Source organism: Carcharhinus amblyrhynchos, chromosome 27 (genome assembly GCF_965287045.1).
Source record: "Carcharhinus amblyrhynchos chromosome 27, sCarAmb.v2.hapA, whole genome shotgun sequence".
NCBI classification, from domain to species: Eukaryota; Metazoa; Chordata; class Chondrichthyes; order Carcharhiniformes; family Carcharhinidae; genus Carcharhinus; species Carcharhinus amblyrhynchos.
Window position 1 is genome coordinate 21,090,461 of NC_137350.1, and position 288,358 is coordinate 21,378,818.

The 288,358-nt window shown below is 43.1% G+C and overlaps 2 protein-coding genes, 4 non-coding genes and 1 pseudogene across 7 annotated transcripts; 3 read left to right on the forward strand and 4 right to left on the reverse strand.

Moving 5' to 3' along the window:
* Positions 1-113,588: 113,588 nt before the first annotated feature.
* trnaq-uug (transfer RNA glutamine (anticodon UUG)) lies at positions 113,589-113,660 on the reverse strand. Its single transcript has one exon. It is a non-coding gene; the product is annotated as a tRNA-Gln (tRNA).
* A 526-nt stretch (positions 113,661-114,186) lies between these two features.
* Positions 114,187-114,258, reverse strand: trnaq-uug (transfer RNA glutamine (anticodon UUG)). The gene has a single exon. It is a non-coding gene; the product is annotated as a tRNA-Gln (tRNA).
* A 7,000-nt stretch (positions 114,259-121,258) lies between these two features.
* trnaq-uug (transfer RNA glutamine (anticodon UUG)) lies at positions 121,259-121,330 on the forward strand. Its single transcript has one exon. It is a non-coding gene; the product is annotated as a tRNA-Gln (tRNA).
* Positions 121,331-122,799: 1,469 nt separating this feature from the next.
* On the reverse strand, positions 122,800-122,871 carry trnaq-uug (transfer RNA glutamine (anticodon UUG)). The gene has a single exon. It is a non-coding gene; the product is annotated as a tRNA-Gln (tRNA).
* An 11,913-nt stretch (positions 122,872-134,784) lies between these two features.
* On the forward strand, positions 134,785-173,521 carry LOC145359077 (beta-1,4 N-acetylgalactosaminyltransferase 2-like). 2 transcript variants are annotated; one of them, XM_080213455.1, is made up of 11 exons: positions 134,785-134,789; positions 142,883-143,074; positions 147,662-147,790; positions 150,033-150,139; positions 150,229-150,266; positions 157,335-157,515; positions 160,948-161,034; positions 161,120-161,307; positions 167,206-167,346; positions 168,780-169,005; positions 172,131-173,521. In XM_080213455.1, exons 2-11 carry the CDS (start codon positions 142,884-142,886, stop codon positions 172,340-172,342), a joined length of 1,500 nt encoding a protein of 499 aa, XP_080069581.1. In that variant the 5' UTR covers positions 134,785-134,789; position 142,883; the 3' UTR covers positions 172,343-173,521. The 2 variants fall into 2 exon arrangements, with proteins under 2 accessions (XP_080069581.1, XP_080069580.1); XM_080213454.1 differs by lacking the exon at positions 134,785-134,789 and adding an exon at positions 136,666-136,862.
* Positions 173,522-179,517: 5,996 nt separating this feature from the next.
* LOC145359012 (beta-1,4 N-acetylgalactosaminyltransferase 2-like) lies at positions 179,518-194,139 on the forward strand (annotated as a pseudogene).
* A 2,193-nt stretch (positions 194,140-196,332) lies between these two features.
* On the reverse strand, positions 196,333-222,050 carry tut1 (terminal uridylyl transferase 1, U6 snRNA-specific). Its single transcript, XM_080213508.1, has 10 exons — positions 221,925-222,050; positions 217,315-217,505; positions 216,598-216,807; positions 214,265-214,379; positions 209,505-209,635; positions 208,418-208,656; positions 203,887-203,996; positions 203,080-203,202; positions 200,204-200,296; positions 196,333-199,406 (listed from the first exon to the last, which is right to left on the reverse strand). The coding sequence occupies exons 1-10, from the start codon at positions 221,998-222,000 to the stop codon at positions 198,331-198,333; spliced, it is 2,364 nt and encodes a 787-aa protein (XP_080069634.1). The 5' UTR covers positions 222,001-222,050; the 3' UTR covers positions 196,333-198,330.
* Between the last annotated feature and the right edge of the window lie 66,308 nt (positions 222,051-288,358).

The following is a 288,358-nucleotide window of genomic DNA, read 5'->3' on the forward strand; positions in this document are numbered from 1 at the left end:
AGGAAAGAAAGAGAGAAGGAAAGAAATAGAGAAGAAAAAAAGAAGAAAAAAAGAAGGAAAGAAGGAACTCCTTACTCTTATTTGAGTAATGATCTTTTACATGAATTTAAGAAATGGGTGGAGTCTTGATTCTGAAGGAAGAAGCATTACGTTGAAATCAAATTGATCCTTAGCCATTGTCACTGATGGCTTCAGAAACCTCAGCAATGTTGTACTAATAACAGAGTCAAAGAAACAGACATAAGCCTCAAGATTATCAGATAATTGCTTGTTTTCATTCATGGTCAGAGAACGCAACCCAAAGAAACAAGTTCTTTGGTCAACTCCATTGTCAGCTGTTTCCCAATAATGTGGAAAGAAGAACACCAACAAGCAGAACCGACTGAAAATGTGGGATGTCACCAATGAACATTGAGTAATAGACCTCAGATATCATAAAATTATATATAGTGAACATAGAATCCCTATCGTGCAGAGGGAGGCCATTTGGTCTATTGAGCCTGCACTGACAACAATCCCACACAAGTCCTATTCCCACAAACCCATGTATTTAGCTTGCTAATCCCCCTGACAGTAAGGAGAAATTTTGCGTGGCCAATACACCTAACCAGCACATCTTTCAGACTGTGGAAGGAAACCGGCGCACCTGGAGGAAACCCACGCAGACACAGGAAGAATGTGCAAACTCCACACAGTCAATCACCCAAGGCCGGAACTGAACCTGGGTCACAGCTCCGTGAGGCTAACCACTGTGCCGCTGTGCCACCCCAGCAGTGAGGATGAACACAAATAAATCAAACTGTCCTCCCATGATGTCTTCCATGAATGGATTTGCCCCACGTACAGTGGGCAATTTATGCCAGTCAACACAAATTCCAGTAGCTTCATGGACCTATTCTAAATTGATCCATGAGCCTGTTGGAAATCCAACAATTTGGAGCACTTGAGAGAGGTCCAGGAAGTTCAGTAACAAACAACAGAAAGAGAAAATAGAGGGTGTAGGTGAGAAAGGTAAATAATAACCATTGTAGTCACACATGCCTGGTAATTCTATGGAATCAACTCCTAGAAATTCATCTGCTGAGTTACTTTACATTTAGGCAATGTATCTACAACAACAAAAACTGTACTATGACTTAAAATGCACAAAACAAAATACATATACTGCTTCTCCAGAAAACAGCCTTCTGCAAAATGGGGGATTCAGCACATCAAACTATCTTTGAGGAGGCAATCACATCAGTCATTAGGTGATAGCTGTATTAGGTATAGACAATGCACAAATGTAGGAGAAAGCTACATAACTAGTTTGTAGAATTATAACAACTACCTGAAGATGGAGGGAGGGGGAGGTGGATTTTGTAACTGCATTCATTGCGAGAGCAAATGGCAATCCAGGCGCAAAATCCTACAAGAGTCAGGATTCACTCAGGGGATTTGGGCATCATTGGCTGGGCCATCATTTATTGCCCATCTCTGTCTTCCAGAAGGTATTTTGGAGTCAACAACATTGCAGAATGTGCACACTCCACACAGACTTTGACCCGAGGCCAGAATTGAACCCAGATCCTTGGAGCTGAGAGGCAGCAGTGCTAACCACTGTAGCACTGTGCCACCCAAGGAAGAGGACAGTGTACTACTTCTGTGTATGGAATGAGCAGATATTGAAGTTGATGAAGAACTGGCTTCTGCTAAGTGGGGGCATAATATTTTCATGACCCTGATATGAACATGGCTCCAAACAGGTGTATGGGGCCACACTCAAGGCCCCGTCCCCCACTTCCACCCCCCACCCATCCCATCAAGAGTTGTGGAATAAGCTTAGGTTAATTCAATCTTCCTCATTAGCATTATACATTCCAAAAGGAGATGAAGACAAGTTTCCTTTTTGCAGCAAGTTATGTCTCAAGGAGACACATTTGAGTCAGAGACCATTGCTTCACTTAAGGAATAAGTGAATCAGCAGTTGAAGTGGAAGAAGGTACAAGACTATGGCCACCAGGATTAGTCTTTAAATAGCTTGAACAAAGTTCTGCACAAACATAATACAGTCAATGATCTTTGTCTCTCATTCCAAAACAACCTTTTAATCAATATAATCATAGCTTGAAAACATTTCAATAATTTTTCCAAGCATGTTGAAACTTTGTTTCGGTGATACTGTAAATATTACATAAATACATTCAAACAACATTTTCTTGTCTACAGTGTTTGTATTGTAAAATACAATATTAAACTGTATTTTTATAGATTGATATTTACATTGTAATACACAATAATATCCCGCGGAACCATGAGTTCTTCCGCTTCACATGTCTCTGATTACTTCAAAGTGCAAACATAAAGGCCCTGATTTTACAGGTACGCCCACCCCAATTTCAGGGTGAGCAAGGCTCGCAGAACAGCATTCTCCTTTGGCCTCAGGCGTGATCTTACAATCCTCGGTCCAGCATGCTGGTAAAATTCTGGCCAAAGTCTTCCAATTCTCACAGAATCTTATATTTGATGGAGACCATTCCGCTCCTCTTGTTGATATTCATGCTAGCTCCACATAGGACTACCAATTTAGCTCAGCTTGTATAGAAGTCAAAACTCGTGATTAATAGTTTTAGTTGTTTATAGTTTGTCATATTTAGTGCCTTTTTCTTGTTCCATGAGTGGTCATACAAGAGTTTCTAATAACAGAAATGTGTCCATACCAAAATCTAAGAACATGCAGTACTGAAGAATCTTCACCACAGGAGAAAAAACTCTTGCTGAGCCCTACATAACAAACATTTCTACCATTTATCAACTATCTCTGACATTTAAGTGACTGCAGTCATAAGGTCACCTACACCAAGTCAACTCTTCATTGACAGAAATCTTTAGCTCCTTAACATTTCATTGTCTTAATGCCCTAACCTAAACTGTGGCAGCATCAAAGGTGGCCTCAATACATTGATTCAATTGTATGTTCTTTTTTAGCTCTCTGCCTCGCCACAGCCTTGCTGATTATATTTCTATAGGAATCCTTTCCAGCATTTGCATTTCTTGCCAAACACTACAAAAGTCACCTTTGATCAGACACTCAGGCATGTGCACATTAAATCCAGTCCTCCACATTTAGACTTCTGTGGTCCAAGACAACTATTTTTCTTTAAGTCTATTTAGGGCACATCCTTATTGCTGGATTAATGCAATGTTGCTCTTTTCCCAATGCAAGATTATTGCCCCCAATAATCCAGATTAGTGAGAGCATAGAGAATTCTCCTTTGATATTGTGGCCTTACTTCAGATCTGAGATCAATCTGTTGCGGGAGCAGAGGTTTGCTGAAGTTACCATTGGAGGTTTACTGACATTTTCCTCTCCCAATCATTTCGGGCAGGGTCAGCGACAGGAGCTATGCCCAGCCAGTGCCCAGTGGCAGTGCTGTTGCAGTGCCAGGTGGCAGTGCTGGGAGGAGGGTGGCAGGCAGCGCTCCAGGATGAACTCCTTTGCAATGTGGCAATCTGGACACAGCAATTGGCAAAACCACAAGAACTATTGCTTGAAAGAGCTGGGCCCAGCAGCCAGCTAAGAGACTGCCTTTTAAAACATGGTGCCTGCTGAAGTGTGAGTTTTAAAGAGCAGAACATCTATTATCCCCACTTTGAGACTAATACTTTCCCCACTAATTACCAAATTGGCCAAGTGAAAATTGGCCCAATTTGATCTCTCATTACAAAGAACATCAGAACCAAGGTTTTCATGTTAACTTTCCTACGCTTTCTCCTGTGTCTTTTAATGATCTCAGTGCTTTATATTGGTACAAACCCCTTAACTACATGCTTTTTAAGGGGTTTACAATTTTGTAACACATAACATTCAGAAAAAAATCTCCCTGAACAAAAGTTTGAAGCTATTACAGGTTAAGGCAATACTCAAATATTACCATCACCCCCGAATAAATGCCTCATCCAACAGGTTTGCATCAAAGAATTGGATGTTTAGTAATCCAGCTACATGCAGGATTACATTGCTGTCTTCAAAGAACAAAGAAAATTACAGCACAGGGACAGGCCCTTTGGCCCTCAAAGCCTGCACTGACCATGCTGTCTGACTGAACTAAAACCCCTACCCTTCCGGGAACCGTATCCCTCTATTCCCATCCTATTCATGTATTTGTCCAGATGCCTCTTAAAACTCACTATCGTAACTGCTTCCACCACCTCCCCCGGCAACGAGTTCTAGGCACCCACCATCCTCTGGGGAAGAAACTTGCCTCGTGCATCTCCTTTAAACTTTGCCCCTCTCACCTTAAACCTACGCCCCCTAGTAATTGACTCTAAGTTGATTTTCCTTGGAAAGTGGGGGACTTCCTGGTTGAGATATGGAATTGATATTTGTAAAAACCTATTGTAGTCAATTCTACAAAAAAACACAAGTCAATGGATTTGGGTTTTGTAGAATCATACAGTGCAGAAGGAGACCATTCAGCTGGTGCTGGTTTTTTTTCTTAAAAGAGCTGTTCAATTAATCCCAGTGAACAAATCTTCCCTCAGCTAAATTGTTGTTGTGTGAAGATTATTGTAACCAATAGGAGACGATTGTGATTGCTACACCAGCCTTGCAGCAAATTTCAGTAAAGGATTTTAAATCAGCCCTCGTTACTGTGTTCTGGATAGAATGACATCACTCAGCTGCCCCTTTACAGCTCTTATATTTTCCACTGCATTCTGCTTCACGAATGAAATCAATGTTTATTTCACTTTGGTTTGAGCCAACCCTCTGTGTGGGATAGCCAGAGAGCCAAGGCCTGGTTCAGTGAAAGCAGCCTGATCTGAATGAACTGTATGATGAGAAGCATTGATCTAACCTGCTGATGCAAATATGTAATCCTGTCTGTTCAAGATACGGTGACAGGGTGGCACAGTGGCTAGCACTGCTGCCTCACAGCACCAGGGATCCGGGTTCTATTCCAGCCTCCCGTCACTGTCTGTGTGGAGTTTGCACATTCTCCTTGTGTCTGTGTGGGTTTCCTCCAGGTGGTCTGGTTTCTTCCCACACTCCAAAGATGTGCTGTTTAGGTTGATTGGCCATGCTAAATTGTTTCTTTGTGTCAGGGGGAATTAGCAGGGTGAATATGTGGGGTGGGGTGGGATTGTGGTCGATGCAGACTGGATGGGGTAAATGGCCCCTTTCTGCACTGTAAGGATTCTATCTCTTGGGCAAGATGCTTCATTGAGTCCCTACAGTGCAGAAGAGGCCATTCAGCCCATCGAGTCTGTACCGACTCTCTGACGGAGTATCTTATGACATGGAGATGCCGGTGTTGGACTGGGGTAAACACAGTAAGAAGTCTCACAACACCATGTTAAAGCCCAACAAGTTTCTTTGGTAGCAAAAGCCACTAGCTTTCGGGGATCTGCCTCTTCATCAGATGCCATCTTACTGCACCCCTTTCCTCTTTTTCCGAGGCAAGCTTTGTTATGTTTGCAGGAGTAGAGCTGGGATTATTGTCCAGCTCTTTGGGAAGAATGAACAAATGATTGGGGAATTGTCCAGCCTGAGACAGAAGTCAAACATTATGCACTTTGAACCTCTTCCATTATCCAATCCATGGTGACTGCCAACAGAAAATCTTCTGCCTGGAATATGTATCACAGCTGTGTCAGCATGTAGAACTATATGTTAAGCATTAGAGTGTTACGGCTGTGTAAACAAATAGCTCACAATTGCACCAGTATGCTAGTTGGTGCTAACAGACTCCCACGTGTCCCTGCAAATGCTCTCTAAGTGGAAAAAAATTGAGGTAAAGTTCTGGGGATGTGTATCAATTGTGATGAGGCTGTGTCAATTGTAAAATAGTCACTCTCCTGATTTAATCTGAGAAGTTCACAAAGCTAAGCTCTTTGATTTCCTCTGACAGATTAAGGAATCTACATTTTGCAGGAATTTCGAGATAAAAGTCTGATTATAGCATTGTGTGAAACACTACTCCAGTAAGGAGCCAAATGTATTTTTTGCAAAACAGAACTGAAGTTAGATTGCCCGTAACACCAAACAGCTGAAATTAATGCTCCCCCCCTCTTCCCCCACCGGTATATTTGAAGGCAGAGGGAGGGGCCACCCAAAATAGAATGGGTGGCCATCCCACTGCCTTCCGAACAACTCTAACCCTAACCCTATAGTGTGCATGGTGAGTCAGGCGCAAGCAATCTGCCCAATCATAGGCCCTTATTTGGTCAGTTAATGCCTATCAAGTGGCTCTGCACCCGAAGATGGTACCACCCTACTATGTGCCTCCACCTGGTATCTAAAATCTCCCTTCCCCCCCCAACTCCACTATTCCCCGCACCCACCCCCCCCCCCCCCCCACCTCACTCTCGCCATCCTGCTCCCACTTGCTAAGGTCCCTGATTCCTCCCTTTCCGGCCTCAACACCGACAGGATTGTCCCAAACCGGATGGGAAAATTTGGAGAGCTGTTAAAAGTCAACAGCTTTCAGCATTTTCCTGTCCCGTCAGCAATGATGTCTGCTGGTGTCATAGCTGGAAAATCCCACCTCTTGACTCTTGCACTGACGCTTTGGCCTCCCCCATCATTGAGGGTAGGAGGAACTGTGGAGCCTTCCCTTTCTGTTAGTTCTTTAATTGTCCTAAATTATGTTATGCTTGTTTAACACTGCCCGCCGTCACTGAATAAGGTTTCTATCATTTCATGAATAAGCAGTCTTTTATTCAGTATGACAGATATATTATGGTTTTAATTTTTTGCATAGTCTCACACTTGCTAATTGTTTAAATTGTACAAAATCCTGGATTAGCAACAAACATTGATTGGTCATAGACAAAAGATATTGAAACTACCACCACTCCCCATCTCCCGAGACAAATAACACATTGGCAAGCATTCTAAGTAAAAAAGATCCCTATTATCTGGTAACTCTGAAAGACAAATTCCTTTGATTTCTGCAGGCAAATTGCATCACCAGCAAGTTCTCCACAAAGTGGAGAATCACCAAGAAAGAGTGCAGAAAAGATTTACTCAGATGCCAGCGGGACTTGATGGTTTGAGTTCTAAGGAGAGGTTGGATAGACTGGGACATTTTTCTCTGGACCGTAGGAGGCTGGGCAGTGATCTTTTGAGGTCTATAAAATAATGAGAGGCACAGATCAACTAGATAGTCAATATCTTTTCCCAAAGATAGGGGGGTCTAAAACTAAAAGGCATAGGTTTAAGGTGAGAGGGGAAAGATACAAAAGAGTCCAGAGGGGCAATTTTTTCCATACAGATGGTGGTGTGTGTCTGGAACGATCTGCCAGAGACAGTGGTGGAGACGAGTACAATTTTGTCTTTTAAAAGGCATTTAGATAGTTACATGGGTAAGACAGGTATAGAGGAATATGGGCCAACCATGGGCAATTGCGACTAGCTTAGTTGTTAAAAATAAGGGGCAGAATGGACAAGTCGGACTGAAGGGCCTATTTCCAAGCTGTAAACCTTTATGACTCTATGGCTCTAAGCCACACACCATTCTGATTTGGAGCTATATGGCTATTCCTTCACTATTGTTAGAATGTAACCAATGATAACATTGCATTTGTTGTAATGTGACTAATGGCAACATGCTGTGAGGGTCAGTGTGGTGGTTAGCTGACTCAGTATGAGTAAGAAGCTGTTGGGAATTGTGGGAGCTGGGAATGGCCCAGGGTGAGGCCTCAAGTGTTGGAGTAATGAAGTATCTTTATTAAACCTTTTCTTTGATTTTGAGTAAGTTCTGTTTTATTTTGTTGCCTACAACTGAAAAGTTCCTTCTGGTGGATCAACAAGTGTCATTGGATCAGAACCCTGGAACTTCCTCTCTAACAGCACTGTGGGTGCACATACAACGCAAGGACAGCAGCAGTTCAAGAAATTTTGAAAGGCAGTGAGGTTTCGACAATGAATGCTAGCCTTGCCAGTGATACCTAAATCCCATGAAAGAACAACAAAAATGCAAATAAATGCTCCACAAGGTTTTGAAAGGTGGATTTAGCAATGAGTAGTCACCCATCCCAGTCCAACAATGAAGCACACTATCTATTTTAACTCAGGGTGTGAACTGAAGGCTGATACATGCAGCAAACTATCTGCCATCCCACAGAGAATGAGGCTTGCAGGTTTCAACAGATAAAAAAATGAATAGAAACCATAGACTAAATTTTGTCACAATGCATGAAAAGGTAAAGGCAAGTAAAATTTGGAATGTTAAGAGGAAGTGGAATCGATTAATGGTCAGTGTTTAGTGCTGATGCCCTTCCAAAACTGGAGTGAAAAAGCACTTTTGTAAATGATCCAACTGTTTAGCTGTGGTAACATGTCTGTAAGAGATAGGAGCAGGAGATAGGAAAGTCAGGTTTTTATGAGGGGGCAGCACGGTGGCACAGTGGTTGGCACTTCTGCCTCACAGCGCCAGGGACCCGGGTTCAATTCTGGCTTCAGGTCACTGTCTGTGTGGATTTTGCACATTCTCTCTGTGTCTGCATTGGTTTCCTCCGGGTGCTCCGGTTTCCTCCCACAGTCCAAAGATGTGTGGGTTAGGTGGATTGGTCATGCTAAATTCCCACTTTGTGTCAGGGGAACAAACAGCGTAAATGGGGTGGATAGGACCTGGGTGGGATTGTTGTTGGTGTGGGCTCAATGGGCTGAATGGCCTCCCTCTGCACTATAAGGATTCTATGATTTGTGGGGTGTTGATGTCACTGGCTGGGCTAACATTTATTGCCCATCTCTAGCTGCCTTTGAGAAGGTGGTGGTGAGCTGCCTTCTTGAACTACATGTGGGGTGTAAACATACTCACGGTGCTGTTAGGGAGGGAATTCTTGAATTTTCACCCAGCGACAGTAAAGGAACAGTGATATATTTCTCAGTGAGGATGGTGAGTAACTTGGAGGGGAACTTGCAGGTTCCCATGTATCTGCTGCCCTTGTCCTTCTAGATGGTAGTGGTCGTGTGTTTGGAAGATGCTGCCTAAGGAACCTTGAGATCCTGCACTGCATCTTGTAGGTCAGTCACACTGTTTCCAGCATTTGTCAGTATTGGAGGAAGTGATTTTTGTTTCCAATCAAAGTGGGCAGCTTTGTTCCAGATGGTGTCGAGCTTATTGAGTGTTGTTGGAGCTGCATGCATGCGGGCAAGTGGAGAGTATTGTGGTTGATGGGCTCAAAATGGCCAAGCAAAGAAAGGACATGACTACAGTCTGATAGGAAATATGGCTAATTTCAAAAAAAAATCTTTTAACTCCAGCCTCTGAGTGTGTGGCTGCAAGAAAAAATGATCAGTCTTTACTTGCAACAAACATCTTTGGTTTTACGATGGATAATAAAGTCAGCAGGATTCTGGATAATGGTTGTTTTCAAGGGACGAGCTGACCATGGAAGCAAGACACATCACTAATAACAAGCTCATTCTAATCAATAAAACAGACAGGAACCAGATATGGAATGGAGTCAGAAAGGCTGAAGACAATAGACTGAAGGTGAGGCAGCCTGAAACAAACCTGTTTGAATGATATTCCTATGGTGAATGCCGACGTGTAAGAATACATGTTTTTCAGCCAAGCTCAGAGGATAGGAGGATATCAGCAATGACTGAATGGCGGAGCAGACTTAATGGGTCGAGTGGCCTAATTCTGCTCCTATGTCTTATGGTCTTGTGATAAATATTGGCGTTTTAAAGAACAGGAAAAGAGGAAACCTCAAACTTTAAGCTTGATGAAGTCTAAACCCTCTTAACATCTGTTCAGTGTGAGTGGATAGAGATGTCCCTACAAGTCCATTGCATTAGTATAAATAGTTAAAACCTGTGTCTGTAAACGTATTATAGTAGATTTGCAGGAGAATAGAAGGATTGACTTGTGACAAGAGAATCAGTCGTGTAGCAGTTGTAGGTAATTACTTTTTTACACTTTCCTAATAAAGATATGGTTTGATTTAAAGATAAAGGGTGTGATCTCTCCGCCCTGCTGCGCAGGTTGATTAGCATAGCGGGGCAAGAAGGAGGCTAAAGTGTCACTTCCTATCCATGTATATATGTGCTGCTGGTAAGGATACTAAGGCAAGGAGCAGTAATGACTGCCACAGAGAGTGGGAAGGTGGAATAGTTTCTATTCATAGAATAGAAACTATTGGTGAAAGGACAAAACAGTGCAGAAGGCATTTGACATTCAAACTTGGTAGCGGGATGGCAATGAAGATTGTCACCCTCCTCTGATTTTATTGCATATGGATCATCGAAACATACCCATCTGAATAGTAAATTACTCTGCTTCATACTGCTCCAGTAACTGTGGAGGTGAATTCCTACAAATGCTGAAGACTTTAAAAACAACACTTCTCACTCCAATATTGGAATGGCTTTACCACCCAAGTCTTGGGTATGTGGAAGGAGGTATTTTTCCAGCCACATTCAGAAATGGTGGTCTTCCAAATGGAGGAATGAGGGAGTCCAGCTATTCAAGACTACATTTATCCATGTTTTTGGTGGCGCCCGGCCAGTCGGGATTTTCAGAACTGTACAGGCATACGGCCACATTGAGTCATTGCTATTGCCAATGTTCTATCTCAATCTAAGCCCTGTGTCCCATTCACTCAGCAACTCCAGTCACTGTAACTTGGCAGGGCCTGCCGCAGGGTATATGGTGACTGCCGAGGCTCACTGGCGAGACATTTGCCAATTGTTGGTCTGGCCAAACAACCAAGCCCAAAATACTATTAGCTTTTAATTTGTAAATATGGTGCGTAGCTGTCTGGCAGCTCAGAGATTGGGATGCAATTGTCTGGCTGTTCATGCCGGTGGGGTTTTCTGGTCCCACTGCAACAAACAGAGATTTGGCTGAGCGCCAAATTGACCATCATTGCTTGCAGAGGCAACGAGACATAAATGCTCGGAAAATCCCGGCCGGTGTGTGAGAGACAGAAAGATCAATTAGGACGTATATTAATAAAATGGTCATTGAAACACAGAAAGGTAATGACACATTCAGCCTAAAGAGTCCATCGATCGATGAAGATATCCATGACCGTTCAAGTTCAGAAAAACATAAATTTGAAGAACTTCCAAGTTTGGAGAAAATATGGGGAACATTTTCTGATTCTATTTTATGATACGGGTTTCCTCTGGGTGCTCCGGTTTCTTCCCACAGCCCAAAGATGTGCAAGTTAGGTTGATTGGCCATGCTAAATTGTCCCTTAGTTTCGAGGGATTAATGGCATAAATGTGTGGGGTGGGATTGTGGCTGGTACAGGCTCAATGGACTGAATGGCCTCCTTCTGTACTATAGGGATTTCATGATTCTATTCTATGATATTTTATCCCACCAAATCCCAAAAAGGTAATAAATTGTCAAGTAGATAGGTAAAACTGAGGAAGGAAAAATTTGCATTGCTCGTAGCAAGATGGCAGTACCGATGATGACAGTTATTATTTATAGTTGTTAATAACGTTGTTAAGGGCATCCTCATCACCGATTAAATCAGAAGCTTTAACTCAAGAGTGATGAACCATAGAGTGTGATCATTGCAAAGTTACGCCTTCTTTATGAAGTCAGTTGTCACGTGATGGGTGGAAATATTTGGCTGTTCACTCCAGTGGGATTCTCTGGTCTCACTACAGTGAACATAGACCTGACTGAGTGCCAGATTCTCCATTGTCACTTGCAGCAGCAGCGGGGCATGAACAGTCAGTAAGATTGCACGCGATGGGTTTTGAGTTACTCTTATATCTGTTAACAATTCACGTGGCTGCTTTATTGTGGCCTGAAGACCAATAACATGATAAAATATTTGGCTTAATAAACACTTGTGATAAAATGCCATCACAAAACTCTGCTGTCTCAGTAGATGCTGCCTGCCCCACTAAGAGATTTACCAGCATGTACGCCTGAGGCTCATAAGATAGCACTCAAGGCCAACGGACAAAGATGTTTTGCGAGCCTCGCCCACCCCGATTTCGGGGCGGCCATGCCAGTAAAATCAGGGCCTCTGTTTCTATTTCTGATTTTCAGCATCCACAATACTTCTGCTTTTGTTTTCTTTCCAGAAGAGTTTCATCTGAGCTCATGACTCATTTTCATTGTACGCTAATGCTCATTAAACTGAGCTTTAAGTACCCCGCTGTACACATTTGACTAATGTGCTGCTGATTAATGTGGGCTATATACTCCGCTTGCTTCCCTTTGCAGCTTATTTTATTATTCTGTTTTTCCCATGCGTCTCCCCATGACACACATCTTCCCCACCCAGAACAGAGCCAGCACTTTACCAGTCCAACTTCATCCCAGGCTGGATTCTGGACCAGCGTGTCCTGAGATTATTAGGTCCTGTGTTTGATTTTTTGTGTGTAGCTGCGGAGAGCTGTGTGGTGCTGATTAGTTGCCTCTCCATTGATTGTAGGGTGGAATTTTCCCAAGCCCCTGCCGGCGGGTTCAATGGTGTGCATTGGGGGGAGAACAAATGAGGAGGCCCACAGTATATTATGGCATCAGAGCTGCTGGAGTCGATGGAGATATGTATTCTGTCAACTCTTTTCAATTGGTGGTGATCAAGTTCCCACTATCCTGAAAATTCAGGCCCAGGACTTTGACCGATAGTCCATCACTTTACATGCATCCTGCCTTTAAAGCCTCTATTCTATGTTTTGCAGGCACAGGGGATGGATGAAACTAGTCAAATGTCGTGATCATCCCTTCCAGCAGCTTCTTAACCTCTAGTTCATCAATATTTGGGCTGAATTCAAATGGTGGTTAATAAAGCTAATATTTTATTAATGGTGTCCGTGGTAAATGTTATGGTGACAATACTAGAGTTTAAATTAATGAAAGAATTTTTGTTCTATTGATTGTAAGAAAATATATCATTGGTGAAACTGATCCACATCAGAAATGTTCATAGTGATTCAGTAATCATGTTACACAATGTGCCCAATTTTCTATTCTATTGACTTTAATTGAAAAAAAACTAAGAGTAACATAAAACAAGTTGCCAATTCTTTATTAGCCTGTCTTGCGCTAATGGCCAATTTCTCCTTAACTATTGCCTCCACCGTCTGACACAGTCCAAATTCAGATTTTCTCTCCTATTTAAAATGAGGGACATACCAATGGCCGAAATGCCCCTGTGGACCTTCCAGAAATATTCATATATTCTTGACTCTGCCAGGGAGTCAAATAGGTCCAAATCTATCCAGCCATCCATTCGCTAGATCAAAAACCCAGACCGGTATCTATAATAACTTCAGGAGTCAACTTTAAAGAAACAAATGTTTTATTGCACAAAGCTAAAGTAAAGCAAAAACCACAATCCTCTGGTGAACACAAACAGGTCTCAACTGGGACAATGGAACAATAGACCCACTCAGGGGCCTGCTTTATAGCGGGCTCAGTATATGAATTCCACCTGGTAGTTCATTATCAATCCCTAGGGAGCTCATAGTCAATGAGTCCTACAGAGAGGTCAGTCAGTGATTCCCCATGCAAGCCCTGGGGATTATCACAGTATCCAATTGTCAAATGCATCACAGATGAATACAGTGAGTCCTAATCTTCTGTCCACATATGCACATGGCTCTGGCAGTGATTTCTGTGTCATGATGAACTACAGGAATGCAAGTTTATTTTTGTTTTGTTGTTTTCTGCTATGATGATCAACATAGGCGAGACACTGAGCCTGGGAACTTTCAGAGTTATGTGGGTCAGTGCCACACTAGATACTATATTTAACCAGACAGACATCAGCTGTGTGGATGGTATGAACAATATAGCATTATTTTCAATATTAGCTGAATTGGGCACCACTGTAGTGCTGAGTGGAGGATTCAATTGTATACAGAATGGCAACCTTCAAAAATTATGCCATAATTCTCTCCTTTCTAATCATCCACATCAGGAGATTCTTCCACTCTCAACTTTTGAGCCAGGCATTCAACTGCCTGATCTTATTTAAACTCTGCTGGTTTACCTGTGGCTCGGGTTAGAATCCAGAGATTATCATCTTTGCAGTTCTGTTTTCTAATTTAATCCCTCACACTCTGTCAGTAGAACCTCTGCTTTAGTCCTATGTTATTGATACATGACGATGACAACTGTATGCTGTCCTTCAAATTCCACTCCCACCCCCCACCCCCACATCCTTGAAGAGATTATCTTAACTCTGGTATCAGGCGGGCAACACTTCCTCACGACTTCCGTTCTTGGGCTACAGAGGATGAACCTATCTCCCTAACTATAGGTGTCCCGCACTACAATACATTCATTTTGGCTCTCCAAAGAGTGGCCTCCTGCACCATTGTTCTGTGGTCAGTTTGCCCATCCGCTTTGCAATCCCTGTTCTTATGCACACAAGCTGCATGAATGTCATATTTGTTGGGCAACTGACCACATTTGAAGTTCCTTGCCTAAGGGGTGGAGGTGACTGTCTCCTGGAGCAAAGTGTCCAGGTAACTTTTTTTATGACCAGCCCTGGGGGCGGGGGGGGGGGGGGGAGTTCCCCAAAAATTATTGATCCAGGTGAAACTCCTCAACTTCTCACCTTCCAACTGGAATCATTGTCGCAAACCCGAGGAGAAGGGGTGACTGGTTCCATGTCCTTATTCAACCCACAGTCAGCTGGGGTAGCAACAAAGTTTAATCTAACAAGGTTCTTATCCCCTAGGATACCTTTTCCACTATAATAATGTTTAGAAAGAAGCCAATTCAGCCAGCCTTTCTTGAGTTAAGAGAGAGTAAGTTAAATACTTTAAAAAAGTCAGGATAAATGTTAAAACACACTCACCTACATTCATATAGATTAGGAATAAATAGCACTGCTGCCTTACAGCTCCAGGGACGCAGGTCCAAACCTTGGGTGATTGCCTGGATGGAGTTTGCATGTTCTCCCCATGTTTGCCTGGGTTTCCTCCAGGTGCTCTGGTTTCCTCCGGAAGTCAGTCAATGATTCCCCATGCAAGCCCTGGGGGTTATCACAGTATCCAATTGGCTAACCTGGGTTAGGTGTATTTGCCATGCTAAGTTGCCCTCAGTTTCCCAAGATGTGTAGATTAGATTGACTGGCATTGGTAAATGTGTGGGGGAGGAGGCTGAGGATGTCCCAAGTGGTGGCGTTACGGCAAATAGGGTCCAGAAGAAGGCTGGGATGAAAGCGCTTTATCTGAATGCACGAAGCATTCGGAATAAAGTGGATGAGCTGGTGGCGCAGATCGACACAAATGGATACGATCTGGTGGCCATTACAGAGACGTGGCTGCAAGGTGACAGGGACTGGGAGATGAATGTACAGGGCTATCAAGTGTTTAGGAAGGATAGGCAGGAGGAAAGAGGGGGTGGCGTAGCTCTGCTGATTAAGGACAGCATCAAGGTGGTAGCAAGGGATGATATCGGAGCCAAAGAGCAGAAAGTGGAATCGTTGTGGGTGGAGATTAGGAACAGCAAAGGGAGGAAGACGCTGGTGGGTGTCGTTTATAGGCCCCCGAATAATGATCTGGAGGTGGGGCGGGCTGTTAACGCGCAAATAAGTGCGGCGTGCAGGAATGGGACGGCAGTAGTTATGGGGGATTTCAATCTGCATATTGATTGGTCGACCCATGTTGGACGAGGTGGGCTCGAGGAGGAGTTCTTGGAATGCTGCCGGGATAGTTTCCTGGAACAGTGTGTGTTGGAGCCGACGAGGGAGCGAGCTATCTTGGATCTGGTGCTATGTAATGAGGCGGGTAGAATTAGGGACCTTGAGGTGAAGGATCCTCTTGGAGAGAGTGATCATTGTATGGTGGAGTTTCTGTTGCAGATGGAGGAGGAGAAAGTGGGTTCCCGGACACGCGTCCTTTGTTTGAATAGAGGGGAGTATGGTAGGATGAGAGAAGAATTGGCGAATGTGGACTGGGGGAGCGCGTTGGAAGGTAGGTCTGCTGAGGAGCAGTGGAGGATCTTTAAGGAGATCTTTCTTGGTGCTCAGCAGAAATTTATTCCGATGGTTAAAAAGGACAGTAGGAAGAGAGGTAATAAGCCGTGGATAACGAAGGAGGTGAAGGAAAGTGTTAAATTAAAAGCGGAGGAATTTAGAGTAGCTAAGAGCAGTGGGCGAGAAGAGGATTGGGAAAGGTTTAAATGTCAACAAAGATTGACAAAAAAGTTGATAAAGGAGGGTAGAAGAAGCTATGAAGCTGGGCTAGCGCTTAATATAAAAAAGGATAGCAAGAGTTTTTATAAATATATAAAAAGGAAGAGGCTGGCTAGGGTGAACGTTGGTCCCTTAGCGGATGAGAAAGGGGACCTAGTGGTAGGGGATGGGGATATGGCTAAGGTCTTGAATAACTTTTTTGTTTCTGTCTTCACGGAGGAGGACGTGAATAATTTGCCGGGTGTTAGCGATGGAAAGGTGGTAGGACTGGAGGGTCTTAATGACATTACTGTTACTAGAGAGGTGGTGCGCGACAGACTGGAGGGGCTGATTGTGGACAAGTCCCCAGGACCGGATGGAATGCATCCGAGGGTTCTGAAAGAAATGGCGGAGGTGATAGTGGATGCCTTGGTGGTTTTTTTCCAGACGTCGCTGGATTCCGGGGAAGTGCCGGAGGATTGGAAAACGGCTAATGTTACGCCGTTGTTTAAGAAGGGTGCCAGGCAAAAGGCGGGGAATTACAGGCCGGTTAGTTTAACGTCTGTGGTAGGTAAAATGTTAGAATCCGTCATTAAGGAGGAAATTGCGAGGCATCTTGAAGGGAATTGCTTGATAGGGCAGACGCAACACGGTTTCATTAAAGGGAAGTCGTGTCTGACAAATTTACTGGAGTTCTATGAGGATGTGTCTAGGGCGGTGGATAGAGGAGAGCCGGTGGATGTGGTCTTTCTGGATTTTCAGAAGGCGTTTGATAAGGTACCTCACAAGAGGTTACTGCAGAAGGTCAGAGGACATGGAGTTGGGGGTAGGGTGTTAGCGTGGATAGAGGATTGGTTGTCAAATAGGAGGCAGAGAGTGGGGGTCAATGGGTGCTATTCGGATTGGCGGTTGGTGACTAGTGGGGTGCCCCAGGGGTCGGTGCTGGGGCCTCAGCTATTTACCATTTATATAGATGATCTGGAGGAGGGAACCGAGTGTAGGGTGTCGAAATTTGCTGATGACACCAAGATTGGGGGAAAGGCAAATTGTGCGGAGGGTGTGGAGAGTCTGCAGAAGGATCTAGACAGGCTGGGCGAATGGGCCAGGAAATGGCAAATGGAATTTAATGTTGGCAAGTGTGAGGTGGTCCACTTTGGTAGGAAGAATGGTAGGAAGGACTATTACTTACGGGGCGAAAAACTGCAGCAGGCGACGGTGCAGAGGGACCTCGGGGTCCTTGTGCATGAGTCGCAAAAACCCAGCCTGCAGGTGCAGCAGGTGGTCAGGAAGGCGAATGGGATGCTGGCCTTCATAGCGAGGGGGATTGAATATAAAAGTAGGGAGGTCTTGCTGCAGCTGTATAGGGCATTGGTGAGGCCGCAGCTGGAGTACTGTGTGCAGTTTTGGGCGCCGCACCTGCGCAAGGATATTTTGGCCTTGGAGGGAGTGCAGAGGAGGTTTACTAGGCTGATACCGGAGTTGAGGGGGTTGAGCTATGAGGAGAGGCTGAATAAACTAGGCTTGTACTCGTTAGAGTTTAGAAGAATGAGGGGAGATCTCATTGAGACGTATAAGATGATGAATGGGATGGATAGGATAGAGGTGGAAAGACTCTTCCCGCTCAAAAAAGACAGTAGGACTAGGGGGCACAGCCTCAAGATAAAGGGGGGGCGGTTCAGAACGGAGTTGAGGAGGAACTTCTTCACTCAAAGGGTGGTGAATCTCTGGAATTCTCTGCCCGTTGAAGTGGTGGAGGCTGCCTCGCTAAATATTTTTAAGAAGCGGGTTGATGGGTTTTTGATAAGAGAGGGGATTAAGGGTTATGGGGAGAGGGCGGGAAAGTGGAACTGAGCCACGACAGATCAGCCATGATCTTATTGAATGGCGGGGCAGGCTCGAAGGGCCAGATGGCCTACTCCTGCTCCTATTTCTTATGTTCTTATGTTCTTATGTTCTTATGTTTACAGGGAGAGCAGGGTGGTGTGCCTGGGGGAGATACTGTGTCAGAAAGTCAGTGCAGACTTGATGGGCTGAATGATCTCCTTCTGCACCATACAGATTCTATGATTCTATGAAATATAAATATAAATAATACATTATACAGAAGTCCTTGAGTTGCGATGACAGGAGATAAGACTGCAAAATTTCCCATTAGTTCAAATCCTGGGACACTTGTTTGAAAGACACAGAATTTCTGACACTTCTTAAGTACCTGCCTTGGAGAGGTGGAGGGATGGGGGTGTGGGTGAATGGGGGGGTTGGAGGGTGCATGGGGGCAGGAAATTCAGTGTAGCACCTTTAGCATTTAATTGGGGGAAGAGAGGGAGGTTGGGAAGGTCATTCCAGCAGAAGATCTGAACTAGTGCTTTCATCCATCCCACCACTCCCTGTGCTGTTATGAGATTAGGGCAGATGATAGGTGGGATACAGGAACTGTCCTAAGCCTGCCATTGGAATCTCTCAGTTGAGGACAAGGTGTAAACCAAATGAGTGCCATAACAATGTAAGCAGGCTGCCCTCTGACTGGAACCCATGCATAGGCTGAAATTTTCCCAAGGAGCGTGCAGACAACAAGAAAACCTAGTGACAGCGGTGGGGACGGAAGATCCAGTCACCGGCCAATGGCAGGCAGGCTCTGCAGCACCAAAATAAGCTGTGGGGAGTTGCAGGGTCGGGGGGGGTTGCAGTGGGGGGGAGGGGAGATTGCTGAATTTAGACTTGAAATTCTTGAATTAAATATGAATAATTTCTTTCAATCACTTCAATATCAGATCATTAGTATTGTCATTACATGTACAAAAGATTTATTTGTATCAAGAGGTGGGGCCTGTTCGTCAATCACAATCAAGTGAGTCATAGAAATGATAGAATTTGATCATGAAAACCAGATATTCAGTGTGAGAGTTTCATGCAACATGTTATGCAATGCTCTGTTGACTTCCTGACTCTGAGCGGTGGGAGTATTTGGAAAACTCAAACAAGTAAGTTTAACAGAATGAAACACAAACAGCTACCAAAGTAGTAGTTAGAAAGTTAATTAAGAAAGTCTGCCAACGCCTCTATTTTCTCAGAAGACTAAGGAAATTTGGTATGTCCACTACGACTCTCACCAGCATTTACAGATGCACCATAGAAAGCATTCTTTCCGGCTGTACCACAGCTTGGTATGGCTCCTGCTCTGCCCAAGACAACTACAAAGGGTCATGAACAAAGCCCGATCCACCACGCAAACCAGCCTCCCATCCATTGACTCTGTCTATACTTCCCACTGCCTTGGCAAAGCAGGCAGCATAATTAAGGACTCCACGCACCCCGGACATTATCTCTTCCACCTTTTTCCACTGGGAAGAAAATACAAAGGTCTGAGGACACGCACCAACTGATTCAAGAACAGCTTCTCCCCTGCTGCCATCAGGCTTTCAAATTGACCTACCTCGCATTAAGTTGATCTTTTTTTACACCCTAGCTATGACTGGAACACTACATTCTACACTCTGCTTTCTTTCTCTATGAACGGTATTTTTTGTCTGTATAGCCTGCAGGAAACAATACTTTTCACTGTATACTAATACATGTGACAATAATAAATCAAATCAAATCAAAATCAATGTCAGACTAGTTGCTTCAGTTAAAACGCAGCATAAAACTATGATCCTTAATCAAATGGAGAATCACTAATTCCGTCATGTCAATATCATTTGATATTATGAGGCTCAGTACGAAGCTTTCTAACCAGTGAAAATCCTTTCTGAAATAGCACTCCCAGATCAAATCAGATCTGGTCAATGGAGGAATTCCTTCAACAACAGCTGTTATGTATTTGATGTGACTCATCCCTCCCAGGCAGAGGTGAATTCTCTGAATACTGTCGAAACAATTGCAAAGTAAAGTTCATTTACTAGACACAAGTAGGCTTACATTAAAACTGTAGTGAAGTTACTGTGGAAATCCCCTAGTCCCTACACTCAATTCCCTGTTTGAGTACACTGAGGGAGAATTTAGCATGGCCAATGCACCTAACCAGCGCACCTTTGGACTATGGGAGGAAACCAGAGCACTGGCAGGAAATCCATGCAGACATGGGAGAACATACAGAGTCCACACAAACAGTGGCCCATGTCAGGAATCGAGCCCAGGTCCCTGGTGCTATGAGGCAACAGTGCCAACCACTCTGCCACCATGTACGCTGTCTAAGACCTTTCAGCCATAGTGAACTGAGGGGAACAGAACCCTCTCAGGCTGAATGATTAACTGAATATATACAATGATTTTTACATGTACCTCAGTTGTATTGAACACCTTGGAGTGCAACTTGTTCTGGCTAGGCAATTTTAAAATACCTTTGCAGCACTTGTAAGAACATTTTGAAATGTCTGTAATGTTTCTTTAACTGTATTGAAGCATCTCAGAGTGTAACTTGATGCATGGAGTGAACCTGAATACTATTTGTGGACATGCCGGCATTGGACTAGGTGAGCACAATAAGAAGTTAAAATCCAATAGGTTTATTTGGAGTTGCGAGCTTTTAGAGTACTGTTTCTTCCTCAGGTGAGTGATAATGAAGGAGCAGCACTCCGAAAACTCGTGATCCCAAATAAACCTGTTGGACTTTAACCTGGTGTTGTGAGACTTCTATTTGTGTGATGGCCATTTTGGAACATTTGTAATGTTCAGTCAGATATCCTATGAGGAAAGTGTATTTCTGCAAAATAAAAGAAGAAAATCTGTTGTGCAGGTACATTTAAAATGATGGCTGGAACTTTCCGGCTAGTCACGCTGGCGGGATATTCTAGCTCCGGTTTCCTCCCACACTCCAAACATGTGCAGGTTTTATATTTTTAGACCTCCGGCTGAGGTTTCCCAGTGGTGTGAGGGGATTTGATGGGAAATCCTGTTGACAGCAGCAAGACTAGAAGATCCCACTGCACCTCCACATGCACCGCACCCCCCACCTAGGAAAATGCCATGGGGAGTCCAGAGTATCCTGCCCAATGTAACTTCACTGCAGTGTTAATGTAAGCCTTACTTGTGACTAATGAAAATTTTTAAACTTTTTTGTAACTGATGAACTGTGATTTTGTTAGATTATTTGTTTTAACTTCTATATCACATTAGTACTGTCACCTATGTGTAGAATAGATTTTACACATTAGATTCACTGTAACCTGTTTATCATTCACAATCGAAACAACCATAGAAATGATAGAAGTTGGTGATAAAACCAAATAATCAGTGTAACAATTAGAGACAGCATGTTACGCATGGTGGAACAGTGGTTAACTCTGCTACCTCACAATTCCAAGGATTCTGGTTATAATCCAGCAAGGGGTGACTGCGTGGAGCCTGCATGTTCTCCCCATGTCTGTGTGTGTTTCCTCCGGGTGCTCCGATTTCCTCCCACACTTCAAAGGAGTGCAATTTAGGTGGATTAGCCAGATAAGTTGTCCCTTGGTGTCCAAAGATGTGTAGGTCAGGGGGATTAGCGGGATAAATATGCAGCGTTACATGGATAGGGTAAAGGGTGGGCCAGGGTAAGACGTTGTGTCAGAGAGTTGGAGCAGACTCGATGGGCTGAATGATCTCCTTCTGCACTGTAGTGATTCCATGATTCTATGACTCAGCTAGAAGGCTTGTTGATCTTCCAGAATCTTCAACCATAATGGAGAGTGGTGGGGTGGATGTTAAACGGTAAACATTAACATTTAACACTGCTTGTCATCTGAGTAGCTACTATACCCCGCTGAACATCAAAGTGGGCTTTGAAAATATATTAAATGTGTTTCCTGTGTAAAACCATTAAATTAATTTAGACATCAGTTTCCAATTTGCATTAAAAGACATGTAAACTTTAAGGGGAATGGAAATTTTTTATGCAGCAGGGTCTCCGTTTTCTCTTCCCACATCACTTTTCAACCCCCACCTAAATACATTAATTAATGTTGGACGAAAGGTCCATAGGCAGAAACCTCACCCAGATGGCTGTACCCCATATACGAAATTAACAAGTGACTGGAGACTAAAAGGGCAGGGGGGTCGGGAGGAGGGGGCAGGCGGAAGAGGGACATCAGAGCAAAGCCCAAAACTGCCTCTATCCGGCATGCACATATGAGAATTTCTCCACACAGATAATTAGATAGCAATCAGAAGCAGGTACTGAGGCTAACTTCTCTTCTTCCAAACACTCAGAGGCACTGAAACTGGTTGCAATGTCACGACTGTCGCTCCAAATTATCAGGGCACAGATTTTAAATAAATCCTGGGACTCGGGCGGCACAGTGGTTAGCACTGCTGTCTCACAGCGCCAGGGGCCCAGGTTCAATTCCCGCCTCAGGACACTGTCTGTGAGGAGTTTACCCGTGTTTGCATGGAATTCATCCAGGTACTCTGGTTTCTTCCCACAGTCCAAAGATGTGCAGGTTCAGCTGATTGGCCAAACTCAATTGCCTCTTAATTTAGGGAGGGGGTTAGCAAGGTAAATACGTGGGGTTACGGGGAAAGGGTCTGGGTGAGATTGTTGTTGGCACAGACTTCATGGGCCAAATGGCCTCTTCCTGCACTATAGAGAATCTATGATTTCCAGCTCTCCCTGATGTTATTCATAAGGTATTCATTTCTGCTTATTCCCATCTTGTATAGGCATCTTTGTTGAGACACAACACAGTGAATTACAATTCAAATATTCAGATAAACTTATTCAAATAAGATCCCCATTGATTGGGTATGCACTGGAAACTGAAGATTCTCTGCTTGAAAACCAGTAAATGGACCAATATCTCTCTCTACTATTCTAAACCATGCTGTCATAAAATAGTAGGATGGATAAGGCTCATGAAAAGAGGACAAAAGAAGACAATATGTAAGTTACTGTGAATAAATAAAAATGGTGCCTTTGGCATTACCGATTTGATTTGGATCTTACTTAAAGTTGCTCTTTACCAATTGCCACACTCCGGTGCCTGTTCTTGATTTGATTTTGATTTGATTTATTATTGTCACATGAATTAACATACAGTGAAAAGTATTGTTTCTTGTGCACTATACAGACAAAGCATACCGTTCATAATGAAGGAAATGAGAGAGTGCAGAATGTAGTATTGTTCGGGTACACTGAAGGAAAATTATTATGGCTAATGCACCTATAGAACCAGCACATCTTTCAGACTGTGGGAGGAAACCAGGACACCTGGAGGAAACCTGCTCAGGCAATATGCAGATTCCACACAGACAGGCACCCCAAGCCAGGAATTGAACCCAGGTCCATGGTGCTGTGAGGCAGCAGTGCTAACCACTGAGCCACTGTGCTGCCCAATTATGTTTCCATCCCAAGCTATGGACATTGATACAAAATAAAAACCTGCCACTCGAATATTATGGCAGACAATTTGAACTATTTCAATATTCTGGCTAAGAGTCGCTGCTTTTGGGGCGCAAATTTTGCCCAAAGTGGTGCTCGTTTTTAGAATTGAAATGTTCTGCTCAACTTTCTGTTCAGATCTATTTGGCTATCATTGAAAATAGAAGTCCTCCATAAACCAGTGTGATTAAATAGAAAGTAATAGCAAGTAATCTGAAGAAATTTGCATTGATAATACTTTTAGGTAGGGTAACATGATGCAGTTATATTAATACAGCTGGAAACATGCTTTTCACAGAATGGTAAGGATTTTTTAAACCATGTTTAGTCCATCATGTAGTTGTGACATAATTCTGAATAATTGAAAATGATGTAAAGAAGAAAGCTACAGAACCATTCGCGACACGGTGACACAATGGTTCACACTGCTGCCTCACATCTCCAAGGACCTGGGTTTAATTCCTGGCTTGGGTCACTGCCTGTGTGGAATTTGTGCATTCTCCCTGTGTCTGTGTGGGTATCCTCCGGCTGCTCAGGTTTCCTCCCACACTCCAAAGATGTGCAGGTTAGTTGATCGGCCGTGCTAAATTGACCCTCCTGTGATGTGTGTTAGAGGGATTAGCAGGGTAAATATGTGAGGTTGTGAGTATAGGGCCTGGGTGGGGTTGTTGTCAGTGTGGACTTAATGGGTCAAATGGCCTCCTTCTGCACTGTAGTGTTTCTATGAATTCTAGTTTCATTCTTGCACAGTAGTTGGTTTCTGAGTAAAATAAATATTTCTTAAAAGCTTTTGAAAGGTGCCTATTAGTATCCATGAACCTAAAAAAAGAGGTTTAATTTAAGAGCCTTCTCAATGGCCTCCCAATAGGTGCAAATTGGCAGAAACCTGTCATGGTGATGAACTTGATCTGGAGGCGTAACTGGTTTTGTGGTGGGGACAGCTTCCAGCACAGTATTTTTTAAATAAAGCAGAATATCGCAGAAACTTAATTTGTGCCCAAAGCAATTTGTACGTAGAAACTCCTCAGTCCTTTGCGCTGATTTTTGGCTGTGCTAATGATATAAAAGCCAATGTACCCAGCGGAAAGTCCAGGCACACGTTGCGTGTTAAAGTTAGTTAATCAGTTCCAGGGAGCTGTGCGCGGCTCTCGACAGGCTCGGCTGGCTACTGAACCCCTTAATTAAAACAAAAGCTATTAAATTGTTCCTGAATTCGGAAAACAACATTAGACCTGTGATAGAAATTTCCAACCCTGTTAACATCATTCTGTGCACAGCTAGAAATCTGCCTGTGAAGTTTAATTGCGCTGTTGGATTTTCCAGGAATAGGTGTGGTCTGTGACAATGAGCTGCAATGAATTTTCCCTTGTCATCCACCTTTGTGTATGCATCAACTTGCCTGTCTTTTTATTGAAGTGTAGGCTTATGAATCTCTATGTGGGTTGTACGAAAACCACCTCCATCACTGCCCACAGATTATATTCATCTTTGCCTCTCTAGAGTAATGGGTATTTCATTTATTTAACTGCAAATACTAAGTTAAGCACCACCTCCATACACCTTAACATAAAAATCATAGAATCCCTACAGTACAGAGGGGGGCCATTCAGTCAATCGAGATTGTGCCATATTTACCCTGCAAGTCCCCTGACATTAAAGGTCAATTTAGCACGGTCAATCCACCTAACCCACACATCTTTGGATTGTAGGGGAAAACCAGAGCACCCAGACAAAACCCGTGCAGATACAGGGAGAAGGTGTAAGCTCCACACAGACCCATGGCAGGAATTGAACCCGGGTCCCTGCTGCTGTAAGGCAGCAATGCTAACCACTCTGCCATCATAACCTTTTCCAAAAAAAAATTCCAGTTATTAAATCTACTGAACAGATGTTGTGTAAATGGTCCATTGTTATTTATGTTATTTTTCATGTTCACATTTCCCCTTGTATATTCATATTAAAATTTCTTTTATATAAAGCCCTTAAAATAGAAATTTTGTCTTGATGTCTTTATAATGTTGCTGTTCGTAGTGCCCTGATACGCACGTTTACCTCATATAATATTCACCCATATTTAGTACATGCAACAGAGCTCCATTGTATCTGCTTCCCTCTCCTGCATTCTTCAAAATTCCCAACATGAAATGACTTGCTCACCTGAATGCACTTGATACGACTAACGGATTTTGCCAGCTTCTTCCGAAAATGGATTGTAGATCTTCAGACATCTCAGTTACAGTTAATTAACGATCTGAAAAAAATGGGACAGAAAGACAAAATCAAAGTTTACTTATTAGTCACAAGTAGGCCTACATTCACACTGCTATGAAGGTACTGTGAAAATCCCCTAGTTACCACACTCCAGCGCCTGTTCAGGTACGCTGAGGGAGAATTTAGCAAGGCCAGTCCAAATAACCTGTATGTCTTTGGAATGTAGGAGGAAACCGGAGCATCTGGATGAAACCCATCCAGACATGGGCAGAATGTGCAAACTACACACTGACAGTGTCCCAGGCCGGAAATTGAACCCGGGTGCCTGGCGCTGTGAGGCAGCAGTCCTAACCACTGTGCCACAATGCCGCCCTACGAGAATAGTTCACCTGAGTCCTGTGATTCAACCAGTAGCATTTTCTGACTCACTTTACTATGTTCCTATGATATCAGAGTTTTGCACTGGTGCTAAGACTGGGTTCAGAGTGCGTGGAAGGTGCAACTAAGCTCCCTGAGCATGTAAACATCATGACAACATCAAGGTTCAGATCTCATTCATATCCTCATTTCAGGCATTCCAACCCCAGGTCACCCCTTGCAACAGTGGGCACAGTGCTGTGGGAGGTAGATAAGCGCTGCTTGCACAAATGTTGAAGTCATGAGTGAATTGTAGTTCACTAGGTGCATGTCACATATATCTGGTCGTGATCCATGTCCCTCTGATTTATTGCCTGGTTATTTGATCTGGAAAGAGGTGGGGAGTGGGGTGCATTGGGGGTGATTTCAGCGTGCTGAGCCTTTAATGAATATTTATCATATTCAAATCCATGCAAATGCATCTTCCAGTATGGCATGGCAGTCTAAACTGCCTGCCAAAAAGTCAGCAGCAGCGAGCTTCAAACTATTTTCACGCCAGCAGAAAACTGACTTTTGGTCACACTCCTAATTTTCCTGTCCTGCCCAACACGATGCCCGCCACTGGCGGAACCAAAAACCCCACCTGTAGAGTCTGCAGTGAATGAACAGATTCCAGCAGCAGCCTGAGGCCTATGCCATGCACAGGGAGCTTAATAATGCACCCAACACGAGTAGGCCAACAATATAACTGTCTTATCAAGACCCCAGAAAATACTTACCTTACAGGCACGCAATCAATAGCATTCAAAGGTGACCAATTCTTCAACGGCAATGTGGTACCCAACCTATTAAAGGAAGCAAATGGCAGAACCATTTTGGTACTGGCACCTGACGTTCCAGTCCTCACCCACCAGATACATCCAACACACCATCCGCTATCCATTGGGAATACTGCAGAAGAATATTTACACCCAGCATTATTTCATTTCAATACAGGCACGTTATCATCCTCACAATGCGTAACTGAATCTCTAATGATGCAAGCTATTTGAAAATATAACCACAAAGGACTTTTTAGAAGATAACTTTTATGTAGTCCATAAGACCATAAAACCATAAGACATAGTGAGCAGAAATGGGCAGAATGGTGGCACAGTGGTTAGCATTGCTGCCTCAGTGCCAGAGGCATGGGTTCAATTCCAGCCTTGGGCGACTGTCTGTGTGGAGTTTGCACGTTCTCCCCAAATCTCTGCAGGTTTCCTCCGAGTGCTCTGGTGTCCTCCCACAGTCCAAAGATGTGCAGGTTAGATTGATTGGCTATGCTAAATTACCCCTTAGTGGCAGGGTAAATGAGTGGGGTTCAGGGGTAGGGCCTGGGAGGGATTGTGATTGGTGCAGACTCAATGGCCAAATGGATTCTATGATAGAGTCCGTTCAGCCCATCGAGTCTGCTCAAACATTCAATAAGGTCATGACTGATCTGATGCGATAATCCTCAAATCCACCAGACCCGCAGACACTTATATTTGTTACATTCTGCTTAAGCTTCATTATATCTGCCAGACTGTTAGCTTTTGATAAATAAGCAAGTTTGTACATGGTTTCATATTGAAATTTGAGAGGCAAGACAAACTGTGAAGGAACTGACCTCACAGAAAGTGGCCAGCAAATGTTCAGCAATTCCACTGAGTGGATTTCTCCTTTCCCAGCAGTAGTTTAAATCTGGCACCAGGTTAGTGGGGGGATGGTCCTGGATCCTGGCGTGCAGCAACAGTGATCTCAGCAAAGTTCTGATGTGAGATCATGGACTTGAGCCATTGGTTTCACCACCACAGCTATTTCCAATAGCCCTTTGGGATTAAGTCCTAAATAGACAGTTCCCTATCTGCCGATGTCTCCAGCTCCATCAGGGACACTTTCTGGTGCCAGGCAGATATGTCAGTCACTGTTAGTATGGCAGTGGAGGGCAAGGAGAAGAATTGTCACCTGAACACACAAGCAAAGGTGAACGGGGTGGGATCATGTTAGTGAGTGGGGGGGAATTGAGATAGATCGTTGTGAAAGGAAGTTGGCTAGCATCTCAAGGGTCCCCCCATTTCTAATGGTGGCCCCTCTTTTGAGCACAGGATGCCCAAGAAGAAGAGAACGACCGCACCATACCTGCCAGTGTTTACCTGGCGGTTGGCACACAGGGGGTGGTCACCGACTGCCACTGGTTACATGACAGTGGCAAACAGATGGGACCCTTAAATGGTCCTTGTGGCCACTTAAAAGCCTCATTGGCCTTAAGGTGGGAATGCCATCCTCAACACTTCCCGCCTTGGACTTAATTGTAGAGAGTTAGGAAAAGGATGGGATCTCCAGCATGTACTTACCCACACAGAGCTGAGTTGGAATAGCTACTCCCACCTGGCATATTAAGCTGCAAATATTGTATCAAGCCAAGGCCATGGGAACTCCTGACCCTGAAAGGTGTGCTGAAGACAGCCTTTCCCTCATTTGCAGCCTTTCAACTGGCAGAGTACTGGAAGTGCCATGGTATGATAGCCCCAGCACTTTGAGCATAGTTAACATCACAGTCAAAACTGGTTATCAAACGGCACTGAGAGAAGATTAGGGAAGGAGACCAAAAGCAAGTTGAAGCAATGGGTTTTGAGGAGACTTTAGATGGGGCAAAATTGAGTCCCAAGGTGTTAGGGACATGGATAATTTTAGCAGTGTTTGGGGAAGGTACAGCCTCAGGCAAGGGATGATGCAGTGGTGGAGGAAGGTGATCTTGACAATCGATAGGAAATTGCCTTGAGGCTCAGGTCAAAGTTGAGCAGAACACCTGAGATGAAAATTGGAGGGTTGAGACTTAGCAAGCAGCTGAAGAAAAGTGGTGGGTTTTGGAGATGGGGGGAGGAAAATACAGATATTTTGATGGTAGTCAAATAGTTTTGCCTAACTGACAACACAACAGGAATGCGCTTTTACACATGACTTCATCGTAAAGGTTTCAAGGTACATCACAGAGGCAAATCTGATGAGAACGGACACTGAGCTAAAGGTGATTTTAGGAAGGATAGTCAAAAGCTGGGTCAATAAGAGGTAGATTTTAAAGAGGCTCACAAAAAGGGATAAGGAGAAAAAATGATCTGCTTTGGCCAAGGTTTGACACAGAGGGGGGAATTTTCCTGTCCCGTCCGCCACGGAAATCATAACAGGCAGGGTGGGAGAGTGGTCTGCAGGTGGACCATGAAAAGTTCAGTTGACCTCGAGTGGGATTTTCCAGTTTTGGGGCAAGCATCACTGGAAAATCCCACCCAGAGCCACTGAATTGTTTCAGAGGAGGCTATTTGCCCATTGTATCTGCACTGTCTTTCCAAAAGAGCATTATGACTGATGCCATTGTCCTGCCTTTCCCCTATATCCTCGTGCATTGTTTCTATTCAAATAATTCCCTGATGCCCTCCCATATGCCTCAACTGAATCTGTTTCCACCACGCTTCCAGGCAGTGCATTCCAGACCCAAACACCAGCCGTGTGGGAAAATGTTCCTTCACACCGCATTTGTTTCTTTTGCAAATCACCTTAAATCTGTGCTCTCTCTTTCTTGATCTTTTTAAGAGTAGCAACCATTTCTCCCTATCTACTCTGTCCAGCCATAATTTTGAACATCTTTATCAAATCTCCTCTTAGTCTTCTTCTCTCCAAGGAGAAGAACCTTTCCAATCGATCCTCATCCCTGGAACCTTTCTTGTAAAAAGTGGCACAGTGTTACACATTGCATTGCTGAGGGTTTTGATAGAGAAATAGTTTTCTCATCGCACTGGGATGGAATATGGCAGATTGAGAAAGAGAAAAAAGGAAGGCAGGACTTGGAGTGTTTTCTAGGTGACCATATTGTAAACAGGTAGAAGCTAGAGCAGGGGATGTACTGACTATATTGGAATTTTTTTATATATTCAACCATGAGACCTGGGCATCGCTGGTTGGCCAGCATTTATTGCCTATCTCTAGTTACCTTTGAGAAGGTGGTGGTAATCTGCCTTCTTGAATCGCTGCAGTCCGTGTACTGTGGGTTGACCCACGATGCCGTTAGGATTTGGACCCAGTGACTGCAAAGGAACGGCAATATATTTCCAAGTCAGGATGGTGAGTGGCTTGGAAGGGCACTTATAGGTGGTGGTGTTCCCATGTATCACTTGCCCTTTTCCTTCTACATGGAAGTGGTTGTGGGTTTGGAAGGTGTTGTCTAAGGAGTCATGGTGAGTTCCAGCAATGTATCTTCTGGATGGCACACACTGCTGCTACTATGCAGTAGAGGGAGTAAATGTTTGTGAATGTGGTGCCAATCAAGTGGGTTGCTTTGTCCTGGATGGTGTCAAGCTTATTGAGTATTGTTGGAGCTGCATCTATCCACGCAAGTGGGAGAATTCCATCCTGACTTGTGCCTCATAGATGGTGGACAGGCTTTGGGGAGTCAGGAGGTGACTACCACAGTATTCCTAGCCACTGTGTTTATGTGGCGAGCTCAGGTGAATTTCTGGTCAATGTTGACAGTGGGGGATGCAGTGATGGTAACACCATTGAATGTCAATGTTAGAATATCTTTTGTTGGTAATGGCCATTCCCTGGCATTCATGTGACACGAATGTTACTTGCTGCTTTTCAGCAAAGCCTCGATATTGTACAGATTTTGGGGCATTTGAACATGGACAATGTTGGGACTGGTAGGTATCGAGCTGTTTAAAATTGGGCCTATTTCCTCTAATTGCTATTTTTTCAGCTCCGTCTGTCCCTAGGCACTTAACTGATCTTGTCATCATCAGCCTTTGGAAAAAGTATAATGTGTGGGAAACCTACGTCTTTTCTTCACAAGCGTTTGGTGGTAAAGCTGTATCTGGCAAAAGAAGGAATTCACATCAAATTTTAGATCTGAATTCTGGAATCATAGTGCCTCAGACTTCAAGCACATCATTATTGAATGTTTCTTTGGTTAAGGAATGTTAATAGTAAGCAGATAATGTAACAGCAGGCATGCAGTTTTTAGCATTTTACCACTTGGATTTCATTTATCACTTGCAGCTGTACTGTTTAATTAAGAACAGACCTTTTTATTAGCTCTGTTTTATGCACCATTTTGACAACTTATCTTTCTGTATAAACATTATGTATGTTATAGGAATATTTTTAATGTATTAGAAGCTTCTCATAAGGAAGTGTGGTTTCATTCAGTGGGGCGGGGGAGGGTGGGAGTGGAATATCATGATTGGCTAGTGCTGGTTAAAGGCAACCAACACCTCTTAAAAGTGGGAAGGGAAGGGGTGGGTGCATTGTAGCAGCAAGAAGCAGTGGCAATGTTTCGAAAATTCTGGATTCTGATGTTTTGAGGACGACCTGAACAATGTGAGAGATCAAACGCCAAGCTTTCCTGCAATGCAGCGAGATAATTTGGTCTAAGCATAAATATCCTGTATACATGGCCTGGGGAGGGTGGGCTGGGGGTGGGGGATGGGGAGTGTGTGTGGCGTGGGTTGGGGGAGGTGGGACATTGGCAGGTAGGCAGGAAACCCTCCAGGCATATTCTCAGGAGGAAAGGATAAGAATTATTGGAGGAAACCAATACCAGAAGAGTTATCCGAGAACAAGGAAGTAGTAAAGGAAGAGGTTTAATGATCTGTTGCGAGTTGTCAAGGTGAGTGAGTTAATCTTTGAATGGCATATCCTACCAATTGCAGCACTAGCCTCACCCACTGATAAATCTACTATATATACTCCATCACTCACCTGTTAACATCTTGTATTAATCCATACTCAACCTTTCGACTAATGTGCTTTATCTCATTCATTTATACTTTGCATTCTTGCAAGCCATGTAACCACGGGCTTCATCTCGCAAACGTGGAACAAAATGTAGATCTCAGGTCAGGTGACTGAGAAGTAAAAGAGATCGAGAAGGAGGAGCAGTTCCAACCTCACGTAATGGTCCAAATGTGTAAATACTTATTGTAAATAAAGAGTGATGGTTTTGAGAAACTGCAGGCATGAGCAGTGTGCTTTGGGAGAATCCTCCCCATCTAGACCCCCCACAACAAAACATGATGGCAGCAGGTAAAATACTCAGCAGACTGTGAAAAGAAGATACAGGAATGGCAAGAAGAGAGACCCTTAAAGAAAGGACCAAAAAAAAATCCATCAAAAACAACATTATGGGAGCAGCAGATGCAAGCTGAGACATTGGCCTGGAGACCAGACCACAGTGAGCAAAGGTCAAAAGTAGCAAGCAGCAGCATAAAAGCAGGATCCAATCTAGGGCTCAGCAGAATCCATTCTAAATTCCCAGAACCATTTCAGAAGCAAGAGGCTTGCAACATGTCTGGAACTGGGTTAACTGGAGAAAGAGGTCATCGCTATGGCTGGTAACGAGGTCTCCGCTGGCATGGGCTCCCTACTGCACACATGGTCCAGGTGCTTCCTCACAACTTTGCCTCACATTTTTACATTATAAGATACAGGCGCCATTCTTTTTTCAGTTCTCTTGTTGGGACTGCACTCTCCCCACCATGTTTGGGAAGAGTAAGCTTAATCCAGTCCTTTAGTCAGACAAAATTCATCCCAGTTTGGTCCCAATGGATGTTGCCCATTGCTTCTTCATGCTGAGTTTAAAAGTCTGCACCGTCAGTTCAGCCAACCCATTCAATGATAGGTGATAGGGTGCTGTTTCCAAAGTAGGGTATCCAAGGGGACCAGTAAGGAAATCAAATTTGGAACACATTTTCCAGAATAATTTCCTAACTTCAGGAAGGATTTAAATTCAGTGGTGTTCCTTGGACTTAATTGCTCTTTCCTTGTCCTCTGCCAATGAAGACCCTTGCCATTCACCTGTTGCCCAAATAGGTTACAGAATTTGCTTGGAGGGCACAATGTTCCCTTTTCAGCCATCCCTGACTTCTAAGACTGTCCACAAGACGTCTTCCAGGTTGTCTAGGTGTTCATGTTCCAAAGTTCCTGTGACCAGGACATCTTTCAGGTACACGTCCCCATTAATATTGTTAGCTCAGTAAAAAAATAACACATGTGCTCTGTGTATTGGGTCCAGTCTTCTATGATTGCATCATAAGCTTCAGGTTTACCAAGATGAGGCATTTTTCTAACCTAAGGATTACTTGTCTTGCTAATGAAGGTTTTCGGAGGAAAGAAAAAAATATTTTAGTCCTCATTGCCAATGTAATAATCTCGCTGAGGCCAATCTTCAGTCACCAACATCCTTTATCTACATAGTGAATAAAGCACCGCATCTATAGCTACAATGCACAGGTCAGGCTCAGGAGTTCTTTGACTGCTGGCCTGAGTACAGACAGCTGCTTTTAAGCCCCTTTCCAAGTGAGTGAACTTCTGCTCGTTTAATAGAGGAGCTTCTTCTCTACAAGGCCCATGGGGTGACCTATTGACAATCCCCTGTGGCCATCATAACACCTAGACAATGAATGAAGTTATTGATGAGAACCACCACAGTACATTTCAAAATTAATTTCCAAAATTGTTTACCTGCCAAGGGAATTTAAAGGCTGGGTACCGTATCAGTCTACAAGCTGATACTAAGCCAAGGATAAAAGCAAATTACTGCAGATGCTGGGATCTGAAACCAAAAGAGAAAACACTGGAAAATCTCAACAGGTCTGGCAGCATGTGTAAGAAAAAAACTGACGTTTCGAATCCTGACGGCCCTTTGTCAAAGCTAAAAGGTATAGAAAATGGGAGATATTTATATTGCAGGGGGAGGGAATGGAAGATATATCATAGCTGCAGAAACCAAGGGAAAAGACTGCTAATAGCTGTCTACAGAGAGAGAATAAAGGGTGTGAATGGCCAAACAGCAGAAAGGCTGTAAGCTGTGACAGATGGAAATGTTGGGGAGGGGTGCGGACAGAGGTAGAATGTAGAAAAAGGAAAGTGGAGGGAGAAAAGGTAAGGGAAGGGGGGGATGTAATGGGAGGAGAAAAGGTAAGGGAAGGAGGGATGAAGTAGGGGGAAAGAGTTGGGGGGGAGAAAAATGAAGAAAGACAATAAAGAAATAAAAGGTAGAAAAGAGTAAAAAATTGAATAAAATAGAATGAAAACAAAGGGGTAGAGCAAATCATCTGAAATTGTTGAATTCGATGTTGAGACCGGAAGGCTGTAGAGTGCCTAGCTGGAAGATGAGATGCTGTTCCTCCAGTTTGCATTGAGCTTCACTGGAACATTGCAGTAAGCCAAGGGCAGACATATAGGCATGGGCATACCAGACCAATTTGCCTCTTTACACCAAGGGAAATAGTTCACCCACTCTTGGACAAAGTCAAGAGTGAAATTGAGGTTAAGAAGGGTTCGAGCTAGATAATGCATTCACAATGTTCACACTGACAGTAAAATCAGCGTGCAAACTCTTGACATCATAATCTATCTGCTCTATATAACTACGTATCAGAACACCCTATTAACAGGATTGCGTCTGGTGTGCTCTTTCGAAATGTGCACACGTATCTCGGACGCCATTTCTGATGTCAGGAGAGTGCACAGCACCTAAACTCTGGCATTGCAAGCCCCAATTTATCCTCTGTGACGTGTGCTGATATTATTATCTTGCAATGGTCTTTCATTAGGGTGGCACGGTGGCACAGTGGTTAGCACTGCTGCCTCACAGTGCCAGGGACCAGGGTTCAACTTCCTCCTTAATGTAGAGGTTAGTATCCCCAGCTGTCAAGCGGGAGACCAGGGTTTAATTCACTGACGGAGACCTGCCAAGTTCCATAACAGCAATTGGCAATGTGTGTATTGGTGGCATGGTGGTACAGTGGTTAGCACTGCTGCCTCACAGCGCCAAAGACCCTTGGGTCACTGCCTGTGTGGATTGCATATTTTCCCCATGTCTGCGTAGGTTTCCTCTGGTTTCCTCCCATAGTCCAAAGATGTGCTGGTTACATTGATTGGCCATGCTAAATTGACCCAAGTGTTATGGGATTAGCAGAGTAAATATCTAGCGTTACAGGAATAGGGCCTGGGTGGAATTGTGGTCTGTGCAGACTCGATGGTTGAGTGGCCTCCTTCTGCATTGTAGGGATTCTATGATTTCCATTTGATGGTAGTACCCAAAGGTTAGAACATGAGAAAAACAGAGCAAAAAAAAGCCATTCAACTATGATTCTATGGGGAGATGAGGTTGATTTGTCACGCTAAATTACCCCTTAGTGTTAGACTGACGGGGTAAATAGTGGGGTTATGAGGATAGAGCCTGGGTGGGATTGTTATTGGTGCAGACTGGATGGGCCAAATGGTCTCCTTCTGTTCTGTAGGAATTCTTTGATTCTATGATTTCCATTTGGTGGTTCCATTTTAAACCTTTGCCCAAAGGTTCGAACATAAGAAAACTAGAGCAACAAAAGGCCATTCAAGGAATCAAGTCTGCACCTTCCAAGTATGATTTTTCCCACATCCCCTACTTTAGAGTCACATCGAAGAACAAATAATCACTTCTCACGCATTTGATCACAGCTCTAACTGGTATCTGGAAAAGAACATCAAGCATTGTGGGCCAGCGATTAAGTCATCTCAAGTGAAATGATCTTGAGGAGGAAGTTGTTATCTCTGACTACCATCCTGTCTGGCAGTCAAGGCATTCAGACCTAATTTAGTTTCAAAATAAGCCAGTCATAATTTGATGTTGGAGGGCATCACATCCTGTTGAAACTGCTAAATATTGGCATTGGCTGACAGCCAGTTTAATGAATGAAATGTTGTACTTTTCACCAAAGAACAAGACCGTTCCAGTGAATGGGATAGACCAAAAAAAAGGTTAGGTATCCCACGGTTCAGCTATTCTCTGGCCAGTTTAATATTCAAAAGTGAGAAAAGGGGGAATTGGTGAGCATATCAAAGACTTGGAATCTTTAAAAGTGACCCAGATATGGAAATCCTGCCACTCTTTGTGAAAAATCAGATTTTTACAAGTGGAAGAGATGTGTAATACACAGAGCAAAGAAAACCAAGCTCATCAGGATCATTTGAATTTAGTGTCAATTTCAAACAAACTGCCGTCGACCTTAACCCACAATGTGGGAGTCGCAAATTGATGGAGTAGATGTAAACATTCTTGAAGACAGATCAGGTCTGTTTCAATTTCATGATATGAAGTTTTTGAACTCCCTAAACTTGAAGTAAGAGTTTAAAAACGCTGTCTGGTGGACTTCTTTGATCGATTGGCCATCTGATGCAGGTAAGGAAAAATTACCATCTGTTTATGCAGTTTCAATAGATCTCTTTGTTTATTTTCCCTGGGTCATTATTATAGTATGGGTGCTTGACTGAATTTCAACAGGTACAATTATCTCAACAGGGGATTCTGAGTTCACAGTTTGATTGGCAGATTAAAGAGGCTATTAAATGATTAGTTGTCTCTCATGTGAGATCTGAATAGAAGTTTGTTTTTCTAAGAGAAGCCTTGAGAGAAGATTTTAAAACTTTGAATGTTTTCATGATTGCTGTTTTGGTTCATTATTGAGCGTGTTAGATTGCTAGAAGTTTATTTTTTTTCCATATCTTCATGGATCCTGAAAACTGCTCATGATGAATGCTGGATGAGTGGCTTTGGAAAAGGCTTGGAGCTATGAGGATTCACAGGCAGCATGATTGAGCTTGGGGTCTGTGTACAAGTGCATCAGTTGGCATGGAAGAGCCCTGGGGCGTAGATCAGGGCAGGGGAGGGGGAGGGATAAGTGGCAAAAGAACCTAATAGCCAACTGGAACAAAGTCCAGAGAACTCATGTGAACATTACAATCAGCCGGCCTTAACACTTACTTGTCCCCTTGGCCATCCAGAATCTGCTTTGGGTGTCAATAGGCCCCACTCAAATCCCACCCCCACCTCCCTGGAGCAAAAATTGGGTCTAATGGGGTCCTTTAAGATGGCGCCAGAGCAAGGCAACTTCTTGAGAGCTGTGCCCAGATTACCCTCTAATTCTATCTTTTACTCTCGTTCAATGCTTCTAAAACTCTAACTCTTTTAAAACTGTCTAACAATGTCCTACCTTATATTAAGTTGATTTTTCTCTAAATCCTAGCTATGACTGTAACACTGCATTCTGCACCCTCTCCTTTCCCTCTCTGTGTATGGTATGCTTTGTCTGTATAGCGCACAAGAAACAATACTTTTCACTGTATACTAATACATGAGACAATAATTAATCAAATCAAATCAAATCTTTAAACCTAGCCTGTTGAGTTGGAGAATTTCTGTCTTGGTAGTGGAAGTTCTGCCCTACACCTTGCATTGGTCTGATGATGGCAAATTCTTTCACATTGAACCTTTTTACAATGTTCCTACATTTTACTCCTCATAGGAAGGCATGATGAGACACATCCAAATTAATGGTGAAATGAGTCATATACATTTATTATTGGCTTCAAGTCTTTTTCCAATAACTCTCACATGATTACAGGCATTCCTTTACAAGTATATTTGTGTAAAGCAAAACCACATCAAAGGAAAGCATTATCTATATTTCCTCTGCATCTGTGTTGTATATATAATTTGCAAAATCTTTTAAAATCCATTACCATGCTTGTTGCGTACGGCCCTGTACATAGTTCAATCACTTGATATTTCGGGGAACTATTGGGATTAAGTGAAAAGGTTATGAAAGCAGAGCTTTCTCGAGTTTAACCAGGATCTGAAGATGTAGGAGTTAGCTTGGAATCCAACCCAACATCTGCATGGGAACTGAAAAAGCTGGTAGAATGGAATGGCTCTGTGGAGATGTTGGCATTGGGCTGAGGTGGGCACAGTAAGAAGATTCACAGCACCAGGTTAAAGTCTAACAGGTTTATTTGGAATCACGAGCTTTCAGCACACTGCTCCTTCATCACCTGTCCACTCACTTGATGGAGGACCAGCGTTCCAAAAGTTCGTGATTTCAAATAAACCTGTTAGATTTTAACCTGGGATTGTGAGATTTCTTGCTCTGGAGAGAAATGGCACTGTTTTTTTATCTGGCTGCTAAAAGCTGGGTGACATCAAGGGATTTGTTTGATTTGACCTGAGTTGATTTGATTAATTATTGTCACATGTATGGGTATACAATGAAATGTATTGTTTCTTGAATGCTATATAGACAAAGCATACTGTTCATATCATACATAGGAGAGAAGAAAAGGAGAGGGTGCAGAATGTTGTGTTACAGTCATTACTAGACTGTATAGAAAAATCAGTTTCATATAAGGTAAGTCCATTCAAAAATCTGATGGCAGTAAGGAAGAAGCTGTTGTATCTTTTTCCCAATGGAAGAAAGTGGAAGAGAGTATGTCTGGGGTACGTGGGGTCATTGACTATGTTGGCTGCTTTACCAAGGTAGCAGGAAGTGTAGTTGGTGTCAATGAATGAGAGGCTGGTTTGCATGACACAGTGGGCTGCTTTCTCAATCCTTTGTAGTTTCTTGAGGTTTTGGTCAGAGCAGGAGCCATACCAAACTGTGATACATCTGGAAAGGATGCTTTTTATGATGCATCTGTAAAAATTGGCGAGAGTCGTAGCAGACACAACAAATTTTTCTTAGCCTCCTGAGAAAGTAGGGGTGTTGGTGGGCTTTCTTAACTATAGCGTTGGCATGGGGAGGGAAACCAGGACAGATTGTTTGTGATCTGGACTCCAAGAAACATGAAATTTGTGCTAAATTTCTAAAACATTCTTGAGGGAAACAAGGAGGAGGAGATTATCCTAGTTACCACTGTTATTCGCCTCCAAATGGCTCCTCAAGTCAATATCCTAAAAGAGAGGATGGTCCTAGCTAACCTCTGTGCTGGTAAAGTGCATGGCTTCAATACATTAACATGCACTGAAGGCAACTCACAAAGGCAAATCACTAATTGGCACATTTGATCATCAAGTGGATCGAAGCAGAATTTTTTTTGGTGACAGGAATGCGACGGAAAAACATCTTTGTACCTATTCTTTCAGTGATTAGGGTTCCACCTTGCTGATGTTTCCGCTGAAGATCTTATTAATACTATCTCATGAACAGGCTCCATCTGATGGATGCATACGCAATTGATTTAATCATAAATAATACAAACAGGATCCGAAGCAATTATTGAAGCTGGAATCCAGAGATGATTGTAATGAAAAGGATCTGCAGCAATAAATCCCATCAGTAATTATAGAAGTCCGCACTATGACGGTGCCACACAAAGTCGCTTTAATTTTTTTGGGATGGGTGATGAAAGGTGATGTCATATATTATATATCTTGACCAAATATTGGGCAGTAAGTCTAGTTACAGATTTAAATTGAATGGATTCATAAGAATAAATAAACACAATTCAGCCCCTCAGCTTGCTCCGCCATTCAACGTGTTCGTGGCTGACCTTATCTTGACCTCACCTTCACTTCCTGCCTGTTCTTCATAACCCCTCAACCCATTACTAATTCAAAATGTGTCTATCTATTCCTTAAATTTATTCAATGTCCTGGCATCCACCACACTTTGGGGTAGTGAATTCCACAGATCACCACCCTTTGAGACAAGTAGTTTCTCCTCATCTTTGTTTTAAATCTGCTACCCCTTATCCTAAAACTATGATGTCTTGTTCTAGATTGCCCCTCAAAAGGAAGCATCGTTCTATTTTGTCAATATCGTTTATCATCTTGTATATCTCAATTAGATCTCCTCTCATTCTTCTGAACTAAAAAGGGAGTTTAGGCTTGAACTGCTCAATCTCTCTTCATAATACAAACCCCTTTTCACTGGAATCAATCCAGCGAACCTCCTCTGAGCTGCTTCTAATGCTGCTATATCCTCCCTCAAATAAAGGAACCAAAACGGTACACAGTACAATCAGTGTAGTCTCAGCGATGTCTTGTATCATTGCAGGAAGATTTCCTTACTTTTATACTCTGTTCTTTTAGCTATAAATGCCAAAATTCCACTAGCTTTCCCCATTACCAGCTGCACCCGAACATAGCGATTCATGCATGAGGATGCCCAGATCCCTCTGCATTGAAGCACTCCAAAGCCTGTCTCCATTTTGATGTTGCCTTTTCATTTTCCTGACCAAAATGAATAACTGTTAAATTCCATCTGCCACATTTTGACCCACTCACCTAATTTATCTATATCCATTTATAAATTTCTTATTTTCTGATTGCAACTTACTATCTCACCTATTTCAGCATCATCTGCAAATATGGCTGTAGTACCTTCTATCCCTGTATCTACATCATTAATATAGATTGTAAGTAGTTGGAGCCCAAGGACTGAACCCTATGGTATCCCACTTACATCTTGCCAACCAGAAAAAAGATACATTTATCCTAACTCTCTGCCTTCTGTCAGTTAATCAGCCTCCGATCAAAGCTAATAAATTTCTTTTAACCCCATGTGATCTCACCTTGTGTATTAATCTTCTGCGCAGCACCTTATCAAATGTCTTCCTGAAGTCCAGATATAGTACATCTACAGGATCCTCATTACCTACTTGGCTTGTTACATCTTCGAAGAACTCTAGCAAATTAGGCAAGCATGATTTATTTTCATCAAACTGCGCTGACTCTGAAGGATTGCGGTTAGAATTTCCAAATGTCCTGTTACTACTTCCTTGACAATGCATCCTAACAATGTCCCAATTACAGGCTTATAGCTTCCTAGTTTCTTCCTCCCTCCCTTTTCGAATAAGAGCTTTACATTAGAAATTTTCCAATCCACTGGAACCTTTCCCATATCCAGGGAGTTTGGAACATTATAACCAATGGATCCGCTATCTCCACTGCCACTTCTATTACTCAACTAGGATGTAGGCCATCAGGCTGGGAACTTGTTTCCTTCAATGTCAGTAGTTCATTGAATTGAAAGCTATTTCCCTATTGACGATAATTGTTCTAAGTTCCTCCTTTTCTATTTCCCCTGTATTACCTATTACTGTTGGAATGGTACTAATGTCCTCCATCGTAAAAACTGAGGCAAAATATTGATTTAGCATCTCCACCATTTCTGTGTTCCTCACTATTAATTCCCCGGTCTCATTCTGCAAGGGATCAGCATTCACTTTAGCTACTCTCTTCCCTTTAATATACTTACTGAAGCTTTTGCTATCCTGTTTCATATTTTGTGCTGATTTCCTTTCATTGTTACTTTTGTGCTTTTTATTCCTTCTTTAGTAACCCTTTGTTACCCTGAGCCCGGCTCTCTATTTATCCTCTCCTCAAGTATAGTGTGTTCCTCGGATGTCCAGCTGTCTCCGCTCCTGGAAGGTGAGTGAAGGCCCCAAGCCTGATTCTTTCTTTATCCTGCCCTCAGTAAAGTGTGCCCCTCACAGGTCCAGCTGCCTCTGCTCCCAGAGGTGAATTAAGGCCCCGAACCTGGCTCTCCCTTTATCCTCTGTTCAGTAATGTGTGTTCCATGCCAGTCCAGCTGTCTCCACTCCCGGAACATGAGTTCATTGGGTTTAACTTAACTTCAAATGTGCCCACAGACCTTAATACTTATTATGTCCATTTATTCAATATATATTTATACAGAGAGAGCTGGTTTGTTTTTGCTGAAATTGGTTTACACATCACACTGAGAATTATTGGAATTTATATCAAGCGGTCATGCCCAGCACAATCCTCTATCTAAAACTATTATTTTAAACTTTAAAGAGAGAGCTTCTTTTATTTTACTGTGGTGTTAATGCCAAATTCAAATCCAAACTGTTCCTCGGTTACCAGGCCAAATTAATGAGCAAAGTATGCGCTGGCTCTTCTGACTTCTCAACCAAACTGAGACATTTGAGCAGCAAGGTGGGAGGGAGTGAAGAGGGATTTGACTGCATCTGTGTCAATCCCAAGAAGAAGGACTACTCCACCGAGTCACAGAATACAGCTTACAATACAGCACACTTACAAAGCCTCCCAAATGTGAAAGAAAGACGGAGCAGCGGGGAGGGTGGGTGAGGGCTGTAAAATAGTTGGAAAAAAAATAGACAAGGTTATGCAAGAATTTTGCTTAAAAATGTTCAAAAAATTATAATCACCTTTTCCTTTTATGAAGTCACATTAAGCTGCAGTGCCAATACACACCCTGTAGTCTGCAAGTTTCCAGAGTTTGGTATGCATGTTTATTTACAGAGAAAAGAAAGTCCAGCTCCAATCGTGGGCAAAAGGGCAATTATTTACAGAATGGTGATTTCCTACTTTCAAAAAAATGTTTTAGCTGTATAATTTAATTTCTTTTAGCATTAAATAAAATTAGTTCTCCTGTTGGACCACAGTTAACATATGTGGACTACATTCAATCTCTCAAGATAAGGTAGAGGGGATCAGCAGTTGTTGTCCAGTGACAACTTCAATAAGAGCCACAACCTAGCAATGGCCAGTGAATCAGGTAGAGGCAAAAATAAGTAGGCTACTGGCTGGGGGGGTCCAAAAGCACAAACACTGCGATGAATAGCCGTTATCAAAAAAAATGTTGTTAGGTGCAACTTGTTAAACATATCAGCAAAAGTGCAGATTTTGAAATGTACAGTTCACAAAGAGAATTCTCCCTCTAGACAAATTGAGGCCCACTTCTGTTTCTTGACTAAGCTTTGTGTAATTTATAACCCTAGCCGCACAAACCTAGAGAATCTATGCACTGCTATTAAATTCAAAATGGAACAACAGACACTCAGCCAGGAACATTCCTGAGTTCTGACTCAATTATATAAGCAGCCCTCTTGTAAAGCGCCTCAAGATAATGCAAAAGAGTAATCAATGGTTTTAAGGAATCTTAATGCCGTTTAGTATATTAAACACTCAACAACTTTTCTCCTCAGTGTAGCGTGCAGAATTTTCTTATCTTAGTTACTTTCTTCATTCACAAACTATTCCTGAACCTTTACTAACTGCGAAACTAAACAACACCAGTTGGGAGAGCCAAGCAGCATAAGCAAACTGCAAACCTCTTTCAGCTTCCAGTGTATGTGCTATTTCATGGAATCGGTAGCAGGAAATTAGTTTTGGAAGGATAGAATAGAATGGTTGGGTTTCTTCTTTGATCAAAGTTCAGTCAGGTTAAGAATTGATGCAACTTAAATGATCAATTTCCATTAACATCTAACAGGTTTGCAAAGAAATGTCGCCTACCAATCAAATTGCACTAACTGAGATGTTACTTTATTGGAGTAACATTGACTTGTGATTTCTCCTGTGTGAGATAACAGTTATGTAAAGGGCATTCTTAAATTAAAGGAGCACAGTCTTAATGAAAATACCTCAAATGCGTCTTGAATTTTTGCCAAGCATGTCAAAAATAGCCTCAGGCACTTCTGATCCAACAACAAAGACAATTCAGATTTAATAAAACAAGTTCATAATTGACTACTGTCTTATGTAAGACTGCTCTGTGAAAATTAATCATGATTGTCCTTACCAATATCACAAGGCCATAAGACTATAACGTATAGCAGAATTAAGCCATTTGACCCATCAGGTCTGCCCCGCCATTCAGCCATGCCTGTTAATTTTCTCAACCCATTCTCCCACCTTTTCCCTGTAAGTTTTGATCCCTTACCAATCAGGAACCTATCTATCTCTGTCTTAAATACACTCAATGACCTGGCCTCCACAGCCTTCTGTGGCAATGAATTCCATAGATTCACCACCCTCTGGCTGGCTCATTCTGCCCTATATCTGTAATGATTGAATTTATGATTTTTCAAATCATTTTTATCATTTTTGGGAGATGGAATAGTTGAAATTTGTGTCCATGAATGATGACCAACCTAATTATAGGCTAGAGAAAGCACAGATATTCTGAGCACTTTGCATATTTTATGAAATACAGTCCTTATGCTCATGTAGAAGCCACTGGGTCTCCAACATACATATGCTTTAGAACATCAGTACCTTGATTGCCACAGCAAATTAAAGATTTGATTTGATTTGATTTATTATTGTCACATACACTAGTATACAGTGAAAAGCATTATTTCATGCCTGCTATACAGACAAAGCATACCATTCATAGAGAAGAAAAGGAGATGGTGCAGAATGTAATGTTACAATCATAGCTAGAGAAGGATTGACTTAATATGAGATAGATCTATTCAAAAGTCTGATGGCAGCAGGAAAGAAGCTGTTGTGAGTTGGTTGGTATGTGACTTTTGTATCTACTTCCCAACAGAAGAAGGTGGAAGAGAGTATACCTAAGGCACATGGGGTCCTTGATTATGCTGACTGCTTTTCCAAGGCAGTGGTAAGTGTTGACAGAGTCAATGGATGGGAAGCGATAGTTTTGTCCACTCCTTTGATCTGTCTCTGTTCCTTTGAAACTTCCTCCTCCCTTCTTCACAATTTCCTAGCTTAACCATTAGCAAACTTCAATATATAACTCTCTATCCTTCATTAAAATCATTGATGGTGAAAAGCTGAGGTCCCAACTACAGCCAATCCCAGGAGAACACAAGTTATCCAATCCTGCCAGTCAGAGAACATTCCTTTATCCCTCCCTTTTGGGCTGATATTTTGGTACCGATATGGGCATCTTGAGTCATGAAACGTCCCAACTTAGCAGTTTAAAGTGTCCAATTATGCTTAATTTCTGCTCCAGGGAGGTGGAACAGAACCAGGTGCGCTGACTTGTGAAGCAGATCATATGTGGGCACTGGGGTGGGCGAATGCTGAAGCAGGCTGGTAATGAGACCCTTTTCATTCTCTGTTTTTTAGTAGCTGTTAAGTACCCTAGCTCTTACCCTTCTCCATATTCCCTACCTAGCTCCCATTACCCCCCCCATGCCCTCACCTATCCTCATGCCTCCATGCCCCTCCATGTCAATTTATAGCACCATGCCAACTTCATAGACACTCAACCAGTATTCACCATGAGCAGACCTCAGGGGCAATGTGGAGATGAAAGAAATTTAAATTTCTTAGAAAGCTCCCCTTCATACAGTCTTGATAATGGATTAAGAACTTGCAATCATGAATTATATTCAAAATTTTTAAATCACTTCAAGTGTTCAATCTGTTATTAAAACAAACAAACTTATTCTGATGAGTGTTACATTTTCAATGATACTATTCGCCATGTTTATAATTTAAAATAAAAGTAAAGGCCGCTTTACTAAAAGTATACTTGCAATGGCAGTAAAATTCTCCTGGTAAAATACATAGTTAAGTGACAAAATGCCACATAATAAAACCTAACACTAACTAGTGTTTATTACTTAATTCCATACATTGCATTATTCAGCATGTATTCTAATGAGAGATGACTTAACATATGACGCTGATGGATGGAGTTGGAGGATTCCGGTTGCATGAAGGCTGACAAATTGAGTTACCAATCTCAGCCATTCTATCAGCCATGCTGAGAGGTTAGTCTTAGCATTCACACCCTCTTAATCGTTTCTATTGGCAGAAGCCTGGGAGGAGATCTGTACCTGTCTAATCAGCCCTGTCAAAGTGTTTAAGGTGAAGAATTGTTTAGGAAAAGGAGAGACATTAAGATAAAAAGCTAAATTTGAAACTTTGGAAAATTAAACAGACCATTGCATCAACTGATATGTTATCACCAAAACTTTCTTAACTTTAATATTAAATGATTTTTGGCATATTTTGTTAGAGTTATGAGCTTTAAAATCATAAAATCCTACAGTGCAGAAGGAGACCATTTGGCCCATAATGTCTGCACTGGCCACAAGGGTATAGGTTTAAGGTGAGAGGGAAGAGATACAAAAGAATCCAGAGGGGCAATTTTTCACTTAGAGGGTGTTGAGTGTCTGAAACAAGCTGCTATAGATAGTAGTAGAGGCGGGTACAATTTTGTCTTTTAAGAAGCATTTCGAAACTTATATGGGTAACGTTGATATAGAGGGATATGGGCCAAACGCGAGCAATTGGAATTTGCTTAACACTAAAAACTGGGCGGCATAGACAAGTTGGACCGAAGGGCCCGTTTCCATGCTGTAAACCTTTTTGACTCTATGGCTGGAATTTTACCAGCATGCCTGCCTTGATTCCAGAGGCCGGCAAGGCTCGGCATTCTCTGTTGGCCTCGGGTGGGGTCATACGAATCTCAGGTGAATGTACTGGTAAAATTCTGCCCCATGTCTCTAATCATTAGTGGAATATACTGCAGGTATGAGATCAGGGGCAAGGTGGAGAAAAGAACAGTTGCCCTGTTTAACAACTTAAAGATGGAGACAATCCACCAATCTAGTCTAAGTTTATTTATTATTGTTGCAAGTAGGCTTACATTAACACTGCAGTGAAGTTAATGTGAAAATGCCACACTCCGGCGCCTGTTCGGGTACACTGAGGGAGAATTTAGTATGGCCAATGCACCTAACCAGCACGTCTTTTAGACACTGGGAGGAAACCCATGCAGTTACAAAGAGAATGTGCAGAATCCTCACAAACAGTGACCCAAACTGGGAATCAAACCTGGGTCCCTGGTGCTGTGAAGCAGCAGTGCTAACCACTGTGCCACCAGGCCACCCATGTCATCCAGAGCCTCTGATGGAAATGCACAATCAAGATTTCAGACATGAAGGAAATATCAAAGATAAATCAACCCAGCAGTTTTTCATAGCAGCTAGATGAGCAAAGTACACTTGCCACAGGTGTGTTCTCCCAACCTGCCTGTTACATATGCAAAATGTTCTAACTGTCTAATAGCCTTTTGATTGTTTCCCTTGTCTGTCTCTCTACAATAGAGAATCAACGAAGGAAATTTGGCATGTCAACTACGACTCTCACCAAGTTTTACAGATGCACCATAGAAAGCATTCTTTCTGGTTGTATCACAATTTGGTGTGGCTCCTGCTCTGCCCAAGACCGCAACGGATGACAAAAAGTAGTGAATGTAGCCCAATCCATCATGCAAACCAGCCTGCCCTCCATTGATTCTGTTTACACTTCCTGCTGCCTCTGCAAAGCAGTCAACATAATTAAGGACCCCACACACCACGGACATTCTCTCTTCCACCTTCTTCCTTCAGGAAAAGGATACAAAGTCTGAGGTCACATACCAACCGACTCAAGAATAGCTTCTTCCCTGCTGCTGTCAGACTTTTGAATGCACTTACCTTGCATTAAGTTGATCTTTCTCTACACCCTGGCTATGACTGTAACACTACATTCTGCACTCTCTTGTTTCCTTCTCTATGAATGGTATTTTTTGTCTGTATGGCGCGCAAGAAACAATACTTTTCACTGTTTGTTAGTACATGTGACAATAATAAATCATTATATTTGGAATTTATCAATTACACTGTTGGGACACCGGCAGCCTAAAAGGACTTCACAAAGAAACAAATTGTTCTGCTGAACTTGCATGTTCATGTATTCACGCATAAATTGGGCTGCCATATGGCCACTCCAATATCAGTGTATGTAATAGTTAAGACCCTCAGTTTGTGCTCGATATTTTCTTACAGAAATCATTCTCCCTGCGATTTTTCATTTCAGACTTGTAATATTGATGCTTATGACCTTCACAGTGCTCAGTTAGCATTCCATTCTACTTATGCATGAGTTTAATACATTTCTCAATATATAATATGCTTGGAAAGTCTCTTGGGAAAATGAACTTTGGGATACTTACACAAATTTTTAGCTTGATTTCTCAATGAAGCCTCACATTATGAGTGTGGTTTCATTATATTAACCATTAATTTCCTCATTACATCTTTGTTATAATTTATGGGCCATGCTCAACATTTGCATCTGTGCCATGGGATTTCTTTTCTCTCTGTGCAGCCTTAGTTTACTCCCATGACAGTGTATAAACTCAGCCATAAACAAAAGGATGACTAACATGCCTTGTATCTTGCATGGCTCAAACCAATGACTTGACATTGCCATGTTTAGTTGGCAATTAAGGTGATTTGTACAAAATGCTTGTGATATTCAATGAGATTGCAAAAGAAGATGAAACTCGCGGTCGTGTAGCACATTTTACCATACAGAAGTGCAAAAACAATAGTTAAAGTGAAAAGTTCTAATCGTTCCTATAAAAGTTAAGTGTAAAATACACAAACCGTTCATTTCCCAATCAAAGTGCTGGTGTCAACATTTTTATAATTCTGGAAATACCAAACATTGCAGAAACATATTCCAACTATTTCAATGTTAACACACACTTTTAGAGTGAATGAAAATTTTGAATTTTTGGATGGAATTTTCCTGGCCTGCTTGCCAAGGGAATCGTAGTGGTGGGGGAGGACCATGTAGATGTCCGTTGACCTCAGGTGGGAATTTCCAGCCTTGGGGGAGAGTGCGGCCAGAGAATCCCACCCAAACCCTCAGTGCTTGAGAACAGTCATAAAGTTCTACTGTACGACTTATAAAGTACAATCACTTAGACGATTTACTACAGATACAAGCCAGTTAAAAACACCATTTCACATTCTGTTAAATCTCATGTTTTATTAAAGTTAGATTGGCAGCTATTTAACAACAGGCACAAAAAATTGTAGAAAGTCATTTTAATGTTGTCTGATAACAGTTAGCAGTGATGCCACATCTACAGTGTATCGCCAAAAGCAGACAAGTCACTAGAACTGGCAAAAAAAAATACACTTCCAATTCACAAAGACATTGATGAAGACAGTTTTCAATCAGTCTACATAAGTAAATGCCTGCACAATGTGTAATGTGCTCACTTAACAAGTAAAATGTTAGAGAGATGACAGCAATGGACGACACCAGATAACTAAGTTGATTACGATTTGCACAAACTATATTGAGAAATGTCTCAAGTGCAGGCATGTCATAAGCCTCAATATTTGTGATTGGTTGACTAATAGTGGGCTTACGTGTGGTTTGAGGTACATGTGTGAGGTCCAAAGCTGATTCAAAGTCCACATCTTTTAGAATTTACTGGAATTTCTCCAATTTAAATAATTTAGACTTTGCATACCACTCACTGGTAGGTTCAAGCAAGTGCAGCTTTTAGATGTTTTCTCTCATCACCATTGTAACAAATCACCATTGTAACAACTGGAAAGAAAGTTGTTTAAAAAAATCAGAAATAAATGTGAGCCCAGAGTTCTGACAATCTTTGCATGTCATGAGTTACTCCGAGTTTAAACAATTATCAATTTGAATAGATACACACACACACATCTCTTTGGATACTTTTGTAAACTTGGATACAACTTCTTTACATGGAGTTTTTTTATTTTCACATCTTCCAGTATAGCTAATTACGTTTGGTTACAATATTAGAGGGAATAATTCCAGTGCGCTATGCCCCACAAAGTAAAATGATCCTTCAGAAAGCAAAGGTTCATGCTTTTGCACACTCAGAGAAAAGATTCCTCCGAGATTTAAGTAAACAGCACAATTGGCATCAAACTTTTAAGCATTTCAATTCACAGCCAGAAGTAAAATGGATACAAATTGTGCCTACACGTGGCTTGAAAGAGGAACTTAGTTTCTGTTCGCAAATTAAAATTAATTTCAGTAAAATAGGCAACTCTTAGGGCAAAAGCAAAAAATTGTTACAGTAGTTACAGCTTACATTCATTCAAGATTAATTCCCAGGCTGCTGTATATTTATGTCTATATAGTAAGCTATTAATTTTAAACTTAGCAAACTATCATGATCACCCTTTGAAATGTTGCTTCTGTTGTGTAATGCTTGTTGATGTATGATTATTACCTTGACTTCATCGGTTTTGAATAAAATTTTAGTCACCATTATAAAATGACAGAAGTACAATAATAATCAGCTAGTAATGGTCCTGCCACATTGCCTCCTGCCATATGACTCCCTCTTATATTCTCCGTTTGTTAACTGCCTCAAGGCAGAAATGCATTCCAATTAAGCTGGCATATATTCTGTACAACCACCTTTCACTGAGTAAATATTCAAAGCAAGATTAGTTACAGGTTGCATTGCACATCAGGGTGCTGAGATATACAGTTGCTAAAAGGGCAAACAGGAACAGACTTAGTACGGATGATCTTGGCAGTGTCATCCTGAGTAAAATGCAATCCAAAAGTTAAGATTATTCAGTTGACTCTTTACTGTGAGAAACATATATTGGCCTGGATTTAGTGCAGCCCTGTCGCAGCAGGACCCAAGGCTGCTGGGCGCACTGCATTGCAGGAAAGGAGTTGTGCCAGTCTCCTAAAAGCAGTGAAAACCTCCCCCAGTTGAGTCGGCGGGCAGAAGGGAGTGACGTAAGGGTGTCCGGCCACTGGCAGCAGGGTGTCAATCGGATGCATTAATGAACCAATTGACATGCATTATCCCTGAGCTCACCTTGCTGAGCCACTGCAGTCCATGTGCTGTAGGGACACAGAAAAGGTTAATAAGGGCAGCGCTGTTTATGTGGAGTACAGAGCTTCAGAAGGAACTTGACACAATGCCTGCCACACAACAGGCTAACGAACAAAATTCTAGTTCATGGAATAAGAAGGAAAATAGGCACTTGGATAAGAAATTGGCTGAGTGACAGGAAACAGATAATAAATGTTTGTTTTTCAGATTGGAGGGAGATAATGGAGTCCCCCAAGGGTCAATGTTGGTAACATTGCTTTTCCAAATACAATTATTGACACAGAATGTGGTGTTCAGGGCATGATTTCAAAACTTGCAGATGGTGCAAAGACTGGAACTGGTGTCAACTGTGATGAAGTAGTCTTGAACTTCAGAAGAGCCTGGATATATTGATAGGTTGGACGTATTGGTGGATCATGACACTCTCTCTCCATCTGCCTGAGTAGTTAAGGCTTCTGATCAGTCCTCCCTTCAGCCACTCCAATTGGCCTTCAGGCATCACTCTGCCACCTTCCGTCCCTAACTGAGTGGTAACGGCAGAGGTGACCTACTAATTGGCTGCCTTTTAAAAACACCCCTCATTCACAAATGTCCGTTAGGGAAGGAAATCTGCTATCCTTACCTGATCTGGCCTACATGTGAGTCCAGAGCCACTGCAATGTGGTTGGCTCATCAGTCATTCTGCACATTGCTGTTTATGGACAAATTAGCTGGTTCATTTGTCTCCATGACTAACAGTGGCTGCATTTAACAAAATAATTAATTGGTTGCTTGGTAGCACAGAACTGAAAAAAGACATTCTGTTGAAGCTTTATCTCTTGCACTCAGCAGGACAGTTCACAAGAGTACCAATAATAAAGGGAACAACAATTTATACTGCATGAGAAGAGAGCACTGAATGGCTGGTAAGTGGATTCTGATTGGTAGAGACGTTGCCATGGAGAATGCACACTGGAACAATTAACTGTCAAGCTTTCGTTCAGATTCAAACCAGGCAGGTTGACTCTGATCGATCAAGGCATTGTCATAAGACCATAATACATAGGAGCAGAATTAGGCCACTCGGTCCATCGAGTCTGCTCTACCGTTAAATCATGGCTGATTTTTTTCTCATCCCCATTCTCCTGCCTTTTTCCCATAACCTCTGATCCCCTTATTAATCAAGAACCTATCTATCTCTGCTTTAAAGACACTCAATAACCTGGCCTCCACAGCCTTCTGCAGCAAAGAGTTCCACAGATTCACCACTCTCCTACTGAAGAAATTCCTCCTCATCTCTGTCTTAAAGGATCATCCCTTTATTCTGAGGTTGTGCTCTACTAGTGGAAACATCCTCTCCACATCCACTCTATCCAGGCCTCGCAGTATCCTGTAAGTTTCAATAAGTTCCCCCCTCATCCTTCTAGATTCCAACGAGTACAGACCCAGAGTCCTCAACCGTTTCTCATACGACAAGCTTTTCATTCCAGGGATCATTCTTGTGAATCTCCTCTGGACCCTTTCCTTGGGAAAGAACCAAGTAATGACTGATCCCCCAAGTTTGTGCTAGGAATTGCACTGAAAACCAATTTAAGATTATCAACCGGGCTTGCAGTGTGGCTCATGTATGTATGCTAGACGTTACATATAACCAGACACTGGGCCCTGAACTTTGCAGGCAGAAGGAGCTTTCTTAGAATAACCTAAGCATTGTGTCTTTTTCAACTAAACAAAAGCCAATTTTCCTCTTTCACTGACCACCCACTTTCACATCAGCTGTTGTACACCGTCACACAAAGTGAAAAACCACCAGCACTGAGTGCTAACATGGCTTTCATTTTTTTTGGAATTGGAATTAGCTGACTAATTCTGTTAAGATCAATGTAGGCTTCAACACTATTCGCAAAGAGTAACTCAAATCAATTTTGGTTTCAAAATTCAAAACCATTTGGGGGCTTGTCTTGCTTTATTTCGACAGGGTGGAGCTCCAGCTATTCGCTTGTCCTGCATTGAAAATGATTTGTTTTAAAACAAAAATTCCAGCCCAGATTTGCTCGCCAGCGTCTGACATTTTCACTTCAACCGGTAGGAAGCTAGATTAGGCAAAAAAAATTGCCTGATTCCTATTGGTGGTGAACTTAAAAGTCAGGGTCCGGCCCTCCTCAGCAGGAAACAGTTGTCTGCAGCTATTTAATAATCGATGCGTGAATTACAAAGCTGGGGGGGGATAGTGAGAAGGTTGTTTTGAAAATCTCCACTGTACAGGATGGTTAAGGAGTTCGATATATACTGGGATTTTCATGCTACTGGTAGTAATGTTAGTTGGATTACAATTTAAACAAAATGGTTTCAGAGCATTACGATTTTAATACCCTTATTTCAAATGTATGTCTTACACCCTATCTACATTTTTATGTACACGTGGAGATACTAATTTTTGCTGATTTGCCCTTTTTCTTTGGTGAACTGTGCAAAGCTAAGAGAAGGTTTTACTGCTGTACTTTGAGGCAGCAAAGCTCCCCACGTTTTAAGTTGCTTGATCCTCCTCCTGTACTGAAGCCAACTCTGGAATTGGAACCAGATGTGTGCTTTGGCTGCAGCGCAGATGTCAGCTTCAAGCTTGGAGCAGGACCTGCTGAGTGGCTCTTGGGAGCTTCTTACAAGAGAGAAGGAAATCCAGATACTGGGAAATGAAATCCAGATGTTCTCTCTTTCTCTCTCTCGCTTCCCTTGGTGTGGTGCCTTGTTCCACATCACTGGCTGCTGCAGATAAGAAAATCACTTTCTTATGAGGAATATTTTTTGCAATTTCCAAATATGGTATCCATTTCAGTTTTTAGTTCTGCGGGGAATGCTGCAATTTGGTTGGTTAGCGAGGCCATTTCAAAAATTAGGCTACAATTTCATTTTCAAAGCAGGACAAGCAAATAGCTAGAGTTCTACAAGGACAAAACCAAACAAAGATAAGCCCCCAAATAATCTTCAATTTTGAGGCCAAAATTGATTCAATTACTCAGTGCGAGTAGTGTTGAAACCTACTTCAGATCCTACTATCATTAATTGAAAAGTAGAATCCCTACTGGGCAGAAGGAGACCATTTGGCCCATCGAGTCTGCACCAACCACAATCCCACCCAGGCCCTATTCCTGCAACTCAATATATTCACCCTGCTAATCTCCCTGACACTAGGAGAAATTTAACATGGCCAATCAACCTAACCCGCGCATTTTTGGACTGTGAGAGGAAACCGGAGCACCCGGAGGAAATCCACACAGACACAGGGAGAATGTGAAAACTCCGCACAGACAGTGACCCAAGCCGGAAATTGAATCCAAGTCCCTGGCGCTGTGAGGCAACAGTGCCAACCACTGTGCCACCCTGGTTAAAATGCCTTTGAGACAGCATTTTACCCATTCGGGTAAGATTGAAATCAGATGCAGATTTAAGCTCCAGAGTTGGTTTGAACATAGGCAGGAGTTCCCCATCTCATTTGGGTTAGTATAAAAACCTGATGTAAATTTGTCTCCGACTATCATGTTTTTAAATTAACTGATTTCTTCCATTTTCTTGTCCCCAATTGTCACAACGTCCATCTTCAAGGTAGATGCTTTGCAAACTTCACCATGACAACCAGTGTTCTGTTCAGTCAAAATAAAGTGAGACAATAACCTCCAGCATCTATTTATTTCCCCGTAAAGGCCCCCTATTTTGGCTGATAGAGTATTCTGGCTGCAGTGTTCAGTTTAAATTATTTTCCTATATATATATATATATATATATAACCCCTCCCCAGGTCAGAATTCTTCCTCCTCCTGGTCTTTAGCTCTGCTGAGTTAATGACCGTCCAGGGAAGATGGCTGCAATTGAAACCTTCTCCATTCAGGCCCAATCAGTAGAATGTAGAAGTTGGTTACTCCTCTCCTGCAGTCTTCATCGGAATCTCATGACACTAACCTTCAGCAGTATCATTAAAAGTTTTTAGCCTGGATTTGCCTTTACACGATAACCTTTCAATGTGCGTTACTCAACACTACCAGCTACTGGCTGATTATACAATGGCTGACGTTTTCCCAAACTGGGACTAAGTACCCATGGGAAAATGAGTGTTTCCCATTGGCACTGGTAGCTTCTTTCAGGTGGGCTTCACCCAGGTGGACAGTGCTGTTGAGCTCATCTCAAGTAACCCGGTGGCCAACCCTACTGCTCCAAGACTGGGTCACTGGCTTTAAAGGGTGTCCTGATCTCCGTGCTTGGAGACAGACCCCTCTTACCCCGAAGAAATGAAATGATGCTCCCTTCCCATAGGAGAGCAACACCAATCCCTCACTAAAGAGGGGCATCCAACCCACCCACAAATAACAGGTAACGCCCCCCCCCCCTTCCCCACCACCACACACATCATGCAGGTGTGAGGGTGACCTGACCTGAACCCCACCTCCCCCTCAGCTCCCCTTCCACCTTAGACTCCTCACACAGCCCCCACTCGTGTCCCTCTGCATGGGGAGGCGGATTGGATAAACCTCATGCATGCATGTTGTGGGGGGAAGGAACCCCCATTGCTGAGGGTTGATGGTGCTTCCCAGACCCATGGGGTCCAATATGCCAGGTCCGCACTTGTGAAGTCCTGTTTGAAAGCCCACCCAATGCAGATTCCGCTGGGAAGCTGGGTGAACAGCAGGAGGAAATTGAATGATTCTTTTTCCAATGTAGGCAGTGACTGGTGGGGTACTGCAGGGATCTGTGCTGTGACACCAGCTGTTCACATTATATATTAGTGATTTGGACAGTGGAACTAAATTGATTATCTCCAAACTGGATACAAAGTTGGGTGGGAGGGTGAGCTGTAAGGAGGATGCAGAGATGCTTCAGCATGATTTGGACAGGCTGAATGAGTGAGCATATGCATGGTAGATACACTGTAATGTGGATAAGTGTGAGGTTATCCACTTCAGTAGCAATAATAGGAAGTTAGATTATTATTTGAATGGGTATAAATTAAGAGGCATGGATACTCAGCAATACCTTGGTGTCTTCGTGCATCAGACACTGAAAGAAAGCAGGCAGGTACAGCAGGCTGTAAAGAAGGCAAATGATATGTTAGCCTTCATAGTGAGACGATTTGAGCATAGGAATAGGGATGTTTTGCTACAGCTGGCATTGGTGAGGCCACTCCTGGAGTATATTGTGTGCAGTTTTGGTGTCTTTGTCTGAGGAAGGATATTCTTGCTATAGAGGGAGTACAGCGAAGGTTTACCAGGCTGATTCCTGGGATGGCAAGCCTGTCATATGAGGAGAAACTAAGTCTGTTAAGATTGTATTCATTGGACTTTAGAAGGGTGAGAAGGGACCTCATAGAAACGTATAAAATTCTAACAGATTTAGACAGGGTAGATTCAGAAAGAATGTTCCTGATGGTGGGGGAGTCTGGGGCTTTGGATCATAGCTTGAGGATAAGTGGTAAACCTTTTAGAACTGAGCTGAGGAGAAATTCCTTCACTCAGAGAGTGATGAATCTGGAGAATTCACTACCACAGAAAATCGTTGAGGCCAAAACTTTGTGTGGTTTCAAGAAGAAATTAGATCTCGTTCTTGCGGCTAGAAGAATCAAGGGATATGAGAGGAAGGTTGGATCAGGATACTGAATTAGCTGATCAGCCATGATCAAAACAAAATGGCGGAGCAAGCTCAAAGGGCCGAATGGCCTACTCCTGCTTCTAGTTTCTATGTATGTTTCTTTGCATGTTTCTATGTATGAATCTCCACTACAGGCTGCAGTAAGATAGTGTAATTTGAGACAATGGAAAAGTGATCAATTCTTGGCTTTGAGTTTCTTTGAAAGTGATGTAGAAGACGCCCCATTGGAGGTTGAGTTCAACCCTGCTGCACTCTTGTCAAGTTTATTTTTTTTTAAACCACAGCTCTCTGAGGCGCCTGTAGATGAACCATCTCTTCCTAAATAAAAAGTCCTTGAGGAGCCACATGAGTAAGTATGTACCAGTGGCACTACTTATTCTAGAGGGGCCACTACCTTTCAGGCACTTGCAAGCAGAGGTGGGATATTTGATTTATTTGTATAAACAGTACAGCACTTCTTGTACGTGGTTAAGCAATTTATGGTCGTCTTCGTTTATCACAATTACCTCAGCTGCAATAATGTATTGCATATCCAAGAAGACAATTCAAGTGAAATGGTCAGAAACTGAACACTCCACACAGAGAAACTGATGCACCCACTGTAGGCTAACCTCCCCCCTCGAAGCCCCCCCACCCCTACCCAACCCGTACCAATAATACATAATGGGAGGTCTATATCTTCATCAAGTGCCTTTTGGGGCACAAAGGGATGTTATAGTTATGACCTGAAGGTTAAGAATCAACTCTGAATTAAAGTAAAAAGCAACAGTAACAGGATGTGAATGAGAGTCATGGGTGAATTCTTGTGGGGAATTGCAGGATGCTACACCAGAACTCCAGAATATGCTCTGGTAATGTGTTGTGCATGTGTGTCAAGAGAACGCTGGTACCTGAGGCAGAGTCAGACTGAGCACCATTCAATAACAAATACAGAGGTTGACAGAATACACCCACCAATCTATTCAGACACACATTGGCAGAGGGCCCAGACAACACTATTACTGCTGCCACTAAAACAATTAAATTAACATTTAAAAAGTGCAACAGTGTTTTTGGATTGAAACAGTTTATGAGGCAGGAACTTTCAACAATCAATAATTCACTGCTAAATGGATTATTTCAGTGGAGGTGTTAAAGGTCTTTTGGATGTGTCAATGTTGCTCTGCACACACTGTAGATTCTTGTGGAGGTGATGGAGGTCTCCGCTACCAGCAGGAGAACTGACAAGAGACCCACGTCGTCGCTTTTTGGACAGGCCACTGCATCTTGTTTCTCTCAGGCACCTGACAGGCCAGGGGCAGTCCTTACCACCCCCCCTCCCTACCCAAGATCAAGTATCCCAGTAGCTCAACTGAGTGACAGAACCACCAAAGAGGCAGTGGATGCTAACAGTGTGAGAGCAACCTGAGGCCAAGTATCACTGCTGTCCCAGGCCAGAGGTGCATGATGGTGGGTGAGGAGGGGGAGGGGGAATGGTTGGAGGGGTGAGGTGTGGGCAGGTGAGAGGTTATGAGGGGAGGGGAGGGGTCAGCAGCATGGCTGCTTGAGGGCCAAGTCCTTCGATCAGACCCTGAATGCCTTTCCCACCAGATCCCACAGTAATATGATATAGAGTTTCTTGGTGTACACCCTAAGTATTAACCCAGCCACTGCTAGGTTAATACCAGCAACAATGGGATGAGATTCTTAGGTATGGGGCAGCACAGTGGCGCAGTGGCTAGCACTGCTGCCTCACAGCTCCAGGGGCCTGGGTTCAATTCCGGCCTCGGGTCACAGTCTGTGTGAAGTTTGCACATTCTCCTTGTGTCTGCATGGGTTTCTTCTGGGTGCTCCGGTTTCTTACCACAGTCCAAAGATGGGTGGGTTAGGTTGATTGGCTGTGCTGAATTTCCCCTTCGTGTCAAGGAGACTACTGAGGGTAAACAGGGATAGGGACTGGGTGGATTTGTGGTCGACTTGATGGGCTGAATGGCCTCCTTGTGCATTGTAAGAATTCGATGATTTACAGTTCTATGAAATAGGTAAGAATTGTCCACTTAAGGGCCTCAATTGGCAGAAGCAGTGGGGGGGGGCAGTGAGGGGGTGGCAGAGAGCATGTCCGCATGCCACCCCACCACAGGTGGATGTGAGATGATGGCAGAGTCTCCACCTGCTTTTTGCCTGAATAAGTGCGCCCTCCCACAACTAAACCCACCACAGAGGAGGGCACGAGATTCCTCCCACAGACTTAACACAGCAAAAATAAAATATTAACCCAAAAATTCTGATAGTCCGAATCAAACAACTCTATAGTTCAATAGTTCAAAACTCTCAATCAGTGTTACTACCAAATGTTAAAGAACACAGATGTAAGACATGTATTTCTTAGTTCACTCAATGCAACTAATATTGGGATGCATTTTTCTGAGTAGGACAAAAATCTAAAATGGAATTAAATAGATATGAGCAAACTGGCAAGAACAGTGACAAAGCCAATTTGTTCCATCCTGTTACTAACTTGTAAAGGGAGAAAGGCAACTCCAAAAAAACAGAAGTGAAAGTTTCTTGTTAACAGTTTGATAAAAGCGAACAGAGAGGAAAATTGCACAAGGAGAATGCAAAACCCAGAGGAAGGAACAATTCAGACCAGCATTCTTATTTCCCAGTTTTGCTGTTTCTTTTTCCCTTCTGGAAAATAAGGTGAGGCCAGAACTCCCACTCAAACCTGGTGTTAGGCAATGCAGAGAAAGTCAAGATTTGGAAATTTTACTGACCGAAACTTCAGTGCAGTTGCTTAGGAACTTCACAACAGGAATTTCACAGCCATGTCTTTATTTAGCTTTACTGCATCACCATACAATCACACTGCAGTCAACTATGTTAAAATGTACCAAAGTACATTTTTGTGATGGTTTTGTGATGCAGTGGGTGGCATCTCTACCTCTAAGCCAGATACTCCAGATTTGAGTCCCACACCAGGACTTACCTGTCATGAAAGACATGTTCACAGTCAAACAGAGTAATTGAAAATCCTTCCACTGTGTCTATAAAAAGCAGTAGACAAATCATAGAATCCCTACAGTACAGAAGGAGGCCATTCAGCCCATTGAGCCTTTACTGACAACAATCCCACCCAGGTCTTATCCCTGTAACCCTATGTATTTACCCTGCTAATCCTCTGATAGTAAGAGGCAATTTAGCAAGTCCAATCTGCTTATCCTGTATATCTTTAGACTGTGGGAGGAAACTCACATAATTACCCAAGGCTGGAATTGAAGCCGGGTTCCTGGTACTGTGCTAACCACTGTGCCACTGTGCCGCCCAAGAGTGAGACTCTCATTCAGCCACACGTCATGTGGAGTGGCATCCCGCAAGCTCCAGTCTCTGGCTTCAGGCTCATGACCTGTTCAAGGGAAAAAAGGCAATAGGAAACAGATGTAAGCACATGCTTTGTCTGCCTCATGTGTCTCTAGTTATGGGAAGTCTAACAAGTGCTCTGTAGTGAGTTCTTGAAAACAAATGTAGTTCCATCATCTTTAGCACTGGTATACACCAACAGTATAGACAACGAGGAATATCATATGATGGTGCTGAAGATCAGAAGCTGTAAACTGAAGTTCTGATTTTCTCAATACTGACCTGGTGTGTATTTTTAGTTAATTTTTCAGCCAGCTATTCAAGTCACAATTTTGTTCCAGGACAGTTTAGGTAAGATTTTTTTTGCTCCATTCAATAATGTTGACTTTGACCCACTTAGGTTCTATAATTTTACCTAAAACAAAGGCCCAAAAGACCGATCACACAAAAAAATGCATAACGGATTTACAGGTTGACAATCGACCTGTTTGACCATGCTATGGGGAGGTGGTGGTCTGGTGTTAATGTCACTGGGTTAGTAATCCTGAAGGCCCAGATTAATGTACTGGGGACGTGGGCTCAAATCCCACCACAGCAGCTACTGGATTTCAATTCGGTTTCACAAATCCAGAATATGAAGCTGGCCAATATAAAGTTATTCTCAGTAATAGTGGTCAGCACAATTATCACTGATTCTGGGGAGAAAACATCTGGATGGAAGTCCAACCCACAGCTTGCTAGGGCCACCAGAGTGTGTGTTAACACTGTGGAAGCAGCCTTTCTTAAAGTTAGTCAGTCTGGCACCAACTTTCCTCCAGGGGGTTGTGAGCAGTACCCCCACTCCCACCACTCCCCCAGAAAGCTCAGTTCAGTCATAACCCTCACCATTATTCCGTCACTCTGCACTGTCATTCATCCACCAATTAATACCACCATAACTCAAAGTTTGTCTCCCCTACTATATACTTATCTATTGTACTTCAAACATTGGCCAGAATTTTACCAGCCCGCCTACTACTGGAAGCAGAGCAGGCGAGGGGCGGAGAAATGGAAGGTCTGTTGACCTCAGGTGGGATTTTACGGTTTCAGGACGAGCAAGGCCATAAAATCCCACCCATTAAGTTAAAGTCAGAGGCCACAAAAGTAAAAGCCCCATTTTTGAGCACATTCATAACTTATTGCATCATTTAGTTCTGTTAACAGTAATCTATTTAATTCAAAATATTTAGATAATTTCATGGAATTACAATTAACGAGATTTCCTGTAACTAATGCCAGTGGTTGGAGTCATATCTGGCAATGAGAAAGATAATTGTGGTTGCTGGAAGTCAAAGCTTTCAATTCTGGAACATCGCTGCAGGAGTTCCTCAAGGAGGTGTCCTAGGCCCCACAATCTTCAGCTATTTCATTGATCATCTTCCTTCCATCATAAGGTCAGAAGGGAGGATGTTCATGGATGATTGTACAATGTTCAATCCTAACTCCTCAGATGCTGAAATAGTCTGCAGTCTGAAGCAGCAAGATCGGGATACCACTTAGGCTTGGCTTGATAATGGGAAGTGACATTTGTACCACGCAAGTACCAGAAAATGACCATCTCCAACAAGAGATAATCCAACAAAGGGTCTTCTGGACTCAAAGCATCAGGTCTTTTCTCTCCTTACAGATGCTGCCAGACCTGCTGAGATATTCCAGCATTTCCTCTTTGGTTTCAAATTCCAGTATCCACAGTAATTTGCTTTTATTAAGAGATAATCTAACCATCTCCAAAGTCTCTCTGCAGCTTCAGGACTTTCTACATTATTTTAAAGCATGTACATCTGGGTTTGCTACCTATATTTAAAGTGATATTTAAGTCTATGGGACGACTGTTGCTTTGTTGGAACTGAAATAGTGATAAGTTAAAAGTTATAATTGTTTCTTTTCATGTTTAAATATTGTTCAACGGGTAAGAGTTAATGGCTTCTTTTTTTAGAGTTATACTTAAATTAAAATGAATGAAACATGCTTCAATAAAAAATCCCTAATTCGTCAGTGGAATCATTTGGAAGTGTTAAAGTTAGGTGGCACAGTAGCACAGTGGTTAGCACTGCTGCTTCTACAGCACCAGGGAGCTGGGTTCAATTTCCAGCTTGTCTGTGTGGTGTTTGCACATTCTATCTGTGTCTATGTGGGTTCCCTCTGGTTGCCTCCCACATTCTGAAAGATATGCTGGTTAGGTGCATGACCTGGACTGTAATGATGAGGGGAATTTCGCAGTAACTTCACTGTAGTGTTAACGTAAGCCTTACTTGTGACTAGCAAATTAACTTTAAATAGGCAGTATTTTGTCTTCAAACTGCAAGTGTAATAAGCAGAACCTTAGTCTTTGTCTTGAATTTTTATTCTGAAATCACAGTCTTCCTGTAGAATCCTTTACCCTCGCTCAATAATAAAATGACAGAATGTAACTGTGAAGAAAACAAAGGTAGGTTTAAGGGATTTATATTTGTATTGGAAATAATAAAAATAAAGTTTTAAATGGGTTTAATTTAGTGTTTCATGTCAGGGAGGCCAACGATGGCGGGGCCCAGTGCACATGTGCTGATCTGCCCGCTAACAGGTTGTTACATGCACATTGGCCCACTCTGCACGCTGATTCTGGGCCTTTCCAGTGGAATGAGGCCCCGTCCCTCCCTTACTGGCATGAATCCCCCTGCAGCACCCAGTGGAGCACTGAGTGCCAGAGATTCATGAAACTAAGTGCATCCAAAGAATGGGTGGGAAAATCTCCCAATTTCCCATCTTTTGGGCACTTGGCCTTTTTTTGGGAGAATCATCCCCAAGGTGTTTTGGAGCCAGGGTTCCATTCTGCAATCTCCCTGTCCAATTATAATGCCAGTTGGAATCGTAACCATAGCAGAGCTCCAACCAATTTAACATAGCCATGCATGTAATGTGGTTCACTTAACTTAATCAAAGCGACATATATTCACATAGAGGGACCTGTTGTGTGCAAACAAAAGGAATATGTTCAAGCCTTGCATCTTCTTTGAATTACCCGGGAACTTAGGGAGCCTTGCTTTCTCCTGGCAAGGCCCCAGCCAGTCATCTCGCTAACCAATCGGCACTTTTTTTCTCTTCAAATATAAATTGTTAGGATCATTTGAAATTTGGCATTCTTGCGTTTGTCCTGACGAGTGCTTGAGGAAAAACTCCAGCAACATGTCTCTCCTTTCAGCAATATTCCTAGAACGGGGTGATCAAGGTGATATTGAATTAAAGAAATATCACAGTCTTGCCTCATGACTAAGAAGTGCCTTCAGCTGTCAAGTGATCTTGGAGATCTCAGGCCAAACTTTACTGGCACGTCCGCCCAAGTTTCATACCATCCTACCCCAAGGCCAATGAAGAAGGCTGTTCTCCGAGCCTTGCCGGCCTCTGAAATCGGGGTGGGCGTGCCAGTAAAATTCCAGCCCTCAAGTCTTGCAAATCAATCAACACAATGCTTTTCATTTGCTGCCCCTTTCTGAGTTCCTGCTATGTGTATCAGAGTACTCTGAGACTCCTTGCTAATCATCTAGCAGCCAATGATCATCCTCTGGAGTAACTCAGCTTTAAAGTAAGAACATAGGAACATAGGAATTAGGAGCAGAAGTGGATAATTCAGCCCTTCGAGCCTGCTCCGCCATTCAATCAGCTCATGACTAATCTCTTCCTAATTTCAAATCCACCTCCCCACCTGTTCCTCATTTTCCTTTAACTCTTTTTTTTATCACAAATATATCCATCTCCTTTTTGAAACCATTTAATGCTTCAGATTCCACGGCGCTTTGGGGCAGCGAGTTCTGCAAATTCACCACCCTCTATGAGAAGTGGGTGGCATGGTAGCACAGTGGTTAGCACTGCTGCTTCACAGCTCCAGGGACCTGGGTTCGATTCCCAGCTTGGCTCACTGTCTGTGTGGAGTTTGCACATTCTCCTTGTGTCTGCGTGGGTTTCCTCCGGGTGCTCTGGTTTCCTCCCACAGTCCAAAGATGTGTGGGTTAGGTTGATTGGCCATGCTAAGAAATTGCCCCTTAGTGTCCTGGGATGCATAGGTTAGACGGATTAGTGGGTATAATATGTAGGGATATGGGGGTAGGACCTGGGTGGGATTGTGTTTGGCGCAGACTTGATGGGCTGAAGGGCCTCTTCCTGCACTGCAGGGTTTCTATGATTCTTCTCACCTCAGTTTTAAACCTACCGCCTCTCAACCTATACCTGTGATCTCTGGTTCAAGATTGCCCCACACGGGGGAACATTTGATCTACGTTTACTTATCAATCCCTTTTATTATTTTATATACCTCGAACAGATCCCCTTTCATCCTTCTAAACTCCAGCGAGTACAAGCCCAAACTGTTCAATCTCTCCTCATACGTCAACCGCTTCATCCCCGGAATCAAGTATTTTTTAATGATAAACAGAATGACTGATTTAAGTCAAAACAAGGAAAAGGTATAAATGCAAAACTCCAAATCAATTGGTCAGTCAGTGTGAATTTGTTCTGCTAGGCTGTAAACAGTAATTTACCCTCCAGAGCAAACTAACTGGTAATTCTTTCGTATTTCTGTGACAATTGGCACTCTGTCTACTCTTGCTGAGACAGATAACATCAGTGTTCAGTAGCTTTACGGACGATGACATTACAATGGAATGTTCAGTCTCTTCTTTCATCGTACAGCAGTTTGTGAAAGTGGAGTTGTTTCTGCTCTTTGTTCACAGAATCCAGGCAGTGCAGAAGGAGGCCATTCAGCCCATCAAGCCGGTACTGACAGCAATCCCACCCAAGTCCCATCCCCATAACCCCACTTATTTGCCCTCCTAATCCCCCTGACATTATGGTCAATTAAACATGGCCAATCAACCCAAACCACATGTCTTTGGACTGTGGGAGGAAACAGGAGCACCCGTCTCCACGTAGACACGGGGGAGGATATGCAAACTCCAAACAGACGGTCACCGAGGCCGGAATTGAACCTGGGTCCCTGGCGCTATGAGGCAGCAATGCTAACTACTGTGTCAACGTGCCGCCCCAAGAAGTTTAAAAAGTTGGTAGTTCTGAAAATTAAACATAAAATACTTTGAATGTCCTCAAACCTGTTGCCCAGCAATCAAGAGAAATTACAACTCTAACCATATCAGAGAATTTGGATAGAGCTGCAATTGATTTTGGAGTAAAACAAGAGTTTGAAGGGCTCAGTAGGGGTAGAAGCGCAGTTGTTTTGTGTGCACTCAATGAATGGAATGCCATATAGACTCTAACAGTTACAAAAGTGACTGAGCAAACATGAGTAAACCTCCCTGCCGCAGTTACCTTTGCGTTGGCTATAGATGTTGGGTGGTTGGTTTCAGAATTAAATGCTTACTTTGTCACTAAGATTAATCAGTCAGATGGGGCCTGGACTGAAATTCGTTTCAGTAAGTGCAAAGTTACAAATAATTGTGGTCGATTATATTGCGAAAAGTGATTTCAATGTTGACAATGGCAGCCACTACAAAAGCTGCAAATTAGCAATCATGAGTTCAATGGTTCTTATCCACTAGATTATTTGAGAATCTTCTGCTGGAACTTTGACATTTCTTCACTTCTCTGAGAACTGACACACCCATGCAAGTAATGTTAATTTTTTTTAACATTCACACCATGCAATCAATTCTCAGTTAAAAATTGGCAAAAGATTAGTTGCCATTGAGCATGGTTTGTACAGGAGATGGTGGCATGCCACTGGTTTTAGTAAAGCAGAAGCTCAGATTACTACTCTGGAGCATAAGTTCAAATCCCACCACAACAATTGGTGGAATTTAGATTCAATTAATTAAGAAACTTGGAAGTTAGGCTTTAAATGGTTCCCAGGAAACTATCAAATTATTGGGTGGCATGATGGCACAGTGGTTAGCACTGCTGCCTCACAGCATCAGGGACCCAGGTTCAATTCTGGCTTCGGGTGACTGTGTGGAGTTTGCACAGTCTCTCTGTGCCTGCATGGGTTTCATACTGGTGCTCCGGTTTCCTCCCACAGTCCAAAGATTTTTTTCATAGACACCCTACAGTGCAGGAGGCCATTCAGCCCATCAAGTCTGCACCTACAATAATCCCACTCCAGGCCATATCCCCACAACCTCACACATTTACCACACTAATCCCTCTAAATCTACATATCCTGGGACACTAAGAGGCAATTTAGCATGGCCAATTAACCTACCCTGCACATCTTTCAGACTGTGAGAGGAAACCGGAGCAAACCCACACAGACACGGGGAGAATATGCAAACTCCATGCAGACAGTGACCTAAGCCGGGAATCGAACCCAGGTCCCTGGAGCTGTGAGGCAGCAGTGCTAACCACTGTGCCAACGTGCTGTCCTGATGTGCAGGTTAGGTTGAGTGGCCATGCTAAATTGCCTCTAGGGCCCTAGGGGGATTAGCAGGATAAATGTGTGGGGTTATGGGAATAGGACCAGATTTAATGGGCTGAATGGCCTTCTCTGTCCTGTAGGGATTCTGTCTGGAATGGCTCAAACACTCCAGGACCTGACAGCCTCAGGGGGAGCCTTTGCTTTTGTGAAAACTTCAACTCGTGCACCTACAAAAGAGATTTTACTGTATCTGCTCAACCCATTTGCAATTTCTCTCTCCTTTTACTTTAACGGGTACCGCTTTACAATGCGCTATATTTTAGTAATACACATTCCACTGGTTGGTTTAACCAGTTCTGAATGAAAGCACAGTCGTGACCTCCCTCTGTGTGCGGGTGAGGCAGCATCAAACGTTTCACAATTACACAGAAACAGGAAAGCGCAGAATGTTTGGTGAAACATAAAAGCAACCTGTTTCACTGCCACTTTGATCACTTTAACCCGCTTCCAGAATTCCCCATGCTGACTTCTTAGAACCTGTGGCTAATATATCAAAAAGGAAACGAAAATACTGTACAAATTATAACCTCTTAATATTATTGAATTTTGCTGCATACACCCGTTGACGATGTAATTTCATTAGCAATGGTACGAATGATTGCGGTGAATGATGGAATCTCTGCAATAATGAAGCGGTTTTCGAATTAATCACTTCAGGAGTATGAACATTGCAACATTTAGAATGAGGCTACACCATGTCAGTCTGAATGGTTAACACATGTGGTGATTGTCCCTTTTGAGGCAACGCAGCAGAGTAAGGGCCACTTGGCCATTGTGACCAAGTAGAACTCAGGGTGGGGAATCACCCCATGGGGAGGAGCTCTGCTAGACAGGGGCATGTTGGAATTAACTGCAGGCATGCTGTAGACTTCAGCAGGACTGGAACATCCCACCACTGGCCAATGGAGAACGGCCTCCACTGCTGGAGAACACGCAGCAAGAGGGCTGGAAAATCCCATATGGCCAGTATGACAGCAAACAGCTCATTCACCCACTGAGCCACCAAGTGAACTTTGTAATTTCATAATTTTGAGCATTCATTTTAGTTGGTGAAATATTTGAACATATAACCAAAACTTATCTGAGGAAGAATATCCTTGCTATAGAGGGAGCACAAGGAAGGTTTACCAGGCTGAATCCTGGAATGGCAGGTCTGTCATATGAGGAGAGATTAAGTCAGTTAGGATTATATTCACTGGAATTTCGAAGAGTGAGAGGGGATCTCATAGAAACTTATAAAATTCTAACAGGGTTAGACAGGGTAGATTCAGAAAGAATGTTCCCAGTGGTGGGGGGAGTCCACAACTAGCGGTCATAGTTTAAGGATAAGGGGTAAATTTTTTAGAACTGAGGTGAGGAGTGAATTCTTTCATCCAGAGCTGGTGAATGCATGGAATTCACTCCCACAGAATGCAGTTGAGGCCAAAACGTTGTCTGATTTGAGGAAGAAATTAGATGTAGCTCTTGAGGTTAAAGGGATCAAGGGATATGGGAGGATCAGGATATTGAATTCGATGATCAGCCATGATCAAAGTGAATGGCGGAGCAGGCTCGAAGGGCCAAATGGCCTACTCCTGCTTCTAGTTTCTATGTTTCTACGCTTAAAACAAAACAAATGTAAAATCTATTGCCATTGGCTTGATATCACATAACAGTTTATTAAAATTCACCATCTTAAAGGCCTTATTGTGATGTGGTCCAGATCTTGGCTTGAATTCTCCAGATGATGGGGCTTTGTTTCCCACCATCCAATCAGCTGACTCCAACTGAGCATTGACTGGCTGCAGTTTGCTTCTACCATTAGCCCCACACCACCCCCCCCCAACCCCCCTTCCCCACACCCACACCCGGGAGGAAATCCTGCTTAGAGAGCAACACTGCTGCAGAGCACAGAAGAGGAAGTTCAAGACTAAGTCCAGTTACCAGGGGTCCAGGTAAGTTCAAAGGGTTTCCGGGGCAGGGAGGGTGGGGAATGCCTATGGGGGGGGTGAGGTTGGTGGGATGGCCGGGAGTGAATATGCGGTAAGACGTGAGGGATCTCTAGGGAGACCAGAGGGGAGAGGGAGATCCAGAAGCCAGCAGACCTGAAGTAGATCATGACTTCAGAAGGCAGCTTCCTCTGGAGGTGTCCCAACCCTTCCTGCCCAAGATGTAATGCTGTGCTTTCTTGGGCTTCCCCCACAGAAATACAATCTTACCACCGGCCTCAAAATTGAGACTGGGTGAGAGATGGACCTTCAGCGGCCATAAATCAGCCTTATAAGGACATCGACTGGGGCAAAGGCAAACTTCCCATCCAAGACTTGCCCATAGCACTGAACTGCTATGTGGTCAGGATGGGCAGGAACCCAGAGGGAATCCAAACATCATTGATTGCCTCCTAGTGTCAGGGGAATGAGCAGGGTAAATATGTGGGGTTATGGGAATAGAATCTCTACAATGCAGAAGGAGGCCAGTCAGCCCATCAAGCCTGCACTGACAATTTCACCCAGACATACCCCAGTAACCCCACATATATACCCTGCTAATCCCCCTGGCACCGAAAGGGGCAATTTAGCCTGGCCAATCAACCTAACCCGCACACTTTTGGGGCGTGGAAGGAAACGGGAGCACCTGAAGGAAACCTACACAGACACAAGACACACGCAAACTCCACATAACAGTCATCTGAGGGAGGAATTGAACCCGGGTCCCTGGTGTAGTGAGGCAGCAATGCTAACCACTGTGTCACCAATAGGGCCTGGGGGGGTGGGGAGGTGGGGGGGAGGAACTGTTGTCGCTAAGAACCAAAGGGCCAAATGGTCTCTTTCTGCACTGTGAGGATTCTACGATTCTATGAATCCTGTCCCTTCAATTTTACATTCCCCCCCCACGCCCTTTCTCCTCGTTTAAAAACCTTTGATGGGGAGGCAGAAGATTATGGCCGTTGAATGCATTTCCTGTCTAGACCCCTTTGCATCTTTATTGCTGTGAATATATTTGATTAATGATGTGTTCAAATGCCAGTGGTGCATTCTTTTCATGGCAAAGGAATGCCACAACATGAGGAGAGGAGAAAATGAACTTTGGATAGAACAAAAACAAGAGTTTGTGGCTAACCTAAGAATTGTTTCCACACAGGGCCAACCTTATCAGAGTCATTAACACTGATGACTGGCTTCATAGATTTAATGATTGCCATTGGCCTCTGAAAGTAATGTTCAGCATTCTAGCCTGGCTACAGTTTAATGTAGACTTTTGTATCCAAATCCAGTTAGAGGGAACTTTGATAGAAATCTCTGCAGGAAGATCTGAATCATAGAATCCCTACAGTGTAGAAAGAGGCCATTCAGTCCATTGAACCTGCATTGACAACAATCCCACTCAGGCCCTATCCCCATAACCGTACATATTTACCATGTTTGTCTCCCTGACACTACTGGACAATTTAGTACAGCCAATCAACCTAACCCACGCACCTTTGGACTGTGGGAGGAACTCTGAGGAAACTCGCGCATTCACAGGGAGAATGTGCAAACTCCACACCATCAAAAAATAAAGAACAAAGAAAAGTACAGCACAGAAACAGGCCCTTCAGCCCTCCAAGCCTGTGCCAATCATGATGCCTGCCTAAACTAAAACCATTTGCACTTACAGAGTCCATATCCTTCCATTCCCATCCTATTCATGTATTCATCTAGTTGCCCCCTAAATGCTGCTATCGTACCTACTCCCACCATCTCCCCAAACTGCACGTTCCAGACATTCACCACCCTCTATGTAAAAAACCTGCTTCGTATATCTCCATTAAACTTTTCCCCATGCACCTTAAACCTATGTTCCCTAGTACTTGACTTTCCTACCCTAGGAAAGAGCATCTGACTATCCAATTTGTCCATGCCACTCATAATCTTGTAGACCTCTATCCGATGACCCCTCAACCTCCATTGTTCCACTGAGAACAAACTGAGTTTATCCAACCTCTCATTGCTAATATCCTCCAGACCAGGCAACATCCTGCTAAACCTCTTCTGTACCCTCTCCAAAACATCCACATCCTTCTGGTAGTGTGGCGACCAGAATTGTACACAATATTCTAAATGAGGCCTAAAAAAAGGTTCTGTACAGCTGCAGCATGACCCGCCAATTTTTATACTCAATACCCCAACCAGTGAAGGCAAGCATGCTGTATGCTTTCTTGACTACCTTATCCATTTGCGTTGCTACTTTTGATGATTAATGGACATCCCTCTGCCTGTCAATACTCCAAAGGGTTCTACCATTTACTGTATAATTCCTACAGGCATTGGACCTTCCAAGATGTGTTATCTCACACTTGTCCAGATTAAACTCCATTTGCCATTTCTCTGCCTAAGTCACCACCCAGTCTATGTCTTGCTGTATCATCTGACAATCCTCTTCACTATCCACAACTCCACCAATTCTTATGTCACCTGCGGAGTTACTAATCAGACCAATTACATTTTCTTCCAAATCATTTATGTATTATGAACAACAAAGATCCCAGAACTTATCCCTGTGGAACACCGCTAGTCACAGCCTTCCATTCAGAAAAGCACCCCTTCACTGCTACTCTCTGTTTTCTATGGCCAATCATGATGTGAAGATACTGGCGTTGGATTGGGGTAAGCACAGTGAGAAGTCTCACAACACCAGGTTAAAGTTCAACAGGTTTATTTGGTAGCAAATGCCACTAGCTTTTGAGTCTAGTTTGTGATCAGAACTCCCCACTCATCTGACGAAGGCGCAGAGCCCTGAAAGCTTGTGGCGTTTGTTACCAAATAAACCTGTTGTACTTTAACCTGGTGTTGTGAGACTTCTTTCTATGGCCAAGCCGGTTCTGTATATATCTTGCCAGCTCTCCTCTGATCCCGTATGACTTCACCTTTCATACCAGTCTACCATGACAAAGGCTTTACTGAAGTCCATGTATATAACATCCGCCACCTTTCCTCATCCATCATCTTTGTCACTTCCTCAAAAAATTCAGAAGTTAGTGAGGCATGACCTCCCCTTCACAAAACCATGCTGTCTATCACTAATAAGTCCACTTGTTTCCAAATGTGAGTAAATCCTGTCCCTAAGAATCTGTTCCAGTGATTTTCCAACTATGGACATAAGGCTCACTGGCCTATAATTTCCTGAGTTATCCCTGCTGCCCTAATTAAACAATGGAACAAGATTGGCTACCCTCCAGTCCCCTGGAACTTCACCTGCAGGATATAAAGATTACTGTCAAGATCCTAGCAATTTCCACCCTTACCTTCCTCAGTATTCTGGGGTAGATCCCATCAGGCCCTGGGGACATATTTAATGCTTTTTGAGACACCTAATGCCTCCTTTTTATTATTGACATGACCCAGCATATCTACATACCCTACTCTATGCTCCTTGTCCATCAAGTCCCTCTCTTTGGTCACCCAAGGTCGGAACCAAACCTGGGTCCTTGGCGCTGTGAGGCAGCAGTGCTAACCACTGAGCCACCGTGCCACCCATCATGCAAACGTGGGGTTATGGGGATAGTACCTGGGTGGGATTGTTGTCGGTGCAAACTCGATGAGCCGAATGGCCTCTTTCTGCACTGTAGGAATTCTACGATTCTATGATTCTATGACAGTGAGAGCACAAACAGTTAACTTGGCCAGGAAGTGAAGGGGTTAACAATGCCGTCTCCCCAGCAGCAAGTATTTGCTGTGGAATTCCATAACACATCTGAGTGCTTTCTTGAGCCGTAAATCACAATCCCTGTCAAACAATGATGACTTCTACTGCAGCCTGGATGCAAAAGAGAAACATTCTTCAGTATTCCAGTTCTGTTGGAATTGTTTTTCTCTCCAGCACCACGAGCAGTTTAAATTGTTGAGAGAAGTGAGAATAAGGTCATCACAATAGCCCAACAGCTTTTCATTCAGAACCTGGAGGATTCTTCTCATATCTCCAATCACAAAGTTTGCAGATTATCAGTGGAAATCCTTGAGAACATTAAAAAAATTATTATCAAATTGAATTATTCCCTGCGAAGCTTCATTCCATTCCCAACTCTGCTGTGGAGTTGCAGACGTTGGACAGTAGGTAATCTCACAACACCAGGTTAAAATCCAATAGGTTTATTTGGTAGCATGAGCCTTCAGAACACTGCCCCTTCATCAGGGCACTCGCTTGATGAAGGCGCAGTGCTCTGAAAGCTCGTGCTACCAAATAAACCTGTTGGACTTTAACCTGGTGTTGTGAGACTATTTACTATGAATCTCTGCATAATTTGGTGCTTAAAGAAATTATTAAGACAAGCAATTAAAATTAACTGCAGAATCTGGGAACTTTCACTGAAATATGATTTTAAAAAGCTCCTCAGACTGCTAATGCGTGCTTCAAATGAACAAAGAATAATCAATCCTTATTTCGTACACACATCAATCACCCAGCCAGGATTGGGCCTTTTGCTGATGCTAAAACGGGGTGGGGGAGAGGGACAGCAGCCAGAGTTTAAGGGGATGCATCTACCTAAAAGTGAGTGCACACAGTAATATGCAATGTCACATCCTCTTCAAAGGCCATCAAGAGCTCAGTAATTCTGAAAGCTGTTGTGAGCAGCTCTGTAATGATCTCTATACGGCCTGTCAGGTTGGCCTCTTGGAGTATGAGCTCCTTGATTGAGATAATGATTGCCTGCCCAATCAGGGAGTCTCCACTCTGTATATATCGAGTGTCAGGGCTACTGACACTCTGACTGTGTACCTGAAGCACTCTTAGGAGTGGAATTATGTTTGTAAATAAAGGAAATCTGGGACACCCACCTCTGAGGAGTTATTTTACAGCAAATGTGGAAGCAGAAAATGTGATCTATGGGGTGAATTTTCCACAATTCATCCCTCCAACACAGACATGCACTAAATGGCAGCTTATCAGGAAATTGGCGACAAACCATCATGATTTTCTATCAGTTGAAATCAAGGGGTGCGATATCAACAGCAGTCCCACGGGTGTTTTCCAATAACCAACATTCTGAAAGTGTGCCACTGTAAAACTGAACCCAGTAAAATAAAGGGTGGTGCAAGACAGCATCAAAATCCCTTGCTCAATGGAAAACTCTGTTGAAATGTTGCAGCATGAGTTTGTGACAGGGAAGGTTCACCTGTTTGTCATTCTTGGGAATGCCGCTCAGGGAATAACATTGTACTTTGCCTGGCAGGAGTTGGACAGCCAAAGTCAACACTGTCTGCAGCACCTCAAAGAAGATAAGCTTTTTCCAACAGGTAGCCAAAACTTAAAGCAGTTGCCAAGAGGAAGACAATGCAACAGTACCATTTCTCAGTTATGTGCCATTAAGCATTACTAGTTCTGGATCTAATGCTGAGATTAAGTACTGCCAATTTACACTGGACTGCCCTTCTGTTTTTTTCCTTATTTACATTGCAAACCCACTTCCAGCAAGGCACACACTGCAAATTACAGTTCATAGAATCATAGAAGCCCTACAGTACAGAAGGAGGCCCTTCGAGTCCATACTGACCACAATCCCACACAGGCCCTAATCCCTGTTCTAATCTCTTTGACACTAGGGTCAATTGAACACGGCCAATCAATGTAACCTGCACATCTTTGGACCGTGGACGGAAACCAGAGCACCCGGAGGAAACCCACGCAGACACGGGGAGAAAGCACAAACGCCACACAGACAGTGACCTGAGGCCAGAATCGAACCCGGGTCCTTGGCACAGAGAGGCAGCAGTGCTAACCACTGGGTGGCCATTGTGCCACCCAAGTTAAAAGCCTCGATGCATTCATACTTTCAAAACCGGCCACTCATCAAAACATTGAATACAACCTAGGCCTGTGCTTACTTACATACCGAATGGACTTCAGGTTGCTGATTCATCAATCATTATATCTGTACTCCTTCAACTTATAAACATGAGAAAGTTGATCGAAATGATGACAGATAGGGAAAGAGCCCAACTGATTCAGCTGTTCAGCGAAAGTAAAAATCTATGAGAAGACTGCATCATCCGTAGCTAATTAAGGAAGTTAAAGATAGCTTCTATCTGCAAAGATTAATGACTGGTCAGAAGATTGGTCAAATTTTGAGAACTAGCAAAGAATGACTAATAAAAAATAAAGTGGGAGAAAGTTGAGTATGAGAGAAAGCTAATAAGTAAAATATAAACAGATAGCCAAAGCTTCCACAAATATTTAAACAGAAAAAGAATAACTAAAGCTAGTGTTTGTCCTCTAAAGAGTGAGTCTGAAGAACTGATGATGGAAAACAAAGAAATGGCGGAGACATTGAACAACTATTTTGTTTATATCCTCATTGTAGAAGTCTTAGAAAACTTCCCAAATATACTTGAAAAACAAAATGTGAATGAGAGGGAGGAGCTTAAAACAATCACCAACACTGGGGAAAAGATGCAATTAGTCTGACAGGAAAAGATGGCTTGCATCCTTGGGTCTTAGAAGAAGTGGCTGCAAAATGGTAGATGCATTGCTTGTAATCTTCCAAAATTCCTTACACTGTGGAAAGGTGCCAGTGGATTGGAAAATAGTTAATGTAACACTGTTATTCAAGAGGTGACATAAAGCAGGAAACTACAAGTCAATTAGCCTAACATCCGTCACAGAGATTTTGCTAGAATCTATTATTAAAGAAATTATCGCAGGGTAAATAATCATAAAGTGATCGGGCAGAGTCAACATGGCTCTGTGAAAGAGGAATCCTATTTAACTAATTTATCCGAGCTTTTTTGAGGAAGTAACAAGCAATGTGGATAAAGGGGACCTTGTGGATGGGGTGCACTTGGATTTCCAAAAGTATTTAATAAGGTGTCGTGTGAAAGGTTATTACACAGAATAGGAACACAAGATGTAGGGATAACATACTTGTATGGATGAAAGATTAGTTGGCTAATAAGAAGGAAAGTAATGATAAGTGGGTCGTTTTACAGTTAGCAAGCTGGAACTAGTGTAGTGCCTGAGGAATCAGTTTTGGGACCTAAACTGTTTACAATCTGTATCAGTATTCTGGATGAATGGACTGAATGTATGGTATACATTTCCTACGACAGCTAGGATAGTAAGTTGGCAACAGTTAAAGAGTCTGCAAAGGGATATAGACAGGTTCAGTAATGGGCACAATTTTGACAAACGGAGTCTACTTGGGAAAATGTGAATGACCACTTTAGCAGGAAATGGGAGAGATTGCGGAACTCAGTGCTACAGTGGGATTTGGGTGTCCTGGTACATGAAACATAAATGGTTAGTATGCAGGTACAGCAAGTGATTAGGAAGGAAAATGAAATGTTGGTGTTTATTGCATAGGGAATGGAACACAAAAGTAGGAAAATTTTATTGAGCTGTATAGGGCTTTGGCGAGACCACATCTGGAATGCTGTGTAGCATTTGTGTCTCCTTACATAAAAAGGAAATAAAATTGTATTAGAAGCAGGAGGGAGAGGGTTCACTTGCCTCACTCCTGGGATGAATGGATTTTCCTATAAAGAAAGGTTGAACAGATTGGGTCGACACTCATTGGAGTTTTGAAGAATGAAAGGTGATCTTATTGAGACATGTAGACTGGAATTTTACTGCCCTGCCCACCATGGGAATCGGAGTGGGTGAGGGGAGGACAATGGGAAAGTGTGTTGACCTCAGGCAGGAATTTACAGTTTCAGGATAAACGAGGCTGTAAGATCCCACCTGTAAGATCCTGACAGTACATGATAGGGTTGATACCAGGAGACTGTTTCCACTCACGGGGAATCTAGAACTAGGGAGCACAGTTTAAGATTATGGGTCTCCATTTTAAGATGGAGCTGAGGAGAAATTCTCTCCCAGAAGGCCATTAGTGTGTGGAATTGTCAAATGTAAAGAAGGAACACACAATGCCAGCTAACTCAACAACAGCCCCCATTTACATCAATGGGGGTGAAGTAGAAATGGTTGAGAGTTTCAAGTTCTTAAGTGTCTAAATCACCAACAACCTGTCCTAATGCCTCCATGTGGATACTATAGTTAAGAAAGTCCACCAACTCCTCTACTTTCTCAGGAGACTAAGGAAATTTGGCATGTCTGCTACAACTCTCACCAACTTCTACAGATGCACCACAGAAAGCATTCTTTCTGCTTGTGTCACAACTTTGGTATGGCTGCTGCTCTGAACAAGACCACAAGCAACTACAAAGGGTTGTGAGTGCAGCCTAGTCCATCACTCAAACCAGTTTCCTATCCATTGACACTGTCTACACATCCTGCTGCCAGCATAATCAAAGACCCCAAGCACCCTGGACATACTCACTTGCACCTTCTTCCATTGGGAAAAAGATACAACAATCTGAGATCACGTACCAGCTGACTCAAGAACAGCTTCTTACCTGCTGCCATCAGACTTCTGCATGGACTTAAATCGCATTAAGTTTGTCTTTCTCTACACCCTAGCTATGACTGTAACACTACATTCTGCACTCTCTCCTTTCCTTCCCTATGTACAGTATACTTTGTAAGGCATGTGAGGAAGAATATTTTTCACTGTATACTAATACATGTGACAATAATAAATCAAATCAAATCAATCAATGAAAGATTGCATTTTGCTCATTTGTACAGGTAAATGTCACACTCCACACCATACTAACTATAAAACCTATGGAAAGGGAGTAACCAAAGGTTCTGGGAATCAACTTTAACATATAAACAAGGCGCAGTTGGACCATGATTTAACGAGCAACATTTCTTATGTTGTCTTAAACATTGGACAGAGATCATTTAAAGTGTGACATTTTAAACGTTACCAAAGTGGTGGTAACATTTGTGCATAGTTAGGTATCCTGTGAAAAATTGATGAGTTACGTTGCAGCTCTGCAATTGAATAGGTCACTTCCCAACAAAGATCTTCCACTACTTAATTCTCGCGGACACTCCTGTAGCCATTCTGTAGCAAGTCCTGCCTGCCTCGTCCTTTCTTGTGGTTTAATCCAAAATTATTTTCATAAGGTCATAAGATACAGGAGCAGAATTAGATCATTTGGCCCTTCGAGATTGCTCCGCCATTCGATCATGGCTGCTATTTTCCTCATCCCAATAACCCTTCAACACATTACCAATTAAAAATCTGTCTAACTCCTCCTTAAATTTACTCACTGTCTCCGCATCCACCACACTCTGAGGTAGCAGATTCCATAGGCATTTGAAGCAATGAGAGGCCCTGGAATCCCTGATTATCCAATCAGAGTATTTTGTCTGAATGGCCAATCAGTGCACTTTAAGATAAACCAATCAGAGTTTTGAAAAGCTATCCCATACCAAAGATTTTCTGAGGGAAATAGAATAATTAAATTCACGTTTCCTTTTATTTTGTACCTGTACCCTAATCACAAAGTACTGTATTTGGAATACTTTAAAACTAATTGCCATTTTGACTTGTCAGTTACCACCAGATTCAACAGTTTTGCAATAAGATGCTTTGTTACTCCAGGACTCCTTTGCACGTTTGTGTTGGAAGAGGTTTTATTCCTGTCCCCACTTTCTTTGAAGTTTAAGTTTGTTTATCAGTGATACAAGTAGACGTATGTTAACACTGCAATGAAATTACTGTGAAAATCCCCTAGTCACCACATTCCAGTACCTGTTGGTATACTGAGGGAGAATTTAGCATGGCCGACGCACCTAACCAGCATGTCTTTCAGACTGTGGGTGGAAGCTGGAGCACCCAAAGGAAGCACATGAAGATGTAGGTAGAACATGTGGACTCTACACAGTGACCCAAGCCAGGAATTGAACCCAGGTCCCTTGTGCTGTGAGGTAGCAGTGCTGAGCACTGTGCCACCGTGCCGCCCACTCCCTCTTGGGTTGCTGCAGCCTTGCTTTCAATGGATTAGCAGATGACACAAAGTTATTTTAAGTTACTGACACGGAAAAGAAAATCTCCGAAAATACATTTTTAAAACACATTGTGAGAAGTTCAGAAAATAACGCAAAAAGAGTCATAATAAAACCTTGTACTAAAAGCATAGCATGAAACTGGTAAATAAAATGAAAAGACTAAAAAGGTTCTGGCCCTTTAAATGCCATGTTGCATGTGAAACTTCCTGAAAGAACATTCCAGAAGGCAAATGCAAAATTGCTGAATTATTACTTTAAATGAATTCTAATACGGAAGTGAAGCCCATGCTTACTGTAGGCTGATTCTTTAATCTAGTTTCAGTTCCGTACTGAAAATCCAGAGATGCTGAAAATAAACCCAAAATAGAAAGTTACTTTTTCTGATCAAAGAGTATGGGCAAAGGCAAGAGTTTAAGAAACGGAAGAGATGGAATTATTAATGGTGATGCTGCTCTTGTGTGAGACCCTTAAAATCATCATCATAGAATCATAGAATCCCTACAGTGCAGAAGGAGGCCATTCAGCCCATCAAGCCTGCACCGACAACAATCCCACCCAGGCCCTATCCCCGTAACTTCATGTTTTTACCCTGCTAGTCCCCCTGACACTAAGGGACAATTTAGCGTGGCCAACAACCTAAACCACACATCTTTGGAGGGTGGGTGGAAACCCGGAGCACCCGGAGGAAACCCACGCAGACACGGGTGGCACAGGTGGCACTGGTGGCACAGTGTTTAGCACTGCCGCCTCACAGCACCCAAGGACCCAGGTTCCATTCCTGGCTTGGGTCACCGTCTGTGCGAAGTCTGCACATTCTTCCCATGTCTGTGTGGGTTTCCTCCAGGTGCTGAGGTTTTCTCCCACAGTGGGAAAGGTGTGCTGGTTAGGTGCATTGGCCATGCTAAATTCTCCCCCAATATACCCGAACAGACGCCAGAGTGTGGTGACAAGGGGATTTTCACAGTAACTTCATTGCAGTGTTGATGTAAGCCTACTTGTGACACTAATATATAAACTTAGACTTAAAACTTAAACACGGGGCGAATGTGCAAACGCCACACAGTTCTGGAATCATTCTGATGAATACAAGTTGCACCTCCTTGGATTAACTTGGTACTTTCCTTCGTTCGTAGTCCTGGGTTTTAATTGCATTGGAATCTAAGGTGCTGACACAAAATGCTATTAAGAACGAAAACACCTTTTGCAATAAGTGCTGCATAACCTGATGATTTCTTTGGTGCATTTTCACAGTGCATGCAGTTCAGTGCGTGTTGATGCTTTCTCTCAACGTGGCACACAGGGCAACGTTCCGCAGTCTCTGTATGAGCTGGTCTCAGTTTGTGGTTTCACTCAGACCGACCCTCAGCCTGGCGGATCTCAGCTGGGAGCTGATGCTTTGAAATTGCCACGTCAAAGATTTAAAAAAAACCCAGCAACTTAAAACGTGGCTGCATTCCAGTATCTGTGTCAATTCAAGTTCACATTTCTGGTGGAAAACTAAACCTGCCAATCCTTCCCATTCCAATTTATTTTTTTAAAAATATTCATTTAACTTCCCTTTTTAGGTCTCTGAGGCCATACAGTTTTCGCCAGCAGATAAAAAAAAGCAGATTAAAGAAACCATAGGTCGGAATTTTACCGACACCAATCCCGGGGCTAGGCGAGACTCAGAGAATGACATTCTCCAGTAGCCTCGGGTGGGATTATGCGAAAGTCGGGCAGAAGTAAAATTCCGCCTGCAGTCTCAGGTCTCAGAAAACAACTTTCTGCAACTAATGGTCGGAAGATTTTCAGCAACAAGACCCCCTCTAATCAACCCTTCCTCCCTTTGGGAGTCGAATTAGCCTCTGCACATAATCAGTGCTTTGGCAGCCAAGTTCAGTGGACTTGCCATGTCGGAATCCTGTGTAATTGCCCAGTAATTGTGGGTTTTGTCTCGCTGAAGGTGCTGTTTCAATCATAAAGAATTAGCCCCTCTGACATGACCTACCCAACAGCTCTTGGACACTTATTACACAAAGGCCATACGAGGAAACAAACAGAGTTAAGAATTCCATTTCTTAACACCTCGCTATGCCGTGCTCTGTCGTAACTGAACCAAAAATAAACCAAACCAATTGGCTGGCACATAATTCGGCAGGCTAAATGGACCGAGAATCCTGCCCCCAGAATCAATTGTTTCTCTCAGAGTGGAGAATCCTGACCCCTACTGGAGGTTTTCTGATTGTACAGTAGAATTTTTCTGTTAATTAATTGTGACAGCTACATACCCAGCTGAGTATTGAGAAAGCTGTGAGAATTTGTATGTTGAGAGTGACTTATTCAAAATGGAAAAAAAAGGAACAACAGTTGAGTCACCGTTTTGCTTTATGGTAATGAAAGAGGTTTTGCAGGAACTTTTCTGTTAGTCTCAGATATAAATCAATGGCAGTACCGCTGTGTTGCTCACTGAATTACCTTAAGCTATTGATTCTGATCGGAATATCTACACGTTAACTTCTCTTCTGAGTTTTGGACAATCAAATTCTCTAAGCGACAACAGATTTGATCCATGTGACTTTTTCACACAGTTTCACTTTTAATTTGCTTCATTATTATCACATGTATTGGGATACAGAAGCTTTGTTTCTTGTGCACTATACAAACTAAGCATGCTGTTCATGGAGAAGGAAAAGAGACGGTGCAGAATATAGTAACCCGGACATAGCTAGAGTATAGAGAAATATCAACTTAATATAAGGTCGGTCCATTCAAAAGTCTGATAACAGCAAGGTGATATGTGACCTCAAACTTTTGTACCCTTTTCATTAAAGCATTGTTAGAGAGTTTGTAAGAGTTGAGTAGAGTTTTAAAAACATAGAACGGGAGTAAAAGACAGGGTGTAGTGGGGAGAGCTCGGAAGAAGTTGCCACCCTCCAGCGCCACCTATGTTTTCATTTTACAGAATCTCAAAAATTAAACTAAGATAAATTTAATCCACAAACTCCTATTGTTGTGACATAAAAGAGAATGTCTCTTGAATAAAATGTGCTTTCAATGTAAATCCCTCAATCAGACCTTGTCTTTCAATTATTCTAAGTGATCATAAAGCTGGTAGATTTTGACTTTGTACAATAATACAAAAATGGGACCCCATTTTGCATCTCATCTGACATTTTTTTCCCATTGAGGTCCTTACTGTTCAATATGGCAGGCGGGCATTTCCAATTGGAAATACACATAGCTTTTCTGCCCATTGTATTGGGAGCTTAGAAGGCAGGTCAGTGCCTGAAAAGTGATTGCTGAATAACCTCACCTCCGTGACCTTGTGTGTGTGTGTGTGTATGTGTGTGCACATTCCCTTTCTGCTCCTGAATAATATCTCAACACAAATGTATCACTGTGGGACCTCGGGGAGACATTATCATAATGGAGCTACGGAGTTAATTATTTTTCCTTTTTTAATAAAGTTCCGATATTCCTTAGATTGATTCCAGAGGATATTGAAGGCAATTTTCGACTACCCGTTGACGTACAAAACTGGCAATGCTGGTCCGACTTCTGTTTCAGAAACTGCCCAATTTTCCTTTCTGGATCAGTGTGGATGAATTTTGGAAAATGATGAACGTTGCCCCACTTTGCATCAGATCCGGGCATTTGTTTACCCCTTCGCTTTGCAGATGCTCAACACTTTTTCAAAATTTCCCTTCATCAAATCAAGGGTGTGGATCTGCCTCTGAGACAAAATATGTTTATTTTATCTTTCAGAAATGCAGCTCAGTAGCTACATGTTTCACAGCCAGTTTGTGCATCTATGTCTTCCCTCTTGACTATTTGTTTTATCCCCGTGCAGTATTGCTGGTGGATGCAGAACTGGTCCCTAAGGGATGGCTGCACGTGCAGTTCAATAAGAGTACACATCAGATTATGAGGATGGCAGGTTGGGGTGATGCAGCGGGGGGGGTGACGATGGGTGGTGGGGGTCGAAGATGAATGGTGGGGGTCTTCGTTTTGCAGGACGAGTCGGAATTGTGACTAATCACCAGGAAATGTTCACTACTCATAAACAATCATTGAATTCATAGGATTTAAATTTAATAATTGGATTCTGATGATTCAGTCAGTTTTGAGCTCTTTAGGAATCTAAGGGAGTGATTGTCAACTGGTCCTTCAGGCACTCTGCAATCAAAGTTTAACTTAATTTTCTATGGTATCAAAAATGATAAAACTCCAATTTTAATTCATCTAAGGTTGTGTTATTTTCTAACTTTCATTATTGTTTTAAAGTTTATTTATTAGTGTCACAAGCAGGCTTACACTAACACTGCAATGAAGTCACGGTGGAAATCCCTCAGCCACCACACTCTGGCACCTATTCAGGTACTAAGGTAGAATTTAGAATGGCCAATGCACCTAACCAGCATGTCTTTTGGACTATGGGAGGAAACTGGAGCAGCAGGAGGAAACCCATGCAGACATGGGGAGAATGTGCAAACTCCACACAGTGGAATCGATCCCGAGTCCCTGGCTCTGTGAGGAAGCAGTGTTAACCACTGTGCATATTATTCATTTCAAAGTGTTTTACCTGATCACTTTTCTATTCCTAACCAAAGCAACTGCCAAACATTCATAGAGTCATAGAGGTTTACAGCATGGAAAGAGGCCCTTTGGCCCAACTTGTCCATGCCACCCTTTTTTATACCACTAAGCCCACAATTGCCCACATTTGGCCCATATCCCTCTACACCCATCTTACCCATGTAACTGTCTAAATGCTTTTTAAAAGACAAAATTGTACCCCCCTCTACTATTCCCTGTACCAGTTTGTTCCTGACACTCACCACCTTCTGAGTAAAAACATTGCCTCTTTTGTATCTACCCCCTCTCACCTTAAACCCTATGGCCTTTAGTTTTAGACTCCCCTCCCTTTGGGAAAGAATGTTGACTATCTAGCTGATCCATGTCCCTCATTATTTCATAAATCTCTTTAAGATCACCCCTCAGCCTCCTATGCTCCAGGGAATTAAGTCCCAGTCTATCCAGCCCCTCTTTAAAATTAAAACCATCAAGTCCCAGTAACATCCTGATAAATCTTTTCTGCACTCCTTCTAGTTCAATAATATCTTTTCTGCAATAGGGTGACCAGAACTGTACACAGTATTCCAAGTGTGGTCTTCTTAATGTCTTTTACAACTTCAACAAGATGTCCCAACTCCTGAATTCAATGTTCTGACCAATGAAACCAAGCATGCTGAATGCCTTCTTCACCACTTGTCCACCTGTGACTCCAGTTTCAAGGAGCTAGATCTCACAAGGTGACACCTTAGATATGAGGTTTAAGCTATGCGTGTGTTGAGGTTTGACACATACGTGTGTTGAGGTTTAAGGTATATCTGTGTTGAGGTTTAGGTGTGTGTGGGTGTGTTGAGGTTTAAGGTTTGTGAGTTGAAGTTTAAGTTATGTCAGTGTTGAGGTTTAAGAAATGTGTGTGCTGAGATTTAAGGTGTGAATGTGCTGGGGTTTTGGGGTACAGCACCTCTATCACTGGACCAGAATCCCCATGTTCAAGTCCCACCCGTGCTATGACAAAGCAGGTTGATTGTTAATCTGTTAATCCTTCCAATGTACCTATGGCAAGGTAGTAAGAGCTGTTCAGCCATAACTGTACGGTAATTGCAGCATTATGTTTAAGGACTCCAAACCTGCAAGATCTTACCACAAGCATTGAGGCAAGTGTCTGCCTTGTTTCAGGGAACAGAGAGAGATGTTCTCAGCAGATCACAAAGTGATTTGTAAAGGAAAACGTCAGAATAACATTACAGAGGCAAGAACTGCTTTACTTGAAATATTTTCCCATTTCCCACTCTTTTGCCAATTGTGGTCATGTTGCCTTGAAGAAAACAAACTTAACTTTGAGTCAGACCATGTAGCACTTCCAAGCTTGTTACAAAGGTAGCTTTGTATCCACTGCCTTGGGTTTCCAATAATAAATGACCTGAAGAGGTTCCATATATAGATGTGGTTTAGAAACAAGTTCTCACCAAGGTGAAGAACTACATAGCAATGTAGTGCCAAGGAAATTAACTCTACAATAGTAAAGGTCAGAGCCATAATCCAAAAACTGTTGTTTCAAAGTTAAAACAGTCTCAGCAGACACATGGGTTACCAAAGTGTTAGCAAGCTGCATGTAAGCAACATATTTTTAAATTTTAAGCTTTAGGTTTATTTATTAGTATCACTGCAATGAAGTTACTGTGAAAATCCTCGAGTCGTCACACTCCAGCACCTGTTCAGGTAAACTGAGGGAGAATTTAGCATGGCCAATGCACCTAACCAGCATGTCTTTCGGGCTGTGGAAGGAAACCAGAGCACCGGGAGGAAACCCACGCAGACACAGGGAGAACGTGCAGACAGTGAGCCAAACCAGGAATCGAACTCAGGTCCCTGGCGCAGTGTGGCAGCAGTGCTAACCGCTGTGTCACCATGCCGCCCCAATTTGGAGTCTCCCACTGAGTAGGGAAAAGGTCTATATTTGAAACTTTACAAATGCAGCAACAAAGGAACCAAGTAAGATTGAATAAGAAAAATAATAGTGTTGGCCATATGCATTGCAGTTTGGCAAATGCAAATGCATGCACTAATGAAGGTTTTAGAAACACGAGTAAGTTACACTGAGCCCTCAAGCATCTGCGATCTAATTGATTCCTAATTCCTAGGAAACAGAACTAGAAAGCAGAGCAGTGGTACGCACAAGAAGCTTACCTTTGTGGGTGTAAGCATGGTGGGACCAGACATGTTCATCCAAAGTCAATGGACTTTTGGCCATTCTCCAAATTTTCCAGTCCCACCCCCATCAACCAGTGCCATCGGAAAATCTGCAAGTATTGCTGTCAAGAGGTCTATAGAGCTATCAGACTTGTGAGTGCATTTGCCATTGAACCGAGGGGCATAGTTATCATTCGCGAAGTGATAGGGAGATCATTGGGTCAATCACTAGAGCTATAATCAGGTCATGAAATTGAACTTCATCAGTGCCATGTATTATTAACCAATGCGCAGATGCATCAATAGCTCTGTGACAAGGGATATAATGGCTAGAATTCTCCAACCTCGTCCATGGCTGGGATTTTCCAGTCCCGCTGCAGTGAATGGAGATTTGGCTGAGTGCCAAATTTTCCGTTCTCACTGGCAGTGGTAGCGGGGAGCAAATGACTGGAGAATTCTGACTGTGATTGAGGATCACTGGGCCCATAAATTGAATTATCATCACCTCTTTGGATTAATTCATTGGAGTCAACTTTAACTTATCTGGTTTCCCCAGAAACCCCAGGAATCAATTAATTTTCCACTCACGCACCACAGATCGAGTTCACGGTGATTTTCAGCAGGGATTGAATTAATATATAACCAGCTGACATCTCGTCTGTTCTGAGCAGGATTCGGGCAGGATGAGTTGAAGTTTAACACTATTGCAAAGGGCCATACTGCCATGACTGAAAACCGGGGCTGAGCCCACAGCAGAAAGCAGCGGAACTTCAGGGAGACATTTTGACAGCGGCAGCCAATTAAGAAGCCAGAACAGGGACCAACATCCGACTGAGGAAGATGGTCCACCTCCCAAAGCTGCCAACCCCATCAGAGCCAGCAACCTCAGCCATGCCACCCTCACCATTGGCCACTGCTGAGGCTACAATAACGGAGAAGGTTGGTTCATGCTGAGGTGCCCATGATGCCAGCTATGTATTTTTCAGCTAATCAGGGCCAAGCAGGTAGGAGCTGGCAACTGAAGGGGAGGAGCATACTCCAGTGGCAGCATCTTAGTCATGGGCAAAACTATTGCCAAACAGGTCTCCCCCATGGACCATGGAGCAGCCACCTGGGACTGCACTGGGGAGCCATCGAGGTTTTCCTAACAGACTCCCCACATAACAGGAGCCTCTTGCCTGTAAATTGTCAGCGAGTGCAGAAATTGGCCCATAACTGGGCATTGAATTTCTCTAACTCTGCCGAGATTTCCACTGCTGGCACTATGCCATGATGGCAGGAACATATCAGGCTCACCTTCCCACACTTTCTCCTGCCCTATCACCAGCACCCCTGCCCCCCTTCCCCCTCCCCGGCCTCCCAGCCTCTTTCCAAGAGCTGGTAAAATCCATCTGATTGTATTTCTCAATTAGTTGGGTTTTAACTGGATCAATGAGACATGATGGGCTCTGTCAATCTTAACCTAGTTCAAATAAGTAAGTTACCAAATTTGTTCCCCATGTTCAGGATTCCTCTTGAGAGGAAGCCAAGTGATTTCCCTCACTCAGAAGGCACCTCTTATAATTTGTTTGTTGGCCAGCTATTTGAAAGTAAGAGTTGGTTAATGCCTCACCATGGATAATTCCTGCGGGTGCAATGTAAACAGGATTTTGTAACTGAATAAATGTGACTTTTTCACTTAATATGAATAAACGTTCAGACCACTGTAAATCCGCTGCTCGCAGTGAAATGAAAAGTTTATTTCGGAGAAAGGCATTGGAAATATTTACCACTGAAACCACATTAAAGGCACCTTAAAAATATAAGTAAAACCCTGGTAAGTTCTTTACTCTAAGAAGTTTACTTTTATGTCACTCTTATTTTCCTCAGTTCTTTGACCATCCTGCAGTCCATACTTTGCTAGCAACAAGTCCTTCCTGTCTGTAGTCACATCACTGGATTATTGGATTGTTGGCATGAAAAGCCTCTGGGTGGCTGAAGTGAAATTAATCCTGCCAATACTAATAGACTGGAGATAAATTGTAGACTACAATCATATCATCAGGATACTGCAGTCGCGAGCGCTGGAATTAGCTAAAGCTGATAGAAGTTTATAAAATGATGAGAGGCGTGGATAGGGTTGATTGTAAGAATCTTTTCCCTATGGAAGAGGTGTCTCTAAGACCTAAGGGTATAGGTTTAAAGTGAGGAGTAAGTGTTTTAGAGGGGATCTGAGGAAAATATTTTTTCACCCAGAGGGAGGTGGAAATATGGAACGTGCTGCCTGAGAGAATGATGGAGGCAGATAGTCTCATAGCATCTGGACGAGCTCTTAAATCACCAAGGTTTAATAGGCCATGCTCCAGGTGCTGGTAACTGGGATTAATACAGCTTGGTATTTGATGGTCGGCATGGGCACTGTGGGCCGAAGGGTCTGTTTCTGTGCTGTATGACCCTGTTTATTGTTGACCATTGTTTATCAAACAATGAAAGGACAATATCAAACATCAAAAGGACATCAGCAAAGTGATAAAAAGGGCAAGTGAAATTTAAAGCAAGAAAATACAAAGCGATGTGTTTTGATAGAAAAGTCAGAAGAGACAATAGGAACTAAGTGAAACAATTTTAAAGAGATGCTAGAACACTTGTGTTAGCAAATATTATCCATGGCAGGATAAGTTAAAGGTTCTTGGAATCTTTGACTTTATTACCGAGGCCTGGATGGAATTTAACGATTGCAGTGGGGAGAGGCCTGTTCACACCTAGAAAACAAGTGCCAACCCCACCTCAGTCAATTTAAATTTAAGTTTAAAGTTTATTTATTAAGGTCGTAAGTAGGCTTACATTAACACTGCATTGAAGTTACTATGAAAGTCCCCCCAGTGTCCAAACTCCCAGCTCCTGTTTGGGAACACTGAGGGAGAATTTAGCATGGCCAATGCACCTAACCAGCACGTCTTTCAGACTGTGGGAGGAAACCAGAGCACCTGGAGCAAACCCACGCAGGCATGGGGAGAACATGCAGGCTCCACACAGAGAGTGGCCCAAGCTGGGAATTGAACCTGGTTCCCTGACATTGTGAGGTAACAGTGCCAACCACTATGCCACCCAAGTCCAATGGTAGGAATGTAGATGCTTGCATCAGGCTTCCTGGATCCTGTGAGAGGCATCTCTTCATCCTCTCCCCCTCCCCATCCCTACTAGAAATCATGGTGTGGGGCGCATGCCCCACCTCTGAGAGCTGAAATCAATCAGAGTTCGGCAGCACCACTGGGAGCGATGAACACTGCCAGCACTGCAGTGTGGCCTACATCAGAGTTCGACACTGGAGCATTGGTAAGTAGAGCGTGTTCACTAATGCCAGACAGGGAGACCAGAAAAGGGGCAAGGCAGGTCAATTTAAAAGGCAGACTGAGTCTTAATTTTAGATCCCTCCATTTCTCCATTCCCATTGGCAGATGCCTTTGTCAGGCAAGAGTTTCCAACAAGGAGGAACCAACCCCCACCCTAGTCTACCAAGCCCCAGTTAACATTTAACGGTGGCAATTCACCTCCAACAGAGAGAGCTACACTTAGGCCTTCCTGTCATGGACATAATTAGAGGAAGGCAGGAAGGTAGTAGGACCTACATAAGAACATAAGAAATAGGAGCAGGAGTAGGCCATCTAGCCCCTCGAGCTTGCCCCGCCATTCAATAAGATCATGGCTGATCTGTCGTGTCTCAGTTCCACATTTCCGCCCTCTCCCCATAACCCTTAATCCCCTCGCTTATCAAAAACCCATCAACCCGCATCTTAAAAATATTTAGCGAGGTAGCCTCCACCACTTCAACGGGCAGAGAATTCCAGAGATTCACCACCCTTTGAGTGAAGAAGTTCCTCCTCAACTCCGTTCTAAACCGTGCCCCCCCCCCCTTTATCTTGAGGCTGTGCCCCCTAGTCCTACTGTCCTTTCTGAGCGGGAAGAGTCTCTCCACCTCTATCCTATCCATCCCATTCATCATCTTATACGTCTCAATGAGATCTCCCCTCATTCTTCTAAACTCTAACAAGTACAAGCCTAGTTTATTTAGCCTCTCCTCATAGCTCAACCCCCTCAACTCTGGTATCAGCCTAGTAAACCTCCTCTGCACTCCCTCCAAGGCCAAAATATCCTTGCGTAAGTGCGGCGACCAAAACTGCACACAGTACTCCAGCTGCGACCTTTACCAGCCATCTTCTCACCTCATCATCATGGGTTCAAACATGGGGAAGCAATGTGATCAGGAAGGAAGAAAATTCAGCAGCAGGTAAAATAAAGTAGTATAAGGAAACCAAAGCAAAATAAAGGCAACATCAGGGAAGTTAATTGAAGCCATGGCAGGAGAGCTCAATCATGTGGAAGGCATGTCCTGTATTATGTGGGAAGTTGTGGATGTTACTGGTGTCCCAGATGACCACATGTGCAGAACTGTTACCGGCTGCAGACACTTTAGCTCCCAGTTTCAAAGCTCAGGTGGTGGTTGAAATCTCTGTGGTGCATCTGTGGGGCTGGGAGCTATGTGACTAGCTTGCTCAGAGGGGTGGTCACATGAGAGTTTAGGAAACTAGGGGCAGAAAGGGAATGGATAGTTACCAGTTAGCCTAAGGGAACAGGCATGTAGCGCAGGAGCCCTCCAGGGTCCCACTCACCAATTGGTTTTCCATTTTGGATAATGGTCCTTGGGAAAGAGCAGTCAGAGCCAGGTTTGTGGCACCACAGGTGGAAAGAGAGGGAGATGAAAGGAAGAGCAGTAGAAATAGGGAGTTCATTAGGTTTCGGGACAGACAGGTGTTTCTGTGTATAGTATGTTGTTTCTCTGGTGCAGGGGTCAAGGATATCACAGAGCAGCTGTAAGACATTCTTCTGGGGGAGGGTAATCAGCCAGAGGTTGTGGTCCATGCAGGTACGAAATTACTTGGGTAGGGAAGGGGCTGAGATCCTGAAAGCAAATTATTGCAGCTCAGAAGACGATGGAAAAGATGGAAAAGATCTTGTCTTATTAATGTATCAATTTGTTTTAGAGTGCAACAAGGAGGATTGATAAGGGTAGCTTAGTGTATTTTGTCTGCAGGGGTCTTAGAAAGGCACTTGGGGGCAGCACGGTGGCACAGTGGTTAGCGCTGCTGCCTCACAGCGCCAGGGACCCGGGTTCAATTCCCAGCTTGGGTCACTGTCTGTGTGGAGTTTGCACATTCTCTTTATGTCTATTTGGGATTCCTCCGGGTGCTCCTGTTTCCTCCCACAGTCCAAAGACCTGTGGGTTAGGTGAAATGGCCATGCTAAATTGCCTCTTAGCATCAGGGGAACTAGCTAGGGTAAATGTATGGTGTTATGGGGATAGGGCCTGGGTGGGATTGTGGTCGGTGCAGATTCGATGGGCCGAATGGCCTCCTTCTGCCCTGTTGGATTCTATAACTTAAGAAGGTCCCTCATGGAAATTTGGTCAGAAAGGTGAGATCCCATGGATAAAGAAGGTTGGCTCAGTAACAGGAAATAAAGAGTAGTGATCAATGGATGTTTTTTTAATGAGTGGAAAGCAGTTTCCAGTGGGTTCCCACAGGGCTCAGTGTCAAGGCCCTGACTGTTTGTTACACATATTCATGATTTGGACTTAACTGTGGGTGGCAAGATTTGGAAATATACAAATGATATAAAAATTGGCCCAGTCATTGAGAGCAAAAAAGATATCTGTCAACTCCAAAATAATACCTGTGGTTTGGGTGAGTACGTAGAGATGTGGCAAATGGAACTAAAAAGTGTGAAGTAATACACTTAGGCAGGGCAAACAAAGCAGCATACCCAATAAATGGGAGGATATTGAGAGGGGTTGTAGAAGTAAAAGACCTTGGAGTGTATACACAGGTCCCTGAAGGTGGCAGGACTGGTTTAAAGATTATTTATTAGTGTCACAAGTAGGCTTACATTAACGCTGCAATGAAGTTACTGTGACAATCCCCTAGTCACCGCATTCCGGGGGCTGTTTGGGTACACTGAAGGAGAATTTAGTGCCTAACCAACAGTCTTTCAGACTGTGGGAGGAAACCGGAGTACCCGGGGGAAACCCATGCAGACACGGGGAGAACATGCAGACTCCACTCAGATAGTGACCCAAGCTCGAAATCAAACCCGAGTCCCTGGCACTGTGAAGTTGCAGTGTTAACCACTATGCCACCGTGCTGCCCAAATCCAATAACAGGGATGTAGATGCTTGCATCAGACTTCCTGAATCCTGTGAGAGGCATCTCTTCATTCTCCCCCCTTCCCTTCCTTCCCATCCCCATCTGAAATTATGGTGCCAGTCACTGTGCCACCATGCTGCCCTATGGATAAAGTAATAAAGAAAACATATGGAAGGTTTTCCTTCATTGGTGGAGGTATTGAATACAAAAGCAGAGATGCGTAACACTGGTAAGGCCACTGCTGGAATTTTATGTACAGTTCTAGTCACCTTATCACAAGATGGACATAACTGTTCCAGAGACAGCACGGAGGAGGTTTACAAGAATGCTGCCAGGGCTTGAAAATTGCAGCATTGAGGAAAGCTTTTCGTTCAAACAGAGGAGGCTGAAGGGTAACCTAATTGAGGTGCACAATATTACAAGGGACCTGGATCAAATAGACAGGAAAGACTTGTTTTCCCCTAGCTGAGGGGTCAATTATCAGAGGGCAAAAATTTTAGTTGATCAGGAGAAGGATTGGAGATGACATCAGCAACATTCATTTGATTTGCCATTCTGTGGCTGGTTCAATTATTCCACATTCAGATATAAATCACCCTGTATTTATTCTTTTGTTTTAACTTGAGGTATTTTGTCCGTCACACAATTTATTAAACATTGAACAGAGGGGTAGAAATTGAGAGACCCCTCATTTCTCCTAATTCTGCTTTGAGTCCTGCTTTGAGCCTATGATCATTACTGAGGTGAAATACATCAACCTTCAGAAGAGAGTGTTTACAGTAGACCATCTGGCAGAAAACCATTATAGCTCACGCTGGAGAAACCTGAAAGTAGTTATAGCCAAGGCTGAGATCAAAGCACATCAAAGCCAGTCAGTAGCTATCTACAGTGCTGCCGGAATCTGACTGCAGTTGAAGAGGGAATAATGTAAAAGAGGCCCAGGGAAAAGGGCTTTAGAGAGATAAAGTGGAAACTTTATCCATATGAAATCATAGCAGATCAAAGTGACATAGAATTCTATCTGGGAGAAGTCTAAGTAGCCGGTAAATTGAGATAAGAATGAAGACAATGCATGCTGAGAGATTTATTGTGATACATCAATCCTCCCAAAAATTATCTCAAAATTCACAGTTAAAGCTGCCAATACCTGTATAATAGTCACAAGTTGAATGAAGTTAGTTGGGGATCCAAAGTGTCACAAGTAGGCTTACATTAACACTGCAATGTTGTTACTGTCCCCTAGTCACCACACTCTGGGGCCTGTTCAGGTACACCGAGATAGAATTTAGTATGGCCAATCCACCTAACAAGCACATATTTCGGACTGTGGGAGGAAACCAGAGCATCTGGAGGAAACCCATGCAGACATGGGGAGAACATGCAAACTCTGCACAGAGAGTGGTCCAAGCCGGGGATCGAACCCGGGTCCCTGGTGCTGTGAGGCAGCAGTGCTAACCACTGGGTCACCCGCAAATTGATTAACAAATCTGTGTAAAGTTCCTCTGTCCATTATTTTGACAAAGGCATTAACACATTTAAGAACATAGACCAGATTGTCCAACCTTGCCCACAGCCGAAATTATCCCATCCCGCTGCAGTGAACGGAGGTTTGCCAAATTCTCCATCCTCGCTGACAGCAGTGGTGGAGTGTGAATGGCTGGAGTGTGTTCCCCAGCCATAGTGCGTTCAGATGCTAATATCAGAAACTTACATTCCAGTCATTTTTTCCAAAGTGCATAATTTCCCTTTACTTTTCAGAACCCGCTCACCATAACAAATTACTTTGAAAGCAAGCTAACGCAATTCAAGTTGCAATGTACCCGTTAGCTCAGTGCCTATTTTTTTCTGGATCAGAATCCATTTCAATTGAGCAGAGAAGTATACGGCGCAGTAAGGGGCCATTCAGCCCATCACGTCTACGCTAAACCAAAAAACAGAGAAGATGCTAGCAGCTCATTTTAATTCCACGTTCCAGCACCTAATCCATAACCTTGCAGTTTGCAGCACTTTGGATTCAGATCTGGGTATATTTGAAATGAGGTGAGTGTTTAAGTTTCAGCCACATTTTCAGCCTGTATAGTCCAGGCACCCACCATCTTCTGTGACTTCAGGTGTTATATACTGTACACATTTACTATTGATTGGTGAGTTGTCTTGTGAAAATGCAGTTAAACCCAAACAATGTTGACCAACTGCTGTAGAGAGTTTGCTTGTTAATCAAGGGATTAATTGAAATGTTATGGGAGAATAATTGATAAGCTGGCCTGCATTAAAGTTGACCTATTAATGTCACAAATAGGCTTACATTAACACTGTAATGAAGTTACTGGGAAAATCCTCTAGTCGCCACACTCCAGCATCTGTTTGGGTCCACTGAGAGAGAAATTAGCATGGCCAATGCACCTAACCAGCATGCTTTCAGACTGTGGGAGGAAACCGGAGCACCTGGAGGAAACCCACACAGACACGGGGAGAATGTGCAGACTCTACACAGATAGTCACCCAAATCGGGAATTAAATCTGGGTCTCTGGTGCTGTGAGGCAGCAGTGCTAACCACAGTGCCACCATGCCACAGTGGATGGGGCTAAAGGCCATTCTAGCCAAAGATCATAGAAGATGATAGAATCCCTACAATACAGAAGGAGGCAATTTGGCCCATCGAGCATGCACCAACAACAATCCCCATCCAGGCCCTATCCCTGTATCCCTGCATATTTATCCTGATAATCTTCCTGACACTGAGGGGCAATTTAGCCTGGCCAATCATCCTAACCCGCACGTCTTTGCACTGTGGGAGGAAACCGGAGCACCTGGAGGAAACCCACACAGACACGGGGACAACATGGAAACTCCACACAGACAGTCACCCAAGCAGGGAATCGAACCCGGGCCTCTGGCGCTGTGAGGCAGCAATGCCAAGGTGGAGAGGTAGAAATTCCACCTGGGTGGTGACACTAGGTGGGCAATATCACCTTTGCCCTTGACTGTAAAGGAAGTGAATGTGAAGAGTGTACACAATGGGTGACTATTTTGTACCACCATTCGAGATAAGTTTCTTCCTGGATAGTCTGCCAATCTAATTTCACTGTTGCTGCTCCCTCTGCAGAAGGCCCTGTATTCCTGGTTGAAAATGATCCCACTGGAGCTGATTGCCATTGGAAAACTGCACAATACGACCCAAATAAAATCTTGTACTTACACCAGCTTCCTGCAGGTGAAAAACCCACTGGCAGCTCACTAATTTAACCAGCGTGATTGTGTGGACCTATCCTCTCACACTTAGTCCCAAAAATGGTAGTAGAAGATGGGCTGACAAGAAGCACTTGCTTCCCCTTCACTACACTCTGCCCAGGGGTTCCTGGTGGAGCAAAGAAGGTGCAGAAACTCAAAGATGTGTCTGCCCCAATTTGGATCCAATAGCTCCAGGTTGATTGGTTCCTGATCCAAGAAGAAGCAGAATGCTTAGAAAATATCTCAAACTGAAGCTTTCACCAGTCCTTTCATTTCTTCTTCGATATGTGTACTTGCAGTATTTTCTCCTTTTGTTTTGCGCCTTGTCAATACCGTATTAAGTAATTAATTCTATGTGATGTCTTCAGGAGAGTTACTTGTGTTATTGACCAGACAAGAACACTTACTTCTTACATGATCGGGTGGCAAGGGTGATTTGCATGCACGATCGCTTGTTTTCCATTGACTGATAGAAGCCGTTTTGAACTTTCATAGTATCATAGGATCCCTACGGTGCAGAAGGAGGCCATCAGCCCATTGAGTCTGCACTGACCACAATCCCACCCAGGCCCTACCCTATAATTCCACATATTTACTCTGCTAATCCCCCTGTCACTAAGGGGCAATTCAGCATGGCCAATCAACCTAACCTGTACATCTTTTGGAGTGTGGGAGGAAATGGGAGCACCCGGAGGAATCCCACACAGACACAGGGAGAACGTGCAAACTCCACACAGACAGTCACCCGAAGCCGGAATTGAACCTGGTCCCCTGGTACTGTGAGGCAGCAGCACTAACCACTGTGCCATCATGCCACATTTTAGTCAGAGACTCAATGTCATCGCTGCAGGATTTGGACTGCAAAAGGTCCTCAAAAGGCAACTGGAATGTGAAAGTGTACGTTCTATCTAGTACCGAGAGTACATAGCAAAGAGAATATGTTTTAACACACAGCTATTGTCTTCGACAGAGTTACTGGACATGTTGAAAATAATACTGCTGAAAATTGTTTCTAGGTCACTGTAATTGAAAACAGACCTGTAAAGCTGCATGTTGATAGGCTGATCTACAAGTGGAGCCACTCTGTGCTTCCATATATAGAATCATTATGTCATGCCTTTAAACTGATGCTTTTATCCAATTAGCTTGCATTGGTTGGAATTAAGCCTCTATTCTTTTTCAAATGTGGCTCTCATGTTGCCTTGACCTCAGTAAATGTACAATTTTACAATATAATGCGAATGATAATCTGCATCATTGGGGCAGCACAGTGGCACAGTGGTTAGCACTGCTGCCTCACAGTGCCAGGGACCCGGGTTCGATTCCGCACTGTCTGTGTGGAGTTTGCATGTTCTCTCTGTGACTGCATGGGTTTCCTTTGGGTGCTCCAGTTTCCTCCCACTGTCCGAAAGGCATGCTGGCTTGGTGAGTCGGCAATGCTAAATTCTCAGTGTATTCGAACAGGCGCTGGAATTTGGTGACTAGGGGATTTTCACAGTAACTTCATTGCAGTGTTAATACAAGCCAACTTGTGACTCGAATAAGCTTTACCTTTATGATAACTCTGTCAGTATTAAATTAAATGCCTCTATCTGTTCTGGTTTAGTGGTTTCGAAATGACACATTGTAAATGACAACTAGCAGGAAATGGTTTTATGATGAAAGGTTGGGGATCACCTGTAGTGCCCACTACAGTTTAGAAGAATAAGAGGCGACTTGATTGAAACCTTTAGAATCCTGAGGGATTTTGACAGGGTGGAGAGGATGTTTGTGGGAGAATCTGGAACTAGGGTTCACAGTTTAAAAATAAGGGGACACTGATTTAAGACGGAGATGAGAAGAAATGTTTTCTAGCAGAGGATCGGGAGTCTCTGAAAGTCTCTTCCTCAAAAGGCAGTGGAAGCTATTTATTTTTAAGGCAGAGCCAGGTAGATTTTTCATTAGCAAGGGGGGTGAAAGGTTATCGAGGGTAAGCGGGAATGTGGAACGGAGGTTACAATTTGATCAAGCATGATCTTAAAAAGAGTGACAGAGCAAGCTTGAGGCCTAATCCTGCTCCTAATTCGTATGTTTGTAGGGAACATACTTACTTATTAGTGTCACAAGTTCGTTTCCATTAACACTGCAACAGAGTGACCATGAAAATCCCCTCGTTGCCACACACTGGCACTGTTCAAATACACTGAGGGAGAATTTAGCATAGCCAAAGCACCTAACCAGCATGCCTTTCAGACTGTGGAAGGAAACCGGGAGGAAACTCATGCAGGCACGGGGAGAATGTGCAGACTCTGCACAGACAGTGACCCAAGTTGGGAATGGAACCAAGGTCCCTGGAGCTGTGAGGCAGCAGTGCCGACCACTGTGCCACAGTGATATAGCATCACATTTACAGCTAGAGGCTGTCAAAAAAGCAACACAGAAATGTCTGTCAACCAACATGATCATCCCTTATACTACAATAAAGGGTTACACTTAAAGAATTGAAATGCTGGGGCCTCTCTGAATCTGAGCCAGCACAAGGGTACTCAGATACAACTTGGGTTGAGGTACTCGGTTGTTATTTCTCGTCTGCAATGAACTAAACTTAGTTAAGATTCCACCACAGATCTGGAATTCTTGAGCTATAAATGTGCATGTTATGTGGCTCGGGGTTGGGTGTAGTATCTTAGCCTAGCCATGTCCCTCCAAATTTTACTAACATTCTCTTTAAAAAGAAAGCAATGACATAACTAAATAGAAAACAGGCTTTAAGTTAATCTGTTCCCGATGAAAGATTTTTTTCCAAGTGCTAGTCCTCCAACATGAGAGGAAATTTGGACCGAAATACTTTACCAACAATTTTCAGCCTTCTCCGTAGTTCTGTCAGCAAATGTATAATCTAAAATGCATTATCGTCCTGTGAGGAGCCATTAACATTTAAAAAGAAATCCAAACACCCAACAATTAACTACACCACAAGATTTCATTTTTTATAAAAACAAATTTTATTATATATAAGAAGAGTTAAACAAAGCAAGCATTATTAACTTAATGCTACATTTTATAACTACTTAGGCTATCAACTCAATACCACTTTTTACATAGCTCAAGAATTTTCTTGTGCATTACTAAAATCATGAATGCTCATTTACTTCTTTGACGACAAACCCATTACGTATGCCACAACCCTCTTGAATTCACATTAATTCTTCTCAGTGTTTCTTCTATTTTCTGAGATAATACTTTATGGCGATTCTTCCATTAGCCTTTTGGTTAAGCAGCCCTCCAACTTTTATTTACTACCTTATGTCTGTGAATGCCATAGCTCCTTATTCTGGTTGCCAGCAAATACCCAACTGCCTTCTCATAGCTTTGAAGCTGACACCTTTCTGTTACCAGTCTCTGTGAGGACCACCATAGATTTTGTCCTCAAGTCACAAACTGGAGCAAATCTTCAGCTGTTCTACTTCTCATGAAATCCAAACTGAACTTGAGCCCCACCACATTCTACATAGTCAAAGATAAAACTAATATTATCTCTACTGTTAAAGTCCAGGTCTGACTAACAATCATCCCCTGTTTGCTCTCTCAATCCAGAGAAATACAGTCTACACCAAGGCAAAAAGGCAACTGCTTCTGTCAGCAAACACAGAGATAAATTAATCAAAGGAGACTTCAAACTCCAAACCCCATTGTCATGACAAAGTGGCAAGCTTTGGGATATGCAAAAAGAAATGCAAATTAATGATTATTTTCTTCAACAGAACTCTTTGATTCTGTAATCTAAATGGATAATTTATCTCCCTAACAGATATGATATCCTTCTCCCCAGGCTCCTTGGTTGCACGAAGATCTTCAGAGATGGGTCACCCAACATTTAAGTCTTTTCTCACTATCATCTCTGACTTTATAAGATAAACACAAACCATCTTCTAGGTGTAATAAATCCAGGCTTGTTTGACTTGCATTTATATGGGAGTTACATTTACCACTTTCTCATCAAGATGTCCCCAGTTAAAACATAGATTCCTAAAACTAATACTTATATTCTGAAACATATAAACTATAAACTAGATTTTCACAACATATGGAATGGCCATAAGCAAACCAAACATTGCACTGCACAATGCCAGTAACATTAGCACTGCCAGATAATAGAATAGAAACAATTGGAAAAATGACTTTATTTAATGTTCAGATGTTGTAAATGGGCAATCCCAATGTTTAAACAGTGCATTAATGAATAATGCTAACCATACAGTAATAGAAATGCTGTGGTTTCCTTTGCAGGGCAGATGGGTGAATGGTCCCCCCAAGATTGATTCTGTGTTGGATGAGTTTGTTTCAGCTGGTGTGTCTCCGAGGAGGAAACCATTAGGGGACGGGGGTAATCAACTGGGGTCTCTAGGGCTTGTGACACCCCTTCCAGCAAACCCCGTTCGAGAGTGCATGTTTGCGGATGCCCAAATGAAGCAGGCTTCAGTGTTGGTTTATTGATGACTGTTTTTCATTTCAAGTTCTAATGTGCTCGTCTTTGCAATGAAATGGTCCAATGACTTTTCCGAGACTAAATCACACAGCACATCACCCGTTCTGCTGTGTGTTTGAGTAACATGAGCAGTTGATATCAGGGACCAAACTGATAGGAGCAAAGTTCTATCTTACTGTTCAGCCACTGTACACAAGTGATTTCAAATAGGAGCAACAAATGGATGAATATTGCTCAATGCTCAGCAAGAAGGGTTGCGATTTTTCTTTGACAGGACATTTCAGGATTAAGAAATTGAGGGATATTCCTCCTGTACTCAGAACAACAAGTGTTCATAGCTCACTGGGGATAATAGCTTTACTATTACACGCACAAAATTTTGAATATACAAAAATCCACTGGTCTTCAGAGAAGCAAACCTTTTTGACAAGAGTTGGTGACACAATTTGTTAGATTACAGGTGGAAATTTCCCATCCCGCCAGACACAGGAATCACAGCGGGCCGGATATGGACAGTGCAAAGGTCCGTTAACCTCAAACAGGGTTTTCTGGCATTGGGGCAAGTGCAGCTGGAAAATACATGTCTCTTTTCAATTGACTTCTCTGGATTCCTGAAAAGCTAATCAGTGTGTGGCAGTACCATATTCCTATATTAGCATGTGCTGTTCCCCATTGGGTGAAAGGGTTCTTTTCCCCCTACCCATTAGTACCGTCCATCGATCACTATTGCTTCAGGAGATGGTAACCAGATGTTATTCCTAACAAATACATTAACGCACTCCTAGAAAATTCCTTCATTTCATATTTTATTAAAGATAAAGTGTAGTAAGTACTAAAATATATTTTGTTGGGGCCTAGCGGTATTATCGCTGGACTATTAACCCAGAAACTCATCTATTGTTCTGGGGACATGGGTTCAAATCTCGCCACAGCAGATGGTAGAATTTGAATTCAATAAAATAAAATCTGGAATTAAGAATCTACTGATAACCACAAAATCATTGTTGATTGTCGGAAAAACCCATCTTGTTCACTAGCGCCCTTTAGGGAAGGAAATCTGCCATCCTTACCCAGCCTGGCCTACATGTGACTCCAGAGCCACAGCAATGTGGTTGACTCTTAACTACCCTCAGGCAACTAGGAATGGGTAATAAATGCTGGCCAGCCAGCGACGCCCATGTCCCAGGAAAGAATAAAAAAACTAAAGCCTGCTTCTATTAATTGAGGCAATATCTTTTTTTTAAGTTTATTCATTATTACCAAAACCACTGTGTCACCATGCTGCCTTACGTAAGTTATTGACCAGGAAGCTGATGAAAATATATTAATGTGTTTGTTCAGTGGATATCTGGGCTAGACAGACTTTGGTCTCCCAGGGAATTAAGGGATTTGGGGAGTGGGTGGAAAAATGAAGTTGAGGTTCAGGATCAGCCCTGATCGTATGGAATGGTGCAGCAGCTCAATGGGCCTACTCCTGATGCTATCTCCTTGTTTATCGTACAAAACAATTTCAACCCAGATTTGTCTTTTTAAATCTTAGGTGAAGAAAATGGTTGTCTAAATGTCTGACTAACTAGTAACTTTTTTAACTACATTCAATTTATACATTGAATGTGTTGAATGTTCAGGGGAATTAAAGGTTATGGGGAGCAGGCGGGAAAGTGGAACTGATCCACTTCAGATCAGCCATGATCTTATTGAATGGCGGGGCAGGCTCGAAGGGCTAGATGGCCTACTCCTGCTCCTATTTCTTATGTTCTTATGTTCATTCCATATTCCTTTATATTGTCACGTAGTATCTATAGAAAACGGGTTCAAAGATGTGGGCACAGGAGGGTATGTTTGTTATGGGAGGGTGGGAACAGTCAAGCACAATAATAGAACAAAGGCCAAACAAAGAAATTTACAGCATAGGAACAGGGCCTTCAATCCTCCAAGCCTGTACCAGTCATGATACCCTAACTAAAATAAAAAAAACCTTCTGCCCTCAGAGGACTGTACTCCTCCAACTGTCTGTGCAGAGTCTGCATCTCCTCCCCATGTCTGCATGGGTTTCCTCCAGGGGCTCTAGTTTCTTCCCTCTGTCCGAAAGATGTGCTGGTTAGGTGCACTGGCCATGCTAAATTCTCCCTCAGTGTACCCAAGCAGGCACCTGCATATGTCAACTGGGGGATTTTCACAGTAACTTCATTGCAGTGTTAATGTAATTATGTAAGTGTACAGACTCCTCCTTATTCCCAAAGCTCAGTAACCATCACAGCTATAAACAAAAGACTCATGAACTGACAACACTGTGGTTAACAGATTTGTTCAAAAAATACATCACTCAATTAGACAACAATTAATTAGATAACTTCCTGCCTATAATTTTAGTAAACTTTCACACCCTACGTTGCACTGTCTGTAAAGGTTGTGAAGGCCGGAAACCCTCAAAAAAAGTATTTGGATGAGCACTTGAAATACCATAACATTCAAGAATATGGGACAAGTGCTGGAAAATGGGATTAGCGCACCTTTAGCGGTAGATATTTGTGCCGATGTGCTGGAGGGCTTTTTCTGCGCTTCACGGTATGATTCTTCAGGGAGTTATTCCACTGGGGATCGTTAAGGATCAGGGTGTGAAGGAGAATGTAACATTGGTGTCCTGAACACTTCCTTAAACTATTTTTGAGTCAAATTAAAGAAAGCTCTTAAAGAGACATCTTTCAGCCAGAATTGGCAGTGGAACCTATAAGAATAGCCAGTTTAAATTCTAATGCCCTAGTGGCTATTTAGAAGGCTTGTACTTAGATTGATGGGACTGCTCCGAGCCCAACATTTTCTCATGCACATGAAACCGTGCAGTTTTGTTTCTCAAACATACTTTAAGCATTTTCTTTTAACGTTAGATGCAAACTTGGTAATCTGGCTGGATCATGTTTCCACCAACAACTTTTACAGTTCCCCCACGTGGCTTTGTCGTTCCTTTCTGGATCTTTAATCTTATGTTAGACGATAAATTCAAGAGTATCCTCGTGAAACAAACCTTTAGAGGTTCTTCACCTCTTCATTTAAGCTCTGCTCGCACTTTGTAAGAAAGGTGTGCCTACAAGTTTGAAAGCGTTTAGCTCTGCAGTTTTCCAGAGTTTGCACATATGTTTGCTATTTAAAATGGTGCTGCTTGCAGTGAATGCCACATCAAACTGAAGGGCGTGGTTACTTCTGCTCTCCTTCAAATCCCAAGTGAAAATCTTCCAAAAAGCAAGGCACAAGAAATCATTAACTCACATTATGAGCAATTTTAAAGTAAATCATCCCAAAATGTATTTTTTTTTACTCTTATTTTTTTCTAAAGACAAGTCCTTGAAGCAGTGGATAAGACTACACAATGTGTGCCAGGAAGACAGTCCAGGATCTTATGGTACAAAAAAAATGTCTTGTTTCAGTTCCACGCCACTCTTCAGTTCTCTGACCAATGCTGCCACCCAGTGGCTACAGATATTACAGACACAGGCGGTGTGGTTGTGTGCTGACAAATCCTCCAGGCAGAGGTTGGGATTTTCAGGCCATACTCACCCCAAAACTGGAAAATCCCGCCTGAGGTCAAGGAGCTTAGCGTGGTCTGCCCCCACCCATCCCGTCTCACCTGTCATGACTCACATGGCAGATGGGAAAAAATCCCCCCAATAGAATCACAGAGCACAGAAACAGGCCCTTCGGCCCAACTGGTCCATGCAGACCATGGTGCCCTCCCAGCTATTCCCAATTGTCCGTGTTTGGTCCGTATCACTCCAATCCTTTCCTATCCATGTGCTGATCCAAATGCTTTTTAAATGGAAATGAAGTCATCATCACTCGCGCGTTATCAGAAGAATGTTGAAATGTTTGTTTGTGCTATTTGCATTTAGTGCCAAAACTAAAGCAGCGTTCCACAGGCCAGAGCTCCAACACACTCTGCATGGGAATACCATTGTTGCTGAATGAATGTTTTCACCAAAGAGTCACAATAATCGCCCTGGGAGGGAAGAAGGAAGTTAAATGGTGCAGTAATTGGTGTTATAGGTAAAAATATTCCATCAGAACAGCACAATAGCTATTTTGCACTTAACACATAAAAGGCCATCAGTTTATGGCTAATGGGAGGATGTTTACAAGGACAGCAAGGAAATTGCTTTGTTCATTGGGAGGTAGAGAGATAGATTACGGAAAGCCAACCAATAAAATAGGGTTTTTAAAAATTCATTTAGGGAATGTGGCCATCGCTGGCCAGGGCACCATTTATTGCCGATCCCTAATTGCCCTTGAAAAGGTGGTGGTGAGCTGCCTCCTTGAACTGCTGCAGTCCATGTGGTGTAGGTACCCCTACAGTGCCATTAGGGATGGAATTCCAAGATTTTGACCCAATGACAGTGAAGGAACATCTGTATCTTTCTAAGTCAGGATGGCCAGTGGCTTGGAGGGGAACTTGCAAGTGCTTGTGTTCCCCATGTGTCTGATACCCTTGTCCTTCTAGATGGAAGTGATTGTGGGTTCGGAAGATGTTGTCTAAGGAGTCGTGGTGAGTTCCTGCAGTGCATCTTCTGGATGGCACATACTGCTGCTACTGTGCGATGGAGGGAGTAATTGTTCGTGGATATGGCGCCAATCAAGTGGGCTGCTTTGTCCTGAATGGTGTCAAGCTTCTTGGGTGTTTTTGGAGCTGCACTCAACCAGGCAAGTTGGGAGTATTCCATCACACTCGTGACTTGTGCCTTGCAGATGGTGGACAGGCTTTAGGGAGTCAAGAGGTGAGTTACTCATCGCAGGATTCCTAACCTCTGATGCGCTCTCGTAGTCACAGTATTTATATGACTCATCCAGATTCTGGTCAACAGTAACCCCCAGGATGTGGGAGCTTCTGCAAAGGTAGTGCCATTAGCATTGTTACTCATCTTCTGAAAGTTCTAAAATTAATAATAGTGCCCTACCTTTGGGAAAAGATATTGACCATCTACCTTGTCTTTGCCTCTCATTATTTTATAGAACTCTAATAAGGTCACCCCTCAGCCTCCTACACTCCAGGGTGTAGTTAGCAAATATCACTGACGTGGATGAAAATGATCACTGCATTGATTCTGATGACTATCTTTTGTACTATGATGACATGACAGATCAGCCATGATCTTATTGAATGGCGGGGCAGGCTCGAAGGGCTGGATGGCCTACTCCTGCTCCTATTTCTTATGTTCTTATGTACACATGTAGTCCGTAGAGATCATTCCTTTGCTAACGTAACTGCCAAATAGAAGCTACCAAATAGAAGATTCAAGCCTGAAGCACCACCTGCTGGTGAAATTCTAGTACAGCAACAAGTGCTGACAGACTCATTGTGAAATCCCCCAATCAATTTGGGTGGAATTGGAGTGAATGGGTTACAGATATGATTACAGATATGCCAGAGCATCTTCCAAATGGCCATCATTCGTGTGCCACCTGTGAGTGTGGACAGTTTGTTCAACCGTGGATCCACCAAAGATAATCCTCGACATAGAGTCATAGGGTGGGATTTTATGGCATCGCTCAAGCGAGACCGGAAATCCCCACCCAAGGTCAACAGACATTCCCATTGTCCACCCCTCGCCTGCTCCAATTCTATGCCAGGCCAGGCGGTAGAATTCCGACATTAGAGTCATGACATTTTACAGCACAGGAAGAGGTCTCTTTGGCCCATTGTGTCTGTGCCAGTCATCAAGCAGTTATCTATTCCTAATCCCATTTTCCAACACTTGATCCATAACTTTCAACGCTGTGGTGTTTCAAATGCTCTTTTAAATGATTCTTAAACGTTTTGAGGGTTCCTGCCTCTACCATCTTTCAAGCAGTGAGTTCCAGATTCCCACCACCCTCCGAGTGAAAGCTTTTTTTCCCCTCAAATCCCCTCGAAATCTCCTTCCTCTTGCCTTAAATCAATGCCCCCTGGTTATTGACCCCTCTACTAAAGGGAGAAGTTTCTTCCCATATACCCCACCTATGTCCGTTATAATTTAGTAATCCTCGATTAGTTCCCTCCTCAGCCTTCTCTGCTCTAAGGAAAACAACCCCAGCCTATCTATCCTCTCAGCGTAGCTGAAACATCGCAGGCCAGGCAACATCCCGGTGAATCTCCTCTGCACCCTCTCTAGTGCAAAAACATCCTCACTGGATGCCTACAAGACAGGTATTTCTCAATAGAATGGGATAACGATAAAAATCAGTTCTAATTCCTTCCATCTCACCTCCAAGAGGTTTGCAGTTGAATCTAGCACTGGTTGTAACTGTGAATAGCAACCCCGCTGTGCAGATGCTGGCATTGGACTGGGGTAAACACAGTAAGAAGTCTCACAACACCAGGTTAAAGTCCAACCAGTTTATTTGACAGTAAACCCACAAGCTTTCGGAAACGCTGTTCCTTCATCAGGTGTGTCACAAATAGGGAGCATGAGGCTGACTGGGCCATCAATTAGGACTCATCAGGGAACTCTTTTCCTGTCGAACCAAATAATTGAAATCAGACTTAAATTAACAGCTCAAAAAAAGGGCAGCTCCCTAAAAGGAGGGGGAACCACCCGAAACAAGAAACACAAAGCAGAAAGGAAACTTAAAACATCAACTTAAAATATGATTAAAGGCATCAATAATACACTAGGACTCAAGCCAACCTCATTAGCCTGGCTGAAGTTATCACAACCACCATCAGGAACATTCTTTCTGAGTCTCCCCAGACTAATCCTATTAGAAATTTATAAGTTTCTATGAGATCAATTAAGATCCTATTTCTTTGATCAAGTACCTGTCCTACTCCCTCCTTGTGTGGCTCTCAAATCGTTTTCTCGATGGTCATACATGCACAAGGGAACAAGTAATTATTTGGAGTGTTTCGTATCCTCAGTATTCAAAAGCATTTCATGGCCAATTAGTATTTTTCCTGCACAGTGACTGTTGTTATGTAGGCAAACAGCTAGCCAATTTGCACAGTGCGAATAGGCAGTGTCCATCTTTCATAAACTGAATCACAGCATCTACGGTGTTTATGTGAAAACGTTTGCAAACACAGAATGCAGATGTTGAAGAAACAATACAAAATGGCCACGCTGTTATAGGAGCAAAGCTCCCAGCCACAAGAGGGCGATAACATCACTTCTGACCTCATTTTTCACATCCAATGCCAAAAGTAAGTAAAAACCAACCAAGTTGAATCTATGCAAACAGCTTCTTCAGCTCAAACTGAACTCCTAGACGAATTTAGGTGTTCATAGAATAGAGCCATAGAGGTTTACAGCATGGAAACAGGTCCTTCGGCCCAACTTGTCCATGTCGCCATTTTTTTTAAACCCTTAGCTAGTCCCAATTCCCTGCATTCGGCCCATATCCCTCTACACCCATCTTACCCATGTAACTATGAGGTCAAATGGGTTGGACTGAAGAATCAAAAATGAGTAATCACACTTTAGGAATTAGACAGTACAAAACACTCAAGGAAGAAAGAAGGGCAAACTCATAGGAAAAATGGTGAGAAATATGTAGATAGTTTGGCAGAACTAGTTAGGGATTTCAACAACCCTAGTAATTAGCTAGGTTGAAATCAATGTGAAAGGCGCAAAATTCTTAAAAAGTGCTTAGGAAAACATTTTTACACATTATCCAGCAAATCCAACCGAGGGCAGTCACAGTCTCTGATTTAGGGAATAAAACTGAGCAGGTAGAAGGGTAATTACTGGAAGAGGATTCTGGTGTTTGATCATAAATCATAGCATCATTACAGAAAAGGACAAATATAGACCAGGAGTAAAAGCTCTCAACTAGGGAAAGATATTGGTTGTCAAATAGGAGGCAGAGAGTGGGGGTCAATGGGTGCTATTCGGATTGGCGGTTGGTGACTAGTGGGGTGCCCCAGGGGTCGGTGCTGGGGCCTCAGCTATTTACCATTTATATAGATGATCTGGAGGAGGGAACCGAGTGCAGGGTGTCGAAATTTGCTGATGACACCAAGATTGGGGGAAAGGCAAATTGTGCGGAGGGTGTGGAGAGTCTGCAGAAGGATCTAGATAGGCTGGGCGAATGGGCCAGGAAATGGCAAATGGAATTTAATGTTGGCAAGTGTGAGGTGGTCCACTTTGGTAGGAAGAATGGTAGGAAGGACTATTACTTACGTGGCGAAAAACTGCAGCAGGCGACGGTGCAGAGGGACCTCGGGGTCCTTGTGCATGAGTCGCAAAAACCCAGCTTGCAGGTGCAGCAGGTGGTCAGGAAGGCAAATGGGATGCTGGCCTTCATAGCGAGGGGGATTGAATATAAAAGTAGGGAGGTCTTGCTGCAGCTGTATAGGGCATTGGTGAGGCCGCAGCTGGAGTACTGTGTGCAGTTTTGGGCGCCGCACCTGCGCAAGGATATTTTGGCCCTGGAGGGAGTGCAGAGGAGGTTTACTAGGCTGATACCGGAGTTGAGGGGATTGAGCTATGAGGAGAGGCTGAATAAACTAGGCTTGTACTCGTTAGAGTTTAGAAGAATGAGGGGAGATCTCATTGAGACGTATAAGATGATGAATGGGATGGATAGGATAGAGGTGGAGAGACTCTTCCCGCTCAAAAAAGACAGTAGGACTAGGGGGCACAGCCTCAAGATAAAGGGGAGGCGGTTTAGAACGGAGTTGAGGAGGAACTTCTTCACTCAAAGGGTGGTGAATCTCTGGAATTCTCTGCCCGTTGAAGTGGTGGAGGCTGCCTCGCTAAATATTTTTAAGAAGCGGGTTGATGGGTTCTTGATAAGAGAGGGGATTAAGGGTTATGGGGAGAGGGCGGGAAAGTGGAACTGAGCCACAACAGATCAGCCATGATCTTATTGAATGGCGGGGCAGGCTCGAAGGGCTAGATGGCCTACTCCTGCTCCTATTTCTTATGTTCTTATGTTCTTATATAGAAGTCTGAGATCACATACCAGCCAAGTCAAGAACAGCTTCTTCCCCACTGCCATCAGACTTTTGAATTAATCTACCATATATTAAGTTGATCTTTCTCTACACCCTAGCTGTGACTATATTCTGCACCCTCTCCTTTCCTTCTCCCCTATGTACTCTATGAACAGTATGCTTAGTCTGTAAAGCACACAAGAAACAATGCTTTTTACTATATCTCAATACACACATCAATAATAAATCAAATCAAAACCAATTCTGCTAAGCTGTGATGTGATTTTGTGAAAATGAACCAAATGCCATTTGAAAATAAATCAGTATCAGAGTGATGGGAAGCATTTAGGGAAAATATACTAAGTGTTCAGAACAAATACATTCCCATGAAGAAAGAAAAGGTTGGAATTCCAAAATCTAGACACTAGCTATTTGAAATAACTCCCCAGAGTCCAGTGTTCCTTCACTAGATTCCCTTTATTTACACACTCAGTTCCACTCCTAAATGCTTCAGGTACACAATCAGAACCAAGAGCACCAGTGAACCTGACACTCCCATATTTATATACAGGTGAGGTTCCCTGATTAAGCTCATAACTGCCTGCCCAATCAAGGAGTTCCTACTCCAAGAGGCCAACCTGATGGGCCTGGTTGAAGTCATTGCACCATTAGAGGACACAGGAGGTTAAGACTAAAAGGGAAACCTTGTGTCAGATACCAAGGGGGCGATTTTGAGGCTTTTGCCGGACGGGATCATGAAGCTATTTACAACAAGCTGGAGGATATCTGCAGCCAAGAAAACACGAATCTTAAGAGTAATATAGACAACGGTTCCGTTGCACAGGAGGTGAGGCTGGAAAATGCAGTAAGTCATTCAAAAGACCATTGACTGCAGCAGGAACAGAAAATCCCACTGGTGGAAAATTCCACCCACGGTAGTCTAGCTTAATTTGTGTTATCTACAATTCGAGCATCTCCCTGGTCTTGTATTATATGTTGCGACTAATAAAGGAAAGTATTTGCGTTCTGCCTTCAGGGATGTGCATAAATGCACGCCAAGGTCCCTTTACTCCTCTACACTTTTCAGAGTCCTACCATTTATTGTGTATTCCGTTGCCCTGTTTACCCTGTCTAAAGGCATTACTTCAATTTCGTTGGAGTAAATTCCATTTACCCCATCCAACCAGTCCATTGATAGCTTCCTGCGATTCCTGGCTATCAAACATGCAAACATCTTCATCATGTCCCCTACATTTAAGTCTAACTCACTGATTTATATACCACACAAAAGTAGGGGACCCAGTACTGAACACTGTGGGATTCCACTAGAAATAATTTACCACTTACTTAATGATCCATTGACCATTAGACTTTGATTTCTACCACTGAGCCAAGTTTGGATGTAACCTGCCACTTCCCTTTAGATACCATCAATTTTACCTTAATGTGACCTTGTCAAAATCCTTGCTAAAATCCATGGAGATCCATGGTGCTACCCTCAAAAACTCTCCTTGTTACCTCCTCAAATAAATTCAATGAAGTTGCTAAGATAGACCTTCCCTTAACAAATCCATGTTGACTGCCTTGGATTAATTTATGCCTTTCCAAATCATGATTAATACCATCCCTTAGAACTTTTTCCAACAACTTGCTCGGCACCAAGATGTCCAAGACTTGTCTGACTGGCCCTGCAACCCCTAGACCTTACTGACCTGATTGGGAAGTTGGAGTATTTCCATGGTGTCCATTTCTTCAGGGTACAATCCCAACAGTGGTCACTACTCCTGGTGGTGCTGCTGAGACTGGTGAGCTGTCAGACTTCAGGTGGATGGGCTGGTCCTGAGGGGAGAGAAGTCTTCATTAATAGGGACAATTGACCCGAAGGTAATCAATTAGTTGCCTGACCCCCTTAAAATATGGCTCTGGCTATCACAGATCATTAAAGCAGGATCATGGCCTACTTTTGGGTCCATTTTTGGGAGCCCTACCACGAGAATAAAATTAACTCCATTTCTCAATTCCGTAGGAGTTGCCATTCTTTTGGACAAACCAATTAAACAGAATTAAACAAATTGAGGGACAAAGCAAGAAAGGCAGCCCCTTAAAGGGAACAGTCCAAAACCAAAACAAAAAGCAGAAATTAAACTTCAAGTATCAAACCAAAAGGTGATTAAAAGGATCAATAACACACTCCACTCCCTGCGGTGCCCAACGGGTGTGGAAGGCCTCAATGCACGTGGACACTGCATGCTCCCTCTCCAGGGACACCCGGCCTTGAATATAGCTGTGGTAGAGAGGCAGACATGTAGGTTGGACAACCCCCTTGGTCACCTGCTGCCTGGGCCCATGGGTGCTGCCTGAGCTGCTGAGTATTGGCAGCATTTTTGTTTTTATTCCATAGCCATTGCGTTAGCTTGCTTCTACTTCAAGAAATATTCTGGTGCCTTGGGTTCGAATCTTAAATCCTTAGTGGGGATTAAATCAATATAGAGAGATTTAGGAGACGAAGTTAATACTTACTGCACACCAGGTATATAAGATTGGAGCCAATGGTCAGGTGCAGTGGAGTTTTATTTCCTGAGTCTACTTGAAATATAAACAAAACATCTCACTGAGTCAGTCAGCCACATCAGCATTTCAAACATCATAGAATCCTGACAGTGCAGAAGGAGGCCATTCAGCCCATCGAGGCTGCACTGACAACACCCCCACCCAGGCTCTATGCCCACTTATTTATTCCACTAATCCCCCGAACACTAAGGGACAATTTAACATAGTCAATCAACTTAACCCACACACCTTTGGACTGTGGGAGGAAACTCATGCAGACACGGGAGAACATGCAAACTCCGCACAGCCAGTCACCCGAGACCGGAATTGAACCCAGATTCCTGGCGCTGTGAGGCAGCAGTGCTAACCAAAAGATGAAAGCCTTTTTATCTCTTCACTATTTTTAAACTGCTGGGCATGAATTCTGACGTGTAGCAATTAGGACTTTGGCCAAATGTGGGATTGTAAAACCAATCCTATGGCTAAAATGAAGGCAATGACACAAATAATATAATTTAGTATGTTACATATGAGGGTTCAGTCACTGCTATTTTTCTGTGATATAAGATAACACAATTTAAATAAATAATCTGCATTCAAAGGGTTAATTATTTCAAATGACCTATTCCATGAGCGCAGCTGTCCTCCAAGCTAATATTTATACATGTACCTCATAGTGCATTTTTCAGCAAGTTAACTATCCATGTTGATGCTATGGGTTCCTCCTGGAAGTATTCACCCATGAGTTGCTTTTCATAGAATCCCTACAGTGCGGAAGGAGGCCCATTGAGTCTGCACCAACCACAATCTCACCCAGGCCCTATTCCCATCACTCCACATATTTACCCTGTTAATCCCCTGATAGTAGGGTCAATTTAACATGACCAATTAACCTAAACTGCACATCTGTGGACTGTGAGAGGAAACCAGAGCATCTAGAGGAAACCCATGCAGACACGAGGAGAATGTGCAAACTGCACACAGACAGTGACCCAAGGCCAGAATTGAACCTAGGTCCCTGACGCTGTGAGGCAACAGTGCTAACCACTGTGCCGTCCTTGCAGAACGCAATCCTTTTGACAAGAAAGATCACTCTGCCCCTTCATATTCTTTAGTTCTTTCCCTTTATGATAGTTTATCCAATTCAGTTTGTGCGCAATGAGATCTGGTTCAGCAGTAGTGATGATGTAACATACAAAGTGATGTGAAACAGCTACTTACATTGCTTGCATTTCCAAATCATTGGACGATTCCAGAAAATGAAATGGCTTCATTTCCTTAGTCTTGATGTGATTAATGCTTACACAAATCACATCCCATTATGTCGGCCTCATTACCTGTCTCCAAATGTAACTAATTGCCCTCATGAAAACCTCTTTGATGGATGGCATGCGAAGCTTACAATGACATATATGCCAGGAGGTACTTCTGCTCACAGGGAGGAACCATTTGCGACATTTTGCTTAGAATTTAAATGACTGTTACATCGTGTTCACCATGACACTAAAAAAATCCTGAGGGAAGATTGTTACATCCGCTTGCACAGTTATTACAGTGTGAGGAATGCTGAACACTTGGTACAAAATATTGGTTTATCTTTTTCATTTTTACCTTTTTTTTGAAGGTAGATTTCGGCTGGAGTCCTTTATTGAGCTTAGACACACACTGTGCGACCGGCATGTGGCAGAATCAAGAGACCCGAGGATTGATAGAAGTTGGTCCCCCATTCTCACCAGTGTGCGAAATGAAGAGGTCACAACTGGGCTTACGAACCCACAGTCCAGTGTAATCAGGCCAATCTTCAGAGGGAGGATTGAACATTCTGTTGCACGGAAGGGGGAAAATTGGAATGATTCTGCTTCTCTAGGCTCCACAGGATGTGGATTTCTCCATGTTCATTCCAGCATTCCAGACTCCCAGGGAAAAAGTTCACCATTCAGATCTCTATCTCATTATTGTAACCGTGTCTGTGTGGTGAAAATTTAAAGAAGAAAAACGTTCCCACCGATGTGACACGGTGAATGTTCAATCTTTATTTTTCGTATTGACATCTAAAACTTGGAAGTCATGAATCTCCTAAAGTCGACTGTCATGAACAAATGGTATTATGAACATTTCTTCGAAAGCAACTATGCCTGATCAATGCCAATGTGCTTGGATATTCAGACTATCCACAGGAATATACAAAACCAAATGAAAATGAATCATCCCGGCAGTGAAATGTCCTGTCTATTGCATAGATAGTGAAACCACACACTGACTGACAGCAGATAAGTCCTGGCTGGAGACAATACACATCTCTTTAAGCTGTGCTTAATGCTCTCTCCACTCACATTGTCTATACCATTAAGACTTGATTACCCGTAAAGACTCGCATTCTGATCATTATTTCGTAAATTGAGTTTGTGTCTTTATATGCCTTGTTTGTGAACTGAACTCCCATGTACCAGAGGAAGGAGCAGCATTCCAAAAGCTAGTGGCTTTTACTACCAAATAAACCTATTGGACTTTAACGTAGTGTTGTGAGACTTCTTACTGTGACAGCAGATAAGGCAGGCCATTGTGCCTCCTGATTAGATTCCAAGCTTATTCTCACTCCCATATTTCCATACATGTAATTTCCATTTAATTAATTAAGTGCGGACTGAATTGTACTGAAACTGAATAAATGTAAATTTCAAATTTGATCTCTAAGTGCTCCATTTTGCCAATACACTCATTATACGTAACTGAACAGCACAAGCCTGAGTTTTAGCTCACCAATTGCTGACCACTTTCCCAACTGTTAGGTTTTTGAGGCAACAATGATTTGGATTTCTATTGCTCCAGAAATGTTTCATCTGATCATAATCCATAATCACTGATATAACTGAGCCTCCGATATTGACCGGGACTATTCGTTTTTGATCCGTTTCAGATTTCTGCAGCATAACTCGGGAAGAACTGCACAGAGATAACAAAGAACAGCACAGAACAGTTTTTGATAAGCGAGGGGATTAAGGGTTATGGGGAGAGGGCGGGAATGTGGAACTGAGCCACGACAGATCAGCCATGATCTTATTGAATGGCGGGGCAGGCTCGAAGGGCTAGATGGCCTACTCCTGCTCCTATTTCTTATGTTCTTAACAGGAACAGGCCCTTTGGCCCACCAAGTCTGTGCTGCCACAGATGCCTCTCTAATCTAATATTTTCTTGTCTCTACATAGTTCATATCCCTCTATTCTCTGCCCGTATCCAAATGCCTCTTGAACATTGTTACAGGATCTGCTTCCATCATCTCCTCTGGCAACTTGTTCCAGGCATTCACCACCCTTTGTGTGAAAAACTTGCCCCTTTGCATCTCTCTTAAACTTTCTGCCTCGCACTTTCAACCTATGCCCCCGAATAATTGACCCTTCGACCCTGGGAAAAAGATTCTGACTACCCACTCCATCCAAACCTGCCATAATCTTGTAAACATCCAACAGGTCCCACCTCATCCTCCGATGCTCCAATGAAAATACTCCAAGTTGGTTCAGTCTTTCTTCATAGTCCATGTCCTCCAAACCAGCAACATCCTGGTAAATCTCTTCTGCAGCCTTTCCAATGCATCAACATCCTTCCGGTAGTGTGGTGACAAGAATTGTACACAATACTCCTAACCACAGTCTTATACAGCTGCAACATGATTTTTCAGAAACAGGAACAGCTCCCAAGTACTACCCCCCAGTTTCTTATGAGTGATCGAGAACTTGTTTGGGGCAATAGGAGGAAATGCAGACATTATGGCTACTCCACTGATATTCAAGGCTTTGTGTTGATGCATTTCTCAGGTTCGACCTGTAAATCGGTGAGCAGGCAAAGAGCTGCCCCTGCTGCATTAGGATTAGGGTTAGGGAAACAGCTCTTTCCAAACAGCAACTTTCAAAGACCATAAAATATAGAAGCAGAATTAGGCCGTTCAGCCCATCACATCTACTCCAAAAGGCATTTCAAGGTCCCACTGAGATTTGAACTCAGATCACTGGATTCAAAGTCCAGAGTGCTAACCATTACACCATGGGACCAACCTACATGGTATACTCTCATGCAGCAGAATCTCTAACACCATGTAAATGTTAAAGCCCAGGCTAAAAACTCCAAGGCAAATAATACAGTTTGTCTAGACTTCAATTTTTGCATTTTGGCATCAGGGTGAGCATAAGATCTTTCACTCCAAGTATGATTCAAGTGATCCATTAAGAAGCCTTCATCAAAACAAACTTTACTTAAGAACACAGTTAGAATATAACAAAAAGAATTAGCATAACATTTATAAATTAAAATACTGAGGCATGGCAAAATATAACCTTTAACAGCTAGCTATCTCTGTTGTTGCAATTTACAGCAATATCCCATAGACATACAGCCTTCTTCAGAATTAGTTAGCATGATAACAAGCAGACTCGCATGATGTTGGGTTTTCAGTTATTTAACACCTCTGGACAGAAACCAGACAGCAGTTTCCAAACAGCAACTCTCAGAGAAAGACCATAAGGAAGAGGAGCAGAATTAGGCCATTCAGCCCATCACATCTGCTCTGAAAAGATTTTGAGGCCCCACTGAGATTTGAACTCAGATCACTGGAGTCAAAGTCCAGAGTGCTAACCATTACACCATAGGACCACCCTCTCACACAACATAATCTCCAACAAAGAAACTTACTTCCTCACAGATTCAAGTCTCCAATTTCAGATTGGTGTGCTGTTGTATATTCAATACCTTCAAAAAAAACCACTTCAGTAAAAACAAAAAATACAGTACAGCAAGCAATGCTAAGGAAAATCTACTTTCACTAGAGGCTTCTGACAAAGGGTAATCCAGACTCAAAACATTGGTTCTATTCTCTCTCCACAGATGCCATCAGACCTGCTGAGTTTTTCCAACATTTTCTTTGGAAGTATTATTGACATAGTCCCAAGCTATTTCCCCCATATCACTGCAATTTTTCTCCTTCCAATAAAAATGCTTTTGAAAGTTAAATTGAATTTATCTCCACCATTGTTTGAAAGAGTGAGTTTCAGAACATGGCAACTCACTCAATAAAATAATTCCTTCTCATCTCAATTTTTGTTACCATTTGCTCATTATTTTAACTCTGGGTGGGGTTTTCCCATCCTGCCCATGACTGGAATCGTAGTGGGTGGGACATGGGCCATGGAAATGTTCATTGACCTCGGGCAGGATGTTCCAACATTGGCACCATTTGGCAGGAAACTCCCGTCCTCTGTGTCCTCTCTTAATTAACCATCCAATCAACTGAAACTGCTTATCATTATTCACTTCAACAGAAACACTTATAATTTTGAACATCTCTATTAACTCTCCCCATTAACTTTCCCTGCTCTCAATCACAGCTTCTCTCATCTCTCCACGTAATTAAACTTGTTCAAACAAGTTTCAAATAGTCACTTGGAGAACAGAACTTGACTATTGCTGAAAGAAAGAGACATGCAGTCAAATACCAAATTTCTAAGGGAACAACAATTTATACTGCATAAGAAAAGGGTGCTGATTGGTTGGTAAGTGGCTCTGAGACGTTGCTATGGAGAATGCAGTAGCGAACAATTATTTCCCAAGCTATTGTTTAAATTCAAAAAAAGACAAATCTTGGTTGGTTGAGGTGTTGCTATGTGGAAAATTCCAGCAAATCACTGTTCCCCTATGCTTTTGTTGAATTGAAACAGACGCAATTCCTGGACGTGTTCTTCCTGTTTGCAGAGTGGGGATGAAGAGCGTATCAGCCATGATTGAATGGAGGAGCAGACTGAATGGGCTGAATGGACTAATTCTGCTCCTATATCTTAGGAACTTAGAACATAAGAACATAAGAAATAGGAGCAGGAGTAGGCCATCTAGCCCTTCGAGCCTGCCCCGCCATTCAATAAGATCATGGCTGATCTGAAATGGGTCAGTTCCACTTTCCCACTTTCTCCCCATAACCCTTAATTCCCCTGTCTATCAAAAACCTATCTACCCGTGACTTAAATATATTTAGCGAGGTAGCCTCCACCACTTCAACGGGCAGAGAATTCCAGAGATTCACCACCCTTTGAGTGAAGAAGTTCCTCCTCAACTCTGTTCTAAACCGCCCCCCCCCTTATCTTGAGGCTGTGCCCTCTAGTCCTGCTGTCCTTTCTGAGCGGGAAGAACCTCTCCACCTCTACCCTATCCATCCCTTTCATCATCTTATACGTCTCAATGAGATCTCCCCTCATCCTTCTAAACTCTATCAAGTACAAGCCCAGTCCATTCAGCCTCTCCTCATAGCTCAACCCTCTCAACTCCAGTACCAGCCTAGTGAACCTCCTCTGCACTTCCTCCAAGGCCAAAATATCCTTGCGCAAGTGTGGCGACCAAAACTGCACACAGTACTCCAGCTTATAAGTACAAGGCCCTACCTATAAATATACATAGGTTCTAGCAAGTGTAAGTGGGCCATAGCGCGAGCCCTTTACAATTTGGTATTCCTGCATCTGTCCCAGAGAATTTTTCAGCATGTTCAAGCATTCAGTGGGAATACCACTTTTCCCACCCAAGTTGACTCTTTTTTTAAAAGGGAGAAAATTCCACCAACAATCTTTTGTTTGATTCATTTTGTGATTGCATGATATACCATAGAACCAGACCTAAAGTGCAGAATGAGGCCTCTCAGCCCATTTATAATACACAAAAATGTACACTACTGATGTTGAGGCAATTTCCTCATTCAGAATCTTTAACGATGGAGCCTGTGAGAAATTCAAAGGTCATTTAACCCTTAGTAGGCATGAAGTAATTGGAATCCAATAGTGGGCTTTCACACATCTTTTAGTGGAAATTACCATCAGTACTATGTTAATAATTTGGATGAGAATTTAGGAGGCATGGTTAGTAAATTTGCAGATGACACCAAGATTGGTGGCATAGTAGACAGTGAAGAAGGTTATCTAGGATTGCAATGGGATCTTGGTCAATTAGGCCAGTGGGCTGACGAATGGCAGATGGAGTTTAATTTAGATAAATGTGAGGTGATGCATTTTGGTCGATCAAAACAGAGCAGGACTTACTCAGTTAATGGTAGGCCGCTGGGGAGAGTTATAGAACAAAGGGATCTAAGGGTACGTAGCTCATATTCATAGCTCATTGAAGGTGGAGTCACACGTGGACAGAGTAGTGAAGAAGGCATTCAGCATGCTTGATTTCATTGGTCAGAACATTGAATAGAGGAGTTGGGATGTCTTGTTGAAGTTGTACAAGACCTTGGTAAGGCCACACTTGGAATACTGTGCACAGTTCTGGTCACCCGAATGTAGAAAGGATTTTAATTAAACTAGAAGGAGTGCAGAAAAGATTTACTAGGGTGCTACCAGGACTTGATGGTTTGAGTTACAAGGAGAGGCTGGATAGACTGGGACTTTTTTCTCTGGAGTATAGAAGGCTTAGGGGTGATCTTATAGAGATCTATAAAATAATGAGGATCATAGATCAGCCAGATAGTCAATATCTACTCCCAAAGGTAGGGGAGTCTAAAACTAGAGGGCATAAGTTTAAGGTGAGAGGGGGGAGATACAAAAGGCACCAGAAGGACAATTTTTTCACACATAGGTTGGTGAGCGTCTGGAACAATCTGCCAGAGGTAGTAGTAGAGGCAGGTACAGTTTTGTCTTTTAAGAAGTATTTGGACAGTAACATGAGTAAGATGGATATCAAGGGATATGGGCCAAGTGCGGGCAATTGGGACTAGCTCAGTCATTAAGAAAAAAGAGCAGCATGGAAAGGTTGGGCCGAAGGGCCTGCTTCCATGCTGTAAACCTCTATGACTCTACAATGATAAGTACTTATATTTTAGAGGTCGGCTAGCCTAAATGGCTAAAGATGATGCAGAAAATGTCATCAGCATACGTTCAATCCAGGTTCCTGCTAAGGTACTTCTTGGGACCTGCCTTTTGGTCTTGCCCTGTAGATATAACATGGCATCATTAATGATCAGCCACCCTCAGACAGTGGGGACACTACAGAAAGAACAAGAGAATGAATATCATTTTAACCTTTAACATACTGTATATGTGTAAATAGATGTAATAGTTGCAATTTTTTATTCATTTAAGGGATATGGGTGACATTGGCTAAGTCTAGCCTCTATTGCCCATCCCTAGTTGCCCTTGAAAAGGTGGTGGTGAGCTTCCTTCTCAAACTGCAGCAGTCCTTGAAGTATAGGTACTCCCACAATGCTATTAAGAAGGGAGTTCCAGAATTTTGACCCAATATGTTTCCAAGTAGGATGGTGAGTGACTTAGAGGGGAACCTCCAGGTGGTGGTGTTCCCATGTGTCTACTGCCCTTGTCCTTCTAGCTGGTAGAGATAGTGATTATAATTAAAGGCATTTATGGTAATTATTTTTGCAAGCAATTTTGAACACATTATAGCATTATGTGTGACTAATATTCCCATTGAAAGAACACAATTTTCTTCATCTCTTGTATTAATAAGAAGCCTGGTATTCTGACATGTAAAAATCAAACATAAACCACAGCAAATCAAGAATAATTTCACATTATTTGAATTCTGTAGGTCAGTTTTGTTTATTAAGAAGAGGAGAGCTTTTCAGTAATATGACTCAGATTTTTAACAGCAGTAATTATGCAATTAAAATAAGGAAAAGGGGTGTCGTTTTTATAATGACTTCAATCAGGCCATTGAGGTTGGTCAACTGGAGTATGAACTCCCTGATTAGTGACCCAACTGATGGGCCAATCAGGGAGTCTTTACCTTGTACTTAACTGGGAGTGTCAGTTCCTCTGATATCCCTGGAGATAGACTGCTAACTGATTGTGCTTTGTGTATTGCTGTTAGAGCCTGTTGACAAAGGGATTTTACAGACTTGTTACAACTTTATGTTGTCGGTGAAGAGGAACATGCCTGTTCTCTGACTCTGTGGTTCTCCAGTATTGACAGCGTTCTTTGAACTTCATGAGTCAGTGAACCTTTAGACAATTTCTGTGATAGTTCAATATATTCCACAGATGGTTTTTAGAGATTTTTAAATGTTTCTCCTTACCAGGCTACACTTCTCTTAAAAGCAAGGGGCAGTAGAATAACTACAGCTAAAATCCATTTCTGTAACTTTCTCAGCACCCAGCATTTTAATTGGATCTTATTAATGTTCAGATACCCGACTAAGACCTGGCTATTTATGCACCTCATTCACCTCGAGCAAGTGAACTGGACTGAAATCAGGTTTTAATAACAGAAGATTTGACATTGAAAACCATTCAGGTTGTGCAATGGCTCTTGAGGTAGCTCGATCTTACCTAGAAATGGACAGTAAGGATTCTGCACTGTAAGGATTCTGTGTGCTTCTATGAACAGAAATACACTGAGTACAAAAGGGTTAAACAAAGTCATTTTGATAAATGGATGCCAACATTGAAAATAGTTGAAAGCTATGAAGCACTCAGATAATTCTGCAGGGTGAATTTAAAGACTCGTTACCTACCATGATTAGAATGAATATCAAGTAAGAAAAGGGTAGAACAGCCAAAGCAGCAGAGCTTACAAATGATTGCGAGTTGATTCATGGACCAAAACTTTTCTTTACAACTACTTTTAAATCAGAGAAAGTTAGAAACTGGGAAGGTGTGAGGAAGGACAGGCCAGCGATGGAGGACAGGCCAATGAGAGAGGGAGTGGTAGGAAGTTCCAAGGAGGCCTTCCCTCAAAATGAGCCCAAGTCTTTTGGAGGGTGAGAGTTATGAGAAGAGTTGAATGTTTTTGTTGCTATAAACTGGGTCATTATGATGGAGATTAAATGTGTCTCCGGTTTGGGGCTATCTACCGTACCCAGGATAAAGGGAACTTAAAAACTGGGGAACCAGAGAAGCCAGTCGGATTGGTATACCAGGAGAAAGGGCAGACAAAAGGGAGATAAATATGGGCACCACTTGCACAGGGGCAGAATGACCAACAGGTGGCAGATGTATTTTAAAGTTTTTCTTGTGCACTGGTGCAGGATGGAATGTATGAGAAAGGATATTAAAGTCTTACAAGATACCAGTGCAAGTCAATCGGGGTAGCGACAGGAAAAAGTTCAGGAAAGTCGGGGAGGTAGTCAGGTGGTGGGGGTGGGTCAAGGGGGCATTTGAGTCAATGGGGTAGTTGGGTTGGGGAATTGGGTTGGAGAGGTAATCAGGATATTTGTTGCTCAGAAGAGATATTGAAGGAAAGATTATTCATCTGCAGCATTCACCAAGAAGCCAGATAAATACCTTTAATAAATTAAGCTTAGGGAGTATCTTGAAAAAGGGGGAAGAAGTGCTAGGCATGGAAGAAATCCTACAAAGTGCAGGCATTCAATTCATTTTTGCGAATGATATGGCAGGATCACAGATGGTCGTGATCCTACAGTAGTCAGTGGCCCCTGCCCCTTCCCCTCAGTCCCCCACTACCATACTCCCAACCCCATGCCCCAATAGAAACCCGCAGACAACTCCAACAGGGTTTGCTTTGAGCTTTCTGCATGGCGAGTTTCACATCTGCTGGGTAGCAGCAGGATGAGGTGTTTAACGTGGTCATTGATTTGAGATAGGAATTGTTGGTATTGCTGCTGCCTCAGGTAGTGAGGGAGATGGGGGGGAGGTAGAAGGGGGAATGGTAGACAAGTCGGAAAGGTTGGGTAAGGAGTTTAGTCAGGTTGGAGTGGGTCTATGTTAGTCAGGGGAGTGTTGATGGTGAGAAGAAGTTGGGGTGAGTCTCGGTTGGTCGAGGGTATTGATGTTGGGAGAGAGTTGGGGTAGGTCTAGATTAGTCGGGGTTGTTGAAGGTGGGAGAGATTTGGGGCGGGTCTAGATTAGTCAGGCGGGGTGTTGAGGATGGGAGAGAGTTGGGGTGAGTCGGGGATGGGCAGATTATGGGGTAACAATGGGAAAAGGTTCAGGAAGGTCGGGAGGTAGTTAGGCCGTAGGGGTGGGTCGGGGGGACAGTTGGGTCAGTGAGGTAGTCGGGTTGGGGGATTGGGTTGGGAGGGGGGTAATCAGGTCATGGGTAGTCAGGTTTGGGAAGCAGCCAAGTCAAGGGGAGTAGCCAGGTCAAGCGGCATGGGTCAGGAGTCATGTCTGGGCAGGGGGGTCAAATGCAGTGGGGATGAGGTCAGGTCAGGCAGTAGTTCAATCGGGGGGGTTAGTTGGGTTAGGAGGACGAGTCAAGTCAGAGGTCAGGGTAGCGGTGGGGGAGAAAGTCAGGATTGGAGGTGGATGCGGTCAGAGCTAGGGGATGGTAAGAAAGAGGTAGAGTCCTGTCAAGTTGAGGCAGGGGAAAGGTGGGGTGAGATGGGACTGTTTTCTTGAACCACTGCAGTGGTTCTGTAGTTACATTTGTGCTGTTGGGAAGTGAGCTGCAGGATTTTGACCCAGTGACATATGCAGGAATTATGTTGCAACTTCCTCCCTATTAGTTTAAATTGAAGAAGTGAATGTTATTAGTGAGAGAACACCTCACTGGCAAAGTGCTGGTGTGTAGCAACTGGCTGCCTTCTGCCTGAAACTGAGATTAACTAGTCCCCTTAAAAACAATCCCAAACTACACTCCTTAAGTTTGAATCCACTAACCTCAATTTCTCAATTTTGTAGAAGGCCGTGACATTTGATGTGGTCCCATGGTGTAATGGTTAGCACTCTGGACTTTGAATCCAGCGATCCGAGTTCAAATCTCGGTGGGACCTCAACAATGTTTTAATAATATCGATAGAAAGATTTAATATTACAAACTTAAATTCTAGTGATAATGAAGATTTCAGTAGAAGAATTCTACAATGTAAATAAATCCACTGCAACCAATTCGTGTCTCACATTGTGCACACTTTAGAAGTTTATGTGTTAAAATTGGGGCGATTGCTTTTTTTCGCAAGTTTTTTTTCTAAAGTTTAATCCACCGCAGTTTTTGATGTATTGCTGGTGCTTATTTCCATCCAGTGACATTGAATGCGGCAGACTCAGTGCTGGATCACTGAGTGCAATTAAAATAGGTAGCCTTCATTGACCAGAGGGGGAAACAAGCACTTCCAGTCTAAAGGACTGACCTTCGTAATGTCTCCAACAGTCGGGATAAAAGTAGGGGGCTGTTGTATTTTAACCACATGTTCCCCAGATAATGATGCTAGGGTAATTTAACCACAAACTTCCCCTGATCATGGTGCTGGGGTAATTTAACCACAGGCTTCTCCAGGTAATGGTGCTGGGGTAGAGATCAAGCTGAAAACTCCAGACCTATTTGTGTTTCTAACCATTGCACATTTCAGCTCTCTCAATGTTGTCTCAATGTTGCAAATGGATAACTTCCTCCGGGAGGCGCGGTGGGGGGCGGGGGCTAGAATGTTTGAGTGTCCTCTCCACCTGTTAATGATTTGTGCGTGTATATATGTGTATATATATAGTGTGTCTATATGTGTGTGTGTGTGTATATATATATGTGTATATATATTTATGTATATGTATATATACATGTGTATATATGTGGAAATATGTGTATATACGTGTGTGTATATACATATGTATATTTTATATATATATATGTATAAATATCTTCATTGATAATGAAGCATTGAAATGTGGGCTGTTATTTAAGGCTGCGAGTTGCTGAACTGCAGCTGGGTGGCAGAATGCTCCTAAAGCATCCCCCGGAACAGGGTGTGAAATGTGATGGGTGGGTTTGCAGAGGTATTTGGGGGAACGGGGGAGGGGGGAATATATTAAACTCACAGCTCTGGCAAAAAGAAAAAAAATCATCTCATACATCCTGCAGATTTATTTAGCAAGAACCACCACCCCAAAGAAAGAAGGGACGCTGGTTACAATACCTGGTAACAGCAATTAAACAAGTGCGAGCAAGTCACTCACTTTCCTCTCTTTTAAAAAAATAAGTTTTATCAAAAAAAAAGTGCAGCCCAATTTTTGATGAGATCCAGAATCCTCAGATCCAGCAAAGAGTCACAGAGCAAAGGAGCTGCAAGGGAGGGAAGAGAACCAGAGTGAAACACAACTGGGACAATGACAAAATAAAATAGGCGAGGTTCAATGATGAGGTTTTACATTATTGTTAACAATTGATCACCCTTGCTATGTATATCTATATTATTATTGTGTGGCTGACCTGTGCCAGCTGCTGGGTGGGTTGATTTATAAAAACATGTTGAGGTCCCACCGAGATTTGAACTCGGATCGCTGGATTCAAAGTCCAGAGTGCTAACCATTACACCATGGGACCGTCCTGTCAGCCGCTGTGGAATACGCGCTTTAATAAGCGACTTCCTCCTCTCTCCTCGGCCTGGAGGTTTCTCTGATCTAATTCCAGCATTGTGACCAGCTACCCGGCCCGCAATGAGGGGGTCTGTCCGGGCTCACCACCCCCCACCAGCTCTACCCCCATGTCAATCTCTCCCCCCACTCCTCCCCGTCTCTCTCCGCGCCATTGCCGGCGGTGCCGGAATCAGCCGAACAACCCTCAGTGACGTCACCCCCGCTCGGCTCTTTTCGGCTGGGGAGGCGGAGCCTCAAGCCCAAAACTCGCGAGACTTGCAGAGAGGCTGCGGATCTCATTCCAGCCTTTGGGATGGGACGGGACGGGACGGGAGGGGAGGGGAGGGGAGGGGATAGGACAGGTCCTGAGGCTGTTGCTAAGGAAACTCCAGGTGCTGAGGATGCAGCTAGGAGAACTGTTGCTAGGGCTGTTGCTAGGAGAACTCTAGGTGTTCAGGCTGTTGTCAGGGCTGTTGCGAGGGAAACTCCAGGTGCTGAGGCTGTTGCCAGGGCTGTGTCTAGGGGAACTCCAGGTGCTGAGGATGTAGCTAGGGGAACTCTCAGTGTTGAAACTGTCGCTAGGGTGGTTGCTAGGGGAACTCTAGGTGCTGAGGCTTTTGCCATGGCTGTTGCCAGGGAAACTCTAGGTGTTGAGGCTGTAGCTGGGGGAATTCTCGGGTTTTGAAACTGTTGCCAGGGCTGTGTCTAGGGGAACTCCAGGTGCTGAGGATGTAGCTAGGGGAACTCTCAGTGTTGAAACTATTACTAGGGCAGTTGCTAGGGGAACTCTAGGTACTGAGGCTTTTGCCATGGCTATTGCCAGGGGAAACTCCAGGTGCTGAGGCTATTGCAAGGGTTGTTGCTAGGGGAACTCCAGGTGTTGAGGCTGTAGCTGGGGGAACTCTCGGTTTTGAAAATGTTGCCAGGGCTGTTGCTAGGGGAACACTAGGTGCTGAGCTGTTGTCAGGGTTGTTGCTAGGGAAACTCTAGGTGTTCGGGCTGTTGCTAGGGAAGCTCTTGGTGCTGAGATGTTGCCAGGGCTGTTGCTAGGGGAACTCTAGGTGCTGAGGCTGTTGCCAGGGCTGTGTCTAGGAGAACTCTAGGTGCTGAGGATGTAGCTAGGGGATCTCACGGTGCTAAGGCTGTTGCCAAGGCTGTTGCTAGGGAAACACCAGGTGCTGAGGCTGTTGCCAGGAGAACTCTAGGTGCTGAGGATGTAACTAGGGGAACTCTCAGTGTTGAAACTGTCGCTAGGGTGGTTGCTAGGGGAACTCTAGGTGTTGAGGCTTTTGCCATGGCTGTTGCCAGGGGAACTATAGGTGTTGAGGCTGTTGCTAGGGAAGCTCTTGGTGCTGAGGTGTTGCCAGGGCTGTTGCTAGGGGAACTCTAGGTGCTGAGGCTGTTGCCAGGGCTGTTGCTAGGGGAACTCTAGGTGCTGAGGCTGTTGCCAGGGCTGTTGCTAGGAGAACTCTAGGTGCTGAGGATGTAGCTAGGGGAACTCTCAGTGTTGAAACTGTCGCTAGGGTGGTTGCTAGGGGAACTCTAGGTGCTGAGGCTTTTGCCATGGCTGTTGCCAGGGAAACTCTAGGTGTTGAGGCTGTAGCTGGGGGAATTCTCGGTTTTGAAACTGTTGCCAGGGCTGTTGCTAGGGGAACTCCAGGTGCTGAGGATGTAGCTAGGGGAACTCTCAGTGTTGAAACTATTACTAGGGCAGTTGCTAGGGGAACTCTAGGTACTGAGGCTTTTGCCATGGCTATTGCCAGGGGAAACTCCAGGTGCTGAGGCTATTGCAAGGGTTGTTGCTAGGGGAACTCTAGGTGTTGAGGCTGTAGCTGGGGGAACTCTCGGTTTTGAAAATGTTGCCAGGGCTGTTGCTAGGGGAACACTAGGTGCTGAGCTGTTGTCAGGGTTGTTGCTAGGGAAACTCTAGGTGTTCGGGCTGTTGCTAGGGAAGCTCTTGGTGCTGAGGTGTTGCCAGGGCTGTTGCTAGGGGAACTCTAGGTGCTGAGGCTATTACTAGGGGAATTCTAGGTGCTGAGGCTATTGCCAGGGCTGTTGCTAGGGGAGCTCTAGGTGTTGAGGCTATTGCTAGGGGAACTCTAGTGTTGAGGCTGTTGCTTGGGCTGTTGCTAGGGAAAGTCCAAGTGCTGAGGCTGTTGCTAGGGAAACTAGATGCTGAGACTGTTGCCAGGGCTGTTGCCAGGGGACTAGGTGCTGAGGCTGTTGCCAGGGAAACTCCAGGGTTTCAGGCTCTGACTACCTCTCAGTAGAGCAGGGGTTTACAAGGTTTTCATTCTTGCCAGCTATAAGTTGCACTGTGGCCCAGCCTCTTTCCACACCTTCCCAAAACCAGTGACCCTGACCAGCTAAAATGATTAAGCATAAGGGCAGTAGACATGGCAACCTCATCACCTGGAGATTCCCCTCCAAGGCACTCACCATCCTGATATGGAAATATGTCACCGTTCTTTCACCATCGCTGGGTCAAGTGTTTCATGTTTTTGGGTGTCCAGATCACCAACAACTTGTCCTGATCTCCACAGCCCCCCACCCCCCCATGCCGACACTATAGTTAAAAAAGCACACCAATGCCTCTACTTTCTCAGAAAACTAAGGAAATTTGGCATTTCAGCAACAATACTCAGCAACTTTTACAAATGCATCATAGAAAGTATTCTTTCTGGTTGTGTCACAGCTTGGTATGGCTCCTGCTCTACCCAAGACCACAAGAGACTACAAAGGGCCATGAGCAAAGCCCAGTCCATCACATAAACCAGCCTCCTATCCACTGACTTTGTCTAGATTTCCCACTGCCTCAGAAAAGCAGCCAGCACAATCAAGGACCCCAAGCACCCCAGACATTCTCTCTTCCACCTTCTTCCTTAGATACAAACGTCTGAGATCACGTACCAACTGACTCAAAGACACCTTCTTCCCTGCTGCCATTAGACTTTTGAAAGGACCTACTTCACACTAAGTTAATCTTTCTCTGTACTCTACCTATGTCTGTAACATTACATTCTGCATTTTCTTGTTTCCTTCTGTATGAATGGTATGCTTTGTCTGTATAGCATGCAAGAAATAATACTTTTCACTGTATACTAATACATGTGACAATAATAAATCAAATAAAAATCAAAAATCCTTCCCTAATGGAATTGTGGGTATAACTTTTTTTTATTTTTTCACAGGATTTCCAAAGATGTGCCATTTAGGTGAATTAGAAGCATAGAAACATAGAAAATGGAAGCAGGAGGAGGTTATTTGGCCCTTCAAATCTGCTCCGCCATTCATTTTGATCATGGATTATCATCAAGTTCAGTGTCCTGATCCCTACTCCCCAACCACATCCCCCACCTCCCCCCCCAACCCCCCGCCACCCCCGTATTCCTTGATTCCTTTAACCCCAAGAGCTATATCTAATATAGAAACATTGGCCATCTAAATTGCCCCTTAGTGTCCCTGGTGCTAGGGGCAGTTGCTAGGGGTAAATGCATGGGATTACGGGGATAGGGTCGGGGGTGGGCCTAAGTAAGTTGCCCTGTCGGAGAGCCGCTGCAGACTCAGTAAGCCAAATGGCCTCCTTCTGCACTGTAGGGATTCTACGATTCTATGATGTGGCTTCACTAACCCAGCTCTTTTATCACTCATCCCTAATTGTCCTTGAGGAGATGGTGCTAAGCTGCATTCTTGAAATGCTGCTGTGCCTGTGGTGTAGGGGACACCCACAGTGCTGTTAGTGAGGGAGCAGCAATACATTCCAAGTCACAGTGGTGTGTGGCTTGGAGAGGCACCTGCAGCTGGTGATATTGCCATGCGTCTGCTGGCCTTGTTTTCTAGTTGGCAGAGATGGCAGGTTTGGAAAGTGCTGGCGAAGGACCCTCAGGGTGTTGTTTCAGTATATCTCGTAGATGGTACACACTGCTGTGTCTGTATATCAGTGTAGAGAGAGTGGATGTTGACAGTGGTGGATGGGATAGTAATCAAGAGGGCTACTTTGTTCAAGATTGCGTTGAACTTCTTGAGCATTATTGGAGCTTCACTCATCCAGGTAAGAGGAGAATATTCCATCAGACTCCTGACTTTTGTCTGGTAGATAGTGGACAGGCTTTGGAGAGTCAGGAGGTGAGTTACTATCCACAGAATTCCTAGCCTCTGATTTGCTCTTGTCAAGAAAGTATTATATGGCTGGTCCAGTTCAGTTTCAGGTCAATGCTAAACTCAAGGATGTTGATATTCGAGGTTTCAGTGATGGTAATGCCATTGAATGTCATTCTCTTCTCTTGCAGATGGTCATTGATTGGTACTTGTGTGCCACTTATCAGCCCAACCCTGGATATAGTACAAGTCTTGCTTATTTGGACATGGACTGCTTAAATATCTGAGGAATCATGAATGGTACTGGAGATCGTGCAATTATCAGCGAACCTCCCCACTTCTGAACTTATGATGGAAGACGGGTAATTGATGAAGCTGCTGAAGATGGTTGTGCCAAGGACAACCACAATTATCTTCCTTTGTGTCAGGTATGACTCCAGCCAGTGAAGACTCCCCCCCCCCACCAATTCCCATTGACTTCAGTTTTGCAAGGGATCCTTGGGTTCAGCTCTGTTGTCCATTTTTGGACTGTGGCTGTAGTGAGATCAAGTGTTGAGTGACCCTGGCAGAACCCATCAGTGAGCAGATTATTGCTGAATAAGTGCCACTTGATCGCACTTTTGACAACCCCTATCATCACATTGCTAATAATCGAGAGTAGATCAATGAGATGGTAGTTAGTCAGGTTAGATTTGTCATGCCTATTGTGAGTAGGACATACTTGGGTAGTTTTCCACATTGCTGGATAAATATCAGTATTGTAGTTGTATGGGAACAACTTGATACAGTTAGTTCTGGAACACCAAGTCTTCAGTACTATTGCCATTGATTCCGGTGCTACAGCGGCACAGTGGTTATCATGGTGCTTCACAGCGCCAGAGACCCAGGTTTGATTCCTGGCTTGGGTCACCGTCTGTGTGGAGTCTGCACGTTCACACCGTGTCTGCGTATATTTTCTCCGGATGCCCGGTTTCGTCCCACAGTCCGAAAGTTATGCTGGTTGAGTGCTTAGGCCCTGAATTCTCCCTCAGTGTACCCGAACATGTGCCAGTGTGAGGCGATGAGGGGATTTTCACATTAATGTTAAAACTTCATTTTAACATTAATGTAAGCCTAATTATGATGAATAAATAAACTTTAAACTTTACTTTGAATATTGTCAGGGCCTTTGCAGGTACAGTGCCTTCAGCCATTTCTTGAAATCTATGGAGTGAATCAAAGTGGCTGAAGACTGGCATCTGGATGCTGGCAACCTCAGGAGGAGGCCAAGATTGATCATCTATTTGACATCTCCGGCTGAAGATTGTTACACTGATGTGTTGGGCTGCCCCGTCATTGAGGAAGGGCTTATTTCTAGAGCTTCATCCTCCAGTTGGTTGTTTAGTTGTCCACCACCATGCACTACTGGATGTGGCAGGATTGCAGAGCTTAAATCTGATCTGTTGGTTTTGCGATCACAGAGCTCTGTTTGTCACTTGCTGCTTTTGATGTTTGGCATGCAAGTGGTCCTGTTTTGTAGCTTCATCAGAATGAAATCTATTTTTTTGGTATGCTTGGTGCTGCTCTGGCATGCACTCTTCATTGAACCAGGGCTGATCCTCTGGTTTGATGATAATGGTAGAGTAGGGGATGTGCCTCTCCATGAACTTATAGACTGTTGTCGAGTATAAATCTGCTGATGGCACAGCATCTCATAGATGTCTCGGTGTCGAGTTGCTAGATCTGTTCAAAGTTCTCCATTTTGCACAGCAGGGATGCCACACAACACAATGGAGGTATTCCCATTGTGAAGATGAGGCTTGTCTCCGCAAGCACTGGGTTGTGCTCACTCCTACAAATACTGTCAGGGAAGGATGCATCTGCGTCAGGTGGATTGAGCTGGACTGTGGCGGTACAACAAAGTAGGGTGAACAGTTTTTCCCAGTCAGTCCCAGATTTTCACTAGACACCCCCCTATCCCAACAATCATTCAAATGTCCTGCTTTTCAGTTTTTCCCTTTTAGGACAATCATTGAACGTGAACCACATATATCTATAATGATCAATCCCACCAAATGCTAAACATGTTGAATATACCAGTGAAAGGGGTAATAATCACCTAAGTTTAAAAGTCACTTAAGTTGCTCAATCACAGAGGGAAAGCTACATGAAAGCCTCAGGTATTAATTAAAGTAGACTCAGATAAGAGTCAAGGACCATTTTATTGAATGAAATGCAGCTGCAGCTGATTAGAACAAGAAATAATGGGAAGGGAGGTTGATGTACCACTGGTCAGAGATTTAGCTATCATTGCTTGTTGAATAATATGTACAAGTTATAATTGGACATTATGCCCTTATGTATGCATGATGTAACCTTAATCAATAACTGTGAGTAGATAGAGATAACTCCTAAACTTTTATTAATATATGCTAATTATTTGTAATCAAATTTGAAACTATAATTGCTTGTGCATTTCTGAATTCTCTGCCTTGTCTTAAAGATTTAGTCAGGGTCCTGTAGCTACAGTAACAAATCTTCTTAAACTACTTCACGACTTTGTCTGGCTATTTGAGGAGAACAATAGTTTTAAATACAATAAGAAAATCAGCATGACAGCCCCGTAATAACCAGTAACACAAGCATTCTGTTGAATGTGGTAATGTGTGAAGGCAGTGCGCTGGAACATGCACAGCTTCATTGAGACAAGGAAGAGAAATATAGTGAGCATCACATTTTGTTTTCTCACATGAAAATTATGATCTTCTACTTCTTAGTAATAACCCTTATCGAGCATAAAATATATTTACAAGACTTTTGATTTTATTTATTTATCAGGGTTCAATTCAAAAATAGCAAGATGATGGCCTAATGGTATTATCACTAGACTATTAATCCAGAAACTCAGCTGATATTGTGGGGATCCTTTTTCGAATCCCACCATGGCAGATGGTGGAATTTGAATTCAGTAAAAATAACTGGAATTAAGAATGTATTGATGGCCATGAAACCATTGTCAATTGTCAGGAAAAACCATCAGGTTCGCTAACGATCTTTAGGAAAGGAAATCTGCAGTCCTTACCTGGTCTGGCCTACATGTGACTCCAGAGTCACAGCATTGTGGTTGACTCTCAACTGCTCTTGGGCAACTAGGGATGGGCAATATATGCTGGCCCAGCCAGCAATCCCCATGTTCCACGGATGCATAAAAAAAACTAGCTAACTACGTTCATCAAAAAGGATGTCTAAATGAAAATATTTGTCCAGTGAGGAGTTATAGAGAACATTCCTGTTTTTGAGTACGCTAAGGAAGGGTGAAAGTGATGAGTCCTTCAATTACTGCAAATCAATGTTCATGATTAGTCATAGTGAAAAGGCAAGTGTAAGTTATTCAAACAATGAACACAAATCGTGGGTCAAACTTAGAAGATGCAGCATTGCAGATTTGGTAGGGTTGGCTAGACTGAGGATAAAGCGGAGATTTGAAAAACTTATCTTTAAACAATATCTCAATGATAAATAGAGATCTCCTGGCCAGACTTTGCAGGAGTAATATAATGGGCAATAGTGAGGCAACACTCTGTTTTGTATCCACGTTTTTGTTTCTTACATTTATTTTACAGAGACTCTCAAGCCTCATAGAATCATAGAATCCCTACAGTGCAGGAGGAGGCCTTTCCGCCCATTGTGTCTGCACCTAGTCTCCGAAAGAACACCTTACCCAGGCCCAGAATCCCCACCCCATCCACATAACACTACACATTTGCCTTGGGTAATCCACCTAACCTATGCATCTTTCAGCACTAAGGGGCAATGCAGAATGGCCAATCCGCCTAACCTGCACATTTTTGGTCTGTGGGAGGAAACGCGAGCACCCAGAGGAAACCCATGCTGACATGGGAAAAACAAGCAAACTCCATGCACACACTTGAATCGAACTCTGGCACTGTGAAGTGGGTGTGTGAAGGTAAGATGCTTTTTTGAGATTCGGTGCAGAATCGATGGGCCAAATGACCTCTTTCTGCACGGTAAGGATTCTAAGGTTCTATGGTATAAAGGGACTCTGCTAGTACTAGTGCTGTGGCAGGCCAGATGCAATACAGTTAGTGGGAATTAGGCAGAGTAGCTGCCACTCTTGCTTCAGTGCTTGCCCTGATCATCAGCAGCTGCAGATGTGCTTCCAAAGGGTAATGATCTTGCACACTGTACAGATGGTAATGATGTCAAATGGGAGATAGGTCCCAGTTGCTGCCTCAGCACCACCTCAAGAGATGTTAAGATGATAATTACAGTGTTTAATCTGACCATTCATGTCCCATGCCCTGCTCGATATCACTGGGATGACAAGCAAAGTGGTATGGGAACTGCAAATTGGATAGAGATATCAATAGAAACAAGGACCTGATGCCCATCTGGACAGCCCCGCTGGGTGAGGGTCCAATCATTGGGACAGGTGTAATCCCTCCAGGGACCAACAGGAGGGATTGGTAAGGGGAGTAAAGAGTTAATATAATTAAAATCAGTTATAAGGTGAATTATATTCATGAGACCTGCTGCTATGGCGTGTTCTTCCAACACAATCCTTGGTCTACACACCTGCCATTGTTTCCCTAATATGTTTGATATGAAGCCAATACATACAAGCCCAAGCTGCTTTTAAGTTGGATTTTATTTTCCATGCATCCTGCACTGTACTTTCCCATGGACCTGCCTAATCAGCTTTATTATATATAAGTGTATATATACTGCTGTAGCTGCTCTTTGAGAATCTTTGCTTCGCTGATGTAACTCCTGCACGCTTGCAATAATGATTCCCTAACTTTAACCAACTCCGATTTCCGAGTGGCGTTGTTGTCCTAACAATTGGCATTATTTTTAGAGAGATAATGAGGGTCAAGCAATGGTTAAGCAATAAGTTCTCAAAATCATTTAATCATTGCAAAACATGGCTCACAGGCATAAGTTGTAGTTTCAACCCACATTCCTGGCGAGCAAGTCAACACCTTCAGCAGACCCTTATGAAACTTGTTTTGTCATCATTGTTAATCTTGCATAACAGAATACCTTTTTCCATCAATGGTCATATCGTGGGAGATCATTTCCTTAATAAATGATGCAGTAGCAGACAACCCAGTATTGCCAACATAGCTGAAATCTTCCAACACTTGGTTGGGTTAGTTCTAAGCAGTCCAGGGAAATTGAGTTATATTTCAATGGCAAGAACAACATCATGTATAACCTTTAACAAGACTTAAGGGAGACAGAGCAGACACTGTACAGTCACTCAGGTATATTACAGTGGTATCGGACCGAGTCCTGGTGAGATGTAAACCATCCACCTTCTTCCCTCGAACCGGTTCCCGTGCAACAGGAATCTAAAATGCTTCCTCCAACATTATCTTTCCAACCAGGTAATCGTCTGCTCCACTGACCTGTTTCTGTATTTACTAGTCCATGCCACAGGGAGCAATCCAGAATGATTACATTGCAGGTATTACTTTATTAATTTCTTTCCCAGTTCTTTGAAATTTGGAATTTCCATAAGGCATGATATACGTCTTCAACAGAACTATGGTGTCAAGGGTACCATGAATTGATTCAAAGACTGCTTAAAGTTACCAGAAATGAATGTGAGATTTAATTATTTGATCTAGTTTAAGCTACAAGTTGTTGCAATTAAACACTTACCTGTAACTTACTTGTGATGTGATGTCCTCCTCCTCCTTCACGTTCCAAAATCCCCTTAGCTTTAGTTTTATGTGCTTTGTTGATTTCACTGCTATCACTTCATTCAATGATGAGGCCCATGCAGTGAGGGTGTCAAGCTGGTAGATATATCTCAAGTGAGATCAGCAAACATTTGCAGAACATGTCGATATCAGCAGCACTTTTTTTAATAAAGATTATTTATTAGTCATAAGTAAGGCTTACATTAACATTGCAATGAAGTTACTGTGAAATTCCCCTTGTCGACACAGTCCAACACCAGTTTGGATCAATGCACCTAACCAGCACGTCGGAGGAAACCCACACAGACACAGGGAAAACATGCAAACTCCACACAGACAGTGACCCAAACCAGGAATCAAATTGGGGTCCCTAGCGCTGTGAAGCAGCAGTGCTAACCACTGTGCTACCATGCTGCTCTTTTGTTTGAGATTGTATAGATAATAAATAGATGATTGTTTAGATAGGGGCGGCACAGTGGTTAGCATCACTGCCTCACAGCTCCAGGGACCCAGGTTCAATTCCGGCCTTGAGTGACTGTCTGTATGGAGTTTGCACTTTCTCCCCATGTCTGCACGGGTTTCCTCAGAGTGCTCTGATTTCTTCCCTCTGTCCAAAAGATGTGCTGGTTAGATGCATTGGCCATGCTAAATTCTCCCTCAGTGTACCTGAACAGGTGCCGAAGTGTGGCAACTAAAGGGATTTTCACAGTAATTTGATTGCAGTGTCACAAGCCTACGTATGACTCTAATAAATAAACTTTAAACATTAGACATTGCCATGTCAGTTGAGAATCAGGAAAGCTGAACAAGATGGCATTCAATTGCAAAGGATTGGATGACTGGCAGCGTTGGGAGAGGGAAGCCGGAACTGAGGATGTGAGGGGATTGGGATCGTGAATTAATGCATGGAATGAATAATAAGTGCCAGTGGAGTAGAAGTAGGTGTGAGGAGTGTTGTAACTGAAGTGTAATCGACCTGAGGAGTAGATGCACTGCTGGCTTTAGGGGTACCTTTACCTTTGCCTGATCTGATGGGATAATTGAAGTATTCACAACACTATATCCATAACAATTAGGATTCGGGCTTTAAAGCAAAGATCAAGTGAAACATTTGTAGAGTTTGGTAGGGACAAAGAAAAGCTGTGGAACTGGCGATCTCCATCCCTGAAATTAAAGCAAATTTTGAGAATACAAGAGAGCTGGTGATACTGGAAGAATTTCAAACTAGCACCCCAATAGCTATTAGGTCACAGCTGAAAGGCTACGTCCAAAGATCTATTGAAATTCTTCCCGTATCTCTGTCTCTCACATTCTCAAAATTCTGTTCTAACTTCAGGGATCGGTCCCACATTTTTTTTTCCAGCAAATTCTGTAAATATTTCTGTTAAATATGCCCCCATGGACCAAGGGTGCATAAAGAACCACGAGATAGGCTCGATAATGTGAACACTGGGAGCTGGTTGTTTTAGGTCTGCGCTGATTCACAGTCAGGTCGAAGACAGTGAGGCATTCTGGAACATCATAGAATCAGGAAAGGTGTTGGAGAAATTCTTAATCATTAATTGTTCTCTTTGCACTGATGTAAGTGGATGAAGGGAACCCTCTTTCCCCCTCCACTTCCCAGCACCCTCAGCCTGCTCCCTGCTTCCACAATGTTTAATTGGATCAGTGGCGGATGCTGGGAAGAACCTGTAGATTTTCAAGGCATGTTTCGGAGCTATTATCTGTGAATAGATTGGGTGAAATTTTGAGCCCACGAGAGCCGTCAGCAGGAAGGGTGACACAAGCTGAAAATACAGCAAGCATCCGAAAACATGACAGACACCTCATTTCAATACATTATAATATAATTCGTGAATCCTCCTTCCAGGATGCTACATCCTTCCCGATTGAATATTCATTGGTCACAGATCTAACATGACGCTGGCGTGATTTTCAACAACTGTATAAAAACGAGAACCTGGCGACCTCACCCCCAAAGGGTAAAGATGAGCGCCATTATCCTGCAGAGTGACAGTCACAGAGGAGACAATGGAGAGGACAGGAGGGACCCAGATAAGTTCAACCCGGGCCAGTGTGGGTATGAGGCTCAGTTTTGACATCTCAGAGTGTGGGGTCACTCAAAGGCCTCAGCAGGTCTTCATGGCTGTCAGTTTCTAGATTTAAAGGTGACTGGCGGCTGGTCTGCAGGCAGTGTTTCCCAGGTCCTTCTTGCCGGGCTTGTGGTGATATCACAACTGTGGGATTGCCCTTCCCGAGTGGCAGCTGGAAAGTGGGTGGGAGGAGGTAAATCCATAGGGTCAGCACTGGGCGAGGGCTTCAGCATCCCTCTGAGTACCGGATCCCTGGGATATTGGGCGGCACGGTGGTTAGCACTGCTGACTCACAGCGCCACAGACCTGGGTTCGAGTCGCTGCTTGGGGTACTGTCTATGTGTAGTTTGCACATTCTTCCCGTGTCTGTGTGGGTTTTCTCTGTTTGCTCCGGTTTCCTCCCATAGTCCAGATGTGCAGGTTGGATGGATTGGCCATGATAAATTCTCCTTCAGTGTACCTGAACAGGCACTGGAGTGTGGTGACTAGGGGATTTTCATAATCCTGTCATTGCAGTGTCAATGTAAGCCTACTCACGACACTAATAAATAAATTTTACTTTTTCCTTCCTCCTCCGCCTGCTGTGGATCTTCTGCTGTGAGATGCTCACCAACAAGTGACCCAGAAACCTACCTACTAGTTATCCCTCTAAGATGTGAGTATCTGCGCTGGTGGAGGGTGCAGATCACAGCTGTGATACTTCCTCAATGCTTGTCTCTAAGATGTCTCCCTCAGAGCTGCTTGTGTCCATGGTCTCAAAAGAGTGTGAGGATGGCCCATGCTGGTGAATGATTAAGCTGCAAGGGGAGCGAGATGGCATTAGTGCATCACAGCTGATGAATGAAGGGAGATCTCCCATCCATTGATTCCATCTACACTTCCCACTGCATAGGAAAAGCAGTCAGCATAATCAAGAACCCCACACACCCCGGATATTGTCTCTTCCACCTCTCTCTATCAGGAAAAAGGTACAAAAGTCTGAGATCACATATCAACCAACTCAAGAATAATCAGACTATTTGAATGGATCTTACCAAATATTAATTGATTTTTCTCTACACCCTAGCTGTGACTGTAACGCTATATTCTGCACTCTCTCCTGTCCTTCTCCCTTATGTACCCTATGAACGGTAGGCTTTGTCTGTATAGCATGCAAGAAACAATACTTTTCACTATATCCCAAAATATGTGACAATAATAAATCAAATCAAATCAAATCAAAGTCCTAAGGGATGCCATTGGATCTGATGGCAATGCTTTACCATCTCCAATCGAACCATGAGGCCATCCTGAAGATACATTTCACCAGCCCTTAATTGTGTAGCTAGCATGAAATCATGTCTAAGTTGTAATCACTAGTGGGAACTAATAACGCATTCACTTCCGGGCCCACCAGTATAGCAGGTGTGCGACAAGCATGAAGGTTTGGCTGTGGTCAATTTTACAGGTATCAACCATAGGTCAATAGTGACTGCTGCTTTGTTGATCAGTGTCTTGATTAAGAATTTGAACCATCTCTTTCAAATCTTTCTTTAGCTTTCTCCGCAAAGTGGATTTAACTTTCCCAGACTTTTCACATCATGCCATATCTGTTCCTTCCCTCTGCCCTCAAACAATTGGAGACAGACAGAGGTATGCAGTCATTATAGGTCTTTGTCCAGCTTCACATCTTCAGGGGTCACAATTAAGAATAGTGGCTGACAAAAAGTGCAGGGTGATGTCTGAGTACCTTGCACTTGTGTGGTCATGATAACTTGTGAAAGACTGTCTCTCGAGATAAATGAGACAATTTCATGAAAGCCAGTTTGTCTGCATTCTTCCAACTGTTTAAGGGCAGGTCCAGAGTCTGCACGATGTGAAAAATCTAGATAAGTTGTATTCTCCTTATAGGTGAGAAAGCTAAAGGAAGATTTGATAGAGATGTTCGAAATCATCAGGGATTTGGAAAAATTCAATGAAGGACAAACACCTTTCACAGGGGAAATGCAACTGACGTGAGCCGGTTCTGACTATTTGACAGAAGAACCAGTGGTTAACATGAAAAGAGTAGCTTTTAACTGGTGAGTCGTTATAACACAGACTGCATGTTCGTAAATGGTGCTGGAAGCAGTTAATGTAATAGATTTCAAAAAGGCATCGGGTAAATAACTAGAGGGGAAAATGTTCAGGACTGCGGGTAGAAAGCAGGATTTCGGGGGTAACTCGAAAACTCTTAGAAGGATCAAGCATATGAGGTAATAACTCTCCTCTTGTTCAGTTTCATAATTCTACGATCCTGTCTTCACTATTAGGCTTGATTTTTTTTCTGCTGACTGTTTAAAGATGGGGGGGCTGAAAATGTATTTTTATATAGAAGCTGTGTTCAGATGCATTGAAAATGCAGATGGGGATATTTTGATCCTCTCCCATTCTACAGGCACAGAAGTGCAAAAAGGGCATTTTAAATAGCAGGTTCAAAATTATGTGTAGGTTTTGATTTGTTGCCACTGACAGAAAAATGCTAATTGGCAAAAGAAAGAGAGGGCGAGATGAGGGGAATGAGTTATTAAGCAAGGAGACTGTCTGAAAGGGTGTGGAAGCAGATTCAGCTATAACTTTCCAAAGGAGAACTCGTTGTGCACAGTCTGCATCTCAGGTAACAAGCATTTTCCTACAAGGGCAATTTGCCCAACCTTTGGTGCCAGACTCATCCGACACTAGGCTGGAAGGAAAGGTGAAACGGGGACTGCTGTAGAGTTGTGCTGAATAAATTTGGTGATGAAGAAAAGACAACTGAGCCTCGACATTCTCTCCCATCCACAGACCCAGGTGACAAACTCCCACTGCTTATGGCAATATGTGAGGCTTTAAGAATTTTTTGTGGTGCCAATTTTTTGTTGGTGGTTTGGGGTGGGGCAAATACTTGGAGTAATTTGAGGCCAGTTGTCTCCTCCATGCTAAATTCTCCCTCAGTGTACCTGAACAGGCGCCAGAGTGTGGCAACTAGGGGATTTTCACAGTAACTTCATTGCAGTGAAAATGTAAGCCTACTTGTGACACCAATAAATACACAAACTTTGACTTCACCCCTGTACTTTCTATGCTCCTCTAGGCTTTCTATAGTGTTAATATTTCTGTGACTGTCATAAGCTTTTTTTCCCTGTTTTTTCTTGGTCTGTGTGTTTTGGTACAGCCAATAGATTTGGTGGCGCTATCCTTTGTCTGTGTGGGGACATGCCTGCACTGTGCCCGTAGAATTTCACTTTTAATGTTTCTCATTGATTTCACAGTTTTTCCTTCTAATAGTTGTATCCGATCGATTCTTGCCAGCTCATATTTCAGCTTTGTAAAATTCATGTTAGAAATTTTACTCCTGTTCTATCTTTGTCCTTTTCCACAATGGTTTTAAATCTTACTATGTTATGGTTGCTATCTCCAAAATTGTGGTTAGGCCAATGTTTATTCCTAATGGCCCTTGAGAAGGCCTTGGTGAGCTGTTCTCCTTGAACTGCTGCCGTCCATGTGGTACAGGAACTTCCATAGTGTTGTTAGCAAGGATGTTCCAGGATTTTGATCCAATAAAGAAACAGTGATATAGCTCCAAGTCAGGGTGGTGTGTGACTTCAAGGGAAACTTGCAGTGCTGCCATTCCCATACATCTGCTGCCCTTGCTCTTCTAGGTGGTAGATGTCATGGGTTTGGAAGGTGCTGTCATGGGAGCTTTGGTGAGTTTCTGCAGCGCATCTTGTAAATAGTACACCAGCTGCCAATGTGTGCCCATGTTGGAGGGATTGAGTGTTTATAGTCATTCATGGAGTGCCAATCAAGTGGGCTGGATGGTGTAATCTTGATGGTGTCAAGCTTCTTGAGTATTGTTGGAGCTGCAATCGTCCAGGCAAATGGGGAGTATTCCATCACACTCCTAACTTGTGATTCGTAGGTGAAGAAGCTTTGGGGAGTCAGGAGATGGGTTACTTTCTGCAAAATTCCCAGCCTCTGACCTCCTCTTGTAGTCATAGAATTTATATGGCTAGTCAGTTCAGTTTCTGATAGATGGTAATCCTCAGGATATTGAGAATGGGGTATTCTGTGATGTTATGGCAGTTGAATGTCAAGGGAAGTTGGTTAGATTCTTTTGTGTTGGAGATGGACATTGCCTGACACATGTGGGTGTGACTATTACTTGTCACTTGTCAACCCAAGCCTGGATATTGTCAAGGTCTTGCTACATACGGACATGGACTGCTTCAGCATCTGAGGAGTCGCAAATGATGCTGTACAGTATGCAATCATTAGTGAACATCTCCTTTTCTGATATTATGATGGAGAGAACTATTATCTACCTGCATGGGCATGAACACTGCTGGTTAGAGATTGCTGCTCTGAACTAAGTAGATTCTGAATCAGGAACTCTTGATGGAAATATTGGCATGACTTCTGCAATCGAAATAAGAGTGACACTATCACCATCCAGCATTTATATGGATTGATAATAACCCCAAATTAACTCACACAAAGTACCACCCAAATAAAACTGCTTGGTGTCAATGCTTGCAGAAAGAACACTTGTGTTCAGATCGAATGTTCCATTGTCTCTATCTTGAGCAGCCATGAATCCTCTCAACATGCATGGTTAAAGGTAGAAGTCAACACATTGCTGCTTCAGTTGCCCTGCTTTTCCACAAGCTTTGCTGCATGAGTATCTTGCCCAGTGATCTTGCAGTAAAAGGGCATCACACTGCAGCACTCATATGCTAGATACTAACTAAACATGGCAGATAACGTCAGGGCCAGTCCATTCAATTGTAGATCATGTTTTGATCATGTAATCAATTAGTTAATTATTACCAAACCAAATGTATCTGGCACTGAAAAATTTACTTTTGTAAGTGTGGTGTGACATTGCATCAGATTTCAATTGTTTTTGGTGAATTAAAAATGTTTTCAAATAATGTCTCTTTCCCTCTTAATGCCATTGTTTTTCCATTCTCCTCATTTTCATTTATAGGTGTCATTTTTACACTGAACTAATTATTCCAACTTTCTAGTTTAAATACAGTGGTCTTCATTTTTAGGTCACACTGGAGGCAAGGCAGACACTAAAATTAGGATTGAGATCCTCCGTGCTGGTTCCCTGTTATTATCCCACTCCTGGGCTATTTTCGTGGAGATGGGATGGGGAGTTTGGTTGGCAGGGCTGCCAGTCGAGCCATGGCAGAAAGCCGAACTAATTCATTAAGAGCCGCTTCAGGCCAATTAAAAGGATGCCGACTAGGGAGGCCTTGGCCTAGTGGTATTATCACTGGGCCAGTGATCCAGAAATACAACTCATGTTCTGGAGATGGGGATTTGAATCCCACCACAGCAGGTGGTGGAATTTGGATTCAATTTAAAAAATCCAGAATTAAAAATCTACTTACTGATGACCATGAAACCATTGTTAGAAAAACCCATCTGGTTCAGTAACGTCCTTTAGGGAAGGAAATCTGCCAACCTTACCCAGTCTAGCCTACACATGACTCTAGAGCCACAATGAATCTGTCTTCTGAATTCCAGCTCTGGCAAAGGATCATCCAGACTCAAAACATTGGCTCTATTCTCTCCCCACACATGTTGTCAGACCTGCTGAGACTTTGCAACATTTTTTGTTTTTGCCACAACAGTGTGCTTGACTCTCAATTGCCCTTGGGAAACTTGGGATGGACTGCAAATGCTGGAGAGCCAGCAAGGCCCATATCCCATGACTGAATAAAAAAAATGTTTTCAGCCAGCCTCTGGATTGCACAGGCAGCGGGTGTCAGTTTAGCAATCTGGAAGTGGCCTCCCTGGGGCTGACTGGAGACGGGGTGCTGGTGTTTACACTCCAAACAGGTTTAAGAGGCCCTCCCTGCCTTCTTGTGCTCAGCAGTAGCTGCAGTAACCCTTTGGAGAGACTCCAGCCTCCTCCCCTTCTGCCCCCCCCCACCCCCCACAACCCCCGCCCCCACAACAGTGATGCAAAAGCCATTTTAATTTAAACTTTAAATAAGTTGGTGATGGTGCCCCACCATTTTGAAGACTTCTCTGCTTTAGAAAGTCATAGAAGCAGAAGGAGGCCATTCAGCCCATCAATCCTGCACTGACATCAATCCCACCCAGGCACTATCCCCATAACCCTAGCTAATCCCCCTGACACAAAGGTGCTATTGAGCATGGCCAAACAACCTATCCCACACATCGTTGGGATGTGGGAGAAAACCGGAACATCTGGAGGAAACCCATGCAGACACAGGGAGAATGTGCAAATTCCACACATACAGTGACCCAAGGCTAGAATTGAACGCAAGTCGCTGGTGCTGTGAGGCAACAATGCTGACCACTGTGCCACCGTGTCACCCACCGAAGAGGCCATTTGGCCTATCGAGCCTGCACCAACTATAATCCCACCCAAACCCCATCCTCATAACCCCAAAACTTCCACCAGAGGCTTCTACTACTTTCAAACTGAAAGGCTTCTGGTTTGTCTTGAAGATTTGAAACCGAACCTGCCATTCTTCATTCAAAAAGTTTAAAGTTAAAACTTAAAGTTTATTTATTAGTGTCACAAGTAGGCTCATATTAACACTGCAATAAAGTTACTGTGAAAATCCCCTAGTCGCCACAGTCTGGCACCTGTTCGAGTCCACTCACTTTGTCGGCCACTTTAAGACTTGAAGAGCAGGTTAGGTGTAAAGATTCGCATTCTAATCAGTAATCTGTAAACCATCTGTGCTGTTATATGCTCTGTCTGAGGCCAGTAGTCTCCATTCACCTGACGAAGAGGGAAACCTCAAAAGCTTGTGAGTTTACTATCAAATAAATCGGTTGGACTTAAACCTGGTGTTGTCAGACTTCTTACCTGTTCAAGTACACAGGGAGAATCGGGCACGGCCAGTGCACCTAACCAGAACGTCTTTCGGACTGTGGGAGGAAACTGGAGCACCCAGAGGAAACCCAGGGGAGAATGTGCAGACTCCACACAGACAGTCGTCCATGCCAGGAATCAAACCTAAATCCCTGGCACTGTGAGGCAGCAGTGCCAACCACTGTGCCTCTGTAAAAATGAAAATTAGGAAATAAAAAAGATACAAAACGATACTGGCAGGTAAAAGAAACCCAAAGATGCTTTGCTAGTACATTAACAGCAAGAGAATAACTAAGGAAATGGTGGGGCCTATCAGAGATGTACGTGATAACTTGTGCATTGATGCTAAAGATGTGAGCAGGGTTCCCAATGAGTACTTTGTCTTTCTCTCTATCTCTCCATCTTCAGTGAGGAGAGGAGGGATGATGCAGACATTCTAATTAAAGAGGAGGAGTGTGAAATATTCAATAAATGGGAAGATATTGAGAGGGGTTAAGGAAGTGAGAGACCTTGGAGTGCGTGTCCACAAGTTCTTGAAAGTGACAAGAAAGCCGGCAATGAAAGCATGTGGAATGCTTTCCTTTATTGGATGTGGTATACAATACAAAAGCAGGAATGTAATGATGAAATGTATAAAACACTGGTTAGGTCACAGCTGGAATATATATAGTTCTGGCCACCAGATTACAGGATGGATGCAATTGCTCTGGAGAGAGGAGATTTACAAGAATGTTGGCAGGTCTTGAAAATTGCAGTTATGAAGAGAGATTGGCTAAGCTAGGATTGTTTTCCTCAACACAGAGAAGCTAAAGGGGTGACCTAATTGAAGCATACAAAATCATGAGGGACCCAGATAGGGTAAACCCCAAGACCTCTTCCCCCAGCTAAGGGGGTTAATTATCAGGGAGTATCAAAAGTGATTGGTAGAAAGATTAGAGGGAACATGAGAAAAATCTTTTTCACCCAGAGGGTGGTGGATGTCTGGAATTCACTGCCCAATTCATTTTAAAGTTAGCTGGATCTGCCTCTGAAGCACAGAGACCTGCAGGGCTACAGACCACGTGCTGGAAAGTGGAATTAAAATGAGCGACTAATTTCCTTTATCCTTGTTGCCCAGCACAGACACAATGGGCTGAATGGCCTCTTTCTGCACTGCAATGTTTCTAACTTAAATTTTGCTTAATTCAAACGTTTAATTATATTAACTTTTTTTTTCAGTATGAAAGCCAACATTTATCTCCAGATCATTCTAGTGATGATATTTTTGCTCATCATGCTCTATTACACAAAAATTATTACACCGAGCAACTTCCTTCCTGTCATGAGAAGCAACACATATAACATTAACCTGCACTTAAACCTCATACCATTGGAAAAGTTATCTTTTCTGTCTCCCTATGGAGGAAGCTGGTAAGCCTTGTTGTATAATATTTATCATTTGAAATTAATCCCATTCTCAGAATGTTTCAATGTATTCTTACTTCTTTCCTTGAAGTAACCATGATTTGCTTTTATGTTCAAATGTTTCAAATTTCCTTTCTGTAAAGCAGTAAATTGTCAGCAATATTGTCGATTGTGGAATGGCATCTTTTAAAATTGGTGGAGATTGTAGAATCCCTACAGTGCAGAAAGAGGCCATTTGGCCCAACAATTCTGCACCAACCACAATCCCTCCCAGGACCTATCCCCATAACCCCATGCTTTTACCCAAGCTAGTTCTCCTGACACTAAGGGGCAATTTAGCATGGCCAATCAACCTAGCCCACACATCTTTGGAGTGTGGGAGGAAACCGGAGCACCCGGAGGGAACGCACGCAGACACGGGGAGAATGTGCAAGTTCCATACAGGCGCTCAGTCACCTGAGGCTGGAATTGAACCAGGTCCCTGACGCCCATCATTGCACTTGCTGCCTCGTTACACTGATCCCCCTCCGCGTGCCCTAGTGCCTACAAGAGATTAGCTTTTGGAAATGTTATGCATTTCTCCTTTAGGAACATTGCTGGGTTATGTAGGAATGATGATAAAGGACTGTATCTTCAACAGTTTAATACGAGAACTTTGGCAGCTCTTACACAGCACCCCTGCAGCCACACTGGTGAGAGAGAACCCCTGCACTACTGACCCCTTACTTCCATGGTGATATATACATGAATACGTACATCTTCGCCATTTTAGTTGGGACAATCCATACTCACATACAAAGAACAATGTTGAATTCGGTCACAGAACGTTGAAGTTGCATTGAGTGTGAGTTTGCACCATAAAGCCTGCCACAAAGTCCAAGTGTGCCCCTTCCCTCTCCCTTTTTTCAAACAAATGTCCTAGCAAGCCATTCAGTTGTATCAAACTGCTGCAGGAAAATTGGATGAACAATGAAGCCAGTAGGACCATTTGGCATCAATCTAAGAACTGACAATGAAAGGACACTATAAAACCCCCTTTACTGAGGGCTTGTGCCAAAATGGGGAGAGCTGTGTCAGGCAATAGCCTGACATCGTCATATCACAGAATCATATCTTACAGATAATGTCCCAGAGACCATCACCATCCCTGGGTGTGTCTTATCCCACCAGTAGAGGTGGCGGCACTGTGTATGGTATACAGTCAGCCTGGGAGTCCTCAACACCAACCACCCATGGCCCCATAAAGTCTCATGGTGTCAGGTCAAACATTGGCATGGTAACCTCCTACTGATTACAATGTTCCACTACCACCAAACCCCACCCCTGAAATCCTGAGGTGGTCAATCAATACCCCTTCATGTTGAGCAACATGTGGAGGAAGCACTAAGGGTGGCAAGGGTGCGGAATGTACTATGCGTGGGAACTTCAAAGTGCATCATCAAGAATGGTGGCACCATTACTGATTGAGCTAGCCGAGTCTAAGCGACATAGGTGCCAGACTGAGTTTGTGGCTATGGTGAGGGAACCAACAAGAGGGAGGAACATATTTGTCCTCATCCTCACTAATCTGTATGTCAAAGATGCATCTGTCCAATACAGTTTTGGGAGGGACTACAGACCCACATTCACATTGAGGATACCTGCATCATGTTATGTGGCATGTCCGCCATGCTGAATTGGATAGATTTTGAACGGATCTAATAATTCAAGACTGGGCAACCATGAAGCACAGTGAGCTATCAGTACAATGTAATGGTACTCAACCACAATCTGTAACCTCTACAAGGCACAAGTCAGGAGTGTGATGGAATACTTTCCCACTTGCCTGGATGGGTGCAGCTCCAACAACACTCAAGCAACTTGACATAATCCAGGACAGAGCAGCCTGTTTGTTTAGCACCCCATCCACAAACATTCACTCCCTCCACCACTGACGTACCAGTGGCAGCAGCATGTACCATGTATAAGATGGACAGCAGGAACTAACAAAGGCTTATAGATGGTGGACAGGCTTTGGGAGGTCAGGAGGTGCGTTACTAGCTGCAGGATTCTGAGCCTCTGATTTGGAAGGAAGGTCTTGAGGAAGCAGCCACATCACATTGTCGCACCACTTTATCTGTTACTGCTACCCCCTGAATTGATACAAAGCTTTGTGTGGGTATGTCATCTACTCCTCTGCTATCCCTGTGAGAAAGAAGAATATATTTTGGCAGTGAGGAACTCACTGAAACATCTCCAACAATGCTCCATATTACTGACAGACACTTTGCAATATAATTCTTTTTTCAAAAATTACCTTACTTGGATTCAAGATGCATGGTGCTTTAAATGATATCAATGCAGGTCTATCTTTATATCCTTTCACCATTTTTTTCATAACTAAACAATGCAAACAGTGCTTGTACATTCTTTGCCCAAATCTGAGATCCTGACATCCCATCAGCTGCTTAGCTGAATGACAGCAGGAAAGCACTAAATCAACATCTTCCAGAACATGTAAGAAATGCAGCACCCGTATCCTCCAGCAACATTGCAAAGACCATGTCTGTTAAAAGTATGTGTGTTCCTGTGGACATTACATTATTGAATTTCACTGCTAATGTGTTTACCTATAGGGAGGTAATGGTCTCATGGTATTATCGCTAAGCTATTAATCCAGAAACTCAGCTAATGTTCTGGGGACCTGGGTTTGAATCCCACCACAAGCAGATGGTGGAATATGAATTCAATTTTAAAAATCTGGAATTGAAAGTCAACTGATGACCATTATTGGAAAAAACTATTTAATTTACCAGTGCCCTTTAATCTGCCATCCTTACCTGGTCTGGCCTACATATGACTCCAGAGCCACAGCAATGTGGTTGACTCTCAACTTTTCTGTTCAAGGACGATGGATGGACAATAAATGTTGGCCAGCCAGAAACACCCGTGTCCCACGAATAGAACAAAGAACAATACAGCACAGGAACAGGCCCTTCGGCCCTCCAAGCCTGCACCGATCATGTGTTCCTAACTAGACCATCCATTTGTATCTGTCTATTCCCTGTCTGTTCATGTGGCTATCATAAGTTTTAAATGATCCTAGTGTATCTGCCTCAACCACTTTGTTTGGTAGTGCATTCCAGGCCCCCACCACCCTCTGTGTAAAAAAACGTGCCCCGCATATCTGTATTGAACTTGTGACCCCTTGTGTTTGTCATTTCTGACCTGGGAAAAAGCTTCCAAATGTTCACCCTATCTATGCCCTTCATAATTTTATAAACTTCTATTAGGTCACCCCTCAACCTCTGTCTTTCCAGAGAGAGCAACCCTAGTTTCCTCAATCTCACCTCAAAGCTAATATCCTCCACAACAGCCAACATCCTGGTAAACCTTTTCTGCACTCTCTCCAAAGCTTCCACGTCTTTCTGGTAGTGTGGTGACCAGAACTGGACACGGTATTCCAAATGTGGCCTAACCAACATTCTATATAACTGCAACATCATATGCTAGCTTTTATACTCTATGTCCTGTCCAATAAAGGCAAGCATGCCATATGCCTTCTTTAGCACCCTTTCCATCTGTGCTGCCACCTTTAAGGATCTGTGGACTTGCACACCCAGATCCCTCTGTGTGTCTATACTCCTGGTGTTTCTGCCTTTATTGTATAGCTCCCCCCTGCATTAGATCTTCCAAAATGCATCACTTCACATCTATCTGAATTAAATTCCATCTGCCATTTCTCCAGTCTACCTATATCCTGCTGAAGTCTCTGACAATGTTCATCACTATCCGCTACTCCAGCAATCTTTCTGTCATCCACAAACTTACTAATCAAACCAGCTACGTCTTCTTCCAAATCATTTATATATATCACAAACAGCAGAGGTCCCAATACAGAGCCCTGCGGAACACCACTAGTCACAGACCTCCGATCAGAAAAAGATCCCTCCACTGCTACCCTCTGTCTTCTATGGCCAAGTGAGTTCTGTACCCATCTAACTAGTTCACCTTTGATCCCGAATGAATAAGAATATTAGGGGGTTGGTTTAGCTTGGTTGGCTGGACAGCTGGTTTGTGATGGAAAGAGATACTAACAGGCATGGGTTCAATTCCTGTACCAGCTGAGATTATCCATGAAGGCCCTGTCTTCTCAACCTTGCCCCTGGTCTGAGGTGTGATAACCCTCAGGTTAAATCACCTTCAAAGGGGAGAACAGTCAATCTTTCTCTGAGACCTTGCTGACATTTACCTAAACATTGTTATTACTGACATTAGAATTTAACAGCCAATAGATAAAAGCCTTCCACATGTATAATCCTAGGCTGCTGTGTCTCAGCCTCATGTACATGTCTATCTAAGAGCTGTAGGAAAGAATCGAATAACCTTTTTACAGGAGGACCCCAAATCACTTAACAATTCACTTGACATTTTCCATTATTATGATTCAACTTTTGATTCCAAACCATTGTTGGCAAGGATCATAGCAATGGTTGTGTGAGCCTAAATTTTGCATCAGGCATGTCCATTGAAGAGGATTATAATGAGTACACACATGAATGTTTTACATTTTGCTTGCCACTTTGGTTTATGCCAACTTTAAATCTTCTACAGGTTAAATGGCAAAAATAATTGCAGCTGTAACATTGGGAAACAATGGCCTTTAACAGCATCTTATGATCCAAAAAACATGTTATCCATTGAAAAAAGGAGAAGATTGCAGTATGAACAACACAAAAAGAGGTATTAAATTATGTTTTTTGAGCATATAGTCACACACAAAAGCACGACTGATTTCCCCAAGTGTCAAAGTCTGCCCAAAGTAACTCTAATTTAGGGTGCAGATTAAAGCTCTCTATTCTTCCTCAATTCCAAACGCTGAAGAATTCCATTGCCTGACCTGTTCTTAATGCAAATTCAAGATCTTAAGGGATACAAACAAGTGAATAGCCATTGTCTTTGTGCCTGCTCCATTATTCAATATGATATTGCCACTCTTTTACCTTAGGTGAGGCAGAGACACAGTGGTAATGCCACTGGACTAGTACCCCAGAGACCCAAGGTAATGCTCTGCAGACCCAAGGCAGATGGTGAAATTTGAATTGAATAAAAACGTGGAATTACATGCTTAATGATGACCACGAAACCATCATCAATAGTTCGTAAAAACCCGTTTGGTTCACTAATTTTTTTAGAAGTTTATTTATTAGCGTCACAAGTGCATTAACACTGCAATGAAGTTACTGTGAAAATTCCCAAGCTGCCGCACTCCAGCGCCTGTTCAGATACACTGACGGAAGATTTGGCATGTCCAATGCACCTAGCCTGGACTGTGGAAGGAAACTGGAGTACCTGGAGGAAACCCACGCAGACATGGGGAGAACGTGCAGATTCCACATAGACAGTGACTCATGTCAGGAATCAAACCTGGGTCCCTGGCGCTGTGAGACTTCAGGCAAGTAGGTTAAATGAAATAAGTGAAAAGCTGGATCTGCACGTGAGAAATTCAACATCAAAGTTTCCAGGGCATGAGAAGAATTTACCACGTTTGTTCCTTGAAGGTGTGAACATATAGTTTCATGGTGGATTCCTCATTTCTCCATCCACAGGTGCATCTTTCAAACATGGTATAGATGGTTCTAAGAAATGTGACTGCGACTCAAAGTTCTGAGATGACTCAGTGGGATAGCAGCATCTGCTGGATTGTGGGGTCTATAAAACATTCTGATTCTACTTCCCCATTAGCTGCTATTAATATAGACGCAGCCACGTGATGCCTTGTCAGAATGCTACTCCACCAAAAAATGCTTAGAAACAAGGCCATAGAACTTAGGAGCAAGAGTAGGCCATTCAGCCCCTTGAGCCTGTGCCATTATTTGATGAGATTATGATTGTGATCTCTCAACTCCATCTTCCTTGCTTTCCTGGCTGCCAGCCCCCACCAACCCCCCTCCCCAGAGTCCACTCTGTCAAGGCACCTCAAGACCTTCAATAAGACCAAACCTCATTCTGTTAAACTCCAGTGGGTATAGGCCAACCTGTTCAAACTTTCTTCATAAGATCTCAAGAATGAGCTGAGTGAACCTTCTAAACTGCTTCTAATGTAATTATATCTGTTTTTCAAATAAGGAGAACAAAATTGTACACAGTGTTTGAGATGTGGCCTCACCGAGGCCCTGTACAGTTGATGTAAAACTTTATCCACTTTTACATTCCATTCACCTTGCAATAAATGCCAATATTCCATTTCCTTCCTAATCACTGGCTGTAGCTGCACATTAACTTTTTGTGATTCATGTACTAGGACACCTAGATCCCACTGTACCCTGAGTTCTGCAATCCTTCACCGTTTAACTAGTATATCGCCTTTCTATTCTCCTTGCCAAAGTTGGCAAGTTCACATTTTCACATATTATCACCAAAATCTTGATGGCGTTTACGGCAGTGGGATCTTACAGTCCCACTGATGTCTCAGCTCCACTGCGGATTTCCCATCAGCATGGGGAGTGTTCGATGGAAAACCCAATCGACCACAGCAGGGCTATAAGATTCCATCGCCAGCTAAGTTAGATAGATCTTTGACATAACAAGGGAGTCAAGGGTTTTTAGATGGTGGTGAGGGTTTGTGGGGGTGGGGGGAAGTAAGGGATGGGGCGGAGGGGGTGACAGACAGAAACTGGAGTTGAGACGCAACAAGATTTCCTCAGGTATCAGTGTGGAAATAAAATAAACACATCTCTTTGGGGCTAGGATTTAACAAGATTGTGGATGTTTATTACTTTCTAATGAAAGGAATGCTTCACCATCACACAGTAGATTTATTTTAATGGGTAGTGTTTCAGAAGTTGTAATAACCTTTTGCAATTAACATAATTTTAACTAGAGATTCAGATTGATGAGAGGATGTTCATTTCAAACTATTTGCGGGTGAAAACTAAGTAGGGGGCAAGCACCATGTGGAATTTAATTAACTATTTCCACACAGGAATGAATTACCCTTGAAGAATATAATTACAGCCCAACCCAATTCCCCACTAAGCTATCCAATCCATGGGGTTGAAGTAATGCCGCTACAGTCAATTGTCATTCCAGGTGAGAAGAGCAGTTTAATTTTCAGTCAAGCATGAATGTTATTTATTTGCATTTTTTCATTTCCTATAAAATATCATTTCTTCTTTCAGGTCTAGGTGTGTTTGCCTGGGAAAGACAGAACTATATGGTATGTATATTCTCTTTGTCTTCCAGGTTTTTTTCCGGTCCAGAAAGCACTGAATTCTGCCAGGAGGCAGTTCCACAGCTACTGATAGCCCTCCTATAGAGTCATAGAGGTTTACAGCATAGAAACAGGCCCTTCGCCCAATTTGTCCATGCCGCCTTTTTTTTTAAACCCCTAAACTAATCCCAATTGCCTGCATTTGGCCCGTATCCCTGTACACCCATCTTACCCATGTAACTATCTAACTTCTTTTCAAAATACAAAATTGTACCCACCTCTACCACTACATCTGGCAGCATGTTGCAGATACTCACCACCCTCTGTGTGAAACAATTGCCCCTCTGGATAGTTTTGTATCTCTCCCTGCTCACCTTAAGCCTTTAGTTTTAGACTCCCCTACCTTTGGGAAAAGATATTGACTATCTAGCTAATCTATGTCCCTGATTATTTTATAGACCTCTGTAAGATCATCCCTCAGCTTCGAAGTTCCAAAGAAAAAAGTCCCAGTCTATTCAGCCTCTCCTTATAACCCAAACCATCAAGTCCCAATAGCATCCTAGTAAGTCTTTTCTGAACTCTTTGTAGTTTAATAATACCCTTTCTATAATAGGGTGACCAGAACTGTACACAGTATTCCAAATGTGGCCATAACCAATATTTACGACTTCAACAAGATGTCCCAATTCCTGTATTCAATGTTCACACCAATGAAACCATGCATGCCAAGTGCCTCCTTCACCACTCTGTCCATCTGTGACTCCATTTTCAAGGAGCTATGATTCTGTATCCTTAGATCTCTTTGTTCTATAACTCTCCCCAGATGCCCTACCATTAACTGAGAAAGTCCTGCCCTGGTTTGATCTACCAAAATGCATCACCTCACGTTTATCTAAATGAAACTCCATCTGCTATTCGTCAGCCCACCCGCCCAATTGATCAAGATCCCATTGCCATCCTAGATAACCTTCTTCACTGTTCACTACGCCACCAATCTTGACATCATCTGCAAACTTATTAAACAAACCTACTGAATTCTCATCCAAATCATTACTATAAATGACAAATAACAGTGGACCCAGCACCAAAGCCTGAGGCATACCGCTGGTCATAGGCCTCCGGTTTGAAAAACAACCCTCTACAACCACCTCTCTGTTCCGTCATCAAGTCAATTTTGTGTCCATTTGGCTACCTCACCTTAGATCCCATGAGCAATAACCTACCACGTGATACCTTGTCAAAGTCCTTGCTAAGCTCCACGTAGACAACATCAACTGCACGACTCTCATCTACCTTTTTGTTACCCCTTCAAAAAACTCAATCAAATTTGTGAGGCATGATTTTCCACTCACAAAGCCATGCTGACTGTCCCTAATCTGTCTTGTGTCTCTAAATGCCTCTAGGTCCTGTCTCGCAAAATATCTTCCAATAACTTGGTGGTTATTTTCCAGACGTCGCTGGATTCCGGGGAAGTGCCGGAAGATTGGAAAGTGGCTAATGTTACGCTGTTGTTTAAGAAGGGTGCCAGGCAAAAGGCAGGGAATTATAGGCCGGTTAGTTTAACGTCTGTTGTGGGTAAAATGTTAGAATCCGTCATCAAAGAGGAAATAGCGAGGCATCTTGACAGGAATTGCTTGATAGAGCAGACGCAACACAGTTTCGTTAAGGGGAAGTTGTGTCTGACAAATTTATTGGAGTTCTATGAGGATGTGTCTAGGGCGGTGGATAGAGGAGAGCCGGTGGATGTGGTCTTTCTTGATTTTCAGAAGGCGTTTGACAAGGTACCTCACAAGAAGTTATTGCAGAAGGTAAGGGGGCATGGAGTTGGGGGTAGGGTGTTAGCGTGGATAGAGGATTGGTTGTCAAATAGGAGACAGAGAGTGGGGGTTAATGGGTGCTATTCGGATTGGTGGTTTGTGACTAGTGGAGTGCCCCAGGGGTTGGTGCTGGGGCCTCAGCTATTTACCATTTGTATAGATGATCTGGAGGAGGGAACCGAGTGTATGGTGTCGAAATTTGCTAATGACACCAAGATTGGAGGAAAGGCAAATTGCGCGGAGGATGTGGAGAGTCTGCAGAAGGATCTAGATAGGCTGGGCGAATGGGCCAGGAAATGGCAAATGGAATTTAATGTTGGCAAGTGCGAGGTGGTCCACTTTGGCAGAAATAATGGTAGGAAGGACTATTACTTACGGGGCGAAAAACTGCAGCAGGCGACGGTGCAGAGGGACCTCGGGGTCCTTGTGCATGAGTCGCAAAAACCCAGCCTGCAGGTGCAGCAGGTGGTCAGGAAGGCTAATGGGATGCTGGCCTTCATAGTGAGGGGGATTGAATATAAAAGTAGGGAGGTCTTGCTGCAGCTGTATAGGGCATTGGTGAGGCCGCAGCTGGAGTACTGTGTGCAGTTTTGGTCGCCGCACTTACGCAAGGATATTTTGGCCTTGGAGGGAGTGCAGAGGAGGTTTACTAGGCTGATACCAGAGTTGAGGGGGTTGAGCTATGAGGAGAGGCTGAATAAACTAGGCTTGTACTCGTTAGAGTTTAGAAGAATGAGGGGAGATCTCATTGAGACGTATAAGATGATGAATGGGATGGATAGGATAGAGGTGGAGAGGCTCTTCCCGCTCAGAAAGGACAGTAGGGCTAGGGGGCACAGCCTCAAGATAAAGGGGGGGCAGTTTAGAACGGAGTTGAGGAGGAATTTCTTCACTCAAAGGGTGGTGAATCTCTGGAATTCTCTGCCCGTTGAGGTGGTGGAGGCTGCCTCGCTAAATATTTTTAAGACGCGGGTTGATGGGTTTTTGATGAGAGAGGGGATTAAGGGTTATGGGGAGAGGGCGGGAATGTGGAACTGAGCCACGACAGATCAGCCATGATCTTATTGAATGGCAGGGCAGGCTCGAAGGGCTGGATGGCCTACTCCTGCTCCTATTTCTTATGTTCTTATGTTCTTATGTTCTTAACTTACCCACTACAGACGTGAGGTTCACTGGCCTATATTTCCCAGGCTTTTCCCTGCAGCCCTTCTTAAAGGCACAATATTTGCCACCCTCCAATCTTCAGGCACCTCACCTGTGACTATCAATGATTCAAATATCTTTGCTAGGGGACCCGCAATTTCCTCCTTAACCTCCCACAATGCCCTGGGATACATTTCATCAGGTCCTGGGGATTTATTTACCATGATGCACTTCAAGACTTCCAGCACCTTCTTCTCTGTTATATGTAAACTCCTCAAGACATCACTGCTGATGGCTTTTCAGGGTGCCCTGAAGCAATTGTAAACTTGAGGACCTTCTTTAAATAGCAACCCCTGTGCATTGGTTACAGCCAACTTGGCTGGCTGACTGATAAACAACAGGAGAGCCAGTGGAGTGCCAGTCTGGTAGCACAAATGCTGTCATCCTGAAAGAAGGCAGTAGGTTTGTGCTCCATGGAGCCACTGCCACTCCCATGAGTGGCATAAGCAGCAATTTTACGGATCTGCTGGAGCACAGACAGCTGCATCCCCTTTGAATGCTGGTATCTAGGGCCATGGTGGCAGCACTCTGAGCCTGCAATGCCGTGAGCTAAGCTTGCAACAACTCCATCGGTTTACACTGCAATATCGAGATCATAGAAGCATAGAATCACTGGATCCCTACAGCGCAGGAAGAGGTCATTTGGCCCATCGAGCCTGCACTGACAACAATCCCACCCAATCCCTATCCCCATAAACCCAATATTAACCCTGCTAATTCGCCTGTCACTAAGGGGCAACTTAGCATAGCCAATCAACCTAATCTAGATATCTTTGGAATGTGGGAGGAAACAGGAGCACCCAGAGGAAACCCATGCAGAGACACAGGGAGAAAGTGCAAACTCCACTCAGACAGTGACCCGAGGCTGGAATTGAATCTGGTTCTCTGGTGCTATGAGACAGCAGTGCTAACCACCGTGCCACCGTGGTGGGCAGCATCAGCCTGTGCTGCAATGGAAGCTGAAGCATTAATTACCAAACCCTGTACCACGGCTGGGTCCATTAGTGCTATCATGGTGTTAGCCATCACTTGCACACCGGAAAAAATGCACTCCAAGCTATGCACAAAGTCTTTTGTCATGTTGAAGCTGGACTTCACCATGGTCCTTGGCAATGACATGCCTGTGGCATGCCTGCAGTTATGACCAGACCCTGGGCAAAGTCCCCCGATTTGTTAACTCCCCACAGAAACCCAATTTTCTGATGTCTCAGAAGAGGAGGAATGAGCCGGCTCTTCTTCATTCAATGCCCTCAGTTGGGCACAACAAGGTTAATTCAAAAGGAATCCTTTTTCCGTGGATACCTTTACTCCTGCTCTTAATGGCTGTACTGTCAACCCGGCAGCAGCTTCTGTGGTCTAAAAGTAGAAATAATTAAGGGCTGGTTTGGGTGAGAGAAAAAGGCTGATATTTTACGACCTCGCTTGGGCAAGGCTCATAAAATCCTGCCCAAGGCCAACAGAGAATTCCGTTTTGCGAGCCTCGCAGGTGGGCATGCAGTTATATAGTGTTAGGTGGAAGGTAACAAATCCAAGGTCATATAATCTTAAGCTTGAATTAAGGCAGGAATATATTGCCACACTGGATGTCCTTGACAACAGCTGTTGCAACAGCCTTAACCATGCTACACTAACGATTCAGAGCACCATCTCCTCCAAAGGGTTTGGTTGATGCAAACATGCACTTCTCTGCCAGCTCCCTACTGAACCTTCCTTTTCCTCGCAATTTTGTCTTGCAAGAGAGAATGAAGAGTATCAGGGAGTGTGCTACAATTTGTTTGGTCAGTGTACCTGAGTAGCTGAATGTACTTGAAAGCTGTGAAATATAGGAGTCAAGCAAACAACATGTTGTGTGTGAGGGTGAGGTAGAGCATTTGAATTTAGGCATGAGCACTGAAGGCTGATGGGTAAGTAATGGGGTTGTGGTGTACTGAGCAGGTCTTTGATGGTGTAATGGTCAGGATATCACATTTAAAGATGCGTTACCTACTTTTGCTATCCAGGCAAGGTTATTCAACTTACATTTGCATTGCAAGCCACACCCTTGGAACCATACTTCTTGAATTTATCCCCAGAATAACGTGCTCCCATTCCCTTGGCAGAGTGTGTCCTTGCTGGTTTCCTGGACCCATTAGAAATAGCCTACTTTTGTCCTCCTGGTCATGGCTTCCAGTGCTGTGTCAGAGAACCTGGAGTCTTCCCTCTGGCCTGCTGCTCCCTTAGTAGTCTCATTCCTTCCCTGTGAGACTCTTACAAAAAAGATTGATCAACCACCAATGCACTAGGTATCCTTTAAGAGGTGGCTTTAAGCTTGCAGTCTAACTGTAACTCACACAGTCACTTAGATACCTACTTACTGTGATGCCAGTCAACAGGGCTACATATAAGAACATAACAACATGAGAACTAGGAGCAGGAGAAGGCCATTTGGCCCCCTCGAACCTGCTCCACCATTCATTAAGATGATGGCTGATCTTTTCATGGAATCAACTCCACTTATCCACCCATTCACCATAAACTTTAATTCCTTTACTGTTCAAAAACCATCTTCCTTTGCCTTAAAATCATTCAGTGAGGTAGCCTCAACTGCTTCACTGGGCAGGGAATTTCAGATTCACAACCCTTTGGGTAAAGCAGTTCCTCCTCAACTGAGGCTTAAATCTGCTCTCTCTTATTTTCAGGCTCGGCCCCCAGTTCTGGTTTCATCCACCAGTGGAAACAACCTCCCTGCTTCAATCTTATCTATTCCCTTCAAAATTTTATATGTTTCTATGAGATCCTCCCTCATTCTTCTGAATTCCAATGAGTATAGTCCCATTCTACTCAGTCTCTCCTCATAAACCAACCCTCTCAACTCCGGAATTAACCTAGTGAATCTCCTCTGCACCCCCTCCAGTGCCAGTATATCCTTTCTCAAGTAAGGAGACCAAAACACAGTACTCCAGGTGCAGTCTCATGAGCATCTCATACATTTGCAACATAACTTCCGTGTTTTTAAATTACACCCCTCTAGCAATGAAGGACAAAATTCTATTTGTCTTCTTAATTACCTGCTGCACCTGCAATCATAATGATAGAAAAGCAACAGGATGTTTGCATGCTGCCTGCCTGACTAGACATCTGATTTCTGCTGACCCAGATTCCTGTGTCATGACCACAAAAATCCAATGCTAATGCTCCCGTGTAATGAGACCAGAGATATTTGTGAGACAAACAACAAAGAAAAAAGAACAAAGAAAATTACAGCACAGAAACAGGCTCTTTGGCCCTCCAAGCCTGCACCGACCATGCTACCTGATTGAACTAAAACCCTCCTACCCTTCCAGGTACCATATCCCTCTATTCCCATCCTATTCATGTATTTGTCCAGATGCCCCTTAAAACTCACTATCGTATCTGCTTCCACTACCTTCCCCGGCAGTGAGTTGCAGGTGTCCATCATCGTCTGTGAAAAAAACATGCCTCGTACATCTCCTTTAAACCTTGCCCTTCACATTTTAAACCTATGCCCCCTAGTAATCTTAATTGACATTAAATCTTTTTAAAGAATGTTTAGGCGATCCGGCAGTGGTGCAAAATACTATATAAACTCAACACCAAATTGCATTTTTTAACCCATAGAGCCTTCGATTATCTGAAATAATAGCAGTCTCCAGTTAACTCAGATTACACATTTCTCCAGCCCCTAAGTGGGGAAATCCATTCCAACGTGTAGAAAGGAGGAAGAGAGCCTTGGGATGGCATAATATTTTTCACCACAACCTGACATCCTTGGCAATTTTTTAAAAAAAAAGTTTAAATGTCTTGTCTGAAAAACACCTCCAAAGTCATTACATTGGAGCAAGCACTGAAATTTTGTGCTGGGGGGGTACAGGAATCTGAGGCTTGGTGATTCAAACACAGGAGTGCTACTAAGTGAGCCACAACAGACTGAGAATTGCGTTTAATCACTTGACAGATACTATCTTTCCAGATGCTTATAGAATTTTAAAGATTCTACCCCACATTTAATGCATTGCATGGCATGAGATTAATGATCTGTTTTCTTGTTATTTAGGTGAAACTAAAAGCTACACAAGGTGTATTTAACACAATTGCTGATGTTCCTGAGGGTGTGTTAAATGGACTCGGTGACAAAGAATTAACAGTAACAAGCCCAAGTTTGCAATTCATCAATGTTGTACTCAAACATATTACTTACACAAGCAAAAAATACCACATCAATACAGTTGATGTAGGTGAGTACAGACCTTCATCTTTTACTTGTTAACGTAGTCTCAAATTGTCTTCCAGTTCAGTCTGGTGCAGGCATTAAAAATAAAAAGATTTTTTTTTTGTGGTTCATTATGGATAGAGATATTCCTGCTAACAGAATGGTACATTTTGTTGATCAGAAACTTCACGGCACGGTGGCACAGTGGTTAGCACTGCTGCCTCACAGTGCCAGGGACCTGGGTTCAACTCTGGCTTCAGGTGACTGTGTGGAGTTTGCACATTCGCCCCGTGTCTGTGTGGGTTTCCTCTGGATGTTCCGGTTTCCTCCCACACTCCAAAGATGTGCAGATCAGGTGAATTGGCCATGGCTAATTCGCCCCTACATTAGAGGGATTGGCCATGCTAAATTGACCCATGGTGTCAGGGGATTAGCAGGGTAAAAACATGGGGTGGTAGGGATGGGCCTCGGTGGGATTGTTGTTGGTGGAGACTCGATGGGTCGAATGGCCTCCTTCTGCACTGTAGGGATTCTACTGATTCTGATGGAGATTCTGCACTCAGATCTACTCAACCACCAAAAGTTCAACCTATGCAGCATCTTCCATCTCCATCCCTGCTTTGGCTCATCAGCTCCTGAAATCCCCACCCATGTCTGTGCTATCTCTGGACTTGGTGATTTCAATGCATTCCTGGCAACATTCCCGTCTCCCACCCTTATAAAATTGAGTTAATCTAAAATTCTATTCCCTGAATCCTCACTCATATTACGTATTGCTCATCGTCAGTGATCGCTGACTTACATCAGGGGTGGAATTTTCCCATCCTGCCCACCACAGGGAATTATAGCAGGAGAGACAGAAAATTCGGCAGACCATTTAAAGGTGCATTGACCTCAGGGGGGAATTTCCAACCTTGGGGCACGCGTGGCCGTGAAGTCCCACCCAGGACTTCAATCCGTCAATGCCTTCGTTTTAATATTCTCATTTTTTGTTTTCAAATCTTTCCGTAGCTTCACTCCTACCTCTGTACCTTCCTGTAGCACTCCAAGGTCCATGCACTGTTCTGAACAACACCATTTATAATCCCATTGGTTGGGGTACCTTCACCTGCCTGGGCCCTTGACTCTCAAATTCACTCCCTAAACTTTTGCTGGTTCACAAACTCTCTCTTCTCCTCTAAAACACTCATTAAAATCCAATTCTCCAATCAGGTTTTTGGCAACCTGTCCTAATATCTCATTGTGTGGCTGGATGTCAGTTTATCTTTGTTAACCTTTTTTTTAAAGTACTTTGCAGTATTTTATTACATTAAACATCTGTATGGATGCAATCTATTGTTGAAATACGTTGGGCTGAATTTAATGTCACTGGATCAAAATTCTAGAACTCCAGCACAGAGATACTGGCCGGAAATCTACCACCTCGCCCGCCACGGAAACGGCGCAGACGAGACAACAGAAACTTCTGTTGACCTCAGGCAGGAATTTCCAGCCTCGCCCAAGCAAGGCTGTAAAATCCAGCCCACAGTTGCAATAGTGTGTACCATCCATAAAATGCACTGCAGGAACTCACCTAGGATCCTTAGGCAGCACCTACCATCTGGAAGGACAAGGACATTGGGTACATGGGAAGACCATCAACTGGAAGTCCCCCTCCAAGCCACCCACCATCCTGATTTGGAACATATTGTCATTCTTTCACTGTTGTTGCATCAAAATCCAGGAATTCCCTAACAGCACTATGGGTGTACCTACACCGTGGGGACTGCTGCAGTTCAAGAAGGCAGCTCACAATCACTTTCTCAAGGGCAATTAGTGATGGGCAATAAATGCTGGCCTAACCAACCACGCCCCGCAAATGAATGGGTCCATCCACTGCCAAACCCCATTGCAACTACAACATGGCCACTTCAAAGGGTTCCAATGTGATGAAAAGCCAATCAGACTGCTGCCTGGTCAGCTTTGGGGTTACTGTGTCCTGTAGGGCAGATGTCATCTCCAAGCAAGGCTGGCCAATCAGAAACCAGCAGATCTTTAGTACTAGCACCGCCACTCGGAGCTGCCAGGAGAAGAAATAGAATTAATTGGGGTAAGCTCATCAGAGTCAATAGTCAGGTCCCAGTAGGAGTGTATGGAGAGAGGAGTTGACGTAAAGGGTGAGAAGGTGTCTTTCCATGGGGAGAAAACCCTCTCTGCCAAAGAATCCCTCTATTTCTCACATGGTGCTATCTTTTGTGCAGTATTTCCTAATTTCACTCTTCATGTGTCTGGCTGTAAGTTTTAGATTCTATCCCTGAGACCTAGACTTGCCAAATGGCAAAAATAGGGGGCAATCTTCCCAAAATAATTCGACGTGTCACAAAAGTCTGAAAAGCGAGTGTTCCCTTCCAGTTTCTTTCAGCAGACTGCCCCACACACTTTTCCCACACTCCACCAGTTATTGTGGCAGTCGGGAGTTTCATGCTTTGCCCAGATCCTTGTTATTACAGCGTAAAGATTTCATTTGCATGCAGCAAGAGACTGAAATGCACAAAGAAGTATCAAAAAAGCACAAAGCCCACACTGACAACTATCACAGGAGCGTTCTCACTTTACAAACAAAGTGTTTTGAAATATTTGCTCTCCTGGCCCAATTTACAAGTATAGAATCTTAATTGCATAAAATCATTCAGCAGATGCACTAGTTACTATATCCCTCACATCAGCATCATCACTAAACTTTGATTTTGGCTGGGTTTTTTTTGGCTGTTGTATAAGATAGTTTGACTGTTCACCAGAATTTTGAATTCCTTCCACAAGGATAATGAATGAGATGATATTAATGCTGGAAGAAGTACAGTTCTTATCCAAGTGGGATAAGTATAGAGTTTTTGGTCTGTGTTGACTGATAACTCATGAGTGTTTAGATCAGGAAAATGAAAAATGTACTTTTCAACCTGGGAAACTGGAACTTCATTAGGTGATATCAATGCCACTATTCCAGGAAAGGTATTCCAATGATTGATAAGAGTTTGGGGTATTTGCTAAAGGCCTCAGTCTTACTGATATTATCGAGGGAAGTATGCAACAGTGTCTCTATATTTACCCACTTCTTCTGGCATTGATATCATCTCATTCATTATCTTTGTGGAAGGAACTCAAAAGTAGGGTCAACAGTCAAACTATCTCACATAACAGCCAAGAAAAAAGACCAAAGGTTAGATGGTCAAAACACAAACTATCAATTCTGCAATGGAATATCCAAAATTTCTGGACAAGCATGATTGTTGTAATAATGGATTTAAGAGTAAGGTTCCTCATTCCTTTTAAGAGTTGGAATAAAATATTTTTGTGTCACATGATGGCTTCTGCGATTCTTGTTACAACTGATTAGTGATTTTGTTTTTGTTTAATCTGCTACTCACAAAATATGTTGTTCTGTGATTATTCTACATTTTTATTTTCATTTTACACAAAGTGTCTTTTCAGTTTGAAGAGTACATTGCTGAATTTCCGATCCATATCAGGCAGCCCGCGATGCCACGATTGTTTGATCCTGGGCAAGGTAAATTTAGTCCGAATTTGGGTTACAAACACTTTCACCGTATTTTTTTTCTTCAACTAACTTGAGTTGCCTTTCCTTGTTCCAGACAGTAACATCAACTCCCTGGTCACCATTACAACAAAGACGTTCTTAAGATATCACAAGCTTCGAGTCTTGATAGATAGCATTCGGAAGTTTTACCCAAACATGACGATAATCATTGCAGACGACAGTGAAATTCCTGAAAAAATTGAAGGACCCCACATCGAACAATACATGATGCCATTCGCTAAAGTATAGTAAAGACATTCCATTTATACTCTATTCAGACTATAAACCAAATTTAGATTTCAAGCACAATTTGACGAATTTTTATCATATCTGAACTCCAGATTTGTGTGACCTTTTTACTGCAACCTCAATCTTTATCATTCTGACATGGTTGCAAATATTGTACAAATATTGTTATTATTGACCATGGGGCGAGTTTTCCCATTCCGCCCGCCACAGGAATTGGAGCAGGCGAGGAGTGGACCATGGAAAGGTCCGTTGACTTTTGACTGAGCAGCACAGTTGCCCAGTTGCACTGCTGCCTCGCAGCACCAGGGACGCAGGTTCAGTTCCAGCCTTGGGTGACTGTCTGTGTGAAGTTTGTACATTCTCCCCATGTCTGCGTGGGTTTCCATCCAGTGCCCTGGTTTTCTCCCATAGTCCAAAGATGTGCGGGTTACATTGATTGACCATGCTAAATTGAACCTTAGTGTTAGGCGATTAACAGGGTAAGTATGTGGGTTATGGGACAGGCCCTGGGTGGGATTGTGGTCGGTGTAGAATCATTGGGCCAAATGGCCTCTTTCTGCACTGTAGGGATTCTTTGATTGTGGGTCAGATTTTTCAGTTTCGGGATGAGCATGCTCAGAAAATCTCATCCACATCAAGTTTATTAGGAGGTATTTTTAAACCACCCAGAATAAGCACGAATCCAAAGTCGATGTTCTACTTGCTCACTGGTTCTGAGTCATGCCCCAATTGATTCCAATAAACTACAAGAACCAAGCAGATGCATCATTGCAGTTCAGCTGCCCTAGAAGGACGAGCAATTGGCTAATTAGCTTACTAAGCCTGCCAATAGGATGAAGGCTGAGGAGCCAGGATTGGTTTGAGTCAATCCCAGGCCACCTGCTCCTTGTCAGATATGCAGCTCAATGGAAAAAACCTTTTGACCATATCATTCCAATCTCCCATTCTGATTCTCCAAATGCAGGAGATTTAGCAACAAACCGCACAACCGCCCCCACCCCACACAGGCTTCAGTTTTTCTTAAACGCATCCATAGGATCCCTACAGTACAGAAAGAGACCATTTGGCCCATTGAGCCTGTATCAACAACAATCCCACCCAGGCCCTATCCCTGTAACCCCATGTATTTACCCTGCAAATTCCCTGACACTAAGGAATAATTTAGCATGGCTAATCCACCTAACCTGCACATCTTTGGACTGTGGGAGGAAACAGAAGCACTCAGAGGAAGCCAACACAGACACTGGGAGAATGTGCAAACTGCACACAATCACCCAAGGCTGAAATTGAACCCCGGGTCCCTGGAGCTGTGAGGCAGCAATGCTAACCACTGTGCCACCATACGGCCCAGAAAGTGCATGCAGATTTGAGGTGATTAAGAGATCAGCCATGATCTTATTAAATGACAGAGCAAACTCGAGTGGCCAAATGGCCAATGCTATCTGTTGGTATAATTGAAGTCACCCATTATTATGGTTGTCACTTGTCCACATTTCCTAATTAATCTATATATTCCCTATTCCACCTGGAGCACAAGACAACGATGATCCTTCACATGGCTTATCAGAGATCTCATCCACTAACCATTTAATAAAAACTGGAATTAAATAAAATCCTTAAAATTAATCCAATGAACATTAATAATCTCATATTTCTTGGCAAGAGAGTGCGATTATCACCCATTTTAAACCATAAAACTGATGCAGTCAGTAATATTATCAATTTATATTCAATATTTCTGGCAGCCCTATAGTATGACCTTTATCCTACCTATATGTGATACTATTGTCCCCACCTGTATCCCAGTGCTTTGGTAAACCAGCTGCATGTCAAGTATTCATCCTCCTATTTAAAAGCTAAAATATATTCCAAATGTAGTTTAGGGGATTAGAGGGGTAAATTCATGGGGTTACAGGCATAGGGGCTTGGGTAGAATGCTCTGTCGGAGAATCAGTGCAGACCCAATGGGCCCAATGGCCTCCTTCTGGCACTGTAGGGATTCTATGATTCTGCCAGTCCTGCTCTCTGTTTATGATACTGATCAATGTCCATTATATTGGACATGATGGCACATTAATAAAAAGCAATACTTTGCCATTATTGATTTCACTGTCAAGAGTTCTCCTGGTCAAACCATAATCAAAAACTTCATATATGGGCCTGAATTTTCAGTAGGAGAATCAGTGGAGAATGCATCCCTGCTGACTCTGACAAGGCCGTTGTCATATCACATTCAAGTGAGTCTTGGTTGGCAGTAAGTTGGATTTCTGCTGCACATGGAAAGATGTCCTCCCTTGGAGGGCTGTCAGCCAATCAGATTGGCCAACAGCTCTCCAGCCTATCCAAGCACGGTGCTGCAGTGGCCAGAAGGGGTACTGCAGCGCTGAGCCAGAGACTAAGGCTGGGATTCTCTGGCCATTCACCCCCCACCACCCCTGCCAGAGTGGACTAAGAACTTGGCGCTCAGCCAAATCTCTGCTCATTGCAGTGGGACTAGTGAATCCCACTGGCATGAATGGCTGGAAAATTCCAGCCTCAGTCCTGGGAACTGCAGTTCTGGTCCCAGCAACGAGAATGTATAGGTTGCCCTGGGTGGAGGGGCTTGGGGGAGGAGAGGGGGGAGGGTGAGAAGGGGGCAATTTCGCTGCCAAGATGTAGGCTGGATGAAGGAAGTGCAGAGAGAGGGCCTAAGTCATCATTCAATTGAGGCTGGTGGGCAAAGGCCCTGAAGTGGCCATTAAGTGGTCACTCAATTTGGGCTTGGGTGGGCTTGCTATCTGAAGCTCTATCCAGTCGTACTGTAAAATCGTGTCCAGATCAGGGTGGGTGGGAAACCTGTCCAAGCTATTTTACATTCCCCTAGTTAGCCAATTTTAAAAAAAAAACCATATGTGACTTTGCTTCATACCACTGGAAGCCAAATCCATCTGATAGCTGTGATCAATTTACAGAATTCAATCCCAAATAAGTGACAGAATACAGGACCTGGCATTTAATCCTGTCAATTTCAGTAAGTGATTAAACTAAGTACAAAGGCTTCCTTTGAAGGAAACACAATCACCTGGCTTTTAATTCTTATTTGAAAGAATATTGCAAGTAGTGTTTTCATAGGTAAAACAATACAATGCTCTCAATTGTGAAGCCAGACATCTACACGCTTTTGATTTATTTAGAGTAAATGGGCATGGGTTTGGTTTCCATAACATCACTGGAGACATGACAGGAAGGGACGGGCAAGCTCTGCATGATGGTATCGGCCATGTTTGAGCCAAACTCATCCATGCTCCTTAAGGGTGGCAAGTGGCAGCCTGGCAGAACAGCCTGTGCACCCAGTATTAAGGTATGCATGCCCATCAGAACTCTGCTGCCCCATCATGGTCTTCACCTGAATCCTCTGTGGGCAGAACTCAACCATAACCTAGTGAGTTGCATCAGTCATCCTTTCCTTCTGGCCTGGCAGCATCCTATTCATACTGTTGACTTATCACGTTTCAATCAATCTCAATACAGTGCAGTACAGTGCCACTCTCTGAACTGATGGCTGTGACTGTCAGACCAAGTGATGGGGCCTCTTCGTCAAAGCTTTCCTGTTGCTCTCCCTCTTCATCTAGGGGCTGCTGTGACTGGGTTGCTGATAGTTCTTGGGTGTCCAAAAACAAAATCAGAAGGGAAGGGTTTGGGGCAAAGAAAGGGTGGCATGGTGGCAAAATGGTTAGCACTGCTGCCTCCCAGCACCAGGAACTTCTGGCCTGGGTCACTGTCTGTGTGGAGTTTGTACACTCTCCCCTGTCTGTGTGTTCTGGTTTCCTCCCACAGTGCAAAGATGTGCGGGTTACGTTGATTGGCCATGTTAAATTGCCACTTAGTGACAGGGGGAATTAGCAGGTTAAAATATGGGGTTAAAATATGGGGTTGCAGGAATACAGCCTGGGTGGGGTGGTGCAGACTCGATGGGCCAAATGGCCTCCTTTTGCATTGTAGGGATTCTATGATTCTATAAAATTGGAATGTGAAGGAAGAAGTCTGTGTCACATCAGAGCAATCTGCTCATTGTGCCAAATCTCAGGTTGAGTGTCTATTAGAAGTTGAGAAGGGGCATCAGGCAGGAACACACCATTAGTCTCGATGTTGTCAGCGATACTATTGACATGGGCTCTGCGACAGCTTGCCTCACAACGCTGAGGGCCGTATCCTTCATAGGTTTGAGGAGATGCAAGTGGCCTTGACTCCTAACAATTCTGCTTTGCTCCATTCTATTGTGGTGCTACCTTGTCCTGCAAGAAAGATGGCAGTAAGTCAGTGACTGTGTGGCACTGTATTTAGAACAAAGAACAAAGAGATGAAAGAAAACTACAGCACAGGAACAGGCCCTTTGGCCCTTCAAGCCTGCACCAACCATGCTGTCCATCTGAACTAAAAAACCCCCTGTCAGTGATGAGGGTGATGTGCCTACCATAGCTCAATATGGTAGCCAAAGAGTGGTGGGTGTGAGGCTGGCAGCATTGGTGGGCATGAGCCCTGGGTATCAAGAACTGCTGCTGGGTAAATATAGAAATTGTGCTGCTATGAATGGCCTGAGAGTTTGGTAATGTGGTGCGAAGAGATGTCATGTGAAGTGGCGTTCACTGGCATTGGCCACCCAAGTGAGTTCATTAGACCTCTTGTGGCATCATTGCCTCAAGGATAGATGTTAGGAATTGACATCCCAAGCATTCTACCCACTCTCCATTCTGGGGATGTTTCGTGAAGTGTTCCTTCTTCCCATGACACCATGACATTTCTCCCTCTGCCCACCTCCACAATTAATGCCTCAGTGCCAAGTCCATCATAACAGAACCCTAGTCTTCCATTTTTTATGTTGTAAATTGCAGCCAAGTCATTCAGTGTTGCTTTTTTAAAAAGAGGCAGCATGCCTTTAGAACAGAAGGCTGACTATACTATATACTATTCTCACAATGTTGCACAGCTCCCACATGGTGCAGAGGCAGCCAGCACTGCACTGCTTGGCCCTGCACTGAAATTGTGGCAATGAGATTGCATTACCAAGTCTATGCGAAGCTCACCTCCAATGAAACTAGCAGGGGCAAGTTGCAAATCTCAACCCCTGCTACCGAAAGGCGTGTAAGCCAACTCGCAGGTCACCATGTCTGCTGGTATCAAGGCTAATTTTGTCCATTCTCTATTATTTATTTCTGCTGACTGGATTCCAACAAATCATAGAATCCCTACAGTATAGAAGGAGGCCATTCGATCTGCACCAAACACAATCCCATCCACATCCTACTCCCATAACCCCTTATAATGGGGCCAATCACCCTGGCACCAGGGTTAATTTAGCATGGCCAATCAACCTAACCCGCAATCTTTCGACTGTGGGAGGAAACCAGAGCAGCCAGAGGAAACCCACACAGACACGGGGAGAATGTGCAAACTCTACACAGACAGATACCCAAGGCCAGAATCGAACCCAGGTCCCCGGCGCTGTGAGACAGCAGTGCTAACCACTGTGCCACTGTGCTGCATGGGTAGCTTGTTTCATTCTCCGAGAAGGGTTTATTCCTTTAGGTGTTTGCAGTCTTTTAAGAATCCCTGCTTGCTATTAACTGGCCTATCAGGGTTCACTTTTGGACAGTACCCTTCATCAGTAAAGACCAAGAGATTTACAAGTCTGTTCAATTGAATCAGAAGAATGGGAGGGAACAAGAAAGGAGGAAAATGCAGAAGGACAGAGCGGTGTCCCCCCCCCCCCCCCCCCCCCCCCCAACTCCATGGCTCTCACTTAACCTTGACAAAAAATCACTCTTGCAGCATTGGTGAGATCAAACCAATTTCAAAGTACCAAGTTATCCACATTTATTGATCTTGAACCTCTTGCCATTTTCCTCTTCTCAGGGGTGGTTTGCCGGAAGAAATTTGGCAGTTTCTCAGGTCACAACTGAATACCTCGTTTGGGTGGATGAAGACTTTTTATTCACAAAGGATACAAAACTAGAAAAACTGTTGGCAGTATTGGAAAACACAAACTTGGACGTGGTAAGTGTGGAAGTGGAGCTAGTGAAGGCACATATTTCACATATCTCAGTCTGATCAACATTGCAATTTCATACATTCCAAAAATGAATTTTCATTTATGTAGAAAATGTGGAGGCAGGGAGACGTTGGCTTAGTGGTATTATCGTTAGACTATTAATCCAGAGACACAGTTAATGTTCTGGAGACCTGAGTTCAAATCCCACCATGGCAGATGGTGGAATTTGAATTCAATAAAAAATATCTGGAATTAAGATTTTACTGATGACCATGAAACCATTGCCAATTGTTGGAAAAACCCAACTGGTTCAGTAATGTCCTATAGGGAAGGAAATTCCTGGTCTGGCCTACACATGACTCCAGTGCCACAGCAATGAGGTTGACTTTCCACTGCCCTCCAAGGGCAACTAGGGATGGGCAATAAATACCGGCCAGCCTGTGATGCCCATGTCCCATGAATTCATTTTTTAAAAAAAAATTATCTATTGACGTAATGTTGATTTTTTTTGTAGCCACGAAAATGATTTCCGCCTATCGCCTTGCAGTTCAAAGTCTTCCCTAGAATGAGATATGAAAATAATTTTATAGAAGTTACTTTTGCCGCCCAAAAACTGATGAGTTTGTTCCAACTACTAGGCTGAAAAGATGAAATTCTGGAGCTCAACTTGCCTCAAATCCACTTAATCTCTCAGCAGAGGTAGGACAAGGGACTTGGTACACGTAACCAATTCTCCTCAGGAAGAGATTGGTTATCTAGAGTCATAGAGATAGAGAGCAGATGGGCCAAATGGTCTTTTCCTGTGTGTTAAAAGCTGGAATGAAAACAATGCTGGAAACACTCAACAAATCAGGCAATGTCTGTGGCGGGAAGTCTCACAATACCAGGTTAAAGTCCAACAGGTTTATTTGGTAGCATGAGCTTGCAGAAGCATTGTTCTTCTTCAGCTGAGTGAAGAGTTGTGTTCACAAACATAGACACAGACTCAATTTACAAGATAATGGTTAGAATGCAAGTCTTTACAGGTAATCAAGTCTTTATAGACACAGATAATGCGAGCGGAGAGAGGGTTAAGCAAAGGTTAAAGAGGCGTGATTTATCTCAAGCTGGGGATGTCCTTTTCAGACAAAGATGGAGACTCTTTTCTCTCTGAGGATCAAGCTATTTTGGAAGTGGATCGCTGAATATTTTTAAGCTTCTTGTTAGGTGAGTGAATCAAAGAGGCCCAATGGGGGACATGGAACTCAACACAAACAGAACAACTGTGATCTTATTGAATGAGTTCAAGGAACCAAATGGTCTACTATTTTGTGTGTTCGTATGTAAAAACACCTGTTTCTATAAACTTGCCCAAGAGAGGAGAAATAGACCCTGGTGTTCATAGAAAAAGAGACAATATACAACTTCTGAAATAACCAGGAAATATAATTTTCCACAGGTTGGCGGCTCAGTGAATGGTAATCGATTCCACTTTAAGCTGTGGTATGAAAAAGGAAATGAGGATGATGGAGAATGCTTATTTTCCAAGCCTGGTGGCTTTTATACACTGGATGGGTTTCCAAACTGTGTCATAACCAGTGGTGTGGTGAACTTCTTTATGGCCAGGACAGCAAAGATACTGAGTGTTGGATTCGATCCTCGATTGGCAAGGGTAGCTCACTCCGGTAAATGAACCATTCAATTGTGCTGCCCCAATGTTAATGATGCTATTAGATGCTGATATTCAGGTTTTATTCAGATTTGTTAGTCTTCCAGTCCAAGTAACAGTCTTAGGAAACTAAAAGGTGCCATGAACTGGGGACAGGATTTAGTGAAAAGTTGAGGGGCGGTGGTGAACAGGAGAGGTTCAGGCCTGGAATTTCTCACCACCGACTGGCTAATCTGTTTGTTCTTGGCATGGCCCAGCGACCTGGCCATCTTTCACGAGGCCAGGTTGGGTCCAGGAAGTAAGCTGCCCACGAGGAGCAGATAGACAATTGAGTCAATTAAGAACCATGTTGAGGCCTCTCTCCAGTACCGACTGGAAGTTTCCAAATAATAAACGGATTCTTACAGTAGCTAAAACACAGTCAGAGAAAGTAAGTGACTTCCCAGCTGCAGGCCAGGATCTAACTCTCTGGATTACTTTTAAGCCACCAGGCTCCCACCACCACCATCATATCTACACTGCTGCCCAGTGATGAAAAATGACCAAAGCTGCAGCCTCAGCCCAGTCTGTCGAGGGGCTCCATCCCCCACATTGTGCTCATTTTTACTTCCATACAGTTTTAAAGTGCTCAGAGCGTCCCTCCACATTGAGACACCTTCTCTCTCTCTCTCTCTCTGACCTGCAATGGTAGTCTCATGGCTGCAGTGCCTTCCATTGGCCCTTCAGCATCACTCTGTACTTAACTGGACAGGAGGCACACATTCTCATCATTAAGTGACCAATCCTACAAAAATTGTTTATTTTTATTTTTTTCACGGGATGTGGGTGTTGCTGGCTAAAAAAAAGGATAAACCCTGCAAATATAGACTGATCAGTTTAACATCAGTGGCGGAGAAACATGTAAGGACAACAATCTGGAACAAAATTAATTGACATTGAGATTAATTTGGTATAAGAAATGAAAGTCAACACAGAATGGTGCCTAGGAGGGGTCCTCCAGTGACTTACCAGGCCAAGCTTGCGTCATTCCCACTCTGCCTCATTCCTGATTACACGCACAGAGCAACCTCGGCTCCTGATTGGAGGAGATATTGGGGGTCTTGAAAACATTAAGTAGACAAGTTCCCAGGGCTTGATAGGATATACCCTAGAATACTGAGTGAGGCAAGGGAGGAAATTGCTGGGGCCTTGAGAGAAATCTTTGAATCCTTATTGGCTACAGGGGAGGTCCCTGAGGATTGGCGAATAGCCAATGTCGTTCCTTTGTTTAAGGAGGGTAGCAAGGATAATCCAGGTAATTAAGGCCGGTGAGCCTTACATCAGTTGTTGGGAAATTATTGGAGAGGATTCTTCAAGACCAGATTTACACCCACTTGGAAATGAGTGGCCATATTAGCAAGAGGCAACATGGTTTTGTGAAGGGGAGGTTATGTCTCACTACTTGATCGCGTTTTTCGAGGGAGTGACGAAAATGATTGATGAGGGTAGGGAATGGCTGTTGTCTACGTGGACTTCAGTAAGGCCTTTGACAAAGTCCCTCAAGGCAGATAGTAAAGTCACATGGGATCGGAGGTGAGCTAGCAAGATGGGTACAAAACTGGCTCGGTCATAGAAGACAGAGGGGAGCAGTGGAAAGGTGCATTTCTGAATGGAGGGCTGTGACTAGTAGCGTTCCTCAGGAATCAGTGCTGGGACCTTTGCTATTTGTAATATATATAAATGATTTGGAGGAAAATGTAACTGATTAGTAAGTTTGCAGATGACACAATGGTTGGTGGAATTGCGGAAGTGACGAGGACCGTCAGAGGATACAGCAGGATATAATCGGTTAGAGATTTGGGCAGAGAGATAGTGGATGGAGTTTAATATGGACAAATGTGAGTTAATGCATTTGGGAAGGTCTAATACAGATGGGAAATATACAGTAAATGGAAGAACCCTTAAGAGTATTGATAGGCAGAGGGATCTGGGTGTACAGGTACACAAGTCACTGAAACTGGCAATGCAGATGGAAAAGGTAGTCAAGAAGGCATACGGCATATTTGCCTTCATCGGCCAGAGCACTGAGTTTAAAAATTGGCAAGTCATGTTGCAGCTTTATAGAACCTTATTTAGGTCACACTTGGAATATAGTGTTCAATTCTGGTCAGAAGGATGTGGAGGCTTTGGAGAGAATACAGAAAAGATTTACCAGGATGTTGCCTGCTATGGAGGCCATTAGCTGTGAGCTGAGGTTGGTGAAACTTGGTTTGTTCTCACTGGAACGACAGAGGTTGAGGGGCGACCTGCTAGAATTCTGCAAGATTATGGACATGGACAGACTGGATAGTCAGAAGCCTTTTCCCAGAGTGGAAGAGTCAATTACTAGGGGACGTAAGTTTAAGGTGCAAGGGGCAAGGTTTAAAGGAAATGTATGAGGCAAGATTTTTGCACAGAGGGTGATGGGTGCCTGGAATTCGTGCCATGGGAGGTAGTGGAAGCGGATACAACAGTGACTTTTAAGGGGCATCTTGACAAATATATGAATAGAATGGGAATAGGAGGATATGGTCCCTGGAAGGAAAGGGGGTTTTTGTTCAGATGGGCAGAATGGTCGGTGCAGGCTTGGAGGGCCGAAGGGCCTATACCTGTGCTGTAATTTTCTTTATTCTTTGTTCTGATTGCTTCCATTCGCCTCTTCCCACTGAATGCAGGGACTGTTGCTATGGGCCCAACTGAAATGTCCGACTCCCAATCACAGACCATCTGAACAGATCTCACCGGGTGTCTGGCAGGGCTCTGGGAACCTTTATACAAATGAGTTTGTGCTGTTAAGATCAGTCGGGTCCCCACACAACAGCCTGTTTGAGGCTCACACACACCATTCCACACATTTTAAAATCGGGAACAACATTTTAAAATACAAAAGGTGGTTCACAGCCGAAATTAAAAGTTAGCTTGGCATATATCTGACGATTGAGTTTATCAATAGGACATTTCCCATAGGACATTTAATGGATGGAGATTTCATGACAGAATGGATTTATATGGGGTGTATGAAAATACTGGGTTTGATGGATTGATTGTGATTTTATAACTAAGCTTCATTTTTATATCATATCAATGATTTTACCAACGCAATTGAATTTCAATTCTTCCTAGAGTTTTTCATTGATGGTCTTGGCAGACTGCTTGTGGGGTCATGTAACGATGTCTACGTCGGTCATCAAGCGAAGACAGAACAAACAAATGATTCCGTGAAAGCAGTTGAACAAAAATATGCAAAATTTAGACAGGCCACTGAACATGACACAAAGTACAAACTTGCTCTACATTATTTCAAAAACCATTTGAAATGTTACACCCGGATTTAGGGTGGATTTTCCAGCCTCGTTCTTCCCAAAACTGGAAAATCCCACTTTCCATGGTCCACCCCTCGCCCACTCTGATTCCGATGGCAGGCAGAATGGTAATGTTCTGGCCTGAATGTCTGACCACTACCTCACAGTTCCCACGTACACTGATAACACTGAGGCCTACTTCATCATTCCCTCTCTCATCTCTCTACTTCCTTAATTCCCTCTATGTTGTGACGTTATTTCTTTGACGTCCACTCCTGGATGAAGGGAAATTTCCTGCAATTAAACTTTTTCAACATCTTTCACTGAATTTGGGCTTCACTGGCACGGTCAGCGCTGTGTTGCCCATCTCTAATTGAGAAGGCAGTGGTGGGCTGCCTTCCTGAACTGCTACAGTCCATCTTGTAAACTTTGGGAAAATTGAAACTTTGATTCCTGTCACAAATAGCACTGCCTAGCCACCGCTACCAACATCACTTCCCCCAACACCCCTACCCTCCCCACACCACACTTGTCTCAACCAAACTGTCCACAGACTTGGTGCTCTACTTGTCCATAAGCTGAGCTTCTGACTATATGTCCTGTCCATCACCAAGACTTCTGCTGCTTCACCAGCTGCAAAAACTCTCATCCCTCTCTATGTTACCTCCAGAATTAACTATTCAAATACTCTCCAAACTGATCTTCCACCTTCCCTAAACTTGAGCTTATCTGAAACTCTGTTGGCCATATTCTAACATATGCCACATCCTGTTTACCCACCATCCCTGTGCCCATAAACATACATTAGCTCCTGGTTGACAAATGCTTTGATTTTAAAATTCTCATTTTTTTAAAAATACCTCCAATGCTTCACCCTTCCCTATCCCTGTAAGTTCCTCCACCTCAACAATCCTCCAAGAAATCAAAGTTTCTCCGGCTCTGCCCTTTTGTTCATCCCCCATTCCCTTCCCCTGAAACTAGCAGAGGTGCTTCAACTTTCTTATCCATTACCTCTTGGCATTCATTCTCTAGATATCCCCTCTTTTGCATGCTCCTTAAAAATCACTTGCCCTGATGTCTCCTGCTTTAGACTGGAGTCACCTTTTGTTTGATAAAGTTCTTGTGAAGTGCCTTGGAACATTTTAATACGTAGGCTGCTATACAAATGAAAATTGTTGTTGATGTCTGAAGCACATTGGGATGTCTCATTATGCTAAAGACTCAAGCTGCTGGTATATTTAATTATCTTTGCACTCCATGCCACTTGATGTACTTTATGTTTAGAAAAAGCAGAGTGAATATTGGAGCTCAGAAGGAACCCTCTCGATGTTTTTCCAATATTCACACTCATGTCCTCATGATCCACTGCTACAGACCAAGAAAAATCTCTCCAAAAATTCCAAGGCTTCAATGGCTAACTGCATACTTCACTAGTAATGTTCAGAGAGAAGCACTTTCCAGCAGAGGGTCAATTCAGTTGATTGGTTTGGGGAGCCCATGCTGATATTTCTTTTGCCTTCAAAAGGAATATGTCTCAGTGGTCACACCCAACTACTACTCGTGTTGAAACAGATGATGAAAGTAAGATTAAGATCTTGAGAAGATCAGACCTACAGGCCTCTGTAGCTAAGAATTAAATCAGCCAGTGCTTTTCCTCACCTAACCCACTGTGAAATCACTGATAAAGGATTCCAAAACACTAAATTATTGCACGGAAAAAGAGAAAAGAATGGACTAAGTCCAAAGATGAACAGGTCAGATGATTAGGCCATGGTAAATTGCCCCTTATCATCCAAAGATGTGTAGGTTAGATGTTAAATGTGAAGGATTGCAGGAATAGGGCAGGGGAGAGGGCCAGGGTAAAATGCTCTGTCAGAGAGTCAGGGCAGATTCAATTTGCTGAATGGCTTCTTCTGCACTATAGGAAATCTATGTTATACTCTGGGTGATCACTCCTTGTATAGTTATGTCATACAGCCAGTTGTGTAGGTTTTGTCTATTTAGTTCTTTGATAAGATTCTAGATAGAACCCAAAAGGCTCTTTAGTTCCTGCTTTGTAGGATCATCTGTAAGCTTTCTCTTTAGCCTGTCTGGAAATCAGTTGTAATGAATATTTTGCAATTTTTTTAATACATGTCAAAAATAATTTTATCATGGCTTATTTTTGGTATGACACATTATTCGGGTAATTTGGGTAATATAATATTATTGAATTCTGCTGTCCCTATTTACCAACTTTTGAAAATGATGTGATTGTTGTGAAATGTAAATTTGCACAATAGAAAATTAAAATATTGAAAATTTATTCTTTCAAATAAAGCTTTTTCATGGTCAATGCTGATACATGTTGTGATCTGAAACAAGAGAATTATTTCTATGTCTATGTTCATTTGATTCTTAATTTGAGCAGCTTCCTCAATCAGAAGACTCCAAGGGGATGGGTTTTATTAAACAGATGAAAAGTATTAAAAGCAAAAGCGGATGCTGGAATCTGAAACCAAAAGAGAAAATGCTGGAAAATCTCAGCTGCTCTGGCAGTATCTGTAAGGAGAGAAAAGAGCTGACGTTTCGAGTCCAGAAGACCCTTTAATGAAGTTACTGTGAAAATCCCCTAGTCGCCGCACTCCTGTTGCGTAGACTGAGGGGGAATTTAGCATGGCCAATGCACCTAACCCGCATATCTTTGGACTGTGGGAGGAAACCGGAGCACCCAGAGGAAACGCATGCAGACACGGGGAGAACGTGCAGACTGTGCGCAGGCAGTGACCCAAGTCAGGGATTGAACCCAGGTCCCTGGCACAATGAGGCAGCAGTGCTAACCACTGAGCCACCGCACAGCCCAAAGATTGCTAATGCAATTACAAATTCTTCCACTTCTCCACTCTATCAAAGTGTGAAACAACAACTTACCTTTTACGTGATGAGATCACTGCTCCAGCCACAAACATGGCCATCTCTCCATTGAATAATTGCAGAAAATCAAGCGGGAAATTTATTCCATAGATTTATCTTCTCGGAAAAGAAGAACGGCTTAAAATCTAACCTGGCCTTACCCTTGGCACCTGGTTGTGCCCAATCTTTAAAATAATCTACCAAATAATCTGAAAAAAATCTATGTTTCCCTTTCCCTTAAATGCTTTGAGGGGTTCCTTTACATACTAGGCACTATTGCAGGTATTATTTCTGTATAGTGTACAAATTGCTGTTGTGTTTATGGCATTGTGTTTGTCTGGATGGTGTTAAAGCATCATTGAACCATGTCACATTTTCACTGGTTCAATTTGAACCAATCATTACATCCAGAACACCAGACTGAAGAATAGCACCAGTAAACTACAAGCCATTTCAATTATATCTGGCTTGGCTAAGGACTGTGCCAAAAGATCTGTGTAGAAGTTGCCTCAATTCTAAGTTTCTATTTTGTCCTTCCTTCATGAGTTGGTAAACTTTAAAGGATATTTTTTCTGCAGCCACAACTGCTCTCTCAAAACAGGTTCAAGGTAAGATTGTTTGCCATCAGTTGCGCTGGGATGTTCCTCGTGATGAAGTTGATTGTAACGCAACATCAAAAAGCCAAATAAATTGGTGTCCAATTAAAGCGGGTATTAAGTCAAAAAAATTCCTGATTTGTTGGACTCGTTCACCATCTGCTTTGTTTTAAGACTGGACAATGTTATTCATTTAATACCTGAGTTATAGATATCCCAATAGAGTTTATGGGGCCAATGGGACCATTAAGCTATAGGCTGGAACTTTACCACCCCGCCTGCCACGGGAATCAAAGTGGGTGAGGGGCAGACCACGGAAAGATCTATTGACCTCAGGCGGGATTTTATGGTTTTGGGACGCGTGAGGCCTTAAAATCCTGCCCATGAATCCCAACTTGATCACAGTCATGGAGGAAACCACTGACATTTATGTGGATTTGATTTACACAGGCGTTGAAGCTGCCTGTGCTGTTTCCATTTTGTTTTGTTATAATTTTTTTTTAAAGTTCGAAAGCCAAATTTTGATTAAGCTTCAGCTTTCTGGGATGCTTCTTAACTTAGGCTGACTCCTCTTCCAGTGCGGCAGTCCCTCATCAGCAGTCTTTGCTAACCCTTGATATCCAGGATTCTGCTGAATTGCCCTGTAGGGACATTGAGTCTCAATGCAGGAAGTTAGAGAAGATCTGGGGCAGTGGGTGGAGGGAAATTCGGGCTGTTGGGTCTTTGGATGATTCTAGCTACAGCCTCGCTTCTTTGATCAGTGTTTGGAAAGGGGAAATAGTGTTGCATGTTCAGTTAGTTCATGAAGGATTGGATTTTCAATGTTGAGAACGAGTCTCTCTGGTCACGACTTGTCCTGTTAGATAAGCTAAAATAATAGGATAGTAAAAAAAAAATCTTCCCAATTTTTCTTAAATGTGCTACTAATTTTTAGCTCCACCAACCTCACCCTGGTACGATTCAGCCCGGGAGCGACCTGGCAAGGGAGCATTTTTCTATTTTGTTTTACTGCGTGTGCGCAATTGAAGGTTCTGATCGGAGTTGCAGGTTTCGGGCGCGATAAGCTCTGTCCACTGGCTTCTGCAATGCAGTTCAGATTCGCTGCTACTTTTTCAGGCAGAGTGCGTATGAGGGTGGCTGAGAACGGATCTAAAAGTCAGATCTGAAACACCCTGTTGCAAGTCTGCCCAGCACTTAGAATTAGAATGGTAAAACAGGGCCCTGGGTGTCAATTTAGCACGGCCAATTCACCTAACCTGTACATCTTCAGAGTGTGGGAGGAAACTGGAACACCCAGAGGCAACCCACGCAGACACAGGGAGAATGTGCAAACTCCGCGTAGACAGTGACCCAAGGCAGGAGTTGAACCCGGGTCTCTGGCGCTGTGATGCAACAGTGCTAACCACTGAGCCACCGTGAAGCCCATCTTGAGGAAGGAATTTGAATTTTGATTTGAGATCGAAAGGTGCCTGATCTGGATGGGATTGTGGTCGGTGCAGACTCGATGGGCCGAATGGTCTCCTTTGGCAACAGTAAGGATTCTATGGTTTATATTAGGTTCGATCTTTGACCCTCACAGATCAGGAGTAGACTTGTTCCTGTATGTTTTATCATAGAAGCTGCAATAAGAGCAGTAAAGAAGCTACAATGCAAAAGGTATACTTTCAAAATGGTAACTAAGATGTTGATTCTACAACCTGACTAACATCAAAAGCGAGATGTTGGGACTCGGATTGCCTTGTTTTCATTTGAGCAACCTTAGTTCCAATCCAAAAAAAAGGATCTAATAACCTAAGCTTTAGACATTCCTTATATCCATTGGCTGGGATTCTTAAGACTCCCATGCCCAACCACCACTGCCAGCGGGAATGGGGAATCTGGCACTCAGCCAAAACTCCATTCACTGCAGCGGGACCGGAGAATCCCAGCTGCAGGCGAGGTTGGAGAATTCTGGCCATTATAAAGGTATCCTTGTTCCTAAAGCCCTTTTGTCCCCCAACAGGCTTCTCATCAATATCTTTGGTCTAGTTTCTCATCCTTGATAACACGCACAAAGTGCTGACTTCTGATCCTCCGTTATACATAATGTAAACATATAATAACAAGAATGAGCAGGTGCCTCCGGGCTTGGGATGCTCAAAAGTTTTAACTTTATTTATCAGTGTCACAAGCCAGCTTACGTTAACACTGCAACAAAGGTACTGTGAAAATCCCCTAGTCACCACACTTCAGTGCCTGTTTGGGTACGCTGAGGGAGAATTTAGCACGGCCAATGCACCTAGCCATAATGTCTTTCAGACTGTGGGAGGAAAGCAGAGCACTCAGAGGGAACCCATCCGGGAAGAACATGCAGACTCCACACAGTGACCCAAGCCAGGAATTGAACCCAGATCCCTGGCGCTGTGAGACAGCAGTGCTAACCACCATGCCACCCCAGACAGGAGACAGAACTGACTCAACACGTTTTCAATCTTTAGCTAGCTGATGGTTAATGGTGCAATGTTCATATTGTAAAATGATAGCCTTATTTTACAATGAAAGCCCACAACAGTGCTTTGCTTCCACTGACTTAGCCTTTGTTTGTCTCCAGGGAGTGAGGATTCTTTGCATTCCGCTCCAAGAATTCAGAAGGTCAATATCCTTGGGTTGGTTCTAGCAGGACAACAGCAGGAAGATTTTTCTAATTACATTGCAGCCCCAAGCCGACAGACTGAAGTCTGAGAAATACACAATAAACGGCGTTTTGTGAATGAGAACACAACAGACGTGCTTAAAAGAAGATGCAATATCAGGCCTGAGAGAAGGGGAAGTGTGGAGTGAGAAAGAGTAGCACTAGTTACCTCAGTGGCAGAGATAGATCAGGAAAGTGAAAGCAAGCATTGCAGCAGGGATAAGTTTTTTGGTTGAATTTGGAATACTGCGTACAATTCCGGTCACGTTCCAAGCCAAGAGGCATCTGTTTATTCTTGTTATTTTATGTTTATAGTATAAATTTGGAGTACTATGAATAATTCTGGTCATTTGCTATCGGAAGGATGTTATTAAACTGGAAAGGGTACAAAAATATATTTACAAGGATGTTATTGGGACCGAAAGGCTCGAATTATAAGGAAAGGCTGGATAGGCTGGAATTTTTTTCCCTGGAGCATAGGAGGATGAAGGGTGACTTTATAGAGGTTTATAAAATCATGAGGAGCATAGATATGGTGAATAGCCAAGGTCTTTTCCCCAGGGTAGGGGAGTCCAAAACTAGAGGGCATAGGTTTAAGATGAGAGGGGAAAGATTTAAAAGGGACCTGAGGGATAAGTTTTTCACACAGAAGGTAGTGCAAATATAGACTGAGCTGCTAAAGGAGATGGTAGAGACAGGTACAATTATAACATTTAAAAGACATGGATGGGAAAAGTTTAGAGGGATATGGCCTAAACACAGACAAATGGGGTTAGTTCAGTTTAGGAAACCTGGTCAGCATTGACTAGTTGGGCTGAAGGGCCTGTTTCCATGCTGTATTTCTGTATGACTCCATGTGGTAAATACTGTCAGCATCAAGCTACATGCAAAGAATGCTCATGAATAATGACCGAGAAAGATGGATCTCATTCACAGTGAGATTTGTTGGATGGTGTTCTCCAAGAAGGCTGAGATCACAAGTGGCCCAAGGCATGGAGATTGATGCAGCATGAGAGTTAGAGCTGGAGGCTGCAAACTCATTAGCGTACATGTTCACAGTGGCTAGGTAAAGGGATGCCAATATTCAATGGAATGCTTACCATGAATAAAATCATTATGAGGAATGCCTGTCAGTTCTATTAATGAGGTAGATGGAGTTAGGCATCCTTTATGATCAAGATATGGATCAAATCTAGCACCACGAGAATTATATGGAGCAACCACTTTCCAAATAGACCTGCTTCACTAAGTCTGATGTGGAGATGCCGGTGCTGGGCTGGGGTAAACACAGTAAAAAAAACAGGTTAAAGCCCAACAGGTTTATTTGATAGCAAATGTCACTAGCTTTCGGGGCTCTGCCCTTTCGTCAGGTGAGTGGGGAGTTCTGATCACAAACAGGGTGTATAAAGACACTCACTCAGTTTACAGAATACTGATTAGAATGAGTCACCAGGCAAGACTGTTCTGTTCCTGTTTGGAGCCGATGGTGCCAGAGATCCAGCACTGGGGGACAAACTCGGGACCAGATGCCTGGATTCCGCACGGATCCCGCACATCAGGCACCGCCTAAATTTCCCGACCCGCTGCACTCAAACATTAGTGCAGCAGGATGGGAGAATAGTCCCCATCCTTTTCTGGTTTGTTGGGTGGGGTTTTACAGCTTTGTTCGTCCATCCTGAAACTGTAAAATCCCACGCAAGGTCAACATTGTCCACCCCTCACCCGCTCCAATTCCAAAGGTGGGCGGGGCAGTAAAATTGCAACCCCAGACACTCTTTTGGTAATCCTAGCCTTCTGGCAATAGCAAATTGCATTTAACTACAGGCAAAATACTGTGCAGCCATTGTCCATCTCTCTCAATAGATGCTGTCAGACCTGCTGAGATTTTCCAGCATTTTCTGTTTTTGTAGCAAATTGCGCTAACGACTGGGCCAAGCATTCTATCCTCTATCAAGATCAGAGATACATTCAGACTTAACTTGAACTTGGCTATGGGCGGCACGGTGGCACAGTGTTAGCACTGCTGCCTCACTGCGCGAGGAACCCTGGTTCAACTCCTGGCTTGAGTCACTGACTGTGTGGAGTCTGCACATTCTCCCCATGTCTGCACAGGTTTCCTCTGGGTGCTCTGGTTTCCTCCCACAGTCCAAAAGATGTGCTGGTTAGGTGCATTGGCCATGCTAAATTCTCCCTCAGTGTACCCGAATAGGCACCGGAGTGTGGCACCTAGAGGATTTTCACAATAACTTTATTGCAGTATTAATATAAGCCTACTTGTGACACTAATAAAGAAATAAGCCAGTAGTCAACTAACTGCAGGATCCTATCTGAATCCTATTGATCAATATGATTAGTTTCTCACACAGTATATTAACATACTGAATTATCAGGTGGCCTTACATTGCACATATTCAAAATGACGTGATCTCAATCTGATTAAGTTGCGAATTTAATTCACATTACACGCAATCTTTTTCAGAATGCAGTGTAAGACTTGCTGCCTGATCTTCATGTTTGCTGGATTGGAAGCATTTTTGATAAGTGTCATCATCAGCAGGGTCTTTATTGCATCGAGGAATTTACGCCCCATTAGGAAAATGAACAATCCTACTACTTACCTGCACTGAAACCTCGCGCCATGGGAGAAGCTAACATTTCTGTCTCCATATGGAGGGAACTGGTAAGCTTTGTTACCTGTAATATTTATAGCTCCTTGTCATTCTGTTTTAGAATATTCAAATGATAGTCCTGATTTTCTTCATTGCACCGGGTGTGGGTGAAGATGGCAGATTTCCCTCGCTAAAGGATGGCAATTAAAGTGATGGTTCATATGACAATTGACGATGAAATCATGGCTATCATTAGACTTTTTCACAGATTCTCTACAGTGCAGAAGGGGTTGCCTTTGCCCAGGAAAATGCAATTTGTTGTTGCCAGAAGGCTAAAATTAACAAGGAGCATCTACATATCAGAAAAGGATGTGTCTCACTGCCATTCGGCCCATTGAGATTGCACCGACTCTCCAACAGAGTGTCTTACCCAGACCCACCTCCCCCCCACTTCCTATCCCTGTGACCACATGCACTTACCCCGCTAATCCACCTAACCTACATATCTTGAGACGTAAAGAGATAATTTAGCATGGCCAATGCATCTAGCCAGCACATTTTTCAGACTGTGGGAGGAAACCAGAGCATCCAGAGGAAACCCAAACAGACACAGGGAGAACGTGCAAACTCCACACGGACAGCCACCCAAAACAGAATTGAACCCGGGTCCCTGGCCCTGTGAGGCAGCAGTCACTGTGCCATATTGTTGTTAAGTTGTATAGTCTAAGTGCGCTTGGTGCATTTAGGAAGAACATCAATATTCTTCCCAGGGTCTATTGAACTAGCTAATCTCAATTTTAAATGTTTCCGAGTTTTACAGGACGTATGGTGATAATGAATGCAGCTGTAGAGCTTTGGAACCAGAACTGGTTTTGCATGATTTTGAAAAAAAGTTTTATTCAGAAAGATATTTTGTCAGTCAAGAAAAGAAGACTACAATACGAACAACACAAAAAGAGGCCATTTAAAAATGACAACCCTTGCTGCATCATTCATCTTTCTCTGCTTTCTGCAGCTCATTCCGGGAAAGGAGTAGGCTTTTGGAGTGGTCGCAAAAAGATTTCCTACAACAGGGTGAACAAACTTGGGTAATTGAGAAGATCTGTCGAGGAATCTGTTAAAGTCACTGCCCATTCAGTTCCTGCATATATTACATTTCAATAGGAATATCTGAACTTGAACATTAACTGGGGAAGTGATCCAAGCTGTGTTACTGTCTTAGACATAATCATAGAGGTCTACAGCATGGAAACAGGAGCTTCAGTGCAGGTTTGATGGGCTGGATGGCTTCCTTCTGCACTGTATGGATTCTATAGTTCTAGTACTAATACATATTCATAGATACTCTTCAGATTCTGAGTTAAGTGTTAAGAAAAGCTTACTTTCCTGAAATATTGGCTGAGAGCAGAGATGATTTAAAGTTCTTAAAAAGATGTAAGCATCACATTATACAGATTTTGTTTTCTCTGCTTTACCAACCTCATCCCTCTCAGATTGTTATAAAAGGATCTTCTTCTTAGATGGTAATCAACCACTTTCCATTGCACGTGACCACCTCCCTGTACAGTCGGTAAACTAAACTGTTCTACTCCAAAAAGGCAGAGAGTTAAGGACAGAACTGGAGCCAATCTTTCCACATGTTTATACATAGTTACAGAATTACATGTTGCATGCATTTATTGTCTAATCCAAACACCCACAATTTTAGTCTGTGTCAATGAATCCACAGTTAATGCATACCACTTAGATACAATTAATGTTTATTTAACATAAGCTGTTCCAAGAGTACGGCTGGAATTCTCCCACCTCACCCATGACTGGGATTTTCCAGTCCCGCTGCAGTGAATGGAAATTTGGCTGGGCGCCAAATTCTCGCAGGCGGTGGGACATTGGAGAATTCCAGTCTATATTTCTGTTTTCTGCCTTGTTTGCTCTAGATTCTCCAGCACTTTGGGAATTCAAGAGAAATTTTCCAGAGGTTTATTATTTCTTTCTCTGCTTTCTGACTTCTGCTGGATTACATTTTTTTTAATTCATTCATAGGACATGGGCATTATTAGCTAGCCAACATTTATTACCCATCCCTAATTGCCTGAGGGCATTTGAGAGTCAATCACATTGCTGTGGTTCTGGAGTCACATATAGGCCAGACCAGGTAAGGATGGCAGATTTCCATCCCTAAAGGACATTAGCAAGTCAGATGGGTTTTTCAGACAATGGCTTCATAGTCATCAGTAGATTATTAATTCCAGATATTTTTCCATTGAATTCAAATTCCAACATCTGTCATGGCGGGATTCGAACCCAGAACATTAGCTGAGTTTCTTGATTAATAGTCTAGTGATAAAAGCACTAGGCCCTTGCCTCCCCTGGAATAATGAGAAGTTGAGTACACAGTTGCAATATGTGCATTAGATGGGCTTGACAGGTCTTATATCTTTTCCCAACCTTCTTTGTACATATTGTATTTTGTTTCAGTTGTGTAAAACAATCATTTATTTGGGAATACCTGTAAAGAATTCTTAGTTCTCACATTCCCCAAATCTTTTGGCAATCTGATTTTTGCCCCTCCTGCACAATTGGCTTCCAAGGACCTGAGGACAACCTTGATCAAGTTTAAAGTTTTTAAAGTTTATTTACTCGTGTCACAAGTAGGCCTACATTAACACTGCGATGAAGTTACTGTGGAAATCCCCTAGTCGCCACCTCCAGCACCTGTTCAGATGCACTGAAGTAGAATTTAGCATGGTAACCAGCACACCTTTCGGACTGTGGGAGGAAACTGGAGCATCCGATGGAAACCCACACAGACATGGAGAGAATGTGCAGACTCCGCACAGACATGATCCAAGCTGGGAATCAAACGTGGGTCCCTGGCGCTGTCCGGCAGCAGTGTTAACCACTGGTCTTGGAAGCCATAGTACCATTTCTTTTATGAAAAGATTAGTGAGCGGGGTATCTCTCTGCAAATTTGATTTATTTCTCATCCTTCACTGTAGATTTTCACCAGCTGCAATTTTAGTTATAGTGTCAGTGTGACTTCAACTGGAAAATGCAGATTTTCAGCATTTTATTAATAATGGTAGAGAATTTTTTTTTAAAAGTTTGTTCAGTGTTGTGTTGTTCTTAGCACAATGCTTGTTTCTATCTACACAGGAGTGAATCAACCGTGAATTTTAGGGACAAAATGAAATGGTTGCAGGGAAGGTATGTTCCGGTTAAGCGAAAGGATGGGAAAGGTAGGATTAGAGAGCCGTGGATTACAGGGGATATTGAAGACTTGATCAGGAAGAAGAGGGAGGCGTATGTTAGGTCAAAACAAATGGGTACGGAGAGTGCGCTGGAGGAATATAGAGAGAGTAGGAGGGAGCTAAAAAGGGGAATTAGAAGGGCGAAGAGAGGGCATGAGATGGCTTTGGCTGGTAGGATTAAGGAAAATCCAAAGGCATTTTATTCCTATATTAGAGGCAAGAGAGTAGTTAGAGGGAAAATTGGTCCTCTTAGGGACAAGAGTGGAGAGTTGTGTATTGAGTCGGAGGGAATGGGGGAGCTCCTGAATGAATACTTTGCGTCGGTATTCACGAAGGAGAGGGGTTCGGAATCGTGCGGTCTCTTGGAGGGAGCGGAGGTTCAGTTGCAGGATATAGTTATTACGAGAGAGGAAGTGCTAGGGCTTTTAGGTAGCGTAAGGACGGATAAAGCTCCGGGGCCTGATGGTATTTATCCCAGGCTGCTTAGGGAGGCGAAAGATGAAATTGCTGGGCCTCTGGCGCACATCTTTGTCTCTTCTTTGGACACAGGTGAGGTCCCAGAAGACTGGAGGGTAGCAAATGTGGTCCCGTTGTTCAAAAAAGGTAGTAGGGATAACCCTGGGAATTATAGACCGGTGAGTTTGACGTCGGTGGTAGGGAAGTTAATGGAAAAAATACTTAGGGGTAGGATGTATGAGCATTTGGAGCGTTACGATCTGATTAGGGATATGCAACATGGCTTTGTTAGAGGGAGGTCTTGCCTTACGAATCTGGTGGAATTCTTTGAGGAGGTGACAAAAACGGTTGACGATGGGAGAGCCGTTGATGTCATCTATATGGATTTCAGTAAGGCGTTTGACAAAGTCCCTCACGGTAGGCTGGTAGAAAAGGTGAAGGCGCATGGGATACGAGGCCAGGTAGCTAGGTGGATTGAGAACTGGCTGGGAAATAGGAGACAGAGGGTAGTTGTGGAGGGGACCTTGTCGGGCTGGAGGCCAGTGACCAGTGGTGTGCCGCAGGGCTCAGTACTGGGACCTCTCCTCTTTGTAGTCTACATAAATGACTTGGAAGAGGGCGTAGGTGGTGTGATCAGCAAGTTTGCTGATGACACCAAGATGGCAGGGTTGGCGGGTACGGAACTGGATTGTCAGGTGATACAACAGGATATAGATAGGTTGGTGCAGTGGGCAGATAGGTGGCAGATGGCATTTAATCCTGACAAATGCGAGGTGATGCGTTTTGGACGGAATAATGCAGAGAGGAGCTATGTGATAAAAGGTAGGCCGATTAGGAGTATAGACGTACAGAGGGACCTGGGAGTGCAGGTTCACAAATCCATGAAAGTTGCGTCACAAGTGGAGAAGGTTGTTAGGAAGGCTTATGGGATGTTAGCCTTTATAGGAAGGGGCATAGAGTATAAAAGCTGCCATCTAATGCTTCAGTTGTACAGAACGTTGGTTAGACCGCATTTGGAGTACTGCGTCCAGTTCTGGTCACCTTACTACCGGAAGGACGTGGAGGCTCTGGAAAGGGTGCAGAGGAGGTTTACCAGGATGTTGCCTGGCATGGGGGGACTGGGTTACGAGGAGAGATTGAAGAAACTGGGGCTATTCTCCTTGGAAAGACGGAGATTGAGAGGGGACATGATAGAAGTATATAAGATACTGAAGGGAATAGATAGAGTTAATAGTGAGAGACTGCTCCCTAGACTGGGTACGAACACGAGAGGTCATCATTTAAGGGTGAGGGGGGAGAGGTATAATTTGGATATGAGAGGAAGGTTCTTTACGCAGAGAGTTGTGGGGGTCTGGAACGCACTACCGAGTAGGGTGGTGGAGGCAAGAACGTTGGACTCGTTTAAGATGCAGTTAGATAGGCACATGAGTGAAACGAGGATGGAGGGATATGGTAGGGGCTATTAAATAGGGTTAAACCTCGGGAGACACCAGAAGGGCAGGCTGTAAGATTAATATTTTTTGTCTTTATTCCACAGGTGGAGGTCCACCTCGTGTCAAGCGAGGGGCATGCACACGGCGGGTCGTGCGTGGGCTGCTCTTGGAAGTCCAGGAGTGGCCTAGTACTTCATGTCGGTGTGTGTGCTTGATCCTGGACCGGTAGACGGGCGCCGCAACAGCTCAGTGACTAGCACTGCTGGCTGTGCAGATACATGGATTTGGGCCTGTGTCTGTGGAAGTTTGCGCATTCTCCCTGTGGTTGCGTGGGTTTCCTCTGAGCGCTCCGGTTTCCTCCCACACCCAAAGATGTGCTCTTAGGCTAATCGGTTTTTACCAAATTGACACTATTTCTTCCCTGAATCTGACTGAGTAGGGTTCCATTCGTAGACATGCAGGGTAGAATAGGTGTAGGGTGATGCGGCGGCACGGGCTCTTTGGGCCGAAGGGCCTGTTTCCCGTGCTGGGTTGTTCTTTGTTCTTCTTTGTTCTTTGTGAAAAAAGTAATCATTGCACAACACATCCTATTCAAGGTGTTGAGGTCATGCCACTATATTCTATTCTTATCCCAGGTCTGTACATTTATTTTCTTTTCCAGTGAATAGAATTGAAAACAGACAGCTTTATTTTTCGCCGCAAAGAAATTAATCTTTCAAAATGTCCCTGGCTCTAGGTTTAGGGATACATGTCACCCAAAGAGAGAACTATATGGTATGTACAACCTGATTGAACACCAGTCTTTGACGTACTGACTACTTATCCTGTCAGCACAATTTAATTAGAAATGTATTTTTAAACTCTATCTGTTGTACTTATATTACAGAAGTTCACCAAAGGTTTGGTAGAATATGAAGTTATTTGTACTAACATTATATTATTTATTTCTTAGAGTAAGGTCGAACTGAAAGCATCACAAGGTGTGTTCAACACAATTATTGAAACTCCTGAAGGTGTGTTAAGTGGAACAGGCAAAAAAAAATTAACAATAATCAGCTCAAGTTTGGAAATGGTCAATGATATACTCAAACATGTTACGTATACAAGCATAAGGTATCAGAATGATGCTGTTGATCTGGGTAAGCACAACACTTCCTATGTTGCCCTTAAATCCTCGCACGTTAGGCGTAGACTAAAATCATGAATAGGTCACTGAGATAGTAGGACGGCGGCGCGGGCTCGTTGGGCCGAAGGGCCTGTTTCCCGTGCTGTGTTGTTCTTTGTTCTTTGTTCTTAAAATAATTCTGTCTCCAGAATTAGGGTTTGTGTATCTGGCAAATGCTACCAAGTCCTAGTACATGGGCGGTCAGACCTGTAGTGTGTGAGCTGCCCACTCTCTGAATCAGCTTATTCCCATTATTATTTGCAGCTTCCAAAGCACCGGTTTGCCTAATTCAGGAACAAGACTAAGGATACCAGAAAATCCTGGCACGTAAAATTTTCATAGAATCCTTACAGTGCAGAAGGAGGCCATTTGGCCCATTAAGTCTGTACTGACCACAATCCCACCCAGCCTCTATTCCCGTAACCCCACATATTTACCCTGATAATCCCCTTAACAATAGGGTCAATTTAGCATGGCCAATCAAACTCACCCACACATCTTTAGACTGTGGGACGAAACCGGAGCACCCCAGGGGAAACACACACATACATGGGGAGAATGTGCAAACTCCGCACAGATAGCGACCTGAGGCTGGAGTTGAATTCGGGTCCCTGGCGCTGTGAGGTAGCAGTGATAACCACTGTGCCACCACACGCCAGAGATACAGCCACGTGAAGGAAATTGACCGGACAAGATTCAAAGGTTCCTGTGGCTCCTTAGAAAAGCTCAAAAGATACTTCAGTCCTTTGGCAGCTTACAGTTGTGGGTAAGGTTGAACTGGTAAGAGATAGGAAAGAGGTACCAGACCACAAATGAAGTAAGAGGAAAAGAAATGATACTGAAATGGAGGGTAAATGACCAAGCAGCCGAGAGCCTGACCCAGTGGCTGGAGAAGGGGGCATTAAACTGCATGAAGTAACTGTATTGGGTTTTTCTTATTAACAATTAAGGACATCCACTCCAGGGTGGATGTACATCATTCCTGTAAATAATCCTGAGGAATAAATGGTGGATTTATGCATTTGTACATTTATTCTATTCAATTCATTCAACTGTTATTCTTTGTTTCTTTTCCATAAAATTGCACTTTCAGTTTGAAGAACATACTGCCATTTTTCCAATCACCATCAGACAACCCCCAATGCCACGGTTATTTGATCCCGGACCAGGTAAAATGAATTGGAATTGAGGTTACAAAAAGAAGATTAGTGAGAAAAGCTGAACATTAGCTAAATTTTTAAGGCGGAATTTAAATTACCTCTGCTGGCAATAGGTACAGAGCTGGTTTGTAATGAATATCAAATAATTTCAATCATTCCGTTAGATTTCTAACTGGCCTTCTTGAGACAACATTTGATCAGCAGTCGAAGCAATTAGTTGCCGCAACTAATTTCAGTTTTCTTTCATCCTTTTTGCAGACAATTACATCAACTCCTTGGTTACCATTGTGACAAAAACATTCTTGAGATATCATAAGCTTCAGATCTTAATCAATAGCATCCATAAATTTTATCCAAACATTACAATAATCATTGCAGATGATAGCAAAATTCCTGAAAAAATTGAAGGACCCCACATCGAACAATACACAATGCCATTTGCAAAAGTACAAGACTTTTTTTTGGAAGTTGTGATGCGCAACGTGGATAATGTAAACTGAAATTAAGTTCACGTCACCCTAGTTCCATTCATAGTTTCTAGCCTATATTAAAGAATTAAGCGTAACCAAAGTCTCGCACTGCCTGGATAAATATCTTGAATATTTAATGTGTAAACGCAATACAGAAGCAAACTAAAGGAGTAAGAAAATAGACAAAGCAATTGGTCCCCTTACTTAAGGAGGGATGTAGTTGCATAGGAGGCGGTTCAGAGAAGTTTCACCAGATTGATTCCAGGGATGAGTGGTTTGTCATATGAAGAGAGATTGGACAGTTTAGGCCTAAACACTCTAGAGTTTAGAAGAATGAGAGGAGATCTAAGTGAGCTATATAAGATGCTAAAGGGGATTGACAGGGTTAGTCGCAGAGAGGATATTTTCTCTTGTGGGGCAATCTAGGATGAGAGACCATAGTTTCAGGATTAGGAGAAGAAGATATACAACAGAAAATAGGAAAAATTACTTCTCTCAAAGGATGGTGAATCTGTGGAATGCACCACATCAGAATGTGGTGGATGTCAGGACACGGAGTAAATTTAAGGAGGAGGTAGATAGATTCTTAGAAATGTGTTGAACAGTTATGGTGAACAGACAGGAAAATGGAGTTGAGGCCATGACAAGATCAACAATGATCGTAATGAATGGTGGAGTGGGTTCGAGGGGTTGAATTGCCTACTCCTGCTCTTAGTTCTTATGTTCTTATGAAATTTATTAGGTTACAGGGGAATGTATCGTGGATATATTAAAAAAGTAGTATTATAATAAAAAAGTAATGTTAAATTAAAATTATATAAAAATTACAAATCAATATTCATTCCTACAGTACAGGCACAGAATTACATGTACATTGTGTACTTTAAGTATTGCAATAAAGACCAAGACAATGTAAGGTTTGGGGTTACATCAGTACCTTTCCATCCTGCATCTTAAGTGTTGAATTTAGTTGGACTTTTGATTATTCTGGACAGGGTGATAGACAATCTTGCCGATTCAGAACTGGTTATCGAGGGATTTTCTGAGCTTAGTACCATTCAAACTTTGTGACACAAAGGGTGTTGTTGTTTCGGTCAAGCGCCATCATTTTTGTTAAATGTTCATGACTTCGATGATAAGACTTTTCTGAAAACCTTGTTTTCGCGACCAACACTGTATCCATAGAATCATGGGATCCCACAGTGCAGAGGAGGCCCTGTCCGATCATTGTTATTGCAGTGCTTTTCAGGTTATGTTTTCTACTTCTGCCTTAAATTTCAAGAACAACCAAGCAGATTCCGATTAGCTGAGTCATAAATAACTTTACTTTTAGCCGTACAAAATCCTTTGCCCTTGTTAATTTTACCAAAAAATAGAGGAATGTAAAGCAGAACACATGCTTATATACACAATTCAATTTTAAAATTAAAATGGTCAACAATGTCATCTATAAAATCTCAAATAAAAGCACTTGTTATAAAGTGCACAGACAGTCACCCAAGGTCGGAATTGAACCCAGTTCCCTGGTGCTGTGAGGCAGCTGTTCTAACTAACCACTGTGCCACCCAATATATGAATGCTTACAAGCTTTTATAAAATTATTTTGTCTGCTATTTTAATGCAAACATTAACCTTCTTATTTTAAATAAGAGCCACTATTAAAAATCGCAAAACATACAGTATAATCGCACCATAATATCTAGACTATAATTAAATTAATATCTTCAAATCAACCTCATTGCATATGTGCCATTTTTTCAAACACCAAATACTAATGAATGTTATTTTCTGTAGGTTGGCGCCTCTGTGAGTGGCAGTCGATTCCAGTTTCAGTTGTGGCATGAGAAAGGAAGTGATGATGGGGACTGCCTATTTTCCCAGTTTGGTAGTTTCCACACACTGGATGGGTTTCCACGCTGCGTGGTAACCAGCCTTGTGGTGAACTTTTTTCTGGCCAGGACACAAAAGGTATGGAGTGTTGGATTTGACCCACGATTGTCAAGGGTCGCTCATCCAGGTAATCTCACTCCTGTAATTATACGTTTGCACTAATTCTGGTGACTAACCAGCTTTGATCAATTTTTGTCTATGGATGCACCTAGTTATCCTAGTAAAGCACAGCTCACTAGATTCTCTGGGCGGGATTCTCTGCACCCGTGGCTTGTTTTGGGGTGGCAGAGGCAGCCTGCCATTGACTGATGTGGGATCTCCCAGTCTTGCCTTGGTCGACGGGTTTGATCACACCCTCTACCCCCAGGGGGCCCCTGATGGGAGTATTCATTGGTAGATCCAAACAAACAACCAATTTACTGCTGCAAGCCTTCTTTTTCCCGAGGGAAAGGAACTGCCCGACAAGGGCTCATCTGGTTAACCTTTCCACTATGACACGGTCTCTCCATAAAGCCCCAAAGGCAGCGGAGGCTAGTGTAGTAGTGTGAGTGGGATGCGTCTAGAACATGGCTGTCATCAGCCTTGTCAAAGAGGAATGTCTTCATGCACTAGTGGGAGGAAGACTCACCCTTTTTCCCTCTGGCAGCATGGAACGCACATAATCATTAAAACAACTGGCAGTGAGAATGAACCCAGGAAACTTCCAACCAGTGCAAGCTGACATACAGTTACAAGTTGTCAAAACTATATACAATGATTCAACATTGCATCACCAATGTGAATTCAAAATTTCTTAATTTGAATTGGAAGCAGTCTGCTGGTTACTATGCCCTCTTGTCTGTGATGACTTTGGCGGGCATTGTCTGGAAATTTAAGACTTGGAGGTCTCTGCACTGCTTTGGGGTTTCCTGCTGAGGTGCAGGCCCGTTCTCCCAGAACTCAGAAGCAGACGGGGTCCCAGGCAGAGGGGATTGGGAAAGCTGTGTATTGTTCTGGGTGAATGCCTCCTAGGTATCACCTGACAGTCCTCCTCCCTTTGGGTGCCTGAGGGCCAGTCCTGACTCTTTGAGGAGAAAGGACACCTGGAGAGATGTTAAGGGACCCCCATCCTGTTTAGTATAGCCCCTGTAGAGGTGCACTCTGGCTAGAGTGATGGTTTACAGGTCTAAGCACATATCAGGAACTGTGTTCTGCTGGATCTCCATGGCCTCCACCATCTTCCGCATGGAAACTTTCACGTATTCACATTCCAGAGCCACAACACCAGTGAGAATGCTTATATATTTCTCCGTCTCTCCTGCCACTGTATTGAGGGCCTGTGATATGATGTTCCCCTGCGTCTCCAGGACCTTCCAGGATTTTGACATCTGACTCAGAGTTAGGAGGGAACTCCTCTCCAGGATTTAATTGAGTGCCAGAGATCTTGGCCGTCACTGCCTCCTCGTGCATGGACATCCCTCTGTAAGGTGATCCTCTGTGAACCCAAACCTAAACTAGATATATTACCCACTGAGGTGAGCGTCTCCTGGTTGCTGGAGGGTGCAGGTGAACGAATGATGGCTGGACATGTGAGATGTAATCTGGTCTTTCTCTAGTGTGCTGGGAGGCTGGGGCTTACTTCTGCTGTGGGGGAAGCTGCCACCCACTTTGGATGGATTATCTTTTCCTGTCCTCCATTGTAGCAGAAAAAAAGTCAGAGGTCGAGATAAAGTAATGCTAATTACAAAAATTTCTTTTGAAACATTCCCAGAGTTTTTCATTGACGGCCTTGGTAGTTTGCTTGTGGGATCGTGCAATGATGTCCATATAGTTCACCAGAAGAAAGAAAAACAAAGGCAGGAATCACTGAAGGCAGTTGAAAGGAGATATGCAACTTTTAGACATGCAAATAGGAGCCAATTCAAATCCCACCTTGCTTTGGTTCATTTCAAAAATTGGCTTAAATGTTACACCCACTACAAACACTGAAGGACTAGATTGTCTTTACATTTCACCACCTATTGAAGATTTCCCCCTTTGTATATGAGTGAAGTTGTTCGAAGTAATCATTTTTATTTGAAAACAGGATTGAGCACTTGGGCAACGGCCCACACAATCAAGTTTAGCTTCTCATGGTGCAAGTCAAAGCAGTAAAAATATTAATCTTGCTTCTTCACCTGTTGATCATGATTCACTGAACCAACTGCAGGTAGAAACCACGCTTTTGTTTTAACTACAAAACAAATTTTATTTTAAAGGGAAATTTTGAAGTTAGCAGGTTCAATATCATCAAAATTGCCTTCTGGATTCGTATGCAATAGTATACTTCAAAGGAATTAAAGTAAATCAGGAATAAGGAAATGTCATTTAGCCTATCAAAGCTTATCTTTCTAAATGTGCATGTATACTAGAAGTGTGCTATCATTGCAAAATGACTATTACTCAGTACCAACATTAATCGCTTGTTAAGAATCATAGAATCCCATAGTGCAGAAGGAAGCCATTCGGTTCATCAAGTTTATACCGACCACAATCCCACCCAGGCCCGATCCCCATAACCCCATGCCTTTACCCAAGCTAGTCCCCCCAACACCAAGAGACAATTTAGCATGGCCAATCCACTTCACCCACATATCTTCGTGGATTGTGGGACGAAACCTGAGCACCTGGAGGAAACCCACACACACACGGGGAGAATATGCAAACTCCACACAGACAGTGGCCCAAGCCGGGAATCAAACCTGGGTCCCTGGCGCCGTGAGGAAGCAATGCTAACCACTTGCCACTGTGCCGCTCAATTGGAGACCAAAGCAAGTTGAAGAGAGCCCCCTTCCGGGGAACATGTTAAAGTCACTATTCATATATTGAATAAAGGGTGATTCTGGAGCCAGTATTTTCCTTAACACAAGTTTATTCACAAAACTTACAGCCACGTGATTCCCCCCCTTACACCGGATTAAACCAGTTCTTACATACTTAAGAATAATTCTCTAATCTTTCCCCATTTAGTAACAGACAAAAGCTTGTGCTTCATTGTAACAAGATTCCAGCATTATCAATGGGAATCCATATACCATTCATTTCTAAATATATTTTGATTAGATCCTATACTTTCCTTTATTATGTTAAATTTTAAACTTCACAGTTCTTTATATCATAGCATATCCATTTTACATATGGGATTGGTTTTGTTACTGTTTTCTGTAATTCAACTTTTTGCCATTTGTTAACAGGAAGTTCATTGCAGTGTTAATGTAAGTAAGCCTTACTTGTGACAAGGGAACAAATAAACTTTAAAATCTGGCTGCATGCATTGCCCATTCCTAGAGATGGAAGTCGTTCAATTGAATTTATTGTGGCATGGTGACCAAAACTGAGAACAGTGTGTTCTAACAAATGCCAGCACAAACTCTGCAAATTTCAGAAAGTTTTCAGAGACTCAACTGTCAAAGCAAACACACACGAAGGAGGATGAAACAGAAAATCGGATCAGGGGGTCTGCACATCCAACATACAACCTTCACAATTCTTCAGTTGCTGAAATTAATGATCTAAAAATCAGATATACCATATAAGTTCAAATGTTATGATGCTGTCTCCTGTTCTCCTGTAAAAAGGCTCCAAATTAAGGGCATTTCATTGTGATTTTGTGTAAATAAATCTATGGTGCGACTTAGCAACAACCAAATCTGGACAAAGTAAAACAACACATAGTTCTGTCATTATTAATGCAATAAGATGTTTAGAATTAGATGTCATTACTTCTTCCTCCATATCAGGTTTTGAATAACTGGAATTAGCTTTTTAAATAGTTATTGTTCCCGCATGGAATCAGCCACTGTATTAGGATTGGGCTCTTCAGATCTTTAATTTCAATATGCAATGCTTTTTTTCACAAAATCCATTCATTGCAACTAATATTCACTTTGACTACAATAAAAGCAAAATACTGCGGATGCTGGAATCCAAAAAAGCAGCTGAAAAAAAACATAGCAGGTCTGGCAGCAACTGCAGGGACAGGAAACAGAATTTTGGGTGGGATTTTACGGCTTGCTTGAGCAACACCAGAAATTCCCACCTGAGGACAATGGACATTTCTGTTGTCCACTTCTCCCCACTCCGAATCCGGCAAGGTGGTAGAATTATGGCAAATGTTTCGAGTCCGTATGACTCTTCATCAGAACGAGAGAGAAAGTATGTTGGATTATATACTGTATAAGAGGGGGTGGATCAGCTGGAACAGTATAGCACTTAGAGAAATTGCAATAAAGACGTAACAAGCGACAGATGACTCAGTGGGATGGGGTTTGCGTAGGAATAAAAACGTTTGGAATATAAAAAATTTTAGTTGAATATAAAAAAGTTGTTAAACTCGATGTTGAGTCCTGAGGGTTTCACCAGAATGTTGGAATATGCCAAGGATGGATATGTGGGCATGAGGCAAGATGCAGATTTCCTTCAGTTCCCCCCTCACTAAACCCCATGTTCCCCAAAATTTCTGGTATGTAAAGTGTCTTCCTTTGTGAAGATAGAACTGAAGTATGTATTTAGTTGGTTCACCATTATAGAACCCTGTTTCTGACTTGCCTTCACCAATTTTTTTGTTTCCATAAGCATTTACAGTCAGTTTTACATTCCCCACAAGCTCTCATTTTCTATTTTCTCCTTCTTAATCATTTCATTTGTTCTCCTTTTCTGAATTCTAAATTGCACCCAATCCTCAGGTCTGCTTTTTTTTTCTGGCCAATTTGTTTACCTCTTCTTTGGATCTAATACTATCCCTAATTTCCCTTACAAGCCATGGTTTGCCATCTTTCCCATTTTATTTTTATGTCAGGCAGAATTGAATGATTGTTGCAGTTCATCCATGTACCTTTTGAATGCTTGCTATTGCCTATCCATCATCATCCCTTTAAGTAATGTTCCTAAATCTATTATAGCCAACTCACACTTCATACTTACCATGGTTTTCTTCATTTAGATTCAGGACCCTAGTCTCAGAATCAACATCATTCTCCACCTGGATGAAGAATTCCATCTTAGCTCATTCCCGTGGGGGATGGTTGCTCATCCCCCCGGGACCTCGCACAACTGTATTGCCAATATTCCTTTTCCATGACACAACAGCCTATCTAGGATAGCCTGTTCAATTGGTTCCTCAATGTACTGGTCCATCCTGTGCACACTCCAGGTATTCCTCATCTATGGTATTGTACCGCTAATTTGATTTGCCTAATCTATATGCAGATTAAAATCACCCATAACTACAGATGTTCTTTTTTCACATGTATCTCTAATTTCCTGTTTAATGCCATCCCCAACATCACCACTTAGGGTCTATATACAACCCCCACTAATGTTTATCATGCAATTCTACAACATGGAGAATAAAGTCCATCATTTCAAACAAACTTAAAAAAACTTTATTTTTAGAATTAACAGTTAAGCAATTTAAAACAAACCAACTTTATAGAACATGAATACAAATTCAAACTATATACATGTATGTATAAAAATTGAGTGTATCTGCCAAATTTCAAATGGCACACTAGCAAGTCTTAAAAAGGGTGAGGGAAAGCAAGATCGAGATGTTCATGTTTTATTCTGATGTAGTGCTGGAAATATACAACCTCCTCCTGATCTGCAAACTGAACTTACCAACCAGTATTTAGATACTGTGCCCTTAGGCAAAAGCCATCTCTAAACATAATTTTGACAACAGAATTGTGCATTGCAAAATGCAATCATTAACAGTTTAGAAGGAGCAGAGGACTTGTACTGGTATATGTTCATTGTACAACTAATAATTTCATTTTTAAAATGTATATATGATGGGACTAGAATATTAAACACAAAGTGATTACACATTCATCGGGTTTACAATGTTCATTCTAAGGATGGGAAAGTCCAAAACTAAAACTGCAGAATTCCAGAAGATACACGATTACAGATTCTCACTAAATTCCATTTCTCTTCCACACACTACATATCAAAAGGCGTTAATTAGATTTGTTCCAATGTTTTCCCGGTCACACTCTTGCTGTTGCCAGGTGCAGAAATGATGAAAAATTATAATCTTCCGAAACATTTAAAATTTAAAAATAATGGACTGATGACGCTTAAGAGACTTTCCTCATCTTTACTTTCAACGTTGGCTGCCTGCATCCGACCCACCTCGTATCACTCTGAAAGGAATTTCCCTCCCTCCTCTGGCACACACACAATAACTGCCTTCAAGCTAGATTACTGTCCACTAAGTTTATTGCCCTTTTCATGGTGGCACCACTGTTTAATATTTGATTATCCCACATTCCAATACTCACAATGAAGAATTAATGATAGTGATACTTTTGATGTAAATTTATGAAATTCAGGGAAGACAGAAGGTCTTGCATCACTTGTGTCACTCTAATAGCTTGGTATGTATTACTAGAGTATTTTTTTTTCTGCACTGCTATCTTCATGCATCATTATAAAATGCTCAATTATGAATATCAGACAAATATCTGTATATAGGAAAGATCCCAAATCAATTTTCTTCATAATAACATACAAAACTTATTTTTGGTAACTATGCCTATGAACTTATTAATTGATGAAGCAGGGTCAGAAAAACTTTTTGCCACATCAGTATAAGAATAAAAGCAAATACATCTGTACAAAACAAACTACGTAATAAACATGGAAGGCTAGTCATGAAAGAGCATTTATAGTGCGCAAAAGGAAACTCCACCAAGACAGAATTCAATGTTGATGAATCCCGAGTGCAGTGCCACAACTGCATGTTCTGTGTGTCAGAGAGATTCCGTTACCATTTTATGATTTAGTTTCTCAAATGAGCTTGAAAATCCAATTCAGCTCAAACTCGCCACATCAGTAAAATAAGCAAGTTGAGATCTTTCGTCCTCTGATTTTTTTCCATTTGAGAAAACGGCTGCCCCCGATTCCACGGCTTTGGATGACATCAATGAGAATTCCCATTGACAGCAGTGGGACCAGAGAGTCCCATCACGAACAAACAACATGCTATCTCCCGCGGTGGGAAACACGCGGCTAGGAGGCCAGAGAACTCGGCCAACGTGTCTCCTGGACATGTTTCTTCTCAGATAATTCCAGTTTGTATCAGTTTAGGATGCAATATAAGATGGCAAATATCATTTTTGTTGCTTCCAAGAGTTGGCATAACAACAAGCTTCATTATCAGTGTCACCCTCACTGCATTTTTGCCTAATACAGATATTTTGGAGCCCTCATTTATTGATTACACTGTTTATACAATCGATCCACTCCTATTCAGATTTACTCAATGCATTTCAAAAGAAACGCACATCTTTGTGGCACATTTCAGAACAAAAGCTTTCAAGTAATATTCCAGAAGTCAATTTATATTTTATACAAAAAGTTTAAAAAATATATATATAATCACATCAATGCCACATGCTTGACGTTTTAATCAGATTTCTCAAAGCATTTTTCAGTCATCTTAGGAATAAATGATTCTAGGAAATGAAAGAATTCTACGAATAAAGCAGTTTGTTGAACAGGGGTAACTCTGATCACAGTCCTTGTGTCTTCATTACCTCCGACCAAAAAGGCACTAAATGAAAATATTATTAACGGGCTAGATTTATCACTATTCTCCTCCTGCTGCATTATAGCTTCAGTAACCTTTTCTTCAATTTCCAAAGAACTGGCAACCACATTAGTGTTTGCGTCAGATTCATTTGTTTTATAATGGAGCTGACGCCTCATTTTTCTCCGCCCAACCCATACTCTGTTCCAAACAGAACAGTGCCATGTCACTTCTCCCTGGTACTGCAGAGTTTCGATCCTTGCTTTTTTGGACCCTGATGTTTCCGGTACCTCTTCCACAGGACGTGCTCTCTTCAATCCAAAACTGTCTTCCTCTTTGCTCCCAGTTTCATCAAAGCTACTGATCTTTACATCACTGGTTTGTACATTACTCCCCTCAGTACATGAACAGCTACATTTAAGAACAGTCTCCATCACATAGAAGACAGCATGACACACCTTGTTAAACCAGATTTCTCTGAAGTCAGGAGATCCATGCAGTCTTTTCCTCGTTTGCTGTGACAGGCATGACAATTTGAAGGGAATAGTTAACATATTCCCACCAGAGCACAATTCTTTGCCTGGACTATAATCCACTGCTGGAGAATGTGCAGGAGAACAGTCCAAACTACTGAGAGGTTGAAACAATCTGACTATGCCCCAGATCTTCCCTTTGTTTGACTTCCTTTGATACTGCAGGCTGCGACAGTACTTGAAGGCTTCATCCAATTGCCGTTTAAACTTTTGTCCTGTCCTTTCGTTGACATTTCCAGAAACATTATGGCTCAGCTCAAAAGGATCCTGGATGTTAATTGGCCCAAGTCGGAGGTTTTTGTCTGATTCAGGATCAATAAAGTCAGTGACAAGATTAACTTTGCCTTTTCTCAGTGAAATGACTGTTCCAGCAAAGTCAAACTGTGAATAAAATTTGTAGAATTCTGCAAGAAGTCCACCTGTCATATATAAAAAAAAGTTAAGGCTTCCAGGAACAGATTTACAAATTCAGTGCAACATTTTAATTTTTTTAAAAAAATCTATGTGATTTTAAATGCTGGTGATTAAAATCTTTTCATTCCATGCACCCATTATCAATGAGTATCATCACAAAGTCTGGTGAAGCAGTTATGCAGAATGAAGTGGCCTCTATTCTTTTTCAATTTCAGTTGAAGTTTATTTATTAATGTCACAAGTAGGCTTACATTAACACTGCAACAAAATTACTGTGAAAATCCCCTAGTCGCCACACTCCAGCACCTGTTCAGGTACACTGAGGAAGAATTTAGCATGGCCAACGCACCTAACCAGCATGTCTTTTGGACTGTGGAAGAAAACTGGAGCACCCAGAGGAAACACATGCAGACATGGGGAGAACATGCAGACTCCGCACAGGCAGTGACCCAAGCCGGGAATCAACTGTGAAGCAGCAGAGCTAACCACTGTCCCACTGTGCTAATTGGCAATTATTGTGCCAATAATTGGTAATTAAGTTGTGCAAAATTCACAGTTTTATACTGGAGCTGCATAAAGATTACCTGAACACATTTCACGGAGGGTCCTAATAGCCAGCAGAACTTTATCCCACCAGTCCAGATTGCAGTCAAATCCAGGTCACGGTACTTAATACTATACCACCCAAGCTCCATAATTCCAAAGTTTCAAAATACAAGCATCACTTTTCATTAAATATGCACAGTTATATAATTACTGTATGCAACTAAAAAACAAAGATCAGTAAAAGCTAAATACTTACATAATCCCTCAGAATTTGCACTGCTTTCAACTTTTGAATGGTCACTTGGAAAAGTACAGTCCCAGCCATCAATTATACAATGGTCATCCTCATCTCAATAAAAAGACACAAAATTAATTTCCACTTCACCTCAAGGTTGTCCATAACTTAAACAAGACCATGAAACTACAACAATTAAAATTAAAACTTGCATTACCTACAAGATAAGACAAGTTGTCAGATGCAAAATATAGTTCTCCAAGCTCAGTTATCCACTGGAGCTATGGCTATCTGTAGGACAAACCATCCACGTAATAATTCTGCCTATCAAAATAGAAATGCTCCACTTTGATGTATTTCAATAGAGCCTGGACAATCACTTTAATTTTATTATCTACAAATGTCTGATGAAGAAGTTACATAATTCATTAAGGCAATCGTAAGATTTTATTTTTGAATGCATTACAAGCTATCCTAACCTCATCAAAATGGTCTATGTACTTCACGGAGTAAGAAGCGTGCATCTGCCTCTGTAGACAACCTTGTCTTTTACCCTCCCATCATCTCCTCTTTCAACCAATTCCCAAGTAATGCATCTTCTATGCTAAGACGGCAAGCTATGGCAATCAGTCAGCTCTCAGCTCATTGCGAATGCTATTCTTAGCTTTTGCTAAAGTATTTAAGACGGCAGTCCAATGGAGGGTTTCCATTAAGTTTCCAGTTGGCATCTTTCCCACGTGCAGCAAAAATAGTGATGAGTAGCTCTGGAACATGGAAAATCAGACTTGTGTCTTTCCATCTCACATCACTAAATCATAGAATCTTACAGTGCAGGAGGCCATTTAGCCCATTGAGTCTGCAGCGATCACAATTCCACCTAGGCTGTCCCCATGCATTTGCCCTAGCTAGTCCTCCTGATACTAAGGGGCAATTTAGCATGGCCAATCCATCTAACTTGCACATCTTTGGATTGTGGGAGGAAACTGGAGCACCCAGAGGAAACCCATGCAGACACGGGGAGAATGTGGAAACTCCACACAGTCACCCAAGCGGGGATTCAAACCCAGGTCCCTGGCGCTGTGAGGCAGCAGTGCTAACCACTGTGCCACCCTTATAAGTGATACCTTGCACTTTGAGATCCAGTATGTGAGTTCTGATAAAACATCATCGCCTTGATATGTTAACTGTGTCACTCTTTCCAGAGATATTGTCTGACCTGCTGAGAGTTTCCAGCATTTTCTATTCTTAGCTCACATTTTCAGCATTTGTGGCATTTCACCTCTATCTTTAGTACTTTTGTGTTTTTAGCTTTTTTGAAAATGCTAAATTTTGTGCTCACAGTTTGGAGTGCTAAGTGTTGGGAAATACAAACTACTGTTCATTGTTTGGTTGCAACAAGCATCAAAGGTCAGGGAAAGCTCTCCCTGCGGTGCCCCAAAAATGTCTTCTACCAATTTCAGAAAACTCCCCACTGCTCCAGTGTGACATTTCTACTTCCATTACAACCATTCTAGACATGACAGCTGACACAGTGGCACAGTCGTTAGCACTGCTGATCAACAGCACTAGGGACCCGGATTCAATTCCCACCTTGGATGATTATGTGGAGTTTGCACATTCTCCCCTTGTTTTGAGTGGGTTTCCTCCAGGTGCTCCAGTTTCCTTCCATACTCCAAACATGTGCGGGTTAGGTGGACTGACCATGTGTAGGGCTATGGAGATAGGGTGGGGGAAAAGGGCCCGGGTAAGGTACTCTGTTAGAGAGAGCTGGTGCAGGTTGATGGGCTCAATGGCCTCCTTCTGCACTGGAGGAATTCTATGATTCTATAACTGCACAATTCAAAACTGTTCATGACATTTCACACTGGAATAAAACTGCTCAACTTTATTTTAAGAACATAAGAACTAAAAGCAGGAGTAGACCATCTGGCCCCTCGAGCCTGCTCTGCCATTCAATAAGATCATCGCTGATCTTTTCGTGGACTCAGTTCCACTTATCCACCTGTTTACCATAACCCTTAACTCCTTTATTGTTCAAAAATGTATCTGTTCTTGCCTTAAAAACATTCAATGAAGTAGCCTCAACTGCTTCATTTGGCAGGGAATTCCACACATTCACAATCCTTTGTGTGAAGAAGTTCCTCCTCATAGATATCAGACTCTTACAGTGCATTAGTCTACGCTGAACTCAAATCCATTCCAAACTGTCCCAAAAAAGGACAGTGCCAAACACAAATTTGTAGGCTTATAGTACTGCCAAACGGTGACCAGAAAATAGCATTTTACGCTACTAAATGATACTTTATTAAAAAAGGACTATAACTCAGCAAAACTATCAGAGTGCAAATATAAAGTTTAAAGTTTTAAAGTTTATTTGTTGGTGTCACAAGTAAGCTTACATAAACACCGCAATGAAGTTACTGCGAAAATTCCCTAGTTGCCACACTCAGGCACCTGCTCGGGTACACTCAGGTAGAATTTAGCATGGCCAATGCATCTAACCAGCATGTCTTTCAGGCTGTAGGAGCAAACCGGAGCATCTGGAGGAAACCCACGTAGATATGGGGAGAATGTGCAGACTCTGCAGAGTAACTCAAGTTGGGAATCGAACCCAAGTCCCTGGTGCTGTGAGACAGCAATGCTAACCAGTGGGCCACTGTGCCAGCCCAAGCATAAAAAATTTGAAGCGGTTCTACTGGCTTATTGGAAGTATTAAAGAAAACAAAAGAGCACGTCTGCTCTCTTTTAACTTCCAAAAGTTAAGAAATTTTGTAATTTCTCTGGTTAACCTTCACTGAAAAATCTTCTGACAATTTGTTGCAAAGTTTACAATATGTCTTTTAACTGTATTTTAGTAGAAAATTTAAAAAGCAAGATTTCCTTTCTGATAGCCATACCTGCGAGCTCTTTTAAAAGATTCACAGTAGGAAGAATTGGAGGTGTCCTGTTCTGAAGGAAGAATACAACCAAGAGAGTCACTGCATAATTATTCATCAATGGCCCCCCTCCAAAAGGATTTCCTGAGACAAAAGTGAAAAATAAGTCATATCTGTCCAACATGGTGTAAACATTTCTTTTTATCAAACTATGATTTTAGAAGTTCAATACCCTAACAAAGAAAAATCAGATGTTACAATGAAAACTGAAACAGCCATTGTCCATATACCATACTCTGGTGGTCATTAACATGTATCAAAAAGAGCAGTGGCCCCCAACAAAGGCTTTTGGGTAAAACAATCACTGTATGCTTCCCCGAGATCTAAAAATCACTTGTCCATCAGGACTCTCTGCTTCCTGTTCATTCATCAATCTTACATCTACACCCCTATAACTCAATTGTCCTTAGCTTTGTTAACAAGTTATTAAAAACATGTACTAAATATGCATCTTTGAGGTAGGTAAGGGAAGGGCAATTAGGGATGAGGAATAAATGTTTGTCTAGCCAACAATGCCCATATCCCGTGAAAGAATAAAAGACATCAAAATCACTCAGAAGTAAAGAATTGACAGACAAAAAAAGGGCTTTAAATTTGGAGAAATAAATGGCCCGGCATGGTTTAACATTGCTAGATATATTGTGGATTGCTGTTCATTCGATCTGAAAAGTTCACTCCCAATCAATTAACTGTGGTTACCTGATTACTCCATATGGGTAGTCCTTAAGGCTACATGAACTGAATAGCAGCTAAGACACCTTTTCTTACCAGCTAGGTGCTTTTGTTTTGCCCAGTAGCGAACAGCATAAACCAGAGGTCGCACTCTTTGATCCACTGATGCACACAACTGAAGAAACATTGTGTTACGTACAGCCAACCTATAAAAACAGATCATCCTATTATTCATGTAACTTATTGAAGTCATCAGAAACATGTTTTAGTTTGTTCTGTGTGGAAAATGCAAAAACAACTAACCATAAAGATAGCTAAAATTGTCATAAATTGTACTGAAGGATACTCAATAAGTGTGCAAGAAAGATTGTATCGTGTTACGTCCAACTTGCACATTATGATCTCTATGTTTGTGAAAGATAAAAAAAAGGACAGGTAGAGAGAAGTACTCAGGGGCACTGAGACCAAACGTACAATCACACTGCTGTCTGTTAATTAAGAAAACATCCCAAGAAGCTTCACATGGACACATGCCTTGGAAGGAGATATTAGGAAAAGCAACAAGATTTTCCGTCTGCTGGCAGGATACAAAGTCAGGACTGCTTCTGGGTACTGATCCCACCCCAGGGAGAAACAATAACTTAATGGGATTTTCAAAGGGTACTCCCTTCATTGGTACAGAGATATGTTCTGGGAGCTGGGCGGGCTCTCAAAACAGGAGACTCAATCAGAGGTCTTCTGGTTTGAAAGGAACAGTGATAATGGAAGTCAAGTAAGAAAGAAGATTCTTTAAGATGGAGGCATTTAATGGGTTTTTGGGGAGAGGCAGAAAGAAGCTGGTAAGTTGGATATATAAAACTATAGGAGTGAGGAGCGGAGATTTTGGTTATACAGCGTTACAGCTGAGAGCTGGTCTAGAAAAGCACTGGAGGCAGCAAAGTCTGAGCAGCAGATTGATTAAGTTGGGATTGAAGTTGGCAATGTGATTAAAGCTTTTCTTTAGACAATAAAATAGGATGTTGTCAAAGTAGTTAACATTTTTGTTCAGCCTGAGGCAGTTGTCCCAGAGAGGAAAAGAAACAGAAGGGGACAGTCTGTAGTGAGGATGAAAGACAATGAGCGAGATTCGTGTTTCCTCCCAGCCTGTGTGTCTTGCCAGTGGAAGGTGGTGCACCTTTTCGTTAGCGGCAAGATTCTCTGGTCCCATTGCTGTCAATGGAAATTTTCATTGACGATACGCCATGCCGGAGGGACTGAGGAATCTCGCTGGTCTGAGGGTCCGGAGAATTCCACCCAATGGCTTTTGTCTTCCCAAAGTAGGAAGAAGCTGCAGTTCACTTACAAGACTGTTTTTCTGAACAACACAGAGGCAGTGAAAAGAGTCAAGGGAGGTAGAACTGCATGTCATCAGAATACATCATGAAGTTGATCCCATGAACACGGTGTTGCCAACGGGGATTATGTAGATGAGGCAAAAGAGGAAGCCAAAGATGCATCTTTGGGTGACCACAGAGACAGTGCTGCAGTGAAAAGAAAATACGTCATTGTGCTCTCTATGGCTGGATAGGTAAGAATAGAAGCAAACCAGGGCAATCTCACTAAGAAAGACAATAACGAGAGTTGCAGCAATTGAGAATAGTTTGTCAAGGCATGCGGAGGAGTCAGGGGAGATAATGCACCATGGTTAGAGTCACAGAGCATGTAACCATGACTTTGGCAAATGCCAGTTCTGATGGTTACAGATTTGGGAGGCAACAACAAATTCAAGAAATATTGGAAAGAGATGTTAGAGCAAGGAAAGCAGGCTAGCTTTCTTTCGAAGATAGTAATCAAGGAGACAGAGCCATTTACTATGTTAACAAGAATGAAGGTGGGGAACAGAGGTCAGCACCTTGCTGATAATGAATTGCAGGGAGCAGGAGGCAGTGCCCATAATGACAAAATCAGATGGGGATGGGACAAAAACTAGATTAGGTTCTGGATTAGGGCATTGGGGAAGCATCAAAGCCAACTGAATGAATGGTTTCACTCTTAGGCATGATGTGGAGATGCCGGCGTTGGAATGGGGTAAACACAGTAAGAAGTCTCTCAACACCAGGTTAAGGTCCAGCCAGTTTATTTGGTAGCGAAATCCAATAGTTTTCAGAGCGCTCCGAAATGAACTGGAACAGCCAGAGAGATTCACAGTGCAGCAACCGAAGAGGAAAGAGTCGAATTGGACGCCTTCGGAAGGCCACTACCCTCAACTTGACATGTATGCCCAAGCCATTAGGAGATGCGTCAACACCATCAACCGCACTCACAAGACAGCCCCGAATATCACCCAATCACAACACAATGCCATCTGCGCTCCCAAGACCAACCGCAATGTTGTCACCAAACCAGCAGACAAAGGAGAGGCCAATGTCATACTGAACAGAATGAATTACTGCAAAGAAGCGTGTCAACAACTGAACAACGAAGAATATTACAGGCAGTTACCTGCAGATCCAACCAAAGAACACATCCTTCAACGCAACAGACCGATCAAGACCTTTGATCCAGACCTTCAGAGCACCCTCTGTGCTCTCATCCCACATATTCCCCACATTGGAGATCCCTACTGCCTCCCGAAGATACATAAGGCAAACACACCAGGCCATCACATCGTATCGGGCAATGGGACCCTGTGCAAAAGGGCATCCTGAAACCCATTGTACAAAGAACCCCCAGCTTTTGTTGCGACACTACAGTCTTCCTACAGAAACTCAGCACACATGGAGCAGTTGAACCAGGAACACTCCTGGTCACAATGGATGTCTCAGCACTCTACACCAGCATCCTCCATGACGATGGCATTGCTGCAACTGCCTCAGTACTCATCGCTGACAACTGCCAGTCTTCAGATGCAATTTTACAACTCATCCGCTTCATCCTGGACCACAATGTCTTCACCTTCGACAATCAGCTCTTCATCCAGACACACGGGACAGCCACGAGGACTAAATTTGCACCTTAATATACCAATATTTTCATGCATAGGTTCGATCAAGACTTCTTCACCGCACAGGACCTTCAACTGATGCTACTCCCCAGATACATCAATGCCATTTTCTTCCTTTAGACTCATGGTGAAAAATCACTGAAACAACTATATGATGACATCAACAAGTTCCATCCCACCATCAGATTCACCATGGACTACTCTCCAGAATCGCTTGCATTCTTGGGCATGCGCAACTCCATCAAGGATGGTCACCTCAGCAATTCACTGTACCGCAAGCCCACAGGTAACCTCACGATGCTCCACTTCTCCAGCTTCCACCCTAAACACGTTAAAGAAGCCATCCCCTACGGACAAACTCTCTGTACACACAGGATCTGCTCAGATGAGGAGGATCGTAACAGACACCACCAGACGCTGAAAGATGCCCTCATAAGAACAGGATATGGCGCTGGACTCATCGATCGACATGCCACAGTGAAAAACCGCACCAACCTCCTCAGAAGACAAACACGGGAGACGGCAGACGGAGTACCCTTCATCGTCCAACACTTCCCCTGAGCGGAGAAGCTACGACACCTTCTCCAAAGTCTTCAACATGTCATTGGTGAAGACGAACATCTCACCAAGGCCATCCCCACACCCTCACTTCTTGCCTTCAAACAACCGCACAACCTCAAAGTCAATTGTCCGCACAAACTACACAGTCTTCAGGAGGACAATGACCACGACATCACACAACCTGCCACAGCAACCTCTGCAAGATGTGCCGGATCATCGACAAGGATGCTGTCATCTCATGTGAGAACACCATCCACCGTGTACACAGTACATGCTCTTGCAAATCGGCCAACGTTGTCTACGATATGCTGCAGGAAAGGATGTCCCAAGGCATGGTACATTGGGGAGACCATGCAGACGGTATGACAGCAGATGAATGAATATTGCTTGACAATCACCAGGCAAGATTGTTCTCTTCCTGTTGGGGAACCCTTCAGCAGTCACAGGCATTCGGCTTCTGATCGTCAGGTAAGCATTCTCCAAGGCGGTCTTCACGTCACACAACAGCACAGAGTCACTGAGCAGAGACTGATAGCCAAGTTCCGCACACATGAGGACGGCCTCAACTGGGAACTTGGGTTCGTGTCACACTATCTGTAACCCTAATGACTTGCCTGGGCTTGCAAAATCTCACTAATTGTCCTGTCTAGAGACAATACAATACACATATCTTTAGCCTGTGCTTAACGCTTTCTCCACTCACATTGTCAGTACCTTTCAGACTCGATTACCTGTAAAGACTTGCATTCCAACCATTATTTTGTAAATTGAGTTTGTGTCTTTATATGCCCTGTTTGTGAATAAAACTACTCACCTGATGAAGGAGCAGCAAGTGCTCCGAAAGCTAGTAGATTTTGCTACCAAATAAATCTGTTGGACTTTAACCTGGTGTTGTGAGACTTCTTACTCAATCTTAGTGACAGTGAAGTCCATGAACACCTCGGGCCTGTTGAAGGTGAGGATGGAGAATCAAAGAGGTTTACTGAGAATGTTACTAATCAAAGTTATCTTTGCTCTCCAGGGTAGTCCTGACGTACACAATTCATAAATACCAACATTAATTCAGTTTGCTGGTTACAGTACCTATTATTAATAGAGATGTCTCCTTGCAAGCCTGATTCCTTATGGACAAATTTAACCACAGGTAGCCTGGCAGTAGTAACAGCTTGTACTTTGTGTACACCTGGAACACATTTCTGCAACACAGTCGCTACAAGTTCAAGCACTTCAGCCGTTGTTGATGTTTCTAGGTCTATGTCAGACAAGATTGAATCCTCAGATTGAGTTTCAGACTTAGTATCCTGTTTTGTTCCATTAACCTCCTGTAATTGTACAAAGCATGTTATTTGGATGAGTGCATTACTGTTCTTCATGTCACTTTTTGTTTCTTATCCTTTCAGCAATCGCATTTACTAGAACTTTACAGAGCTACAAAGGAGACGTTGAAGTGGAAGTCCAGAGACAGGGGGTGGGATTTTATGATCTCCCTCGGGAAAGCTCGTAAAATCCCATCCAAGCCAAACGGAGATTTCCGTTCTGCAATAAAGTTCCAGCCTGGAACTCCAGGGCAAAGTGGAATGAATTCTGTCTTCTCAAAATCCACTTCACATCTAAATTAAGGTTACTCGAAGAGTTTCCAAAAGAAAAAAAGGCTTACAGTAGAAAAGATTATCCAGCTGGCATTTAGGAAATCTGTTGTTAATAACAATGACAAAATCTATCAATAAACATGGATGCATTTGCCTCTTTACACCATTCAGAGACTGTTCTGGACCTATTCTAGTAAAGCCAGGTAACTATCTAAGACTGAAAAATGATCGTACATCATTTCAAATCATCCTCATTCATCCAGTTCTAATTTAGGAAAACAGTACTAGAGTGGGCAGTCAAGTATCATCAATTCCAAATATTCTCCCCAAAGGAAAAACTACAAACTGACCACATTGCATCAAAAAATAATTTATGGTAGAGGTTTGAGCCTGTTTTCTAATATCTTTCTTGAAACTCCTTTAATGCAAGTTTGCATTGAAATGTTTAATGCTCTTTTGGGGATTCTCAGCTCTTTAAAACATGACACAGTATGTAAATACCGACATATATACATTATAATCTTCTGATATTTTTGAACTTTGTGCAGATGCTTTCCCAAAGGAAGAAATGTAAACCGTACTTCAGTTTCAGCTGCACTTCTAGCATTAGCCTGAAAAGTTTTGGTATGTTCAAGATCCAGAAACAAATCCATGTCGCAACCATGAATATCAAACGCATTCACTGATGATCCAAATGGCAAGATCCTGCAACCTAAAAACAAGACGGCATTAAGTCATATGCCACTATGGCCCCATGTTCCAACTAGCAGTAAATGAAAAGAGACAAAAGCTTTTGAAAATCTTAAAGCTAAAACATTCCCTTTCTGAAATAAGTTCCATCAATATATAATCATGATGTGAAGATGCTGGCGTTGGACTGAGGTGGGCGCAGTAAGAAGTCTCACAGCACCAGGTTAAAGTCCAACAGGTTAATTTCATATTGAGACCTTTTGGAGCACTGCTCCTTCATCAGGTGAGTCCTGATGAAGGAGCAGTGCTCCACAAGCTCGCGATACCAAAGAAACCTGCTGGACTTTAACCTGGTGCTGTGAGACTTCATACAATATATAATCAATCGGGCAGGAATTTTCCAGTCTCATGCATGTGGGAACCTTCGGGGGCAGAAATGGGAAATTTGGAGGCAACCAAAAGTTCACTGGTCGCATAGGAGATCAGAAAATTCCACCCATGATGTCTGTGAAGAAGAACTAAAGTGCAGGGGGTTACCTACGAGCCTTTCAATTCTTAGGTTTGCAAGCACCCAGCTGAATGGGATGAAAGTCTCACCTGCCTATTGATTATAAGATTTCAATGAGAAACAATTGTTTACAAGCCCATGGTGTAATTATTGCCACTAATCAGGCACAATGTTGGGACTCCTGAGTACAGGAAATTTTTGTGCAGGAGCAGTGATCATCTAAGGTTGAGGCTATGGTTAATGCCGGCATACCCACATCATAATGACAGCGAACCAGTGTTTCCCAACCATTTATACATCACAGCGCACCTTTATAATATTAAAAAACTTTGAGGCACATTCCCTGTTTTCTCTAACTGAATTTAATTTGGTTTATTATTGTCACATGTATTAGTGTACAGTGAAAAGTGTTGTTTCTTGCGCACTATACAGATGAAGCACGCCATTCGTAGAAAAGGAGAGAGTGCAGAATGTATGTTTAGGGTGTAGAGAAAGATCAACTTAATATAAGGTAGTTCCATTCAAAGCAGGGAAGAAGCTATTCTTAAGTCTATTGCTACGTGACCTCAGATTTTTGTGTTTTTTTCCCGATGGAAGAAGGTGGAAGAGAGTATGTCCAGGTTGCATGGGGTCCTTAATTACGCTAGCTGCTTTTCCGAGGCAGTGGCAAGCTTAGACAGAGTCAATGGATGGGGGGCTGGTTTGCATGATGGACTGGGCTTCATTCACAACCCTTTGTAGTTTCTTGCAGTCTTGAGCAGAGCAGGAGCCACACCAAGCTGTGATACAACCAGAAAGAATGCTTTTTACGGTGCATCTGTTGAAGTCGGTGAGAACCGTAGCTGACATGCCAAATTCCCTTAATCTTCCGAGAAAATAGGGGTGTTGGTGGGCTTTCTTAACCACAGTGTCCAGATTTTTTTGGGGGTTGCTGATGATCTGGACACCTAAAAACTTGAAGAATTGCCCTCTAGTAAAAGCCTTCTATTTCTGAAACTTTCTAAAAGTATGTCAAGTCATCATGTAATACAGTTTTCATTAATTTAAGTTTACAATGGAAGGCTTATCACCAGTTACATGTTAAAAAAGATACTTTTATTCAGAACGTACATAAATTTAAAATGTTTCCAATTAAAGATTTCAATTGTTTTTGGTTTTTTTAAACTGAATTTCTCAATGCGAAAGTTCATAAATGAAGGAAATGCCACGAGCAGCACCTTACCAACAAAGTTAATGTGACACATGGACCTGTCCCTATGAGCAGAGTCTCTTGCTCCAGGCGGAAACTAAAAACACAGCAAATCGCAGTTCTTGTTCCACTGACAGGCACTGTCTTCTTTTGTTTTTAATAAGCTGGTGTCGAGAACACTAACTCGCACAGGTAGGTTGTGGGAAATGGTAGGAGTACTGCTACAGCAGTATTTGAAGTAGATGGATATTCTTGCCCTGCAAGCAACCAAAATATGCCCAGAGGCACCTCTGCAAAATTCAGTTTCAGTATTCACTCCATCCTGAGCTCTGCAAATTCCTTTTGTTCTTTTAATGAAATGTATTTGATGATTCAAAATAAAGTGAACAAAATGGACCACGTACCCATGCTCACGGCGAGAACTTCTCTCAATGCTTCAAGATGTGCGGGGATGAGATGGAAGATGGTTTTGCCAGCAAGGTCTACTGATGCCACTTTGAACATCTGAATTGACCCGCTTTCCTGTCAAAGAGGTCAGTTTTCATCTGAAGCCTTGAAGTTTTATCTGTGGCAGTCAGAATATTATCTTTTATTCCTTGCATTTTGACATTCAACTCTTGCAAATGGCCTAATAGCAAGGCTAGCACACCAGTGGCAATTCATGCAGAACCGAAAATTCTTCCAGTTCATAATAACGAAAGAGGACATTTCCCTGAGACATACTTCTGTTTGCGTGAGTAATCCCTGGTACTCAGCTTCCATCTCTTCACACGGAACAGTAAACAAACACGATTTCAAAGGATGTGACTTCACATAATTTGTGATTTTTACTTTTTCAGTGTAGTTAACTCAGATGACATTGTTTTGACAACAAGGACTTTCGGTGCAGTGGTTAGCCTGGATGTCAGGATTCTGTTCTTTCACCTTAACCATGAATCCTTTGACTTTTTCCATCATGGAAACTGCTCTGGCAGTGTAGATCCTATTACTTATGGTCCAATTAAGATAGCCTTTCTCCAGGTAAGCAGTTGTGACTCAAATGATTTCCTCTCCAGCTGCATGACTAGGCAATTCTTTGCAAAAGAGGACATTCTCTTTCATAAAATCCTCAGCAACATAGCTAACATTGTCTAAGAGTTGGCAATATACATGAATATCCTTGGAGTCCTCAATTTGCAGAGCAGATTTTCCATTCATTTCTAATTTCTCCCGAAGCACTTGTTCAATATCAACTGACATTGATCAATCCATCATCTGATTGTATTATCAGAAAGAGAAACTTTGTCAATTTCTTTGGTAGCATTAGCTCCCAACATTACTCTTACAATACTTCTGCACCATGGCAGAACTTGGGTTTCAGCAATGTTATGAGGGTTCATCAATTTTGCTATGAGCTCAGCGACCAGGTAGCTCACCTCCTGCACATTATCTGAAACTCGCTCACACTCCATCAAACGTTGACTTCTTTATGGTGTGTTTCCTCAGTACTGTAATACTGTGTATCCTTGCTGGAGAATGAACGGTGCTTTGCATTGAAATGGTACCTCAACTTAGTTGGTACTATTGCAGCATTTGAGAACTTCTCCCTGCAAATTAGGCATTTCTGGAACATGGCAAGAAGTCCTACCAGTCCACAAAAATCCAAAGGCAATCCCTGTACAATTTATGTACGAAACCCACTTTCTCCATCCCCTCCCTCTGCCTCTCTTGCTTCTCCCAAGGATTTTGCGTCCTTTTAGACGCTTTGCATAAATTTTCATCTTCAGCTCAGTGCTCAGCTTCTCCAAGTCCCAAGGAATGCTGTAGCTCCTGCGTATGCATTAACTAGGAACGAGCCTGACCAGTGTAAAACAATCCAAACTGCTGTATTTTTTGCCCTTTCCTGGCTGGCACATGCAGAGGAAAACCCAAGCTTCACTGGGACTTGGGGATGCTTACCGCAGAACTGAAAATAAGGGCTCAATTTAATTTATTACATGAATTTTTAATTTTATTTTGAGGTATACTTAGGAGTCCTTCATGACATGGTAGTATGCCATCGAGTCACAGAGCTTTACAACATACAAACAGGCCCTTCGGCTCATTGGCCAGTATTTTACGACTTCCCTCGGACTAGACTCGTAAAATCCCACCCAAGGCCAACAGAGAATTCCATATTGCAAGCCTCGCCTGTCCTAATTCCAGGGCAGGCGTGCCAGTAAAATTCCGGATATGGTGTCTGTACCAGCCATCAAGCACCTATCTATTTTAATCCCATTTTCCAGCATTTAGACCGTAACCTTGTATGCTATGGCATTTCAAGTGCTCATCTAAATATTTTTAAATGCTATGAGGTGCTTCTGCCTCTATCAGCTTTTCAGGCAGCAAGTTCCAAATTCCCATCACCTATTAGGTGGATTTATTCCTCAAAGGCCCTCTAGGTCTTATGCCCCCTAGTTACTGACCCTCCCTACTTAGGGAAAAAGTTTCTTCCTATCTACATTATCTATGTCCTGCCATGACACACTGGCTGGGGACCACTGCAGCAGATGGAGCTTTGGGTATCGGCACTGGGCCCAGTGAGTGCTTGATGCTGATACCAGGTGCTCAATGTGGGGAAAATGTTTAATTTCTCAGCACTAATATTTAAAATGATGAGCACAAGACTCAAAAATAGAAAATCTACTGAGCAGAATTTTACTAAAATCACTGTTTAAGTGAAAATTAGTCCACAAAAGAGTTTGTCTACTGGAATATTGATATTGCAACAATATCTTATTTGCACAAAAGACAGAAGAGTTTTTTTGTTATTCTTAACATACATTTTGAACAGTGGGCCCTACTGTTAATATTGGTCCATTTCATATCTACAGTATAACAGAACTGTTAAAAATCAACCAATAATATATTACATTATACATATAAAGATAAGAAGTATATAATTTTATAAAGTTATATAAACTAAGACCACTTACTTGGGAAAAATTCTAAGAAAACCTCCTGTAAAAGTGACACAATCAGCTTCCTGAGCATTTTCTCACTGTCTGTCAGCTCAAACAGCCGTAACAACTGCTTCATTTGTTCATCCACCTGTCACATAATAAAATACTGTTACTGAACAAGAGAGGTAATCAAAAATGCTACTTTAATATACAAAACCAAATGCTTTGATCCTTCGTGATGGCTGTACAATATGTTTTACATGAGCAGTTGAAGAAAGAATAAAGTAGGTACCAAAGTTGTACTTATACAATCCCTCATATGGTTATGCAGGTAAGTTCAATTGGATTCATCATACGTTCAGGGTTGATGCCAGAAACAGGTTAACCCTTATTGATATGAGGCATTTACACTGCCAGCTAAGGAGGGATTTAAAATAAAGTGGGAACTGCAATAAAGCATTCAGCTTAGTATAATTTCTCTCCAATGGTCCTTTTCCTAAGCAAATCAATTTTAATTGTAGGATACCCAAGCATCTCAAATAACAACTCACTAATTCTGCAGGCATGCTAGTGTGGCGCAAGACAAATAGGTGCACTGTAGCTGCTCCATATCCCTGAAGATTGTTCTATGACAACTTTACTCCCAAGCTAAAAAGTAGTTGCTGAGGTACACTTTTGAAAGCTGACTATTGCTTTATCTTATGATAATGAAAGCATTACTCATTTCTTTTTGCCTCAGCCTACATCACAAGAGTTCATTCGACATGGTTATCCGATTTCTTTGCATTTTCTCCAATGTACCAGTGAACAATAATACATAACATTTCAGTACAGAGGGATCAACTAACTTACCTGTTTGTATTATGATTGAAGTACCTTAATTAAAGTAAGTTGTTTACTTAACTTTTGGAAAATGTACCATTCCCTCATTTAATTATACAGAAAGCAGCAAAGCAAAATTCACAACATTTGTATTCCCAAGTCATCACCAAACTCACTGACTGAAGGGAAGGAATGCTGCTCTTTGCGGGCACAGGCAATGTTACAATGAATTCCATTCTTCACATCATAGCTACAGATGTCACTGAACAGCAAAATAAAAGTATTCTGTTCGAACAATATCGTGATGGGTGTTTAAAACAAACTGATTATGGGGCAGCACGGTGGCACAGCGGTTAGCACTGCTGCCTCATAGCGCCAGGGATCCAGGTTCAATTCCGGCCATGGATCACTGACTGTGTGGAGTTTGCACATTCTCGCTCTGTCTGCGTGGGTTTCCTCCAGGTGCTCCTGTTTGCTCCCAAAGTCCAATGATGTGCAGGTTAGGTTGATTGGCCATGCTAAACTGACTCTCACGTCAGAGGGATTAGCAGGGTAAATATATGGGGTTACAGGAATTGTGGTTGGTATAGACTTGATGGGCCAATGGCCTCCTTCTGCACTGTAAGGATTCTATTCTATGATTAAAAGATTTGGTTGCGTAAACCACGGACAGACTTGTCAGTTCAGACGTATGATGTTTAGATATGTAGTTTCCAATTACAAAGGAACATGGTTTGACATCAAGTGAATCTGATGGCAATGTGTTCACAGCTCAGAGATAACAATCGCTCATCATTCCTTTATATAAATGTCACTCTCAGATAAATGATCAAATCTCTCAGACAAATAATCTAAATCTATACGCAGCATCACACAACAATAGCATTTACAGATTCATGAAAATGGTCATCATCTAGTTTCTTGACAAAAGTGCTGCAGTTGATCAGAACAATAAGAAGTCTCACAACGACAGGTTAAAGTCCAACAGGTTTATTTGGTCGCACAAGCTTTCGGAGTGTAGTTCCTTCTCCACCTGAAAAAGGAGTATCACTCCGAAAGTTTGTGCTACCAAATAAACCTGTTGGACTTTAACCTGGTCTGGTGGAACTTCTCACCGTGCTTACGCCAGTCCAATGCTGGCATCTCCACATCATGTTGATCAGAACACCAGAGGAAATTCCTGCAGGACGATTTACACAACTTTTTTTTAAGAGGCTGTAGATTAACTTTCATAACCTCCTTTAAAAATGCATTTTCTTCCCCATAAACAAGTCAGCATTTAGGCCACCCATTCTGAAGCCTTCACTATTCGCAGATGAACAAGGCTATCTACTGTGACTTGCCTTGCAAATTATCTTCCACCCCTGAGCCTTCTAATGGCTTAGATGTAGAGAAAGAATGATGGGAAAAATGTAGTGAGAAGGTTGGGGTGGGGGGGGGGAGATTTTACACCAAAACGCTTCACCACTACACATGCTGCATCACCACATGTGAAAAACATGTTTTAGTTACCTAGTAGCTAATCAACAAGGTGAAGTACTTACATCAACTGCTTGACAGAGAACTTGTGTCAACTCTTCAAAATCAATCAACTGTTTTTTTCCAGGGTCCTGCTTCTTCTTTGGAATATACTTGAACTCTTTAGTCTCCTTGCGTTTCACTCGTAGTTTTTTACCATTCATACAGTGTTGTGCGACAGATAGCACCATTTCCACTTCCTCAGTACTCCCCATTTCTATAATTGCATATATACCCTGCAACCATACACAAAACTAATAAATTACACAAAGCTTTAATGAATATAAAGTGGTGTTATGGTAACCTTACATGGAAACTGTGAATATGTTCCACTCACATCAGTGAATTAGTTCACTTGATCTAATTTCTAATCAATCACAATTACCTTAAATTGCCAACTAGTGGCGACTAGGGAAATTTCACAGTAATTTTATTGCAGTGTTAATGTAAGCCTTACTTGTACTAATAAATAAACTTCAACTTTAAAAAAAACCTTCAGCTTCTGGTTCAGAGGCAGGGACGTTACTCATTGCACAACTAGACCTCCACTGTTTGCTATAAGATGCATTGAGCCTCTAATAGCATTATGCAATTCGAGCTCACTCTAGTGGCAGGACACTGTTATTGGCACTTGGCAATTTACTTCAAAAATTCCATAGCACTATTCCGTCTCCAAATCTTTAATCTGTTCCAGTCTTCCTAGTTACTTGGGATCAGAACGAATTATCTGGCATTTGACTTACTTTGTCTTTGTCCATTATCACATTTGTCACTGTGCCAAAGGTCTGAAAGTAATCAGTGATCTCCAGATTGGATGTGCCTTTGTGAAAACCACTCACAAACAGGCTCTTCTCTTGCTGGGATTTCCTGGCAGTTCTCACACTTAGAAGTTTTTGATGTTTCTTTCCTTTAAGATGATCATTTAAGGTGGGGCCTAAAAGCATAAAAAGTCAAGACATATTAAAAGAGGGCAGCCACCTTGCTTTGCCAGCGTACATCTCAAAGAAATCTGAAGTAAATAAATCTATTTTTGGGCTTGGCTCCTTTTTGGTTGATGCCTTGTTAGAAGAACCTTTTCAGAGGTTCTGGATTTCAGATGCTAAAGCAGTGTTTTTATTCATAAAACAGGAAAACCTGTACCACATTACTGCAGGGAAACAGGCTATTTGGCCCTTCAAAGAGGCACTAGCACTTTTCTCCATCGTCACTGAAAAGGTGAAGATACTCGCTGTAACTTCAGTGAGGTGGAAAGGGTTTAGCCTGGATGGATTGGAAATAAAAATTGGGAGTAAATCAGCAAAGAGACTCTTTCAAAGAGGAGGCGGTTTGAAAACTAGAGCTCTCTGGCTGGCTGAAGATGTAGAGGTTGAAACAGGCTGTTTATAATTGTGAGATAATCAACAGAATACAGAAGACCCAGAGGAAAACTGAAAAAGGAAATAGTCATGAAAAGAAAGTGTCTGAGAAAAGATTTGTGGATAATTTAAAAGAAAACACTAAAGTCTACTGTAAACATGCAGATAGTAAAAAGATAGTCAAAGGAAGGGAACAAAAACAGAAAAATGCTGGAAAATCTCAACAGGTCTGACTGCATCTATGGCAACAAGAGTAGAGCCAACATTTCGAGTCTGGATGACCTTTTTTTGTCAGAGCTGAAAGAGTCAGAGACTTATACTCTGAGGGTGGGGGAGGGGGGGTGGGTAGAGGTGGTGGAATTGGACAAAGGGAATGTAAATGAGCGTGCAAAAGGCTGAGAAGGTGCTGAAAGTGTCCATTAATTAATTAGAATGCGTTAATGGCAAAACAAAGGTACAACTTGGTAAAGGACTGCCTTGGAATGTGGCATTTGGCCTGAAGGGGTGAGGAGGGGTGGGGAGGTGGAAAGAAGGAAAGTGATTACATGGAGAATGAGATAAAATGAAACAAAATAAATAGAAATGGGGTGAAGATGGAGGGGAGAGATCACGCTCTGAAATGGCTGAACTCAATGTTCAGTCCAGAAGGTTCTAAAGTGCCTAATCAGGAGATGAGGTGCTGTTCCTCCAGTTTGCTTTGGAGTTCACCAGAACATTGCAAAAGGCCAAGGATGGGCAAGAGAGCAGGGTGGTGTGTTGAAGTGGCAAGCAACAGGAAGCTCTGGGACCCGCCTGCAGACGGACCGAAGTGTTCAGCACTGCGGTCACCCAGTCTGCGTTCGGTCTCTCCCATGTACAGTAGTTTACATCGGGAACAGCAAATGCAATATACCAGACTGAAGGAGGTGCAGGTGAGAGGTGTTTAGGACCTTGGATAGTGAGCAGGAAGGTGAAAGGGCAAGTGTTGCACCTTCTACAATTGCATGGGAAGGTCCCGTGGGCAGGAGATGAGAGAACGGTCCCTGTGGAATGCTCACTTGGAGGGGGAAGTTGGGGGGTGTTACGTTGTGGCATCATGCTTGAGTTGGCGGAAATAACAGAGGATGATGGTTTGAATGCAGAGACTGGTGGAGTGAAAAGAGAGGACAAGGGTGACCCTATCCTGGTTCTCAGAAGGGGTGAGAGCAGTGGCCCAGGGGATGGGTTGGACGCAGTTGAGGGCTCTGTCAACCAATTATTTTGTGTTTGTCAAACAAAAGGTTCTCACTATAGACAAGGATGCTGCCAATGTCACAGAAATGGTGGAGGTCGCAGAGGTATAAGATAGGAAAAAAATAAAGTTACTTAAGAGGTTGGTATTGCTTGAAGTGGAAAAGTCTCCTGGAACATGCACGGACTTTTGTAAACCTATCAATCCTCCTCGGGTATGGGAGGACTAAAGGGTTGCCAATGTTACATTCGTGTTCAAAGGGGCCAGACTTATTGACCACTGGCCAGTGTTCTGAACATGAGTAGGTGGAGCAACCTGGGACAAGTATTCACAAAAATAATCAATGCTGACTTGGAAACACTTGGGTAAATAAATGACAGCCAGCATGGATTTAAAGGCAAATCGTATTGGTGAAACTTGACCAAGTTTACTGATGGAGAGAGATAGTTGTTGAGGATAGAGTGGATTGATTGTGAAATGCCTTTTGAAAGTTCATGTGCACAAATTACTACATAATAGACTTGTTATCAAAATTGAAGCTAATGTGGTTAAGGGGACAGGAGCAGCATTGATACAATATTACTTTGGAACAGAAAGCTTGGAGTAGTGGTGTATAATCAGTTTTAAAACAAGAGAAATGTGCCGTGGTGCCACTGCCAGGGATGGGTTGAGACCACTGCTCTTTTTGATATATATTAATGACCTGGTGTGGATACTGAAGCAAAATACTGGGAAGGCTGTGAATTGAAGTAATTACAAAAAATGCTGAAAATACACAGCAGGTCAGGCAGCATTTATGGAGAGCGAAACTGAAGCCTGGATTTTCGCTCCTGGGTCAGAAGCGCAAAGCCAAGACATTTCCCGGCTCCACAACCCTGACTCAGGAGTCAGTACTCTGGAAATTGGGACTTTCATTCCAGGGTGGTAGGATTTTCTGGGAGTCAGTCAATTGACCTGGAACGAATGCAGAGACCTCTGGGTACCGAATGGGGCTGGGCAGAAAGTCTGCCTGGCACTCCAGCATTGTATTGAGGTTTCAAAGAGTGAAAAATGAAACAGCCCTTATCCCTAATGCACTTCCCTGCCCCCCACCTCACATCCTTGCCAACCCATGTACCACACCAACTCCCACTGTCTGTCATACCCTCTATACCAACCTATGCTCTTTGACCCACCTCCTAAAGCTTCACATACTGTCCATGCTAAGTCAGGATCCCCACCCAGTCCCATGACATTTTATAGCCCCTAAGTCAACTTAGTGCCAATTGATGCCCCCACCAGCCCCTCCCTTTGCCTTACACCTACCATGTCAACTCATTCAGAATCCACTATGGTCAAACCTCAAGGGTCATACTGAGATTAAAAAAGTGTCGACTACAAACTTTTATCAAAAAAAAGACTCAAAAATCTATTCACTACATTTTTTATTCCTTCAATTACATGATCCCTTATAAAAACAGTGGAATTCATAGTCCCGCTTCAAAGAGTATAACCACTTGGAGCTGTCAAACAAACAATAAAATAGCAGACGCACTACTGAGATAATGGAAGGCTGTGAAATCAGTCATGGAGCACTAATGGCAACCCTCAGGCATTTGCCAACAGACAAAATGGCATGCAATGATTTTATTTCAAACACTCCATTTTTTCAAAGATGTAAAGGACCAGATGATTAAATGCCTCGACAGCTTAACAGTTGCCTTTGACAGTTCATTTTTCCAGTTCCAATGAGCTTGAAATTAAATGAGTTTATCCACTTTTTAAACACACATTTGTGCCTAATTTTAACAATTCCTAACAGCAAGTTTACTCACCCAAACATGTTCTTTTGGCACCTGTTCAAAAGGGTGCCTCACCTTCCCAAAGGAGTCCATAAAGTTCAGACCTCCTCCTACCAGGTCCAACCCACAAACACTGTGTTTTGCATGCCTGTATCACCGAAATCACACAAGTGGAGGCAGCTGCCGATTTACATGGCCAGCTACTTCCACAAAAGGCACATGTGCAAAGCCCGACCTGGACCCTTTCCCAGCTGTGAAAACGTGGCTGGGAATTTTGTTTGGGGGTGGGGGCAAGACTTTGGGATTTCAGCCTCTTCTACCACTAACACAACAAAAATCCAACTAGCAGAAAAACTTTTGCCTCAAAGCCCTTGGGCGAGGACAAATCCGACCGACCCAAAAAGTTACAGCTGGGATCTTCCAGTCCTGCTGAAGTCAATGACCCACTGCAGCAGGACTGGAAAATAAAATCTCCTGCGCTAACCAGATTTCTGTTTTCCCACAGCTGCTGCCTGACTTGTTGGCTATTTCCACTGCTTCCTGCTCATTTCTTACAAAATCAGGTGCCACAATCCACATGGTGGCACAGTGGTTAGTACCGCTGATTGCCTGGGTGGACTTGAGTTTCCCCCGGGTACTTCACCTGCCTCCCACTGTCCAAAGATGTGCAATTAGGTGGACTGGCCATACTTATTTGACTGTTAGTGTCAGGAGGAGTTGCAGGATAAATATGTAGGGTTACGGGGATAGGGTCTGGGTGGGATTGTAATTAGTACAGGCTCGATGGGCTGAATGGCCGTCTTTGCACTGTCGGGATCCTATGATCCGAACAGGCTGACGCCAAAATAAAGGCGGGCGCGCTGTGGCGCAGTCTGGCTGCACCAACAAGGCGGCCTTCCCTCCGCCCGCAGCGGCAAAGGCTCTGCTGGATTTAGGCGCTCGGGGAGCGGATTCCGTTCCCGCCGCAAAGGCCTGGGCGCTCGGCTTTAAAAAGCTCCTCCACTCACTGTTCGGGAGGTGGACATCGCACAAGGCACACCGGTAACCACCGCGGGCCAGCGGCTCCACGTCCGACTCGCTCATGCTGCAGCCGCCTCTCGTCCCGTCAACCGGTCAAAACTCTGGCGGGCCGATTTCACCGGCCCCCCCCCGCCACTCTCAACGGGCAGCGTGTCACCACCTACTCCCTCCCCGCCCTGGAACCCTGCGGACCCGGGCAAACGTTCCGCCCAGCAAGTCACAATCCTGAGCTCTGGTTAAGCGTCTGAATTTGAATCTTTGCTGTCAAAAGTGCGTTAACATACAGGCTGGACCTCTTTTCGTGCAATTTTTAATTTTTACTCGGTTCTTAAAGCTGCAAACGCTTAGACTGGACCGGGCAGACTCAGATCCAACTCCTTGCTTGCAACAAAAACCAAACTCAAATTGAATCAAAGTTCATGATTCTGACAAAAGATGTGGAGATGCCAGCATTGGACTGGGGTAAGCACAGTAAGAGGTCTCACAACACCAGATTAAAGCCCAACAGGTTTATTTAGTAGCACAAGCCACAAGCTTTCGGAGCGCTGCTCCTTCATCAGGTTAGGGGGAGTCCAAGATCCCAGTTGAGGCCACCCTCGTGTGTGCGGAACTTGGTCCTTAGTTTCTGCTCAGTGATTCTGCAGGATCTTGGGTTTGTGTCACTCTATCTGTAACCCCCCACAACTTGCTTGGGCTTGCAAAATCTCACTAACTGTCCTGGCTGGAGACAATTGATATCTCTTTAACCTGTGCTTAACCCTCTATTCACTCACATTGGCTGTACCTTTAAGCCTTGATTACCCGTAAAGACTCAATTCCAACCATTACCTTGTAAATTGAATTTGTGTCTTCAAATGCCCTGTTTGTGAACACGACTCCCACTCACCTGATGAAGGAGCAGCGTTCTGAAAGCTTGTGGCTTGTGCTACCAAATAAACCTGTTGGACTTTAACCTGGTGTTGTGAGACTGCTTACTGTCTAAAATCGGGGCAGGCGAGGCTCGCAGAATGGCATTTTCCATTGGCCTCTGGCGCAATCTTATGAGCCTCAAGCGGGCATGCCGGTAAAATTACGGCAACAAGATCGAAACTAACAAAAAAATGCATTGCCCCCAGCTTGGTCTTGCTCCAACCGACACTTGATCTTAGCCAAAACTTTGTGTAAATTTGTCTCTTTAATCAAATCCCACCAGCCCCTGCCTCAGTCGTCCAAATAAAGCCACCTGACCGCTATATTACCCAATAGGATTCAGAAACTGTGGCTGCCATCTTACCGGCTGTTCATGCCACACTCCTGCTGCAATGAAGTCAGAGAATTTGACCCAATATGTCTCAAATCTCTGTTTACTGCAGCGAGATGGGAATGCAGGCAAGGTAAGCACAGCAAGGTCAGAGATTCTGGCCCAACATGTTCATCTTTCAATTTACAAAAGAATCCAAAGTGCTGCATCACTCACTGCTGCACTACCTTCAAGGTGCCAATGCATCTTGATCAGTCTGCATCATATGATTTGATCAGAAAAATAGTCCCATGAAGCTCCAGCATTTGAGTTTAAAACTGATTATTTTGAACTTCTGAGAACCACAAGACTTATTAATAGTTCCAAATAACTTGTAAAAATAATACAAGAGGCACTGTGAAACCATGCAGCTCATATGGACAACTTTCAAGATACCAAGTCTTCTTTCCTTAACACCTAGGATACCAAATTTTAAAATGTTCTAAGTATCTACTTTATCTGAGGCTGAGAATGGAGATGGGTGCTGGATTCCTTTTTGTCCTTATATATGTTTACAGGATTTGCAAATCCTCATGTTCTCTATAGCTACTTGGGTCAGGATTTGAATCTCCGCCTCCCCACCCTGTCCACACCCTCTGCAATGGCTTCTGTTCCTCTGTCCTTGCCTGTCATTAAGGTTAAACAGTTTAAGTTGCCATATGATTGCTGTCCCAATATTACTGGGATATGAATCGCCGCAGTCATGGCCTCCAAAACCAGCCTTGTCAACGAGATACACTAGAATTCTGGAATCCCTACAGTGCAGCAGGAGGCCACTTGGCCCATTGAGTTTAGACCGAACATAATCCCACCCAGGCCCCACTCCCTTAATCCTGCATATTTACTCCATTAATCCCCTGACACTAGGGCCAATCAACCTAACCCGCACACCTTTCAGACTATGGGAGGAGACTGGAGCAACCAGAGGACACGAGGAGAATGTGCAGACTCTGCACAGTCACCCAAACTGGGAATTGAACCTGTGTCCCTGGCATGGTGAGGCAACAGTGCTAACCACTGTGTTACCATGCCGCCTCTAGAAGGTGTACAATCACCTAACCCCACGAGAATGGTTTTGTATTGTCTGAGAGGATCATTAGCAACAAGTTCCATTGTGCAGGTACCGTATCTCACATATCAGTTTTGTTATATCCAAGTCTAATATTAAATTCTCTATGTAGTGTAGCTAATTGAGCAATAATCATAATTTCAGAGGGTGCTTCCAGATTATTAAGAACATTTTTACAGTACACACAATGACCATTTTGAAAACCAGGACACCTTTAAGAAAGGCAGCAGATGTGAGAGCCTTGGTTGTCCATGGTTTACAGGTTTCGCTGTGTTTTAACATGATTTTGCGAATGTGGTCACAAGGTCTTGTTACACAACACAGTCGTGTTTATATCTAGGGGCCAGAGAAATAATTCAGCAGCCTGAAGCAAGAGGAACATTTGCATCAGTGGACATCAAAGTTTGTCCTGCATGGACCATTTCTTTTTAAAAGGATGTGTAGTAAACAAATGCCGTTAGAATTATTTTTAATAATTTGAATAAAATTAAAATCCAAAGAAAATTTGCAGCTGCAGTGAGGATAAAGACCGAGGAAATGCTATAGAATCCTACAGTGCATAAGACCACTCAGCCCATCAAGTCTGCACCAACCACAATCCCACCCAGGCCCTATCCCCAAAAGCCCACGCACTAACCCTAGCCAGTGCCCCTAATACTAAGGGGCAATTTAACATGGCCAATCCACCTAACCCGCAGATCTTTGGACTGTAAAAGGAAACCAGAGAAAACCCACGCAGACACGGGGAATGTGCCAGCTCCACACAGTGACCCAAGCAGGGATTGAACCTGGGTTCCTGGTGCTGTGAAGCAGCAGTGCTAACCAATGTGCCACCATGCCTCTCCATGGGGGTGGAAGTAAGCAGTCCTGATCATCGATGGGATATAGAGTTTGGAGCTTAGCTGGTTGAATGCTAGGATGAAAAGGGGTAATGCTCCATGACTGCAATCACAGAGAAGGTTGATGACTTTGATTTGGTACACTGGACAAGGTGGAACATCTGAAAGAATTGAAAATAATTTGCAATGGGAGTTGTGAGAGAAAAGTGATAACAGCACATTAAGGGCGGAATTTCCCTCAAAAAATTCTGTGTCATAAGGGTGAGAAAATGGGAGTCCTCCATTTTTTGCGACATGCTCCAGATCACATTCTTTCGGGACTCAAGTCACTTTTCGGGGCAGCTGGGAGCTTTGTGTTGGTATTGTAGGGGCGGAGCCTAAACACGCCAGTGAAACCAGCTTGGGCACCATTTTGCTCGGATGCCCCGATCTGCCCATGAACTGGGAGACCTGCTCCCACCACCCAAGAACCACTGCCCCCCTACCTTCCTTCGTCAATAGCATGTTCGCACCCCACACAGACACTGGTCACTGGGATCAATACATTAGAGCGCTCCTGCCAGGTCCCTTGGCGTACTGCGACATGCACACCGCGTCCGCCCCCCCCCCCCCCCCCCCCACCACCACCACCACCATTCCATCATGATCCCCTAGCCCCCTAGCGATCTACCCCTGCATGACCCATCCCCTGCACAGGCCTGCTGTGCTTAGGTACCAATCATAGCTCACCCCACTCACAGCCCCAATGCAGACCCCACCCCCACTCAGGCCCCATTCCCTTAGCACTGCCCTGGCACAGTTAGTGCCCAACTGGTGCTGGCAGTGTGCCAGATGGGCATTGCCAGTGTGCCAGGCAGGCACTGCCCGATGGCCCCAAACAACACTCAAGAAGCTTGACATCATCCTTTGGATTTCCCCTGGGTGCTTCAGTTTCATCCCACAGCTTAAAGATGTGCAGGTTAGGTGGATTGGCTATGGTAAAATGGCCCTTTAATATGAAGAGATGAGCAGGTTGAGAGGTTTTGCCATGTTAAAATTGCCCCTTTGCGTCCAAAGATGGCCTCCTTCTGCATTATATGGATTCTATGGTTCTTTGGAAGGTTATGAGTGATGACTTAAAAGCTTTTTTGACACATCCTGTTGTCACTACAAAGTTCATTGGTTCTATACAATATATAATGAGTCAACGGGCATGGAAGTGCTGGAGTTTAACATGGGACATGAGGGGCCGTGGAAGATGGGTGGAAGGGCATTAAGTGGTATGCATGGAACAGTGTGTGTAACGCTAAAGGGATGCGAAGGCTGTAGGGCCTTTCTGTTTTAATTTTAACTGGGATGAAGTCACATGCCACTGAGGTGAGCTTTTAACCAGCCTGTCTTGTCACCCAGCAGCCCCCTGTGGCTACTACCTCTGAACTTTTCCTAGGTCAGCAGGCCCAACACCCCCGCCTGCATCTATCCATCGGTTCAACCCCTTCCACCTTCCCACCACCACACCATGCAAGTCCCATCCTTGTGAGCACTTTCTCTCAAGGCGGGCAGGCCGAGCTGGGAATTTTCCCAATTCTTGCTACCAGTCTCAAGGATGAACATCTAGGTTGATGTGTCTAGACTTTCAAAATGACTTTTAATAATGTTGAGCAAAAAAGGGTACTAATTCAGGCTAAACTAATTCAGGCCACGGATAAAGACTAGTTAAAAGAAGTAATGAGTACTTGTTAAAAACAATTTTGTCACAGTGGAATAAGAAAAAAATTACTCGAGAAATTAATGGGACTTTAAGTAGATAAATCCCCTGGACCTGATAATCTGCATTCCAGAGTGATAAAAGAGATGACAGTTGAGATATTGAATTGGTGCTCAATTTTCAAAGCCCAAAGACTCTGGAATAGTGCCTGAAGTTTGGTAGATGGCAAGTGTAACTCCACTGTTTAAAAAAGGAATGAGGAAGAAAATGAGGAAGCACAGAACTCTTAGCCAGAGATCAGTCAAAGGGAAAATGCTAGAATCTATATTAAATATGTGTTAACAGGATACTTAAATAGTAGTAGGATTGGCCAGAGTCAGTATGGATTTGTGCAAGGAAATTATGTTTTATTGGAGTTTTTTTTGAGTATGCGCAACTAGCAGAATAGATAAGGGGGAACCACTGGATGTGGTATATTCCAATTTTCAGAAAACTTTTGAGATGGTCCCGCACAAGAGGTTAGCAGATAAAGTCCAAGCACATGGGATTGGGGGTGATATGCTGCTATGAATGAAGAGCTGATTAACAGACAGAAAATGGAGTCAGAACAAATGGGTCATTTTCAGGTAAGCAGACTGTGACTAGTGGAGCACCATAATGATTGGTGCTTGGGGCCCCAGTTATTCACAATCTAAATCAATGATTTGGGTGTGCAGGTTAAGTGTGTATTTCCAAATTTGCAAGTAAGTCAAAACTAGGTGGAAGGGTCAGTTATGAGGAGGATCGAAAAATGTTTCAATGGGACTTGGAGAGGTTAGATGAATAGGCAGAAAATTGTCAGATGGAATATAATGTGGAGAAATGTGAGGTCATCCACTTCAGTAGGTAAAACAGAAATGCAGTATATTTCTTAAATGGTAACAGGCTGGAAGATGTTGAATTCAAAGGGACTTGGGTGTCCTTGTTCATAAGTCACTGAAAGCTAACATGCAAATACAACAAGCAATTAAGACAAGTGATATCTTGGCCTTTACTACAAAATGATTTACATATAGGAGTAAAGATGTATTACTGAAATCATATAAAGCCTTGGTGAGATTATACCTGGAGTACTGTGTGCAGTTTTGGCCTCCTTTCCTAAGGTAAGATATACTTGCCATAGAGAGAGTGCAATGAATGTTCACTAAACTAATTCCTGGGATAGAGGAATTGTCCTGTGAGGAAAGATTAATTAGAGTGCTTCCTTTTTCTCTGGACTTTAGAAGAATGAGAGCTTATCTAATTCAAATACAATCGGGTTCTACAGGGTAAGTGCAGTAAGGACGTTTCCCTTGGCTGGAGTGGTGTAGAACCAGGGGACACATTCTCAGAATACGGGGCAGTCCATTTAAGACTGAGAAAGGGAGAAATTTCTTAATTCAGAAGGTGATGAGTCTTTGGAATTCTCTGCCCCAGAGAGCTGTGGAATCTCAGTCATACAGTCGGGCAGCATGGTGACAGAGTTGTTAGCATGGCTGCCTCACAGCACCAGGGACCCTGATTCAATTACCGACTTGAATCACAGTCTGTGTAGAGTTTGCATGTTCTCCCCGTGTCTGTGAGGGTTTCCTCTAGGTACTCTGGTTTCTTCCCACAATTAAAAAGAGGTGCTGGTTGGGTGCATCGGCCTTGTTAAATTCTCCCTCAGTGTACCCAAACAGGCACCTGAGTGTGCCAAATAGGGGATTTTCATGGTAACTTAATTGCAGTGTTAATGTAAGCTTACTTGTGACACTAATAAATAAGCTTAAAGTTAAATGTTCAAGAGGGCATTAGATCTCTATATATTAAGGGAAATGAGAATGATGGAGGGAAATAATGTTGAAATGAACGGTCATCCATGATCTCATTGAATGGTAGAATTGGTTCAAAGGGCTGAATGGCCAACTCCTGCTTTTATTTCTTGTGTTCTTATGAATAGAAGCATGATGGGCCAAATGGCCTTCATCAAAGTTGAAAGATTCTCTGACTTGAAGCATCGAGTGCAGTAACTAGGGGCTGAGGACAAAAGCCACAACTGCTCCTAATTTATACAAATAATCTGGAATTGGAAATTCAATGCTTAATGGTCAAATTTGCAGATAATATCAAACTGAAAGTGGCATGAAATTGGAAGAGGCAGCTTAGAACTTGCTCGCTAAGTTGACAAACAGTAGATGTACGTTATGCATATGGACGGACCAGAACAATGGCATGTGAAAAATAATATGGACAAATGCAAAGTGACGCACATAGCAAGTGAAAATACATGACGTGTATACTCCATGAATGGCTTGAAATAGCAATGAATAAAATTGTATTGGGCGTGAGTGTCTTAGATGCAGCATGAACATTGTACAAGAGCAGCAATCAACAAAACTAATGGAATATTGAACTACATAGTCAACACAATAGAACTGTGAGTCAGAGGAAATAATGACGGACTGCATAGTCTTCTTGTCAGTTGTGCCTTGAATATCAATTCCTAATTCAGATTGCCAAGAAACGGACACACTGAAGCATCGGCAATAACACCAAGAAGCGAGGCCCAGTGTTAGGATCTGAGTCATGAGAAAAGGATGGACAATATTAGGCTTTTCAGTCTGTCCTTTTTCCTTAACTTTTCAGCCTTCAGATGATAAGGCCCTAATATCTGGCACCTCTACATATCTCTACTTTCCTCCTTTAAGACACCCGCTAAAGCCTACCCCTTTGACCAAACATCTGACCTATATCTCCTGATGTGGCTCTTATGTGTAGTAGTTTGTTTTGCGTTGCTTCTGTGAAGCGCCTTGGCATTAGGTTAAAGACATTAGAGAAATACAAGCTTAGTTGTTGTGGGATGAGGTCATCTTAACAACCTACATAAGAGCATTAATTGTATGGAAATAAATTAAGCCAAAACATTCAATTAAAATACAGGAAGATAACCAGTGAAGTGGAGAGGAAGCATAGGTTTAAACTAAAGAGGCTGTTTAAAATGATGACATTTTTGGACAAATTGGATTCAGGTAAGCTTTTATGTCGGGTAGAGAATTTAAACACTGTGGATCATAATTTCCGTCAAAATTAAATAGGAAATGCAAGAATTAGATGGATCCTTATCAGTACTGAGATTAAGGGTGGTTGGAAATACACCAAGTAAATCGGTGGACTAGATGGAACAAAGACCTTCTCCTGCATGAATCTGTTACTTTGATAGCATAAGCAATGGCATCATTATGGGCAGCACAGTAACATAGTAATTAGCACTGCTACCTCACAGCACCCGGGATCCAGGTTAGATTTCCAGCTTGGATGACTGCCTGTGCAGAGTCTGCACTTCCTCCCCGTGTCTGCTTGTGTTTCCTCCAGGTACTCTGGTTTCCTCCAAAACACGTGCTGGTTAGGTGTATTGACCATGCTAAATTCTCCCTCAGTGTACCCGGACAGATGCCTGAGTGCAGCCTCTTGGGAATTTTCATAGTAACTTCAATGCAATGTTAATGTAAGCCTAATTGTGACCACAATAAATAAACTTTAAACTTTAATTAATAACCAAAAACATGTAAGACACCTCATGAGTTACCTTGCATTGAGAGCATCATATTAAATATACCCTAAATATAAAGACCAATGAGATATGATTTACTTCTCAGAAGTTTGCTGACCTGGTAACTTATAAGAAATGGAAGTGCTTGCAAATTACACCATCCACCAAACATTATTCAAGTAAATTATTTTGCAGTACATACATGTATATTTTTTAAATTATGTATGGTATTCATTCTTGATTTGAGTTTGGTGCACCTGGAGGCAATATAATGGCTAATTTGGAAATTGTTGTGCATTTATTTATGTTTTGAATATTTTCCTCAAAGGATAAAAATCATTCCATTCAGTAGAATGTGATGCAGTTCCACAAAATGTGAAACATATTTAGCGGAAACACGATGCATTGCAGAATATTTGCTGACCTGCTTTGTCTCTTCTGAGGGGAACATTGAGCATAAGGTAAATATTTTGCAGTTATTGCATTCCAAAAGAAGTCAGTCACTTTTTGGAACGATTTCTAATGTGGCTTCTGAAGAGTTGGAAGAAGAGTGGACAGTTGCAACTAATTAACTTAATTGAAAAAATAAGGTGAAATGTAGAAACAGAAAATAATAATGAAACTAGGGGCAGTACTATCCCATCCTGCCTGCCATGGGATTTGTAAGGGGCAAGATACAGACCATGCAAAGGTCCATTGATCTCGGACGGGATTTTCCAGCTTTGGGGCGGAAAATTCCAGTCCAGGTTTCTGAAAGAAAGATTGGGCCAGATTCTCCGACCTTGTCAATAGCTAGGATTCTCTGGGCCTGCTGCTGTGAATGGTGATTTGGCTGGGCACCAAACTCTCCATCCTCACTGGCAGCGGTAGCAGGGCATACATGACCGGCAAATTCCAGCCATTGATTTTGGGTATACATTATGTATAAGTATACACATTAAAGTGTCTTTATTAATGTTCAAAGTCTACCTCTTAATTGTTATGAGCCTATGTTTACTTAAGAGCAATCACAACCTGGAATTCATGGGCCAAGGGGAACATCACACACCAGGGAGCAGAATGATCAGACAGTGCTTGCTTCACACACCGGGGCCCAGGAAGGACATACGTTGCTCACATTATCTGTTAATAGTCAAAATCTTGGTGGAACTTATTTTTGCCAGGTTTTTGCCATGTTAATCTTATATCCTAAATTAGACCTGGTAAAGCAGACTTAGCTTTCCATCCAGCCCACAATGTGGTGTAAGATGTCTGCAGTTGGTCTGAAAATGCAGCACATTGAGCCAGTCATTCTTAAAGGACCCCAATTGACTCAGTCGTTCTTAAAGGACCCCATTCACTCTGATTTGGGACAGGACCTACATCATGTTATGCCAGCACACAAGAATCCTGAAGCACTCCACTTTGGCTCGCTAAGATGGAACCCCAGAATCTCAGGGCCTTAGACCTTGTGACCTTGTATATACAAGCTCTGAACCAAGCTATTCAGCCCAATCCATCTATGTCAGTGTTTACGCTCCATATGAGTCTCCTCCCACTGTATTTAATTCCTCTCATTATATCAACATAATCTTATATTCCTTTCTCCCGCAGGCACCTACTTAGTTTTGACTTAAAGAGCACAGATTCATAGCAAAGTAATGTATTTTACAATAAATATCATTATCCCTATCCTTGCATTGCATCTGATTTAGCTTGGGGAATACAATGTGAGGTCAGCTGCCCCCGGCACAGCCTGAGCACTGCCCACGGCACAGCCCCAGCATTGCCTTCTGGCACCTGGGAGACTGCTCCCTGGCAGAGATTCCACAGTGGGAAGCTCCATGAGGAGGTAATTCCGTGTCCATGGTGGGACTCCATGGTAACAGTGGGAGGTGAGGTTCTGTGGTGGTGGGGTGTGGCGATATGGGGGGGGTGGGGGGTGGACGGGGCTTCTGTTTTTCCTTAAATCGTAATGCTCTTTAAAAAGGACATCAGACCTTGACCCCACAGGACATCATGGGACCCGCCTCTTACCTTTTTCTAAACTATAAGCCTAAAGGTCCAGTGGTCCGGTAGTGTCTACCCCATTTTTCATGCCCACTCCAACATTCTGCAGAAAAATCAGAAAATTCCACCCCTTTTTGTATTTAAAGAGCTCCTCAATTTTTTAAAATTAATTTTCCAGAAAGTGGCCATCACGGGCTAGGCCAGCATTTATTGCTTGTTCCTAACTGCCTTCCATTTCAGAGGGCATTTGAGAGTCAACCACATTGCTGTGGTCTTGTGCCACATGTAGGCCAGACCAAGTAAGACAGCAGATTTCCTTCCCTAAAGGGCTTTGGTGAACCAGATGGGTTTTCATGACAATGGAGACTTTTAATTCCAGATTTTTCATTGAATTCAAATTTCACCATCTGTCTCGGCAGGATTTGAGCTCGGGTCCCAGATCTTGTTCTGGATTACTAGTCCAGTGACAATACCACTGCATTGTTGCCTCCCCTGCTTTATCATTGTAGGTCTTTATTGAACTTATCTCAAGATGGCAGCCTGGAGTACCTCACGGTGGAGGACTACAGAAAGACAGAAAGGTCATGTGACAACTGATTGCATTCCAAACCCAAACAGGCAATTAGGGATGACCAATGAATGCTGGCCTAACCAGCAGTGCCACCAACACCCCATGAACAAATAAATAAAGATAAAAATCCAGCCCAATCTTAATGGCTGTCAGTTGATCCTCCTGGAGATGCTTAAATGTGGAGGCAGAGATGAGTACAGAGTTAATTTCAACTACAATAAATGCAAAGTTAGGGGTAATCCATTTATATTCAATATCTATGCTCACACGTGCTTTTCTTCAAGGGACAGAGTAGAGGAAGAAAATCACTGAAGCAAAAAAGATAGATAAGTAGTGTAAATGGGTTTGGTTGTGCTTCAGGCTTATATAAAGTTTATAAGTAATTCCTAGAATCCCAACAGTGCAGAAAGAGGCCATTTCGCACATCAAGCCTGCGCTAGCAACAATCCCACCCAGGCCCTATCCCTGTAATTCCACGTTAATCTCACTGAGATTTATGGTCAATTTAGCATGGCCAATCAACCTAACCTGTGCATCCTTGGTCTGTGGGAGGAAACCAGAGCACTCAGAGGAAACCCAGGCAGACACGTGGAGACCATGCGAATTCCACACCGACAGTCAGCTGAGGCTAGAATTGAACTCGGGTCTCTGGCGCTCTGAGGCAGCCTTGCTAACCAATGTGTCACCGTGCCACCCACGATTTTGATGAAGTTGAAATCTAATGAAATTTCAATGAAATTGATTTGATTTTTTCCATTGACATTTTTTTGGTTTAAAAAATGGTATTTGTTTAAGCCAAATTGTGAAAGATAAATCCAGGTATAGAGTGTAATCCAATCATAATTTACAATGTGCATTTAAAACCTATCCAAAAGCATCACAATTGGCTGTGTTTCATTAAGCAGTCATTTACAGTGTCTGAGCATGGCTTCCGAGGGTCATTATCGTCAGTTGTAGTATGAACTGGCGTTATGGCTTGTGTGGGCTAAATTTGTTTTGTTCAATTGTTTCTCTGTCCCAAGGGAGAATGCTGACATTTGAGTCAGCCGGTCTCTGGGTATGTTTGAAAAAGTGAGTCACCTAATAACCAGGTATGAATCATACATCTCTGAGAGAGAGAGAAAAAACATCCTCTGGGGTTCAGTGGTCACAATATTGTGGCTGGGTATAATTGCAGAGCCTTGTTCTTGCTGTTGATAATCTCTGAACCATTAAATACAATCACACATTTCAATTTCTGCTGAAAAACCTCTATAGTTGAAAAGCACAATCACTACCAGTACAGCTTCTACTGGATTCCACAGTAATTGCTTTTGTTGTGTAACCAAGGCACCAAGAAAGCACAAATTGTAGCATGCAGTGGCCTGCCATCTATACCACAATATTTGCCTGCATTTTGCTATTTCTATTTATACATACACTTCTTCTAAAGACACATCATTACATTCACAGAATAACCAGAATCAACAGTATTTCTCATTTCATTAATAGATTGTCTAATATACCCTTGTTACAAATCAGTCACATTTCATTTAAAATCATCTTAAGTTCTGCTTTGGATTTTCTCATTTCTTTATTATAGAGTCATAGAGGTTTACAGCATGGAAACAGGCCCTTTGGCCCAACTTGTTCATGCCACCTTTTTTTTAAATCCCTAAGCTAGTCCCAATTGTCTGCATTTGGCCCATAACCCTCTATACCCATCTTACCCATGTAACTCTTTTTAAAAGACAAAATTGTACTGTCTCTACTACTACCTCTAGCAGCTTGTTCCAGACACTCACCAACCTCTGTGGACACTTTTGTATCTGTCCCCTCTCATTTTAAACCTATGTCCTCTTGTTTTAGATTCCCCTACATTCGAGAAAATATATTGACTATCTAATTGATCTGTGCCCCTCATTATTTTATAGATTTCTGAAAGATCACCCCTCAGCCTTCTACACTCCAGAGAAAGAAGTCCCAGTCTATCCAGCCTCTCATAATTTAAACTATCAAGTCCTGTTAGCATCCTAGTAATCTTTTCTGCACTCTTTCTTGTTTAATAATATACTTTCTATAATAGGGTGACCAGAACGGTACACAGTATTCCAAGTGTGGCCTTACCAATGTCTTGTACAACTTCAACAAGACATCCCAACTCTTGTATTCAATGTTCTGACCAATGAAACCAAGCATGCTGAATGCCTTCTTCACCACTCTGTCTACCCTGTGACTCCACTTTAAAGGAGCTACGAACATGTACCCATAGATCTCTTTGTTCTGTAACTCTCCCCAGTGTCCTATTATTAACTGAGTAAGTCCTGCCCTGGTTCAATCGATCAAAATGCACCACCTCGCATTTATCTAAATTAAACTCTGTCTGCCATTCGTCAGCCCACTGGCCCAATTGATCAAGATCCCATTGCAATTGGACATAACTATCTTCATTGTCCACTATGCCACCTATCTTGGTATCATCTGCAAAATTACTGACCATGCCTCCTATATTCTCATCCAAATCGCTAATATAAATGACAAATAACAGTGGACCCAGCATTGATCCCTGAGGCACAATGCTGGTCACAGGCCTCCAGTTTGAAAAACAACCCACTACAACCACCCTCTGGCTTCTGTCAAGAAGCCATTTAAATACCTCACCCTGGATCCAGTGAGATTTAATCTTACGTAACAAGCTATCATGCGGTACCTTGTCAAAAGCTTTGCTAAAGTCCATATATGCAACATCAACTGCAGTGCCCTCATCTACCTTCTTGGTTACTCCTTCAAAAAATTCCTTACTTTGCAGTTGGAAAGGCTGATGTTCAGCCATTTGCACTCATTTGGACACATCTTTTATAATTTTGCTCAGAATCATTAAATCTTAATCTCTCAGAGATCCCCTTTGGTTTTTCTTCCAGTTCCCCCCTCCCATTTGCTCTGATCCTCTATTCCATTTCTATCTTTCTTCAGGCCACCATCAATCCGTATTTTTGACAAAGTTGGGATGACTCAGGAGCCCTTTAAAAATGCTGGCTGAATCCTGATTCTGGGATTCCCGATCCCATTCCTGGGATTTCAGGTTTTTCGGACTGCCTTTTAGGGATGCAAATCTGTAAAACATGTTTCTTTTCTTTAACATAAGATTCATTATTTTGGTTTTTGATTTCTTAAGAAAAAGTTTGCAGGTAACTATTTCTAATTGTACAATTTTAAGATAGAACAATGCAAAAAAAAGGAACAATTTGGGTTTGGGTCACCAGCTGAAACCCTGATCTCCCAATCGAGCCAACTCCAGTGCAATGATAGGCATATCCTCGCCCTTTGCAATTTTCATGGAACTGTACTAGATTTTCAGAGTCATGGCTCATGGCACCTCAGATGTGTCCTAGTACGAATGAGAGAACCTTTTGAAAAGTAAATTCATCATACTCCCCAAGCCAAGGTATGTCCTCCACGAAGCTCTATGTCCTCTTGTGTTCCCCCCACCACCACCACCACCACCCCACTCCTCCCCCCCATAGCAAGGTATGCACCCACCACTCAACTCTTATAGGCCCCTCTGGTTCCAATGCCATGACAAGCCTTGCTCCCAAAACAACTCCTATTACCCCCATATCTAACAATGACCCCCCTATAGGTGCTGATGCCACCTCATGCCAAGTTATGCTCCTATTAATTCCTCAAGCTCTTCATGCCCTCATCTCAAGATAAGCTCCCCACCACCTCCAGTGGTCTCTCATGCTTCCCATGCCAAGTCTTGTCTACCCAATAATCTCTGTGGCCCTTCATGCTCCCATGCCAAACTATGGCATTTCCATGTCCCTCTATATATTGTATAGAAGCAATGAACCTGATAATGACGTACCATATGTAAATAAAAGTTTTAACACCATTCATTGATAAATGTACTTTCTCAAAAAAATCTATTTTTTAATAGAGCCCAATAAAAGTGTCAAACATACAGACTGTATAATAGCTGAAACTGCAAGCAATGTTATCTTGTGTAAATAAACGTTGTGAAATTGATAGCATGGATCAGAGGACCTGTGCTGTCAATGAAACAATGATTTCCTTGGGGCTCAGGCATTTCAACAGGCCAATGTATGCCTGGGCCCCCAGCTAAAAATACATAATGAGGGACCACAGGGATTGTTTGGGGAGACATACCTTTGCATTGTGGGCATGAGGGGGCCATAGGATTTGTTTGAGGGGCTTCACTTGGCATGAGGCCATTGAGGAATAGTGGATTGAGTGGTGGCATGAATGGGACAAGAGAAATGTGCAAAGGAAGTGAGGGCTAAAGGATCTTTCTGTATTTATTGTAACCTTGCCACTAGGCAATGTTACCACTCCCCACCACCTCGTTCAACTGGCTACCCTCCCCGCATGCAGCCTCCAAGGAAATGGCCCATAGCTGATTGAAGCCAGGGGAATGGCATAGAGGCTGTGGCACTGTTTTTAGCACCTGCCCACCTCAGTGCCCAGCCTCAGTGTGTACAAATCCTGCCTATGACGTTTGAAATGAGTTGCAAACCTACGACATTTACATTTTTAAGCCAATGATAGAATTTGATGACACCTGAATCAGAGGGTAATTAACTCAACTGATCCATTCTAAATGAGGGCGAGAGAAGTTCCCTTGATTGGATTACTATGATTGTTTCAGTTCATGAATTTTGCAATCAGAATTTACACAAATTAAGAACTCTTTAACCCTTGGAAAGGTTACTGTTGACCTCTCATGTTGATCTCCCTAACCAATGTTTTGACTTTTAAGTTAACATATCATTTCTGTTTGAGTATAACAATATGGAATTATTATAAAAAAAGAGAAACTTTTAAAGATTTCTTGATCAAAATATTAGGGTTGGAATTTCAAAAGGTATTCAACAAAGCTGCTCATGTGGAATTATTGTCAGGTGTTAACACTAATGCTAAGTTGGGGAGGCAGTGGCACAGTGATTAGTAATTTGCTCTGGGTATTCAGGTTCAAGTCTGTCACGGTCAATGACGAAATTTGAATTTATGGGTGGCATGGTGGCAGAATGGTTAACACTGCTGCCTCACAGCGCCAGGGACCAGTGTTCAATTCCGTCCCCAGTGACTGTGTGGAGTCTGCACATTCTCCCCATGCCAGCGTGGGTTTCCTCTGGGTGCTCCAGTCTCTTCCTAAAGTCTAAGGTTGTGCGGATTATACGGAGTAGCCATGCTAAATTGCCTGTTAGCGTCTGAAGGAATAGTATGGGAATGTGGTGGGCCTGGTTGACATGCTCTGTCAGAGAGTCAGTGCTGTTCTTGGTGCGCTGAATGGCCTCCTTCTGCACTGTAGGAATTCTATGACTCTGTTGCAAATGGCGCTATTGGGTTGGTCATTGTTTCACAAATACTAGAGGATGAAGAGGATTGGAAATGCTTTACCTCGGAAAAAACAACTAATGATATTTCTCAGGGGTTTGTTCCAGAATCTTTAACAGGTGTATTTTAAAAGACAAAATTGTACCGTCTCTACTACTACCTCTAGCAGCTTGTTCCAGACACTCACCAACCTCTGTGAACACTTTTGTATCTGTCACCTCTCAACTTAAATCTATGTCCTCTTGTTTTAGACTCCCCTACATTCGAGAAAATATATTGACTATCTAATTGATCTGTGCCCCTCATTATTTTATAGATTTCTGGAAGATCACCCCTCAGCCTTCTACACTCCAGAGAACGAAGTCCCAGTCTATCCAGCCTCTCCTTATAATTTAAACTATCAAGTCCTGGTAGCATCCTAGTAATCTTTTCTGCACTCTTTCTTGTTTAATAATATACTTTCTATAATAGGGTGACCAGAACGGTACACAGTATTCCAAGTGTGGCCTTACCAATGTCTTGTACAACTTCAACAAGACGTCCCAACTCCTGTATTCAGTGTTCTGACCAATGAAACCAAGCATGCTGAATGCCTTCTTCACCACTCTGTCTACCCTGTGACTCCACTTTCAAGGAGCTATGAATATGTACCCATAGATCTCTTTGTTCTGCAACTCTCCCCAATGCCCTACTATTAACTGAGTAAGTCCTGCCCTGGTTCAATCGATCATAATGCACCACCTCGCATTTATCTAAATTAAACTCTGTCTGCCATTTGTCAGCCCACTGGCCCAATTGATCAAGATCCCATTGCAATTGGACATAACTTTCTTCATTGTCCACTATGCCACCTATCTTGGTATCATCTGCAAAATTACTGACCATGCCTCCTATATTCTCATCCAAATCGCTAATATAAATGACAAATAACAGTGGACCCAGCATTGATCCCTGAGGCACAGCACTGGTCACAGGCCTCCAGTTTGAAAAACAACCCACTACAACCACCCTCTGGCTTCTGTCAAGAAACATTATTATTAATTTTTCTAATGAGACAAAACAAAAATAAACAGCAGAATGCTGACTGATAAACTTCAGAGAAACTTGGAGCATATACAGTTGGGCTCGGATATGGCAAATTGATTATAATGTAAGTAAATGCTGGATGATGCACACTGTGAATTGGTAACAGTAATCATCTGTATAAAACATAAGGACCTCCATGGCAGAGATTATAAAGAGGGATGGGGAGAGCACTTGAGGATGATTGATGTCCACAAGCGCATGTTTTCAACATATATCATTGAGTAACCAAAAAAGGATCGGGGCACTGGTCAGTCTTGCCACTCCCTCACTCAGAATATAGTACCTTCCCATTGCCCAAACTGAGACCATCTACCAATACTTCTCATAGAATCATACAGAGCAGAAGGAGGCCAATTGCCCATCAAGTCTGCACCAACCACAATCCCACCCCAGGCCCTATCCGCATCACCCCACGTATTTACCCTAGTTAGTCCCCCTGACAGTAAACAGGCAATTTAGTATGGCCAATCCACCTAACCCACATATCTTTGGACTGTGGGAGGAAAGCAGAGCCCCCAGAGGAAACCCGCACAGATATGGAGAGAACATGCAAACTCCACATAGATAATGACCCAAGCTGGGATTTGAACCTGGGTCCTTAGCACTGTGAGGCAGTAGTGTTAACCCACTGTGCCACCATGCCATGCCTTATCAGATATCAAATCTGGGAGTTTAAGTCTGTATGCTTCAGTTACTCATCGCTTGCACAAGCTGAACTATTAAGTGACTGTTCGAACCGCTGTGTGTGATCGTAACAGCTTTTGGAATTTTCAGTGATAAGTGCTGTTCTCTTATCCTGTGAATCCCGCTGCCAGTGTGTTATTTGTCATATCAAAGATACTTACCTTATGCTATTTCTGACAGAAATCTTCCTGCTGTTATGTAACACGGAGAAGACTTTACCCAGCAAAGCCTTTTTTGACTGCCATATTCTGAAAAATAAAAAGCCAGCTTGTGTTCTGCTAACCTCACCCTATCGACATAGATTACAAGCTAGAATAAGTGTGACTTTTGACTCCACTAGAACAAGCTTTAAATTTAAAAGGCAGTAAAGCCTTTTAGTTATGAAAGAGGATATTTCTTTAAAAGGCCACAAGATGGCAACAGCAGCATAGACCTACTTGACAGTGATACATTTAATTACACGCAACATATATAGAATCATAGAATCCCTATAGTGCAGAAAGAGGCCATTGGCCCATCTAGCCTGCACCTACAACAATCCCACCAGGCCCTATCCCCGTAACCCCTGTCAGTCCCCCTCACTCTAAGGGGCAATTTACCATTGTTAGCATCGCTGCCTCACAGTTCCTGGGACCCGGGTTCAACTCAGGCCTTGGGTCACTGTCTGTGTGGAGTTTACACATTCTTCTCATAACTGCGTGGGTTTCCTCCAGGTGCTCCGGTTTCCTCCCACACTCCAAAGGTATGCAAGTTAGATGGATTGGCCATGCTAAATTGCCCCTGAGTGTCCCAAGGTGAGTAGGTTAGATGGATTAGCTGTGGTAAATCTGTGGGGTTAAGGCGATAGGGTGGGGAAAAGGCCTGGGCAAGATACTCTGTTAGAGAGTCAGTACAGACTTAATGGGTCAAATGGCCTCTTTTGCACTTTAAGGATTCTATGATTCTTCTTTGGTTGTAAATTAGTCAATTTGCTTTTGCTAGGAAAACATTTTATTTTTCTATATGGTTCATAGACTTCTCATCTAGGTAACATTTACAGCCATGTATTGAAATGTTTATATCATAGAATCATACAGTGCAGAAGGAGGCCATTTGGCCCATCAAGTCTGCACCAACCACAATCCCATGCAAACCCTATCCCCATAACACTACACTCTACCCTAGCTAGTCCACCTGGCACTAAGGGGTAATTTAGCATGGCCAATCCGCCTAACCTGCACATCATAGGAGTGTGGGAAGAAACTGGAGCATCCGGAGGAAACCCATGCAGATAAAGGGGGAATGTGCAGACTCCATACAGACAGTAGTAACCCAAGCTCGGAATCGAACCCGAGTCCCTGGTGCTGTGAGGCAACAGTGCTAACCACTGTGCCACCACACTGCCCACAAGGAGGTCATTTGACCTTTGAGCCTTCTCGAACAACAATCCCACCTAGTTTTCTCCTGTATAGCAACATGCAATTAAATATCAATGATTGTGCACAAGGACAATTCATTTCTCGATGATCCAAGGTGTGAGGTAAAAAGTAAAATACAATCACTGTATTCAATAAATTTCACGTGTGACTTACAGCTCTACAATTAACGGTCAACAGCACCTCCCAGCCTTGCTACTTTTACCATCAGGAAGGACAGGATCATGGGAGCACATTACCTTCAAGTCACATGTTATACTGGTGTGGAAGCATTTTACTGTTTTATCAACATGGCGGGGTCAAAATCCTAGTATTGTGGAAATTCAGAAAATCAGAACTCTATTAGTTCAAAATAAGAAGATCCACTGTCATTTTCTTAGGGTAATTAAGGTTGGGCATCAACTAAGGTTATGGTCAGTTGGTACAAATATATTTTTACAATGGCTCTGTGTTTTAAATCTGCAATTTGAAACTTGAGTCGCATGCCATAGCTTCACATTAAGTATCTTCTTATTTTAGCAGAAGAATGATTAATGAATGAATAGAACATGTTGCAACCACAGAGGTAATGAATACAAGATGTGAATCATCTGATAATTTTCCATTCTGAAGTATCTGCGTTAGTTGTGAGATTATGTAGAATCTATGACTCGAAACCTGGCAACTTGGCAGTCACACCAAGTCGTGATAATATGCTGGGTATTCAGTAAGAATATATGAATTTTGTCCTCTGCTTTTGATAATGATTTACTTCAATAAAAAAATGTACATGAGCTACACGACAATCTCTCTTGTGCAGGGGAATTTCAGACACCTCTGTTTGTTTTTCACATGTTGCTGTGGTGCTAAAGGAAGCAGATGTGGCAGTGACCTGAGTGGACGGCTGCATATCATTGGAATTTGAAATGTGTAACTCACAGATAGGAGAATGTGTTGAAGTTTTCCTAATCATTCATTACGCATGAGGATTATAGACTATTGATCAACAAGGGGGAGGTCAAGGGTTGGGCGGCACGATGGCATTGTGGTTAGCACTGCTGCCTCACACTGCCAAGGACCCAGGTTCAATTCTGGCCTAGGGTGACTGTCTGTGTGGAGTTTGCACATTCTCCCTGTGTCTGCATGGGTTTCCTCCAGGTCCTTCAGTTTCCTCTCACAGTCCAAAGATTTGCAGGTTAGGTTGATTGGCCATGCTAAATTGACCCTAGTGTCAGGGGAATTAGCAGGGTAAATTAAATATTGTCTTCCGTTGCTAGAGGGATGGAGTTTAAAAACAGCGAGGTTATGTTGCAGCTGTATAAGGTGCTGGTGAGGCCATACCTGGAATACTACGTACAGTTTTGTTCTCCTGACTTGAGAAAGGATTTATTGGCACTGGAGGAGATGCAGAGGAGGTTCATTTGGTTGATTCCGGAGTTGAGAGGGTTGGTTTATGAGGAAAAACTGAGTATACTGGGGCTATACTCATTGGAATTCAGAAGAATGAGGGGAGATCTTATAGAAATATGTAAGGTTATGAATGGAATAGATAAGATAGAAGCAGGGATGTTGTTTCCACTGGCAGATGAAACTAGAACTCGGGGGCATGGCCTCAAAATAAGGGGGAGCAGATTTAGGACTGAGTTGAGGAGGAACAGCTTCACACAAAGGGTTGTGAATCCATGGAATTCCCTGCTCAGTGAAGCACTTGAGGCTTCCTCATTGAATGTTTTTGAGGCAAGGACAGATAAATTTTTGAACAGTAAAGGTATCAAGGGTTATGGTGAGCGGGTGGGTAAGTGGAGCTGAGTCCATGAAAAGATCAGCCATGATCTTATTGAATAGCAGAGCAGGCTCGAGGGGCCAGATGGCTTACTCATGCTCCTAGTTCTTATAATCTTATGTGGGTTTATGGGAATAGAACCTGAGTGGGATTGTGGTCGGTTAAGACTCGATGAGTCAAATGGCCTCCTTCTGCACTGTAGGGATTCTGTTCTATTCTATGAAGGATTATGGGATTAGACAGGAAAGTGGAGTTGGGGCCACAATTAAATCAATCATCATCTTATCAAATGGTAGCACAGGACTGATGGGCCAAACGGCGTACTGCTCCTAATTCTTGTATGAGGTGTTGGTTTTTTTCATTCCTTCATAGGATGTAGGTGTTACTGGCAAGGCCAACATTTGTTGCCTATCTCTAAGAGCCCATGAGATAAAAGTTGCCTTCTTAAACCACTGCAGTCCATCTGGTACGGGTACACCCATCTACAGTGCGCTTAGCAAGGAAGCCTCTGCAGGATTTTGACCCAGCAACAGTGAAGGAATGGTGATATAGTTCCAAATCAGGATGATGTGTGGCTTGGAGGGGAGTGTGGTGGGTGGGATAAATGGCTTCCTTCTGCACTGTAGGGATTCTGCAATAAATCTGTTCAATGTTTATCGAGGGACGAAGAGTTAAAGAGCGGGAAATGGGTGAAAAGTTGAGGAAATGTGTTAGTTTTCCATCGCACGAGGTTACCATTTCTTGTGGATAAAAATCACAACTCAACTGTCAGGCATGGAGGGTATGGGTGTCTCAAGCATTCTGAGACAAGTGAATATTGATCTCTAAATCTATTATCACTTATTCACCTGTATTTGTCATCATCTTCTTAATGACACTCTTACCCCTAAGTCTGCATTCACCGCCTGCTTTAAAAAACCTTTACTTTTGTTGACTCTCTTTCCTTCCCTTTGCAGTCACCTTAACTGTATCATGCTAAATGAAGAAATGTAGCTAGCAGGCCCTCGGTTCAGCTTATTTATAATTTTAGCTGCAGAGGTCAGAATATCATTGGCCATGTCATTGAGCCTGCAGTATCCAAGGTTTCGCCGCTAGCGGAGTTTTCTGACAAGATAGCAATTAAATTCAGTCACAGTATAAAGGTAAAACTTTATTAAAAACCAATATTCAATGGGAAAAATTATATAGATAGTCTCAGATACAAAATACCCGGATCACTCGAATAAGTTCTGCTGTTTCAGTAAAATACAGAACATAATACATTTTCTTAATCCGATTCTCCGCCTTACATTAGTGTAAAAGTAATCCAAACATCAATATAAATCTTTGTCAGGTGCTTCAGCCAATTGCTTTGTACTTTCTAGCATAATGGTTTCTCATTTGTCCATTACAAATCAGACATTACTTTCTTCTTGGCTAAAGCTACTTCCTTGTTTCCTGGATACAGTAGAAACTACAGTAAGGGTCAAAGTATAGGTTCCCATCAGCTCAGTGCCAAGCTGAATAGACATGTGTTCCTGCGTTCAAAGTCATGTCTATTCTTTGTATAGGCTGTGAATCGATCTATTCATATTGTTGCAAAGCATGTTCCCTCATAAAGATTTCCCAGATATGAGTTTGCTAATTAATGGGTTCCCAGACCTTTGCTTTAAACTGTTCAACTTTCCCATTATGCTCTTTGGTATCTTGCATTGGCTTAAAGTATAATCACTGCAAAATACTTTGAAATGCATTTAAAATATATCTTAAAGTCACAGTTGTTTATTTTAATTCTCTTACTACATTCACATAGAGTCATTGAGTCATAGAGGTTTACAGTATGGAAACAGGCCTTTGGCCCAACTTGTCCATGCCACGCTTACTTTTTTAAAACCCCTAAGCTAGTCCCAATTGCCCGCATTTGGCCCATATCCCTCTATACCCATCATACCCATGTAACTATCTAAATGCTTTTTAAAAGATACAATTGTACCCGCCTCTACTACTACTTCTGGCAGCTTGTTCCAGACACTCACCACCCTCCTTGTGAAAAAAACTGCCCCTCTGTACACTTCTGTATCTCTCCCCTCTCACCTTAAACCTATGCCCTCTAGTTTTAGACTCTCCTACCTTTGAGAAAAGATACTGACTATCTAGCTGATCTGTGCCCCTCATTATTTTATAGACCTCTATAAGATCATTCCTTAGCCTCCAACGCTCCAGAGAAAAAAGTTCCAGTCTATCCAGCCTCTCATTATAACTCAATCCATCAAGTCCCGGTAGCATCCTAGTAAATCTTTTCTGCAATCACAGGCAAATAGTTCGATCGCCACATGGGCAAAAACGCATCCACAAATCCCCACTATCCTTGTGTAGTTAGACCTCAGCTTTCAAGGCCATGTGTGATCTCCAATTCTCTAATGTCAATGAATTAGTAGTGAAGCAATAGTTATCTTTAAATTAAGAATGGTTCTATTTCTACCCAATGTGGCATCCTATTCCTCTTACAATCCTTCTTCTTTTACGGAACCTTTTTCTAAACTGAACCCAGTACTTTGTCCCTCAATACAAATTTCCTAAGGTACCTTCTAAAATAAAGGCACTCTAAGGAGTGAATGACTTCTCCAGATGCACTGTCTTATCTATTGAAAGAAAACTTGTCACACACAACTGTCACAAACTGGCAAAATGATTTGTTCCAAAATAAGTAACACTACTTGAAACAAAAGCTAGTTACTCTCTTCCATGTGGTAAAGAACCTCAGCTAGAATTTTGCACATCCCCCCCCCCACCCTCCGAACCCCCACCTCTGGGTTCTGAGGCTACAGGGAAGTACAAAATTGCATGGACAGATTCCCCTCTGGATCCCCACTCTAACCTGTTGGTGATTTTACACTAGGAAGGGCCGGATCACAGATGGGAAGTCCATCCTTGCTCCAAGTAGGGTCCCTGTGTAGCCACTTATTGGCTACCTCAGGGTTGTTTCCCACCGGGCCTCAATTTTTAGACTGGTGGGCGAATGACAGGCTCCTGGGAGGGGTGGGTGAAAATACATACACACAGACAATTAGAGCTCAGGTGGCAGGGATGGAGGCCTCCATCAAAAACCCCCTTCTGAATGGAGGCACCCGCATTTTAAGGTGCAATGACCTCCAGACCTCTTTCCCCCTTCAGCCTATCCAATGACATCCTGATCGCCACCTCTCACCCCGTGATCCCCTTAAACATTCCCCACCCTCCCCAACCTTAGATCTTTGCCACTATCCTTGTTACCTTGTTTTCTGGTTCCTCGGACTTCATGCCAGGCAGCTTCCTGCAATGCCTCTTCCAGCCACTGCAGTGCTGTGCTTGGAGGCCCTTGATTGGCCATCAGCTCTCCAAGATGGGACCTCTTCCCAATTGAGGAATGGAAGTCCCATCTTATGCCAATCAATGCTTATTAGAGCCATAATATGGCACAGGACATGATAGAATTGGTGGGGATGGGTTCCCCACTGACGCTTTGGATGGCTGAATCTCTGCCATTCTAAAAATTCGGGCCCATTTTGTTTTCTCTTCAGAATCTGTTCTACAAACATACGGCCCACTGAGTAGAACAGATCTGGGCACAAATTACAATTTCCAGAATTTTAATATTTGCTCAAGTCTTGCTCAAACTAATTTGCACGTTACCGAATGTGTAACTTTCCATGAATCAGGGCAACTGAGCATCCTTTTACAACATAATTGTATATTTTATTTTTCTTATAATAAAAAACATTCCTTGATATACTTAGGTGAGGTGCAGTTTTACTAATGCAGCATTTTTAACAAGTGTCTTGTTCACTGCCTATGAGTACCCTGATTTCAAATAACTGAAAATTACTTTACAGAGCCATGTGGGGGAGATGATGGCCAAGTGGTATTATCGCTAGACTATTAATCCAAAAACCCATCTCATGTGTTGGGGACCCGAGTTCAAATCCTGCCATGACAGATGGTGGAATTTGAGTTCAATAGAAAATATCTGGAATTAAGAATCTACTGAAGACCATGAAACCATTGCTGATTGTTGGAAAAACTCATCTGGTTCACTAATGTGCTTTAGGGGAGGAAATCTGCCATCACTACCTTGTCTGCCCTACATGTAACTCCAGATCCACAGCAAAGTGGTTGACTCTCAACTGCCCTCCAAGAGCAACTAGGGATGGGCAATAAATGTTGGCCAGCAGTGACATCCACTGGTGCAGCAACAATAATTTCTCCCCCAGTGTCAACAAAATGAAGGAGATTGTCATTGGCTTCAGGAAGCGTAAAGGAGAACATGCCCCTGACTACATCAATGGGGATGAAGTAGAAAGGGTCGAGAGCTTCAAATTTTTAGGTTTCTGGAACACCAACAACCTATCCTGGTGCCCCCATGCTGACACCATAGTTAAGAAATGCCACCAACGCCTCTACTTTCTCAGAGATTGAGGAAATTTGGCATGATTCCCACCAACTTTTACAGATGCACCCTAGAAAGCATTCTTTCTTGTTATATCACAGCTTGGTATGGCTCCTGCTCTGTCCAAGGCCGCAAGGAACTACAAAAGGTCGTGAATGTAGCCCAATCCATCATGCAAGCCAGCATCCTATCCATTGGCTCCATCTACATTTCCTGACGCCTTGGCAAAGCAGCCAGCATAATTAAGGACCCCACGCACCCCAGACATTCTCTCTTCCATCTTCTTCCATCGGGAAAAAGACACAAGAGTCTGAGGTCACGTACCAACCGACTCAAGAACAGCTTCTTCACTGCTGCTGTCAGACTTTTGAATGAACTTACTTTGCATTAAGTTGATCTTTTTCTACACCCTCCCTATGACTGTAACACTATGTTCTGCACTCTTTTGTTTCCTTCCCTATGAACAGCATGTTTTGTCTGTATAGCGCTCAAGAAACAATACTTTTCACTTCATGTTAATACATGTGACAACAATATATCAAATGAAATTATGTCCCACGAATGAATAAAAAAATTGAGCATTTAATTGGTACATAGTATCAACTTCCAAGTAAGTTAAATCAATTTTGATGTTTAAAGTTCTTAAAAGTTACCTATTAGTGATCTGCCTAAACAAAAACACAATCTAATTTTACGAACCTTCTCGAAGACCCACCAACAGCTCAGTTAGTGGAACCTTGGAATATTTGATTAATGCGATCGAGGGCAGTGGTGGAGGCAATCTGCAGCCCATCAGAGTTCTGGCACAGAACACATTTTGTTGACTGTTGCCCATGCACAGAATTGCCGCTTTCCACTGCTTTCTATCCATATAGCCTTTTTTCTGCCAACGTGAGTGAAGTGACATGAAAAGCAAGAGCAAGTAAAGTGAGGTGCATGCTAATTGCACACAACTGTGAGAGCCACGACCTCCCTTTGTGTCCAACCGAATGTAAATCTTCATTTAGCTTTTACCACTTGAAGTTGATGACAGTTCTATTAACGATTAAGCATTTTCCATGACTTGTTATGAAATATTCAGCGTGTATTAAATGCATTGAAATGCAGTCCAAAGATCTGCAGGTTAGGTGGATTGGCCATGCTAAATTGCCCCTTAGTGTCAGGGGGACTAGCTAGGTTAAATGCATGGGTTTGGGCCTGGGTGGGATTGTGGTTGGTGCTGTCTTGATGGGCCGAATGGCCTCCTTCTGCACTGTAGGATTCTATAATTCTATGAATCTTATTCAAGGATCATAGTCATGCTCAATTTCAATCTTGTGGCCCATTGAAGCGAAGGAGAGCCACGCACGTGGCCCACTGACTAGCCTAGGTCTGTCTGTGCTTTATATGCTCTGTCCGAGGCCAGAACTCTCCATTCACCTGACGAAGAGGCAGTCCCCTTGAAAGCTTGTGAGTTTACTATCAAATAAATTGGTTGGACTAAAACCTGGTGTTGTCAGACTTTTTACTGTGTTAACTCCAGTCCAACGCCAGCATATCCACATCATAGCCTAGGTTGCCCATTACTGATCTAGGGGCCAGTTTCCAGCACATTGTTACCAAATCAGCTCAAAAAGATGTTAGAAACCTGATTTACATTGGATGTTTTTTGCATTGGAAGCCTTTTGATCATTTATGCTGGGTTGGCTGATTTTGTGAATTACACTGAAAAATACATAATCTAGCAAAAACCAAGATATTATGTGAGGTGAAAAAGGATTTTTATGCAATGGAGCTCTACACCTCACGTTATCTCTTTCCATTAAATATTGATTCATTTTGCATAATAGTTCTTAAAAAATGAGACCTGGGCCCCCATTGCAGTGGCATTTGTTTTGTACATTAATGTGATTTAGACATATTCACCCAGAACTTTTCCCTCATGTGGTACGTTAAGTCTGAGGAGAAGCCTTGGGGCGGCACAGTAGCGCAGTGGTTAGCACTGCTGCTTCACAGCTCCAGGGACCTGGGTTCAATTCCCTGCCCGGGTCACTGTCTGTGTGGATTTGCACATTCTCCTCGTGTCTGCGTAGGTTTCCTCTGGGATTTGCAGTTTCCTCCCACAGTCCAAAGATGTGCGGGTTAGGTTGATTGGCTATGCTAAAAAATTGACCCTTAGTGTCCTGAGATGTGCAGGTTAGAGGGATTAGTGGGTAAAATATACAGGGCTAGGGCCTGGGTGGGATTGTGTTCGGTGCAGACTCGAAGGGCCTCTTTCTGCTCTGTAGGATTCTATGATTCTAAGAATTTTACAGCCTATTAATTGAAACACAATCACCATCATGTTTGCTTCCTATGAATCATCTCCCAATACCTAGTGGATGAGTAATTTCCATTCTGCAAAGCTGATTAAAATCCTTGGTAACTGTTTCAAGCTTTAATCAACCCTTTGTGTTCTATTCCAATGAAGTTCCAGCTCAATCAATCAGTCAGTAGTGGTAAAATATTAAATATTGCTAAAACACAGTGGTCACCATTTAAAATGTAATACCTGACTGAGAAATTGGCCAGTTACATAAGCTACAACAGTACTGATGGGAAGCTCATTATCTAATATCTTCTGCCTAATTATTCATATCCACAGTGTTATTTTTAACTAGGTGATGTTTTCGAAGCACAAAGCTGTGCTGGTAAAGTAAAAGAGGCCAGTGTTCAGAGGATTAAAGAATTAGAAATACAATCAGATTGATCAACTTTGTCTTGGTCTTCTGTCAGAACACAGTTTTTCCGTCTGGCATCAAAAGCACAGTGTTTCCATGGAAACTTATTTTCATCTAATACTTGTGTCCTGGAACTTCAGCTGTAATCTGTCAATGAAGATGCCAAAATGAAACCTTGTACTCTAATTTTAGTCTAAAATTAGCCCACGCAGCCTACAATCATTTTAAATCAATGAAAATGAAAAGTGCATTGAATAATGATTCAAGGAGAATTTTCCTTTTAAATAATTCAGCGTGTTGTTGTGCATTATGTTTCCTACCTTTTCAGTGGATCAGAATCCTGCAATCTTCCACCTACAATTATCGTGGGAGCATCTGTATTTGGCATCGGCAATGAAAGCTGGCCTTCCCAGTGGGTGCCCACATCTCAAGAATCAAACAAAAATTCTGCAACTTGTCTTTAAGTTTTAAAAATCAGTTTGTTGTGCCTGACGAGGCCGTGTGCCCTTTTGGAGGTCCACCTCAGATACATCAGCAATCTAAGCCAGTACAGTCAACCATAAAATTTGTCATTCCGCTGTCTTCTTCCTTCCTTCCTCTATATTCCTCCATTACTCATTTTCGGCTCCTTACCAATGCTCTTCCTTACTTACGCTTGGGTACAATGTGCCTATGACCACTTTATTTCCCACCATTTTTTTCAGGATCAAAAAATAACTGAGCGAAAAATGGATAGCAATGATAAAGACACAGATGGACTCTGCCAAATGCATTTGTTTTTGTGTGGTGGTGAGTTGGGTTTGGTGAAAAAAAATGAAACCATCGCAGTTGAAATGGATTGTAAGGTTGACTAATGACATCGAGGGACATGAGACAGTGGGGGAAAGTTGAAGCAGATGATTAGCTATGACTGATTCAATATGTGAAACAGGCTTAATGGGCTGAATGGCCTACTTCTGCTCCTATATTCCTAGTTTGGACCATTAATATTGAGTTTTGTTTGATCACCTCTGGGGAATGGGAAGAAACTTTACAAAATTTTATCATCTAGTTTACCAGTGGTTAGCTGCCTCCCTCAGGTGTATGAGAAGGTTGTGTGAAAATAAATATTGTGCAGATTTGAGTAGCCCTATACTCATCCAGCTCTTCCTATGTTCTTGAAGGGGAAATAAAGTTTAGGGGGGCATAGTTTATTTAAAATAGGACCAATTGAGGGGAATAAAAATTTATTTGACATGTTTTTAAAATTATGAATGTTTCTACTGACATGAAGTAGGGTCTCCCTCTTTTTTAGATCATTCCGATTTGTGCAGAATATGCACTTGAATCCCAGACAGGATCCAATGGCATAAGTGGGACCTGTGTCTGCAAACCAATTCTGAGAACAACATAGACAGAAAGTGATTCCCAAGGACTGAATTTTACCAGCCGTTTGGAAACAAGCTGGGCGATGGGAAACCTTGTAAAGTGGCAGAGCAAGGTGAAGGAGGAGAGTTCAAAATCAGTCCACCACCGTGGGATATTGTTAACAGCAGGAACAGCAATGGTACAATCACCCGCCATTAGAATGTGGATTGCCAATGATCTCAATTAAGTGGCCAATTCATGTTCATGTCCTTCCCCCACCAGCATTTTATAAAGGTCAGGACAGGGCCTTGCAATTTGGTGAGACCTTCAAGCATTTCGAGGTAGCCTCCCTGTAGGGTTTCTGGTTGTGAGGGAACGTGCAAGCTCCACACAGACAGTGACCCGAGATTGGACTTGAACCCGGGTCCCTGGTGCTATGAGGCAGCTGTGCTAACCACTGTACCATTGTGCTGCCCCCATATTCAGGAGCAGCCTGCAAACGGGTTGGTTGTTGTGTCCACTTTTATTATAGTAGTTTATTTATTAGTGCCACAGGCACGTTAATATGGCAATGAAGTAACTGTGAAAAGTCCGAGGGAGGAAACACGGTGAGGAAAAAGCCCATGATTTCAGTTTTTGCTCAGTTTTTGACAGCAGCTTAAACACTGCACTCAAAATGAAAGTTCCGCCTTCATAAAAGTCACCACATTTACTCCGAAGTCAGGAGAGATTTTCCACACTTTAGCTATGAATGGGTGGAAAACACGTCTTGTTTACTGAACCAGACAAATTATTTTGGCTTGCTGATATTTTGATTGGAAAGTTATTAGAAGGCAGTGCGGCACAGAAAGCACTTCCGGTAATCATATCATGACACGCTGTGCGAGGAAAGCTGCTTGTTTTTCATCAGAAGGTCATTTAAATTAAAAGTGCCTTGCTCCAGGTGAGAACACTGAAAGGCTTAGAAACCAGGAGGGTAATCAATACATCAAAAATGTCAAAGGGCTGACGTAGACAATATAGATGTTTTCTACCCTCGGGGTTAACATCCTGGAGTCTGGAAAGCCCTCGTGGTAGATTTGTATGAATTCAGCAGCCAAGTGATAGAACATAAATGCAACATAGATCATGGATTTCTCACAGCTTAACAACTAATCTCATGGGTGGCACATTGGTTAGCACTGCTGCCTCACAGCACTAGGGACCCTGGTTCGATTCCAATCTCAGGTCACTGTCTGTGTGGAGTTTGCACATTCTCCCCGTGTCTGCATGGGTTCCCTCTGGGTGCTCTGGTTTCCTCCCACAGTCCAAAGACATACAAGTCAGGTTGATTGGTGATGCTAAATTGCCACTTATTGTCCAAGGATTCATGGGTTAGGGGGATTAGTAGGGTAAATATGTGGGGTTACAGGGATAGGGCCAGAGTAGGATTTACTGTTGGAGAGTTAAGTGCAGAGTCAATGGGCCTCCTTCTACACTGGTGATTCTATGATTCTACTGTAGTTGATCAGAGCAAAGGCAAGTGCCTCTTCTTTAAAATAGAAAGCAAAAACACCTCTTAACCCTTTGGTTTGGGGGAGAATACTTTGTTATGTACATTCGAGAAGGGCAGCTCAAGTTTATGCTATGGCATAATTGGGAAAATGCACTCAACATACACTGAAAATTGCACTGGTATTCACAAAGCGAAATCACAGCCAGGCTCCTGCTTATACACGTTTGCATAAAGCCAAATCAGTGTTACCAAATAGCATGATCAATTGTAATTGAGTATTAATTGGAATATGGACAACAGAGCCTCAGGATTACTGAATTAAGCTAAACTAAACTCGAAACTTTGAAATAATTGCTGGACTGAAAAACAGTCATTTCAATTGCCCGCTGGCCACAACTCTTGTGCACCAAGGGCAGATCAATTGAATGAATTTGAACGTGTTTAAAATAATTGCTACATCAGTACGAAAAACAGACTTGAGAGACATCAACAGAATGCAGTATCAAGTCATTAATGATGGACCATGGTGCCTCTGTGCCTGAAATTCCATGTGCAATGTGATGAACACCCTCAAGGGGGCGATGTCAACAGATACTTGCCATGTTGACCTCTGTATGGATAGCAACTACTTTGAGTGAAATGACTATTGGACCAGTGATCGTGGAAAGATGAGCGTAAATGGGTTATCTCACTTAACATTTTGAATTTGGCAATCATTCCTGGTATTTCTGGCAATTTCATCCAGATTGTACTGACCTTTAGAGGAAACACTATTTGTTAAATTGATTTGATTTATTACTGTCACATGCATTTGTATGCTGTGAAAAGCATTACTTCTTGTACGCTGTACAGACAAGGCATACCATTCATAGAGAAGGAAAGCAGAGAGTGCAGAATGTAATGTTACATCACAGCTAGAGTGTAGAGAAAGATAAACTTAATTTAAGTCAGTCCATTCAAATGTTTGATGGCAGCAGGGAAGAAGCTGTTTTTGAGTTGGTTGGCATGTGACCTCAGATGTAATCTCACAATTTGTGAGGTATAGGCTTTCTCGTCTGTCATTGAAGAAGTGAACAATAGCACAGAGCAGAACTATTTCACAATAATGAGGAAAGATTTGTTAATGCAACAACATTTTTAGCTTTTTCGTAAATAAAACAGGTACAATGTTGCTACACCTAGTTCACAGAGACAGTCCTTCCCTATGGATTGGTCAACAGCAGACATTAAGCATAGTCACTGTCTTTCTGTACACCTACCTGACCTTTTTCATACCTTAAGTGCGTTCAACACTCAAGTGCCAATACTGTCACAACTTTCTTAACAGCTGTTCTCTTTGGTTGAAGGGTCAGTCACGAAGGGACATAGGTTCAAGGTGAGGGGGAGGATGTTATGGGGGGATGTGTAGAAAATCTTTTTTACCCAGACGGGGGGATGATCTGGAATACACTGCTGAGAGGATGGTAGAGGTGGATTGTCTCACATCATTTAAAAAGCAGATGAGCACCTGGCACGTCATAACATTCAAGGCTATGGGCAAAGTGCTGGTAAATGAGTTTAGGTGGGAGGTCAGGTATTTCCCATGTATGATTCTATGATTCATTGGCTTTGAACCCTTGTAGAGTACATTTTAATGCTTAATATTTCCAGCAGAGCAACGAGTTACTGGTGTAAAGCATCATTCAGGCTGTTGAATGAACATAGAACATAGAACACTACAGCACAAACAGGCCCTTCGCCCCACAAGTTGCGCCGATCACTTCTATACCTACCAATCCATAGACCTATCTATAACCCCCAATCCCATTAGATCCCATATACTCATCCAGAAGTCTTTTAAAAGACCCCAGCGACTTCACCTCCACCACCACCGACGGCAGCCGATTCCATTCACTCACCACCCTCTGAGTGAAAAACTTACCCCTAACATCTCCTCTGTACTTCCCTGCACCTTAAATCTATGTCCTCTTGTAGCGACCATTTCAGCCCGGGGAAATAGCCTCTGAGAATCCACCCTATCTATTCCTCTCAATATCTTATAAACCTCTATCAGGTCGCCTCTCAACCTTCGTCTCTCCAGGGAGAAGAGTTCCAGCTCCCTCAACCTATCTTCATAAGGCATGCCTCCCAATCCAGGCAACATCCTTGTAAATCTCCTCTACACCCTTTCAATAGCTACCACGTCCTTCCTACAGTGTGGCAACCAGAACTGCACACAGTACTCCAAGTGGGGTCTGACAAGGGTCTTATAAAGTTGCAGCATTACCTCCCGACTCCTAAACTCAATCCCTCGATTAATGAAGGCCAGTACACCACACGCCTTCTTGACCACATCCTCCACCTGCGAGGCCGACTTAAGAGTCCTATGGACCTGGACCCCAAGATCCTTCTGCTCTTCAACACAGCTAAGACTCCTACCCTTGATATTGTATTCCTTCATCCCATTGGTCCTGCCAAAATGGACCACTACACATTTATCTGCGTTGAAGTCCGTCTGCCAATGACCAGATCCTTCAGAATTATGTATCATCCAACAAAATTCAGTTGCTCCAACACATTTTAAACAATACAACTTGATCAATTGGAAAGGGATTGAAACTTTGGAGGTAAATAAAGTTGGACATTAGCACTTGTTCACAAGCCATGCTTCGATGTGAGAGTGGGAGTTTTAACTTAATGCAAACATCCCGCTGATTGTAAACAAAACTCCCCCACAATTTCAATATTTTTAATGACTATTTTTCCATTTCAGCATGATTTGAATAGATAAAATGGGATTAGCCTGTAGTATTTTTCAAAATACGGCAATTCACTCGATAAAATTGCAGGGCCTTGACTTCATTAGCTCATTATCATCTGGCCTCCTTTTCAGTTCATTCATTTTTATTGAAGTGTTTTTGCTTCTCAAATCTTCCACTCATATAGCTTATAAGGTCCCAAACAGCAAGTCAGTAAACGTTTAAAATTGATACGTATTATCAAGCTGCTTTTTTTTTGATTCATTCATGGGACATGGGCATCGCTGGCTAACCAGCATTTATTATCCATCCCGAATTGCCCCAGGGCATTTGGGAGTCAACCATATTGCTGTGGCTCTGGAGTGACCTGGAGGCCAGGCCAGGTAAGGACAGCAGATTTTCTTCCCAAAAGGGCATTAGTGAACCAGATGGGTTTTCCCTGACAATCGACAATGGTTTTCATGGTCATCAGTAGACTCTTAATTCCAGGTATTTTTTATTGAATTCAAATTTCACTATGTGCTGTGGCAGGATTCGAGCCTGGGTCCCCAGAGCATTAACTGAGTGTCCGGATTAATAGTCTAGCGATAATACCACTAGGCCATCGCCTCCCCTCATTCATAATTATTTAGGTGGTATTTTGTTCTTTCCAGAGAAGGCCTCCTCTCATTGTGCTTCATATCAGAAGCCGTCGCTGGTACTTTCGCCATCTTCCAGCTTACCTACTCCAATACAATCCTGCCCTCACCTCCCAACCTTCACTCATCACAAACTTCAGCAATTCCGGAATTCTGCAAAATCCTCACCCACGTCAAACTAGCTCCCTCACCATTCCTGACCCACACTGGCTGCTGGTCCCCGCTGCCCCATTTTAATATTGGGCAGAATTCTCTGCCAACAGTGGGGAATTGAGGCGGGCTTAATTTCTCGGGAGGCAAAAAATCTGTTTCCTGACATTGGGATAAACCGTTGGAATTTTGATTGGCACCACATCAACAATCATCCACTCCCTCCACCACCAACGCTCTGTAGCAGCAATGTGCGCTACCTACAAGATGCACGGCAGTAATTCACTAAAGATTCTTAAACAGCACTTTCCAAACCCATCACCACTTCCATCTAGAAGAACAAGGGCATCAGATAAATGGGAACACCACCACCTGCAAGTTCCCCTCCACGCCATCCTGAAACTTATCGCCATTCCTTCTCAGTCGCTGGGTCAAACTCCTGGGATTTCCTCCCTAACAGCGTTGTGGGTCAACCCACAGCACGTGGACTGAAGGGATTTAAGTAGGCAGCTCACCACCACCTTCTCAAGGGCAACTAGGGATGGACAATAAATGCTGGCCTAGCCAGTGACACCCATGTCCCATGAATTAATAAAAGAAGTTGTTCTCCCAATCTCAGGGCAGGTTAAAAGCCAGTCAAGCTTCTTGATGGATAATATCTGGAACACCGTTTGTACAGATTAGCATCTCACACCTGAAAGACCACCTCGCCGGAATTAAGCACTCCCTTTAAAATAAGTTTCCTACCAGTCAGAATTTAGACCTGTCAGTTTTAAAGCTGTACCACAATGTCATGCACCTGGCAAGATTAACCTCTTCCATGACTTTAAGTCTGTTCATGTAGCTATCCTCTTTCTGTGACTTTGCATAACTTCATTCATGTTGAGTGCCATCAGAAAACACTGCACCAAGGCTGGCCAAGGGAGGCAAGAGAAGGCTGGACATGGAAGGGGTGGGTGGCTAAGGTGGAGCAAAGGCAGGGCAGGCTTATGGGGGAACGGTGGGGAGAGACTCTGGGGAAATGTTAGAGGAAGGGGGTGGGATCAGGTGGCCGTGTCCAGGGAAGGGAGGGGCGGTGTCCTATAAGGTGGGGTCACTGGTGTTGACAGTAGGTTTTTGGGGGAAAACTCAGGATTATTGTGATAGGAGGGAACCATGGGGTAGGGTGGCAAGTTCACGGTGAGAGTTTGGTAGGTGAACGTCTCATCGAGGGGGAGAAGATTGGTGGCTCAGACAATGGAGGGGGGGCAGGGTCAGAGTGGGCATAAGGATGGTAATGGGTGTTGGATCTGAGAGGAGGCATCGAATGTGGAGATGGATGATGATAGGATTCAGGGTAATGGAGGGAGATCCAAGGATGACAGAGGGTAGAGGGATGGTGATATTGGGTGAGTCTGTGGTGATGGAGGGATGTTGGTGGGAGGCAGGGAGAGGGCAAAAACTGATGGAGCGAGTTTGAAAGGTGACATGTAGCATTTTTCAATAAGAAATCTCACAACACCAGGTTAAATTTCCGGACTTGGAGTACACGCAACCGGAGAATCCTACACTGATGCGGTGGCAGGTAGGAAGGTGTGAGTGAGGGGTTAGTGTAAGGGGGAAGGTGGACACACATGTTCTTCTGCTTTTCAGCCCATTCACTGTACATCCAGGAGGAGGCCAGTGAATTTCGTGGCAGTGGTAAGCTGGAAGTTGCCCATCCCGACATCACCCCATTGGGTCGAGCGATTAAGTTGGTCTTTCTCTATGCCCTAGCTATGACTGTAACACTACATTCTGCACTCTCTCCTTTCCTTCTCTATGAATGGTGTGCTCTGTCTGTATAACGCACAAGAAACAATACTTTTTACTGTATGCTAACACGTGACAATAATAAATCAAATCAAATCAAATAAAGTCCAGCAGGTTTATTTGGAATCACAAGCTTTCACAGCACTGTTTCTTCATCAGGTGATGGACTTTAACCTGGTGTTGTGAGTCTTCTTACTGTGCCCATCCCAGCCCAATGCTGGCATCTCCACTTCATAACATTTTTCAAAACTGTCCTTGATGGTGCAGGTAGTCAGTCTGGGATCTTTCAAGATGGGAAGAGGGGCTTTTCGTGCAGGTGGAGTTCAATGTCAGCACATGGCTGACTAAAGGGCCAACCTAATAATTATGAAGCAACAGGATGTCAAAGATGCTGAGCTATGGTCTCCTCTCTATGGTGAAGCCCACATTGCAGCAGGATTGTTACGGAGTCATGGGTCTTATAACATCGAGATCCCAGTTGGGTATGGATCTGCTGCTCATTTTGTGTCATTTGCCATTGACTGCAGCCAGAGGCAGGGTGAAAGGAGGAGGTTGGATGCCTCTGGGTAGTGCAGCTGATGGAGCGTAACCAACTCATGACTCCAACCCTCCATCTTTCTGGTTCAATGGTCATGGCTGCCAGGGAATTATGTGCATTCTCTTTCTCTGCTGCCAAGGCAATGGTCTCACTATAGGCAATGGAGACAAGTAGAAAAGTGTCCACTGGTCAAAGAGTAATGTCTTCATACACAGCAATGTATGAATCAGAGGAGCATTCGTCTCTGGTCCTTCAGGGTATCCTTCATCTAGTTGGGGTGGGGTGACGAGTACCATGTCTAGACAGAGGTCAGGTGAAAGCCTTAGCACTGCCTGCTAGCTTTGAGATGGAGTGAAATCTGTAAAGGACTCACTAAATCTATCGCTTCAATTCATTCACACACCCACTGAGGTATCGATGGCACAGGCTGCAGGCAAGTCTGTCTTCATGATTGTTGTCATCCAGGCAAGGAGATGGACCACTGTCGCTGGTTGGTTTGGGGCCAGGAGGAGAAAAGGCCGTAGCAGAAAGACGCAGCTGGGCCTCTATGTGGCCAAGAGACTGATGAACAATGAGCATTGCAATGGTGCGCATTGGCCAGACTATGGGTGTGCTTCACCAGCAGTGCCCTTATCGAGAGATGGAATTATAGAACCTCTACAGTGCAAAAGGAGACCATTCGGTCCATCGAGCCTGCACCAATCACAATTTCTATCCCCATAACCCCACATATTTACCCTGCTAATCCTCCTGACACTAAGGAGCAATTTAGAATGGCCAGTCCACCTAATTGTCTTTGGAATGTGGGAGGAAACTGGAGCACCCGGAGGAAATCCTGACAGCCACAGGGAGAACGTGCAAACTCCACACAGTCACTCCGAGGCTGGAATTGAACCTGGGTCCCTGGTGCTGCGAGGCAACAGTACTAACCACTGTACCGTCCATATGAGATGAATGAAAAGCCATGTCAGAGGCGCCTTCATATGTCCTGGGATGTGGAAGCTGACGTCTGTGAGCTGCTGCCGGGTGGAGTGGTGCAGAATTCCAGGCCTGCAACAAGTGAATGTCTGTCTGGGTGCCTTTTAGGTATGGCGTCCGGACCTTTGGTCCAATGGGGTCTAGCCTGGGTGGGCAGCTTCCTGCCAACCACCACCACCACGAAACTCACTGAGCTCCTCCTGGATGGAGAGTGAATGAGCTGAAAAGCAGAAGATCATGTGTGTCCACCTTTCCCCATACACCAACCCCTCTCCCACTGCCCAGTGTGACTCACACACACCTTCCCAGCCGCCACCGCATCAGAATGGGATTCTCCGGTCGTGTGCACCCCAAGACAGGAAATTCCCGCCTGAGCTCAACAGACATTTGAATGGTCCGCCGAATTTTCTGTCTTGCACCCAATCCTGCGGCAGGCGAGATGGGAGCAATTCGGTCTCCAGGATGAAAATTCCATCCATTCTTAACTTAGTCTTTGATTTCACTTCATGATCTCATCTCTTCCCATCTCTATAACCTTCCCAGTAATTTTCATTCCTCCAAGTCAGACCTCTAGTGCATCACCTACCACAGAACCACCTCATCCCCCCAGCACCCACCAACTACCCCCCCACAACACCCACCAACCACCCCACCACCCCACGCCCAACACCCACCAGCCACCCCACCGTCCCACCTCCCAACACCCCACCAACCACCCACCCCTGTCCCCCCAACCAACCTTTCCGTTTGTCCACCACAGCAGCTGTGCCATCGGCTTTCTTCGTCCTAAGCTCTTGAAAGCTTTTCCTAAAATTATTCACCTACCTGTCTTCCTTTAAGATCATCTTTAAAATGCATCGTTTTCAAAGTAAATAAATATCTTCCTGAATATCTCATTTTTTTGGCCCTTTGTCAACTGCCTGATTCTGTGAAAGGTTCACTATATTCATACAATGTTTTCAATGCACCGCAGCGTGTGGAATATAAGAATTTTTTTGCAACCTCTTTACCTCCAAATCCTTCTTTAGCTGTATGGTTTGTTCTTTTTTTACTTTTAAAAGTGCTAAAGTGGTGAAGGCTGTACTTCAGTGGCAATGAACTTTCTCCTGCGCCTCTCCTGAGGGCAATAAGCACAGTTCCTCCATCTCAAGTGACACACACAAGGCAGGAACGCCTCCCCCACACGTGTCGTTGCATCGGGTACGTATTCTTATGCCAGCGCTCAAGCAGCACCCCTCACAGCAGTGAGATAAAAATTTAATTTTGCACTTCCAGTGCAGTTTTCAGTGAGTGGTTGCTGCTTAGCAATGAGTCATTTTATTATTCGGGTCGGCTGGGAATCAGAGCTCTCAGATTTCATTGCACTACTTTGGATTAGGTGAACTTTTAATGAGGTAGACTCAAACTGGGAGGCTGGAAATGTTAAGCACAATTTCTGAAACTTATGTTTCATCTCACCTTACTGCTACCTTCACATATTTCTTTTTATTGAGGCCTGGAGGGCAATGCAATGAATCTCCATTTACAAATGTTACAGTTCGGAAACAAGCTGGACTTTAGAAACCTTGGAGTGCAGAAGGAAGCCATTAGGCCCATCAAATCTACACCGACAACAATCCCACATAGGCCCTATCCCCATAACCCCACATATTTACCCCGCTAATCCCTCTAGCCTAGGCATCCTGGGACACTAAGGGGCAATTTTTCATGTGCACCTAACCTGCATATCTTTAGACTGTGGGAGGAAATCAGAACACCCAGAGGAAACATTGCTCAGAGGATAATTTCCTTAATAAGACAATAGTAAATGCGTTCGACTGATAGTTCTCTCACCTCACAAATGTGCAATGTGCAAATTCCCCTCAGACAGTGACCCAAGCCGGGAATTGAACCCGGGTCCATGGAGCTGTGAAGCAGTAGTGCTAACTACTGTGCCACTGTGCCGCCTCTTACATTATTTGACTGGCTACCTATGGCACATCTTCAAGAAAACACATTACTGTGCAATTTGATACTTGTTCATCCACACAAAGCTTTATAAATTAAGTCTATTTTTAGCACAGCCCTAATAATGTTTTTTCTCTTATTTTTGACGCAGTTCAGGGGAGATGCACGGGGTAAGTTTTTCACACAGAGGGCGGTGGGTGCCTGGAGCGCACTGCCAGTGGAGGTGGTGGAAGTAGGCACAATAGTAATATTCAAGGTATATCATGATAGACACGTGAACGGGAGGCAAACAGAGGGACTGAATGGGCAATGAGTAATGGGTCTAAATAAGAATTAGGAATCAGCACCGGCTTGGTGGGCTGAAGGATCTGTTCCTGTGCTGTATTGTTCTTTGTTTGTAAGTGTTGATATAAGCATTCTTAGAAGAAAACCAAAAAAAAGCACTCACCAAGCTATTCGTATTTATAAAATACCTGCTACTTAATTTTTATTTGGGGCCTTCTTTCATTTTTTTACTGACATTGTCAGGCAAAGTGGACATCAGCTGACATCACACTGAGTATTCTTTGTGAGGTGAGAGAACTATCAGTCAAACACATTTGCTGTTGTCTTATTAAGGAAATTATCCACCATTGCTTTTGGGAATTCCAAGCTCCATATTCATTATACTATTCATGATCCTTTTATTTATTTTGCAGGTACATTTTATGCTTCAAGTCAAAGATTCATAGAGGTATACAGCACAGAAAAGGGGTTCCAACCCATCGTGTCTTCACTGGTCAAAGACAATCCGCCTAACTATTCTCATCTCATTTCCCAGCACTTGACCCAGAGCCTTGTCAGCTTTGGCATTGTAAGTGCACATCTCAATCCTTCTTAGATGTTATGTGGATCTCTGTCTCCACCATCCTTTCAGGCAGTGAGTTCCAAAGTCCCTCCACGCTTTTGGGTGGAAAGTATTTCCTCACATCCCCTCTAAACCTCCTGCCTCTTATCTTAAATCTATGCTTCCCGGTCATTAATCCTTCCACCAAAGTGAAAGGATTTTTCCTGTCTACTCTATGCCCCTCATGATGTTGTGAAGTCTCAAGCAGGTAATGATGCACAAGGGTTGAGAGGGTGTTTTGGTGCCTTTCCAAATGGCATTGAGACACAGCACTGGGACAATAGGTAATTGATTCCTCCCATATCATTTCTGTAGGAACCTGATATCTGCACCTGTCCAACATCCCTCTGGGAGAAAACTCTCTGGGCAGAATCTTGAGCCACATTCTCCATCTGCAAGATCCGGCAGCGGCTCAACATCTGGTGAAACCCAAAAATCGTGAATCTTGACGACAAGATGGCAATCTACGATTTTCACTGACCTTTCGTAGCAGAGTCTTGTCACGGTTTTTCTTCTTATTGTTTACAAAGTTTACGGGAGATGTGCGGGAAAAGTGTTTCACGCAGAGAGTGCTGGAATGCACTGCCAGTACAGCCGGTGGAAGCAAGTACGTTAGCAATGCTCAAGGCGTGTCTTGATGGACATATGAACCGGAGGCAAACAGAGGGATGGAAATCGCATACGGTCAATAATCAGGTTCACGCCTATAATGGGCTTAATATAATAGGGGCCACAGATTTAAGGTTTTGGATGAGGGGAGTAGAGAAATGTGAGGAGTATCATTTTTATGCAGCAACTGGTAATAACCAGCCCACAAGCGTGGTGAAACAGACACATTCTATGATTTCAATAGAAACTTGGATGGGCACTTAGAACATAGAATATAGAAAAACTACAGCACAAACAGGCTGTTCGGCCCACAAGTTGTGCCGATCGTATCTCTACCTACTAGGCTTACCTATAACCCTCAATCCTATTAAGTCCCATGTACTCATCCAGAAGTCTCTTAAAAGACCCTATCGAATCTGCATCCACCACCACTTAAGGAAAATAACTTTGCTGGGCTATAGGGATCGAGTGAGAAAATGGGATCTCTCTGCATAAAGATAAATTCAATGGGCTGAGAGGCCTCCTGTGCTGTAAGTGACTCTATCGCAGCATGGTAGTGCCGTGGTTAGCACTATTATGCCAGGGACCAGGGTTCAATTCTGGCCTCAGGTGACTGTCTGTGTGGAGTTTGCACATTCTCCCCATGTCTGCATGGGTTTCCTCCAGGTTCTCCAGTTTCCTCCCACATTCTGAAAGACATGCTGGTTAGGTGCATTGACTCAAACAGCCACTGGAGTGTGGCGACTAGGGGAATTTCACAGTGACTTCAATGCAGTGTCAATGTAAGCCTTACCTGTGACTAATAACTAAACTTTACTTTATATTGCTCTATTTCTCAATCACATGCATCTGTTAAACTTTTGTCATGTTTATAAAAATCCAGATTCATTGCATTGAACGCTTGGGGTACCTGAGAGGTTGTAGATTGTGATACTTGAAAGACAAGTGTAGAAAGACAGGTAACACAGTGATTAGCGTTGCTGCCTCACAGCTCCAGGGACCTGGGTTCAATTCCAGTGCAGATCGCACGACTCGCCTCGTGCTCGGCTTTACCAAGTATTTGGGCGCGACTCAATGGTAAAATCGGGCCCCCCTCGGTGGATTTTTTTGCTACAGGCTCAATGAGCCAAGTGGCCTCCTTCTGCACTGTAGGGATTTTATCATTCATGAAGCCTGCCTTTTGACCATGCTATAGACATGTTATTATTATCGAATTACTGATCAAATCCAGCACAATACGTGTCCTATTTTCAACAACAAAAATGATTAAACATATGAAAGCCACATTCGGAGCGTTCACACCTTGCGATTAATATGGCTCCCTCTCCTTTTATTCTTCTTTCTTTGTTCAACCATGCCAACAATTAAGAACAATTTTTACCGTATCATATTGTACATGTAAGGTTTGTCACAAAACACACTGATGGTACATTTCCACAGGATAAATATTCAACACTGCAAAATGTGTAAACTAATGTTGCAGCCAAGCCCTCCACAAACATCAATCCTCCATTTTAAACACTGGGTGACGGGAGTTGTAATTTTCTTTTGCATGTTACATGGACAGCAACCTGAGCACCCATTCCTTCAAATATCACCATTGGAGTAGTAAATGCCTCCAGTCGCTTTGTGCTACCACAGTATCATCTAAAGAATCTTGCCCAAGGTTAAATGACATGATATCGCACTCAGCTTTGTTAATGTAGTATTCTTGTCACTTATCCCAATGCTATAAACTTTATTTGTGTCCTTGCTGCACAAGCTAATAGTGGAATGAGTGGTTAAGCACAGTCATGAAGCATGGTCAAGGCCTCTTTGGGCACTAAGTTACCGTATGCAGTGAAAATGTTTCAAGAAACTAGATCAAAAGCCATATTTTATCCTTTAATCTAACCTTTGTGAATTCTACTTGTGGATGATTTGTTTTTCCGCCATTTCTCCAATCATTTGTAAGTTAGATTCTGCTCAAGTTGGATTCTCCAATTTGGATTTGAAGTTGATATATTAGGGAGAGCCCCACAAGAGGTTTCATAAATTCCTGATGAGAGACTAAAAGCTTTCCCCATAATATTCAATTCCAAATCACCAGACATGCTAATAACTTACTTTTATAGAATCCTTTTAATACAGAAAACCATCCAAAGGAAGTTCGTAAGTTCATAAGATATAAGAGCAGAATTAAGCCATTCAGCCCATCAAGTCCACTCAGCCATTCGATCATGATTGATTTGCTTCTCATCCCCATCTTCCTGCCTTCTCCCCATAACCCTTCAACCCATTACCAATTAAAAGTCGGTCTAACTCCTCCTTAAATTTACTCATTGTCCCAGCAGCCACTGTACTTTCAGGTAGCGGATTGCACAGGTTCGCAACTTTTTGGAGAAGTAGTTTCTCCTCAACTCTGTTTTAAATTTGCTACCTCTTACCCTAAGACAATGACCTGTCATCCTAGAATGCCCCACTAGCAGAAGCATCCACACCATGTCTACTTTATCCATACCTTTTATCATCTTAAATACTTCAATTTGAACTCTCCTCATTCTTCTAAATTCCAGACAGTATAGGCCTAAACTGTTCAATCTCTCATCATATGACAAACCCCTCATCTCTGGAATCAATCTCATGAACTTCAGGGGCATTTCTTTTCTCAAACAAATGTTGAGCTGGAGAACGGGATTACTAGCGGGAGTGATTAAGAGCTTGGCGAAAGAGATTTGTTTTAAAGGAGGAGGGGGAAGCAGTGAGGTGGAAAGGTTTAGGGAGGAGTTTTCAGGCCATTCCCGCTGGTGAGATCCTTTGGTTCCAGTGATGACAATTCCTCACCATGTGTTCCCCGGCAGTGGAGAGTGCAAACAATAGAAAACGCCATTGACCGTAAAGAGACTAAAAGATCCCGCCGTTGGCCAATGGCGGCCCAGCTCCTCCGCTGTAAAACATTCCGCGGGGGGAGTGTAAAATCCTCCCCAGTTTGTGGATCCAAAATTTGTGGCTGAAGATATAGTTGCCCATGGCGGGGCAAAAGGAAGAGATGCTACACAAGGGGCCATTATCAAAGGACCAGATTGTAGTCCGAGTCAAAGATATAGAGATAAGGAAGTAAGCAGCATGAAGGGGTTGGAATACAAGGGTAGGAATATGAAATTGGAGGTGTTTGGTGTCAGGAGCCAAAGTGGGTCAGCAAGGACAGGAGTAATAGGTGAGCAAAGTTCAGTGTAGAATGAGAAAGCGACAGTGGGGTTTTGGATGAAATGAGGATTACGCTGGAGGAAATAAACTGTGTAGGAAAGCATTGGAATAGTTGACTCTGGAATCTACTCACTGCCTGAAAGGGTGGTGGAGTCAGAAACCCTTGTAACAGTTAAAAAGTATTTAGATATTCACTTGCACTAGACCGATCATTGTTGACTAGCATGGACATGATGGGTCGAATGGCCTCCTTCTGTCCTGTAAACATGCCTGTGAGAGCAGCATGGATGAGAGTTTCAGCAGCTGATAGGCTAAAGCAGTTGGGAGGTGGGCAGCGTTGTTTAGGTGAAAGTCATTATTTATCGTAATGGAGAGGAGCTCAGAACAGGATTCAATTGGCTGTTTTCACCTGATACAGCCAAGAAGAGGATTAATCAATGGGAAGAGTATGTACTTTGGGAATAAGGATGCTGCCTTCAGTGTTCCCAATGTTTTCATAGTTAACTGGAAGAAATTGTGGCTCAACTGGCACTAGGGTCTGATATGATCAAGAAAGTTAGTGGCAAACTAGTGCTGTATGTGGTCAGCATATGTGGGGAAATTAACTTTGCTTCTTTGGATAACATCTGTAAGAGACAGTGTGCAGGTAAGAAAGAACGCTTAGGGAGAGTGGGTATGTCATTATTTCTGGGTAAGGGAGAGGATGCCCCTCTTCGGTGAAGGCAATGGCACAGAGGCAGGAAGAGAAGGGTATTCTTGGAGATCTGCTTTGTTCATGATTGTATAGGTAAAAATTGAACCAACCAAGGTCAGTCCAGGGTGTTGTGGTAAATCAGATTGAGGACTGCTGTTACACTGTTATGAAGAAGTGCCAAAGCAATTCTTCATGGCGATTCTTTTGTTTTTGCCCCAGGGAATAACAAGGGAGCTGAACATTGTTTACTTGGCAAAACCATTTACCAGACACAACCATACGTGCTGATGTGTTGTGCTGATGCAAAGAGTGCTTTTGGTTATTTGGCCACATGTTTAAGAGGTGTCAAATAGCCAGGTCGGCTGCAAGAATGATTTTCATTCATTTTAAAGTTCACTTATTTATTAGTCACAAGTTGGCTTACATTAACGCTGCAATGAAATTACTGTGAAAATCCCCTAGTTGCCACCCTCAGGCGCCTGTCCAGGTACACTGAGAGAGAATTTAGCATGGCCAATGCATCTAACCAGCATGTCTTTCGGACTGTGAGAGGAAACTGGAGGAAACCCAGGCAGACACAGGGAGAACATGCAGACTCCACACAGACAATGACCCAAGCCAAGAATTGAACACGGGCCCCTGGTACTGGGGGGGCAGCAATGCTAACCACTGTTCCACTGTGCCAATTTAGGTTGAAAACAAATAAATGAGAGAAATCCTGAGTCTCTAACTATCCAATGTCAACACAAGAATTTAAAGTATTTTGATTGGCAAAAATTCATGAATATTTATAAAATATGTTTCTGCGCTTGAGTAGTGCAGCTAAGGTTCCATGGAGGTCATTGAAGCAATCAGTTCAGCCCAAGGCTGCTTTGTCATTTGGTCTCCTGTAACAGCTAACAAATATAATATTCATAAAGTTTTGCTTCAGTTAGTTATTTATTAGCACGTATTTGTGGGGCAAGAACGATATTCATATCGTCGAAACAGTTGTGCTCCTGAGCATAAGCAGGGGTGGAATTTTCCAATCTGGAGACTAAGTGGGGAGGCATCAGCCAGAAGGTTAGAATGAGTCCCGCTAGATGGTGGGGAATCCCAATTATCCACTTTTCAGCTTATTAATTAAACATCAAAGAAGCTCATCAAATCCCCCAGCACAACAGGCCGCGATCTGTCGGCCCCGCTGTTACCTCATAGGTTCGAAGGTTCTGACTCCTTATTTCAAAGATTGTAGGCCAGGGATGAGCTAAGGGTCTAAAGTGTCATGCTGACCAAACGTTCCAGCCCCTCTGCTCCATGGTTCAGCAAGGTCTCCCTGGGGATTCTCTTCCAGGCCATCCAGGAAATGTGGAAGGTCCTCTTTCCAAAGACTGGGAGCAGGTGGCCCACTCCCACATCATGAGTATTTGTCATGACTAACGTTGGAATCATTTCGCCCAGATGAACTTTTTAATGCCTTTTATTTTATTACTCTAAGGTTTTGGTTAAAATAGTATTCATCACTGATCACATGCCTCTGTGATTTGTTTATGATTTCTTCTTCGCATTTATTCATCCCCACTTCCTCCTTCAATGACACACGGTGAGGGAAATTGGTTCTACTCGGTGAAACTTGAAATGCCTGCTGGACGGGAATGAGTATGTAGTGCCGCAGGTTCCTCCTCATCCTGATGAACCTGTCCACTTAGACATGGGAATCTTGGTTTACTCCTGAGTGGCTTGCCAAGCGCGGCTTCATGGAATCCCTCTTCATTCTCAGAACACACATCGATATGTAAATCATGGCATGACAATGCACCCATTGTCTTAGGGTTCTGAGATTGGCCTTTATGAGGTGGAGAATGCTGAGGACTGTCAAGGTACAAAGACAATGTTCTGGCACATCACCTGATGACTGCTCAGCAATATCAATGAAGGGAAGAAGTTATCATTGATTGCTGTGTCAAAGCAGTCTGGTCCCAACATACTCTGGACATTCTCTCTTCCACCTTCTTCCATTGGAAAAGAAATACAAAAGTCCAAGGCCATGTAGCGGTCAACTCAAGAACAGCTTCTTCCCTGCTGCCATCAGACTTTTGAATGGGCCTAACCTCGCACTAAGCTGACCTTTCTCCATACCCTAGCTATGACTATAACACTGCATTCTGCATTCTCTCCTTTTCTTCTCTACGAACAGTACACTTTGTCGGTATAGTGTGCAAAAAAAAATACATTTCACTGTATGTTAATACATGTGACAATAATAAATCAAATCAAATAAAATCAAAACCAAATGCTAAGGCAATGCAAGATGTAAGCTAGGCACATTTCCAACAAATTTAGGGTTATGATGTTTGCCAATAGTACTTGATGGTCCAGCTGAACAGCTCTCTGTGCAAACAATGCTAACCTAACTTCCAGCTTTGAATGCATGCTGCCATGTAACTGATTGCTGCCGCCTGATGTCCAATTGTCAGTATCAAGATGCAGTCTCTGCATTAACCTTGCTGGAGAGCTGGCATTTGGAGAGTTGATGTTGTCTGGATTTAGCTTCTTCTTGAGACAGTCCAGTGTTAACCACAGCAAATGTTTCTCCTCTTAGACCATAAGACATAGGAGTAGAAGTCGGCCATTCAGCCCATTGAGTCTGCTCTACGATTCTATGAGATCATGACTTTTCAACTACCAGCTAACTGGGTGCAGATACTTCCCCTGATTGTGATTGTACCATCTACTTCACAGTACCTTGACACTAACCCCCTGGGACCAGATTCCTCAGGTAATTAATCACACACTGCACACTATACTGTACACAATCATTAGTATCCAGAGAGTTCTTCCCCTACCTAAGACTGGTGCCAAGACATATGTGTCTTGCAGAATGCTCTTAAATGGCCCACAAAGCCCCAGGCTTCTCAGTTGCCCCTGACAACAAGGGTCTCAGCTCCAGAACAGACTGTTCAATATGCCCCTAACACAGTGGCCTCAGGGCATGGACAGTATGTTCAATGTGCCCCCAACAACGAGGCCTCAACCTCAGGACAGTCTCTTCAATTGTCCCTAACAACAAGGTTTCAGCCCCAGGACAGTCTATCTAATCTGCCCCCCCCCCAGCATAGTCTGATTCCTAGGACAGTCTCTTCTGCATGTCCCCAACAGTGACATCTCAGTCCCAGGACAGTGTCTGACTCTCCCTTGGACAATCTTATACCTCGAGCCCCAGGATAGTACCCCATCCTCCCCCCGCCACACCCATGTTCCCCCCTCCCCCCAAGTCCTGCCTCTGCCTCTCACCATCCCCATTGGTTTTACCTTCCATGCCCCAGCCTTGGTGCAGCTTGTGATACAGGCATTGGAAATCTAACACTCGAGAGGAAGGCAAAAGCAATGTCTTCGTACCTCAAAGTCAAGGATTAACTGAAGCTTGCCAAGTGCATGCCATTTAAATACAATCGGGAATCAGAGCATTTCCAATTATCCAGCGGTGGGGCAGTTAATTTGGAATGTAATTTGTAATTGGCCTTTCAATGAGCATTCGTGAGACGCGGTTGAATGAAAAGATGTTTTCCGACGTAAATCAGCGGGAACTCAGCCTGCCTTTATCCTGCCATCAAAGTCAAGAGAGCAAAATTCCAACCCCATATCCTACTGGTGAGAAACTGACTTGTTTCCATCACACCAAATTTTGCCCCAGGTTTTTGTTATTTACTCTCCATTGGGCGTGACAGTGGCGCAGTGGTTACCAGTGTTGCCTCACAGTGCCAGGGACCTGGGTTCAATTCCTAGCTTGGGTGGCTGTGTGGAGTCTGCACGTTCTCCCCTTGCCTGGGTGAGTTTCCTCCAGTTGCTCCAGTTTCCTCCCACAGTCCAAAGATGTGCAGGTTAGGTGGATTGGCCATGGTCATTTGCCCCTTAGTGTCAGGGAAGGCTTTAGCAGGGTAAATACGCAGAGTTATGGGTGGGATTGTTGTTGGTGCAGGCTCGATGGGTTGAATGGCCTCCTTCTGCATTGTATTGATTCTATGATTCTCCGGAATATTCCACTTAAACATTATGCTCTCAACTTCCATTTTTTAACTTCCCTAAATTCCACCAAATCAATGTAATTTTTTAAAATATAGTTCCTTCTATAGAGCAAACTTGTGGAAGCTTCCAAAATGGCAGCTCTGCAGCAGAATTTTTTTTAGAGTGCTGTTTTGTAATATTCTAGCAACAGGACCAGGTCCAATTATTACCTAATATGGCAGCACTCTTTCTGTAACCCACTACTTAATGCTTGCCTTATCGAATAATTTTAGGCTTTGTGACTGTAGCTCATTCCATGTGCAGTAAACAAAAATAAGATCGGCATGTAATGTGCTCAATGAATTCTGCTTTTAGATTTAGTACCTCAGGCAGTCATTACCATGCAAGGGATAGCCATCTCATTGCGTTCTGCAGAGGTCAACGTGACCCCGAAAGATGCCCATTGGAACAACTAGAGAATTGGAGGAGGCAGGATAATGAGTTTGAGTCTGAAGAATACAATGAAGCCCTAGTAGTTAGAATGTCAGCGAACATTACTGAAGTTGAAAAGAATTGACTTGTGAAAATGTTTGTGGTTCTTGACATCTCAATGCACAATGGAAATGTTCCAATACGCTGTGCACGTGACTGCCAGTAGACAACAACAGATATGACAGAGCTCTTATGCATAATGGAACTTAAAGGGAAAGTATAGGTTTCAGTAAGTTGATCTTTCTCTACACCCTAGCTATGACTGTAACACTACATTCTGCACTCCTTTCCTTTCTTACGTGCGGTATGCTTTGTCTGTACAACGTGCACGAAACGATAGTTTTCACTCTATAATAATACATGTGACAACCATAAATCAAATCAATGGGGCGGCACGGTGGCACAGTGGTTAGTACTGCTGCCTCACAGCGCCAGGGAGCTGGGTTCAATTCCGACCTTGGGTCTGTGCAGAATCTGCATGTTCTCCCCGTGTCTGCGTGGGTTTCCTCCGGGGGGGCTTCAGTTTCCTCCCACAGTCCAGAGATGTGCAGATTAGGTTGACTGGCCATGCTAAATTGCCCCTTAGTATCAGGAGGATTAGCAGGGTAAATACACGGAGTCACGGGAATAGGGCCTAGGTGGGATTGTGATCAGTCGATGGGCTGAGTGGTCTCTTTCTGCAACTGTAGGAATTCTACAATTCTAAATCAAATCACAGGTTGGTTGACAGTTTAAAGAAATGGGTAAAATTCAAGTTTGATGACAGTAAAGGTCAACTTTGGTTGAAATTTCTGAAAACTCAGTGTTGATTCAAAGAGTGATCTACATCTGTTCATTCGTCAATTTGTTAGGCTGACTCAAAAAAATTCAGATTGTCAGACTGATTGTTTTCAAACACTGAGGCGAGTCATTTGTTATCGTTCAAATCCGCTCAGCAACCAGTTATCTGCACTGCCACAGGGACTTTTTATGTAAAATTGAATGAGTCAGACAGGAAATCATACTTGTGGGATTTGTTGGGGGATGTTGCACCGCACACAAAACATCAACTCTATCTGAGCATCAATGGATATTTTTAGAACTTACAAGTAAAAGCTGCAGTTTGGTGTTGAGGGCAGAGTGTTTTCAGGTGCACTCCAGTGCTAAGATGGCCGTGTAACCCAGGAACGTGCCAACTAACTAACTGCTGAGGGCACTGCAATAAAAGTTATTTACTTAACTGCCTCAAGTAGACAATTTTATATCTTTTGAACTGCACAGAGGGTGCAGCAGGATTCCAGCGCTATCAGATGCCACATTTTAGTGGTGTCCCTTTTCCTGCCCTTTGCTTCCCCTTTTCTAAATTCTATTTCTGTCTCACCCTTTCCCTCCCCCACACCGCCCCCTCCCCCCCCAACATCTTCATCTGTCACAGCTTATCCTCTGATTTTAGCTTCTCTGCCGCTTGGCCATTCAAACCCTTTATTCTCTGTATGGACTGCCATTAGCAGTCTTTTCCCCTGGCTATGACTCATCTTTCATTCCCTCATCCTGCAGCATGAATAAATATTATCCGCTTTCTATGACTTTTAGCTTCGACAAAGGGTCATCTGGAGTCAAAATGTCAGCTCTCCTTACAGATGCTGCCAGACCCGCTGAGATTTTCCAGCATGTTCTCTTTGGGTTAATGGTGCCCAGTTGTCCTGTACCGTCACTTTAATGTTAGGAAAACATAGGGCATGAAATTTGTCTCATTGATGCCTATTGTTTAGACAAGATGACTGTCCTTTAAATAACATGTGGCACACGTGCATACTTCTGATGCAAAGTGCACTGGATGCCATACCTAGGTGAAGGTGTTTGCCCGTGTACAGTTAACACCTGCCAGTATACAGAGCAAGTAGATCATGGCATGAGTATACAACACTGATTTGACAGCAGCACTGCAATTTTGGAGTTTTGGATTTGGAGATTTTCTAGCACTTTCTGTTTGTGTTTCAGATTCTAACATCCACAGTATTTTGCCTTTATCGTATTGTTTAGCCCACTGCCAGGAATGCCTGCCCTGAAGAAGTAATGCTCTTCTCTCCAACAGAATTTCCACTTGTCCCACATAGTTTAAATCTTGTCTGATTTTCCTTCTCTTCAGCTCTGATGAAGGATCATCCAGACTCAAATTTGGCTCTACTCTCTGTCCACTGATGCTGTCAGACCTGCTGAGATTTTCCAGCAGTTTCTGTTTTTGTTTCAGATTCCAGCATCCACAGTATTTTGTCTGTCTCTGTGCAATTTTGGAGCTTAATTCTCCACTCTCCAGATGCAGGACATCTCTCCTCCCATCTGCTTCCTCCAAGTCCTCCAGTGCAGAGTCAGGTGCCTGTTCTCTCCCATGCTCAGTCTTTCCAAGTCAGATTCAGCTTACAATGTATCCCCAGATCCTGCTCCAGCTGAAATGTGCCCCCAGTTTTAAGAGGTGCGGACTAACTTTAAAGAGTCAAGTATCGTTTTTGAGACCATGCTGATATGTACAGCCAATCATAGAATCCCTACAGTGCAGAAGGAGGCCATTCAGCCCATCAAGTCTGCACCGACCACAATCCCACATATTTATTCCACTAATCCCTGACTGTAGGGCCAATGTAGCACGACCAATCGACCTAACACACACATCTTTGAACTGTGGCAGGAAACCGGAGCACCCAGAGGAAATCCACACAGGCATAGGGAGAATGTGCAAACTCCATACAGACAGTGAGCGACCTGAGGCCGGAATTGAACTGGGGTCCCTGGCATTGTGAGGCAGCAGTGCTAACCACTGTGCTACCATGCCACCCCAATCGACAGCACAGTTAGTCTAGGCTATGTGCAGAAACCATGCTAATGAGCAGTCAACATAAAGGGGATGTGCTACCTCCGTTACATCAAATGGGCATGTGATAATTGCACACTGTGATCCCTCTGTCCATTGTCAGCATTTTCCAATTTAGCCCCAGACAGTCCAGCTGGCACTATCCTGAGGTTAACAACAAGCCACCAGAGGAGCTCAGCTTAGAGTTCAATGCTGATCTACCAATTGTACATTGTATTCCAAGGCAAACAGCTGGGTACAGTAGAATTGAAAATGTGGGAGAATGGGGTTGAGAAACTTATCAGCCATGATTGAATGACGGAACAGACTTGAAGGGCTGAATAGCCTAATTCTGCTTCTATATCTTTATGGTCTTATGGTCTAATATTCAGGTGTGCATTCAGTTGCCAACATAAAATACAATGTTATCAGTAATCCTCACATCTGGGCAAAGAATCGAGCAGCATTTACTAGTAATAATTCCCTCTCTGACAGTTTGGATATTTGCATAGAATCAGAGAAACCCTACAGTGCAGAAAGAGGCCATTCAGCCCATCGAGTCTGCACCAATTACAATCCCACCCAGACCCTATCCCCGTCATCCCACATATTTACCCCGCTAATCCCTTTAACCTATGTACCCAGAACACTAAGGGGCAATTTAGCATTGCCAATGCACCTAACCTGCACACCTTTGGACTTGCGTGAAGAAACCAGAGCACCCAGAGGGAACCCAAGCAGACATAGAGAGAATGTGCAAACTTCACACAGACAGTGACCCAAGCCTAGAATCAAACCCAGCTCCCTGGATCTGTGAGGCAGCAGTGCTAATTACTGTGCCACTCTGCCACCCCATTTATTGAGTTAAAATAAACTAGCAAGAAAAAGATCTGATGTATGTAAAAGTGATCATGAAGTTCTCTATTTACATGGGTAAGATGGGTGCAGAGGGATATGGGCCAAATATGGGCAATTGGGGTTAGCTTAGAGGTTTAAAAAAAGGGCAGCATGGACAAGTTGGGCCGAAGGGCCTGCTTCCATGCTGTAAACCTCTGTGACTCTAAATTGTTAAATTGTCACAACATCCCAATGGGCTCAGAAATATCCTTTAAAGAAGCAAACTTGTTTTCTTTACTTGGCTTGAACTATATGTGACTTTGGTCTTAACTGTGCTCTGATGTGTGCTGGGAAGCCAGTCAGTTGTTAAGAATGGGCAACAAATGTTGGCCTTGCCTGTGATGGCCACATGCTGAGAATGAATTGAAAAATATATTCATGACTCACAGCACTGTTTACTTGAGCAATTCACTGCCTGGTAGTAATTTCACCAATTTACTGCAATGGGGTAAACTGGAGCCATTAAATTCATCTGAGCAGTTTTCATGCGAGTTAACATTCTAACATTGGTTTATCAGACCCGTGAAACTTTTACAACAGAGAAATAAAAGCAACAATACAACCAGCTATGAGGTGGGAGATGGGATAATGTAAATACAATTAAATTTTTTCACGCTGCAAACTTTGTGACGGTCTGGTCTCCTTTACTGCATCATGGGTGGACCATCTGTGCCATCAGGTCAGAAATCAACTAATGTGGTTCTTTACAATTGTTTTTCAAACAGATCAGTGTGATATATTACACATTGCAGGCATACTTCGCACATATGTTGGCCACTGAATGCACACACTGAATATTAGACCATAAGACCACAAAGATACAGAAGCAGAATTAGGCCATTCAGCCCATCGAGTCTGCTCTGTCATTCAATCATGGCTGATAAGTTTCTCAACCCCGTTCTCCTGCACTTTCCCCATAGTCTTTGATCCTCTTACCAATCAAGAACCTATCTATCTCTGTCTTAAGTACACTCAATGACCTGGCCTCCACAGCCTTCTTTGGTAATTAATTCCATAGATTCACTATCCTCTGGCCGAAGAAATTCCTCCTCATTTTGGTTCTAAAGGGCCGGCCCTTTCCTCTGAAGTTGGATCCTACTCTCTCCTACTAACGGATCCTAGTCTGTCCTACGAATGGAAACATCATCCCCCATGTCCACTCTATCAGGCCTTTCAGTATTCTGTAAGTTTCAATGAGATTGTCCCTCATCCTTCTAAACTCCATTGAGTACAGATCCAGAGTTCTTAAGCATTCTTCATGCGTCAAGCTTTTCATTTCCATGTGTCATTCTCGTGACCCTCCTCTGGACCCTCTCCAAGGCCAGCATGTCCTTCCTTAGACACAGGGCCCAAAATTGCTCACAGTGTTCCAAATGTGGTCTGACCAGAGCCTTAAAAAGCCTCAGCAGTACATCTCTGCTTTTGTATTCTAGTCCTGTCGAAGGTTAATCTAAAGAGAAACAAGGACTCCCAAGTCCCTTTGCGCTTCTGATTTCTGAATTCTTTCCTTGATGCAATGCTGCAGTGATTCTGTTCAGCATTCAAAAAGTATGAGCAAAAGAGAAAGCATACAGAGCCAAAATTCTCCAGTGGTTGGTTCCATCAGTCCCCCACCATAATTCTGATGGAGGATTGAAGAAGATGGCAGAGTCCCAATTGCCAATCTCTCTCAGTCACTAGGAGTCTTTTCTTCGCCTCATGAGGAACACAATCTGTCTGCCCATTACAAGACAAATGATGGAGTTGCATGCACCCTCCTAATGTGAGGAGTTCCCATTGCTTTGATTCAATCAGGATACAGAGTATTAGTGGAGGTCAGCATGCTGAGTGCAGTAAGGATTACCAGCTTCCATTTGTAAGGATGCAAGCCTTGATTGCCTGGTCTGACCAGAGGTTTTTTTTTTGTTATTTTTTAGTTAAACAAAGGAAAATTGGCTAAACAACAGTCCAAATGGTGGGCAGGTGCTGGAGTTTGGTCACATGGAACAGGTGAATATGATCTATGTGGCCACAATGGCGGTGATGCCAATTTGATGCCTTTTCCAATGACTTCAGAGTCCCTAAAATTTGGTTCTGCCACAAATAGAGACAGGATGAACGTCAATGAAGTGAACAGCTTCAAAAGACAGCTTGCAACATTTTCTAAGAAATTACAACTGGAGATTGGTCATCTCCCTTTGGAATTTAACAAATCTGGAACAGATGTTCTGGTGTTGCTCATGGTAATTGTATATTTTGCAATAAGACTGTTATGCCATTAAAAACACAATGTGCTCACAAGATTTGGTGTGGAGACGCCGGCATTGGACTGGGTTGGGCACAGCAAGAAATCTCACACACCAGGTTAAAGTCCAACAGGTTTATTTGGAATCACGAGTTTTGGACTGCTTCTCCTTCATCAGGTGAGTGATGAAGGAGCAGCGCTCCAAAAGCTAGTGATTCCAGATAAACCTGTTAGACTTTAACCTGGTGTTGTGAGACTTCTTGCTGTGCTCACAAGACTTGGCAGTCTAGCTATGGCCTTTACTTTTGATCTGGAAATTTCCTAATTCCTCAATATTGATGTTGCAATTTCACAATCATAGCAAAGTGTGACATTGGGGGTGACGCATGTAGTGCGACAGGCAGTAATTGTGATGCACAGGAAGTGATAGCCACTCATTTTTTACAACAGTTTAGATTGACATTTCACAAGTGTAAGCATTTCAATTTCATACAACATTTCAACTTCACCTCAATTTTCTTAACTTTGGCGATGTTTGCATATATCAGCGTAGCAAAAAATATGTTCATCTTTGTTCATTAACGTAATAGATCTGGAAATGATGTCATCTAACCTCTAGAGTGTCTGAATTTACCACCGGCAAGGTGATGTTTATATTGCAATTTCCAATAGTAATTGTAAATGTTTCCTGGTAGAAGTTAGGCCCAAAGGGATTTAACACCTTGGTGTTGGGAATTCACAACAGTGTTTCATTGGAGGCAGCAGATTCTGTATTATGGTTTTTTTCAAAAATCAATGTACTATACCCCAGGTTTTGAATCTGCTTTCTTGACAGAATGTTGCTTTTTCATTACAGTGTATCCTTCATCCTGGCTACCTTTTTCAATCCTCAGTACATCGACACTGTCCTATTAATTTCCGGCAATCTTAGCGAATTTTGGGAATTTGAAAATTAAACGTTGTTGACACCTTTGCTACAGGTTGACATTCACAGTGTCATTTTAAAAAGAGTGTATTTACCAAACTGTAAACCTCAACTTTCCTGATTCACCAAAATGTAAACCTCAACCTCTCTAATTTACTATCAGTAGTAAATTACCATGCAATTACCAGAAAAGAGCAAGCATGTCTGTGATAGAATTACAAATTGAATGTCAGCTCAGCCGGTAACATTTTCACCTTTGAGTTAAAAGGTTGTGGATTCAAGCACACTACAGATTCTAAGTTATAATCTGAGAGGACACTGTTGTAATGACTCAAGAAACCCGACGGGAAAGGAACAGCTTATTACAGAATGCAAAGTAAAATCGCTACCGTGGTGGAGTACATACACCAGCCCTTGCCTCGGACTACAGTCCTGGGCCAGCCTTATAGAGGGCTCAGGAATTGAGTTCCAGCTAGACAGGCCACTTCTTGTTACTAGAGGAACTCATACTCAACAAACCCCACAGGGAGATCCATCAGTGTTTCCCCATGGATCTCATGGGGGTGAATCAGAATGCTAACCCAAGACCCTATCTGTATCTGCAGGCAGACATAAAAGATCCTACTAAAGTTTAAAGTTTATGTATTATCGTCGTGAGTAGGCTTACATCAACGCTGCAATGAAGTCACTCTGAAAATCTCCTGGTCGCCACACTCTGGCACCTGTTCAGATATACTGAGGGAAAATTTAGTATGGTCAATACACCTAACCTACGTCTTTCGAACTGTGGGAGGAAACCGGAGCACCTGAAGGAAACCCATGCAGATACAGGAAGAATGTGCAAACTCCACAAAGGCAGTGATCCAAGCTGGGAATTGAACCCGAGTCCCTGGTGCTGTGAGCCAGCAGTGCTAACCACTGTGCCACCATGCTGCCTAGCAAAACAGTATTCAAAGGAAAACAAAGAATGGTTTTCATGTCCTGGCTAACGTTTCTCCCTTTATCAATATGACCAAAAGTAGATTATCTCATCATTGATTGATTTGCTCTTTGTGGCACCTTAACATTTGCAAATTAGCTGTTGGGTTTTCTCTCTCACTTCAAAAATAACCTTATTGGTTCTGGGGTATGTTAACATACGCTGATGTGCGACAAGGTGCTTTATAAATGGAAGTTCTTGCTTTATTTGCCATTCATCAAACTTCAAAATAATTTCCACATGTAGGAAAATTCATATGTAGACCTCTGTCAAAGGAAGCTTATGCTATAATAACCAATCTTTGCTTTCAGATTTGTTATGAAAAAATGTTGGGGGTGATTTTCCCAAAAGAGCTAAGTAGCCAACGGGTGGGAAAATGGGAGATTTTCCAGCCCGTCTTTTGGGTGAATTTAGTTGACTGAATTTCTAGCACTCTGTGTATCACAGAGTCCACCCTGAGATTACTGCCAGTAGTGGTGGGGGTGGTGGCGGGGGCCAAATCCCGCATGATAGACTGGCAGCAGCATGCTGAACAGGCCATAGCGTATGTGCAGATCTCCCAGTAAGAAAGCTTGACAGTTCTTTGACAGCTGGACAGTTCTTTATCAGCTCTTTGACTGCTTGACAGTTCCAATGACTTTTTACAGAAAAAGTGCACAATCATGTTCACTTCACTACTCCAATTCTAGTCTCTTAACCTTGTTTAATTTTAATCACTCCATCATTGGCAATCATGCTTTCAATTGCCCAAGTCCCAAACCCTGGAATTCCTTCCCTGAAACTCTACACTTCTGTTTACGATGCTTATTGAAACATACTACTTTGACCAAGCTTTTGAACATCTGCCCTAACATCAGTATATGTGGCTCAGTGGCAGGTTTGTTGACAGCATCCCTGTGAAGTACTGGAATGTTTTATTCCACTAAATGTGCTGCATAAATACAAACTGTTTTTGATGTGGGACATGATCACCACCAGAACATTTGACCAGCCAGTGAACCCCGCTGGTCAATTGTCCAAAACTCAAAAGCAAGCCTACTAGCTTCTTTTCTTTATAGCACCCCTGCGTTCTGGAACACAGCTGAGGTGTTTAGTTACTAACCTGGTTTTTCTAAGGCCATTCTTCAACTATTCCCTGAAGGACAGTGCTCCAAGCTGACATATCTTGTAGTCAGTGACGAGCTAATTGATGTTGCTTTTAGAAGCTTCTCTAAGGTTGTACTTCCCTAGTTCCTCTTCTTGAGGATGCTAGATTGCCTCTCAACTGCCCCTGGTGAACTAGAAATGGTTAATAATTGCTGGCCAGCCAGTGACACCCATGAGGTTAAGAGAATACAGCAGGAAATGATGTATCTCTCTCTTCGGCCTTTTAGTACACTTTAGTAAAAGATTACTCAGCTATCCTTTGTTTGTTTTATGCAAACTAATGTGTTTGGAATGTGGCAGATATGCTAAGATGCAAAATTTTTGTATGCATAGACATTGTATAAAAGCTGGATGGTAAATTGCATCAAAACCTGGAAAATCTGAATCAAATTCCCAAGACATTTTTGAAAAAGAGTGAACCTTGGCATTATTAAACATATAGACATGTCTTCAGCCCTGATTCTATTGACACCTTTTTTCCTAACTTCAAACAAAATGATCTCTTTTGAATGCTGAGAAGCTAACATTGCAATTTAGCTGGCGGCATTGTGGTACAGTGGTTAGCCTCCTTACCTGATCTGGCTTACATGTGACTCCAGATCCACGGCAATATGGTGGACTCTCAACTGCCTCAGGCTAACTAGAAATGGTCAATAATTGCTGACCAGCCAGTGACACCCATGTCCCAAGAAGAAGAGCTTGGTAGCACAATGGTCAGCGCTGCTGCTTCACAGCGCCAGGGTCCTGGGTTTGATTCCCAGCTTGGGTCACTGTCTTTGTGGAGTTTGCACATTCTCCCCATGTCTGCATGTATTTCCTTCAGATGCTCCAGTTTCCTCCCACATTCTGAAAGAAGTTAGGTGCATTGACCTGAAGAAGCACCGGACTGTGGCGACTACAGGAATTTCACAGTAACGTCATTGCAGTCTTAGTATAAGCCTTACTTGTGACTAAAAAATAAACTTTCAAAAAAGAAGTAATGCAATATGAAGCCAAGGACCCAGGTTCAATTCCTGGCTTGGGTTACTGTCTGTGTGGAGTCTGCACATTCTGCCCATGTCTGCGTGGGTTTCCTCCAGGTTCTCCGGATTCCTCCCACAGTCTGAAATATGTACTGGTTAGGTGCATTGGCCATTCTAAATTCTCTCTCAGTGTACCCAAACAGACACTGGAGTGTGGCGACTAGGGGATTTTTAGATTAACCTCACTGCAAAGTTAATGTAAGCCTACGTTTGACATTAATAAATAAATTTTAAACTGAACTTATTGTCTTGGGGTTTCTTCATCCGAGCCATTGTTTGAGGGAGATATGGAGGAAGGAGGGCATTGAGGTGGGTGTTGGCGTGAGGTGAAAATGATTGGCATGCTAAATTCAACTCTGTATAATTACATTACAAACAATACATACATGGCCATCACATGCCCATTGATAAATATACAGTCAGCAAGCTTCATACTGCATTAGTTCTTTTTATTCATTCATTGGACTTGGCTGTCACTGGTTGACCAGCAATTATTGACCATTCCTAGTTGGCCAGGGACAGTTGAGAGTCAACCACACTGCCGTGGATTTGGAGTCATATGTAGGCCAGACCAAGTAAGGATGGCAGATTTCCTTCCCCAAAGGATGTTAGTGAACCAGATGCGTTTTTACAACAATGGTTTCATGGTCATCAGCAGATTCATTATTCCAGATACTTTGTTATATTGAATTCAAATTCCACCATCCGTGGTGGGATTTGAACCCGGGTCAACAGAACTTTAGCTGAGTTTCTGGATTAATAGTCGAGCGATAATACCACTAGGCCATCGCCTCCACTAATCACCTATTAATTCTCTTCAAATATCGGCAAGGGGCCCAAGTTTCTAGCTGCACCTTAAGAGGAAGGTGTATTGTGGCTGAATCAGGTATTGGCAGTTGTGCAAGAAATAGATACCAGAAAAACAGTGAAAAAACAACATATCTCAGATCAGGCTTCAAGTTCGCAAACTCTGCTATGGCGATCATGATGGAGGAGGTGGAGTGACATAACTGTATTACAATGTGTAAGGAAGGCTCTTAGATACATGATGAAAAAGCGGTGGCAGCATGTAGATAGAAGCTAGAGATGTAGATAGCTGTAGATAGGAATACCAGGAATCAAGCCTTGAGGACCAAATAGCAAGGTGACAAGAAGTTCAGTGACCTGACCCGTGGTCAACATCAATAAGTGAATCTTCAAATGTCACATCTCAGCGATTATATCACTAGCCTCACAGACTGTTCAGATCACCACTTACCAATCACAACTCAGCTAATATTCTAGCTTAACTGCACCCTCACACACGTAGCACTACTGTAAGCTTCACATCCACACTTCACACCTGGCACACAATGTTGGCTGTTCAACCATGACAGCGACGTCACCCCAAGAAGATAGTACAACCCTCAATGATGCACTTCCTTTTCCTTTGCAGGAGATGATGACGCAGAGTGTGCAGAGCAGGAACTAACCTAAGGGAACAGACATCTTAATCTCCAAAGAGAAGATATTTCTGGCTTTTACTGGAACTGGAATAGCCAGCCGTTAGTGAGGCTTTGATCAGCAACATGAAACAATGAAACTATATATATCTTGTGACAAAGGCAGTCCTCATTTGATAAGGAAGTTTTTGCAGTATGCAGAAGACTAGAACTAATCTTGATGTAACATTTGCTGAACACTCCAGGGCTTCTCCAGAGCAGTCCAGGAAGTGAAGTATTTCATAACACCAATGGCATACTGTATCAAACTTTGTGTGGCCACATGGCTTTTGTGCGCTGTGTATGGGTGGTACATTGGAGTCATGAACTGTACCTCTTGCCGCCCATTAACTATCGTCTTGTTTGCCATGCTAATCAATTGCAGATAGCACAGCGGACTGCTGTCAGAATGAAGGCATTGACCTGCATGATGTACTACCTATGACTGCACACTAGTTGGGCATTGAGGGAGTTTGTGGCAGAGTTCACATGCAGTATTGCAAAGTGATGTGTGTACAGTCAATGGCATTGCACCGTACTTTACATCTGCTTTTTCATCCCATTAGGGACCTAGGTTTTTTGCCTATCATCCTTAACATACAACCAACATTTGAACTTGTCAGTATCTTTTCTTACACATTACAATTATAGAAATTCTTGAATCTATCACCTGAGTAGCCATTCTGGACAACTGCCTTTAAGTGAGGCTCTTCGCGTGTGTCACGAGCAATGTCACTGCCATCATGCAGCCCTGATCTATCTACTGTACACTATTCCTCTGAATCTTCATTACAGAACACATGAGCATTTGGGGTAGAAAGAGGCTCATCTACTTCTGTCAACTGCTCAGAGTCTGAAATTTTGCAACTCATTCTGACTAACAGTCTGATTACCGTGTTTCACCGTTATCACTCTACCCAGTTCTCTCCACTCTCTACTCTTCTCTCTTTATAAGACACCAAATCTCCTGAATTAAAAATCAGTACAGTGACACAGCGGTTAGCACTGCTGCCTCAAAGTGCCAGGGACCCGGGTTCAATTCCAGCCTTGGGTCACTGTCTGTGTGGAGTTTGCATGTTCTCCCCGTGTCTGCATGGGTTTCCTCTGGGGGTGCGGGTTAAGTTGATTGGCCATGCTAAATTACCCCTGAGTGCTAAGGGGATTAGCAGGATGAATACATGGGGTTGCAGGAATAGGACAAAGGTGGGATTGTTGTTGGTGCAGGCTCAGTGGACTGAATGGCTTTCTTCTGCACTGTAGGGACTCTTTGGAAACTTTGTCTTTGAGTGTCTTGTATGTTGCTTCAATTTTCTTTCAGAAATCAGCCTTGATGGGAGCCTATTTCCCTGAGTGTAACGTACAGCTATATGACTTACTCCACCTAATTTACATGGAATTATACAATTCAATTTAATGACTTCAATGTGTTGGCATCACCAAGCCTAGAGCAAACAGTTTTTAAAATTTTCCTTAACCTTACATCGATCCTCACCACTTACTGAATCAAGATAACATTTTAGCCGATCCGTTCCACACAGTGTTGAAGTACAAATGCTATCGAGTTAAAAGAGGCTGTGACTAACGTATTTATCACTGGACTAAAACTGCTTCTGACCAGAATAAATTGCTTAGATTCACCATTACTTTCCGCCCCTTCTGTAGAAACTCTCTTCATTATGTGTCATTTTAAGAGCCTTGCCTTGATGCTTTGTGGAGTTTACTAAATCAAGATACATCTATTCACTATTCCGAGTGGCATCCCTGGGATTCATTCACCTGTTATTACCGTTCCACCTTTATCTTCTGCTGGATAAGGTGTGCTAAAGCTGCTTTCATCCTTATTGTGCTTGAATTCAATCCTTCCATTGTATTGACATCTGCATTGAGTCCTCTCTTCTTTGTGTCATATGGAGTCATGGCCGGATTTCTCCCCACCCCACCTGCCACGGAATCGGTGCAGGCGAGGGTCCAACAATGGGAATCTTCGTTGACCTTGGGTGGGAATTTCCAGTCTCTCACGAGCGAGGCCGTAAATCCCACCCGTAGAGTCTTACAGCGCAGAAAGAGGCCCTTTGGCCCATTGTGTCTACATCAACCATCAAGCACCAATCTATTCTCATCCCATTTTCCAGCACTTGGTCCATAACCTTGTATGCTAAAGCATTCAAATGCTCATTTAAATGTTTCTTAAATGTTGTGAGGGTTCCGGCCTCTGTCACTCTTTTAGGCAGCAGGTTCGAGATTCTCACCACTTCAAATTTTTTTCCTCAGCTCTCCTCTCTCTTACCTGGTTATTAACCCCTCGACGAAGGGGAAATGTTTCTATCTATCTTATTTATGTCCTACATAATTTTGTAAACCTCAATCAGGTTTCCCCTCAGCCTTCACTGCTCCAAGGAAAACAATCCCAGCCTAACAAGCCTCTCATCCACATCAAATCCCTACAGTGCAGAAAGAGACCATTCGGCCCATTGAGTCTGCACAGACTCTCCATTACAGCATCTTACCAAGGCTGTCCGCTCCATCCTATCCCTGCAACCCTGTGCATTTACCATGGCTAGCCCCCCCTAACCTACACATCTTAGGACACTAAGGGGCAATTTAGAATGACCAGTCCACTTAACCTGCACATCTTTGGACTATGGGAGGAAACCAGAGAACCCGGAGGAAACCCAAGCAGACACAGGGAGAATGTGTAAACTGCACACAGACAGTCACCCGAGGTCAGAATTGAACCCAGGTCCCTGGTGCTGTAAGGCAGCAGTGGTAACCACTGTGCCACCATGTCGCCCTCACCATAGCTGCAACACTTCAGCCCAGCAATATCCTGGTGAATCCTTTCTGCACCCTTTCGAGAGCAATCACATCCTTCTTGGCAATCAGAGCTACATATGACCTAACAAACATTTTATACAGCTCCATCATAGTGCTGCTGCGGTTAGATTCTTTGCCTTGGCTAATAAAGGCAAGTACTCCATATGCCTCCCTAATCACCTTATCTACCTGTCCTCTTGCCTTCAGGGATCTTTGGACATACACCCTAAGACCCCTCTGGTCCTCCATACTTCCTGGCATCCTACCATTCATTGAGTATGTCCTTCCATTGTTAGTCCTCCCAAAATGCATCACCTCATACTTTTCAGAGTCAAATTCCATTTGCCACCGTTCTGTCCATCTGACCAGCCCGTCTATATCATCCTGTACTCTAAGGCTTTCCTCCTCACTATTTACCACACCACCAATTTTCATGTCATCTGTGAACTTACTGACCATACCTCCCACATGCGCATCTGGATCATTAATGTACACTACAAACAGCAAGCAGCTCAGCACCGATCCCTGCCATACACCACTGGAGATAGGCTTCCTGTCACTAAAACAACCTTTGACCATCACTCCCTGCCACCTGCTACTCAGCCAATTTTGAATCCAGTTTGCCAAACAAGATTTATTATTGTCACGTGTATTGGGATACAATGAAAAGTATTGATTCTTGCATGCTATATAGACAAAGCATACCATACATAGAGTACATAGGGCAGAAGGAAAGGAGAGAGTGCAGAATATAGTGAAAGAGTTAGAGTACAGTTTTAAAAGCGTAGAATGAGTGTAAAAGATGGAATTAGAGGTTTGCTGGGGACAGCTCGCAAGAGGCCACCTCTCATCCGTTGTCATGGTCCGGATCTGATGGGCTCTTACTTCCTTGGTCAGTGTCCCATGTGAGACCTTGTCAAAAGCCTTAGTGAAGTCCATGTAGACTATGTCAACAGCACTGCCCTCATCCACGTACGTAGTCACCTCCTCAAAAAAACAAACAAATTTGTTAGACATTCAATCAAACTTGTTAGATTGAAGAATGTACCATTAGTTCCGTTTGGGCAAAAAAAAAACAACATTTTGTCCCAGAATTCTTTCAGGGCAGCAAACATCTGATCCAACAGTGTCTCTCTCTCTCTCTCTCTCTGAGAATTAGCAGTCTGTCCCTATGAGACACCTTTATGACATTCAGCAATTTAAAAGCTAACACTGATTCAAGGATTCCCAAATTGAATTTTGTCAATTTTTTATACAATCTGCTAATGTCCATGATATATTCTACCATGAAATGGCCATCAGTTTTCTGAAATCATAAACATTTAACAGATCATCTTTCATGCAGATTTCAGCCAAGGACACTATAAAAGATCTCAACCTTCCTCAGTGTCTAATTGTTGAACATCCATCTTACAAAATACTTTATTTCTGATATAAGGGTGGCACAGTGGTTAGCACTGCTGCCTCACAGTGCCTTGAACCCGGGTTCAATTCCGGCCTCAGGTCACTGTCTGTGTGGAGTTTGCACCTTCTCCCTGTGTTTGCCTGGGTTTCCTTCAGGCGCTCAGGTTTCTTCCCACAGTCCAAAGATGTATGGGTTAGGTTGATTGGCCATGATAAATTGCCCCCTAACGTCAGGGGGACTAGGTGGGTAAATATGTGGGGTTATGGCGATAGGACAAGACTGGTTGGGATTGTTATCAGTGCAGGCTCGGTGGGCCAAATGGCCTCCTTCTGCACTGTAGATTCTATAATTCTGATTTATTTTTTGTAGGAAGTGAACAACACTGAGACACATCTTGTGCGGAATTTAGGTTAGGCCTTTAAGGCCTCATCCTACCATGCTGATCTTCTACCAGAGGGAAAGGTGGGCCATACACTGACTGGGTATATGCCAGTGAATCTAACTGCGGGCTGGGGGTGGAGGGTCCTGTTCAAAAACCTTGAGCACAGTGGAGGATCCTGCAAGAAGATTCCACCCGCCCTACATGCTGAGTCCCTTTTGCCCCACCTGACCAAGTGCCTACCTTCCTGATGAAGTTTCCTCACTTAACTGGGTTTCATGGCCTCCATTGTTGCTCTTTCACCCAGTCCTCCCCTGGACCGCTACCCTCAGAGTGCTGCTAGATTTGCAAGGCTGCTGACCCTCTGATTAGCCAGCAGCTCCTGGGGGGTGCGATCATTATCTTGAAGGCCACAAGAACCTCAGTGGCAGTTAAATGTCTGATTCAGATCTAATCCCACTGTGAACCTCGGAAGTG

Excerpts from the sequence above, each read along its gene's own strand:
- LOC145359077 (XM_080213454.1), top strand. The coding sequence starts at position 136,840 with ATGAAAAGAGTAGCTTTTAACTG. Across the intron at positions 143,075-147,661 it reads TCTCCCTATGGAGGAAGCTG|GTTAAATGGCAAAAATAATT; the intron begins GTAAGCCTTGTT and ends AATCTTCTACAG. Across the intron at positions 150,267-157,334 it reads GGGAAAGACAGAACTATATG|GTGAAACTAAAAGCTACACA; the intron begins GTATGTATATTC and ends CTTGTTATTTAG.
- tut1 (XM_080213508.1), bottom strand. The coding sequence starts at position 222,000 with ATGAGCGAGTCGGACGTGGAGCCGCTGGCCCGCGGTGGTTACCGGTGT. Across the intron at positions 214,380-216,597 it reads TTCTCTGTCAAGCAGTTGAT|GTGGATGAACAAATGAAGCA; the intron begins GTAAGTACTTCA and ends ATTATGTGACAG. Across the intron at positions 199,407-200,203 it reads TGCAAATTCTGAGGGATTAT|GTGGACTTCTTGCAGAATTC; the intron begins GTAAGTATTTAG and ends TATATATGACAG.